The sequence below is a fragment of the Rhyacophila brunnea genome, unplaced genomic scaffold (genome assembly GCF_057557595.1).
Source record: "Rhyacophila brunnea isolate RB1 unplaced genomic scaffold, BYU_Rbru_1.0 scaffold_164, whole genome shotgun sequence".
NCBI lineage: Eukaryota > Metazoa > Arthropoda > Insecta > Trichoptera > Rhyacophilidae > Rhyacophila > Rhyacophila brunnea.
The window spans coordinates 194683-483040 of NW_028232821.1; the positions used below are offsets into that span (position 1 = coordinate 194683).

General features: G+C 24.7%; 1 pseudogene; it reads left to right on the plus strand.

Annotated features, from left to right (window-relative positions):
- The first annotated feature begins 126958 nt into the window (after positions 1-126958).
- Positions 126959-127855, plus strand: LOC147074077 (uncharacterized; annotated as a pseudogene).
- The last annotated feature ends 160503 nt before the right edge of the window (positions 127856-288358 follow it).

The following is a 288358-nucleotide window of genomic DNA, read 5'->3' on the forward strand; positions in this document are numbered from 1 at the left end:
CTTTCTTTATATATATGCTCTGATTTGTCAATAAACCGACAAAATCGACATGGGTATATATATTCGTTTCTTCCCTTATGGTAAAAAAATAGAAAGTACTAATATAGATTAATGACTTTAAAAAAAAATAAAATTGTTTTTAATGATGATAATTTATATTTAAAATGTTCTTTAAACAAAAAGATGTATTAGATATAATCTTTTAAGCATGGTGGAATATATCTTCTATAAATATATTGAAATATTAGCATTAGAACATAAAGATAGAATTATTATTGATAAAATTTTAAATTGTACAATACGCTATATATTTTATCATTCTAATTTACTTGTAATAATGAAAAAAGAAAAAAAATAATAATATTTTTTTTACAATTTATACTATTTTTAGTGCATAGGTTAAATCAAATTCTTTTTTTTAGTTTAGAACATAGAAACGTATTAAACAAATATTTAACCATATAAAATGTTTATTTTGAACGTAATACAAAGATTAAAACTTCATATGTAAATATATATAACGCTTTCTATTTAGTATTTTTTCCTCAATAAAAATGCATAATTAAGAAGAAAGATATCATTTATATAATTGCTAATATTTTTTTGGAATGATAACTTGCTTCATTATATTTATCATGTTAAATTATATGAATTCATATTCCAAAAATATATTAATTGTTATAAAAAAGCAGTATTTTTTTACTTTGTACATAGAGATAAGAATCTTTTATTTTTTACAATATGTAATTTTATGTCTTGCATCTAAATAATTTCTATATCAACAAAATATCTCTTATATAGATTATTATATGATTAAAGATCTGTCTATTTTTTCAAGGCATTACGTAAGGAAGTTAATACAAGAATTACTTTTTTATACAGACACAGTCATCGAAAGAATGATTTTATTATTTTTTTATTTTAATCGAAATAGATTCGTTTATATTATTAACGCATATGATACTAAATATTTGTATACACAAAAATTCTATTATTTATCTTCGACACATTATATAAAGAATATAGTTTTGACGATTTCGATCAATAAATATAACATTTTAGTACTATTTTATTGATAATTATGGCCATAAAAAATAAAAAATACACTAAAGTGACTTGTGATTAAATTTTAGCGTAACTTTAAATAATAGCAGTTTTAAATTTTGATTTTTTTTTATTCTAATTCTAGCTTTTGCTAACTTTTAGACGTAACAGAAGCTAAGCGCTTAATTTTTTTCTGAAGTTGCGAGCACACATATGAATTTTTATCGACAGTGAATAATAAGAAAAAAGAAATTTCAAAACAAAATTTCTTAGAGACTTTAAGAATTTTATATTAGAAATGAATCTAGAAAACATAATATAAATAGTATATATTAAAAGATTTTTATGATTTAAAGGCATATCTAAAGCTTAAAACTTATTGTTTTTAATACTTTTTAAATGTAATTTTTTTGTACAAAGTATATCATATGTTGTGTCTAATATCTAATCAATGTATAAATTTGAATCCCTATATTTTGACTGTAACTAAAGTAAATATATAATTGTAATGAACTTATAGATAAGAAATGGTTTTTAAAGGTTTAAATCTTATTTAAGTGCCAAAAAATAATAAAAAAATATAAAGTATAAAATTTTAATAAATATATTAGCATAAATTATATTTTTACAATATTGTTAAATTATAAAAACCAATGCGCAGATGAGATTAGAAAATATTTTGTGCAAGAATAATTGCCTTTTTACTGCTAAATTTTATAATTACGAAGTTCTTATTTGTGATAAAATTATGGGGAAATAAAATCAAAGATATTAATTAGGCAGAAAAATTTAAGCTTATTTTTATGTTTCTATGGTCATTGTTTTCATTATATGCGCTTTTTTCCATTATAATGAAAATATGCGTTAAAGGGTGGCTTTTATCTAAAAAATAATTGTATAAATGAACTATCCTTTTATCTAAAACCATAAAAAAATATACTCCTATATTACTAAATCTATTTAAATAAATTTTTTCTAATTTTATGTGTACTTTTCATAGACCTTGGTGTATATGCATGCATAATAATATCATTTTCTGCTTATAAGAACATCTTTTATAAAGTTTAAATGCATATTAAGTTTTCTTTTTTTGTATCAAAGACCTAAAGTATGTTTTTATTTTTACACATCTTTATGTCTAATTTCATTTTATTTCACATTTAATTTTTTTAATAGACGTATATTTTATAAAATTTTAATAGCTTAGCATTCTATTAACCTTTTTAGTGCAAGACAAAAATTAAACCTTGTAAAATAAAAACGTACCAGCGAAATTGATTATTTATAAGTTAATTTTCTTTATATAGATTTATCTATTTAGACGTGTTTAGCGTGTTGAGAATATTACACAACTCCTTGATGCATCTTTTGACACCTTCCCCTGATCTATCTATACCAACTGCTCTGATTCTCTCGTATGAGATGAGTTTAAGTGTCTTGTGGAGTGTGGGTGCTTGCATGAATGCTTCTATTTCATCCATAACATATTTTTTATGATATTTTTGACGCTCCCATCCTAAGTCATCACATATGGTATTATTCTTGTTTTACATTTGTAACTTAAACCAAGTTCATTCGCCAAGATGTCATACTTCCTATATTTTTCACTGTCAACTTCAGTCTAGTAATCAAGGCTAGTAATACCCAAAATAATTAGCGTAATAATATTTTCTTTTTTATCATATAGGAAAATATCAGGTCTATTTTGTTTGATATAAATATTTGTTTTTATTTGGGCATCAACTTTTATTTTCTGAATTTTCGTTTCCGCATGTCTCTTATAATGAGTGAGTTCAGATCTTTTTGGTTTTCTTGAAGTTGTAAAGTCCTGATAGCGATAATGCAGACATCTTATGATTTCTTTCCCCATGCTTGTTATCATGCCTCTACATTGTCTTGAATCTCTTTACAAGCTATTTAATTGTTTTCATTGTTTCGTTACAATCTCGGCATTTTATCATCTCACCGAAAAACACATTTCTGCCTTGAATACAGCAGAATTTTCTCTCTTCACTTGTTTTCTTTTGCCGTTCTTTATCCATCTTGATTGATCCAACAATATCAACCATATCATTATTCTTGGCTTCAAAAGTTCTTTAGTGTAATGGTTTTTCTATTACTTACACAAATGACTTTCTTGCAGCTTTTTCCCTAGTATCTCGATTATGGTGATATTGGCATGATATTTCTTTTTAATATATTCTTAAATAGTGGTTGATGCGCCTTTTTATCTTTTTCATCTTTTAAAATTGAAGCTCTCCTCGGTAAACTGTTTTTACTGTTATTAAGCAAATTGTATCGCGATAGATCATCTCCTCTGCTTTAAATACAATATTACGTATCCCACGTTCTAGTGTATTTCTCTAGATATATAATCCCAGTTTTTTTACTAGACTGGTGGTTAATACTGAATTCTTTTTTAATATCTCGTATCTTATCATTAAGTTTAATGTTTTTCTCTCGTTCTAATTTTAATACGCCTATATGGTAATATAGGTGTGATGTTTCATGCTCATTATTAGCTTAAAATAAACTTACAGATTTAAGTTTTGTCTTACATAAATTTCCTAAACGATGTAGTTTTTGTTCTGCAATTATATCAATAGTTTCTTGCTTATGCTCTGATTCTCAATTTCTCCAATATATTTTTAGGCTGCCGGGCTTTCAATAAATGTTGCTACATCAGCGCATATTTCATGATTCGTGACAGACTTTTTTATGTTTATTCAATGTCTACCTCATAAAGCGAGGCTAATGTGTCGTTTGTAATATATTCTAGTGTTTCTAGAGTTTTTGATATTAATTTGAAGTCATCTATCAAGAGTAGGTGTTTTTGTTTGTATAGGAGTTTGCATCTTTCCTTACATTTATCATTGGAAAGCATTCATTAAAATTTTCGTCTAAGGGGATAAAAACATAGAACGAAAAAAAAAGATGACAGACCGTCCTCTTGCAGTATTTACTTTTTGATTTTTTTACACATAATTTCTAATAATCAAAATGAAGATCTACTCCATTTTCTTGCAATATATTTCCTAAATGACAATATCCATGCTGACAGACTCATATTTTCAATACATGCATGTAGGTAGTTTTGCTCTATTGAGTCAAATGCCTTTTTTACATTAATACAGGTTGTATATAGATTATGTAATGCTCTTGATTTATAGAAATATTAATAAGAGCTCGATCTTTTGCTCCTTAGACGCGTCTCTTTTTTACTAACTATTTTCTGCATTTATTTCTTATGTCTCCACTTCATACCGAATATTATTTCTCACCGTTTATGTCTTTAACTAATATAATTTGGACATACATTGTGTGGTCTTAGTTCATTTCCTATCTTGACATCTTCTTTTGGTTCGACTATGTCCTATTATAGTAAAACCATGAGTCATGATTTTATTGCGCAAACAAATACATGATATAATCAGATTTAGGCTTCTATGAATCCCATTCATTTTTTAATGAAGAAATAAAAGATTGTATCTGATCCAGCATCTTTCCAGTTTGACAGTGATAATATTATATTACCAAATTCAGCTCTGTTATAAACCTATTTTCTAAATTTTAGACAGGTAGAAACGGGCATAAGTATTAGTTATAATTATTTCCGTTGTGATTTTCCGTACGTTTTCCCCACATTCATCAAAAAATTTTTGATTTAGTCATCTGAAGCTAGGATTGTATGGTTTTTGTTTTGTGTTAGCTCATGTAAAAAAAGTCTCTTATTATGCTCAAAAAAGGTATTTCTATTAAAATCAAATCTTTCTATATACTTTTCTATCCTTTTCTTGATTATTCAGATCTTTTCTGCATAAACATTTAGAATTGTTTAAAAAATATCATCTATTTCCAGGATCATTTTTCATTGATCGCATTACTTATTGTAGTTTTTTGACTCTCTCATTTTTAAATTCACTACGGTTATTTTCATTTTTATCTTGTTCATCTCCTATTCTTTGCAAAAGCTTATAAGCATAAGATTATTTACAAAACTTTAAACGTTGTTTTTTTGGCTATTTGATAGTGCGTTTTTAGGTTCTGCTGTGCGGTTTGCAGCAAAACTGCAACATCTGACGCGATCTTTGGATTTCGGGTTGATGTTTTTTTACCTATTAATTTATATAGTTTGAAAATATAAGAAAATACATTTTAGTATATAATTTTTTTGTTCCTATAAATTCAGTGATGTTGGGCTTTTTAAGCACACGTATATTATAAGTCATTCCTTTCTACGCAAGTCATGGGTTCTATACTCTTTACATCCAAAATCATGATGTTTACTAGATTTTTTGAGTTTATTGACATCTATCTTTTGAAAACCAATATCTTTTCACTTTAGTCACAGCGTTTTTATAAGTTTTCCTTATCCGATGCGTAACATACTATGAAAGCGCATTATTATTGTCGCGTAGGCATTTTATACCCATTTATCAATAGAAGATTCCGTTGACAAAAAGATTTATTCTTACTTCGAGATTATTGGTGATTTTTTCAATGATATTTGCACATTTTCCAATGCAACCACATCTTTTTGCATCGTTACAGCTGCAGTTTCTCGTGATTTTGGTGATTATGTGTTGTGTTATATATTAATATCTCAAACCATTTTTTGTGATCATATGATTTTTTTATGTATAATAAATCTAATATTAGTTGAAAGAAGGAAATAAACATGATCAAAATTTGCACACCGATCAAAAATGTTATAAATGAAATTTCAAATCTTATTAAATGCTGATGTAATCAAACTTATGATGATGCTTTATTTTTTCTCTAAAAGTTGTTCATTGAGTTCATCGAATTTTTTATAAAGAAATTTTATAATTTTTTTTGCTTTTTATGCGTATTTCTATTCAGGAGACCCCGATAAATTTACAGATTTTTGTTTAAAATATCTATCCAGCATCACAAAAAAACGTAATTATTCTGCCAAAATAGAATTTAATAAAAGGATTCATTAATATATCATCTGTTAAATTATTCGGTTTAGGAAAATTGTACATTTTCGTTATATAAATATTTTTACATGTGTTCAATAGTAAGGTTAAAAAAAAGGATATCATAAATGTCTCTTTTTTAGAAGAACTAAAAAATAACTGATAATATGTGTTATGTTTTTCTATAAGATAACAATAGACGCTTGGTAGACCATTTAGCGGCGAAGCGGAACGAGATGACGTTACCGTAATCATGTTCGAAGACTGAAAATGTAAAATTACACCTTTAACTACACTTTATTAAAAATACATATGTATTAAATAAGAAAGAGGCAAAAAGCTAGGATGAAAAGGAAAGGAATGTATAAAAATTGGTTACAAAAGCATGATTTGTATATATGCATGGTATATGGCTTTTTTGTTATACTATACTAGAAACTATATATTACGATGCTATTTTTCGCTATAAAAGGAGACATAATAGAGTGCTTTGGACAAAAAGATGTGATTAGAAATGCTAAATTATCTTGCTTTGAAACGGCTCGATTATTTGATCTATTTTTGTGGCTTAAATATATTTCAATACTATTTGCTTGAAGATTTCTCTGGTACTGTTATAAAACTATTTATATTTATAATCAAACTAATATACAACTTATTATCATGTTTCTTGATAGCCTGTTGAAAAAACAGACGACGATTCTTTTGATTTAAAATATAAAAAATACAGAAATAATACAAACAGACTATTTCAAAATTGAAATTTTTTCGTCTTGTAGTCGTATATTCTGTTTTTTTATATTATTTAAAAAAATCCATTGTTGTTGATATTGGCATTGTATTTCGTTATATTTTTACAAGATAATACACGAAATGTTTTTACACCAGGATCATTTTGACGAATATATAGGGTATTCGCAACCCTTGCAACGAAAAAATCCAGCTTAAGTAATTTTATATGCACTGATCATGTTAATAATTAATCAAGAAATATCCATCTGCCAATTGAGAAGGTTTTGGAATAGATGTTCTTTATTCCAAATTCAAGTAAAATTTGTGCAAACTACATGACTATGATTTAGCGCCACTTAATACAATTTCTTTGGATATAAATTAGAGGATGAACCGAGTCAAAAGTAATAAAGTGTTCTAGAATGAAAGTCTTACTTAAGTCATTCAATTATTTTAATGCATAGGCATTTTTTAACATTGCAAAGTAAAAATTATCTTTTTCATGAAACTTATAATACCCATTATATCTTACGTTATTTTATTAATCGATCTACTTGTTTTTGATTCGAAAAATTCTAGTTTATAATAAATAAGAAAACCGATTTAATTCGGGGTGTGCAAAACTAGCATGAATAGAATCATAAATGAGAGAATTGCTAACATTAATCTAAAAATTTGATTGTTTTTGTATATAATAAGCTGTTCTACACAGTTATCAATTTATTCATAGTGTAAATACCCATGTCAACAATACGACATTAAATGAGAGAGTCGACGATGGGATCCGACTCCCTATCTAGTCTAATTGTAATCCACTGGTGCTTAGATTTTTCGGTACATGGTTTATAAACATTGGTATTTGTGGTGTTTAAAACAGTCAGCTTTAAAGTTTCCAGCTTGCTTTCTGACAGTTTAAAGATTTTTTCTGGCAATTTACTTGTTTCTTTTGGCTTAAATTGCAATCAAATTTGTTTGTGTATTTTTTACTTCACTTATCGGTCTGATATACGCCAGTTTATTGCCTCTGTTCGTGGTCACAATATTATTTGTTTTTTTTTCTTTTCATAGTAAGGTCGAAATCCGTTTGAAGATGATATATTTTTTTAAGATACAAAAGTATAAACATATATGTAACAGAGAATGTGTCGCTCGTACATATAGTATTCAATCTTTAAAAAATATTAGATAAGGAGTATTTAAGGGATTTTTTTAACGATTATGAACTAAGAAAAATGTTATTAGAGAGAAAATAGACAATCTTGTAAACAAGTTGAATTTATATACAACCATATCTAGACAATATATCCATGGAAAATTTGCCTTGTCATGGATAGATTATTCATTGTTGGATTCTTTGATTATTTTTTTCGTTTTTATTTCTATCATATTTTTTAAGTGAAGATTGATCCCATAAATATTACTTAAGCATGAAACTTAAACTTCAATAATGCATTAATAATTTTATGGGCTGTTCTTGTGTGGTCTGTAATAAAATTTAAATAATTTCTATTGGTATAAATAAAATTTATAAAAATTGTTATATATCTCCAAACTTTGTTAATCAAATGAGTTAGGCAAAAAATTGTCGTTGAATTTTTTGTATTGTAAATAACCTGTTATAATTTATTTCAATATCCTTGGTTTATGCTAATAGTTTTTTTACTAACCTTTTAATGCAATTTGTATTTATAAAAACATGAATTTTTACATATATGTATCATTATCGTTTTTTTCTATTTCGGATTTACACACAAATCCATAGATTCGAAAGGTTTTACGGGCGTCATGAATTTTAAATTAATTTCAATCATTAAACCCAATCTCTCATTTGTATATGAAAATGTAATTCAAGGCGAATTCTCTGTTTTTTATTTGTTTCTAATATAGATCTTCTTTCTAGAAAGTTCGCTTATGACTATATGAAACGGTTGTATATCTGCTGCACCTTCAAACAAAGTTCATAGAATTTTCTATATCTAGCTTTATCTATGTGGATTAAAACTTTTTGTCTAAGTTTTTATCGATATGAGGAGAGTGTGATTCTATATACCTTTCACAGCTGGTTAATCGTGCTATCACCACCACTCATCATTTACCATAAATTTACTATAAAAGGGCTCTATTCAATATTTGGCGCATTCCGTCTTAAACATTAAATAAACAGTTTATTATCGGTTTCTTAGTCTTGTTATGCTTTTATTATTTAGTTTCGACAGATCGCATCTTTTCGAGCATTTTAAGTTTTTTTTTCGTAAATATGTATGAATTCCTGGGTTGAATTGCAATTACAACTCTGAACATCTTATAACGGTCTTTTAGAGCAATGCGCCATCGAACCTATATCCAAGGATAAATATTTAATTTACTAAACGATAACCAGACAAGTTTTTTTAAGATCGTTATCATAAGATATACATAAAAATAATCTATGTCAAACCGAGCGATATAATATGCATTTAATTCTTTTCCTTTTCTTTCGGCTTAATTTTCATATGCATAGGTTTCTGTATTGGATTTATGATTGAATTTATATGCAATCATCCACCATTTGTAATATCCATAACGCATCAACGATCATTGTAAACAATTTCCACATTATTTTCATTTACCATTTATTTATCCGCCAATTTTGTACTAGTCGATAATCACCACAGCTAACCAAACCCTCCTCTAAACAATATGTTAAATCATACCAAATTCACATGCACTATAAACCACGTAATATTATAAATATTAAATTATTATTTAATTAAATTACAAATAACTATATTATTGTAAATGTTAAACCATTCACGCATAATTTCTCATGGTTTTTGGTACTGGAATTTGTGATAAGCTATTCATGAGCCTATTATAAAACCTTTCCGCCAATCTCATAAGCAATATATATAAAATTAAAGGACTTTTCCCCATCGACAGCCATATATCTGAAGAATCTTCATTTTATTATGCCTTAAATTAGAAAAAAGTATTCGTCCATACTGAATATTCTAGACCACATAATAAATCGAGTATCTTGATTCTCAATCCTTTATGATTTATTAAAAATTTTTTGTACATATTTTGCTATTCTTTTACTCTGGCTTTGTATAAACAATCAATAATCGATTTAAGTTTACTTTTCTGTGATTTTTTATGGTGGGTTTTTAATAGGAAGAAAAAATTTTTTATGACATAGTTGAATATATAACAGCATTACTCCATACTCAGTGTCGATGATATTAAAATGTCTTGTGATATGATAAAATTACCGAAAAATATTTTTTATAATCAATAAAAATAGCAATGAAAATCAAATTACTGATTCATCTATTAAATGCATATAATGAAAACCATTTTTGACAAAAAAAAGTAAATGCGTCGAATGATAATTCTGACCAGTAAACTTTTTTGAGCAAAAATTAGAAATAGAAAACGCAAACTTGCCATATTTATTATCTAAAAAATATAAGAATTTTCTTTTTATTTCCGCTATGTTCAATCCAACGTTTTTTTGTAAAGCATCGTTTTTAGGTGTAAATAAATACATATATTTGCAATGTAAAAAGTTTATTAAACTGCTAAAATAACATATAAATGAATAATTTTGCATTAATAGAAGTCTAAATATTTACAACAAACAAAAATATATATTACAAATATAAAAATAATCGGAAAAATCTTTTCAAAAGAAACTGTTGCGATATACATGCGAAAGGGCTATGTAAAATGAATTGCATATTATAAATGCGTAAAAAATTTGAGCGCTCAAATTTAGCCTTTGAAACATTCTATCTTATAAAGTTTATGATACACAGAGCTTTGATTGCTCAATGAACCTAATGTATTTAAGTTCGTTATCATGATAAATAAACATTTTTGGCTTTTTAAAATGCTCTTAATTATCGTCTCAAATCATTGCGCAATCACATATACAATTCTTGTCGATTCTTATTTTGTTGTTGCTAATTCTTATCATTTTTAACATTAGTTGTAAAATAAATATTTATTGATTTTTAAATATAAGCAAGTGTACTACACAATATCTTTTTAGATACGCTTTAAATTATGTAGAAATATTATTCAAATAGACATTGATTATATACACATTTTTTTTGTTTAATTAGAAAAATTTATATTACATGTAGATTTATATGCGCAGTTTCGCAATTAGATAAAATAATAAAAAAAGTTATGTTTCTAAGAGATACATTTTCATAAGTTCTACTCTTGTCGATCATATTGACAAAAAAGGTTTTACTGTTATAATATATATATACACAAATGTTTTATATCAGTTATACCGAAAAATACAAAAACTATTATACTTTCGATTTTTGGGAAAAATCATACAACAAGATGTTTAATTTCAAATCGACTTTGATTACTTGATTAAAATGAATTTTACATTATCATAATGTTGCAATCAAGCTTAATATAATAAAATATTTTTATTTAAGCAGCTCAATTTTTTCTTGCATATCTTTAAAGATTTTCGAAATATACCTAAAAAAATAAATTTATGTAAAAAGACACAAAAAAAATAAATCAAAAAAGTCAAAAAAAATTCAGTGAAAAGCGTAAAAAATTTATTTTATGTATAAAAATCAATTATACATGTTATTAAAGGAAATCCTTGTTTGGTTGTTATAAACCTATAATATTCACAAAACTGTTGAAATAACTGAAAGGAAGCGCTAACACCACCATTATGATCTATTCTATGCGACCGCCTAAATAAATTAGAATCATGTGCATAATGCAACGTTTGATTTTTTTTATATACTGGCAGCTGAAATATTTTATACTAAAAAATTTAATCTAAATTTTAAATATTGTTATATGATTAAAAGCTCTTGTATACATTTTATAAGATAATGATTTTTAAATTATTTCAAACGAAACAGCACATTCATTATATGTATTGATGCTGTCGTTTTACTTTCTTTACAATATAATAAACATAATGGTTATTGAAATATGTATGCATGCATTATGTTTTTGTCAATATTTTTATGATTTATTGCATTTCTAATCGAATTTACTTTATTTATTTATGTTTTACTTCTATTACTTTTTAGGAAGTTCGCTTTATATACATAGGAACTATTTCTTATCTGCTGCATCTCTCCGTAGAACTCCTCCAGCACTTCTTGTCACCCGTAATCACCGTGGATTGGGCCCTTTCTCATAGGCGGCAGTCATTATGTGGAGGGAATGAGATTCTATCTACTGTTCATCGCTACAAGTTACAAGCTACAACCACACTCTACACTTACCTATATCCTTGCTAAACGGTGTGGGATCTTTTTCAATACTGAAGGCACAGTTCAACGGCTTACACAGCAACTTTCTTTTCTCATGGCTTGTCAGTGCTTTATGGTTTATCTTTTATGGTTCACTGGCCGCCCCCTTGGGTATTTTTCTTTAGAGTAAGTTCGTTTCGGAATTTAGTGGGGTGGGTGGAAATGGAACCCGCGACTCCTGATCTAGGGGTCAGACTTGTAAACCACTCAACCATACCACCCCCTTGCATTTATATATATATATTTTTTTTTATATTGATATTTTACTTTTTCCAGTAGGATAGTTGAATTTCATAATTAGTTTCATAAATCTTCGATCCAGAAGCTAATTATACAAAAATTTACATGTATCGATTATAATACTTTTTATTTTATGACTAAGTTATATCTTATAAATATTATTTCCATAAATTTTCTATAATTCTACAATTTATTCAATATAAAATGAACCTTGAACGTATTTTTCATAAATGCTGGATGATATACAAATATAAATTCTATATTTATGCTTAAATATATATATAATTGTGTTATGTCTCATATTAATAATTTCTATTTTAAGTAAAACACATTCTTTTTTAGAATCACCAATAATTTAAATCTTGTATAATCATAAGTAAGTATTAACAAAATAATTATTTTGTGGCAATTATGTGTTGCATCATTGATAAAATTTTGTGCGCGGTTTTCAGTCGTTTTTTATAAAGAACCATGGCTGTGAATTGTTATATTTTTTCGTTTGCTTATAAAATTTACTTGTTAATTCCGACTAAAGCCTAGGTTTTATATAATTGATATTTAATTTGATATCTGGATTCTAATTTGCGCCTTATTGAATTTTAAAAAACTGCCTTGACATGGAAAAAATGCAAAAAATAAGTTTCAATATTAGAAAAAGTTATAGTATCGAAAATATTCATACCGAATAAATATATGGTATATAGAAGTTTTTAATGGTAATTAGAGCAGTAAAACGCGAATTTTGCGTAAAACTACAAAGTATGGTTTTAGGGGATTATATATATATAAACTTTAGATGGTCAAAAAAAGCCTATTAAAAAATTTAAAACACATTTTTTTGTGGAAGTTCTATTAAATCTTTTTTAGCATATATAGATCATAGTAGTTACAAGAGTTTCATACAAATATAAATATATAATATGATTGGTAAAATAGGAAATAATAAAACAAGCAAATTACGACAGTGCTCTGCCATCACAAGGTTTACCCTAAAATAGATAATTTGTAGAAAGATACTTCCATTTGATTTTTCGTTTTTAAATCGACTAAAGATAATTTTATATCATATTTCACAATATTAAAATCTATTATATTTATATTAATCTACAAATACATTAAAATTGAGATTTAAATAAAAGGAAGAACATTTTTTTTTAAAGTATCGCGCGCAAAATATAAAAATGTGTAAAAGTATTTGGAAAATGTTTTGTGTGTATTAATACTACAAAACGGTGCTGGTACAAGAATATCTACGACTTTTTATTTTTTATACCTTTTTTTAACGCAAAATCTTACAGCAAAATTAAACAATATTTAAATCTTCTGCAAATACTTTAACTTCAAATTGACTAATGAGCTATCAATAAGTCACACGTCGATCTATATATCGAAATAAAAATTCTTTCATGCTTAGGCACCCCGTAAAAAATTTTAGCATGTTTTTGCTAAGAATTTGTATATGCTAATAAAAATTCTCAAAATAAATGATTAATAAATTTCTAATATGTTTCAGTATTTTTGTTTTTTCTAATCTAATTCAATTGTCCTTATACTTATGTAAGCTTAGAAAATATATTCAATATTTTCATCGTGATATTTTCATATATATTTATTAGTTCAGAAAATAGAAACTTGAATTTTGTGCTGATGTTTTCACGCTTATGCTTCAAAGAATCACACAACAGTTATTTTATTGTATGCATCTATATCTGGTTTCAATTGCTAAAGATAAAAAATAAAATCCTCTGTATTATACTTTATAATCAGCGCTTTTTTACGCTTATCACTGATGATCTATAAATAAATTTAAGTAAAAATAAAGTTTTAGAGGGTCTGTGAAATAGCAAAAAATAAGATGCATAATAATTAACTCGTTTTAATCATTATAAAATCATAAAAACAACATAAATCAAGAAAAACATCTGGTGCTTTTTTTAAGGTGAGTTGAACAAAAAATAATTTTAAAAAGGCTTATATTTACGTTCACGAAGCACGAAAAACAAAAAAAAAATGACTTGATTAGAAAAAATATGTTTTTGTTTAATTTTAATCTCTAATAATTTTGGTTTTTATTTTAATCCCAAACAACATGAAATATTGGGCTAGTTTTTATCTATGTTTTAAGGCAGGATTAATAAATGGTTTAAAATTACTTTAATGAATATTTAATCATACTTAATGGTTATTCGGTCAAAATTATCGCTTTTCTGTTGAATGTAAGTATGAAACCTATTGTATGTCGTTTTTTTAATAAATAACGATGTTTAATCAAACTTGTACGAGAAGAGTAATGTTACTCATAAAATAATAATGTATTTAGATAATTTTCGTTATAAAATTTGTTCTGTATGGATTTTTATAGCCTTAAATTGTAGTTTTAGATCTATATATTTTTATATGTGGAATCCATAAAGTTTTTTTTCAAATAAATGTTAATTTGACTTCTAAACAGATCTGAAATGCAGGCAGCCAATTTTGTTGCATTTAATTTTTTGAAGAATGTTAAGAAACGTTTAATTTATTAATTTCTAATATTTCCCGACATTTAGAGTATGATTATAATATTTCGGAAAGAATGAAATTGGATATAAATCATTTTAATTGTTGATTTTTTTTTCATGGATTAATTGTCTGGAATAAGTCTACTGCTCTTTACATAAAAAAAAAATTGGTTAAATAATCAAACCGTAATAATGTTTATAATTAAATTGCATAATTTCATAATAATGTTAACGGTTACTCATAAATAAAACCTTTTTTTCGATAAAATTTATTATATTGCCTAAGTTTACAGTTTCTTTGTTATATTTCTTGAAAAAAATTTCTATAACATCCCATGAGAGAAACTTTTACGAAAAAAAATGTTTATTTAAATCTCAGTGTAGCTTAATGTTTATACTTACTATTTTTGACCTTATAAACGTTTATCTTTCTACTTTTATGTACATTTGGCTAATATATTTAATAAAAATAATCATTGATTATATTATAATGGACTTATTTAAAATTTTCAAAAATATTATTAATTTCATATATAGTATTGAATGGTAATCTGCTCAGAAGATGGAATTTATATTATTCAAACTGCAATTTATTGCTTACCGATGTAACAATCATAAAACACAATGAAAATTACTGTATTATTGTAATTTTGCGAGATTAAAGTGGGTACAAATAGCTATCTCTGAATCCCAGAAAGTATATCCGTAAATTTGTTCACTTTTGAAAAATGTGGTACAATATATTAAAAGAAAAAATATACATAAGACATCAATATAATATTTCATTGTTTCTTAAGATTTTCTTTAGGCTAAACAAAACACACACAGATTTCAAAAACTATTTAAGCATATTTAAAAATTCAATTTACTTAAGTAAGATAGTATAATATCTTAAGGTTTTCATAATTAAATTTTTATAATTAAGGACCATCATCACATTGAGTTACAGATAATGAGCTACAATTTTACAAAAAAAAATTAGAAGATTCTAATTATATCGAAATTTTTTTTTGCATTTATAGAAAGTTTACTGTACTTAATACTATATTTTCTTTTTTATTGTAATATATCGACTTTATATGACAAGAGATCTTCCCCGTAATAAAATCTCTTAATATTAAAGTTGTATTTAGTACGAATATTATGAGTATTACCATGTGATTAATTTTACTAAAGATCCTTCTTATTTTTTTTTAAACATACATAAACTGTATTAAAACTATTTTGAATAATAATTTCTGAAAAATTGATTTTATATTGTAATTTCTAGAAAGTAGCATAAAAATATAAATAAACAGTGCAATATAGAGAAATAAAATTTTTATAATTTACTATCATTTTTTATTGACGTTTGTAAAATAAAAAAAATTTAAACCCATAGAAGTATAAGCTTTAGTTATATTATAGTTTTAAAGAACATTAAAAGGCCTTTTAAGCAATTAATTCACGTGTGTTTTTCTTTCAATAATCAAAACACATTTCAGTACTTTTTATTTCATAGTATTTATTATTATATGCCAAATCTATGTTCTTTACAATTATATATTTTATTTTATGTTATTTGTATGGATAAAAAATGATTAATGCCGCCTTTTAAATGGGTATTTATGGATATAGGCTGTTTTTCTCAAAAATATATTGCGGCATGAACCAGAAAAAAAATATCTGTAGTGGTTACTGTTGCGCATAATTTTTGAATCACAGATTTGTCTTGTATATTATTTTTTTGTGGGAAAACGATAATTAAATTACAAAAAAACCATAAAAGCTGGCTAAGTGATAAAAAAAGCTTTTTTGTATTTTGAAATTAATTCTATTACTTTTCCGAATTCCTTTATAATTTGAAGTTCTTATCCTAAAAATAAAAATATTTCGGATTTTTAATTTTTTTAAAGTTTTTAAATATACTGAAATATACCCATAAAAGCTTTTAAATGATATTATAACATTTTTTAAGAATGTCTTTTCTTAAACCATATCATATAAGATACTTTTTTGGCTGTTTTTTGATAATTAAGATCTGATGTATAAGAATTGAATGTTATTTATATTTAACTAATTTGAAAACTAATGTATATAAATATTTTTTAGCATACAAGAATCATTTATTGTTACTATTTGATTACTTAAAAGGATTTATGCTGTTTTTTATTTTTATTGTACATTAAATTTTTTATAATTTATATGAGATGCTCAAAAATGTCTCTTTTTCAGAAACTAATTTCATTATGTATTTTTAGCATGTTCTTTAAATTTTTTTGCATTTATTTTCAAATGAAGTTTATACTTTTTTAATAAAAATAAAATACTTTAGACAAACACCTTTCTTATATAACTTACAATTCTGATTTATTTGTTTTTTTAAAATATCTAAAAAAAATTCTGAAATTTATAGAATTACAGATTACTGGAATTTATTCTTCTTTTTAATCATTTAAAAGAAGAAAAAATTATCGAAAGAAGTCAATACCTTAAATACCTGATAATTCGATTTATCAGTTATCATTTTAATGTGGTAAAATTAACAGGCAAATACTTTTTTTTTATTTTTAAATGCATCTCCTTTGTTTTTTTGTGTTTGATTAGTTGAGATCAAATATCTATTATTTGGACAGGGAACGAATTATTTATTTTACACCCTGCATAGCAATATGTTGTTATTACTGGATTTTTATTAATAGGAGTATCTATTTACAACATCAGACATACCATGATATTCGCAGATATTTCGACTTAAAGGATTTTTTTTGTCGATTTTCGGGCAAAAAGAAAGTAAATATTTGTCGTTAAGTTAACTTCTAACACTCTTATATTGATTCAAAAAAAGCCAGTAGTTTTTTACAGAAACAATTACATCAATTAAGGTCAATAAATTACATAATAGATATGCGAAAAAAAGCTCTATATTGTATATATTAAAACTTAGAACAAAAATAAATCAATTTCAATATATAGAACTTGATAGAAATCCAAATTATTATGTTCATTTACATGATTGATCAGCTTTGTGCAGAAACATTCCGGAGAAATATAAAATATAGTTTAGATTTTATATATAATAAATTTTTATTTTTATTAGTTAGTAAAAACCGGGCTAAAAATCTTAAATATAATGTGCATCCAAAAAAAAAATATTATTTTCCGCAAAATAATGGATTACATAAAGAATAAATGAACCATCATAACATCAATAAAAATAAAATACAATGAGTCAATATAAATCAGAAATTAACTAAGAAATATATATCATATCGGAGAAAAAAAGTGGATTAAGGCATAATTAGATCGTTAAAAATCTTTAAATTGTTAGTATATTATTTTTATTGGCATGAAATATTTTATATTGACTTTTCTATATAATATAATATTGCCCATTCTTTTGTAAATAAACATAAAATATTTTCGAGAAAAAAGTCGGCCTACAAGCATATCGCCCAATAAAAAATAATTAAACAAGGCTACTAATTAGATGAAAAACTCTACTCTGTTAATGCAAAGATAAAAGCGAGAAATCCAACAGAGAAATCAAGCCTTGGTAAATGGTTTATACATAATTGCTGCAAAGGTAAGACTACATTTTCTTGACTTCTCATCATTCACAAATTCAAAATAATAAGCCACAATCAAAACTAGCCGAACATTTTGTACTATATATGATTATACTTTAATATAGCCAAAGAATATTAAAAATAAAATAAAATATGTAAACTTTTGGGCATCTTAGAAGCCATATTTCTTTATAAAATTTTAGCCACAATATTTCATTTTTTTATAATCCCTAGAGGATCAATCAATCGTTATATCTGTAGAAAATAATTTAAAATATTTTTACGGCTCGAATATAAATATTGTTGGCATGACCTTGAAATAAATAAAATGCAAGAATATTATAAAAGAAGGAGTTTTGTATGTAAAATTTTAATCCTTTAATTTTTAATATGTTTGGCCAAAAACTTTAAACTATAATATAATGGATAAGAATGTCATTTTACCCCGGCGAAACAGAGGATGAATATTAAAATAAATTTCAAAGATTGGGCCTACCATTTTAAAAAACATATCACGTTTTCTCTCGAAATGTTTAATCGCAATATCACAATAAACCTTTTCTTCACCTTCTTTTTCGGTTGTAAATTTTTTTTGAACTTCTGGTGATAATTTACCACATGCAATGTCAGTTTCTAGACTATCTTTGTCTTCAAAGCATTGAACTTTAGGAGGTGTGTATAATATAACGGGTGTTTTTATAATAAAATTTTTAGATGGATCTAGCATAAATTCCGGCAAACAAATGTTTTGGGATCTTAGAATTTTATCAATTTGCGATTGTCTAGTACTACAACATACTAGTTCGAGTTTTTTTAATAATGATATCATAAATATGAATTCCTTATGTTCCTCATTTTTCATTTTTTCAGTAGTTATTTTCAACTTTTGAAATTCGTATTGAATTATGGTGTGATCAATGGTTGTGTCTCTGAAATCAAGTATTACAAAGTCCTCTTGGAGATCAAAATCCGTATAATAATCTTTCTTTCCCTTTACTAGATCCTTGAGCTTGGTTTTATCATCCTCACTCAATTCAACACAGCCATCAAGTGTGATCTCTTTGACTTTTTCAAATAATTTGAGTGATAAAATTTTTTTAATTATTTCTAAAGTTCCTGGATTGGCAATCATACCAATTATTTTTTCTGGGTTTACGAAATATTTGGTGCATAAATATATTTCAGCTTCTAAAATTTCTTTATCTTGAATAAATTCCTCTATGATTTTATTGACTTCTGATATCAACAGTTCTTCTTCATTTTGTTCTTTTAAAATATCTTCTGTGTTTCGAAACTCACCAGTAGGATTACTTTTCTTGAATTTCTGATAAGCGATAAATTTTAGAAGAATCGGTCTCCAAAAACTCTGTAAAACGGTAAGTAAAATCATTGTTGTCTTTTTGTCTCGACACAGCTCGTTGAATTCTATTTCTTTAGATTCTGTCGGCTTTTTTATTATTTTAAACAATATTTTCTCGAGTTCTATCGTCGAATCATCATCATAACCATATTTTTCTTGTATAGATAATTTCATGCTGTCTATTGAAGTTGATTTCGGTTTTTTGGCCTCTGTTTGTGCCTGTGGTTGGTTTTTGTAATATTTTAGTGCAAAATAAATGCATGGTAGTACAATTATAAGTCCGATTAAAGATCTAAAAATATAGATTGAATGCTTTTTCTCGCTCATTTAAAGGGGATTAATATTTTTTTAAAGTTTTGATTATCACAGATAAGGCAACTTAATAGAATTTATTTAAAAAAGGATTATTAGTTCAAAAAACAATATAAAAATCATTCTCAAATTTTATATATTGATTTTCTAAAAACAAAAAATTACTATAACATAAACAAACGTCCATAAATTAACATATTACAAAAAAATTAAGTTCTTTGAAATTTATATTATTAGAGTTGTATGCATGTAAAAGAGATTTTTAATACAGATTAAGCTTAGAAAATAAAATTTATTTTAATCGAAATCATATTGATTAATAGAATCAATTGAAAAAAAATACAAACTAGAGCCGTAAAATATCTTTTTTTTTATCGAGAATTATAAGTTACGTCTTCTAAAACACTGAAATAAGGTTTTTCCCAAAAAACACCATGATAAAAAAATCAAGAATATACTTTTATAAAATCTTATCTTATATGTTCAATAAATTAAAGGTGTTTTATCTTTTTTACAGGTTTATTTCTTTTAAAAACAAAAAAGGGATTCTATAAATTAATTCCGAAATAAAAGCATCGCCTCTATGCAAAAATACATTTAAGATAACTAAAATATATTTTAAGTTTATAATTTGTCTTATAAGTCTAAAATATACAGATAAAAATTAAAAAATGCCACAAATTATATATCAAATGTTTTTATGTACATCTAAACATTATAGTACATTGATGTTATGGAGTATAAGTTCGAAAACACAAAAAAGTGATTATTCTAAAATATCTTCGGGATATAAAATTATTTAGAAATAACCTATCAAAATAAGATGCATTTCTTAATTTTAAATTTTGTGTATAAGCGCACCGATTTTTTTTTTATGTGTAATATTCTTCGAAAGATGCGAATTTACACAAAAATGTGCTTATAGGTAATTTAATACGTAATAAAAAGTTTTATGTGTAATCAAATCTTGCAAATGCATACAAATTATCTGACTTTAAGCGTTTATACCATAGAAAAATACAAATTTAGTAAATATATTTTTTTCTAAAATATGTGAAATTTAATTTATACATCAGCGAATAATGACAAAAAAATATTTTTTAAATATAGATAAAGAAAAATTTTGTAATCATAAATATGAAAGACTCTTGAACTGATTTTTTTTGTGTGAATAAAAAGTATTTTTAAAGATTTAACATTACAAACGGCAGTAAAAAGTATTTATAACTCCGAAACAAAAATTTTTCATAATCTCCAATGCAAAATTTTAATAATAAAATTAAAAATTGCGCTATAAAGAAAATATTAAAACTATTTGTATATTAATTGTTTAATTGTCCATCAAAAAATGATATAAATTAAGATTATTATTGGTTTGAAAAGTTCATACCTGTTCACAGAGTTAACTTTGGCATCTAAGATCCTGCTTTATGCTTCTCGTGTTTTGTATTTAGGAAAGCAACTACCATATAGACCGCTTTATGGATAAGCAACTAATGATAAAATTTGACACGATAATATTATTCTGATTTTATAAACTACTTTTTAGTTTTCAAATTATATGAATCCATAATCCAAATATTTCTTTAATAGCAAGGATCATTTTTTGAACTCATATAATGAATAATTCGCAAGATTTACACATTAAAGAACGCAAAAAATTTTCAAAAAATCCTATATAACCAACAACCAAAATCCTTCCGTTAAAAGATGGTTATTTTGAAGCAATATATCTATTTACCTTTGGTATTTAGCTGTGCGAGACTATAAAAGGTAAAAAAAAATTTACAAGGAAGTATACATTACTAAAATTACTTAAAGAAATCTTAAATAAAAAATAAAACTCTAATTTTCACAATGATTATCTAATGAATAGCAATAAAACATTTTGTACTCGAATTTAGTTTAAGAAAGAGAACGCACCTTGAAATAACATTCATATGGGAATAACAGTATAAGAATTATATAAGGGTTAATGAAAAGTCTTATCTGTAATATATGATTTTTTTAGTCAGTTATAATTCTACACATGTATTAAACATCTTAAATAAGTAAATTATATTTGTGAAATCCCTTTATTTAACAACATGGTATAATGAGAGCAAATACTTATGTGTACTATAGTGTTAATATATATTTTTAAACTAGAAAATATAAATTTTCGCAATAGGAATAGGCATTTCTATGATTTCTTAGCGGTAACTATGATATATAATATGAGACCTTTGTTTTTATATAGGTTTGAAGCAATCGACAGGTCAATAAAGTTGTAAGTCGATTATCATAAAATTTAAAGACTATGAAAATAAATTTCTAGAATTCGCTTGCAGATTTAAATTTTCTAATGGTTTTTCTCATTATATATTTTTCCGGAAAATTCATTTGATTCAATGTAATTAAATGCTGCCAATATTGAATACTAACCTAAGATTGCTGAATTTACTAGTTTTATACACATATATATATCTACATCTAGCATGTAACTTATGGGAGCAACAAATATATTTTTTTCCTTTGAGATCAAAATTATAATGTAAGCAAAAATTGATTCAAGCCTTATATTATATTTATATAAATTATTTATCTTGCGTCTTACTTTTACTTTATTTTAGTATCGGACAACTAAACCCATCGTTTTTTTTAATAATATCATGCTTCAAAAGTTGTTCTTCAAAGCATACTATGCTTTTTTATAAACTCACGGAAAAGTAGTATTATTGATCCGCTGAACATATTTTTGTGAAACACGCAAATCTTTATTATAAACTAAAATATAATGTAATTCAAATATTTAACCATCTTCTTTGTCCAAAACGAAAAAAAACATTTCCATCTGTTAAAAATAGATCTATATAATTAAAAAATATAAATAATAATCAAATAACTGCAAAAGATATTATATGGATTGAGCCATAGTAAAATAATACTTTAACGATCAAAAACACTTGATTAAAGGGCTTATATAACCAGACTCGACTATAGACATCTAGTCAAAATAGCACTAATTACATGTAATTTTAGAAGCAATATTCCATAATTAATATGATATATTTCCGTAAAAATATTTTTTTTTTCTATATATCTATTATAAAAATGATACGATCATCATATAACAAAAAAATACCATCTGTAAAATTTGTTTTCATAATGGTCTAAAATATAATTTTATTTTTTAGTTATTACAATTAAAACAGTAAAATAGAATTTGTGTATTAAAAAATTATGTCTGTGTATTCTAAGTTGTATAGATTCTTGGTTCTTAATTTGCTTAACATAAATATATTTACCTTATTGAGGTAATTAATCTCAAACACTTTTATGGCTCCGATGATAGAATCATTTATACAGCATTAATCTTATCTTTTTATAAGTTTAATTTATAGCTCAACTGATTTAAAATAAAAATTAAATAACACATTTTTTTTATAAAAATGTTGTAAATCTTACCTATATTTTCCTTATCTATCAAACAATCCGAAATATGCGATTTATAGACTATTTATCATTTTTAAAAAAACTATAATGGGACATATAGAAAAAACAGGTGAGAAGAACTACAAAGACAAACATTCAAAAACCGATCCAGCAACGATTATCTCATAAGAAAACTTGCCGAACCTCGTACGGCCTCACGCATTCATACCACGGCTCTCCTTACTCTCATAGTCATCTGCAAGAATACACCCGCTGAGATAGAGCACTGGATTTAAGAGGCTTTTAGCTTAATCCCAAAACGATTCGAAGAATGGCGAGATCTAGCTGGCAAGAATTCCATTGAAGTCACAATTTTATCTTAATTTGTGATATTTGCATGTCTGAAATAAAAACCAAATCATCGAACTTTCTAAAGATAATGATGGTAAAAAATAGACAAGTCCAGAAATTCAAGATATAGAAAAGAAAAGAAGAATACAAAGTAAATTTAGGTTATACTATTATACACTACGACACTTCATTAACCTCGATAGATGCAAAAACATTTTATAGAGTGCTGAAGATTACAGAAAATATGGGCATTAAAATCTACAAAAAACAATAAAAATACTATATACTGAAGTTAAAATTGAAATCAAAAAGGGTTTGAATAAAGCGTTTAATGTGCATATCATAAATAATCGCCCTCAAAGCAATCTAGATAAAGCAAAGATCTCACAAGCTGACCGCTAAATTTACGAAGAAATAACCTCGAAACCTGCCCATGAAGAATTAAACTTACTATTTAAAAGGTGGAAAAAATAAAAATTACTATAAACATAAAGCTCAAATCCTACGTAAAAAATGGAGAAAAACTTTCAGAAAGTGAGACAAGGTTTCTAAGAAAAGTCATGACACAACAAAACAACATACTGAACACGAAAATGATGTCCTTGTAATGATTAGTAATTAATAAAGATTTTAAAAAAGTAAAAAACAATTAGATATACCAACTATAAAAAGGATGGAATTTACAAAAATAAACCGCCAGTTCAAAGTCCACAGAAGCCGATTTTATAAGGTTTTGACAGATATAGCAAAACAGAAATCAAGGTTAGTGAGAAAATATTTTAAATTTCTGGTCAAATATGTGGATTAAAAGGAGTGAAAATATAAACTTCGGCACTTTTCTGCGCAAAAATGCAATAGAAAACACAACCGAAATGGTTTTTATCTCAGAAACAGAATTCCAACAATATATTATGAAAAGTTTAATCAGTATGCCCCGAAAACAAATGGATAAAAAGTTGGTTCTACTCTGGGATCTCATAGCCGAACAAAAAGTTTTGTATGGATCGGAATATAGAACTGTAACAAGCATGTCAAACACATACAAATTTACAACTAAAGCTGTCACAATGCTATCACAGAAAGACGTTGAATCCCGAAATCTATATCGGAAAACCAACTTGAAACAGACAAAAGATTACAGAAAGCTAAAGAGCAGGAAACGATTAACTTTTTTTACACAGTAGACACAAAAATGACATACACATAACATGATTCGATATGAAAAAGCGTTTGACGCAAAAATCACGAATATCTTCTGTCCTGCTTAAATAATCTTAACATACAAGAATGGAGTATTGCCTTCATATATTAACGAACAAAAAAACTGGAAATTATCTCTAAGATTTAACAAGAAAGAAATTCTTTAAAGGTTTAAAAGGGGGTTATACAAGGCTATAGTTTATCTCTTTGATTTTTTTTTCTTTGTATAGATCCGCTAAGACGCCAATTAAATAAACATTTCCCATCAATATATATTAACCCTGTTCTGAAAGCATTTACAAATAATAATTTATTTTTCATTGACGATTTAAGATTTTTCGAAAGAAGAAAGTAACTAAAAACTAATTTATAATGAAGCAACACAATTCTTTAGATTTATCGGAATGGAAAAAGACGTGGTCAAATTAGCTAATCACAAAATAAATTTTAAAGATATTGCAACAGTATTAGAACGAAAGGATGGATATAAATATTTCGGGATACCGGAAGATTCCAAATCAAGTGCTAAACCCGAAACAATAGATAAAATTAAAAAAGAAATGCTGGAAAGAGTTGATTGCATATGCGTAACAAAATTAAATGGCCAAAATATATTATTAGCCTAGAATAAATACGCAATAACACTTATAAACTACTATGTGGGTTTATATTGAGCTAGAACCAGAATACTTTAGAAAGCGAGACGATGGAATTGGGTGGATTTATATGGAAAAAGGAATCACTTACAACTATCTAAAAAAGATAGATTATATCTCAAAAGAAATGAATTATGACTCGGATTATAAAATATTGTGTTTAAAAACACAAGAATACTCTGCCAACTTTATAAAACTCTGAGCCAAGAAAAGGGACAATCACCCAGAAAAGCTGCAATATTATAATGTGAAACGAAACTGCAACACTACTATTCCTAAAAAAAGAATTTAGAAACAAAAAAAAACATCCTTGACATAGATCTTTCAGCATCTGAATTAAAACAAAATGAGAGTTTATTGTGTAAAATATACATATAAACGACATCAAAAACTCTTCCATATGCATATAAATTTTACGCTCGAAATATTAGGATCCTCAAAGTGGGTATTATATAGGAATATCAAAAAATCTGAAAAAACTAAATTATATTTTCATCTGAATAGAAACAAGTTCAATGGGGAAAGATCATGATATCCGCACTGTAACGACCCGTAAAAAACTGTCGACCACTTAGCAAGCAGATGTAAAAAAATGCTTGCCATGACTTTACAAGAAGACATAACGAGATAGTAAGACATCTTAAATTTATTTTGGCGAGAAAATAAAATTTCTAAAAGCCAAGAAAATCTGCAGATACTCTGTACAAGAAATAATGAAAAACGAATTTGTGGAGATTCAAGTATATAGATGAATTAAAACAGAAATCATGTTACGAATGACAGACCAAATATTTTCTTATATGATTAAAAGAAAACTGAAACACTCTGATCGTATAGGTGTGACAAGTATTGTCCATATAAACAATGTTAAAACATGAAATTGTGAAAATTAGATCTGCTAGCATCTGATCTGTCAATATTATACAATTGCTGCACAATTTTTTTTCCTATATGTTATAACATGAGATGGTGTGGTATCACGATAATATAAAAGTTATAAGAGGGAAATAGATTTCGCGAACCATGATGAGACATATATAAAAACCTTGGGATTAAAGAAAATCCATGAATTATAGGTCTCGAAAGAAGGTGGGGTAATGAAGAAGACTTTGGAAATGAGAAGATAGACGAAAGTATAAATATCTGTGTGCACAGATTATCAAGCAAGTTATGTCGAGAACAAAAAACAATATACGATTTTACTTTTTCTCATAAATAAAAAATATTTCTATGATATAACATAATCGATTAGTATTATAATTCGAAGTTTCTTTTGAATTTTACTTCTTAAATCATGATAAAACAATAGATAATGTAACTGAATTGTTACTAAAAAAATATCCTTTAATAAGTTTGTGGTGTAAAACTAATCAATTTTTAATATTGTGATTTTAATCTGATACATATTGAATATAAAAAAAACTTACTTTGCATTTTAAATCAATTAATTTGGTCTGATAATCAATATCAAAAATAATAATTGTATTTATGACAATTAAACATATTTAGATTAAATTATTTTATTTTAAATGGTATTTTTGATTTGTTCCCGAATAAATCTATGGAAAGCCAGATAGAGATAAAAAATAAAGCTTTGCTATAAACAATAGTAAATTCATTGTAGAATGTTTTATCGTGCGTAATGACTAGGAGAAAATTCATTTTCTATGTCCAGTGTAAATAAAATATTTAAACATGGTTTTAAAGCTCTAAGTATCGAAATCATGTAAATATTGTTTTTATCGTATTAACATTATCTTTAATATTGGTTTTTATGAAAAATTTCTTTAGTAAATATAATTGAAACTTAATATGCTAGTAATGTAATATTTGGCTACTCTAGACTCATATTTTTGCGTTCAATAGCATCAAAAGTGTATTTTTTTACTCGTTACAAATATCTTTTATGTTTTAAATCTGAACCAAGTGCGGTTAATTGCATTACATACAAAATATTAATAACAAATGGGTTTTTTACATTATTGGTGGATAAATGCTACGCAATCGCTATAGAACTAAAATATTTCTTTTATGGCAAATATATAAAATTTATTAATCTACCAATTTAGATTTATATAAATTCATTGCGTTGGAGAGGAAGACCAAATACTTTAATCGCATTTACGCAAAATAAGTATAAAATCATAAAAACCATATAAATATATAACGAATTAGATTTTTTATTTTCCTAGTAAACAGGGAATACTTTTTGTTTATCAATTTAATTTTACTTATGCACGATATTTTTGCAATCCACTATAGTACTTTTCTAAATTGTCAATATTATAGAATATTTTTTACTTTTATAACATAAATGAAATTAAGAAGAAAATCATAAACACACATCAATTTGTTATACTCTTTTCTGTTGATTTCGTGCTTTAAAAATTGGATCTATGTTTTTATTATATGCTATATCTGAATTTTTACTTATCATATAATAATATAAAATAATGTATCTTTCATGTACTCTTATAATTATATAATCAACTGTCGATAATTCAAAAGATTTTGCTTATCTAACACAACACTTGTAACTTACTTTATATATTTGCAAGATAATATTGATTGAGCCACAGTTTTATTAATATTCTTCTTATGTGATTTTATAAACCATTTAAAAAATATATTGCTTGTGTTTATTAAGAAATATATAGAACTATATATAAAATTAAACCTTTTAAAATGTTTCAGAATATTTCTAGCCAAAATATGGCATAAACTTATAAAATATAGATGACAGAACATTGCTAGATCAATTCAAGGATTTCTTGATTGTATTGTTTTAAATAATTACCTGTTTTCTAATTCTATTGTTCTGTTGTTATATTTATTTCTATTTTTATTGTATCTTTTCAAGAAATGTCTTCGATTTTTCATTAATGCTGATTTAAATAATAAATCATTAATTCTGTTATCTTTACAACCTTTCTCGAAAAATTCATCCCTTCAATAACTCGTTCTTTTCATGTCTTTTATTTTATGTTTTGAGTATATTAACCGATTCAGTTGGCATTCAAATTCCTACTTCTCTCTATATATATTTTTCTATAACAGAATGTATTGGTATTGATGCACAAAATAGAAAAAGAATACATACATTTTTTTAAATATTATACAAATAATAAACTTAAAAAATATAGTAAATTTATGAAAAACAAAATAAGCTATTTAGATCGCACAAATATAATTTCTTTAACAAATTCATAATCATTCGAACCAAAAATGGAGAAACAATATAGTTAAAATATATTATATTCATTCAGTTATATCCAATCTAGGATTTAAGAAGATTAAAAATATATTTTAGGCATTAAGTTGTTATATATAATGTATTTTATGTATAATTTTTCACGTAAGCTTTATAATTCGATTCTATAATGAATTTCCTAAAATTAAAAACAATAAATACATATTACAAGCTGAAAAATATTTTTTCACGTTTTCTAACTATAATTTGTTAAATTACCACTATTTGGTACTATAGAGTTGTAAATTTATATGTTTAAAATTTGAAAAGCGTACGCAAAAGTCCATTTATTTTTTTAACGGGGGTTTTAACATTAATGATTGTTTATATATCTAATTTACGCAATAGTCTATATTTTCATAAATTTCATATGGTTTTTATATCTGTATGTTAAGAACTACAAGTGATTTTATGTTTTTTGAATAACTTTAAATGCGTATTAACATTATCGGCGCATTTTGTAATTATAATCATGTAATATATTTATTTAAAATTTATTTTTTTATAGACTGAACTATATGATTTGCTAATTCATTACATTTATCGAAGATATCAAACATAATCAAATCACATCCGAAAGATTTAATAGTCGGAAGAAGAAAGATTGCAACAAAAAAAAAATGTATTTATGTTTGCTTATGCTATATAATTTTCGTTTTAGTTATATTTTCTATTCATATATTAAACTTTAACCATTTTAAATTCTGATTTATGGATAAGAAACAAATATTGAAGGTAATATTTATAATTTTAAATAGGTTCAATTTATAAATCTTATGTATATGCCTATATTTTTTTCCATTTTTACTTCATATACATTTGCCCTTGGTTCCTTTTTAACTTTATCTAAGATTTTTTTAAACAGATTCAATTTTGCAATGTTTTTGACTAACATAACTGAATTTTAAAATAAGAATCAATGCAATAATGCAAAGATATGGGGGTTTTTCATGTCTTCTTTTAGCATTTTATGCATAAAAAAAAATATATTCTTTTATAAAACCTTTTTAAAATGTAAATTTTTTACATTTTTATTATCTACATTCGTTGTTAATATCCTAGTTTGCAAAGAACAAAAATAGTATAAAAAAAATATTTCGATATAATAATACTTGGGAACAAACAAAAAGCTAGTATATGTTTATAATTCTTTAAGTTATCAGTAAACATCACTTTTTGTGTGTATCAAAGTATATTTATGAGGGTTTTTATTCATTAAACTATACAAAAACTTTTCTTATGGTTTATAAGATGGATGGATTTCTTTTTTTTTCAGAATTGTGATTTTTGTATATAAAAAAAAATATTTATAATCATCTTTAATGTACCTAGACTTTTATAGTTAGAAATATTGAATGTTCCGACAACAGATGTAAATATTTATTGTTTTTTCTATAATATTTAAAAACCGTCTTTACTGATTATCATCGTTTGTGTAAATTTTCCTGTCTAAATTTAGAATGAAAAGATAGCAGAGCTGTTGAAAAAATAAAATACATTGAAATTTTGAATGTTAGTTTATATAAAATTACTTACGATTCCTTTATATTTATCTTAGAAACACAGTTATGTTGCCTTAACGTTCTTAATTGTTCTAAATAACAGGTGCTAATTTTGTACTTGGCTTTTTATCAAACGTTTTGCAATAATTATATTATACTTTGAAAATAAATTTGCTTCATATATTGAAATTTTTTTTTTGTGATAAAGGAAAACCACTATTTTTAAATTCTAAAATGCATTTTTGTAATACAATGGTATAATTAAATATCGCTTTCATAAATAACATTACTATTTGCAAAAAAAAACATCGAACTTACATATTTGCGCATAAAAGCCCAATAAAAAATATCTGTGAACAATAAAATTAAAAGGAAAATGCATTAGGTAATTGCTTTTTATATAATTTAATATTTTTACTGTTTTTTTAATAGATAAAATTATACTAACTTAATTTATTATTTCCATATGATGTAAAATGTTACGAGTGGTACAAAAAATAGTTGGTACAACTTATTCAACTGTTAATCGTGTTGTGTAATTTTAATTTGACTTTTAAAATCTTAATTCGCAATTATATGTATAATATATCCATCTTAAGGATATGATCGATATATATAATGTGAAGATGAACTTCGAAATTTTTCAAATCCTATTTATGTAAATTTTAAACTAGAGTATGAGAATAGAAATTAATAATTAATATAATATATCAAGTTGTGTATATATAAACATCTAATATATATGTCTGAATATCTCTTACACATTCTAAAAATAAACAAATATGTGTAAATATTCATCAATAGTTATTATTTCTATAAATTACGCTGTAATATGAATTTAAGAATGCTTGTGAAGAACGCTAGAAGTCACTTTTTCAAATTAACAATATTGTTTTATATCTGTAAAATTGTTGAGTAAAACTCGTAATCAGTTTTTAGATTAGTAAAATGTCACAATTCAAAATTTAAATTTTTTTTTATTTTTTCTCTCTTGTACAACTGCCTTTATTTTCCACCCACATCGCGTATTTTTACTTTGGGATATTATATCCGATGACGTCTTATTTCAAGCTTATTATCCACTATGAAATCTACTAATTTATATGTTTTTTCTAATACCAACGATTTTATATATGCCATAATATATGTTTTATGTTTAAGTTCTTTAGGAACCAAAATTATACCGCGTATAAATACCTATTTTTATGTAATATTGTAAAGATGTTGAATTATATAGTAAATTAGTATATTATTTTTTCATTCGACCCCAGAAGTTTACTAAAATTGTTCTATCACGATAAGGCGGCTCACTTTTCATGTAAACCAATCTTTACTTTGTTATAGCGTTAAAAGACACTCTATAGTTTAATTTAAGAAATCTAATACATGTCACTGCTTCAATTAATCAAGTATCATCGTAAGATATATTTAAAATATATAGTGCCAGCTATTGTCACTTCTGTGTGAAATAATACATAAATTATGAATTTATTTATATTTTATCTCTCGGTATGAGATAAGTAGAACTGTTCATATAGATGCAATAAATAAGATGAATAAACGCTTGCAATTTTTCAATTTTGAATATGTCAGTTTAAAGATGCTTTCTTGTTTAAACGCAAAAAATTAAATTTAAATATTGATAGACATAGTTATCTATTCTTTTCTATGCAAGGTTGAATTTTACGATATTGGCCGAAAAAATGTATATTTCAAACAATTTCTACTGGCTATCTATTTATAGATGTATTATAGGCAAAGATACATTTTTCTTATATTTTTTTATCATAAACAAGGATTTAAGATCTTTGATTAAGAATTCTAGAACATTAAATTTAAAAAATAGATACAGTTTGTTGTAGAATTTTAATAAAAGTATTATTTTGTTAATGATCTGTCTTTATCTAATCGCCAATTATATCAATATGTATGGGCTTTACGAAATTATCTATTAATAAGGTTCAAAAAATTATTACGACAATGTTTGCGCTTACAATTAAATTGGAAATTTTTATTTTCTGCCCTAAAAAATAACAATTTATTATTAGCATTCTCTCAACATTTTATTTTTTATATATATGAAGCTATATTAATTGAAGTTCAATTTTTTTTGAAATGTAAAACGTAAAGTTTATACTTATCTTTTGACGATAAAAAATCATGAAAAAAATGGTGTGATTTTTTTATATGGTTATTTAATGATTTTTATACTATGCTGTGAAATATATTTATTAAAAAAGTTTTTTTTTTAAACTATAAAGTCATAATGTGCATTGAAAATTTTTAGATAATAAAAGGTTACATCAAATTATCTGAAAAGAAGTTTATTAATGCGAATTAAAAAAGAAATTTCTAATGTGGTAACAAGGTTTTTATTTTTCTACAGAGTTTTACATTTTTAATATATATTTGTGCGGTCAAGATGTAATATCGGTATTTTTTCAGAACTATATTTCGTAATATTGCTATTATGAATTTTTATCAATATTTTTTTTCTCTGATGCTATTACAATGCACTGTGTTTCACAATCTAAAAAATTCCAGTTTAATTGCGAGCCAGTTTTTACCCTTCCAATGAATTTCAAATAAATAATATTATACAATTTTTTACGCATATAAGCGTCATATATCAAGGTTATTCGAAGAAAAAAAACTAAACCACTATATCGAGCAAAAAATTGAAAAATTCTTAGATTTTGTGGTAATATAATTATAAATTTAGCTGATATGGGGTGGTTATATTTTTTTTTGTTACCATTATGCTATAAATTATGTTAACATTGTTTTTATATTATATAATGCATCAATTTGAACTAAAAAACAGTTTATATATTCGATGTAGTATGGAATACTTTTAAATCAACATTTCTGGCGTATATGTGTATAGTTTATAGCAAATTTTACTAGATTTTTATTTTAATTTTTGTGTTTTTAGGATTTAATCGATATTAATTATCTAGAGCACAATAAAAATATTTATTTATATTTAAGCATTTTTTTAACCGTCATATTTAAGTATAAATCGAGATCATTTTAAATTTACATTGTAATCAACATAAAAATTTATCTTCTTATTTAATATTGTCACTTATTTCTAATAAAATTACCGTCTGCCTATCTGGTATCAATAAGGAATAATATAATATGTTCTAATACAGTGATATTTACTATCCTTAATTTATATCTTACGCACACACATTTTGTGTGTGAATAGATCTTGTAGGGTAAACGAAAAGCTTTGCGCTGCGAAATTTATTTCTTACGGGTGTTTGTTTTGTAATAAACAAAGATAAATAGATTTTTTTTAGTGCACAAGTTATCTATTTTTAAGTCTTTATATACTTCCGAATTCAATCTTATTCACTATGATTTGATATTTGAATTTTTTATATTTGCAATGACATGAAATAAAACATAGAAAAAATATTGGAAGTGTATTTAGAGTTTGTATATGCAATAAATCATTTTTTATACAGCAAGCAGCTAATCTATTATGTTTATTACGAACGCATAATTGTAATTTTTATGCTATACAAACTCTAGAAGTATCCTGATCTATACCATTGAAAATTTTAGAATATAACATAATTCACTATTTAATATTAATTAAATTGTTAATAAGACTTTTATCCGTAATCACATCAGTTCATAAATCCATAGCTTTCTTTAATTATACCCATGAACATATAGAAATAACTATAATATATAACAATTTTGTCACGAAAAAAAATATAAAACTAAGAATACAACTTTATAAGATCAGTTGTAACTATGTAATTTTTGTGATCGATTAAAATTTTTTTTACGTGTCTAATATATTCAAAATATATTCTTTCTATGTGTTTATAAAATTATTTTTAATCCTGAAAATATACGGTCATTCTTACAATATCCCACATGTTATATGATTATTTGATTTTTATAATATAAATTATTAAACAAACTTGTTTGATAAAGTGATTGAACACTAAAAATTGAAATTAATAAAATTATATTTTGTATGATAGGAACATAAATATATTATATAAAATTCATAAGCTAGACTAGTAAAAAAAATTGGAACGTTTTATTTATATTGTATTCACGAAAAAAAAACGTAAAAACCTATTGTATCGTTGCAAAAATAATCCTCTTTAGTATCTAATCATAGCATTCGTAATTTTAGAATTTCAAAAATAAAAAGACAACATTGAGTGTATTCTCCGTTTAAATCTTATATATGTGCAACAAATTTCTTTGTTTATATTATATAAATTGTGTGCGAATTCATCTTAAACATTATAATCACTATTTTTTAGATTGTTATATTAAAATTTCAAACAAAAAATCCATATATTGAGATAAACGGAAAAATTATATATAAATATGCTGCAAATTCTATGATTTTTAGTTTTTGTTTTAAAGTTAGGCTTAGTATGCAAAAAAATGTAAAATACGCACACCTTAACTTATTTACAATATTATCTTAGCATTTTATGGTTTTAGAGCTATATCTAGGCTTGATACTATATATGACTAACGAATACAGCGGTTTTCTGTGTACTTTATCTATGATTAACCTTAAAGTGAATTTTCGCTATGTGAATATTAATAAGTTTGATTAGATAGCGTTTCAAGATTATAGTTATAATTTATTAAATAATGAAAGTACAAAATGAAATCTATTAAAAGATATCAAAAGAAAAAAAGCCATAACGCTAAGTTTATTGAAATTGGAAATATTTAGGAAATGTTTATTAACTGAAAAACTGGATGTGTATACACACAACCACTTCTGTTTTAAGAAAAGATGGTTCTTTAGAAATAAAGAATTTTGTGAAAATTTCTTTTGCATTTACAGCAATAAATACTTACAGAAAAATCGGATTTAAACTTTTCATAGTAACAGAAGCTTAATATATGAATTAACGATCTAAAATTCTACAGTTATGTATGATCTTTTGGTTTTTTTTGAATGTCTATAAAAACAATTTTTGTCGTATTTTCGTACAATGACAATTGAAGGTATGCAATATTATTAAAAATTTGAATAAAAAAATGTACAACCCGTAATTTTTTTATAAGGGCTTTTATATAATTTTAACTAAAAAATAGATAAATTGATCTTTAGAGTAATATCATAAATAAGAAAATAAAATATATTGACTATACATAAAGGACATAATTCAAACGTTTGAAATTATGAAATTTTTTTGCATTAGGTTCCAGACTATTGTGATTATTTTTATATATGATTCTAGAAATATGTTTGGTTTATATAAAGAGATCGCCGAAAATACGTATCTTACAAATGCTTGATTCTAAGAACAACTTCATAATTTATATTTTTGCAAAAATCGATTTTTAAGCGTAAACTTTATTATACTGGATAAAACTTGGATGTATTTGAAGAAATTAAACATTTCTGTATAAAAGTTTTCGTTAAAAATAGATTCTATCAATGTAAATGTACATTATGTACAATTAGATATAAACCTAGTATATTTTTAGTTAAATATACGAAAGATGTAAATAAAGCGGTTTAAAAAATATATTCTTAGCAAATAATATGGGTAATTATCAGCAGCAAATATCCAAATATTATAAAAATAAACATGAAAAACGTAATTATGAATGTTCTATTTACATAGTTATTTATAAAATAAATAAAAGTTTGTGAATATTACCATAGCATTCATTTAAAGTAGTTTGTATTGATATTTAACATTGAAAATGTAAAAAAAATCAAATCTTTATAATATAAAAACAATAAAATATTCTTCTATTATGCGTTTTATCATTATGAATATATTTTGCATGTTAGTATTTGTATATTTATCCTGTATAAAATAAAATTTCAACAGTGTTTTAGATATTTAATATGTTTTTTTCTAGTTTATTATCATTTAGTTAAAGATTTTATAGCTTTGATTGCTAACTTTCTCTAATTTTCTTCTATTAATAGCGAAATAAATTAGGATCATTTCATTCTGTATATCGAGAATCATGATTATAAAAATGAATTGTTTATTTTCATAATTATAAGATTCTGTATGATTTTTATCATATTTTTACATCTGTTGTACACTTGTGCCAACTTTTTCATTGTTAAAATTCGTTTTTCATGTAAAAAATAAAAAAGTAACATATTTTATTGATGATTACGTGATTATTTGTTCAATATTAAAGATAAATTTACAATGAATTATTTAAAGAAATTCAAATCTTAAAGAACCAAAAAAAAATATTAGAAATATAATGGTTTTTTATATATGTGTTAATTATATCAAAAAATTATAAAAATACCAGCCTCTTTATAACACAAAAAAAGCGCAGTATACTAATGAAAACAGAAAAATATTTTTTAAATATTGGTAGTTGAATTTTTGTTATAAGTAAAACTGAACAAATATTCTGACATAAACACAACTATAATATAAATGATAAAAAGACAAGAAAAACAATAAAATTAGTAAAAAATAAGATCAAGTCAATAAAATAAACTCTATTTTCGTTATATATATGAACTAAATAACATTCAAGCTAAATAACGATACTGTATTATGGTAAAACTATCTTTAATCTATATAATGCTGATTGCGCAATTTTATTGTAAGTTAATCAATTTAGGACGATTTTTTGCTCTTTGCCTTATATTAAGATCAATATACATATAAATCGCGCTTCCAAGCCCAGATCTTAAACATATGCTATATTATTGGAAAATTGTTATTTTTGTCATACCAAATATTTGATAGCAGATTAACTTCTTTTTATCAATAAAACTACAATCATATAGCATCATAAACTCAAAAAAAATTTGAGTGGAGTTTTTTTTACAGATCTGCTTGGTTGTTTATGATCTAATGTTTGGTTATCCCATCCACTTATATTATGATTTTATAAATTTTCAATTCCCACAGGCTTATATTGCAAACCCCTTTTATGTTTTTTGTACTTCAAATTTTCAACAATTAATATTATATTGCGATCATTATTACCTACATATAAATTTAAAGTTTGTATAAAAAAAATTTTCTTCGCGAAATTTACTCATCATATGTAAATGATTTTGAACTGTGAAAATTCGCACTGATACTATAAAATATTATAAATTTATATTAGGCATCAATCTGTTTTATTTTGGTAGATTTAGCTAGTGTATTTTTTATTTGATATAAAATTACAAATGGGAGGATATATCTATTTTAAATATACAAATACTATTCATGCTCTTTAGTGAACATATAATTAGCATTTTTGTATAGATAAACTACAATTTGAATATTAAAATGTAATACTTTTTGGCCTTATGCAAATATATTGATGCTTGAACGAACATATAAAGGCGTCTCTCGTTTCTTCTGAAACATTATATTTATCTAGACTTCTAATTCTGAAATTTATATGCATAAATTTAATCTTTATATAGCTATTAATAAAACTGGGCGAAGTTATTACAAATACAATCAAATAGATCCTATCCTGTATCGAAAAGCAGGATAAAATCTTTGAGACAGAACCAAACAAGAATTCATCAACACTTACACATATAGCTATCCTTAAAAAAACCACAGTATCTAAAAACATAAAGATTTTATTGTTATTATGCTTCTGCATGCGTTTCAAACCAATGTACTGATATATTTCCTTGAAAGTTCTTATAACATTAAAACAGCGTATATAAATATTTTGCTATTTATATACATAATAAAAAAACAAACCGAAATCTTGTGCAAAAATAGTTATAAAGATACAAAGATGATTTACGAAATTTCGAATAAAAATAACGATATAATGCTGCATAAAATCACAAAAAATTATAAAAAGTATAACTCGATGTTAGCATGTCTTGAAAAAGTTGAGAATTGGAAATCTTAAGAACGAAAAAGACACTTTTTCATGTAAAAATCTTGGATTTTCATAGGATTGTTGTAAACTATGAAATAAAAAAACTGACTTAATAAAAACGAACTAGCAAAACTTGTAAAAACATTTTCAGGCAAAATTGAAGCGTTTATATTTCAAGAAACAGCTTATACATGCAAAAATTAAATTATATATCAAAAAAATATAAAATAAATGATAACTAAATATGAAAAACAAATTTTGCTAATATAATCGCACCTAAAGATTTAGCTAAACAGGATGTCTGTTTCTAAAACAAATATTGTGTCAAAATCAGTAAATATATGCAAAAATGATAATATAAAAGTAGTCAAGTCATCAAAAAATAATAAAGGAAATGTAAGCATACAAAAATAACATTTTATATACATCGTGTTATATTATGGGACGTTGTAGTGACACGATATCATAAAAGGAAACTAAAAAAAACTAGATGTCACGAAATAGGTTGAGGCATATATTAAAACCTTGGGATTGACATAAATCATTGAATAAATAGGTCTCAAGTGCAGGAAAGTTATTGAAGAAGACTTAGGAAATGTGAAGAAAGCCAGAAGTATAAATACGTTGTGCGCACAGAGATCATGCAAGCTGTCCCTGGAACTAAAATTAAAATTATAGCTATAAATTTAGCCCATAAATATAAACAATACATCGTGAATTTACAAAAATTAATATCCTTAAAATTACAAATCGATTCTATCGAACTAAATCAGAAGCATAAAAATTTAGTATAAAAAAAAATATAGAACAAATCATATAGTTTTGTCAAGAATCTAGATTATTATTTTAAAAACTTCTAATTGTATAATCTTTTTATTTGAAAATAACCACGGAATCTGGGCAATAACTGTTTAACCCAGAAAAAAAACATAATATATTTTTTGTTTTTTTTACTAAATAAGCTTCTGGACAGTTCAGAATATATAACATGTTCGTGTAAAGTTATACGACACCATCATAGTCTATACTGAATTATCAATGTCATTCCTTGGATAACAATGATAAATATTTATGATATAATCGCTGGGAAATATATCCTATTCCAAAGAAATACGTTAATGATGGAACGAAAAATCGTTTAATTCCATATTGTATGTCGGATTAAAATAAGAAAAATGTGTAGAATGTTATGCTTTCGGGTAAATTTTGATAAAAACAAAAATTAACGGAGATTACCTTACACAGATTAATAAAAAGAGTAATATGTGCCATAAACTAAGATATTGTAAATGTAGCTGGGACAATGTCTCATTAACATTCTACCTACAATTTGGTTCGATTCTAAAAAGGCATTTGAAAATTTACCACGGATATTTAATAATTAGCTACAAAACTTAATTTTCAAGGCTGAAAGATAAATTGTATATATAAACTCATAAAAAACAATAAAAAAATCTGAAAAAGATGAATAGCAATGAGATCTTGAATAGGAAATTTATAAGGTATCGATACCGGTCTATAGTTTTCCCCCAATATCATTTGCAATATACATCGCCAAATTTGGTCAAACACCAATTTTAAATACCCGTCTATCAATGTTCAGTTTAAATGACCTAGCTTAGAAAAATCTTTTTAGATAAAATTGATGATTAAAAAATAAGAGTAAAAGACCACAAATACTATAAAAATGTGCCACAAGGAGCCTATAAATTTTTCCAAATTAAGATAAGTTAAATAACAAATCTAATGCTAATACTCACATAAATTGTAATGATTTAGCAACTTTTGTATAAAAAAAAACGTTTTTCTCTAATCTCGGATACTAGAAGAGTCAAAATTAATTTAGATCAGAAACTATGCATGAGATAAAAAAATGAGCAGAATAAAAGGTAAAAGACTCAGTTGTAACAACATAAGACGTATAATAAAAATAATAAATTTATTTTTTTCTTTCTTTTTCACTCACTGCAAAGATAAAAAAGAAATTAAAATAAAATAGAAGACTAATAAAAACTAAATGATGGCATAAGATAAATTTTTGGCAAAAGCAAATAATATCTGTTAAAAGACAATAAAATTAGAGTTTTCATTTTAAAGAGTGGGACTCGACTGAAAGTTTCATAAATTTTATTTGAAATTGAAAATGATGTTTTTTCAAACCTGCAAATCATATGTATTAGAAAGTCAACTACCCAATCAAAAATAAGCTATCTTAATGCTTGAAAGGAAATAATAATTCCACTTGGCGTCTTTAAAAACCAATTAAGATTCCAAATTATATCACAAGGTTTATTGTGAAATTATATTCGCTCATTAGCATGTGAGTTTATTTTGTAAAAAAAAATTACATATAAAAATATTTTACACAGGCTATATTTTTACGCTGTAAATTCATTTCGACTATAAATTGTTTCAATATAATAATTTTAAACAGAGCAAGTGGCTAGATTCTGTTACAGTCAAGATATAAATATGTTTTTTTGGTAATGGATCAAAATGTTCGCTCTGCAACAAATTTTATTAACTTTATAAACATATAGCATGTAGATGTAAATGTAAAGCCGCGATTATACAAGAATACACAAACAAATAATCTGAATTCTTTATTTCATGCTTCATGAAAAATACGACTTTCAAAAACAAAGAAAATATATGAATATACGGTTTAAGTAAAAATTGAATATTTACTTGGTAATAAAAGTCAAATCGAGAAGTAAAATTAGATAAAGCTATAAATGATCGTGCTAAAATATTTGTTTATGACAAAAAAGAATTACATTTTAATTTTAGAAGTGGATGTTACTAGAATATCTAACATAAACTAATCATAAAATGTGATTCTAGAAAAAAATTAATGCGTAAAATTGAATTTGTTTATGTCCTTTAAATGATAAGAAAATTATTCGACGTGTTGTACATATAAGTGGGCAATTACAATATTTCGCAAAACTAAAATTTTATAGCACGAGATTTACAAAGAATTCAGGGCATATATGTAAATGATAGTATTAAAAAGAGTATTTAACTAGTCTTTCTATTAAAAAAAAGGCGTATTGTTCGGGATTTAGCAGAAATGCGAATGCTAAAAGTTTTATTTAGTTTGCCCTAAGAATTTCATGTTACAATATGTTCAAAATAAAATAAATTATAAAAATTTTAACTATGATGTATTTTCGTCTGCAAAAAAAAATTTATTAAGTTAAATATTAAAAAAAATATGTATTATTTTTATAATTTAATTCGTAAAATCAGATTATATATCGATAAATGAAAATGAAAGAGATTTTAAAGTGTAATATGATTTAATGTCATGATAATATAGTTTTCTATCTGTTTTGCTCTATATTGCATTGATTTTTCCATTCAGGCATATTTTTACTCTTTTCGCTAACCAGATTGTGTACTCTTATTCATTAAAAATAGAGAAATCATATTTTTATGTAATTTTTGTTTTTTTCACAATTATCTATCATAAAAAATTGTTTACTATTTGTAATGTTTATAAATTTAATTGCAACTACAATACATAGAAGGAAGCTGATCGTTTAATGAAGCGTGATTTTACCGTTTATAAGCTACTATTGAAGAATGGCAAGTTGTTTTTTTATAAAATTCGGTGCGTAAAATTGATCAAAATTTCAATTTATAACTTTAAATTTTGATTTAAATCGTAATTTTTTCTTTATAATTAGATTTAAAATTCAAATTTTATGTAGTTGACTTTTTGCAAAAATATATTTACAGTATTATAAAAAAATATCCGTCATGAATTGATTCTAAATATACAAGAAGAATCCAACCGGATTTAAATAAAATTATCTAAAATATACATAATAAATAAAATCCCGAAAATAAGGACTACTTTATCTTTTCCTTACATTTTGCAAAATTTTTATATCGTATGAATTTTAATATTGTTTATGGGGTACGATAATTTGTTCAATTCGACTTACACCTTAAAATTTTATTTATGTATATATAGGAAAATCTAGAGATTCATGAAATTTTAGAATCATATAAAATAAAAGTAAAAATAATCGTAGATAATGCATATACAGATTTCTCTTTATATATTTTACAAATTTCAAACTTTTATGAATTATCTTTTGTGTTTAAAAAGTAAAAATGATTAAATATGCAATAAAAAATTGAAATTACATCAGTTAAGAGGAATTTATAAATTTTACCCAGTAAATCATAAATATTTACGTGATTTGATATTTTTATATATTTTAAGAAAATGGAATAAAATTTAAATTAATTACACACTTAATATTTTTTTGATAAGATAAAAATTGATAACAAAACTACGAATATATATAAAAAATATTTTTTTTGTTGCTATTTTGTAAAATAATAGGTCAATGAAAACTTAATTTGTATACGATTTTTTATTTATAGATATGCATGCAAATCCTTCCTTTTGAATGAAATTATTAGGTAATATTTTATTTCGAATGTGCTTGAAATCATGTAATGAGATCTGGATTTGGTTTCATGCATATGAGTTTACGCGAGACTAGACAAAGATATAAATTCAGTTAATTATTTTATTTAAGTTTATGAATAGTAGAATACATCTTTTCCTGTTCGTTTTTTTGCGTACAGGTAGCCAAAAGGACATGCATATATATATTGTATTTATATCTTAGCCATATCAAAACGCCACCCACAGCAAAATAACAGCTTATTTCTATAAAATGCCCATTTTCACTGCTTTATTCATTCAATAAATACAAAAATCATAAATATTGATATTTTATTACATTTTACAAAGTTTTTAAAAAAATGTAATACGGCCATACATGTACTCATTTCTAATATTTATTGCAGGATCAGGTATTTATGCTTGAGCAGTATTTAGGCGTCAATAATATCAGCTTTTAATCTAAATCTCGTAATTTACTGGGTTGTAATTTTGTTTGTAGGCAATTTAAATTCGAATGTTCATTTAGTGTACATATAATGGCTTAAAAATATCAAAATGTAACAAAATTATTAAAAATTTATGGAAATGTATTAATGCTTTAAAAAAAAATAGAATATTGTTTTTAGTTCCCAAAAACAAACTAGTTTTTATTTTTTTATCAACCCTAACTTCATTTTTTATATGCTCTTTACACTTTAGTAATGATTAATAGAGAACATAAATATTATATGATCGTTTCGCGTGAAAATAATGTTTATAATGTAAAAATTTTACGCCATAAATGCGCTTATTTTTCTGCTATGTTAAAAAATCAATAAATCCCTTTTTTTCTGTGTTCTAATGGATTTGATGTCTAATAGAAAAGTTCTTACAGTATCTGGTTTAAAAACGAACGAAATCGCTTTGACAAAAAAAGATGGGCAGAATAACGTACCGTAAATAATAAATTTTTTATTTACAGTATTTTATCAGGGGAAAAACAACATATCTATAAGGCACTCATAAGAAATTTCCTGGTAAGCATTTTTACTAATAGGATGAAGAATATGTGACGCATTCCAGTATTCAGATATAAAACTGATTTAAAGACTTAACCATGTTCATTCTTTGCATATATCATTGCTTTCTGCGTAAATTGCGATATAAAATTTTTAAAATTCACCCATATTTACTTCTTCAAAACAACTTTAACAAATTTGTAGTTTTGATTGCAAAGAAAATATAATAACTACATCAAATCGTCAAATAAAAGTCTTCTGTTGCAAATAAGGGACTATTGGAAGTTTTTGATCGTTTTTATCGATAGAAAACAAAAGGGATTTAAGAAAACCTGTATAATGTATAGTTTCTATAAATCTGTATTGTATAGAAAATAGAAAATATAAGTCTGGATTTTTTTAGTAACTAGATAAAAATGTGATACCTTTGTATATTTGTCAAATCTACGACAAAAAATTATATATATATGGGGCGGTAAAATATTTTTTTGGGGTTTTATTCATATATTTACAAATTTTATTTTTAGAATGCTCAATAAGTCTTATGTGAATTTTAACTTAAAATATTTATCTGTAATTTATAAAATTTCTTGCTAAAACCTTAATAACAGTTGTTCATAAGGGGAAGAACCACACAATAATTTTTATAATCTAGACCTAGTGATTGAAAAGGTTGGATTTTAGCATTTATAACTTTCGTCTAAAATTTTATGAGTCTCTTTACATGATCTTTTATTGTTATTTTTAAAAATACCATATGATACAAAAATATTTTATTTAATGTGATCAATTTTTTCTGTCATACTTTCCCAAAAAGTATTAAAAATACAAATCAATGCGTTTCAATAGTTTTTATTGTGTAAAAAACAAAAAACTGATTTTTATTAATAAATTAACAAAGAGAAAAAAAATAAAAATACATAGACTGTGTAAGATATATTGCAAAATGAAGGTTCTGCTTTTAGTAGTTTTTCATTAAAATAGATAGAATATATATTGACATAATTATAATAATATTTATGATTTACAGCAAACAATTTTTTTGCGAGCATTGAAACACCTGCATATAATTTTTTGCTATTTTCTATTATTTAATCTGTGATTGGATTCTTATATATATTCAAAAAAGTATGTTTTATAAATGAACAATATTTGTGTAGTGTCTTATGATGATGTCTTTTATGCTTTTTATTGCCATAACATGCATTTCTTTTATATTACACCAAGAGTATGCACCTAGCAGCGGAAAAATGATAGTAAGAATTTATTATAATTTATGGTGCTTATAAATGCTTATATTAGTGCGCTTTCTGTATACTAAATTTTTCCGCATAAAAAACACATAATAAAACATATCCGTGTTATCAATTATACCAAATGTTGCTTAGATCGATATGATATGCATAAAAAAACACAATTTCAGATAATTGTCTTTATGAAATTTGTTTCGATTCTCTTTAATCTATTTTGTATGTTCTTAGATCTATTATTTATATACTAAGATTCTTTTTTTACAAAATTCACCAATTAAAGAAAATTAAAAAACCTGTTGAAACATATTTGTCGCAAAATTTCTATTTTCATTATTTAATATATGTCTTATAAAAAAAAATTTTAATTGCGTTTTTATGTTTTGAACGGTGTTCAACTTTTTACAAATGTATCTTCCTTTGGTTTTCTGAAACAGACTTACCACATTAATCGAATTGTAAAATAGTATATTGGTTTGCAGTAATATTTTCTTTTGACTAAGTAGAATTTTTCATTGTAAATCTATGCCTGTATTTATTGTGTGAATTTCATCTTGCAATTTTTAGATGATAAATATGATTTTAGGCAGAATTTCACGCAATCTACAATCATATTAATTCATACCTTTTGCATAAGATTGTGTTATATAATTTTTTTCTACTTTTAAAATATACTGAAAAGATATTTTATGTGCTAATACCTTAAACATAATTTGCTACGCAGCTTTCTGTCTTTGATGACTTCTTCTAAAAATAAATGACCGCAGAAGCTTAATAAGATTTCGAGCTTTTTATATGCATCTTTTTTTAAGATGCCCTACAAAAAAATTCTGACGGCAAGCTAATAAACACAAATTATTTATTGAAAAATATTTTATTAGAATCTTTGCAAAATAATTCAAAATTATAAAGATTTAAATATATATATAATGCATGAATATAAACGATTTTGAAAATAAATAGGAATACAGTTTTATATAAATGAGGAAACCAAATGAATACTATTCCACCCTCACGGAAAAAAAAATATATTTGACTTCATATAATTACTGAAAATCAGATCTAAATTTTACATTCATCGATATAGAAGTTAAAATTTTATAAAACATATAATTAATACAAAAATAATATTTTAAAAAAATAATAAATTACCGCTTTATATGCAAATTTCAATATAAACATCTTATTTTCGGCTTTAAAAATTAGTTTTGGGTGAAACAAACTGCAGCGAATATAAAAAGCTAAAAATATTGTTAAATCTACTGAAAAATTTTTACATTTAATAAAATCACTGAGAGGACTCAATAATTTATAAATGATGCTTTTTTTATTAAAAAAATTAATGTATTATTTATGCAAAAATATTTGTAAAAATATAAAAACAACATTTAAATATCAAAATAATTGTCTTAAGTGGTCATGTTGATTTTTTTTTATTTTATGGATTTTCTTTTTTTTCTTCTTGATTAATTACATCCATTCTACATATAACCTTAATGTCAAGTATATTTTGCCCCTATTGGTATTATAATTTAGATGGATTATATATGGATATTCTATTTCTAATAGTGTTTTTCTTTTTTATGATTGATATTTTTAACAATTTGCAGATAATATAAGATTTTTTATATAAATTTTTATATCATTTTTTTCTGTTTTCTATTTTACGTATTTATTCATACATTTTTTTTTAACACAAAATTTCTCGGAATTAATTCCATATCGACATAAAATGGTCCCAATAGCCATCAATTAATCTTTTATAAAATTTAACTATATAAGGCTATAATAAAAGATGATTTCAACACAGAGTCTATATGAACTTTGCAAAAGAAATTGTATCTAAGAATTTTATGTCGATGATGGTCACATTATTTTGCAAAAACGTAATTTTCGATACTGAAAATAATAATAATTTCAAATAAAGGTTTATTATGAATAAGAAACTCATTTGATTCATGGTTATATGCTTTTTTAAGAATAAAGATATAGTTTAATATTTTTTTCGTCTGACAAATTTTAAATGTGGTCATTTTTTTTAAATTTTTTAAATCTAGTAATACCATTTTTACTTGTTTTGTGAAAAAGAAGTAGAATTTGACACATCACCTTTAGCTATCGTACTCTTTTCGTAAAATATATCTGTGCATAATTTTTTCTAAAACTGCATTCTAATATATTCGAAATCAATTTAGAATTTTTGCAATATTTTAATTTTGATATCTTTTATTCATCCTCTTATTATGTCATTATGCCATATAAAAATGCTGTTTTAAAATCTATTATATAATTACACGACTATAAAAAATTGAGAAATTTTTTTTAACAGTGCTATGACATATAGGAGACTATAAATAATTTTTTACTAGTGAATATAAAATCGCATATCAGAATCTATCCAGAAAAATAAAATATATTACATGGTAAATTTTCTATAACTAAATTTTTGAAACATACAAATATTTGTGATGCAGATTACAAAAAGTTAATCTTCATATTTTGAAAGAAAATACTTGTATAAAAGCATTTTTTGCATTCATATTGATGAAATAAAACAAAGCTATAATTTTTTGCTTTAATAGAAACTCTTTTGAATTAAATTATTATATATTATGTTTTGTAATAATTGATGTTTTGAATAGTTATTCTTTAGTACCGCAATAATCGATGAGAAAATTGTAAAAAGATAAAAAATTAATTTTGTTTTCGATGTTTTTATAAAAATTTCAGATATAAAAATGGGTATTTTCTGTAGATCAGACTCTTTTATTCGAAATAAATACATTTTGCTTTTATACTTATCCACATTTGATTTTCTATCTTACATACTTTAAAAAAAATATTTGTTAATATATATTTTATTGATGTTCTGATCTTTGTGGCGGGTTCTTAACCATGTAAACATTTCCAAAGGGATCTTTTTCATAATGATAGTTTTTATTTCTTTTTGCTACTAATAAGGCTATGATCAAAAATAAAACAATGAATAAAATAAAGAAAAAAGATTCCTGCACTTTTTCGTTTTCCATAAAATTCACCATCGAATCATAGAATTCAGATTCCATTTTTCTTTTTTGAATTCATATAAATTTGTTTTAAATACTCTACTTTGAAATACAAATATTATTTGTAGATGTGTAATGAATAGAACCAAGTATTAAAGTATATAAAGGGTAGATCAAATACAATAAATCAATTTTTCCCTTTTATATCATGATGATTCCTTTGCATGAATTTGCGGTCCTATAGTAAATTTGATTTAAGTAATTAGATAACGTATAATTACGGAAATATCCACAAATAAAAATAAGATATAAATTTTATGAACGAATGGCGTTTTAATATAATCGTAAATATATAATTTCAAAAGATTTAAGACGATCTTAAGCGTTCATGAACTTAATTTTCTGTGAATATAAATTTTAGTCATATAAATTTTATTAAAGAAAATATATATTTCTCCAATTTTTATATGATATCATAGTTTCAAGACTTTTTTTATTTTTTGAAAGGCTACACATAAAAAATAAGAAATGTTTTTTTTCTTATTTACTATAAATGAAAAAAGATTTCTATTTTTATTTATAGAGATTCTACATGATTTCTATTAATCATCTACATTTAAATTTAATATAATAATTACAATCATCATGAATCAAATAAAAAGAATATTTTTCATTTCAATCTTAGAAGGATATATTACATAAAAAAAATACATATTATGCATATACTACTATTTAATTTTCCAATAATTATCTTGAATCTTTTTTTAAAACACCAATTTATCTTAAAATATACAAGATTATATGTTCAAGTAAAAAATGATTAATTGTTTTTCTAGAAAAGTATATTAATCATTAAACCATATACTTGCATTTTATTTTTGTTTAATTAAATAACTGATATTTTAATCAATTCCGAAATATATATGAATAAAGTGACTAAATGCAAAAAAAAATATAAAATATAAAATATGCTTCTTTTTTCATACACAATTATTTATTTGTTTTACGCCTTAAAATAAATCATACATTAAAAAATTTATTTTTGGCTTTTGAATATCGTTTTTATTCGTCTTGATAGATTAATAAAATATCCTTTGAAATTTTTAGGCAATAAAAAAGATTTTCTATTAAGAATCATAGGTAAGTATATTTATAGTATGCATATGATATTTAAAGGGCGCTTTTTTACGATCAAATTTTGATATGAATTCTGTTATATCCATCGAATTGGTTGCTTTATATCTATAAAAGATTATAATTCTTTTTGGTGTTATTTTGTATATTTAATTGTAATTTATGTATAAGCCTAGTATTTATTCGATTTAAGTCGTATCTTATTATTATTGGTTGAGTTATTATATGATTCTGTCATTTTAAATTTATAATTCAAAAAAATGTTTTTTTTTAAATTTAATCCATAGAATTAAATGTCTAGGCATATCATAAATCAAAGAATCGCATTTAATTTTGCAAAAAAAGGTGTAATATGTGCGATATAAATGCTGAAACTATAGTATTTATAAAAGAAGATCATATTAAATATGCTTTTATGCAATATTATAATTTAAATTCTTTACTAGGTAAAATACTTGAGGAAATAAAATTTACAATTTTTAAAGTGCTTTTACTTTAATTCTGTGAATCATTTGTATCCACAAATATAGTATTAGATTATATCAGAAAAATGTATAATTTTTTTTTAAAAGGAGTTAAATACTTTAAAGATCTGCTTCTGATATATTTTTTCAGACATACAATCTTAATGAAATTGCATGAATATAAGATGCTCAAAATTTTTATTATAGAAGAAGATAAATCTTTTTTGGAGGTTTCATAAAAGATAAAATATCGACTATCTATGGGTTAGACATTCGATACATCGTATTGTATTTGATAGTATCTTTCGAAATTTTATTTTTAATTCTATTGGTGATCTGTATATTTTTTAGATGTATTCTTACATAGATTGAAAAGATATAAAGAAATATCCATTAATAAACACAAATCTTGCTTTTGACGTAATGGTAAAATTATTTTTTTTATTCAAAGCATTAATAATAATTAACAAGATCTTTTTATAATCTAGGAAATATGGCAATAAAAGGAATCATTTGTAATAAATATTATTTTTAAGACAAGATACGAAACCGCATAAAATAAATAAGCCTATTTGTATGTTTAAATATAAATAACTTTATTTATTACCATTATATTACGGTTGAAAGGAGTGTCTTCTGTATGGTTTGTGTGGGGGAATGAAAAAGAAAAAAAACACTATCACACGATGCAAGCAAATACGTTGTTGTATATTTACAGATAAAAATATAGAAACTACACAAGCAGAGCACATTAATGCAAAATAAACAAAACGTAAGAAAAACTAATACAATTTGTTCGTGGCAGTAAAAAATCGTAAGTTCAAATAGACTCATTCTCTTCAATTATATCCTGTGCTAATTTTTAAGCAAGAAAATGTAAAATATTTATACCAAATTTAATGAAATCCTACTAACGAATATTTGTAAGATATTTATTTGGAAGTATTAAGGAAAATGAAAACTGAATTGTATAATAATAGAAATGCATCTAATCCTACTATTTTTTAGGCGAAAAGGGCTTACTGTATTATAACCATTTTGTAATATTTAGGTATTTTTTGGTCTTCTTTTACAAAATAGACCATCTTTTCGCATAAATGACCAAAAAGCTCAAAAATTCTACTAAGCTTAAAATAATAAATATATTTTGTGATATCTGCATTATATATTCAATAATTTATATAAAATATTTTTGTGTGTTTCGAGAAATATAAAAAAGATAAATTCACAAGCAAATTGTGGGATTGGTTTAGCATATAATGATAATTTATTCTAAAAATGCTAAATTAAATAGTTATCTGTTTTTTTTATAAAATTATTATAAAATATTTTCTCTATGTTTAAATATTTTTACTACTATTACTCTTTTCACCTCTTTTTGTTTTTTTATTATATTATAAACCCTCGGTTTGCATTTAGTATCTTTAATTTATATAAAATGTCTGCAAAATGCGAAAAAAAATTCACAAATTGTTCTTGATAATGAATAGATACGAATTCAAAACTTCTGGTCTTGTGTGGTTTTTCTACTATTTTGTATATTGGTTTTCGTGATTCGATCCGATAATTTTTCTTTTCACTATTTGTGATCTAAATTACCATTTTCTAATTGTGCATGTTCGTTCATTCAAAAAAAATATAAGAACCATGTGATTAAATTGTAATTTTTTTTATTTTCCATCAAATATTTTATTTTGTGATTTATGAATCATGTTGTATTTTTATATCGGCATCTTCGATATGTTTTGAAATCTAAAAATCGATGCATTCATCGGATTTTAAGATCAATAGTTACAATAATAGCGAAATTACTAGCAATTAGTGAGGAAAATTTTATAGATATGTTTTACGTAGCATAATCTGACTCGAAAAATTAAAGAACTAAAACAGAAAATTTGTATTTTTAATATTTAAACTTGGCTTTTTATTTATCAATGCCGAATTTTTTTATAAAAACTGTTTTAGTTGTATTTTAACGCGCATTTCTAACTCGACGGATTATAAGTGTAACTTAATTATTTATACAATAAAAAAAATAGCAGAATAAAATATTTGATAATGAACGATGCTTAATAGGTAGCTAGTGCATATTTTTTTGTTTGATCTTGTGTTATTTTTGTAATAATCTACGAAAAGACTACGATAAGCGTGGGCTCTAATAATACACTCTTTATGAGTAAAACAGTCAAATTTTTATCAGTAATTATTGAAAAAAGCAAAATAGTTTAATATACAATATTATAGAAATCTTTTCTTGATTTTATTACATGTACATACACATGTTAAAAAATTTAGTATTCTAAACGATTGTTTGATTTTTAAGCATAATAAATGAAGTTCTTGGTATTTTAATAATTAGGTTTTTTGATGCTGCTAAATTTAAAAAATAAATTTCTTTCACTTTTATTATGATTTTCGTTCGAATCTATTCGTCTTTATTTTCTGCTTTATTTTAATAATAAATATTCATAAAATGTATAAATAATTTGCGTGTTAAACGTCTTTAAAACCATGAAGTATAGGCATTTAATAAAAAAAAATGTGTTCGTGGTTTTGAGTGAAACTTTAAATTTTAGATCAATATTAATTATATAATATAAAATCCTCAAAGTTCTTTAAAAAATGTAAAATTTATTTATTAATTAGTTACATATAAAAAGCATGAAACATAATATCATATATATTATAATCAGAAGTCATGAAAGCTATAAGCGCAATACCAACATAATAAATTACGATATATAATTTTATCAGCGTCTCTTATTTTTTGATTTAAAATTATGTTCTTTTCAAATTTAGATTGTTTGTATTCTCTTGTACCTGTTTCTCTTTTACATCACCAAATTTCATATAATTTTTTTTTATCTAGAGGGAAAAAAATGGATGCAAGAGATATAATGGTAAAAAAATTAACAATTTTGCTAATTTCTTGCTTTCTAAGCTTAAATATTGAATTGAAAAAGAAGTATTCTAGAAATCAAGTTTAAAAATGCCGGTTATGGTTTACTTTACTCTGAGTGAGTTGCAGAGATAGTGGTATTACCAATAAAATATGCTAAACATCATTAAAATCATAAAAAAGCAAAAAAAATAAAAATTTAGCAATAAAAATCGCATATTCGTACGATTATACTCTATAATTTTTTTTAATTCATCAAATAGTATATTTTGTGCAAAAATAATATAAGTTAAATATTATTCATAGATTTTTTTCTAAGAGTAAGTTTTATTGGAAATGGCAATTGCATATCGAATTTTCCTAATATTTTTTTTTCTTTTATATTAAAATCACTAATGAAAGGATCATAAAAACTCAAAAGTTTGAAATAAAGGCTTTTATTGTATTTCAAATATAAATGGTATGCTACAATCATTGAAACTGGCTTTTTTTAAAGCCTATATTTAGGTTAATTTTTATATTTAGTCTGTAATTTATATAGAACAATAAAAAATAAATTAAAAACGGCGAAGCGATCACAATTCTAGGTGAAACTAGGTTTACATGTGCAGTTTCAATGCCTTAGGGTTCAAAAACAAATGTGTGTCATAAAAATATGACGATTTCTAGATATTTTTAATATTTCAATGCTTTTTATGCTGCATTTTTTTACCTTAAATCTATAAAACTTTTAAATAATAAGTTTTTAAATAGATTTTACTGTTGTAGATACGACTTTTTAATCATAAAAAGCATAGGGCTGGTAGTATAATGTGATTAAAAGATATTGTTATCCTGTTATAAGGCTATATCGTGATTTCTAAGTATAATTTAATGCATTTAATTTATGCTACCGGCATTATCTTTCAGAGCACATCATATTGACGAAAATTTTCTTTAACAGTTTTACGATAAATTTTGTTAGATATGATATCCAAAAAAAAATTAATTTTTTATATTAAATTATTTTAAAAATGTTATAGTTTATATAAATAGAAGTAAATGAACAAGTTGCACTGTTACGCTTTCTATAATAGGCGCAAAATTCAAGAAAATAAATACACTTCATAGATTTTTTAATTTTAACTTACTTGAACTATACTAGTGAAACATTAAAATCCCTTTCAAAAAATACGACTTAAATATAATTTTCCCGCTTGAAATCTTTGTAAAAATGGTAAATTATACGGGGAATTGTAATTATTGGATTTTTATAGGATTTCTCACATATTTTTCTAAATTGGAAAAACTCTATTTGTGGGTTTTTCTATTTATTTTTATTTTGGCCCAGATTATAATATTAAGCAGTTTATACTCGGTTTTTTAGGGTTTTTTGAATCTATTTATTTTATTTGTTGCAATTAAATATCTCTAAAATATTATTTATTTAATATATTATGCAAAATTTTAATTGGTTTTATTTTATGAATTTCAAGATATCGATCCGATCCATTAATAAGTTGTATTTCTTCTTTTTCTTCAATCTCATCTTGTGTAAATAACTTTATTCTTTTGTTATTGTTTTATTAAGCAAGATGAATTCATTTTAAATATAAACACTATATAAAATGATATTTTATTTTTTCTCTTCTTCTTCTTTCTTTTTTTCTGTCTCGGGTTGTTTCTGGGGAGGGGGTGGCTGTGTTTGTGGCATATTGTTTACAACAACGACGTTTCCTGATGCATCCCTTTGATATTGCCGGTTATCATCATTATTTCCCATCATCTTGAGTAATGTCACAACAAACATAAGAAAAACAATAAATATAATAGCTGTAGCCCAAAAATACCATGCTGAAAAGAAACTATTTACCATATCATAAAATTCAGATGCCATAACGATTTACTCAGATTTCGTCTTTTCTTTCAAACGGCACAATTTGTTTCAGATTTATCTTATCTTCGAAACAAATCAGTATTTGAACAAATAATTATAGATCAAAGATAATTGAGCTGTTACATTTTTTTAATGGGTATTTTTATTGGTTTATTATTTTATTAACTTAAAGAACAGTTATTAAGTGATTTAAACGATGATTTATTCTATGTGTTAATTGAATTTTCATAATTTTAATTTATGCCAAAAAAACATATGGAACTCTATATAAAAATTTTGGATTCTGCTTCTTTTCTCATCATCATATTTTCAATTTTATTCTCTTAAGAACTATTAGCTGTGGTGGAATCATCAGTATTGTTTTTTTAGCGCATGCTTCTGCTTCACCCGGAATTCAATTCCGTTTATATATCTATCTTTAATTTTATATGTTTCTACAGGCAATGATATATTTTTATTTATGGGTTAGTTAAATTTCTTCTTTTTATGAATTCAATCTCGTGAGACAAAGATAATTCATTAGAAATTTCGCCAAACTACGATATACATTTTTGACACATACCACTGTTCTATCTTCGTCAACTGCTCTTATAAGGTCAAAAGGTATTTATAAAGTGCATTTTGAAGTGTGAGAGCTTGGATGAATGCTTCTACTTTATCTGGTATTTTTCACTCTTTAACATATTTTTTATGGAATTATGTAACCGCCCATCCCTGTTATTAGACATGGTACTACTCATGCTTTACATTTGTATGGTAAATCAAGTACATTCTACAAGATTTCATACTTCATAGATTTATCATTCTCAACTTCAGATAAGTTTTCAAGGCTAGTTAGACCTGTTATAATCAATGCAATAATATTTTCTTTTATATCTTATAAGAAAATATCAGGTCTATTATGTTTGATTGTTATATGCAGTCTAATTCTGGTGTCTAACTTTAGTTTCGGATATTCATTAATGCTGATCTCTTGTACTTTAAGACAATAAGGGCATGTTTACATATAATCAAGTAATAGCATATATTAGAATAGAATATATTGTCCAGCATTCTAATTTCAAAATGTTCACCATCATCTATTTTATATACTTAATAATTAAAACCCTATAAAATGGCCATATTCGGTTGTAAAATCTATCAAGTAAAGCTCAATATTTAACATATGCTAAAATACAACTGCTCAATTTAACTTTACAGGAGAAGCAGCATCATACCCCGAACAATATGATTGTGGATAAAATGAATTCATAAATCTTTAAAGAGAGGGATGCACTTATGAAGACTGTAAAAATGGTATAGCTATAATAAATATTGAGCAATCCTGAATATATCAAAAAATGATTTTTTTAAGGAATTAAGATGTCAAAAACAAATTATCCAAATTTGTGTTATTTACTCAGATTGATCTGCATTCATTGATTAAAATAATAATATAATATCGACACCCAACAAATCTGCAATAATTTGTTAAAACTTAATAAATCATTCTCATGTTATTTAGATATTATCATATAATATTAAAACTTATAATAAACAAAAATTGTAGATATCTCGCTTTTAGTTTCAAAATTATATATCTGAAGTATGAAACATTTGTTATATTATCACCATGAATTTTATTTTATTTTCTACGCATTTATTTGGTCTAAAAAAAGAAAAAATATATTAATTGCGTTTATCGCGAAAAAAATATGTTCAAAATATAAATACACATCTTACATACTGCAATAATTGGATACGATCCGTTCACTATATTTTCTTACCCAACTATAAGAGGATATATATAAATCCATAAATATAAATGTTTTATGCCACAAAAGTTGGTGTAATTTGCTTATTTTATTTTTTTGTGTTTAGTATGAAGCACTACATGAAAATTTTAGATGTTTTATAAATATAAAATTTGATTTATTGTGCATTTTACATTAAAATATCCAATTATTTGTACTGTTGCAAATTTATGTATAATTTTAATTAGTTAATCATTCAATCTTTAAATTCTAGTTATTATGTTGGAATATGAGTTATCGTATTTCTTAAACGTTATTTGTTTTATTAATTATAATTTTATGATTCTTATCAATGACAATGTGATTTAGGGCATTTTTAAAAAACGTGTTCATGATAGCAATAGAAAATAAGTGTATTTTCGAAGAGTATAACCTTGACATTATTTACAAAATAATAGGGGATGATATGATAACTCTGTTAAAGAATATATATGTAAAACGAATATATGCCATAATATTGATTTAATATATAGGCTACTATTTGATATAATTTTTATGCACGTTTTATGGTTTTGAAAAAAAAAAATTAATGCTCAAAGTTTAACATTTGTAAAGGGATTCATTATATCCATATTTTTTGAAGAACGATTTAAATAGTTTATTATAAAAATTAATACATGAAATCTAATAATAAACTGCTTAAAATCATTATTTTTAACCCTTCATGCTGCATTTTTTTTTAAATAAAATTAAATAAAAAGGTATATAGGATTTAAGGTAACACAAAATAAAGCATAAAGTTTTGTATTCTGCTTTTTTTGATCTTCACAGACCTAAAAAATTTTAAACTATATATCCTATTATTTTTCTGACATTATCAAACTTTTTGAGGTCGTAATGTGCCGTTTTAGAGAACTATGAATATTTTATCATATTTGCTACTTGCTATGAATAACTACAAAAATAGTAATCATCAATAAATTTATCGTATTTCAAAACCATATTTTATCATATTCTTTTTATAATTATGTTATACTTCAAATCCTTGGGAATATACAGTTGTAGTATAAATTTTATATATATTTTATTACTTTATGTTAATCTGTTGTTCAGCACTTATATTTATATAGAAAAATTTTGTTTTTATAGTGCAAACATTTATTTTACGCTTCTTTAATTTATTATCTTTTTTTCTGAAACTTATTTGTTTGAATATTTTATACGTCAATAATGTATTACATGATTATTTTTTTATTAACCTAGGATCTTTTAATGAATCATTTGCGATTAAAAATTTTGAAAAATGAATGTTTACAAGCATAAAAAAATTTATAGTATCAACACTATGTTTTAGTACAATATATTCCACTCGGGGAACTTATAAATGGACCAATGTAACCTATCAGTCATGTCACTGTTTGAAAAAGAAACAAAATAACAATAATATCTGATATAAATTGTACTCGCAAAGGAAACAGGTATATAGTCTATGCTACAATCAAGTATATCTAAAAATTGTTTTTTTTAATGTGGATCGACATGCGTGTTTTATATGCTGTTAGCAGCTTTATCGATCAGTTTATTGCTCCCAAATTTCTTTTCGTTTGAATTTAGAAACTTTAAATTGTTTAAATTAAAGAATATAGAGAAATTTTGACGCTATAATAATAGCTATTTTTTAGTTTTTAGAGTTAAATAGACCACCCTAATCTGGTTCTTGTGACTTTTTAATTACACCATAAAAAAGTAGCTTTGTGTCTTAAATTGCGTTTTAGATGATTGCCATTAGGAAATGCGTAAAATACTAAGTTTTAAGGGTAAATATATTTTTTTTCTTGTAGCTATTGGCGCCAATGTTTGCCGTATCACTTGTAAATAGCAGAATTAATCTAAAATTTGGTGTTAAACCATGCCCTAATTAGAAAGGTTTTAAAAACTAAAAATTTTTTATTGAATATTATATGTCATATATGTACATTACTAAACCATCTTCACTGGAGTAATTATTCTATATATGAAAGTTCTTGTTTGAACTCCCAAAAATTCGTATTTCGCATATAACTTATACTTAGATTTCTTCTAATAATTATAATTTAAAAACTTTCTTCAAAACATGAAATTTTATTACATTGTATTTTTTTATAAAATATAAATTTCCACTTGTCCACGTATAGAATTATAGCAGGGTTCAGTTTCTACGTTCAATGTATTTCTAATTGAATTTATATTGAAAAAATTTGTGATTTACATTTTTTATTTTTGCAATTTAAGATTTCATCAAGTTACCGCAAATGATCTCCTTTAAAAGGTCAATTTACACTGAGCTCATATGCCCTGATTAATTCAGAAGTAATTACAGTTACCGAGCATATATTTTTCATTTTTTATTTCATTCACCATCGCAATTACATAGCACAATATTTTTTTATGATAAATGATAGGGTTTGTATGCATAGCTACCGCAAAATAGCCGTTTTAAAGCATTATTTTAACAGTAATATCATAGAAAAATTTATAATTAAAGTTCTTTGTTTAGAAACATATGATTTCTATAACGATTCTAATTTGTTCGCTCATATGTTTATGGTGTTTATATGTCGTAATTTATTAAATTTTACATTTTTATATTTAATTTGTTACTATTGTGTAAACAAAATCTAACTTTTCTCACAAAATGCTTTTTTTAATAACATAATATTATTTATATTTCTTTTATTGGCTCTAGAGTATATTCTTTTTTTATTTATAATTTATTATTATTTTTTAATGGATTTATTATTTTCTGAAGAAATCTTTTGCATGAAGAACATTAGGACACTTTATGTGTTCCTTATACGTTTTTATATGAAACTTTATAAAAATTTCTGTTCTTTTTTATGTTTTTGGAATAAAGTGCAATCTATATATATTCATAGAAAATATCAAAAAATTACTCCATTATTTATAAATGTAAGTATTAAAATTTTGAAAAAAAATAGTATGAGCTCATTGCAATATGCTCTTAAAATATTTTTGTATAAATTTTATTTTTTTTGTTTAAAAAAATTATTTTTAAAGCGGATTTTATGGCAAATAAATATCTAAATAAAAATATATTCTGAAAACAATAGTGAAAAGGTTTTTTGAATATTATAGATATATAATTCAATTTATCGATGGCTTAGTACGTGGCTACACTAATGATATACGAAGTTGTAATTTTGTATAGAACAGGATAGAAAGTCACAATCGAGAATAAAAAGTTGTATCGAAATTGCCTAATATATGGTGGGAATTTTTAACTGGTATTTAATTTTTTATAAACATTTCTATTCATAAGAAGCATTGATTCGATAAGCTCTATTTCAAAGCATCTGTGCTGATTTTTTTAGGCCATATTTTATCTTTATATGAATCCTCGTTCTTTTTTCGATTAAATACATTTTTTCTATTTATAAGAATCTTTAAAGATTATTTTTGATCCTTGAATAGACATTTTGCAATCATAAATTAGCTCATTTATATAATAAAAACAATGCCGCTAAAAAAATTTTGATTATATAGAAATAGATTATTTATTCATAAATGCATAAAGGGTATTAAATGTCTAGATTGCTTTGCTAATAAAAGGAATATTTTAACATAATTATTTTTTTTTAGAATAAAATTTATCGGAAAGTTAAGTCTGTTTGACATGATGATCGCATCTACAAAAACATTATTTAATGTCTTTATATATGATTCAGCCACTGAAAACCAATAAAAACTATATAGATGTAATATATTCTGTTATATTATAAGTTCCATATTTATATTTAATATTTAATGTGTATATTTAACACCAAGGTGTAAAAAAATTCAATATTCATTTTTTGAAATAACAATATTTTTTGTGCGATCCGATGATTTATATTAGAAGATATAATATTAAGGCTAATGAATAGAAACAATGGTTAAGGTGCATTGTGCAAATGCTATAAATTAAATGATGTCATTACTTTTTAATATTTATTTTCTTTATTTAATATCTTATTACTTTATTTTAGTTTATTGACGTTACTTTTTTAAGATCACGATGTGTATTTAATAATCAGCAGCTTACAAGACAAAATGAACAAATTATTTATTTTCCAGTTTCATTTGGATCTATTTATTACCTAATTATACTATTTTTAAGAAATCACTATTGTTTTTGATAACAACTACAATTTACAGGGTTTATTTTTGTTATATGTTTAATACCTCTCTACGAAAACGGTTTTTGAATTTCGTGATTTTATAATTTTTTGCATAATTAGCTTTTTAAATATAAAATATGAAAGTCAACAAAGAATTTAGTGCTTTACCATTTTTAAAAGAATTATATTTTTATTCTGTAGATATAGTAAGGCCGGACTTTGGTCAGTAAAATAAGTTCCGCAAAAAATCTGTAAAATTCCAAGATATTCTAAAATTAGTTTTCAATGGATAAAAAGTGTAATTTATATATAAAATTTGGTTTTTCAAAAAAAAATTGAGATTTTGTCGTTTTTTTCAGTTTTATCCTAACGTGTCTTTATTGGGCGTGAAAGCGCAGATATGTATATGTCTTCATATTTAAATAATGTGTGACTGTATTAATTCTAAATTTTGTATCGCATATTTTATATGCACAAGGCTTATTTATTTTATATAGCGTGATATTCGCGAATGCATTAGAAATGATACTTACACTAAGAAAGACCCAAATCGGATAAAGGTGTCTAATGTAATAAATGCTCATAATAAAGAATAAAAATTAAGATCATTTAGGCATTATTCTTAACATACGTAGCTGATAGTCTACTTTCAAAAGACAATTAAAAAAACTTATAATTTACAGTTTATCTCTTTGCAAATTAATAAAGATAGGTGCGATGTAATCATTAACCTGATATTTTTACGGTTATTTGATTGATTTTATATTTTTTAAACGGGTATGTAAAAACTCTAATCACATATGTTTTTTTTGGTTTAAAAGGTGAATTGGATCTTTAAAATAGAAAAGTTATTTTATTAAAAACTTTAATACATCAAACAAACATTTTTATAATCTAAAAGGAAAATTTTTAAAACAAAGATATATATATTTAAAATTCCCTCGTTTTATATTAGATATAATGGCAAAATCACAAGTTTATTCTTGCGCATTATATAATATTGGTTTTAAAACAATATCTGTATTTATATATTTTATCTTTTTCTATATATTACTGACTAGGGGTTCGGTATTAATCCTTTTTAAAAGACTCTGGAATTAATTTTACTGTAAAATCACCTCCCAAAATTATCAAAACTATTATAAAAACGGATTGAAATGCTTTTTTTGTTCCGTGGAAGGTTTGAAAGGTAATCAAAATATTATATTTGGGCAAATGCCTAAAGTCGAATTGGGCTTTGTTTATATGAAAATTTTGCCAAATTTATTTTATCTATCGCGCAAAAATATACAAATCATTTTATATTTCATGTTTATAACTATATGATCAAATTTGTGATATATTTGCATGAAAATACTGGTAATTTTCTCCCTTATGGACATACTCTAGAAAAGGGAATGGTGCTAACTTTTTATGAATGATGAAAATTACTATTTTATAATATAAAAATTACTATCTTTAGCAGTATAAAACAAAATTTTTAGTTTATAATGTGATTTTAAAAGTATCTTAACTTATAATCATAATTCTTTTTTTTATAAATTCAGTAAAGATGCAAAAATCCTTCGTTTTTACTATAATTTTTGCTTTACGCACGCTTATCGTGCTTTAAATCTTTTATTTTTGTGTGCGAATACTAACCCATATTTATAATCGCATTCTCTTTAAAATCTATTTGTGTTTTTTTTTTGTGTCGAAAGCTGTTGTTATGTTTTTATGAAGTATCAATTTTAAGTTGTACTACATTATATCTAACTTTATTTATTTTAGCATTTTTTATTAGAAGTAAAATCTTGAAGCAAATTTTTTGTGGTAAAAAATCACGATAGTCACTTTTAAATTCATTAAGTTCGCATCTTGCTTCATAAGTTTCAAAATATAAATTTTATAACAATAATTTAACTGTAGATAAACTCAAAATAGATAAATATATATTTGACTTAAATTACTGTGTTTTTAACAAATATAAAGTTTTCAATTTTTATTTTTTTTTCATTTAAAATTGCATCTGTTCTATAATTTTGTGCTAACGTATCGACAAACATCAAAAAAAAATACACATATATGATAGAAATATATTTAAGCTCTGCCTTTACTCACGAAAGCGGCTCGTTATTGTATTTAAATACCAATTCTAATTATATTTAATAGTAGAAATCTTTTATGATGGTTTTTTTATATGTGAATCATATTTTTTGTAGTAATGAGTTTTTTTTAATTTCGTGGTTTTTAACATATATGGATACGAAAAATGGTTTGCAAAAATTTTTATTGCACAATTAATTGTAAAATTTATAGATATATATCACTTTCCACGCGTATGTGATTTAGTTTAGAGCTATTTAAAAACTTTTTGTTACTGATTTTATTTCCGTCTATAATTTTATAACTTCGATTATATGGCTCTTTTTTGTTTTATGAACATATTTAATTAATACTGCCTATAGTAATTCACTGTCTATTTACATATTTCTAAAATTTATTAAATAAATTTTATATTTTTTTACATTGTTCTTAGAATAAAAATCCTTTTTTTATTCCTTGTTTTTGCTAATGTTATCAATTAGAATAGAATTTTTATATATACATAATTTTTGAGCAGTTTACAATTTAACTTGCGAAAATATATAAGAACAATATTTAGGCTAGTTTTATAAAAAAAAGAAAAACTGCTATTAGATTATATTGATATAATTAAATATCGAATGAAGTTCTTTTAGCTAGATTAAAAATGATGTAATATAGATCACATAGTTTATATAAAATATTATAACGAAATCATCTCAATATAGTTGTCTTCGACTGATATAAATTATAAAAACTACATCTATCATGAAAGTTAATATTTTTGTGGATCTAATTTTATATATGTAAATACCTTTTTGTGCATATAATGATGTTAGTTAATTTTTTTTTGCCTCTTTTAACTTTCATTTCGGGGTCTAGGGTTGTTCTCGTTGATTTGCAACCTACCGAAAGCGCTATTGATATCACCATTATCAATTTCATTTGTTCTACGTTGCATTCCTTGCACTTGATTGATATTTCTTGGTCTAGTTGGATTGATTGGATTGTTATTTGCAATGTTTGTATTATTGTTGTTATTTGGCCTCTGGTAAGGGGTTCGACTTCTTTGTTGTTTCAATGGTACACGATTTGATATTATACTAAAGTAAAACGCGAGAAGAATGTAGATCATTTGATTATTTTTTAGTTTCTAATCGTATTTAATATAATTTTCAACTTTTATTGAAATAATTTTTTTTTTGATATATGATATCAACATCACCATATTTTTGATAATCACACATAAATTAATAATTTGCGGAGATTAATCAGAACTTATCACATATTAGCACTGGTATTTATGCCATCAATAACTATTATGTGTGAAATCACGAAAAAATATTTGATAATCTAAAAGTAGGTCAACATTATTGGTTTTTTTATTGGTAAATAAATGGGTTTTGATATATGTAAGGGGTAAATTTGCATTGGACATCTTTGAAATTTTTCTTACTATACCCATGAAAAATAGTAATTACAGAAAATCGTGGTGTTATTTCATTATTTCTATTTAAAGATGAACGTTTGAATACCCTAAAAAATACATATTTATATTAGCATCCATATGTGTAGTATACAAATATACCCTCAGGTTTATTTCATTATATATTATTTGTAAAATTCTCATGACTTTTGATATTTATTAAATTAATAATAAAGAAAATTACTAAGGATTTTTTAATGAAATGCTTATGTAATATATCCTTTTTCGTTTGTATGTATATAATAATGAAAAGTAAAAAGCTTTATAAATCTTGAAGTCTAATGATGCTCTAAAAAGGCAAATATCATAGAAATAAAGCGGTTTACACAAAATAATGTGGTGTAAATTCGATATTATTATTGCTTTTTAGACTAAAAAATTTTAGTTATTGGTTTGATAATATCATTTGTGTACAGTTAACATTACTGTCTGCAAATCAATCAATATTTTATCTAAAAATTAGATGAGCACGCCCTCTAGAAAGGTTTTTCACATAAATATAATCTATATATATTGTTTTTGTGATCAAATATTTTGATTTTCTACATTTTTTGTTTGATTTTATGATTATATAACGTTTTAGTTTTTATTCATTGTGCTGAATTTTTTTAAGATTCAAAAAGGTCTTATTGATACCTCTCAATTTGTGCAAAATGTATGTGTTAAAAAATAAAAATAAAATTAAAAACTAGCACATACATGTAAATACCACAACATAAATTTTATTTACAATAATTCATACATTATGGTTTTTTATCTTTTATCGAATACAAATTACAAAAAAAAACCTTCAGCGCAAACTATGTTTTAGAATCTTCGCTAATTTTATAAATGGAAACCTCTACATCTTTTATACTACCAACAAGCTTAATTTAGCATAATAACAAATATTGACCAAAAATCTGCGGAGAAAAAATAATATATTGGAATTTAATAGAATAGAAAAAAATAAAGAATAACATCAATTTAAATATATTTTTAAACGTAAATCTAAAAATTTGATTTTATCATGAGCAGAAAAATGATTTAGTAACAAATATTTTTTTTAAAATGTCTTTATCCTGAATATTACAATAAGGGTTCTGTTTTGATTTGTTCTTATTTCATTTGTCAAAATAATTGAATTTTTATTGGGTGATGTAAAAAAAAATTTAATCTTATACATCGACTATAATATTAATATGGTTTATCATATTGTATAAAAATAGCTTTATCATTTCTACACTGCTTTAGAATCTTAGATAATTTGGTTTTACATCTTATATACTGACTGATCGATTTTTTAAATTGCGTGATTGATATATAACTATAAGATGCATCAAATCTTTATCTGATTATGAATCAAGCATTGAACAAATTGTTTTTTCTCTGCTAATTATATATCATATAAACTTTAAATATAATCTTTTATACTAAATTTGAGCTAACAAAAACGCAAAAACGTTTTTACTTGAAATTTATTATAATACAATATGGATCAATATCGGATTTATGACTTGAAATTTTATCACGGGTTGTGAGAAAATAAAATAAAAAATTAAGAATGAGATTTAAATATTTTTTTGCATAATTTTAGTCTTGACATTACTTTATAGCTAGAGAATTTTATGTTTTTTTTAGATTTTTTTTCTTATTATATCTATTTTCTGTGAAAAATATTTAATTTGACAAAATTATACTAAATATTCTTAAATTATAGTTTTTTCGAACATAAAAAGTTCTGATTTTTTTAATATTTGTTTGATTTCATGATAGGTATTATTTAATACCTTTTTTTCATGAAAATAATATTGGTGAAATAGATTTTCTTTCTTTGATAAATTTAGAAATTGTAATTTCATAATGTGTATTAACGAAAATTACATGCTATTTTTTATCATATATCTATTTTTATATGAAAAATTCTGCAGAAATAATATCTTTTTGAATTTTCTAAGATCAAAAAAAAATCCACGGACGATCAAATCCCATTATAAATGATATAGTATTTACGTATTTTTTCTGGGTTCTATGTAAGTATCTTAAAAGATATGCCTAAGTGATACACAGCATAAAGTACATTTTGGCTATTAAGTTCTCGCGTTTATCATCAATATTTCGCTGTAAAATACATCTAAATGCAGGTATTATGCAAAAAGAAACTTTTTTTGCAATAAAAAGGCCTATAGATATTTTAAATTATTTAACTTAGTATTTTCAGTTATTTTTGTCATCATCATTTTCCGCGACCTCGAAATAACTGTACTATTAATAATAAATACAGATATTTAGATAATAAAAAATATTAGCAACTATTTAGTATTACTATTGTCTATTTTTTCTATTATAAAAATGATTTCCTATTTTGTATTTGTTATTTTATTTATATGAATTTTTGCAAAATTATATATAGAATATATGGTGTTTTTCAAATTTTTGTTAAACTAAACTCTATAAAGCATTATGCATATTATTTTGTATTTTATAATTGTATGCTTTGTTAATTAAACATTTTATGCCTGTTTTGCATATTTTATATCTATTCACTATTTATAATATATTATTTTATGGAATTACATACATTCTTAGTATGTATGAAAACAAATGCTACAAAAATCATATGCTACTCAAATGGCTCTAATGGTATATATAGTTTTCTTCGGAAACATTTTTCATGCAGCAATTAATAATAATAAAATATTATAATTTTGCTCTTTTCATGCTGAAAGAGTGGTTTACATATCTACTAATTGTAGGCTTCGGAAAAACATTTTTTAGCTAACATTACAAATTTTAAATCAGCTATATATTAGTTTTTGCATCTTTTATTAAATTTGTAAAGAAATTTTTATAATATTGCATGTGTATTATAGGCTTTAAATATCGCTTTTTTACGGCTGATACATTTAGGTACAATATGCATGTTTTGTTGATAACTTTTATAGGAATATTTTGCAATTTTGTGTCAACTCTTTATAATTGCTGTGTAAGTAGCATATAACATAGTTTACAAATATGACATTTTTTGCTTTTTTGAAATTTATAATGTCTATTTTTGTAATATTGTTTTTACAATATTGGCTTTGAAATCTTGTTTTTGCCTACTCTTACTCGGTAATGATGCCTCATTAAATAACAAATCAAAGGTATTTTGGTCATTACATTTATTTCCGCTTCTGCTATTATCAAATATTCTTATGGATCCGTATTCACAAGATATAAAGGCAATGCCCAAAATATAAAATTATTCAAATAAAAAAAATTGTTATTATACCGTAATTATTCTTAAACTTTGCTGATGTGGTTTAAAATTTCGCAGTTCTCAGAAATTTGGCGAGCAGTGTTAAATCTTTTTTTTCATTATGGTGGAAATGATTTTTTGTGCTTGTTACATCTAAAGTCAATATTTAAAATTATAGCTATTTTTTGTATGTAAATAATTTTTAAAAATTATATTTACAAAGTTTCTGTCTGAGAATATTTACAGAATCTTCTTTAAATAAATATAACTTTATAAAAATGAAAATAATCGCGTATGTTAGATAATAAACAAAGTGGGTGTTTTTATTGGTCTTTGAATTGTAATTCGATATTTATTTTACAATTTTTACGAGTATTTTATACATTCATATAGACAAGATAAGCCTTTAAGGTCTTATTAAAACTGCTTCTAGGTGGAATATTTTTAGCACGACATACAAGGACTAATTTATTTGAATTGTAGAGTTTAAATTTATTATAAATCGTAAACGGCTATTACGAACTTCTAAAATATTTTTTTATGCACATAAAAATAGAAACTCTTAAATTTTGTTTATGCTCGTTTGTTATTTTAATATATGCGAACATATAGACAGAATTATAAAACCTGACTCTTATATATAAGCATATATTACTTCGATTAAGATCTTTTTGATATCAGGGCGAGAAACTCTGTTATTGATAAAATATCTTGGATAATAAAAATCACAGTTGTCATTATAAATATATTTCTTATTGGTTGATTTTGCATAAAATGTGTAAAATATTGCTGTTTAAAAGTTGTATATAGGCAAATATTCAAAATTGAAAAAGGTTTTTATTACGAATTATGACAATTTGTTTTTGCACCTGCTCATATATCATATAAAAATTGTGTTATGTATAAAATCAGATGACCGAAAATAATTATTTGAATTTCCGAGACCCTGAATTTTAATTCAATTTTTTAAATGCCAGTTGTGTTTTTATATATTTTTATTTGCGCTTATTCATTTAAAAAACATTGATCAGTATCCACAATAAAAAAATATCAACAGTCATTCTTTAATTGTATTTATAAATCCTGCCTAAACTTATCTTTAATATTTTTACACTGTTTAGTAAACAATAAATTGCAAAAATATCACGAAATAAAATTGAAGTTTCCTATTTATTTTCATAGTGCTACTTGAAGTATAATAGTTGATTTGTTGCGTTATTTTTCATATAATAATACTAAAATTATAAAATCAATTTACAAAACTTTATATATTAACTATAGTGTTTATGAATTAGGTTTTTCAAAAGCATTAAATTTAAAAAGATGCAATCTTTGCGTGTTTTTTCTTCCATTCGATTAAATTATAAGATTTTTTGATCTATGCAATTTAAACTTAGAATGATAAAATTCATTTTGAGAAATTCTTTGTACTTTTATAATAGAAATTTTGATTTTTTTTCCGACCGCTATAAATTTATAATAATATCAAAAGAAAGGCTTTACAAGTGAGGATTTCTATATTTATCTGATTGGTTATATACCTTATTTGTAATAATTCCCTGTTTCATATTTGAATGGTAAATTATTTTACTTTTTCGGCTTGCTAAAAATAAAGTTCAATTTTTATTTTCTTTTTTATGTGCATAAATTTAAAAATAAATACATGGCTTAATATTTTGATTACTTACTAGGTAAAAATTTTAACAGTATCAATTATCAAACTGGTGAACTAAATATTGCAAATAATTATTGTAGAAAAGCATAATTAGCATCTAACTTTTCGATGTGGTTATTACATCAATCATATATTTTTTTAATTTTTATTAGTTGTAAACGGTTAAGAGTTAAAAATTAATATGAAGCCAATATATTAGTATAAATTTTAAACGATTGCACAAAGTTTTATCCTGGATAAAAATATTCAAATTTTATTTTTATATATTAAAACTTTTTATGTATGGTATAAATAAAACCATGGCTAAAATAATTATATCGTGATGTAAATTCATTTAAGCTAAGATCGCTGATCTGTGAATTTTTGCTAAGACTTGGGCAATAAAGATTATAAAAATTACATAATATAATTTAGAAAATATGGGCGATGATATAATTTTATACTTTAAGTCGAAAACATAAAACATATTTCAAATTATATAATGGCAATTAGACACAAATGTGACCCGAACATAAAAATTGTATATAAATACAGTAAGAATATTCAAAAAAAAAGCTAATATAATGACGCCATTAAGAAATCAAATTGGTATCGTCTGTACAGTTTGTGTTTGTATTTAGAGAGAGAATGGCATCGTAATTCTATAAATAAGGGATCTTGAATATATATATTTTCAAACCGTGATGGAAATTCAAATGTGATTTGTGTTTGTGAACAAAATACAGCTTTAAATTTATTTCTAATCCTTTAGGAAAATACTTGTTTGAGGAGTTATATATTTATAGGGATATGAATAATATATTCGTATTTTAAAAAAAATTTACAAATTATTTTACTGATGGCAATGATTGTTGAGTTCCTACTCATATATTGTTTTGATTTGTTATTGATCTAATCCTGTTTACTATATATTTTTGGCAACTAGAATTTAAATATGATATTAATCGCCAATTAAAAAAACTTCCCATGATTACTTGATATCAATTATAAAATACATCTAATTTTTTATTGCTAAAAAGTACGTGCGATCTAATACCATTTCAAAAAGAAGAATAAGATAATTTTTCTGCTACTATAAATAAGTAAATCATAAAAACTTTGTATACCGAACATCTTTTTTTCTTTTGTTCTGTTCAATAGATATTTTGAATATACTTGTCTTTATAAAAATTCAAGCATAATTTTTTGTTTACATCTACTATATTCTATATTCTGAATTTCTATTCATTGATCATATCTTTTCCATCATGTTAAAATATAGCAATTAGACAAAAATGATGGATTTTATTAAAAATATAATCCCAAAGGATATGATTTTATTTACTCGAATCTAAATATGTTGCATTATCGATGGTATGTATTCAAAACTTATCAATATTTTTTGGTTTTTTTCCAATAAGTTATGAGTCTAGAAATTCCGTTGAAGCGTATATAAATACAAAAATAGCATATCTACACAAAAATACTATAGTTTATGCTGCTTCGATTGCGAAGATATAATTTTTGAACACTGATCATGCCATTTTTATATCCGGGGATCGTTGTATTCTTTCGCTTTATTTCATTATTTGATAGTTTAGCATATTTTCTGTGAAATATTTACCGCGCAAATTTCGTAATAAAAATCGGGATTTAATTTCCTGTTTGAAGCTAAAATAATGAATTCGATGCTTATTTGGGGTTTTTTTTAATAATATACTATTTACAGTTTATTATAAGTCTCTTATTTTTTTATTGTCTGATGACTCATTATCTACCAATAAAGCTTGTTAATGGTGTAACTTTTCCTAAAAAGATAAATACTAAAAATAAAATTTAATTAAATATCAAAAAAATTACAGTCGCTGTATAGACTCGAAATTCTCTAAGCATAAATCTATGGGCAATTTGATTTTGAATATTTAAAATTTTCATTATGAAACTATGAAAATTTGATGTTTTCATATAGGTTTATTTAATAAAATCTAAATATGTACAGTCAATCGGTTAAATAAATTAATTCTTTTTTATATTAAGTTTTGCATTAAAGTGCTTTCTTCTAAACGAACACAGATCTAGATAAGAAATTGTAAGTTTTTCAATTTAAAATTTGTGTTCTATTTGAGACTATCGTCAATAATGATTATTAAATCAGAGTGAAATTATATTTAATTACATTACAAATATATTGGCAAGAAATATTGAATTTTAAAAAAACGAAATATTTTTCAGATATTGTTTATTCGCTTACTCGTGCTGCACTTTGATCTTGTTCAGTATCAACAGCCATCGGTGTTTCTTCGGTACCTGTTACACTTTCAGACCCCCCCGTATCATTCACATTTTGCTCCTCAATATTCCCAAATCCTGGTCTAGATGCCCTTTCCATCCTATCAATCTCTTCTAAGAAATCTGCTATATAGGACGTATTGTCAATATCTTCAGTTGCGTGTGTTACATTCTGCTGATCGGTGATTATTTGTGGTTGGTCTGTGGGGACGTCAGCTGGTAAATTAGTTCCTATTATCTCTCCTGGATTTTTTTTCGGAACTCCTGATGCATCGTTTTGTGCAGGCCTTTTATTCGCAATAATGTTAAAAAATAAGAAAAAATTAGCAAAGATCATTATTATGCCATTATGTTCCCTATAAATACTTTATTGATCATGAAAACTAAAGGAGATCCATTTTTGGATCATCTGTAAATATATTGATTAAACAATTAAATTATGAATTGTAGATATTTTATGATAAAAAAAAACATCAATGTTTCTAATTGGTGTTTTATTTTGTTTGTGATTTAGAAATATATTATTACCATTTATTCATCATATTTTTTTCGAACTCTCAGTGGTTTAAGAATCTGTTAAATCTTTATTGTATACAAACCATGAAATGAAATCATACCAAAAAACGGAATTTTACGCCAAAAATCAAACAGAATAAAAATTTTATTTAATAAAGCACATTTCTAACATTTATAGACCTCAATAAAATCGTCTATTAAACCAATATTTATGAATTCTTTGTGACTTTTTAAATTTTAATTTTTAAAATCTCAATTCCTCGTTCTTTAATGTCGATCAAAGTCATACAATTAAGCCAATATCAATATTGAATTTCTTTTCCTTTTTTTAAAGGTGATACATAAACACAAAAGAAAGCAACATGATATTTTTTCTATAAAATCAATAAAAAAAATTTAGTATATTGCTCGTAAATTTACATCTGAATATTCCTCGTTGTCTAATTATTCCGCCGGATAAATCCTATCAAAGAAATCTAGCGCTCAAGAAGAAATCAGATTGATTCGTGCGCTTAAAATCATTTAATCAAAAACTAAAGTCGAATCATGAAATAAAAGATTCATGAATATGGACCACAATTTAAATTTATTTTAAAGAAAATTTAATTCTGATAAATCAAATCAAATGATAAAAACATATGAATTGAAATGACACTTGAAATAAATTTTCGCATCTTTCTCAAAAATATTTAAATGAATCATGGAATGACTGAAAATAATAATGATGACTCTGGTCAGAATTTATCTGAGTAAGCTTATACATACTTCTATCTCTTCAAATATTCAAAGCTGTGAACATTGAATTTAAAAATTGCATCAATTAATTGTTGAAATAATTTTAGTTTATAAATCATAATTTTGTTCTCGCGTCAGCTTATTTTGTGCTTTAATTTAAAAAAGCATAGAACAAGCTGTTTATGAACAAAAAATAGTCTCATTATTCAAACACGTTTTGATCAATAAATATTTATTGAAATATTTCAGCCCTACAAATTTCTATTCGACTATTGTTTATAAATTATGAACACAATGTAGGATTTTCTCAATACGATTTATATGGTCAATAATGAGTTGTAATATATAAAAGTAAAAAAATATGCTTACAACATTTGTTAGGTGCTTACCAAAACTTTGAAAAATAATTTTAATGGTGTAATTATAGATGCGATATAAGCATGATGGAATATTTTAAACATAAAATAATCAAATAATCTTAGACAAAAAATAAATATGGCTTTTTACTTTTATCTGGATATATTTTTGAGTTATAATCATATATTTGTTGTATTCGATTAACTTCGGCGTTGTAATTTTGGATAATAAAAAAATAGTGTGATTTATTTCCCATGGGCACATCAATCTGTTCTCTTGGCCATATCTTTTTTTTACATCTTATTTGCTACCACACTTCTCATAAAAGTTTATTATTTAAGGGTTTCTTCATTCTTATGGTTTTGATATATATCTCGATTTGTTTTGTGGCTTGGATTTCTTTCTGGTTCCTATTATGATTGAAAAGATATATCAAGATCCTACTTTTTTGGCATAGCTAATTATATGGGTATTACGCTCATGCATATGCATATTGGACTGTAATTTGACTTGCGTAATTATACAAAGTCGCATGTGGTCATAGAAACAAGCCTATTTATTACAATATTTGATCATAAAGGATTATTTCTTACACATGAATAAACCTAAAACTAGATTTAGAAATATGAGTGGTAAATCTCATGGAGATTATTAAATTATGTAAATATATGACAGGCTATAAAAATTATAAATAATTGTCTCGTGTGTTTTCATAGAAAACATTTAAAATAATGGATCTAAAATTTAAAGGGAATTTAACAAACAAACAGACACACTGTATCATTTCGTTGGATCTCAACTACTAAAATATACAAAAATTGTATGCCAGTCGATCTTGGGACTTTTCTATATGCAATAAAATGTGTTGTTTTAGAAAGTTTTTTTCTGGACTTGTCAAATTTTCCAACTAATAACATAAAAAACAAAAAGTTCTTTACTTATACAAGCCGTGTTTATATATTATTCAATTTATTTAATTTTTGTCAATATTTGTCGGGAAATTATTTGAAAAATCGCTTTTATGTTAAGTCGGGCTTTGCGTTATCACTATTTTGTATGATTTTATGGACAATTTTTGATCATTGTCTGTGAAAAGACGGCCGAAACTAAGAAAGAAAAAATCTTATTTCAAAAAAATATATTATGTTTGAATTTTTGAAATATTTAGCATAAAAAACACAAATATCCTGGAAATTGTAATTTTGTATTCTAGTAGTAGGTTTCTACCAAACGGCTAAGTTTGTTTGTTTGGTTTGTTTGGTTTGTTTAGTTTGTTTAGTTTGTTTGTTTGTTTGTTTAGTTTATTTTACTAATTACATGTAAATTAAAACGTAGTTTAATTTATACCTATTTAAAAAAAAGCTTATACTATTCTTAGCTGGTGGTATTCTTTGTTGAAAAAAAAATATTTTAAAACAAAAAAGACATTTAAAGCGTTAAAATGTTATATAAAAAATTGATGCCTTGTATTCGTATATAAAGATCATTTAAATCTCTCCACGTGCTTTTTATTTTTTTATAAATTAAAATATAAAATTGAATGCATTTGTATCTATTCATAATTGATTTTTTAAGATTTATGCACTATATTTACTTTTTTTGTAACTTTATCTGAAATAACTCAGATTTATGCTCTTCATTCACATAATGTATAAATTAATTTTACGCAATCATTTATTGGGGTTCATTTGATAAACGAAATTTAGTATTTTTGAATTGATGCTTTATACTTTTAAAATATAAATATTCTTATAATTCGATTGATTATAAAGTTGAAAAATATCGATTTAAAAATGCTTGCGCTCTTTTTTATACTGTAAGAGGATAATTTATGCGCCTACAAAGAGTTATAACTATTAAATTAAACTCTAAGAATTTTACCAATTTTTTATAATTTGCATTCATATTGCATCTCTTACTTTGATATTTTTTATATTTTCGCTTCTGTGCATTTCATTGTTTCCCTATATGTTTCGCTTTATGTGAGTTGGAATATAAAGAACTATCTTTTGTTATTTAAAATAACTCTAGATACGTATCTGATTTTCAATAAAATTTTGTGGATTCTATCTGTCAATTTTTTGCATTATTTTTCATTTTTTGATTAAAAAAATGAAGCTTTATCTTTTTTGTAAAATTTGACTTAAAATTATCAGCCAGTTCTTCTGATTTTATCATGACTTCTTTATGAAATTTATAATAATAAATTGGGCGATATTTCATAAAGATTGTACATTAAGATTTCAAAAATTTTATTAAAATTGATCTTCGCTATCGTATCTCGTTATCATTGAATCTATTTTTTGATTTATACTATAAAATAGTTTTTACTTTGCTTTTTAATTTTTGATAAAGACACATTAATTTATCATGGGAATCTATCTGTAAAAGAATAATGATAGCATAGAAACAGTTTCATTGGATTTCAAATTCATTTCATTAATTTTAATTAATACATATAATGAAATTCACCATTGCATATTCATGCTTTAAACGTTTTTTCTAATTTATACGAATTTTAACTATAGCAAACCTATAGATTTTTTTTATTTTTATAAACTTTAGAAAAAAATAGTATGACATCTTTCGTGCCATTTATATAAAAAAAATTACCCATAAAAATAATAGTAAAAAAACTATAGTAAATCCAATTATAATCATCATACACTTTATACTGTGAAATTGTCCTCTTTCTTATCAGTAATACAAATAATATCATATAATGTATCAAGGATCCAATGACACAATAAAAATAGACTAATACTTAACCCCTACTTCTATAAAAAAACAACCGTAACAGCCTCTTTATAATTATAGTTTTCATATAATTTATATAAGATAATTCAGAAACGATGCTATACAACTTATGTGTTTTTTCTCATCTGCTCATTTTCCAAGGTTTTTTCAAGCCCCTTTAGCCATGTAAAATTGCATACTTTTTTTTACTTCCTCAATTTTGATACAGAAGATAGTCTATATATATTTTGTTATTATGTTAGAATGTTTTTACTTACTATTTGTAAAGCCTTATAATGAAAGGTCGAATATAAAATTTTGATTTCTATTTTCTTGAAGTTTGCGCAAATTTGTAACTTTACAATCACAACAAATCAAGATAACTTTAGAAAAAACAATCATTTTTAATTTAAAATCCAGCGTATGAATCAAAATGCTTTCTTTTGTGCTAAATCGAATGGTGCTATTTTATTACTATTATGAATTATCTTTATGCATACATATAAATAAAGTGAATTTATAAGCAATAAATCTAGATTTTTTTGATTTAATTTAAACAATAAACGGTTGCATTTTTTGAAGCCCGAATTCATCGGATTGATTTATCGATTTTTGACTTTCTAATTCAGTTGAAATATAACTGCTTTGATAGAAGAAAACATAAAATTTTATTTTTTTATAATGATATTTAAGTATTATTATTTATAAATTCGACAATAACATTTTAAGTTTTATAATTTTTATTTGTTTGTTTTGTATTTATAAATTTTTACAAAATTTCGTGCAAAAAGACATGGATACAATTTCTATGCTTTTTCTGTTCACGAAATTAGGCAATCGCATACCACTGTGGTTTGGTTTTTACAGTGATTGTACCTGCATTAATAAATTGCATATTTAAAAATATATTATATTGTTTTTATCATCTTTGATTGTGTTCTTAATTTACTCTATGCCTCTTATATACTAGAACTTTATGGGTATTTAATACGAAACATTATATCATAGAATATTCAATATAAATTATTATTAATTTTTTTTAAAGACGAAAAATCATCAAAAATTTCATTTTCTTTAATTAAAACAAAAAAAAACAGTTTCTAACGTATATTTTCAATAAAAAGTAAATCTGAAAGTACCATGTAATTGACCTAAAAAATTTGGCCATCAATAAAATTAGAAAATGATTTGAATTTTATGAGGTTCAGAAGCTAAGTTTACTGCAAAAAAAAATGTTTATTTGGAAAAATGAAACACATATTTCGATAAAAATATAAAGCTTAGGTGATATTTAGAAGCGAAAAAACTGGTAAGCAGTATTTATATCCATACAAATGTTTAACGAATGTTGATAGACCTTTGATTTTTAATTGGAAAATAGATTTTATTTTATCTATTTTTTCAAAAAAAATTAGAACTCTTAGGTATTTTATCACCGGAATATTCATATTTCGGTATTGATATTGGATTCGTTTGCATTATATGGGAATCGCAAAAGTTCAATTTTTTCATGAATAAGTTTCACTTATGCATGTTTTTTATTTTTTTTTATTTAAATACAAAAAAAAAATTCGTTTTTATATTTAGAAATTAAAGATATCATAAATTTTCTTTCTGATTTTTATTGTTCATATTATTAAATAGATATGAATGAATTATAATATAAGAACATAAGATCTACAATATTGAGACTTATTTCATCAAGTTAAAGAAGATAGATAAAACCTTTTTTGCAAAGTAGCTCAAATTTATCTTTTATATTACAAATACACACTATATAAAAAATGCATAAAATATATGGTTTTATTGGTTTTTATATAATTTAAACTTTAAAAAACCATACTATTATATATTTTTGGTATTTAATTCTGATCCCTAGCTTATTTACACTGAAAAAGTGTCAAAAATTTTGACATTCAGAAAATAATTTTAAGAATTATTCAATATTTATACCTTCTCTTTTTTTGTTGACATATGCATTTTTATTATCAACACTATGCCAAGTATATTTTTATTTAATTCAATCTTGAGCTAAAAAAATTGTTTGTTTGATGTGAGATCTGAAGAAAAAAATCGATTTTTGTACCTCTATGTATAAAAATATTGTCTATATATAAAATTTATTAATCATTGATTTTTAAATCGTTGAATTTAGGACTGAAAATTTGCGCGTAGTATAATTTTACAGCTAAATTATGTTAAATATTGACTGACGAAAAATCAAAAAGGGGTTTTTTTGCGACTGATTTATATGTATAAAAATTAAATTTTAAATTTTTTTTCTTATTATTTTACTACAAAAAAGGAATGCATTAAATTATTTGAATATTTTATCCATTTTTCTATTAGATTAATTCTGATTTTTGCAGGCATCAGATTTAAAAGTACAGGAATTTTTTAGAAAGATTAAATATTTTAATACCTTAGAGCATCATGAAAATGCTAAAATAATATTACTATGAATTTTGGTATAAGTATGTAAGGTAAAGTAAAGTTACCTATCAAAAAAATTGTATTTTTATAATTTAAAAAAATCTTTTGGTGCAATAATTTTGTTTAGAGTTATTTATAATTTTACTTTATTTAGGTTGACGGTTTATACGATAAATTTATAAATCTTTAATGTCTATGAAACATACATCAATAAATTTTTTGGATAAGCGGATAGCATTATTATGATATATTATGATTTATGAAAAAAAGTGGCATTTTCTATTTACCCATAACATAAAAAATGCCTAACGCATATTAAAGCACTTAAATAAAACATAATTACAAAAAACACGTAAATCATAGATCAGCTGAAATTTTTAATTTACACTGGATAAATATGTTCAATTATTTTAGTTATATATAAAGATCAGCGAAACTTTCAGATTTTTTTTGTGAAAATTATATTATCGCTGCATGTTTATAGTTTTTGTTAATTTTTGCGCCGCTAGTTGTCTGAAAGTCTTTTAATAAACTGATAATTCAAATTTTGCAATTACAACACAATGATAAGAAAGAAAGTTGTGATACATTTGTGACTTTCGCACAAATATAATAAAACACTATTTTTTTCATAGCTAAAATTAATTTTTTTTCTGGTTTTCTATAGAATAACTAGAAATGACTTTAATTTTATTTTGTTTCTTATACTTTTTGTCTGATTTGCGTATGTTTTTAACTTTAAAATAGTAAAAAAAAACAGCAAAAAATAGAAATTCTGCATAGAGTATAATACAAATAAATATAGAAAAAATTTTAAAATATTGCTTCGTGTGTAAATCAACGGAAAAAACACTAAATTAAGTTATTACAAAATAAAAAAAAAATTACATTTTTTAAGCGTTTAATTGACCTAAAAAAAAGTAATAGATGATAAAAAATTGCAAATGAAATTTAAATTACTATTTACTACATCTAGGCTTATTTTTTTCTCATATAAATAAAAAATGTTATCTTAAAAAGACAAAACTCATTCCACAATAAATTTTAGAAATTATCATATATGTAAATGAATATAAAGATTACACATAAAAAAAATTGATCTGATATGCGGTTTTTCTAAAAAAAAATTCCCTTACGATATTTTTTCAACATAGAAAACTGTATTGATATTTATTAAATTATAACTTTAAATTTTCGTGTAAACTTTGTTTATATGTTTTAATAAATGTTTTCAGAAACATATATTAAATATTCTAAAAATAAACACAAATCTACTTAAACCTTCTAATATAAAATTCATGATTTCATATTTTAATATTTATTGTCATTTTATACACTTAAAGGTTACATAAGCTATTTTACTATTTAAATGCTGATTTTTTTTCAGATAGCCATCAAATCATCATATTATACATTTAATGGTATCTTATATCATGTATACTTATGTATTTTTATGCAAAATTTTAAAATATAAAAGCTTATGCAGATATTTTGTGACACTATTTTTTAATGATTCGATCTTAGAATATGTGATTATTGCTATTTAATGTGCAACAATTCAAAATTAGAGATAACCCATACTCACTCTTAAATGCCAAAAAAACCCCAATTTTGTAAAAGAGTACGGTTTAAAAACAAACTATTGTGTTGGTATCTGAATATCGCGGTATTCTTGAACAAGTTAAAACTCTGCTTCAAGTATGACGCGTTGCTCATCTTGCTCATAAATTTTAAACTTGAAGACAGTAAAAATATATGAAAATTTATTGTTACTATATATGTGTTTTGCATCTTGCATTTTTTATATATATTGTTTATATTATAAGATATCACTATATTATGTTGATTTTGTGTGATTATAATTTCAATAACTGGTTCTGAATCTTGAATAAAAAGATTACATAATTGTTATTTCATCTGCGAGTTTTGCAATAAAGAATTTAATATAAATAATCATCAAAATTTGATATCACTTGATATACAACGCATTCTTATATTATATAATCGAAATAAAAAATTACAATCAAGGTAAGATAAAATTTAGTAATGTTTAGGTCGTAAAAAAATTTGTCTTATTTCAAAAATTTTTATTTTTTAAAAGATATATGTTTATCATTACGGCAAAAAAAAATCGGTATATACTTTCTATCAATTAATTTAGCTATAGAATATAAAATTTCATAATTTCTAAAAATTTGTTTTTTTCCATTTATCTTAAATTTTATTAGAGCATAAAACATCAAATGGTTTTTTTGATATCATAAATATTATAAAAATGTAGTTAGAAAACTAAAAAATACCATCTTTATATTTTTTATGCATTTGGCTTTTTAACATCAAAACTATTTGTTTAATCAGCTATATTCCTTTTATACTGAATTTAATATGATTTATGCAACTGTTTAGATTTTGAATTTTATTTGGCATGTAGATTTCTTCATTTAAACTCGTTAATATTAATGTGTGAAATGATTATTTTTTCCCTCTTTAACCGACCTTTCTATTAGAATAATTTAGTTTAACAAGAAAAATACCTTTTTATTGATAATGTATTTTATCTTTAATCATAAAAACCGAATTAAATTTTTGCATATTAGTTTGTATACCATGCGATAAATTATGTTTGAAGCTTCCCTGTATAAAACCTTTACAAATTAAATGAAATTAAAAAAATATCTTGAAAAAACAACTAGAGTTTTCTAAATAATTCAAAGAAGTGTATCGATAAGAAAAAATTAATACAATGTTTGCGAATTGATACTGAAAACATCTTACTTAATAGATCTGTAACGTATTCTCTTCCTTTTAACCTTCGAACCTATTGCTCACATACCATACGGTATTATGAATTAAATTTTGTTCTAGGAGTCTTAAAATACATATATTGATTTAGAAAACAGAATTTTACATTTATGGTCTTAAAAAATGTGATTAATCACAAAAAATTTTTTTTGATTATCTTCAACATAATAGTTATAAAAACGCTTTTTGTGGTTTTTTATAATATATTTATAAGAAGTTATCGTAAAACTCCCTCTTACTTTACTTTTTACGGGTTTAGCATACAACATTCGGCATAAAAATATTTGTAATTGTAGCTTATGTCTAGAAAATAAATTGAAAGAGTATATACAAGTATTTTTCGTGATTTATTTATGAATTCAAAATTTTTACAATTTAATTTTTAATGTCGCATAAGACTTTTATATATTTATCATTTGGTATTTATTTTATTGATTTTTTCTTTTAAATTTTTTCTATAATGAATTTGGAGCTGTATATTATTTATACAACAAATATTATATACACGCTGTTGCATTTGCCCGCTTTTGCCAAAAAAAATCTTATGGTTTTGGTTTTTTTAATAAAAATGATAATCTTTAAGAAAAAAATAACGTGAACTGATAGCCTATAAGTTTTGAATCGCAAACTAAATTGATAAAACAAGTGACTAAAAATATTACTATTGATTAACTAGATGAGCTTTTTATGTTTGAAAGATCAGAAGCATGTGGTTTAAAAAAAATATTACTCTTTTGTGCAGGAAATCAAATACATTCGAATTGCATGGGATCTGATTTAAAATATAATTTATTGAATTATTCTACATTATTCAGATAATAATTTGTATTTTTGCATTATGCCTATTTTTTTGATAAGAATCATTTTCTTTTTTTGTGCTTTTAGCATTCTTTTAGTTGGGATTTTTCATTTCTTTCAGTTATTTTTTTTATAACGTATATAATATTTTTCATGACAAAGGATTTGAAAGAATTCCTATGTAGCATGTGATTTGTAATGTTATTACCTTAAGAAACTGATAGTGTAGTTTTAGTATTAATTTGAAAAATAAATATGTGATGGATTTTTATCGTGAATATCACTATAGGGCGGTTTCTGATATTTATAGGAATTAGTATTTTTATTTTAGATTTTTATAATATCTGCGAACTGAATTTTGTCAGTTTATCTGGGTTACGTCTTATTCTATATAAATTGATAAAAAAACTCTGATGTGTTTATATCATTTTATATTTCCCATGTTGAAAAACTTAAATTCCAACATGAATTGGTATTTTTGCATTCTATTTATATGGTTTGAGGAAATACTTATTTTGTCTTCCTGTTTTCATATGTGATGATAATAAAAATTTAGGAAAATGCGAAATAAACCTAGTAACAGGCATACATAATTTCTAAAATAAAAATAAATTTTTTATGTCTATTGACTTTTTATTGATTTTTTGTAATTATTTATAGTGGTACAAGAATTTGATTTTTTTTTCTATTCGCACGTAGATCAAATACGAAAATAGTGAAGAAAATATGAATAATTTTCGTCTAAGGAAACCAAAAATTTAAGAAAAAAAATCATGATTTGACTAAAATCCAAAATAGAAACACAATAGTTTTATTTTTGTTAAACATACAAACAAAAAAAATATGACTGAAGCCTTAAATAAAGAAATAAAGTGATTTTAGTTTGTTTTAAGTCTTAATATATAAGTTTTGAATTAAAGAATGCGTCTTTAGTTTGCAAATACAAAAGATGGTAATGTATAAATATATATTTCACAAAAAAAATCGCTGAATCATAATAAAAATACAAATTGAAAATTCCCCTAAACTCTTTCATCTAGTATTACACATATTATGAACCAATTTATTATAAAAAATTTCTATATATTATGCCAGTAGGAATCTATTAATATAAAAAAATCGTATTTTTTTTGATGAATAATTTTTATGTATAGACCAAAAATATAATATTTTGTGCTCATTTTTTTTTATGGTTGCTTCAATACAATAAAAATATATCGCAAAGATGCTAATGTAAAATTTATTGTTAAAATACGCTAATACGAACACTTGCGCAAAATTGTAACTTGCAGATATATTCTGTATTCTAAAAATAGTAATGAAGAAGGATATTTATACCCAAATGATGTATGTAAAAAAATACTTGCTTTATAATACATTTTTATTTTATAAATTAGATTAAAATTTAGAAAAAAAGGATAATTTTAAGAATTGGATTTATAAAAAATGTAATAAAAGAAATTATAAAGTTAAAGTGCGAATTTTATTTAATAAATGCATCTAATAATTTTATGCATTAAAGCATCAATAACATTTAAGTAATTTTTTTTGTTTGCCGCAAGGTACATAAATTCAATAATTAAGGCTATTTTGAGAAATACTAGCTACACAGATAACGGAACATCTGCTCTTATCATAATATAAAATGTATCATACAATCTATAACAAAAAGAATGGCCATATTATCGCCTTTTCTGTAAATAGCATATTTATATTAAACATTTTTTATAGAATAAAATTGTTGTTAAGGTTTTAAAAATCTCAAAATAAGTAAAAGCATATACGCAAGCTCATACACTTCGCAAGTCACTTGACATATGTCATCGATTAGAAGAGGCAATTGACGAAGATAGATCAGGGGAGGGTATTAAAATATACATCAAGAAGTTGTGAAATATTCCTAATAGACTATCATCATCTCAGTAATGAAATTTATTGAAAAAAACACTTAAATACAAAATACTGAATGGATAAAATTGTAATAAATGAAAAGAAAAATATTTATATTTTTTTTTGCTAAGAAAAGCTCGATAAAAACTTTTTATGTTGTTTTCAACATAAAAAATAAAATTTTGCTAAAAATAATATGTAAAAAGTTTTTTTAAATCTCAATTTATTTATGTGTAATTTTCATGTTTGCGCGCGCAAAACTTATGATTGCTCTATATTACAGATTTTCTGTTTACTCTTTTTAAGTACATTTTCCTTAAAATCTTCGTCAATGAGTCTTCTGCATTCAAGTATTTTTCTATATACCATTGCTTGTAAATATGCTTCTACTTCTGTTGACATCTTTGATAAAGATTCTTTTGATTAGTCATTTATATTTTGTTTTAGTTACGCTTTTAATATTAATAAATTATTGGAATATGTTGGCCTCTGTAATCAGAGGAAATGATGTTTTTTTTTGTGTCATATATCAATTTATAACATTTTAATATATAATAAAGGTTGTTTGAAGAGAGCTTTATGTGATTTTATCATTTCTGATTTACCTGCGTATAATAAAAATAAAATATCGTATTGTGCGTTGCCTTAAGTTAGTTGAAACAATTTTTATAATTTAGTAAGAAAACCTAGACAGACATATTCTAGAGAGGCAAGGTTTTCAATATGTAATCATAATTAAAAAAATAATATACATGAATAAATAATAATAATATGCTTTGAAAGAAATAATTTGTGCATGGAGGGGCTGTGAATAAAATGACATTTAAAGGGTCGTTAAACATGTTCTAAAAAAACAATATTTAGAGTTTCGATGAAAATATTAAAAAGATAAACAACAAATTATCGTGAAATTGCATACTGTGTCGTATCTTAAAAAATTCCTTTTAAAGTCATGATTTTTCGAAATTATTTTTAATAGATCTGCATACTTTTATGATAAAACATATATTATATTTTATAAAAATATCAATTTTTATTTAAATTATCCAAAATACGTAAATTTTGATTCATAATGAATATTTTAATATTCTAGCTTCAAGCACGTAATATTAGGGTGTGGCATTAGCAGTATTAGTATTATTGGAGAAAAAATGTTGGTTATACATTATGGTATTAAACGCACTTTTATTTCTCTATTCATAATTTATATGGCTCGTGTCATTCATTATGTCGATATCTGCCTCATGATACTGATTGTTGATGATTTTATTATTTTTAGGACTTGTGTAATTCATTTTGTCGATATATGCCTCATGATACTGATTGTTGATGATTTTATTATTTTTCGGACTTTTGTAATTCATTTTGTCGATATCTGCCTCATGATACTGATTGTTGATGATTTTATTATTTTTAGGACTTGTGTAATTCATTTTGTCGATATCTGCCTCATGATACTGATTGTTGATGATTTTATTATTTTTAGGACTTGTGTAATTCATTTTGTCGATATCTGCCTCATGATACTGATTTCTGATGATTCCTGAATTTATTAGGCTCGCGCCATTCATTGCATTGATGTCTGTATTTTCATTACGGTTGTTAATGATTTCTGGATTTATTAGGCTCGTGTCATTCATTATGTCGATATCTGCCTCATGATATTGATTGTTGATGATTCCTGAATTTCTCAGACTCGTGTCATTCATTGTGTCGATATCAACCTCATAATGCTGATGGTTGGTGTTTATATCTACTGTTTCTTCTCCATATAATTCATTCGCTTCAACTGTAGTCCTGGGCTGAGCTAAATCCTGTCTAACCATATTAATAACCATTCTTCTGATATCTTCTCTGGTCATTCTGTTTTTTTCCGACTGAATTATTTCTTGTTTATTTTTGAAGTTTAAAGCTAATGATAAAAACAATAAAATACGATTACACTTCATTTTTTCTTTAATATGAATTTAATTTATATTTATAAATTCATTAATTGTTTTTGTGTAAATCCAAAATAAGAAAATTTACTTTCTATTTTATGATTAAGATTAATTTCTATTTTTATAATATACTAGAAATGATGATGTATTTTAATATTTTTTATCATTAAGCATAACCGCTTTTTTAAATAAAACTATATGTTTAAAAAACATTTATTTACCAATTTTCTTAATAAAATACATTAGAAAACAGCAAAAATAGAAAATTAGTTTTACTTATTAAAAAGCTAATTAGAACTTCTTTATTAGAATATGTACAAACACACGATTTGCACTTCACTGATTCAACTTAAATATAGAAGAGTAAGCAAAATGATGCTATAAATTTTGCCTTAATAATTATATGTGTAAATTATTGGGTTTTCAGATTTTTAATTTTAAATACTTTTTGCTTCCACTTACTATCTACGCGAATCACAAGTAAATAAGAATTTCTTATGCTTGTCATTTTTACAATCAGTAGTAAAATACATTATATCGAAATAAGACTAGTATTTTAGATGCTTCTTTCAATTCCAGAAAACAAAAATTCCTGTAAAATATAATCAATGTAAAATCTATCCTATTTTTTAGATTGATTTTTTCAAAATTTATTTTACAATAAAAATCTTTTATTTAAAATATTGGATTATAAAAGTTTGATATTTCAGTCCATTGATTTTATATTCTTTGTAATGAAATAAAATTGCCTAGCATTCAATTTTTTACAAATAATTGCAATTTCTTAATTTCATCGTAAAATATAAAAAGCGATTACTTTATTTTTTATTTATGGGCTAAATTTACAGTTGTAATTTTAGTTTTTGTTCTCGGACACAGCTTGCTTGATCCTCTGCTCGCACAGCGTATTTATACTTTGGGCTATCTTCTCCCTCCAAAGTCTTCTTCAATACCATTTCTTCTTTCGAGACCTATTAAATTCAAGAGTTTTTCTCAATCCCAAGGTTTCATGGACCAAAAAATATAATATGTTGCTGTGTTTTTTATTTATGGATGCTTAAAATACAATAAAAATATATCTCAAAGATGCATATGTTAAATTTATTGTTGAAAAACGCTAATATAAACGATGGCGCAAATTTTTTATTCGAGAGATTTTCTATGTTTATAAAATTCTGAAATAGAAGGTTTGTTATGCTGAAATAATATGGTTAAATATTACTTGCTTTATAATACGGCAATATATATGTTTGAAAGAACAAATTACAGAAAAAAAAATTATAATTTTAGGTATTGATTTATAAAAAAATGCAATAAGTAATTAGAAAGAAAATTTCGAATATAATTGAATAACGACATCTAAAAAAATTTGCATAAAAGCATAAATGCGTATACATGTTTTTTGTCTGCATAATGCTTAAATTTAATAATTAAGGCTATTCTGAAAAATACTAGCTACACAGAAAATGAACTTTTGTTCTTATATAATATGTAATGTATCACTATAATCTAAATTTTGTAAACTTGCTTAATCTATTAGGCTTATCTTTTGTTCTGCGTATTTAAATTTAACATTTTTTATAGAAAAAATCGTTGTTTAGATGTCAAATGTAGAAGCATGCATGCAAGCTCATACACTTCGCCAGACACTTGAACATATTCCGTCTATAGAGAGGCTGTTGATACTGATATATCAGGGGAAAGTGTCAAAATATGCATTAAGAAGTTGTGCAATGTTCCTAATGAGATACTTACATCACCGTAATGGAATTTGCAAAAAGTAAAAACTTAACACATAAATACAAAATACTGTAATGAATAAAATATAGATTTATGAAAAGAAAATGAATCATAATTTTTAATTTTAAGAAAAGCTAGATAAAAAAATTTATGTCCGTTTTTGACTTATAACAAATAAAAAATATTTAAAAGAAGTATTTAAAAATAATTTTTGATCTGTTTCTAATTTTACATTATAAAATTAGAATATAGAGATTTTTACTTAATATTTTGATGTATTTATTTGATCGATATTTTAAATTTTCATGTTTTCGCGCACAAAACTTATATTTCTTCTTTTTGCCTTTTTTCTGTTTACTCTTTGCAAGCATATGTACCTTAAAATCTTCATAAATTTATCTTCTGCGCTAAAGGCTTGTAAAATCGGTATTTTTCTGCATACTATTGTTTGTGAATATGTTTCACCGTCCGTGAAATCTTTGCACAATGAAAAATTTCTTTTATAAAAAAAACTTTGATCATTTTTCGTAATTTTGTAATAATTAAAATTTTAATTATAAAAAATTGTGAAATTTCGACCTCTATAACCAGGAAAAAATGATATTTATGCGTAATTTAGCAATACGTAAAATAGGAATACATAATTAAGGCTTTATGTGATTTTTCTATTCTAATTCGCCAGTGTATAATAGCAAAAAATATTTCGTGTTGTGCGTTTTTGTAAATAAATGAGACGATTATTTATAATTTAGTAAGAAAGCCTGGACTTTAATATTTTAGAGAGGCAAGATTTTTACATTTTCTGATCAGAATTAAAACAATAATATATAAAAATAAATAATATGCTTTGAAAGAACTTATTGGTATATAGGATGAGTTGTGAATAGAATGGCATTTATAATGGTCGTATACATGTTCGATTGAATATAAAATTTAGAGTTTTGTTTCGATGAAAATATTAAAAAGACAAAAAACGAATAATCGTGAAATTACGTTGTGTTTTGTATCTGATAAACCATAAATTATATTTTAAAAAAATATCAATTTTTATTCAGATTATCAAAATACTAAATTTTGATTCAATGCATAATGAATATTTTAGTATTATAGCTTCAAGCACGTAATATTAGGGTGTGATAATAGCTGTATTTGTATTTTTTGCGAAAAAATGTTGGTTATACATTATGTTATTAAAAGAATTTTTATTTATCTATTCAGAATTTTTTAGACTCATGTCATTCGTTGTTTCTATATCAGTCCCATAATACTGATTGTTGACACTTTCTGAATTTATTGGGCACGTGTCATTCATTACATTGATGCATGCTTCTTCATTGTAATTGTTGATAATTTCAGGATTTATTATGTTAGTAGTATCATTCATTACATTGATGCATGCTTCTTCATTGTAATCGTTGATAATTTCAGGATTTATTTTGTTAGTAGTATCATTCATTACATTGATGCATGCTTCTTCATTGTAATTGTTGATAATTTCAGGATCTACTATGCTAATAGTATCATTCATTGTGTCGATATCTGTCTCATAATACCGATTGTTGACTATTATAGGATTTAATATGCTAGTATGATTTATTGTGTCGATATCTGTTCCAATATAGTAATGGTTCGTTCTTATATCTACTGTTTCTTCTCCATAGAATTCGTTCGTTTCAACTATAGTCCCGAACATTGTAAAATCTTCTTCAACTAAGAAAGAAATAAGTCTTTCGGCAATATCTCTGATCGATCCAATTTTTTCCACCTCATTTATTTCTGGTTGACTTTTGTAGTTGAAAGCTAATGATAAAAATAATAACATACGATCACACTTCATTTTTTCTTTGGTATGAATTTAATTTATATTTATAGGTTCATAAATTGTTATTGTGTAAATCCAAAATAAGAAAATTTACTTTGCATTTTCACGTCATTAATTCTTTTATGATCAAGATTAATTTCCATTTTTAATAATCGTAAAATAAAAATGCATTTTTATAATTTTCTATACTAATTTTTTTATGATTAAGCATAACCGCTTTTTTAAATAAACACTATATCTTTAAAAAAATTAGAAAACAGCAAAAATAGAAAATTAGCTTTACTTATAAACAATTTAATGATAACTTCTTTATCAGCACATAAGCAAAACACACAATTTTTCCCTTCACAATTCGACATATATATAGAAGAAAAAGCAAAATGATACTATTTCTTTTTATTTGATAATTATATGTGTGAAGTGTTGGGTTTTCGGATTTTCAAGTTGATATACTTGCTAGCTTCCACATACTCACAACATCATTCACAAGCAAATACGCTATTCTTATGTTTGTAATTTTTAAAATCACTAGTTAAAAAAAATTATATTGAATTTACGCCTGGTATGCTAGAAATCTTCTTTCAATTCCAGAAAACAAAAATGCCTGTAAAATATAATCAATGTAAAATCTATCCTATTTTTTAGATTGATTTTTCAAAATTTATTTTACAATAAAAATCTTTTATTTAAAATATCGGATTATAAAAGTTTGATATTTCAGTCCATTGATTTTATATTCTTTGTAATGAAATAAAATTGCCTAGCATTCAATTTTTTACAAATAATTACAATTTCTTTAATTTCATCGTAAAAATTAAAAAAGAACATTTTCTTGAAATAAATTGGAGGTAAATCTTCTATATATAGCTATCCAAAAAATTAAATTATTTATGGTTATATTTGATTTTTGACAGTTTAAATTCGTTTGGGCAAAAATATGTTTGCTTTATATTATATACTTTGGTAATAATTACGGAACGCCACATATTTACAACTTCCTGTATTTATACTCCTCTGTGGATATCTATTCATTCAAGTAATTTATCAATCCTATTGTTTGTGAGTATGAGTTGGTTTTAGTCGACATTTCTAACCCTGTATGTATGACTTGTGGTATTTCCTGGCCACAAAAACCCATGTTATGTCGTATGGTAGTATTTTTATATGTGACACGATAGGTTTTTTGTTAAATTATATAGTGTATGTGCTTATATAATGTATATGTTTATATAGTTTATATAGTGTGTATGTTTAAATAGTGTATATGTTTATATAGTGTATATGTTTATATAGTGTATATAGTGTATATGTTTAAATAGTGTATATGTTTAAATAGTGTATATGTTTATATAGTGTATATGCTTATATAGTGTATGTGCTTATATAGTGTATGTGCTTATATAATGTATATGTTTATATAATGTATATGTTTATATAGTTTATATAGTTTATATAATGTATATGTTTATATAGTTTATATAGTTTATATAGTTTATATAGTTTATATAGTTTATATAGTTTATATAGTTTATATAGTTTATATAGTTTATATAGTTTATATAGTTTATATAGTTTATATAGTTTATATAGTTTATATAGTTTACATAGTTTATATAGTTTACATAGTTTATATAGTGTGTATGTTTAAATAGTGTATATGTTTATATAGTGTATATGTTTATATAGTGTATATGTTTATATAGTGTATATGTTTAAATAGTGTATATAGTGTATATGTTTATACAGTGTATGTGCTTATATAGTCTATATGTTTAAATAGTCTATATGTTTAAATAGTGTATATGCTTATATAGTGTATATGTTTATATAGTTTATATAGTGTATATGCTTATATAGTGTATATGTTTATATAGTTTATATAGTGTATATGCTTATATAGTGTATATGTTTATATAGTGTATATGTTTATATAGTGTATGTGCTTATATAGTTTATATAGTGTATATGTTTATATAATGTATATGTTTATATAGTGTATATGTTTATATAATGTATATGTTTATATAGTGTATGTGCTTATATAGTGTATATGTTTAAATAGTGTATGTGCTTATATAGTTTATATAGTGTATATGTTTATATAATGTATATGTTTATATAGTGTATATGTTTATATAATGTATATGTTTATATAGTGTATGTGCTTATATAGTGTATATGTTTAAATAGTTTATATAGTTTATATAGTTTATATAGTTTATATAGTGTATGTGCTTATATAGTGTATATGTTTAAATAGTTTAAATAGTTTATATAGTTTATATAGTTTATATAGTGTATGTGCTTATATAGTGTATATGTTTAAATAGTTTATATAGTTTATATAGTTTATATAGTTTATATAGTTTATATAGTTTATATAGTGTATATGTTTATATGGTGTATATGTTTAAATAGTTTATATAGTTTATATAGTTTATATAGTTTATATAGTGTATGTGCTTATATAGTGTATATGTTTATATAGTGTGTATGTTTAAATAGTGTATATGTTTAAATAGTGTATATGTTTAAATAGTTTAAATAGTTTATATAGTTTATATAGTGTATGTGCTTATATAGTCTATATGTTTAAATAGTCTATATGTTTAAATAGTGTATATGCTTATATAGTGTATATGTTTATATAGTTTATATAGTGTATATGCTTATATAGTGTATATGTTTATATAGTGTATATGTTTATATAGTGTATGTGCTTATATAGTTTATATAGTGTATATGTTTATATAATGTATATGTTTATATAGTGTATATGTTTATATAATGTATATGTTTATATAGTGTATGTGCTTATATAGTGTATATGTTTAAATAGTGTATGTGCTTATATAGTTTATATAGTGTATATGTTTATATAATGTATATGTTTATATAGTGTATATGTTTATATAATGTATATGTTTATATAGTGTATGTGCTTATATAGTGTATATGTTTAAATAGTTTATATAGTTTATATAGTTTATATAGTTTATATAGTGTATGTGCTTATATAGTGTATATGTTTAAATAGTTTAAATAGTTTATATAGTTTATATAGTGTATGTGCTTATATAGTGTATATGTTTAAATAGTTTATATAGTTTATATAGTTTATATAGTTTATATAGTTTATATAGTTTATATAGTTTATATAGTGTATATGTTTATATGGTGTATATGTTTAAATAGTTTATATAGTTTATATAGTTTATATAGTTTATATAGTGTATGTGCTTATATAGTGTATATGTTTATATAGTGTGTATGTTTAAATAGTGTATATGTTTAAATAGTGTATATGTTTAAATAGTTTAAATAGTTTATATAGTTTATATAGTGTATGTGCTTATATAGTGTATATGCTTAAATAGTTTATATAGTTTATATAGTTTATATAGTTTATATAGTTTATATAGTGTATATGTTTATATGGTGTATGTGCTTATATAGTTTATATAGTGTATATGCTTAAATAGTGTATATGTTTATATAGTGTATATGTTTATATAGTGTATATGCTTATATAGTGTATATGTTTAAATAGTTTAAATAGTTTATATAGTTTATATAGTGTATGTGCTTATATAGTGTATATGTTTAAATAGTTTATATAGTTTATATAGTTTATATAGTTTATATAGTTTATATAGTGTATATGTTTATATGGTGTATGTGCTTATATAGTTTATATAGTGTATATGCTTAAATAGTGTATATGTTTATATAGTGTATATGTTTATATAGTGTATATGCTTATATAGTGTATATGCTTATATAGTGTATATGTTTATATAGTGTATATGCTTATATAGTGTATATGCTTATATAGTGTATATGTTTATATAGTGTATATAGTTTATATAGTGTATGTGCTTATATAGTGTATATGTTTAAATAGTTTATATAGTTTATATAGTTTATATAGTGTATGTGCTTATATAGTGTATATGTTTAAATAGTTTATATAGTTTATATAGTTTATATAGTTTATATAGTGTATGTGCTTATATAGTGTATATGTTTAAATAGTTTATATAGTTTATATAGTTTATATAGTGTATGTGCTTATATAGTGTATATGTTTAAATAGTTTATATAGTTTATATAGTTTATATAGTTTATATAGTGTATATGTTTATATGGTGTATGTGCTTATATAGTTTATATAGTGTATATGTTTAAATAGTGTATATGCTTATATAGTGTATATGTTTATATAGTGTATATGTTTATATAGTGTACATGTTTAAATAGTTTATATGTTTATATAGTGTATATGTTTAAATAGTTTATATGTTTATATAGTGTATATGTTTAAATAGTTTAAATAGTTTATATGTTTATATAGTTTATATAGTGTGTATGTTTATATATCTTTAGAAGTGTTGGCAAAGTATATACATGTGTGCAACATGGGATGAGTGTTAACAAAATATGATGATGTTTACAAGAAAGAACTCGAAGTTTGAAACTAAATCGTCATAAATATTCAAGTATAGTATTGAGGAAACCCTTGAACTAATGATTTTTGAAAAGGGGTGTGATATTGAAGAAGGCTATACAGAGTTGAATGTATTCACAAGTATGATAAGATGTGCTCACGGGAAATCAATTACTTTTTGCTTGAAGGTAATATATAAATTCCACAAAAATAAAAAGCGTTTCACCTGATGGTCTACAAATAATTTACTGCTATTTATAATAATTTTTAGTGCTGTTCATTATATTTTTCATGCTTTTATTAATAATAATCGTTAATTATAAAATAATATTGAGGATTCAATAATTTACGGCTGTTCATTATATTTTTAATGCTTTTATTAACAGTAATGGTGCAATTATAAAATAATTTACGGCTGTTCATTATATTTTTTATCACATTATTAATAGTAATGGTTTAATTATAAAACAATATCAAAAATTCAATAATTTACTGCTTTCATTATATTTTTCATAACTTTATTAATAGTAATGGTTCAATTATCTAATAATACCAAAAACTTAATAATTCACGGCTGTTCATTAGATTTTTCATAACTTTATTAATAGCAATGGTTCAATTATCTAATAATACCAAAAACTTAATAATTCACGGCTGTTCATTAGATTTTTCATAACTTTATTAATAGCAATGGTTCAATTAAAAAATAATATTGAGGATTCAATAATTTACGGCTGTTCATTATATTTTTCATACCTTTATTAATAGTTATTGTTCAATTATCTAATAATATCAAATATTCAATGATTTACTGCTTTTCATTTTATTTGTTTCACAATTTTTTTCGTTTGTTAATACGAAGACAGGGCAATTATAAAATTCCAATCGCTATATTTTTAATGCATATTTTTAAGTACCCCAAAATGGTTCGTGAGTATATGTTTGAGAAAAAGACAAATGAGACTCGTAGAAAGGAGCGAGAAAGTGAGCAAGTTGAGTTAAGGCAGCAAAGACGTGACGAGCTAATAAATAAGCGACGGATGCAGAACGCTGTGGGAACATCAACCGATTTTGAATCGATTATTCCAAATTTCAAGCACAACCGAGAAATGTTAGTGTCATCGAATATTGATGATGTTTTCAAGGCAATATTCGAAGTACGCAAACTTCTTTCGATGGAAAGCAATCCACCTATTCAGGAAATACTCGATAGTGGCCTTTTACCACGAATAGTTGAGCTTTTAAGTTCAAGTTGTTCGATATACCTTAATCAAAATACCACGACTGTTTATAGTACGAGAATAGAAGCAGCTTGGATAATAACGAATTTGGCTAGTGGGAATTCACAGCAAACAGAAAAGATTGTAGGTTTGGGTGCCACTAAATTATTATTGGATGTTTTGGATGGCGATTTTGAAAATAATTATGAATTGATTGATCAGAGTATCTGGGCTATAGGAAATATTTCTGGTGATAATGAACAGTATAGGGATATAGTTATTGATGGTCGTGGTGTTTCGAAGATTATTTCTTTAATTGATATTATTTTCGACAAGAATAATCTTTCATTGAGGGAAGGAATGGAAACCAATGTGAAGCTATTGAGAAATTGTGCATGGGTACTTTCTAATTTGTGTAGGGGAAAAAATCCAATACCTGATCTTAATAATTTAATGTTTTGTTTCGATACTTTTAAAGTTCTTATTTTTTTTGAAGATCATGAAGTTGTTAATGATTCTATGTGGGCTTTAAGTTATATAATCGACATAAATTCTAGAATCACCGACTTTATTATTAATTCTGAAGGTGTTCTTGAACGTGTCTTCTTTTTATTACATAGTCTAGTTATGAAGCTTGAAAGAGAAGATAATTACAATAAAAAAAGTGCTGAAATCGGAACATTCGCCGTAAGTCCACTTCTAAGAATAATTGGTAATATAGCAACAGGAACAGACGAACAAGTCAATACAATTTTGGAATTCGGAAATTATAATTTGTTGTCCATGCTCAGCTCAATATTTTATAACTTTACCGATACTAAAAAAATGGCAAGAGTACGAAAAGAAATTTGTTGGATACTAAGCAACATTTGTGCTGGATCTGTAAATCAAATAAGTAAAATAATAGAAATGGGCATAATTAAGTTGCTGGCTGATGCCCTAAAATATTCCGAAATATTCATTAAAATAGAAGCGTGTTGGGCAATTTCAAACGCGATGAGCTGTATCGATTCAAATCCAGATCATTTTAAATCTCTCGTTAACGAGGAAATCGTTCTTTTGCTGTGCGAATTCGTCGAACTTGTATCGAATATGCCAGAAATGTGTATACTTGTTCTAAAAACTTTCCAGAAAATGTTGTGCACTGCTGAAAATATAAGCAAAGAAACAGGCGAAGACAATATTGTTGTACAAATCATGGATAAAACTAACACAATTAAAACTGTTGAGGATATGCAAGAATCTGAAGATAACGCTGTTGGTGACCTGGCTTACCAAATCATTATTAAATATTTCGGAGGAGTAGAGGCTGAATGAACCTATATACTGCATTAAAATAAAATACCTTTTAAAACCCAAAAATTATCATATTGAATCTGTTTTTAACGACATTTCTTCAAAATCATGTTATTATCATTTGACTTCATTTAGGCGCGTAGGGCTAAATTATTACTCCCCATATATATTTTATTATGAACCCTTGTGGAAAAACATTAATAATTATTCTAGGCCGACAATTTATTATGGTCCCGTAAAGTTTTAATCTAAGATATTATCTTTATTGTAGTCTATAAGCTATAATACACCCTTCTTTTCTATTATAAGCCCATAAAGTTATTATGCTAATGTATTTTTACGGCCCATATAACATATATTTACCTATTTGTTTTATTATAGACCCGTAAAGTTGTAATATTATAAAATTAATTTGTACCGTATTCCATAAAGCTATAATACTCCCCTGTTTTTTATACTAAGCCCATGCAGTAATAATATTATCATATTTACTTGTAAAACTATAAGATTGAAAACCCCTTAGACTAATAGCAATTTAAAAGAGGATATTATAAAAGTGATAATGCCAGGAATATGATATGATGTTCTAACAAGAAGTTAATCGAGTTAATCTTAAAGAGAAAATATAAAAATTACGAACCTGAAAATAACCATATATAATAGAAATTTACTATACACTGTTGTATTTTATGATACAAAAATTTTATTGCATGCTATTATAGTGTTAAATAATTGTTTTTGCTTATGACACATAAATATATGATGTTATATGTTGATTTTTATCAGAAATCCGTGATTTTATGATATTAAATTATGATTTTTATTTTAACCATGATTTTATAATATTACATATAGATATTTATTATAGACACATAATCTATTAATATTACACATTAATTTTTATTATATACTCATAATTTTATTACATTATACATGGATTTTTATTTAAACTTACAATCTTATAATATTACACATTAATTTTTATTATATTACCCTTTTATTTATAACATAAATTGACCCATATTTTTTTGAAATTTGATTGCTTATTAATAAATAGAATACTATTAAATTATATCATTTTCCTATTAATATCTGTCTATGAATCATAAAATCGTGATATTATATTATAATGCTTTTATATTTAATAGATTTACCTTTAAACCGCAAATCGCGAAACCTGTCTAAGATAGAAAAAATATATATATTAACATTAAAATACTATTTTTTATTTATGGGTTAAGTTTCTTCTTTTTATCTATTGAGACGTAGCCAGCCCATTGGGAAGTTTGCACAATTCCTTGATGTATCTTTTGACACCTCACCCTGATCTATCCATATCAACTGCGCTTATTCTGGCAAATGGGATGAGTTCAAGTGTCTTGCGAAGTGTGAGAGCTTGCATGTATGCTTCTACTCAATCTAAGTAACACCTTATTATATTTTTTTTGGAATTTTGTAACCCTCCCCTATCCCTGTCATTACATATAGTATTATTTTTGCTTGGCATTTGTATTTTAAACCAAGTTCATTGTCCAAGATGTCATACTTTGCATATTTCACATTTCTAACTTCAGCTAAGTTTTCAAGGCTAGTTATGCTTATTTATATCGGTGTAATAATATTTTATTTTTTATCGTTTAGAAAAATATCAGGTCTATTTTGTTTGATTAATATATCTGTTTTTATTCTAGTATCAACCTTAATTTCCGCATTTTCATTGATCTCTTGCACTGTGTGGATTCCGATCTTTTTAGTCATCTCGAAGTGTTGGGGTTTGATATAAGAAAATGAAGGCATATTAAGATTTTATTGTACCCTAAGATGCTTTTGCATCTCATTGTGAAAAAATATATTATGTTAATGGCTTCGTAAGAATGTGGACACATTATTTTCTAAAATACAATATTAAGTATGACTATTTAATTATAAACTAGTCTATTTCTGGTTAATAGAGTTAATTTACATTTATCCTAAATCGACTTGATTTTTATTATATATTTCTTTTTTTAATGGAAAAAATCATATAATTGTTATTCATGGTTCGATCATCATAATTTCTTTTTCATAATACATTTTTGCATATATTCATAAAGGTTCCGATTGAGGTGAAACTCCCTTTAACGAAAAATAGGGGTTTATATTAAAAAAATCATGTATGAATTTATAAAGTGGCTGGCCATATACTTATCATTTATGTGCTTTATAAAGATGATACTAAAAAAATACTTCTTTATTTTTCATAAAAAAGCTTATATTAATCAAATTTCTCGCTTCAACTATTTAAAAAACATTATAAACCTAATTTATTTGTGATTATTCACCTTACGCAAAATAAGGATGGGTTTTAAAGGCTAGTATATGCCATAAAATCCTATAAATGGGAAATATATTATTTTATACGGGAATAACTTCAAAAGCACCATTTATTCTCTTTTATTTTGTTATAAAATATTTATTAATAAATTTCTATACTCATATAAATTTTAAAATTAATCTTTAATTACATGTTTTTATGGTGTGTGGTGTGTTTTAAAGTAAAAAATTTGCTCAATGATGAGTCTTTTGATCCATATTGTAAGTTTATATACATAAATCTCGCTTTATTTCTGAACATTAAATCGAAAACATACTATTATTTTCATATTTATTTTTATATGTCTACAAAGTCACATATCTTCACTCTTGACCCCAGAAATTCTGAGTATTTATATTATAATCTTCAAGTATATGTGTCAAAATTAAAAAAAAAGGCGATTTTGATTTATTATATATATGTTTTGATTTAAAAATAATTAGAAAGGGGGTTCAAGATCATCTTAAACTGTTGAAATATGTTATAAATTGTATCATCCGATCAGGAAATTCGATAATGAATAAATATAAAGTTGTTATGCTATATTAAGAATGACAAAACCAAATCTTAGCTTCTACATTAAAATTGTTTCATTTAATTTGTCAGCATACTAAGGAAAAATGATATATGCTCTCTTTTCGAAATTTTTTATGCATATGACTGAATTCTCTATAATGCACATAAATTTATATAGAAAAAATGAACAATATCATCTGCCTAGTTATTTGTGTAGAAAGCATTATTTTCATCCGTTAAAAATTTATAAATTCTTGGATTTAAATACATTGAATAAAATTTAGTATTTTTTTTGAAGCTAAAAATACTCGCATAATCAAAATATATTTATTAAAACTGAATTTTAATTAATACCAGAATATTTCAATTCCCTCATAGTAATGATTTGTACATAAAATAGCAAACTGCAAAAGCTCGAATTACTGAGTAAGGTGAATCATTTTTATAGAATATCTTCGTTATATGAGTATCTAATCCTCAATTATAAATAGTATTGTTTGAATACGGCTCGTTTTTTCTGATCAAAACTTAAAGAACCAATCTAATAATGTAATTACTAAAAAAAATTAACCGTTCATTCGAAGTTATCTGTCATAAATAATTTGAAGGAATTTTAGAATACGCTCTATTATAGATACAATGCTACTAGAAAATATGTGTTTTTATAACAGGAAATTCATTTATAATCTTAATTGCGCAAAAAAATCAAAATAATTTATTTAAAACAATTCATCGATGTCTCTAGGCCTCTATGCTCACCATGATTTGTTTGAATGCTAAAAAAGCTTGCCTGAAAATCTATTGTCATACTAGTACACTATTTATATATTCCAGCCATACATCGTCGCTAGATTACACAACATTGGTTTTGACAACGATCGTAGGAAATTGAAAATTGTCTTCAAAAGTATAGCATAAAAATTTCTCAGTAACTTTTTTACTTATAAAGGAATCATCTTCAAAATAGAACTACATATATATATTTCTCAATAAAAACATTGACTTTACTAACCCCATATATATTAATTAGAGTTCTATTTTCATGTATAGCAAAATATTAAACATGTTACTTCATACAACATTTTTTTTCTGGTTTTGATTATTTTTTTGTAAAATACATATAATTACTTGATTACTGTAATAAATACTCATTATATATTACTAAAATCTAAAAGTTCATGCCTTTTAAAAATGTCTTGCACTTTATGTTCTCGTATTTAATTTGAGTTCCATATAGATGATAATTTCACCCGTATTTCTATTCATTTTTGGTATATAAATGTCAAATCAATTTAGATATGCCATAATCCCAAAATAGCACTTCCCATAATAAAAACAAGAAGATAAAGATGAATTTAACAAATTATATACTTTTGTGCTTTTCATTAATCATTACAGAAATACAAGCTCGTCGATTTATATATGAACCAGACATATTCAAAAAGAAAAAGGGATTTGATTTTGAAAATGAATTTTACGAATTTCCTTCCAGCATTTCTGAAAACAATACAGAGCTTTTGAGTCTGCTAAATGAATTCGGGGGAAACGAAACATCTAGCACAAATACATCAGCCAATCCGATTGTTTAAACTTTTCGTATAAATAAAATCAAATACTTTTTAATGTTGATTTTGCTGCCATAACACGACTTCTTATTTTTTTTTATTGATTAGAACACATTAATTTGGTGATTAAACATAAATTAAGCAATTATATATTTTAACAATATTTCGTTTTGGGCAAAAATCTAAGAAAATAGCAATTTAAAACTAATTTGAAATAATCTTTATCTAAAAACATAAATTAAAAAAAAATGTCCTAAAATATTTCTTGTGCAATTACATCGTTTTTGTGTTTTTTTATATTCATATCTTATATTAGCTTAAAAAATTCTTTATAAAGTCTATGAAATGGCGTCTTTCGAATCGATGCAGAGTATACGAGTGAATTTAAAATTATTCATAAAATATTATACAGAGATGATTCAAATAAAAAAAAATTTAAATAGATTATTGAACGATTATTTGTACTATACTGATATATTTACTGAATGCTAGCAACAATTATTTAACGTGCGAATCGGTTTTTATATTTATAAATTACATCATTAAAAAAATTTAAGCAATATTAATACGTTCTCTTCAGTAATTTTAAAATCAATCATTTAAAGACATCGTTCTTATTCTGTGTGTGTCTATAAAAAAAATACGGAATTTTTAGTATAATAAAGACGCTTTGTAATGTTTCCACTCGGTTTTATGGTTAAATAGAAATTAAATATGATGCATACGCAAAGAAAATATCTAAATTCATATAAAAAACATATCAGGTTACTCATATATTTTAAAACAACATCTTTCTAATAACAGGTTATTTTCTGAATTGTAATTTTATATTTTCTCCTTGATCATAACTCGATTGACTTCTCTTATAAATAGCATATACATGCTCTTCGATACATGCTCTTCTATTATATCCTCTTTGATACCTTTAATCTTTTCAAAGCCTATTAGTTTACGGTTTTACAAAATTCTATAATTTAATTATTTTATCCTATTTTTTGCGACTTCTACCTCTTTCACATCTTCTTCTTATATTATTGTGATTACGCTATCACATATTACGATATATGATATAATATTGTCTTGTACTTGTACTTGTAGATTAATGACAATAGTCAATCATATTTTCTTGGTTTTCGTTATTGACTATTTTTTTTATATCTATAATATTTACAACGATTTCTATTAAGTTTATACATTTTTTCTTTATTATAAAGAATAAATATATAATTTTGTAAATATAAAATTAGATATATGTCTATAAATTATTTTACTTTAATTACTGTATATTTATTTTCCATAATCATCGTACTGAATTTCTCCTGATTTTCTTTGTTTTCTTAAAACCATATTTCCTATCTAGCATAGTTGATGGATTTTTATTTTCTCCTGCTATTCTTTGTGTGATTGTAACCTAGAATATATTTGTATATTTTTGTCTGGTTCAACCATTTCAAAAAATAAAATACGTTGAGCGCATAATTATTTACCCTTAAAACATGTTCATGTCTTAATCAAGTATATTCAGGTGTCTTCATGTGGTCTTATGTTTAATTAATGTTGCTGCTTTCTCTAAAATTAAATTACAAGCGTTGAGTTCTCGTGAGAATTCAAGATTTTTTGATGCTGTGTTTTTGATTTTAGATTGCACAATCTACCTCTTTTTATTTTTGACACGTTCTTAAATGTTCACTTTTTAAAGATTTAGTTTTACCGAAAATATTCTTTGAAAAAAGTAAAGTATTTAGAGTTTATGTTATCTATTTAAAATATAGCAGCTTTTCTGATTGATATTTTTTTTCCCATGTGATAATAATATTTTCAACTGCTACAATTTTCTTTCGTATTAAAATTATATTTTTTTGTGATCAACATTCAAGTTAATTTCTTTTAAAACAATATATGTCTATATAGAAGATTGTAGATGCATTTTTATTTTAAATGAAATCTTCCTGTGTCATTATTCAATTTTTTAAATCCTCTGGTGCGTATTAAAATATTTGACATGATCATTAATTGGCAATATTGCATATTCATAGATAAACATAATTTTTTTTACCGTTCGTTTGGTTTTACCTATTAGTTTCTCTTATTCTAGTTTTTTGTTTTTACTTTTTAAAAATTATGGGTTTAATTCTCATTAAAACGTGATATGATAATTAATATTATTTTTATACGTCCTTAACTAATGGTAACTTTGCCGTTTCTAAGCAATTTTTACTATTTGTCGTTGAATTTTCTTTGTTTATCTCCATTCCTTTATTATCAAAGAACAGTGCTTCATTTTGTCATATAGATTGTAAATTTCAGAAGTCTTTTACTCCGAAATAAACGAATAGTTAAAAGAAAGTAGTTAATTATTCAAATGTTTCCTTTACTTATAGATAGTGCTGTAAAATATTAGTTTAATATATGAATTATTGGATTCATATGTAGCACAGAAAGTGTGGAGATAGATAATCGCCTTATATCATTCCCTCGAAAGCTTTGTGCTATATATCTTTGTTGTTTGTTTTATTGATATTTTTTAGGATCTCATCTGCTTATATATAGATTTAATCTTTGATTCTTGTATGTTGGGTTGCTGCAATACCGTAGTAAGTATTTTTTTTAGAATCATATTTTTACATATAATCACATCATTTTAACCGTAACTGTCTTTATACACATTTTTTTGTACCTCATCGTTAAACATTACTTTTTCCTCTATGAATGTACTCGCTCAACTGTATCGATTTGTGTCGTAAATTATAAAATTTTATATTGAATGTATTTTAGTTTACTATTTTAACTGTCTTGGTTATGGGTTTGTAAAGGTTCGACTTCCATTTTATGATTCTGAAACGCGATTCATTTACAAATTATTTTTTTGGTATCAAATATGTAGTTCCCGAATGTATATATGTTTTCTTTCTACTTTTTAGACAATATTAATATTATCTCGTCTAATTTTGTGTGTAGATTAGATTATTTCTTAATAAAAAATTATAGATTTCAACTCATCCAGCAGCCTTCGAGTTCGGTAGAAAATAATGCAAAGTTATAATTTGGTCTGTGTATTAAGCGCATCTCAGTCGTTTTATAAGGACGTCTATGCGCAGTTTTTGGTAAATGTTCCATATTTTTGGTTAAAATTATGTTATACTGTTTTTCATGATTTTATTGCCGATTGTGCTTTTTCTATGAGTAAGTGATCTTATAATCAGCAGTTAATTTTAAACTATATTTTCTTTGTGCATTATTTGATCTTTGCAAATTGTTAAATTTAATTTTTTATTATTTCATTCTTAATTTATTGTATTTATATCATCAGGTGATTCTATTATTTTATCATGCAGTTTTTCAATATATTTTTCATATTTTTCTTCTACTTTTCTATTCTCTTTACGTATTTTTGTAGCTTTTCGTCATTAGTTTGCCATTTTAACTTTTTTTTCTTTCCCTTAATGTTATTTTATATGAAAATACGATGCTTTGCTGTAGGTTATTCATATATTTTCCTTACCGGTTGCTGTATTTTTGGGGTGATGGCTGGTGGTTATAAGCACTGTCCACAGTTTTTTGTCATCTTTAATTTATTTTTTAACCTTAGGGTAATATACTCTCCTATATCTTGATTATAATATCATTTTTATTTTTTATCACCATTATTGTTTTCGGGAAGGTTTTTTTACATTTATTTGGATTTATTCGCCCTTATGATGCATTACAACTTTGTCCCTCATAATTTTTCTTCGATCTCTTTGTAACTATTTCTTCGTATTTTCGCACGTAATCGTTTTTTCAATCATTTTCTTTTAGAACCCTCAATACTGTAGTCTTTAGAAAGGCATTCTTATATTACATTAATTTATATTAAAAGTAGCGTTTTATAAATTTTTGTAACCCTTATCTGGTATTTTTTTAAGATTTTAGGCATATGGTTATAATATCCAAAACCCGTTAATCGTTGTACAAGGCAGAATTCTTGTAGATGGCTTCGAGTAAATGGGAAGCTACGTTATATTTTAAATGGGCTTTTTCGTGTTTTAATGATCTAAGATGCTTGTATCTATCCATAAATTGATCAGTTTTTAATGTTATATTTTTTTAGTTCTATTCTGAAGCTTTTTTGTCAATCCTTAATCAGCAATTAGTATTGTATTTTTATTTTGTTGGAAACATTTGAGAATATTTATGTTCCAACTTATTTTGAAAAATTAAAATTTAACCAAAACTAATCTTAAAGATACAATAAGATCAAGTCATTTCGAGAGCATGTTTTCCTACTATATAACTACTGTATAGGTGTTTGGGAACAGGAACCGAAAACATTTGTCTGATAGATGATAGAATAGGGTTTTGTGAGTGGATAAATCAATTTTCTTACAACCAGCAAAACAGAAATTAAAGATTTTAAGAGATAAAAGCTAGGAAAAGACCATCATATATTTTATTTTTCTTAAAAAAACCAGATTATAGTGATACTGTCCTTTGTATAAGAAATTTCGAAAGAATTACGGCAATATATGGAAGGAGAAATAGAATATCTATCTATGATTTGATAAACGAGTATCAGAGGATAGTTAAAACCTATAAAACACATTTATAGAATCTATTGAGCCAGAACAAAAATAAAATTTGAAATATAAGGCAAAAAAGTACAACAAAAACCTTTAGAATCGACAGCAGCTCGAACTTAAGCAAAGATATCGTAAAAATGAATAAAAAACGCAATATTTTAACAAATGAAGATGCTGATTTGAGGTCATGCAATATTAAAATATGTTTTTTGTGAAAAATTCAAAGTTCTAACACTGTAGAGTAGGATATAATCTAGTAATATGCATTAAAAAAATGATGTTTAAAGACTTCTTGACCACGATCGCAGCCAAATAATTGTGGAAATGTGAATATATATACCTTGTGCAATCTATAAAATTCGATTTTGTAAAATAAAGGGAAACTATGACAAAAAAATTTTAAGAATAGATCAAACGAGCTAGAAAGAATGAACGTGGACCCTATAATTTTAACAATCGTTAATTTTAGCATGACCTATCAGTTATTATTGGGCATGATAAAATAAAAAAATACATAAGATTATTAGAATTAGGTAATATTATGATTTAAAATCAGAATAATTTTATGTATGTAACGTCTTTTAAAATATTTTTTCATAGTTATACTTGTTCAAATTTATAATTACAGAACAAGAACAGTCTCATATGTCATAAAATGAAATGGAAAGAGAAGAAATAAATGAATTCTTATTTTATAAAGCTGAAAATTCTAACAGAAGCAAAAATTTACGCGCTAAAATATGAATTGAGAGAAACACTTGGATTAATAAGTCTTAAAAGGAGAAAATAATTGTCGAAGATTTTAAAGATTTTTCGACTAAAAGAAGTATCAATAAAATATTTTCAACAAACAATTTAAAGTTTTGCTCAATAAATTTAAATAGCTAAATAAAATAAATTCAAACTTAAATTTTCATAGTTATGGCAGTAAAACTAAATAAAAATGTTTATATTTATAATAATTTTACGATCTGTTAATAACAATTCATTGGTAAAGAATTTATTGAGTGCAATTTTAAACTTTCTTATCAAGAAATAGTTATGTGTTTATTTGTTTTAAAGCATATAATTAAAGAACAGATAACTTACTAATATGCTAAAAAATTGTTAATGACCAGATCTATGCTAAAAAATATTATTTATATCTTCTTAATATATTCTTCGAGCAAAAAGCATGCATACATTTCATAATTTCTTATATAAATTTGTAAAGCCCTATTTCGCTTATATAATGTACATAATGAAAAAATGAATCTGTTCAATCATATAATAATTTTACCTCGACAAATTCTGCAATAAAATAAAAAAATTTAAGATATAGATATATTAAAAAATGCAAAACCATAAGAACTTTGAACAATTAAAAATGCAAAAAGGCAATATTCCCGTTTAGATTATTAGCAAAAACTATTTTTAATTTAAAGACATTAAATTATGAATATATATTAAGAACTGATTTATTTTCTCGTTAAAATGTGTTTAATGTCGTCATTTATGGTTTTATTGGCTTATTGGATCTACAACTTATGGAAATATACAGAATAAATCTTTGTTTATTTTATGTAAAAAAAAATAGCAGGAATACTATTTAGAGCACAGTTGCTAAAAATTTTGATGTATTTTTGTGTAATATACAGATTAAAAACGAGATAATAAAAAAAGGTATATTTGATGGGAATTTAATGCGAAATAATGTATATTTAAGGCATCAAATTTTAAACTAAAAATTCATTTAATGGTGCCCTTATATTTTATGATTGCCCCATTTTTTATATAATCCATTATATTGGGAAATATATGGGCTTTAGTGCATTTGAATCGGGATTCTTTGGGGTGAATATATTTTCAGAAATCAAGATGATAAATAAAATCGTTTGCGTAAAAATTACATTTTTTCTAAATAGTATCAAGAGAAAAGTTCTGAAATACGAAGTTTGATTTTTTTTAACACCCATTACTTGGCGCTGTTGCAGAAAAAAAATTTATAGGATTTCCATTTTTTTTATCCTCGGGGTATATTTTCCGTTATTAAGCCTGTCTTTTCATTGTCTTGCGGCAGTAAACAGTTTTATAACAAAATCATATTTTTTGTCTTTATAACATATTCATTGTAAAAAGGATCTTTCGCATATTTCCATTGTTTATTTTAAGATAATTTTGCTTAGTTTTCTTGTGTTTTTGAGTATATTCGGAGAAATAACCATATTTATCATTTTCTTAATATTAAGTGAAATCAGTTTTATAATGAGACCTCTTTTTTTTATGTAAATGCTGTGTAAAATGAAAACTTTTCATTTTAATGGTGCTTATTCATAATGAGTCTAATAATCAGCTTTTATGTTTTGTTATTTTATCCGTATATGCTGTGTACAAAATTACCCGCTTATTTTCCGATTCTAGGTGCTTAATTACGCTCATAAGTAACCTATAAGTTCTTATTTGTTGTACATCTTCTGTATTTAACGCTTCGGTTTTATAAGATTTTTTCACAATGTTTAATTAATTTGGCAAAAAAATGAAAATTTAGATATTAGGGGATTTTTTGTTATATTTTGTGATGGCATTAAATAATATATACTTAAACAATTTTTTTTTGAAAGGATTATACGTCTCTATTATTTTGTTGAAGGATATCATTTCTAACATGTAAACTAATCTGACTGGATTCAATTTTTATACTATCTTGGGATATACATTAAAAATTTTTCGTCCGTGATTCTAGCTTATTAAATCCGAAATACTATCAAATAACCTAATATATTTACAATTTTTTTGTTGAATAAATAATCAGAAGAAATAAACTCATTTATTTATCAAAGTATTTATGTTATTTACTTCGTAAAAAAACATCGATTTCATTTAATTTCAGTTGGTATAAGAGTTTTTGAATAGGTTATTGCTATGCGTATGCCCTTTTATGATTCAGTCGTAAGGCATATTATTAGTTTACTATTTGATGGAATTTATTTTAATTTAAAAAGGGGTTATGATAAAATAAAAACTGGTATGTATTGTTCTAAGTTCAAGATGTTTAATATTTTTTGTGTAAGTTTTTCCTTGGTATCTAAAATACAATAAAAAATGCTATTTAGGTGCTACTGTTGAAAATAATTTCGCATTAAAATTATTAAATTATAGTTATGTATGAAAATAGGCATAAAATTAAATTAAGAATACTCTTCTTAAGATAAAAATAATAGATTTTTTGGTATTTTTTTTACTGATATTAATAACTTCTTCCAAAAAGAGCAATACACTTTCCCTTTTCTCCACATTTGATACAATCGGTTATTTCTTCTTGATATTCGAATGGGATACAAAGGCTTTTAGCACCCATTGTCACAATATCGTTGTTTTCCTTGTATACAGCGCTTTCTTTCTTAATTTTTTCTTCGCATTCGACTGTATTACACCAGGAAACCAGAGCCATATTCTTATCATTGATTTCTTTAATGAATTCTTCCCATGATTTGACTTTCTTGGTACTGTTCTTTAATTGTGTCTCAGCTTTTTCATACATTTCTTGATGAATCTTTGCAAGAATAGCCTTAATTTGATTTGCGGTATCAATATTTTTTATGGAATCTTTTTTTAGTGTATTTCTTTGAACCACTACCATTTTATTTTCTTTAAAATCTTTGGGGCCGATTTCTATTCTCAAAGGCACGCCTCTCAGTTCCCAATAATTAAATTTATATCCAGCATTAACATGGTCTCTCGAATCTACAATGGCCCTTATACCCGAATCCAGAAGTGAGTCTTTAATACTTTTCATGTAATTTTCAACATCATCTGTTAATTTTCCACAGCCTACAATAACAACTTGAGTGATGGCAACTTTTGGAGGTAATACAAGTCCAATATCATCACTGTGAACCATAACACACACCCCGATAGTTCTGGTCGTTAAACCCCAACTCGACTGATAAACAAGATTATCTGCTTTGATATCGAACATTAAAGAAAAATTTGTGCCCAGAGAATGACTTGTTGCTGCTTGAACGGCTCTTCCACTTCCTTTAATAAAGGTTTCTATTGTGAGTGTATAATCAGCGCCTCCAAATTTTTCATTTTCACTTTTCTTTCCTTTAATTACAGGAACAGCTAATAAATCCGAATATATGTTTTCATAAAGATCTAGAACTTTTCGAACTTCTTCATCACACTCATTTTTAGTTGAATAAGCACAATGGCCTTCTTGCCATAGAAATTCACGACCTCTAATAAAAGGAACTGTTGATTTTGTCTCCCATCGAAGAATATTACACCATTGATTTACTTTTAAAGGTAAATCTCGATGACTACGAATCCACTTAGAAAAGTATGGATAAATTATTGTTTCACTCGTTGGTCGAATTGCGAGAGGAGCTATTTCTGTATCACCAGATTTTGTCACCCACGCTACTTCTGGATGGAAATTTTCAATATGGTTCTTTTCTGTTTCTAAATTTTCTTTGGTTATGAGCATAGGAAAATATACCTCGTTAACTCCCATTCTTGTTATTGATTGCGTGAGACTTTCTTGGATCTGCCGCCATATAAAACAAGAAGATGGCTTCATAATATAGCATCCGCGAATGTTGTACAAATCTATGAGATCCGATTTGGTGCAGACTTGTGTGTACCAATCTGAAAAATCTTCGGTTCTTTTTGTGGTCAGTCCGAATTTCTGTTCGGGTAATTTACTATTCTGTTTCTTGTCACTCATTATATAAACTATTGGATTATGTTAACATATTTGGGGTCTGAAAAATGGTAGACACTACTAAATAATTTGATTAAAATTATAAGTTCAGTAATAAAAATATTAATCAAATAAACTATTTGCAAGGCGCTTGAACACATCTCATCTGAGAGAATAAGTGCAGTTGATGAATATATATCAGGGTAAGGGATCAAAAGATGTATCAACGAGTTTTGCAATATTCACAATGAACTAACTACGTCTAAATTGATGGAATTGATAAAAAGAAACTTGACATCAATAAAAAAATTATCAAATTGAACTGTATCTATATTTTAATATTTAAGAATATTAATGTATTTCTATACTTAGAAATAGATCATCTTTCTTTTTATACAAAATCAAATAATGTATTCATGACTTAAAATAAAAATAATTTACTGAAATCATGGTTATATATAATATTAAAAATTAAGAAATAGGCATTTATATTTTATGTAAGTATGAATTATATTTTATTTTGAATTTTTAAGGGTTTAAATCTATAAATTTTAGAGTTTTCCAGCTTTTTTTTTCAAACCCTTCAAAAAATATTTGTTAACAAACATTATATTGATGTAAGATATTGTTTAAACTCTAGTTATTGGGCATTTGATTTGTAGGCATTTGAATTTTTCCAGCAGAATCTTTAGATTTTATAACTCTTTCTGTCATCATCTCTAAAATCTTCCTCGATACATCACCTTCTTTCAAGCCTTAATAGTTAAAGTGTTTTTTTTCATCTGATTGTTCTTTCCGTATAATTTAGTTGGCATTCTTAACTTCTATTATGGTATTTATAATCTATCTATGTTTAAAATTAAATTAATGAACGGAAGTTTAAGCAAAGTTTTTGGGTATAGTCTACATTATATTTAAAAAGCTCTTGTAAATACCCATAAATTATCAATCTTTACGCATGTTGGTCTAACTGTTTTTATATAGTTCTACTTTAAATTTCACATAAATAAAAAGATATAAAGGAGCGGGTGATTATAAAAGAAGCATGTGCTCAAATAATAGTATTGGGAAAAACACTTGGATATATAAGCCTTATACATTGAGGTGGTTGTAAACATACTTAGATGGAAATAAGTGCTAGAAAATATATTTTTACAGTGCAATCTACAGTTCTGCTAGAAAAAATGTAAATGCATAAAAATCGTATTCATCCATACATAAATATAAATTTTCTCGTTTTAGATTTAAGTCAGCTGTATTAACTAAAAAATAAAGGCTATTTCCTTAAAATCTAAATTAAAAAGATTCAATTAAAGAAAAATATTTTTTAAGATCGCATGTAAAATATCTCAAAAATAGGGTATTTTTGTTTATAGGTAATTTGATTTTTAGCTTTATTTAGTTGTATAAGCAAAACTTCAGATTGCTCTATAAACATATTCGGCTGATACTCCTCTCCACCTCATCATATTTAAAATCTTCTTCTATTGTGACTATTAGTTCAAGTGTCTTCTTCAATTCTAATGTTTGTGCGCATGCTTTGTTTGGCATTACTAAGATCTCAAAAATATATAGATGTTTATCAATGTTTTGTTTTGTCCCCCTCTTCAACGCAACCGTCTCTTCTTTCATGATAATTTTCTAGATAATAAGAATGATTGAATTATATAGAGCTGGCGTGGTTGCTTTTTTTCTTTATAAATTATTATTTCATACATCTACTGAACTATCACATAAAAAAATAGATATTTTTTAACATTACTATCAAATCTACTTAAATTTTGACCCCGTTTCTATTTCGTGGGATTTTTATTGGATCTAAAAAATACAAAATAGATTTGAAACTTTTTTAAAATTATTTAAATCGACACTGACATACATTTTTAAAATCTAGTTATTTTCTGACAATCGGATCTCCACCTACAGAATTAATGATTAAATTTTGAGAATTCCTTGCCATATGGTTTTATTAAGTTTTTCTTGCCATTCTTTAGATTTATATTTTCATTTTTGGTTTTTTTTTGAAACAGCTGAAAATATTAATAAGGCAGTAACAGTATTTGCACATTTATATTGAATAAAATAAACAAAGTTTCCTATATTAATGTAATTTGTTGTGTTTTCTCATAAGAATTTATAAAATTGGACTTAATCTATATGAGGTGCATGTAGTAGTATTTTTCAATAATTTGTCCCTTTGATTTTTTTCAATGATATAAGTTAACGAAAATTTCTGCGATTCTTTTTTTATCTTTATAGTTTGATATCTTATGGTTTTTTTTCGACAAACATAAAAAGACATCCTCTTTGGTGTTTAAAATAAATTGTTACTGCTAGTTTAAATTATAAAGTTTGCATTTTTTTCTTTTTTTCAGTATAAATTAAGCCTTTATACCATGTTCATACCGTCTAATAGGAATTTTAATGTCATATTCATAAGAATTTTTGGATTTTTCATAGATTTAAATTCAATTTTTTGTAGATACCTGTTTTTAGTGCTATATATTTAGGCCTGAAACTCCAATCATATATTTTATTGGGGAATAAAAATAAAATGGTTTTTGAAAAATTGCAACTATAAAAATAAGAAAATTGATACTTGTTAAATAATTTATTTCAAAGTTTTCGTGAAAAAAGATCATGCTTAAAGATATTATTTCTGGATCTAAAGGATTAATTTTGTTAATTGAACATAATATAAATGTTAATATTGATCACAATAAGGAAAACACAATTAAATATAAATTATGTAAAAATCAGATGTATAATGGCATTAAAAACGGATTTCAGTTTGATAAAAGGATTTGTGAAGAACAAGTAAGAAAATTTGTAAAAATTATAATGGACTAAAGTAAAATGGGAATTTTTTAATTTGATAGAAAATATTATATTATTGGCTACATTATGTCACAAGTCTAGCTCGAGAGATCAGTTTCTTGTGGCGAAAATAAAGCTAAAAATTATTAAATAAACCTTACAAATAAATAAATAAAAAATAATAGAAGATAATTACATATTCAAGGAAATAATCCATAGAATTTTTTTTATATTTTAGGAAAATTCAGTTAAAGCAAAATATATTTTCAAGTAAGAAATTATTAACTTATAGGCAATATTTAATGCTAGAAATCTGTAGATTTAATCTGGTTTTTGTATTATTGTTTATAAGTACCTTAAACGTAAATTTTACCATAAACTAGAAATTTATGGTTTAATTTAAATTGATTATAAATCATCATTTCGCAAAAACATGTAAAGGAAATTGGAGAAAATTATGACGATATGCTTTTTTAATTGTTTACACTTAAGATATTTAAACAAACGATATATCATAAAAAAAGAAAAATGATAATAAATTGGAATATAAAATTAATACACTTCATACATTATGGTTATTTAATACTAATGTGGTTTATCGATTACCATAGATCTATGTATTTAGTAACACATGTTTGTGTTTTTATAACGATGTTTTAACCCTCTTGTTTTTGATAATGTTGTTAGAAACCAATCATTTTATGGCCAAGCTAAGTTCTTTATTTACAAAATGGTTTTTGAACAGCAATAGCTAAAATAGCCAAATTTTGTTTAATCTGTGCAAAAAAAAGATATTACATAGTTTTGTAATATAGTATATGGATTTAAAAATGAATTAAATTTTTTTGTGTGATATTTACATTTATAAGCGAAATATATAGATAAAACATCCATGTTAATATTAAATCGAGAAATAGATACCATTTACACATATTGCGACGATCATAATCGAAAAATACGTTTTATTTGTTTGATAGAAGAAAAGATCTGAAATATCATAGATAAAATCTTCAGTTTATTAGACTTTTTAATGTCTAATCTGTCATTCACAAATAAATTTTAAATATAGGTTTTACGGAAAAAATACATATTTGCCTGATCTAATACCCACTTAGATAAAACTAAGCAGTAAAAAAAGAGTAAAAAAAATAGAAGATGCTTGAAGCCTTTCGTGTGTAAATTTATTTTTTTGCAAAGACTTGTTGCTGTACATGTCAGTAATTTTATGCTAGTTTAAAAAAGCCTACAAATATATAAATATAAATGAAAGTTAAATGCATTTTTCACAACATAAACACATTTCATAAACACAAGTTTTATTAAATTATCAAGTCAAATTCTAGTTCTCTTTTTTATTTATTTTTTCTTATAATAAAATTAAGGTTGTATAGACGATGTTTACGGCCTAAATAAGATTTTTTTCTTTTTATATTACAATCAACAAATTAACAAAAAAATTTATATAATTTAAATTATACTAAAGAAAATGGATGCGCCTTTAATCGTATACTACAAACAATGTTTTTTTCGTTGTAATTACGATATAATACTTTTAAACATCCGTGACGGCTTCTACACCAATAATTAAACAATTTATGCGCTTTTTTTACAAAACATTTTAAATTAACTTACATTTCGCTCTTTTAATCCACATTTTATTGCCCTTATACTAGATTTTTAGTTTATGTGATCTGTTTTAAAAATATTTCTAGAAAAATGATACTTATTCTTTCTTGACTGCAAATTTTTCTCTGATTTATTCTTAATTTTTAGTTTTACTTTTTTGTCACTCAAAATTGTAAACTTTTCTTAGATTAATTCTGTCTTTACACAATTAAACTAATTTTTAGCTGAATACAGCGCATATTTACGTTACTTTATTTTAAGTGGTATTAATTTTTGCACTGTAAATAACTTGTATTATCCATATTCATATAATAGAATTGGCATTATTTATTTTTTTGCTTTTATTCTAAAATCCTTTGGGATAAAAATTTTGTAAGGGCATATAATTTTTTTGGGGTCAAGCACAATAATGATAAATAAGATTTTTTTAAGATCTAGAATATTGTATAGTTTATTTACATTTCTGCACCATTATGTTTCTTAAATTATAAAACAAATATATTGCGAACATTTTACAGATCTTTTTTTTTCACTTTCTCTCGTTTTCAATTGTTTATTTTTTATATATTGACAAAAGATTATGGTTAAAAACATGGAAGATTTTATTATATAAATATTGAATCGATAAGTTAAACTATATTCTTGTAACCGTGGAATATATATAATGCTTAGAAATGCTCAAAAAATTATAACATAATTATTTTAGCCTAAATCAGTCAATTGAATTTTTTTGAGAATATATATTTAGATTTTAGTAAATGAAGCATACTTTATGTATATGTTTGACGTTAAAAAAACGTTACGAATAATTAGAAGTGAAACTTTATAAAGCTTTCTAAATAAAAACATAATCATCCTATTTATCCTTATAACATCTTTGTATATCAGATCTACAAAAGCTATTTATCTTAAATTTGCTAATAATTTACAAACCATAAAAGTAAATTTATTAATTTTTTTTTGCATTTTATTTTGTTTGTTTTTTGGGCTCTTTAATAAATATTATATGATTTTTAAAATTTACATTGTTTAGCTCAATTATTTATGAAAGAGAAAAATTTAGACTACACATGGGGAAAGCCCTAAAGCTTCGCCTTCAAGCGAAAATATAACTTATTAATATGTGTAGAATATCTTCTATATTCTCGTTCATCTATAATTATATAAATGATTGAACTCCCAAAAAAAATTATATCTTTTGACTATTCCAAAAAAAAACTTTAATGTAAAATTATGATCATTTATTAGTGTATTTGGTCTTTCTGATTAATACATTAGATTCTTATATTGTTTAAAAGACTTTATGTTTAGTTATAAATAATTTTGCTTTAAGGAAGTTTCTAATATTGTCCAATCCTTCTTTTTTTGTTGTTAGATAAATTGTATTGATTTAAAGTCGACAAATATACATTATAATTTTTAGATCTATGGATTGTGAAATCTATTTCTGTATTTTTATTGCGATATTAATAATCCAATTTTCGCGATATATAGTTCATATCAGACTAATAGATTAAAAATACATAGTTATAATATTTTTTATTTATGGGCTAAATTTATAGTTATAATTTTTGTTTTTGTTCTCGAGGACAACTTGCTTGATTCCCTGCGCGCACAGCTTATTTATACTTTCGGTCATTTTGCTCTCTCCAAAGTCTTCTTCAATACCTCTGCTTCTTTCGAAACCTATTAATTCAAGGGTTTTTCTCAATCGCAAGGGTATATTATTAGAATTATTTAAATATTTTGATCAAACCACATCAATAGATATACTATGATTCTGAGATGATCGAAAATCACTTAAGTGTTTTTTATCTTATAATTATACAGTATTATTTATTTAAGGGCTAATTTTTCTTTTAACTTTTCTTGCTACTACGAACAAAACTTTAGATTGCTCTATATTACAGGTTGGCTATGAACGCTTTTCACACACATCATCCATCAGTACTACTCAATACATATTCAGCACTCAATACTTATACATTCATATCTTTTTCACAATACCATTGTTTTTGCATATGCTTTCGTTTCCGTTCGCATCCCCAATTCCTTAATATACGACTTACGGTATTTTGTATCCGAACCATAACATAATTCAGCTGTATTAATTTATTTAGATTAATGGTATTAGCCTAAGCTGACATTCCTGAAAAGACATAGCAAATTTTATTGTACAATTGTGGGTCAGTAGAGTTTTTCCATTCACGTTATTTATGTTTTTTTCATTGGAATCTGAAATTTGGAAATAAAAAAATAAGTTTAACATAGAAATTGCGGGTTCATTATTTATCTATGAAGTTTATTTGAATACCTGTTTAATTAATATTAAAAAAAGTATTGGGCTATTATGATGGCCGGATAACGTTTGTTATAAAATGAATTAAAAGTATTGCGAATAACATGTTTTAAATGAAAATAAAAATGGACAGTTATATCCGACGCTATGTCGACAGAAATATTTCTTTCTAGCCTATCTAATTTTAAAATCAAGTGTATCAAAGTTCATTTCTATATTTAATAGAGTTCTCATCTATTAATTCGATATCCTTCGAAAATATGTTTAATGAGTAGAGAGACTTGAAAATGTATAAATCTTTTGAATAATAAATATATTTAATTCACGTATATAAAATCGACATTTAGCATTAAATATTGTTGTTTATGAATTGATTATAATATTATTGAAATAAAAGAAATTTAGCTGGCTATTCTTTTGAAATATCATGAATGATTGTTTTATATATATACCAATTGACATATTCTATTGCTGGTAGCGTTCGCGCGTTTAAACAAAATAATCTGTAATATTTATATGCGATTATGTAGTTCTTTCTATAATCCTATTTCGTCGGACAAAAGGTGCTTTGCTTTCTATACTAATTTTTGATTCATTTTTCAGATGAAGTTTTTATTGTGAAATCCAAAATATCTTAAACTTACATACCCAAGTTCATTAAAAATTAGTTGACTATTACATTAAAATATCATTTGAAGATGCAATCTTTTGTCAAGAAGTGTTTCTATACAAATAATTATAAAAAGATGTGGTGTGTCATATAGATCTCATTGCATCACTTTCAGAAGCAGGGCAGAGTAATTAATCATTCACACAAGGGTATAAAATTCAAGAATATTTATATTCATTTTTTTTCCGGAAAAATCACTAGTCTAAATTTCCAAATTAAAAAATATACTTCTATGCCTTTAAAATTTCAAATTTAATTTTTGATATTCGTCTGATATGGCTGAAATTTTTGGAAAAGGATTTCAAGCTTTAATATGTGAGCTTCTAAATGATTCAATCTAATGATTTAAAGGTTCTTGATATTGTATTATGCTTAAGGTTTTTTTTGTGGATCTTACTACTTCTATTGAATACAAAGAGCCAGGTAAACCTTCAGTGGAGATATAGTATGGGCGGAACAAATTTTTTCGATTTTCTATAAATAAGTAAACGAAACACAAAATAACGTTTTTGATGATTTCATTTGGTGTTGGGTTTATATTTAAAGTCATTATATAACTTTAATTATAAAATATAAATCAATAAATTGATAGTGAATAAAAAAATGTCAGAATAAATTTAAAAGCAATTAAATTAATGTACATAGAAACCTATTTTTATATGATATCATAGCAAAGTGGGTGCAATCAGCACAATATGAAGTTTTCTAAATGAGAAAAGCATTCCATTATTTTGGAGTTTTAGTACTTATGGAATGGTTAAATTCATCAAGAATATGTTGAATCTGATCGAAATATTTTATAAGAAAAATTAACAGTCAATTCTTTGCATATTTTTATGGTCTTTGAAAACGAATTTTTGTGTTCTATTATGTAAATTATCAATTTTGATTTCTTTACTATATTTATTTTTTAAAAATGAAATAGTAAACTCGGCACAGTACCACAAAATTCATAGAACAGTATAAACAGCTATTTTATTTTAAAAACAACATATAAATTTAAAATAACCGATTATAATTTTTGATTACATCTACGCTATGATTTCACTGAATAAATTTTATATGTATATGTGATTATATTTGAAATATCCGAACGTATAGTTTAATTTTTATTTTCTTGGCGATAGCGCACAATATTACCCAATAACTGTAATGAAAAGATTATGTGATGGTTGAAAATTAAATACATTCGGCCCAATATTAATTTTACAAAAAAATTCTTTGTCCATTATCAGATAAAAACGATATGTGGAGTGAATTAATTCTTTCTTATATATTTTTTATGATATTAATACATCATGGCACAAATATACTTTATTTATTTACACGTGCATGCAGTTATAAAGTCTTTAAGCACATTTATATATCTTTAGAACAAGAAATAATTATAAAAAAACACAAGCAATAGTATCATGCGCCATAGCTTAGGCTATGTGGTTGCGTAATAAATTAAGGATTGTATAAAGGTGTTTTAAATTCAAGTGAAGCAGAACCATGCGCAAAAACAATAGGATGAGAAAGACATTTGAATTGATAAGGATGTATAAGGGGAGGAGCATTGGATAATATTGAAAGAGGTATAATCAGAATCGATTCTAAAGTGTATTTTGAAATTCTAATACTAAAAAATTTAATAGTTAAAAATCAAAGTGGCCCATAAATAATATAAATATGTGATAAATAATAGCTAAAATTAGCAAGATTACCTTTTACTATAAATTACAAAACATCAAATATCGTAAATTATGTATATAATTCAAATATAGTTCATCTTACAGATCATAAAAAGTTCTTATATCTCAAATACTTATAAAATATGCTGTTGAGACTTATAAAATAATAATTAAAATTTAAAGTTAGCGCTGTTTCATTTTTTGATTGTACATAAACAATGAATTGACCATTTAATTTCCTAGGATCGATATAATGGCAGCTTGTTTTTTAAATTTTCTAACACAAGAAATTGTAAATTCTTCTTGAAACATAAAAATAAGCTGATGAAGGACTTATTTGTGTTTTAAACTATATTCTTTTGATCATTTTTAAGCACAGCTAGTCTAAAATAGCCTCTAATATAATGTATATACAAAAATACAGCTTTTTTTTTGCTTAAAAATTTATTTTAGCTATGATAAAGATCATGTGACGTAAAATAGCAATTTTATATGCCAAATTAGAAGATATCATAACCTGTTGTCTTTAAAAATATATTTAAAAAAACAAAAAATCACATTTAAAAATCGTGAACTCTAGATATATAAATAACTATTGTCTAGAATGTATTTGCAGGTGAGAAAGAATAATTTCTTGATAAATATGTGGTGTAAAAATAATATATGAAAATGAATTTTGTTGGAATATGAATACTAAGTTATATAGATAATCCGAAAAAAGTGAATAAATTCGTTTTATGATAATATTCTTCCCTTGTCTTTACCAAAGACTACTACTAGAATAAATCACATGATTAAAACATTTTTGTAAATTAAATTTTTGTTGGAATGATATAGATAGAGAGAAAATATTATGTTTCATGATTTCGATTTGTTTATAGTGCATAAAAAAAATCCACCGAAAAATGTATTTCTAAAAAATAAGAGTCGGAATAAAATAATCACGATCTAATAATTCACAATTATCATTTCAGCATAGAAATATTAATTTAATGATAGATTATCTACATTTAATGCAAAAAAATTAAAAAAACAGTTTATTTATCTAATCTATTCAAGTAAAAAATATATCATGCAATTAATTTAAAATAAAATCGTTATTCAGTGTAAAATTAACAGAAAATGTTATATTATTATCGTAAATTAAAAAAAATCACGTATAATATCGGATTATAAATACAATTGACGATATTAAAGGCCAAAAAAAATATTTTTTAGGTATTGATCGAGATAAAATTTAATAATCACACTAATATCCTCTTTATACGGCAATAATTATTGGAAAAAACTATTTGAATTGAAGTATAGATACTATAATTACAATATATGATCACAGAAATTACTACTTTTAATATTAAATATCAAATATAAATATTTGATAGTATAGTATAGTTATAGAAGCCTGGCAAAGTTACATAGTTTAATATGATTGATCTATACGTTATATATTTTATCTTATTATTCAAGCATCGCTTGAGTGATTCAATTTAAATGTCTCTCTTCTGGACTTACAGGATTCCTATATACCACCAAATATTTTTGTTTGACTATCCTTTTCTTTAGACCTTCAAGTTTTGCGATTGCTCAATAATTTAAAGTTTATTGGTTAGCTTGATTCTGTTTTTTAGAGCTACTAGTATGCTTTTAAACAAATTAAAAGCTTACCCACAAAGAAATCTTTATTAATATTTCTAAAATGACCCAAAAAATATGGCAAAAGGCGTTGATATTTTTTTATGATCAAAAATTTATCAATAAAATAACATTTATGGCGAATTCATTGATATTGGATAAAAGCAAAATTTAACAAATATTTTGTGACTGTTTAATAAATATTTGTATTATGCATCATTTAAATTTTCTAAACAAAATATGCATGATGAATAAATTTTATTATATTATTTCTGCCAATATGAAATCTTCATTGCATCCTACTATTAAACACATGTCAATGTTTGTTGATAAAAAAGATCCAATATGAAATAGTTTTGTTCAGCGGTAAACTTGACTATAAAATATCTAAATTAGTTGCTTTACTTACAGAGTGATTTTATTGCATGGTCTTTTAAGATGTTTTCTGTATGACTCTACACAATTTTGCGGATCGATAATCTATCTAATTTTGTGCTGAATTTATAAACATTTCAGTTTTTAGTAACGTTCAAAAAAAACAATAATAAATTTATAGTTGTTTATTAGTTCAGATAAGAATTTATAATTTTTTTTTATATGTCTACAGCTATTTTAATTATTTATATGCTCACCATTAATTTCCAGATTATATACTAAAATTTTGATGATAAAAAATCATTTATCTTTTTCAACGAATCACCACAATGTAGTATTAACACATTAGCCAAATTTATAAAATTCTTTTACTTTTTTTTCTGATTTATAAGTTATTATTTTTGTGACGTTTTTTTACTCGATTCAAGAGAATATAAAATCAAGAAAAATCGGTATTTTTGAATAACGGTCTTTTTCTAGATAATGCAACGATCTATTTTTTACCTTCCTTCCATTTATGTTAATAGTTATACTCTCATATATATTTTTTATATATTCTAATCAAATGTATCTGATAAATGATAGTTTATTTTGAAATTTTACGATTAAAAATGATATATTTATGAACGAAATGTTCAGACAGCTTTAAAGGAATCTTATAAAATAAAACTTATTTTAATAATATGGTTATTCATATAATACGAAAAATTTTAAGTTGAAGCTGCCTTGGTTTGAATTATAATTATATCCGTACTTTAAAAAAAAGGTTTATACACTAAAAAAATATCTATAAAGGCATTAAAAAAAATTTGAATTGTGTGCGATTTACTTTCTATATACACATTTACAAATAGAATCATTTTTCTGTATTGATGTACAAAGAAAAATTTGATTTTAAAATTGCAAATTTTCTTAACGTTTACTATAATTATGATGTGCTTTGCCATATATGATAATTATGTTTTTATTGAAGTACAAAATATTAAATTTGAATCGAAAGTAGTCATTATAGATATTTGTGTCGCTTAAAGCATTTTTCTGTGTCGTTCTATTACTAAAAAACCAATTAAAGTAGTGTGTACATCATTTCAGATAAAATATTTATTTGAATTTTCTCTAAAATGCAACTCGAAGATATCTCCTTTATATTTAATACCATTTATGGATCTAAAAAAGGGTTAAATATGTCAAATAAACATGCTGAAAGTAATTATTACAATGAAAAATATATAGTCTGACGTTTTCTAAATTTTTAAGTCCTCAATTATATTTTTTACATCTATTAATCTTGATCTACATACATTTATAAATGTTTTCTATCTTTTTTTATACTTTAAAAACCTATATAGAATGTATAATTTTTAGTATAAATTTGGACAATAAAAAACTATCTTTTAAAAAGTAGAATTATATTTAAAATGCAGTCAAGCGATGATATATTGATATTTATTGCCCAAAACTATCTTTTAAAAAGTAGAATTATATTTAAAATGCAGTCAAGCGATGGTATATTGATATTTATTGCCCAAAACTACCTGGGTGATATTTTTTTACTTTTATATACCCAATATTATTTATCTAATCTTCAAGATAATCTTAACTTATCTTAAGAGATGAATCACGACCAATTAAATTCCTATTATATCTATAAAAATTTTCTTGAATTTCTATTTGTGTGATAAAGAAGGATAATCCATTATCGTGTATCATCAACTTTGCTTCCACGTGTTATTTTTCATGATATGATATTTTTTTTATCGGATATGATGATATAACCGCTTAAATAGAATGCGAAATAATACTTTATATGAGATTTTTAGTTGTTTTTAGTGTTTTATGCAGTCAATTAGCAGTTGTACTTGCCAAGAGAGCTAAGAAGGGAGCACCAGCACAAGCACCTGCGGAAGGAGATGGGGGAGACGAAGCTCAATAAAAACATAGAAAATTATTTATAAGTATGCCTTTTAAATAAAATTTAGTACTAATGTAATTATTGTGTAAAATTATAAAAAAATATATAAATTAAAAGATAAAACTACTTAATTTTCTATATTTATGAAAAAGCATTTGTAATAAAAATATTACAGCAGATTTTATATTTAATAAACAATATAATTTTATTAAATTTTGAATTTAGGAAGAAACTGCAAATTTTTACGCTTATTTTAATTAAGAGTAAAATAATTTCCTGTATTTCAAAAGTTTTGTTTATCACATTATTAAAAAATTGGATTTATGTTGTGATATTTTGTAAAATTATTTTTTATAAAAAAAGATAGACTCTAATAGTATAAATCCATCTCTTTTGCGTATTTTTGGGCATTTGTTTTTTACATATTAAATAGTCTGCCCATGACAAAAATTTAAAGTCTAATAAATAAAAAAGAATTAACATTTAATACGCTTGTTTCAATTTATGGCGCATGTCTTTTTATATGAATCTGATATATCTGAAACCATGCAAAAATATTTTTGCATTGACGGATATTTTTGCTTAAAAAAAATTATGTTTTCTGTGTATGATTAAAATATAAAAATGCTTTAGAGATAATTGGACTTACTCAATAAAATAAGATGACTTAAATTCCCTATATTAATCTCAAAATGCTTATTTTTTATTAAATTTTAGATCAAACGCTAAAATTTTTTGTAACGAAGCGTTTTCAATCAAGGCTTTTAACAATTATGAGGTTTTGTCTCACAATGTATAGAAATATTTTTTACATATCGATATAGTTATAAACGCGGATAAAAGTAGGTTAAATTTAAATATAATAAAAAAAAATATGAATCTTTACGAAATATACCCGTAAAATTTTAACTGCCAATTTAGGCATTATATGTATTTATTTATGAAATTTTTGTCAAGATTGCTCGTATAGAATAAAACATAAGAAAAGCATAATCAGCCTTTTTGATTTGTTTAAATTATCTTATGAATCTTTCTTAAGTTATTAATTTTGAAATTGTTCAATATTATATTACACAAGATAAGAACTCGTATTATAATTATCAAGTTCTAATAAGACAGAAAATTATTTATATTAATATCTGTGCTTTTTTTAGTTTTGAAAGAAAAGCTTAAATTTAACACCTCTTATTATCGATCAAGTTATGAATTAAGTGCTGTAAAGGCTATAATTAAATCATGAAATGGCAAAAATATACAAAAAAACCTCTATTTTACTTTCATATAATTTAATAAATTATCATGTATAATATTTGACTTCGATTATGTTATAGAGAAAACCTTTCTTAAATTCTTGGATGTTAAAATTACTTTTAGCTAAAAACATTTTGATTCAAAATTATTTTTATTGGATTAATAGATCAAGCTATTTATAAAAAATAAAGTGATTAAAAAACAATAACGCTTGGTTAAACCAAAATAAACTTTATGTTTAAGATTTAAAACATAAATTCACTTATTAATGTATAAAAGAAATTCGATATGCCTATTTTTTTATAGCAATGTTTTCTAAACCCAAAAAAACATATTTTCCGTGCGAAATAAAAAAATTTGGATTTTACTTAATAGGAATATAATGAGAAGGGCTCAAAAATCTTAATAGCAAGGCAAAAATTGGTTTTTAATATTTTTCATAATATTAATGTTTAAAATACCTTCGTGATGTTAGTTATAAATTTCTGACTTACAAATTCCAGACTTAAAACATGGGTTTTGATTTTAAATAATCAACGAAAATATTAGATTATATCAGAGAATTTTGCGGTAAATTTTAGCAGTAATTGATGGTTTAGCTTTGGATGAAAATTGCAACTTGTTTTCCAGCTCAAACTTACATCCAAAGATATTATGCCAGTTAGGTAAGAAATAATTAAATAATATAATATTGACTTTTTAGCAAGATTTTAAAAAACGTAATTTTTAGATGCAATTTAATGCTATGCGAGGCTTGAAAATATATTACAGATAGTACGCACAAAAAATCATACATAATAAATATAAATTTTCATACATTTTCATATATTTTATTATAATTATCTTAAATAGAGAAATAGTAAATACTTTTCTTAAACCAAATTTACCAAAAAATTCATTTCACAATAAAGAAAATAAAAGGATGAAAAACTCCGATACCTATGATTTTCCAATTTTTTTTATCAGAATGAATGATTCTATTTATATATGAGAAATAAAATTACATATTGAAAACTTGATACACCCATTAATTTATTATTTTAAATCGAAATAAAAAAATGAAAAACTATATTAAAATAAACATATAGAGGCATAGAACATAAATTTATACCATTAAAATAAAAATTATATATAAAATTATATTGAATAAAAAGATCCTGATTATTGGAACGATTACAAGCCGGAAAACTGTTGGTCTATATGGTATTTACGCAAACGATTTTCTTCTTATACAAAATATTAAAGCGTGATCAGCAATTTAAGTACGATTAAAGAGCAAACTATTAATAATTTTTGAAGTAAAAAGTCCAAGATAATTGACATAAATTTTATTTTTCCTAAGAGGGAAAGAACTGAGGTTGGAAGCGATGGCTTTGAATAAGGTAAAATTATTTTTTTATTTAATAATCTAGGTTTTTTTATGTAATTTTGCTTTAATTGCATTAAAAATCGAACATAATCTAGTATATTTCCAAGTAAATATATATAATCAAATGAAAGATAGCTATAAACTAGATTTATCATACTTAATGATATTCCATCATAGAAATATTTTGGGAATTTTTGGAAATATTCAAGAGATTCATGACCATTGTGAATCATTAGTTGTAGAAGAATTTTATATCAATAACCATACTAAATTCTTAATGCAGATGATTTAGATATGATGCAGATATTAAAAAAAATTTATTGTACAAAAGAAGTTTGTTTGCAAATATCAACTTTAAGTTGGTTATAAGGCTCAAAGGCCTGAATTATATATACAGAAGAATCCACCAAGAATAAATATCAAAAATAATTTACATATAAGACATCTGGGCAAGATAATACAAAAAAACTTCTAATATTAATTATAAATTATTTGCGCTATTCAGCGTTATATAAAAATAAAAAATATTAAAAGAAATTCTAGGTAATCACGAAGTTAAAAATAAAGCGTTTTTGTATTTTTGGTAATAATATAACTAAATAAAAAAATTGTTATTGAAAGAGTGCGTTGAGTCAGTCGGTTTAGAAAGACTCTAATGGGTGGCCTGGGTTTCTACCGCAACGCACCCTGTGGATTTATTTGAATAAACTCAAAACGAGAAATACTCACAAGGGGCGGCGTGTCGAAACAGAAAGCATAGCAAGACTGACAAGTAGGAATAAATTATGAAAATTGGTAAGTATGACACCGAAAACAGCCTTAAACATTAAATATAGCCTACTCCGTTCAGAAAATATTAGGGTAAGTGTAGAGAGTGTGGTAGCATAATTAAAAAGCGACGGAAAGCAATTAATCCGATACATGTCTATATCGACTACCGCTTGGTAAAAAAGCACTAATCCACAGAGATCAAACAGGTTGCAGGAAATGTGATGATTTACGCGCAGGATGCATCAGTTAAGCAAAAAGTAAATAATAGCCATAAGTAAACTTTATAAAAAAAGATATATACAAATAAATAAATGAAATTCAAATTTTTCGGAATTTTATTTATTGAAAAACATATTTTTTTACAAGTTCATTCAATATATTTGTTATAAGAGATTTTAAAATCTAATACCCTTGTAAACAAGACATAGAGGTATTGAATAAGACTATAGAAAGAGAAAATAGCTGAAAGAATTGGTATGCTGTGCGCACGAGAGATCAAGCAAGTTGTGCTTGTGAACAAAAACATAGATTATAACGAATAATTTAGCATTAAAATAAATAAATTTTAAACAAGACATTATGTTTTAAACCCGCTCAATAATATATATTTGAATTTTATAATACAAACCCTTAAAGTTTACCTATGAACAAATTGAATTAAACGACTATAAAGAAATTTAAAATCAAGATAAATAAATTTACAACACCGAGTGTTCTCACCCAATACCAAAGGTGATATACTGGTTAAGAAAATACTGATATAAACTGATTCTAGCTTTCTTATTTAAAACAAACCAGCAAAATTAAATCTGCCCATCCTAGTTATAATTTATGTTCACTTAGAAATCCTTGTCTTGTATTTCTTATTTAAAACAAAACCTGCAAAATTAAAACTGCCCATCCTAGTTATAATTTATGTTCACTTAGAAATCCTTGTCTTGTATTTCTTATTTAAAACAAAACCTGCAAAATTAAAACTGCCCATCCTAGTTATAATTTATGTTTACTTAGAAATCCTTGTCTTGTATTTCTTATTTAAAACAAAACCTGCAAAATTAAATCTGCCCATCCTAGTTATAATTTATGTTCACTTAGAAATCCTTGTCTTGTATTTCTTATTTAAAACAAACCTGCAAAATTAAATCTGCCCATCCTAGTTATAATTTATGTTTACTAAAAATCCTTGTCTTGTATTTCTTATTTAAAACAAAACGTGTAAATTTAATTTCTCCCCTCCTACTAATGATATATGCTGAGTTGAAAATCCTATGCTCACATTTCTTATTTTATAACAAAACCTGTAAAATTTAATTTCTCCCTTCATTATAATGATAGATGAGTTCCTTGAAAAACTTTTCCGCTGCCAGCTTCTTACAGAAAACGAATTATCAGAACTAATATCAAAATCCAAAGAAGTATTACTAAACGAACCAAATGTTTTGAACGTTCAATCACCAGTAACTGTATGTGGAGATATTCATGGTCAGTTCCAAGATCTACTCGAACTTTTCAAAGTAAGTGGTCTTCCACCAAAAACGCAATTCCTTTTTCTAGGTGACTATGTAGATCGAGGTCATCACAGTCTAGAAGTTATTAGTCTTCTACTAGCGCTAAAACTTAAGCATCCCCATTATGTCCATCTTCTTAGAGGCAATCATGAATCTCGTCAAATAACACAAGTGTACGGATTCTACGATGAGTGTAATCGAAAGTATAATGGTGGTAGTGTATGGAGAATGTTCACCGATCTCTTTGATTGTTTTCCCGTAGCTGCATTAGTTAATAATGAAATGTTTTGTTGTCATGGTGGTCTTAGTCCGAGCTTTGATAAAATTGATAGTGTAAGAGAAATGGATAGAAAGAAAGAAGTTCCACATAATGGAATGATGTGTGATCTATTGTGGTCAGATCCAGATGAAAAGACTGGATGGGGGAATTCTCCACGAGGAGCAGGTTTTACGTTTGGGCCAGATGTAACTAAAAAATTTAATGAAGTTAATTCCATTAAAACTGTAGCTAGAGCTCATCAATTAATGATGGGTGGGTATATGTGGCACCACGATAAAACTTGCGTCACTGTTTTTAGTGCTCCAAATTATTGTTATCGATGTGGAAATATGGGCACCGTTCTAGAAGTAGATGAAAATGGCACCAATGAATTTCTTGTCTTTGAACAAGCCCCAAAACCAGATGATGAAAAGAAAATTCCCGATTATTTTATATAAATACATATTAAAACTATAACTTTTTTACATCACCTTAAATATGGAAAGGTTTTTTCTTGAAATAAAGTCGCAGATTTCAAACTTTTTTTCAATATTATTAAATAAAAATAAAATTTAATTACTTTTCAGTTTATCTTATTGTATCTTATAAACCAAGAAAGGCTATGAATGACTCTATAGTGCGATTAGGTAATAGTTTTTGGCGTATTTCCTCTTCAGAACCGTACTCTATGAATATATTTCTTTTAATACACATACATTAATGTTTCTTTCTAAATCCATATTTGTTGTCCCCATAACCTTCTTCCTTAAATACCCACCTTTCAAGGCTTATTATTCAAATTTATATACAAATACATACTTATAATTCTTCCAGCATCATCCTCATCGAAATATTTTGCTGAAATATTCTACTTTGAAGACTTGTTATTTCAGGTTTATTCCACAATAATGTTGTGCATGTATCACCGCTCCTGTTATTTTACACACCTCATTAACATAAGACTTATGGTATGTTATGACTTAATTGAAAATATACATACTTTTTATCAAGCGTTTAGGCGTAAATTTTGATATCGTAATTTTATATTCTATCTATAAGCATAGCTTGATTAATTTCCCACATTTTCTTCTTATCTATAATTTTGAATGATTTTTTTCTCGTACATCTTGTTCCTAACATCTAATCTTTTCAAGAACATTTGATCAACGGTTTTCCTCAATCCTATATTTTTAATATATGCCACAATCCAGTCTGGAACTTGGATTTATTTGATAAATTTAATATTATTGTGTTATCACCAAATAATATACTACAAAATTTGGTATAATTAAAATATTTGATTTATTGGGGTCAATATTTGATTTTGTTATGTTGTATCTGCTTGCCAAAACCTTTTTAGACCTGAAAATAGTTTTTATATAATATTATTTCAATTCCTAGTCTGTGTAAAAATACAATTGTATTTATTTATGTGTAAATTTGATTTTTATATACTTAATTATTCAAGAAAAACCTCAGAATGTTCTTTGAAAAGATTTGACTGACATTTCTCCCAAATTATCATCTTTACAATATTCATCACTATTCATTTTCTTCGAGACTTATTTTTTCAATTTCCTTCATTAATTCTATATTTTGTTCGCGTGCTTCTGCTTCATTTGTCATTTCTAATTCTTTAAAAAAGACTTTTGCTGTTTTGTAACCATCCTCATACTAAGTTATAAATAATTTTTCTATTGGTGTTTTGAATCTGTAGATAAGAGATAGTTCATTTGCCAGTAGATATTAAAAATGTAAATACAACCAATTTAATTATTTACGTTATTATTTGAGCTGCGAGATCTATTTCATACGAAAGCCCCCCTTAAAAACACAATTGACCAGTTATGTTATTTATATGGTCGCATTTTATACTTCAACTTTTTATGCAGAAATATCAGTATATTATTTCTTGATATATAGGGTAAAGGCTTCATGTTTTTGATTGAATGAATATATGGCGGAATTTTTGTTTATTAAATAATTTAAATTATTTTTTACCTGCAAAAACATCTATATAAGACTAAGTTTATTAAGACACATAGTTAACATAGTAAATTATTTACATATTTACAAATAAATTTGTTTTTTACATGTATATACGCATTTCATGATAAAAATCTGGGATTGCTATTGCATGAAAAGTTCTATCGCTGTCATTAAATTTTTAAATCAAAGCTAAATCGAAAGAAATTGATTTTATTTTTAGGTTAATTTAATTTTTAGCTATTTAAAACTGTTCAATCAAAACCAATTATTGTTCTATAGACATATTTGATTATTAATCATCAATTTACCCAGCTTCTAAACACCTAATATGCATCTTCTTATTCAAGTTTTTTGAATTCCAGTGTTTTCTGATACTAACTTAATGAATGAGATTCTGCTTCAGTCAGTATTTCTAACACATTGATTCAATTGTATCTATTCTGTAACCACACAATCACACTTTATCGTATGGTACTATTAATGTTATATATTTATCATTAAATAGAGTTCTTTAACCAGGTGATCATATTTTCACAGTTTCTTTTTTTACATTCTAAATTAATCATACTGAACAATACATAAATGTCCCGCTTTCTATTATATTTCTCGTGTAAGTATTATAGAAAGGCTATTGATGGAATTGACTTATCTTGTTTTGATTTGCAGATTTCAGTATCATTTTTCGTGCTAGTAGCTCCATTTTCATTTTTTTGTTTTATCAAGTAACTTCATATTCATTTAATATATTTTTTAATAAAACACTAAGTAACCATTTAAGACTTGGCCATTTTATTATTACATCATATCATAGTTGCCTATTTATTTTTAAACTATGTAATTGTAAATATTTTCTTTCTACTCATTATTTTAATTTTATTATTATGGTGTATCATTAGTTTGCCGTTCAATTTTAAATTATTAGATGGTAAATCTTATGTTATCTACACATCAATTTCATACACGTTTGTTATTAAAAAGAACAAGATTGAATACACATCATCTGTTTCGTTCATGGTTTCAATTTACCCTTTAAGTAATTTTTTATGTTTCAAATATAAATATTTATGTCTTTACTATATTTAAAACTAGAATTTTTTTATAAATTAAATGTATTTTTAAAACTCTTACTTCAAGTATGTTTGACTTGATCGAATTTATTGTGTGTCTAAAGTGAAATTTTTTTGGATCAAGTACAAATTTTCAAAAAAATCAAGAAAAATAATAAAATATAATATAACTAAAAAAACTGATATGTTGTTGAATATATCAAGTAAAAACTTTATTTTTATAATTATGAAATAAGCGCAAGGTGATAAATATGTCACAATAAATACGGTTTAGGTTAAACTTGATTTTTATAATTATGAAATAGGCGCAAGGTGATAAATATGTCACAATAAATACGTTTTATATATACATTATTAATAAATATTGAAAAATGCATAAAAAAATTCTTTTGTAGTACAAATATTCTTTCCGTTAAAAATTTTCTGGTATTTTACTAAATCAAAAGTCGAGATACGTTAAAAACCACAGCGAGTAAACAAGCAAATAAAGTAGAAAATAATGCAAAAAAAGCGAAAAATAAATCCAAAAGACTAAGAATAGAAGAAATTAGTGAATTATAATATGATTTAGGAAATTTTTATTTTCTTATATTCGAATTATAATAGAAAATTTACCCCATATGGGAGTTCATTGTAATTAAAGAGCCCCTCTCATAATTGAAATAAATTTATAAGTTAAAAAATTATACAAAGATCAATTAATAAAGCTAAACATAAATAATACCCATAATTAAATATAAAAGCGTCAATAGCATATGAAACACAAATATCAACCCCCATCTGTGGTATAGCGGCATAGAGAGTCAGGAAATACCCCGTGAATATTCTCTTATAATAAAAATCACGGTAGTTTTCATTTAAATATTGAATAGATAAATTTAATTATCAAAACAATATAAAAGTTTATGTGCTTTCTACTTTTATTTTTTTTCATTTCTATAGATTATAACTTTCGGCTTGTATTATAGTAATTATAAGTTTAGATTGTTTTTATTTATCAGCAATATATTAGATTACAGAACTATCCATATTGATTTATTTTTTATTTATGGGCCATATTTATAGTCATAATTTTAGTTTTTGTTCTCAGGCACAGCTTGCTTGATTCTCTGTACGCACAGCGTATTTATACTTTCGGCTATCTTCTCCTCTCCAAAGTCTTATTCAATACCCCACCTTCTTTCGAGACCTATTAATTCAAGGGTTTTTCTCAATTCCAAGGTTTGAATATATGCCTCAACCGGGTTCGTGACATCTAGTTCCTTCAGGTACCTTCTATAATATCGTGTCATCGCACCGTCCCATGTTATAAAATATGGGATAATTTTTGTATCCATATGGATTATTATAAACCATAATATTTATATGTCGAACCTATATAATATGGTTCATAAAAAGAACCTCAAAGAACTTAAAGTCAAAAATAAATTCGAACTAGATATTCAAGCTATAGGATTGTGTAAAACCTTTAAACTAATTGGCTTTTAAAAAGGCGGATATTTCAAAGAAGATGTAAGAGAAGAGGATATATCCAATAGAATATATAATATGTGCCACAGCAAACTTATCATCTTATGCTTTAAGAGAAAATCTAAAATTAATATACAAGATTAACCCACGTATAAAATATTAAAAAAATATAACAAAAACACTTTAACTCATCTCATTTGAGGGAAGACGAACATCCGATGAAGATTGATTGTGGGAAGGTGTCAGAAGGTGTATCAAGGCATCGTATTATATTACTAATGGGCTATCAACGTCTAAATATATATAAAAAACTTAACCCATATATAGAATAATGAAAATAGTACATGATATTGGCATATCTATATATTTATCGTAGTTTATTGATTTATGGTAAAGTTTAAAAAAATTGCGATTCTTTTTTATGCATTGAATTTCTATTTGATAATTTACACGTTTCATTTATTTTTATTAATTGTTGTGTTTTAATTTCAATATTAATCTATTGGCGCTTTAATTTAATCGAAAATTCTATCAAATTTACAACGATGTTCGCTTTACTTATTTCCTGACATATTACTATTATATTATGCTAGTACATTTGAAAATTTCTAACTATTTTAAAGTAAATAATTTGTATAAATATAATTCTAAAAATAAAATATACGTGCTATTTATATAGTAATAACGTGTCCAAAATAAATTTCAAGGAGCCCTTTTATATTAATAGCTTGATTATGTTACGTAATTTTTTTCTAGTTTCTATACAACAATAAAAGTTTACGTAAACTTTGAGAAAGGGAACCTTTTAGGAAAGTGTTATAAATCTATTTTAAAAGGGAAATTTAATTTATGATAAATACATACTTTCTTTCCATTACTTTGAATTTTTTAAAAATTAAGTATCAAATATTTTTTAGTTATAATTCATGTAATCATTTTTTCTAGAATTTATGGTACGGTTTATCATGTATGAAAAGTTTCACAACTATTTAAAATTAATTTATCGAATAAAATTCGTATTTTAGATTTTATTTGTACAATTTATATTGAAGTCCGATTATTGATCCGTATTATTTATATAAGGTAATTTTAAGAGATTTTATATATTGAAAAAATTTGTAAATTTCCTTGTTAAAATATACAATACGCATAAATTTTATATGAATCAGCATTAATTTCATGTAATCATCGCTTATAATCTTGAATATTCATATATCTTATCATTTTTATGGTATTAAATAGGACAGTATATTTGTTAAACTATAATTTCGACATAAGTTCCTAGATTTCATAAATTCACTTTTGTTACTTATATATCTTTTAAAAAAAACATTACTATGAATGTTTAAAATATCTGGTCAAATTAATGACTTTAAAACGTATTATTTTTTTTTATGTGGAACTAACTGAAATGATGATTACATTTATCTTTTTAGCAAAATTTAAAATCTACAGATTTTTTTTGAACCTAAACGCACTTTAATTGGTTTTTGAGTTCCGGAAAGAGATAAATTCTATTTTAATAAAAAACCTATCGCATAAATGAAATAATTTATATTTATGTTTCATGTGTTAGTCAAAGTTTTTAATCAATTCTCGTCGCTTCCAGCCGCTCTTCTCATGATTTCTGCTGCGTCAGCTAGCATATCAAGTCCACAAATGCGACTTATTTTCGAGTTTTTATAATATATAAACTCTCCCTTATAATCACCAGTTTTTTTGAGTGTTTTTTTAACTTTTTGTCTTTCATTCTGAAACCAAATTTGAACATTTCTTGGTGAAATTTTTAAATTAGATGACATTTGCTCTAACAATGTTCTCTTTGGAAAGGGAAACTTTGCAAATATTCTTTTTAAATATTCCCTTTGAATCTTGGTTAATACTAATCTTTGTCTTTTATGTAGGCCACTAAATATATTATTACCAGATTCAGATTCTATAGTAAATTCAATTTCACTCTTTTTTTCAGCTTTTATAACAGAAATTTCTTTATATACATGTGATGAAAGTTTTTGGCGGACTTTTTCATGATTTTTATATATTCTGTTGTCTCTTTTTTTATTCAAGTTAGCATCCAAATCCACATCTTCCACGTGACTGTGTGATTTAATAATATCATTCTTGTTTGTTTTTGGTAATTCAAATATTCCAGCAAAAATATTTTCCATTTGCTGTGATTTATCATGTGTTTTTACTAAATTATCAGAGGGATTCATAAAATCGAAGTTTTTTTCTGTTACATATTTTTTATCTGGTAACACATTTTTTCGAAGTAATTCACAATGTTCAATATTCGTTGGTTTAGCGTAAAAAATTTCGTTGGATGATTTTAAATTTGATTTTATATTATTCATTAGATGACTAGACCTAAAAACTTCATATAAATTATTACTTGTTGGAGGCTTAGTTTTATCACATTCAATTTCCATTTCATTGTATTTTACATTAGAATATATAGGATTTGAATCTGTTGAGCTTGTCGAATTACAGCTCTCTAAATAATCCATCCCAGTAATTTGTTTATCAAAAAGTTCATTTATCTTGTATTCCCATCCGTCCTTTATAGCAATGTTTGAATTCACATCAGAGTCTTTAGCATCAAAAGAGTGATTTTTATCACCTTCAAATTTTTTTATGGAAGGCAATGATTTCTCATATTTTTTAAGACCATTTTCTTTTCCATACAAGCCCACAAATTTCGAATCTAAACACAAAAAAATATTGTATTCCTCTTTTTTTGAATTCATTTTTTTCGCGTCTATAAATTACAAATACCTTATAAATAATTTTTTTTTGTGAAATTTAGCTTTATTGCTATTTTTTACCTATCAAATTATTATTCTTTGATTACAATAGGTTTCTGAAATTTTTTTAAGGAGATAATTTGATTAGACAAGGTTAATTCATTAACAATCAAAAAGGAGTCAAGAAAATATGCATAGCATATATTTTACTTTCTATTATTTTAAAGCTAAATATTATTTGTTATATCAAAAATTTGTTTACCAATTATTACAAAATTTTTTTACGAATATATTTTGAATGCATAACAAGTAGAAATGAACCTATTAAATATTAAGAGGCCCACTTATTGCCAGTATTTTTTATAATGCGAAGAAATTAAGTTCATTTTTAGAATTATCTTTCATTGATGCTAACAGGTTGAAAATATGAACATGGGTTTTCGTGATGTGTTATGTTTTTAAGATAATAAATAAGGCAAAAAATATTCGAAGAATGCATGATTATCGTGCAGATATTTTTAGAAACATGTTTTAATGCGCAGAGAATAACATTACTTACCTATGAACAGACGCTATCTCCTTTGAAAAGGGATCATCAACAATTATTTTTTAAATAATCTTAATCCAAAACAAATCTTATTTAATCTATCAAAGTTTCATGTATAGTTTATTTGATCTATTTTGTCTATTTAGACATAGTCAGCCCATTGGGAATATTGCAAAGCTCCTTGATGCATCTTTTGACCCCTTTCAAGTATAGTAAATCTCTTTTAAGCAAATATAGAAGTCGCTTTATGAACTCTGGTATATATATTAAAGATCGTTATATTAATTTAATTTTTTCATAAAAAAATCATTTAAAAGTAAAATATCAAGATAAAAGAAGCCCTATTAAATTTTTTTCATCTATAAAAATATATTGAAAATATTGAAAAGATAAAGATCGATATTGTAAGTTTTCATTACCAACTTTTTTAAATGATCAAAAATATTTTGGGATTTTCAAAAAAAATAGGCGCTATCTATTAGTTTTATTTATGAATCTTTGTTTTTATTTATAAATTAGAGGTAAACTTCAATATTTTGAGATGACACATATAAATAATCATAATGAATTTTGTGTAATTCAATACATTCATATCCTTGATTCTTAGCTATAATGCCAGTTTTTTAGAAAAATTAACAACTAATCGGGAAGTTATTCTTAGAGTGTATTCTCAAAATTATGAAAAAATATTTATCAATTTTTCTATATAACGTTACATTTTTTGTGAAGAAGTTACCCACCTATATATCATTTTTATATTTAGGGGGTAATTTCAACTTTAAATTCGTATTTGTTTAACTAAAACTTAAACTAACCTGTAAAACAGATTTAAGAAATATTTATTTACATTTTATTCACCGAAAACCTGCATATAACCCCCTTTTTTCGTGACTTATTAATGCAAGTGTTTCTCTTAATTTTATTGTATTTCATGTGCCTCTGCTTCAACAGATTTTCTAGTAAAGTTTAAAATACGACTATTGGTTTTACGTGATTACAGTTCCCATTTTATGAAGTATATCACTATTATTCTCTTGAATCAATTCAGATTTATATTTGTTGTTTAGAATTAAAAGAAAAAATTTATAATTTGATAATAAAACTCACCTTCATGAATTATAAGATAGAATCGATTTTAGAAGTAAATTAAACAATAAAAAAAACATCGGCCAATAATATTTTTTTTTAAATCTTTGACATTTTCAATATTTATATTTGATTTTAAAAACTTGCAGTATATATATAAAATAATGTGAAAATTTGTTAGTATCTTGTATATTTTGAATTTATCAAGCAAAGTGATGGCGTAAAAGAGACAAAGGAGATTTATCAATTTAAATAAAAAAAATATTTTATAAGAATAAGTAGATAATATAAACCCAATACACCCAAAAACAAAAAAAAATAGAAGTTCAATTCATTATTAGACCATGATAAACCTTAAAATCATGGATTGTAGATCAGATTTAAATCAAACCAGTGATGAACCTTCTTTATTTTCCCACATTATTCTGAAATAGTTGAAAAATAAAATTTAGGTGAATGACAAAAAAATAGAAACAAATGAATCGTGTTTAAAAAGAAATCATATTTTCAGCAATGTCACATTAATAATCCTAAATTTTTCAATAAAAATGCTAAAATGAAAATAGTGAAGCAAAAATCCAATAAAACACACAAATAAAAAAAAACAATAAACAGAATACAAAAAGATAAATAAAGAATATTTACCATAAATATAGCACAAAAATAGAAAGAATTAAATTAATAGAGCATCCACTTACATAAAGAGGCTATAATATTCTTATGTCACAACACCTATCAATAAAGCTCAAGTATAATTTTTAAAGTATTATTTTAAAAATAAATCATATACTTACATGAAGTATTGACATGCAAACTGGAAATTGTCTTTATCTTAAATTTTTTAAATTGTAGTAAAAATCTTAAGAGCAAGAAGAGATATACCATAAATAGAATAAATGATCAAAACACTGAATAAACACCACCAACAATAAAGATGCAGCTAAAATAAAATTTTTAATGGAATTCGATTAGATTAGAAACATGACGCTGATATTTAACAAATAAATATTGGCTAAATAAATTTTATGATTACGCGAGTTATCGTAGCAAATATGGTTTGATTATACAACCGAATAAACATAAGTATTAACTTTATTAAATAATTATGTTTTACAGATGTGTGAAAACAGTTTATACGTGATGAAATATTTAGGGATAAATTTATATGAGGTGGATCAAGCTTGTCTAAATAGGTCCGCAATGTTAGAATCTTCCATCGACTATATTTATAAGTTTTTATAAATTTTTGATTTAAATTTCCAAAATTTTATATGCAAATACCTAATTTTAGCAAACAGGGGAATAAATAAAAACTGCGATTGTATTTAAAAAATAGTTGCAAATCTAGATAATTGTATTTAAAATGTTTTTTTTTATTGCTATTGTACTATGTATTTAATTTAATGGGAATTAAAGAGAAGCATGAATTACACTATTATATTTAATTTTAAGAAAATTGTAACTTTTGCTTGTTTAGAAACCTCAAACCGCTTCTTTTGAGGTAAATAAAATACTTTGGAATTTTTTTATGAGGATTATAATCTTTTGGATGCGTTATATCAGTGGGCTTATGTATTTTTAGATCGCAATAGAAACGATAATTTTTTTGTATTATGAAATTATCTGTGTAAGCTATAGTATAGATTATGCGTATATAAGACTAATATTCTGTGCACGTTTCGCAAATTTTTGACTTTTATATATTTATTAAAGGTGTATTAAGAATAAAATTTCTGCTTCAATAATTACAAGATCCTTTGTTCAATAATTTTTATTCTTTTGAGCAGTGATTTACAAACAGAACGACAGTTCAAATCTCACTTATTATTCCGTTTTGTGTTTACTGCTTTAAATACTAGCTGGCATGACAAATATATCTTCAATTTTTTTTTCGATAATATAAGTGATGGTCTTATCTCTAGGAATCTCCTATATCACAAATTTTAGAATAATTACAAAATTACATAATTAGTTTGCACAAGAGCATTAAAGGTTTTAAAAATACAGAAGTGCGGAGTAAAGACAAAAAAAGTATTTAATTTTGCATCATTTGGAAAATCGCGACAAAATCCGAGTCTAATTATTCGAAACACAAAATATTTATTATACAAACATAAACATATCATTATTCACCGACCGGAAAATAAACTATATATTATAAGGTTAAGATAAAATGAAAAATACACCGGTCATTAAATAAATTACAATAAAATAGATTCATTAAAGCTAATAAAAGAAAAATCATTTAAATTTACATGAGAATGTAAATAATATTAAAATTAAAGACATAAAGATTTAATCTTGAACATTAGTTTTGTAATACAAAGTTTTATAAAACTATAATATGATTTAATCAAAAAACGTAAAAACCCGTAGCCATGCGTTCAATAATTATTTTTTGGATTTTATCTTTTATATTGTCGTATTTTAATTTTTTTTTTAAGAAACTCAACATTTTAAGTTCAGACTCAAGCAAACGTATCAAAAAATTTATCATTATACATGGTCTTTTCTTGTGCGAATTTATTACATATTATATTTTATAGCTTTTAATTTATCCGAATATATGTGAAACCTCTCTGACCACACTCTTGATGAAATTATCAATATTGCTTTGAATCTATAGCAAGAAATTCAAAAAAAGTGGCTAGAAGATTCTAACGTGTATAAAATAGTTTAGTTCAAGGCCTGATCTATTTTAGTTTCCTTTCTCGATGTGTCTTGAACCTATATTCAAGGATTATTTCATCGTCTTTATAATGCAGAAAGTTGCATCTCTTTCTAACCGTATTATTGCTTAAATGTACTATTTTTAAGAACTTGACTACATATTAACCTTCTAGCGTATCTTTGATCCTTGCCATCAACTTCACACATAGTTCTTTGGTAATTTCTTTGGAATAGAAGAGTATAAATTTCAAGAATTTTCATATGTTCATTTCTTATTTATTGAACTACATCAATTTATATATAGTTTTCGTATTTTGGTATTTATCAAGGGCTAAATTTTTATGCCTATAGTTATAACCATCTTGACTATATTTTGCAGCTTTGGAAGCCATTGCTCATATTTGTTGCATATAAAGACCATAAAACGTTTAAATATACAACATATTTATGTTTTTGCAATGATATATATAACCTATTTACTTTTCCCCTTGAAATTATAAAAAAATTGACATTTTTTAGGGCTTATTAAATTCATTATAACTAATAGACAAATCCCATCATGCGGATAGATTTATCTATTGATATTAGAATTTAAAAAAGCATAAAAGTATGCAGTAAGTCTATATTTGTTACAGAGTCTTTTATTGTAGATCTTTTTATTCCTATTATTTTCTTCTTCGTAACCATTTATTTTTTTTTGCCGAATTTATATTAAGACATGCTTGTAAACCTATTTATTTTGTATATCATTTGCATTATATATCTAATACCATTGATCTCCAAAATCTAGGTTTTCCCCTGTTGAATTTAAATATAGTAAATCTTTTTTTACAAGCTAAAAAAATCTTTTATAGGACAAGTTACGAAAATATGAAGTTTTTTAAACTACCTTCGAAATATAGGAGATAACATAAGAATACAACAATTTTTATTATAACCCTAATATAGAATGCTAGTGAAATAACATTAATTCACTTTAATTAAAACACCCAAAACTAGTTTAAGCGTCATACAATCATTTTAAAAATCTATTGATATGGTTATGTGGTGTTTAAGATATATCTTTATTATAGGAAAATCAAAAGCCATAATTGAAATCGTTTTTATACTTATACTGGTCTACATATATTTCTAAAAATCCAGGTCTCATATGTTTGATAATATTTTTTCATTATATAAACTGTCCTATACCTACCTTTACCAATATAACAACAAATTTCGGATATCAAAACCAAATATTTCCCGTATAAGAAAATTGTATATATATAGAACAAGCAAGATAAAAATTTGCCGTCTAATCTTGTGGAATTATCGCTTATATTAGGTTTTTACGTGATTTAATTATTTTTTTTTGTATTTTTGCAGTGTATTTAATAATTTTGCATTTATGGTAAGTGTATTGTGTATGCCTTTAAATACAGCAATATGATAAAGTAAATTTTGAGAAGCAAGTTTTCATTTGCGCCTTTTCGATTCTATTGAAAATAATCTTTATGAAATGTTATAAAATTTTATCGCGGATCCTAGATAATAATTTCTACCGAATACTAAAACTATTACAATCATTTTGTAAAAGGTAAAAAAATGAAATAAAATATATTTTTTATGAAATTTAAATTCAAATGGTACAGCTAAGTTTTATCTGGGGAAATCATATTCCTTTTTATTTAGAGTAGAAAACCTACTATTTCCTGTTCCTACGGAAATTAACGGTCAATGTTAAATGAAAAAGCAAGAGAGACTTTTTTATGATGGTTGTGATAAATAAAATCGTGGTTAAATAGTTATTAGTTCATTATATATAAATTCAAATAAAGTAAAATTGATCGCTATAAATTATAAACCAACAATGTTCCAGCTTGTTGAATGCATAATTCGTTTATTTATTAAACAAATATTTATTTTTACCTTTAAAATAGTTATACTGTCCAAATTAAAGACCCCATACCTTGTTTTTTGTGTTCATTTGATTTTAGACTATTTAAATTTGCCATCAAAAACTATAGATTGTCTATAGTTTTTTTAGGTTATGGGTTAAGTTTCTTTTTATAAATAATATCTATTTAGACGTTTCCAGCCCATTGACAGAGTGCGCATCTCCTTGATACATCTTTTGACACTTTTCCCAGATCTATCTTTATCAACTGCTCTTCTTCTCACAAATGAGATGAGTTCAACTGTCTTGCGGAGTATGAGAGCTTGCATGTATGCTTCTGCTTCATCCGGGATTTTTAACTCAAATTTATTGCTCTAATTATTGGTTTTTCATATAACTAACACAAACTCGATATTTTTACGCAAAATTAATACATAAAATTCTTTCAATACTTTTAAGGTTAAGTAATGATGGATCGGCTACAAAATATTATAAGTGGCCTATTAAGGGGTATAGAATGAAAACTGAATCATATGCACAAACAATGGAATTGAGTAAAATACTTGAACGATAAAGTCTTGAGAAAATAAGATGTGATGTAAAGAAGTATCTGTCAAATCTGTTCTATAGAGGGAATCCATAGTATTGCCTGAACAAATATAAATGAACAAAATAAAATATATCCCGAATCAAAATGAACATGTGTTAAAGCATTAATCACTTCTTAATTTTTCTTCGTATGTTTCTACTTATAGTTGGCATTCCTGGTTTTTTAATGCAAACTTAATTAATCATTACTTACTAATTATTGGAATTTAAATTATAATTAACATTTAGGATATTAAATCTTAATGCAACCTTTGCTCCAAGAATTATTTTGTCCAAAATTGTAGAAACGAATTTTTTGCATACTTTGTTTCTAAACGTACAAATCCATGTTTGAATATCCAAGACCTATTATATAACTCTATTACTTTAGTTTGAAATAAAGTTACCACATTCTAAATGATTGAATATTATTTTATGTTTTATTATCACTTGTGGTTTCAAAAAAAATTCAATCTTTTTGATCGCACTAAAATATGGAATCGTGAATACTTTATAAAATATGTAATCTAAAAATCCAAAATAATATATCGGGTACGCAGCTGATATTGCGTCCGTATTATATTTCTTTTTCATATAGTATGTAGTATTCTGTAAATAATATATATTTAAGGTTTTGTTGTGCTAAATATAAAATTTTTCAATCCCATTAAAATAATGATTTTCTTTTTTACTATCCTGGTCAAATCAACCAAAGAGAATCCAAAAATATTCACAAAACATGATGACGTTAACCAAGGTTCCGTGAATAATTTTTCATTAATGCAAAATCCAGATGTCGGATCTAGATATTCAGTTGAAGGTTTAGAAGATCGTAGACAAAATTTACAACCAATTTATGGGTATCATCATCTACAACATATTCAAAATTCTTCATTTTTTCCACCAATTATCAATGAATCTCGCATGTATACACAATTTCATAATGTTTCTGACAATCGAATTCAAGCAGATCCAAACATGCAGGTAAAATCGTATTCTTCTAAAGATTCAAATGGCACAAATTCAGCAGAAAGTCAGCCTTTCATTCAAAGCCACCCTATTACTGCACCACAAGCAATTTTACCTAATTATGCGTATCAACCACCATTGCAGTTACCCCCCGTGTTCCGCTTCCCTGTAGCATCTAATCAATTTGGTAGTCAAAATCATAACAAAAACTATTATACAACTGCTCAATATCAGCAATTTCCATATTATAATCCGATGAAAGCCGATTCGCAATTTCACCCTGCTAGAAATCATGATCTAGAAGAACCTTATCTCATATTTGTGGGAACTATTGATGGTGTAAAATACTTCAAGTCGACTAATGACAAGCCATTTTTAATGGATTTGGGTTTATATTATTCTTTTGAACAAGACTTTTTCATTGGTCAACCGTTGAATATGCTAGTAAGTCAGGAAAAATACGAATCAAATCTTCTTTCTCAAATAAATATCCAAAACAAAAAGAATCGATGTAAAATAACAGGAAAAAACGGTCTAGAAATTTTGCTTTCACGTATTAGAAAGACGTATTTTCCATATAGTTGCCAATATCTTTATGGTCAAATTTCTTTATTGGATCTTTTAAAAAATAAAAGCTTTAATAAATTGATGTTTTACGATATCCTACACACAGCACATCTTATTCCATTGTTTTATGTACTCAATTTTCCAAAGCGTAGTTGGGTGAATTACAATTTATGGATTTCCATGAACCCCGATTCAAAAATCAAAACGAAACATCAGTTTTTAAATGAAAATGTTGAAATTCTCAATACATATGACGAAAAGTGCGATTTCAAAATTTACAGAGATAAATATACTTTTAAAAAAGTAGCAATACACAATACTGCTAAAATAGGCAAGAATTTTCAATGGGGCAATCAAGTAATAATTTTACACGATAGCGTGATAGAAGAAAACGTTAAAATCGGTGATGAAACAATAATATTGAGCTTTTGTACTATTTTTGAAAATTGCAATATAGGAAAAAACTGCCTTATAAGATACAAATCTATCATAACAAATTGGGTAACTATGATGAATAGAAATGTTATAAAGCAAAATTCTCACATTGGAGAAAATTTACAGATTAAACTGGATGAATATTTGACCAAGAATGCTTCTAACCTAAAATTATCGGCAGCAAAAATCAATACTTTGAGAGAAAATAATTGCAAAATATTTATTGGCAGTGATGTTCATATTGATATCAGAGCTAAAATTAATAATTTTACATTTATAGGTAACAATAAACATATAAAATAAAATATTTTGCTATAAATATTTAAATTGTTCATTTTATTGCTATTTTTATTTCATAAATATATAAGTGTTCGGGATATTTAAATATTATTTAAATGGTGGGTAAAAAAAACTAGAGAAAAATAATTTCTTGAACAAACTTTACTATTTAAAAATATGCATCATTGCAATATAAAGGTCCAAATAATAGGTTGAATTTCTTGAACGAATATATTGTCTTTTTCAATATTTTTCTAGAAAATAAGCCTCAAACAACAAGTTTATTTGTTAAAGAACCTTTAATCATTGATTAAAGTGTTTCTGATTTTTAAAATTATCAAAGTTTTAAAAAGTGAAGTTATTTGCAACAAAATTTATTATTCATTATGTAGATAAGCTTTTATAAGATTTTTTTAAAATATAAAGTTACCAAAATTAGGTCTACTTTTTTACAAAATTCTTGAAAGTATCAAATATTTATTCTGTTCTTAAACGTTTTTCATAAATTAGCAACGCTTTAAATCATTTTCTTAAGCTAAATATCTTGCATTCTATATAAAAAGAAATGTAATTTACTGCATTTTTGTGAGGATAAAGAAAATTATAAATTGGTATTTATTCTATATTATCTCTGCAAACCATTATTAATTGTGATTATTTTATATTTATGTGTTAAGTTTGTTTTGATGAAGTCCAACTATGTAGACGTATTCAGCCATTAGAACATTTCACAGCTCCTTGATCAATATTTCGATACTTATATCTGATATATCTTCATCAACAGCTCTTTTCTTCTAAATAAGATGAGTTCGATTGTCTTGTATTAATTGTAATAAACTAACTTTTATATAAAATAAGATTGAAAAAATGAATAAAAGATAATTATAATATATTATTCAATTTGAAAACACAATTTTAAACATACAAAAAGGTTAACGAGAATTTTCATATGGTTTAATTATTAGTGTCGCTAATATTTTAACACAAAATTTATTTGTGAATAACAGTAGAAATTGACTAACCCCCGAAGTTGTATGATGAATTTTTAGAAAAATTAAATAGAGAATATCAAAAAAAAATTCATTAATTTAATAGCGTTGTTGCTTAATATATTTACTTGAAACTTTAAAATTTTGATCTAAGAAAAGTCATAAATTAAAATAAATAATGTAATTAACTATTTATGTGGGTGTGGAGAGTCAGTGATACTAAATCTTTGACATACAAATAACAATAATAGTATATAAATCTTTTAAACTTATGAAACCAAGTTTCGAGGGATGTAGTTATATAAAAAGTACAAAACTTAATTTAAAGCAAGATAAATTAACAAAAAAAACGATGTATGTGGATAAGTAAGATTTATTTCTTTAATTAAATATAGATCATAAAAAATCAAATATTTTTGATTGAAAATATTGGCTACTGGTTATTTATTTAAAAAATCTAATTTTATCATAGAGAGATCATAATTAAAATAAAAACCTCTAGCATAAAATTTATGACAGAAGTAAAAAATTATATTATGAGATTTAAATTGAAAATTTAAAATTTAATCAATTTTTTTCAACTATATAAAGATAAATGATATAAAAAATACTCAAGATAAACTCTAAAAAAACAGCAGGATTTTAGAACAAAAATAATAAATAGTAGGGTATAGTGCATGTAACTGTAAAATTAATATATGTATATACAAAGAATGGGCAGTAAAATTCAGTACTTTCAAAAATCATATATATGAACTTTGAAGTCTTTATAACATCTATCTGCATCAAAGATTTATCTCGTCTTTAATTAATTACGTTCAAGTGACCTTATTAAATTTTTAAATTCAATTAAAAACAAAAATTTCAAATTAAGATTTTCATAAAATTAAAACCTTATTCTTCATATATATAATTGAAATTCACGGATTATAAAGTTTTAAATGTAATGAATCGTTTTTTAACCATTTTATCAGAAAAAGTACTCATTGGTATAATCTGCTTTTAATCTTTTTTTTTTCTGACAAATGCTATTTGTTTTTGATCACCTTATACAAAACTAGGATCTCTAGTTGTGATAATAAAATAATGCATATTTTCTGTGCTAAACACCCAAAAATTGATATAAAATTTAATAAGGCATGACTACATAACATAAACCTCTTTCTCAATTTATGATTATATAAATAATGAAAAAAGGGTAGTTAAGCACACTATCTATCCGATCTTTATTGGTGTATAACTATGGCAAGAGTTATTTTCATTAGTAGACGATTTTTTATTTTATATAACTTAATCTTATTTTTCTTAAAATCTATTGAAGCTCATATTGCCAATTCATACGTTTGAAAATTAACTTGGATCATATAAAAACTAAACTAATAACATTTTTTATTATATTTCTTTACTAATTTTCTATAAATTTTTATAAAATAGTGTATGACTACCCAGATTACTTTTGTTTATCAGGCCAGTTGGGCCATCAATACAAGTGAAAATTCCCAGAATAAAATTAATAGCTTTTAACACTTGGTTCTGGAATCATGCTAGTCTATTTAGCGTCATAATCGAGTGTATTTTAAAGTGTGAAGTTATTTTTTTCCAGTGGATCGACCGAAACATGTCGGTTATATTCCTTGCGTATGGAGTTTCAAAACTTAAATCATTGAAAATGAATATTCTAGGTCGAATATCATAGTACTAAATCATTGCCAGTTTAAGTTTTCACAAAAATGTAAAAAAATTTCTCTATGCAATATTTACCAAAATGATAGTGAAATTTTAGAATAAATGTGGTGATATTATATTGTTGTAAACCTAAAATCTTCAATTTAAATGATTGAATCTTCGAATCCCTGCTATCACAAGAATATTGATAAGTTTCTAACTGGTAATCAATGCCGCAACGCTGCAAGGGATACAACAAACACACTTTAACCGAACCTGTATAATTAGAAAGCATATTTTTCGTCACACACACTTTATTGTGGTGCTATAATTTTCTGAGTATTTTTGCGTAAGCAAAAGAAAGTAATCAAAGCCAGATTTAGTATGACGGTGATGTTTCCTCGTTGTGGTAATATGATTTATGTAAATAACTTAAATGATATTTTAGTATTAAAATAATGCCATTTTTTGGCTGTTTACGCTCTAAATCTGTAAAATATATTTAATATGTTGGCAGGTATATATAACACATTTCTTATGTTTTTAATAGGTATTATTTCGCACACTAAGCCACCAGATTATATTTTATAGCTCTAAGAAATAATTATTGGATAATGGTTTAAGCGATTAGAAGAAATTTATATAAGTATATTCATATTTAAAAGCACACCTGTTCAACATAGGAAACCTTTCTTAACGGCTACACGTCTCAGTGTGTTACTATTATACTCCTTGTGTCCCATACGAACTGCACATATAGCTTTTTCAAAATACAAAATTAAATAACAGCAAGAAACTAGATTCATATGAGCTTTTTTTGAGGGCTAAAATCTATAAATATACACTTCTATTGCCTACCCACTCATCATATAGTATGTTAACTAAAAACCTCTAAAGACAGTTTGACGGCTTACACAGAAACCTAAATTTTCTCTTTATGTTTTTATTTTGTTACAGATCATATTGTTTGGCACACAAACCATAACCTTGCGTATATTTGTCATTTTAATGACTCGGATTCGAGCTGTAGGAGCGCAAATTCATGACCTCACCATTTCAGCGTCCACTAAATACAATTTAATTGTATCAACTTTATTATATTATATAATAATTTAGGGTTTTACTGTTATAATTCAGCAGCATAATCGGGTCATTACTTTTGGAAACCATTACATATTATACTAGAACTGGCCTTGTTACTTGCCTTTACATTTGGAAATGTGTTAGGAAGTTTAGCGATACAATAAGTTTGTGTGTAAAATATAAAGTTTCTCATACAATGGGACATAAAACAGTGGTTTCTGAAAAAAAAGCTGTTAAAAGGCATCAATTAGATACTTTGTAACTATATAAGGGCATTATTGAGATTATTACAAAATTTAAGATATTTAAATGTAAGGTTTAGAGTCGGAAACTGTATAAACTTAGCTATGTTCACTGGATAATAAATGCCTTTAAATTATAACTAAAGCAAGAACTTTTAATTGGTTTTTAAAAATTGAATTTTTTTAATTTATAGGACAAAGATGAATATTCTATAATTTATCAATGTAATGATTCGGTTTATAATTATGCCCATGTCCATGATTTTTATTAGAGATTTAATAACTATTCACAAACTAAAAAAATATATTTTTATATTCGAATTTGTTAAAATGGACATAAAAACAATGAAATAGCAAATAAATCCATTTTAAATTATATTTTTTTTTGGATTTCCGATTTCAGATGTCACTTTTAAAGAATTAAATTTTCTTAAAATTTATAGTGTGGTATACCATTCTAATCAAAATCTTAAATGTAGATATGGTGGATTCTATAACAAGATATTAATTATAAAGAATCCATTTGGATTTTTTTGATGAGATAATACATATTTCCAGCTTTATTATGTAATCTATACTATCCAACAAATTGTATAATTTGTTAAATATTGAATACAATGGCATTTTATATAATAATAATTTTAAATAAAATTGATTGATGTGTTAATTCGATCTATATGTATTAAAATTTGTGATAAAACTCTCGATTGCTCTATGTAATAGTTTGGCTTCATATCACCTCAATCACAAATTTTCATGGCCCACCACATAATCCATCTTATATTTTAACACCTTTCAGTTTAAATATTAATCTCAATACTTTAGTTTTTATTTATGCTTATGGTGGTCGTTCAAAGGTCCTTAATATAAAACTCTTGATTTCTGTAATGACAACGACCATGGCTGTGATATATGATACTATATGCTCTGAATTCTTAAATTTGGATTTTTCATTTCCAGATTAGTCATATTTTCATCTATTCTCATCTTCAACTTTGATCTGGTTTCCAATACATATAATTTCAGCCTATATAGATGATATCAAGTTCTTTTTATTATTCAAAAAAATACTAGTCGGTCATGTGATAATTAAATTATGTTTATTTCTCCGATATATATTCTGTTACGCAGCAAACCATACATTTTCTGGTTTTATTTATATTTTGATAAATACACTTTTAATTAAATTTTAAACACACGGAGAACTCTTTCTTAAAGTATATATTTACGGAAGTAGTTGCTTAGAATTTTTGAATACTTAGATCTCGCTCTACGGATATCTTTTAAGATATTAGTCATTAATCTTTATGGTTTCTATTTTTATAACGAAGGTATTTTAAAATTCGGAATATCAGATATTAAACCAAGCCCTAATATGAATTTTTTTAGAAAGCGAAATAATTGGCGTTTATTTGCTCATATTAATTCATCAATCAAAAATACAATTTGACGGGTAATCTTTTGATTCGAATTTTGAGATTTTCTATAAAAGCTGATAAAATAAACATATTTAAAGCCCCGATAATAAGTAATTCATCAAGTGTTGCGTTTTAAGAACTAAAAAAACGAATAACTTGAAAGCTGTGTTTTCTTAACTAGCATAAATGACAATAATTTTTATAATTATATTATTTTTTTCACACAAAATTCGATTTTGATATTTTTTGATAAAACAATGAAAAAATCAGCAGAAATTTAAAGGCTTCGTTTATTCACACCTTATAAAACTGATATGTCTCTTAAATTTCTATAACAACTTTATATTTTTATATTGGTTATTTGGTATGCCATTTAGTTAATTAAACCATAATTTATTACAATAATTCACAATAGTATGTTGAGTATCTATGTTTTTGATCGAACAAAATCTATTTTTTTGTTTAAAAAATTACATAGCGATTGAATTATATATAAATTCAAAACTTATTTCTAAGACAGCAAAAACCCATTTCTTAATTACTATATATGACAATCGCTCTTTTCTTGTCACAAAAGAAAGTTAGAGAGCTTTTGAACATTTAAATTAGTTATTATAAGCACCATGTATGGATTTATTTGTGGTATAATTGTAGTAAATTTAATCAACCCACATTCTTCGAATTTTTATTCAATAATGTATCAATGAAAGTTGTGGTGTCAAATAACAACAGAAATTTCACGCCAAACCAATCTTAAACCCCTATTAAGCACTAAAGTTAATTCAAATGGTGTATTTTATACTATAATATTATCCATAAATGTTTCATATTTAAAATAAGATAAAAAAATACAAAATATTTAAAGTAAACGGGAATAAGTAGTGTTAAAATTTGTTTTTTTTTGAAGATTATATGTGTTTTAAAAGTTCTTTTCATACGTTTCAAATGAAATTCAAATTTTAAAAACAATTATTTAATATTTTTTTCAATTTAAGATTTTTATACAGATCGATTTATAATTTACTATAAATAAAAAAAACTATTCATTAGATTAAAAATTGCTAAACTTACATAAATTGCACATATTTTTTGCAAATATAAATAATCTAAAGTAATATTTAATTAAACCTTAATTATTTTTGTAAAAATAATATTCTTTTTTTAAACAAATTCAGCAAGAATTAAGATAAAAGAAGTATGTGAACATAATCATTTCAACAGTCTTGTTAAACAGAAAGAAATCATATTAGCATCAATTAAATATCATTTTTAAAGGTACTTTAAATTTTTTGTTATTATTTTTTCATTTATTAGACAATAAATTTGTAATATATTTATAGAAATTTTCATTTTCAAGATCAAATTTTTTTTTGATTTTAATGATCATGATTTCTTGTAATGGTGATCACTATAAATACATGCCTTGTTTAAGTCTAAGACCATTTACAAACACTATATGCGCAATTTAATATTTAAAATACATAAACACTCTATGATCATTCTATAATATTTTGATTGAAAAAATATTTTTTGTTTGTATTTAAATTTATGTATAGCAAAAATATAGCTTGTTTAATATAATATTTATTAAACAATCTGCTCCTTAATATGTTCTTATGGAATATAAAAATTCTTCTTTGAGGATGGTAATTATAACTGCTTACTATTTTTTGCCGTAAATTTCCACTTTAGCAGCTCATATATCTACATATAGTTTTTTTTAAACTCAGAAACAATAAATCAATGTTATTCAACTATAGTTTGCACACGAGAAAAAATGTGTGTTACACCAGAAATTTTTATTACTAAGTGCATTTCTTACTATGAGGGTTCATTAAATCAATAGATTGCCAATAATCGCACACTTACTTTCAGACATTTCTATAGTATTAATATGAATAGATTCAAGAAATCTTTCTCTATTTTTATTTTCGAGATAGAATAGACATGATCGATATGTGTTTAACATTAATATTTAAATTTTAATATTATTAATTTGCTTAGCTGTTATCATAATTAACATGAAATTCCATATTGTTCATTAATTACCGCTTATTTTTACTTTTTATAGGCAAAATTCGATTTATTAAGATCAAGATTTTCGCCTACGAAATCACAATCTTTCTGAAGTAGCAAAACTTTAATCTTTATTCTATATTCATTACTTTTAAGCAAAATATTTAAAAAATCACGTGTTAGCTTTCTTTATTATATAAGTAGAGGAAACACGGTTTATTTATCGTATATCATTGAATACAATGTCGAAAAAAAAAGAAGTTATAATACAAGAAATATGTACTTTAAAAGATTTCTTTAAATGCTATCCTATGCATAAAAAAAATAAGTTTGATCTTAAGTGGATAAATTCTTTAATGTGACATTTAAAAATTTGATATCTTTTCGCCTGCCGTTTTGCATTCACTAATCTTCTACAAAATAATTTGAAATCCTAAAATTCATTTAATAAATACGATTAGTTGTATTAAACAGATTATAAGGGTTCAAATGTTCTATTAGTATTGCAAAAAGGCACAAATATAACATTTATTGCTTTCTATGCGATCTCTTTTTTTATTTTTTTACCACAAACATTTCATATTAATTGAATTTCATAAATCATAGAAATAGTAAAGTATAGCGTATTTATTGAAAAATATGTTTATCAAAATGGTAAATCCGGTAAACTTTTTACTTTATTTATAATCAAATAAAAATCTTCTATAATCATTCTGTTTTATTTAAACCTTTATAGCCCTTTTTACTGTGTTCAAAAATTGATACGAATTCAAATATCATTTACCATTGTTAAAGAAACCTTTTGAAATCCACAGCGGGGTTATAAATATATAATTGAATTCCCAAAAAATTGATCAAACTATTAAAAGATTTTAAAAGATAAAATAAAAATATAAACCTTATTTTTAAAAAATTACGATAAAAAAAATAAAAAAAAATCATCAATAGATCGGAAAAATCACTATAAATTGATAGACAAAAGTTTAAAAATATATATTTATTGATAATTGTCTTTTTGCATTTAAAAAAATGTTTTCTTTTTATGTTACAATATTCTTGTCTAAAAATATTAGTTTAGAAAACAAAGTGATAGAGAATTTATGTTTCAGTAATAGAAATGTAGAATGCTGTGTCGAAAAAATTATGCATTTATGTAATTTTATAATGCGTATAAAAGTAAAGGAAAGCATTAGAATTTATGGAGAAAACAAGGGTATCTTTAAATAAATAAATTGTTAAAAATATAAACTATTTTCCATATGTATATAATATTTAGAACAGAAAAGCGAATCTAAAAATAATGATAACAAAAAATTGGATTTTTAATTGATAAAACCAAAGTGTTGTAAATGACGTAAAGTTCCGTGGCTGAAAGTATATTCATAAACTGTCCGGCTAAATATTTCATAAATTAATCTGTAAAATTTGTAGGTATTCATATAAATAATACTAGGATGACAATGTCAGCATAAAAGACATTCCTGCCAAGGGTAGGTATACACAATCTTGTTTTAAGCGATAAATTGTGATATTACTAGGATGAATAAAATTTATAAAGTTTATGTGGATTAACGTTTACATTTTTTTGCAAAGAAATATAATTATGGGGTTTTTAAACAATATAAACAGCCTAAAAGGGTGAAATAGAGGTCATCCATCAATATTTATATATTTATTTTCGAATTCACGATCAAATATTATAATTTAAAACTATATATGAGCACATTTTAAATGTTTTTTTAGCTTTAAATTGAAATATAATCTTTTATTCCATCATTAAGATTTTAATCGACGAAATTATAATAAGTACATCTTATGGCTTAAAAAGCAGTAAAATTTAAAAGCATGGGGAGAAATAACATACGTCAAAAAAGCATGTCGTTATAATTACATATTAAAATAACAATACCAAAGATCAAAATATCAATCATGAATTGTATTGTCATAAAAATTCTACAATAAAACCAATTTTATATGATATGTAATGAAAAAATATCATCCAGGCTATAAATATTTGCCATAAGTTGTTTTATATAGTTTCTCTTGGAATATATTTAGAAAAATAAAAGATATTCGTAAATTTATTTGAAGAATAAAAAAAATTTTTGGGAGCCTTTTTATCCTGAACATATTGCTAATAAGCTGTTCAATAAATTGTAAATGTACGTGTTCAAAAAAAATTCACCGACACTGTTCGATTTTAAAAATTTGAACAACTTCAACTTCTTTACTGAATCGCAAATTTTTTAATCATATAAAATAGATGACTATAAATAAAATTAATAATGGGTTTGTGTAATTAAAAGTTGTGAATTTTTTTAGTAAAAAGATACTATTACAAAAATTTAAATATTTCAAAAAAATCACATTTCTAAATTTACATTTTATGGGTCCGTTTATAAATATATATGGGTAAAAACCCCAATAGAATACAAAAAACAAAGTTTATTTCTAATTATCATAGATAAAAATCAGATAAATTTAAGATAAATATTATATTTTTTATGCTCCATACATGCTTTTTAAAAATAAAATATAATAACTTAGTCCATAGTAAATAAAATTTAAGATAAAGAAAATATATTTTGTCTAAATAAAGACATAAATGAATCACTTTTTCTTAAATAAAATTAATTTAATAGACTACACTTAAAATTTTGTTTCAAAGAAATAAATAATATCAATATATTTAAATCTTCCTAGAGACATACAAAAATTCCCGTACAAATATGATGTAATTGCAAAAAAATATTCATATAATTTTGTTGAAAATGAAATTTTATATATGTTTTGATATATATTTATGTGCGGAAATCAGAGTATATATTTTCGTGTTTTGAAAGACATAAAGTAAAAACTAAATTGATTAATTACATGATTTGGAACATTAAGTTTTTATTATGATAATATGGATATGAATTCTCCAAATTTAGATACTATATACGATGCCCAATATCTTATAACTGTAATTTATTAATCACAACTAGAACATATGGTTTAATTTCCGATGCATCTTTAAGAATGTATTTATTATTTTTTCCACATTTTTATTAAATTCATCCAGTTCTATTTATTTATAGTTGAGGATTTTATAGTTTCTAATAATATTTATAGGGTCGTATCATGTTGACTTTTTTATGTTAAAATAATAATCACTAAAATCTTCATTTTCATTCAATAAATTATTATAAAGAGTATATTTTAATTACAAAATAATCGAATTTAGATCATTCGACTATGATTATATGGGTTTTATATTTATTGCAAAAAAAATTTATTTGAATTTTTATCAACATATTTTCTATAATTAATATTGGATAAACCGTGGGTGGGTTGTCTAATTATTACAAAAGGCTACACTCAAATAATTGATTAAAAAATATAACCGCAAAAGAATATTAGAATCCCCTTAATATACTAAATCAAAGCTGTATAACAATATAATTAGGAACATGTGAGTATAAAATTTAAAATAAATAAAATATATGCACCAAAACAATTTAAAATCTATATGGCGTATTTTGAGAAAATAACGTTTTTGAATGGTAACTATGGCATTAATACAAGCAATAATAGACTGCAAGCCATTTAAACTTTAATATCTCAATTTCATTTTTTTTGTAAGAAATAATTTTAATATTTGGTTCGAGCATAAGTTTCACAGTCCAAGTTGGCATTATATGTTAAGAGTTTCGTTCGGGTATATTTTTTGCCATTATTATGCAAAAATCCAAAATTGTCTGCTGTGGCAGTGCTTTTTGAAAATAAAAATTGCATTTTCTTGGGGTGATACCACGAACATAGGCATTCTAAGATAGTTTTTCTTATTTTAGTCGTTCGTCTTTTTATTAAATTGAATTTAAATCATGTAGGGTATATTTACAGGTTTTGAGTGAGTTTCTATTACGAGTGAACATAAATTTCACCTCTATCCGCAGCTTAAAGTTCATTCCAATTTAAGAAAAATTCACACAAAGGCGTAAACGAGCTAAAAAAAAACATATTTTACAAGATATTGATCTGTTAGTGTCGAACTGTTCACCAGAATAGGAAAAGGCATACATCATTCAGCAAGGATATATTAAGTTTAGACATGATTGTAGAATATTAAATATCGGCAGACAGTAAACATAAATCTCATTATCTTCACATATTTAGTATCATCTTCAAAAATGATCTAATCCACGGTGGACATGGGTGACAAGAAGTATATGGTGGTTCTAGCACAAGATACAGCAGTTAAATAAATGTTACTGCAAATTTAAGCGAACTATCTGAAGATGAAAGCATATCATAATCCACTTCAAATTTCTAAATCTCCTTATTATCCTCTTTTTATTTAGTTTCATCTATATAAATAAAATTTCTACTCGATATTTCTCATGAATTCTATTGGAGATACTGACAAGTTTTAAGATAAAGTATTTTGGAAATTATGATCAATAAAATGTAATTTTTTGATCAATAAATACAAACTTTATAATCAATAAATTAAAAAGAACTGCATCTGATATTTAATGTATCTACTTTAAGAAAATTACACACAAGTACTTTAAAACACATTTAATTTTAAAATTTCGGCTTATGCTTATTATTGAGCAATATTTTACCCTGAACACTATAATAAGCGGAATTCATATGAATTTAAAGAAAAGTAGTGCTAAGAGGGTATATAAATCGAGTTTATATAATTTAGGCTATTAAGTTATTTAATAATGTAAAATAATATTTTGATTCAGAGACAGAATTTTAAAAGTGGTTAATTAGAACTAAATCCAATCCTATATTTATAGTTTTTGAATGAATTATGTGATATTATCAACTGAAAATTAGAAATAAAGGCACAAAAGTTGATTTTCTGCGTCTCGATTCTAGAATTATCTTTTCTTATATATTTTTTAAATATCATATATATTTTCAATTTTTTATAGTAAAAAAACGTAAGACAACCATAAAGAGCAGGACATCTTCAAATTTCTTTACACTCTTCTTTTTCAATCATACGACGTACATATTACCTTTCAAGGCATAACAATTCAATAATAATATCCAATATAGCTGTTATTCGTATTCATTATATTTCGTTGGCATACCCAACATCTATGTATACGAATGTTGGATTTTTGTGGCCCAATCCTCACTTTATAGCATTTGATGCTATTTCTGTTCTGCTCCTGTAAATTAGTAAGAGTCAATTGGTTAGCTAACTATATTTTTCTGTTTCTTGTTTTCAAAATCCATCGAGTTATGGATACTAATAATTCGGATTTTGATAAGATTAATATTTTACTTTTTTCTTATGTAGAGGATTCATGTTGATCTTGCAAAATCTAGTTTTTATTTATATTATGGTATTGACTGCACTATAAATTATATTTATTTAAAAATGTTTTTTTGATTCTTGTGTAAAGAATGTATCTAGGAAACTAACAGATTTAAACGCACAAAATAAATATGGTTTTGTGTGTTCCTTAAAATTTACGTCTTGAAAGTAAAGTTTAATATTTAAATAACGTAGAGAGAAATGAAGTGGAGAAAGATAATATCAAAATTACAATGAAGAAAACTAAATTTACGCTTGAACATATATAAAAAACAGGAAGATTAAATTGAAGTATAAATCGAATTCCTAAATTATTTATTCAAATCTACGCTATTTATTATAATAAGATGGTTGGGGCGATAACTCCCGAATTAATTTCTATATAAAATCTAATCTTATATCAAATTCAATTTGAAAATATAAAGTTGGTATAAGCGAAAATAACCAAGCCCACTGATATTTTAATATTCAACAACAGAATCCCAATGTCAAAAATCTTAAAGCAAAACTTCCAACTTTTATATGTTGAAGATATGACAAAGTACAAGAAGCAAAGCATGTAATACGGCATCAATATTGAAAAATAATGCTCAAAATATTTTTGAGCTTCACCCAATTTCATCAAGACAAGCGTTGAAAAAATAAAATTAGAAAATACCAGGAATATATTTAAGAGCATAAAGTTTTTCTTCCATACCTTCAAAGATTTATTTCGGCCTATCGATATGTCCTCTTCGATCTCGAGCAGTATAGTTTTTTCATCTTCGTTATGCATTGTAAATATGGGATCAGATGATCTAATTTTTTTTATTGATTTTTTAGCATCAAATTGATAAAGATTGATTGAGGTTTACGACAACAAGAAGAAGAAACCAAAAAATTTATTTTGATTAATTTTAAGAATCTAATCAAACAAATTGTAAAATTTTAGACTGGAATATAACATATTAATTATGAATTAAAAGATCACATATAACCAGTTCTATAATAAAAAATTACATTGTGTATTGAATTTTGTTACACGAATTTCTTTCAATTTAAAATAAAAAATGAGCACATCAAACTTCAAATTGCCTATTTTTATAGAGTAAGTATATGGTTTGTCAAAATTGTAGCTCTATGCGTTCAGAATAATATCCAATATAAATCTAATAGTTAAAAACAAGCTTAAACAATTGATAAAATATGATTCGACGAAAATTTAAGGCACTATTCCGCCATTTTTTTTATTTAAGATATATAAATGATTAGGATATATTTTGAAAAGTTGTCTACCGTTTTTTTTTAATTTTAAATTCCAAAATTCTTAAAATTTTAGAATTAAAATAGTTTGTTGCACATTTTTTATTCGTTTGATAAAATGTAGATTACGCTCAAATTCGTTTTCGCTACATAACCTTATAATATTATATAAAAGCATGATTTTTCGGCACGTTGCCATGCCTCAATCAAATCCATCACACACATTTTAATTATAGCCTATAATTATTAGCGATGCCGTAATATATAAACTACTTGATTTATTCCCGTTTTTACTAGTTTTCTCATGGTTTAAACCATATAAACCCTTTTGTGCTTATCATATATACAATCCATAAATTTTTTTTGTGATATTTGACCGGTGCTACAAGAACTCTATCAAACAACTTTTTTCACTATAAAAACATATTCATTTCTAAATTATTGCACAAGTAAAACGGTTTTGAACTATTTATGGATCGATTTTGCATAAAATTATTTAATTTATTGGCAAAACTTTATTGCAATATGAAATATACTTGTTTATTTTTTTTTCAACCACATACTCCTAAAATATTCCTAAGTAACTTTTTTTTATAGATTTAATATTCAAAGAATTTAATCAATCCGCCTATTTGTATGTACCTTTCAGATTTACCCATCATAGCTATATTCGTAATATATGGCTTTTGGTATTTTGTACAACCCTATCCTACGTTATGACTTTAATATTGTTGTGAAATATTTTTTTTTAATTTCTATTATTAAAAAATAAAAATCAAGGCAATATTTATGAAAATCAATCTTATAAAAGGGATTTTACACAGAAAATACAAAAATTAGGTTCTAAAAAAATCTAGAACAAGATTACAAAAATTATCATCATAGGGGGATGTGACAATTAAGTTTACAGAATAAATTATTTTTTTAAGTAAGATTAAAATAGTAACTTTCTTAATTAAACTGTTATTAGCATCAAAAGACGATTGCTACCGATTTTATATTTATGTTCGTATTTTTGCTTTTTTATTTTTAAACTATTTCAAAAAATGAGAACTATCATTTATAAATTAAAATTAGTATAATTAGCATAAAAACAACTTCGATAAACTAAGTCGATGAAAATGAAAATAAAATTTCTATTCAAAATCGATTTTCGACGTAAATATTAGATTTTTATCAGCAAAATTTGCCTGCTTTTTGTTGATATAAAAATGAAAAACCCTTAAAACTGAGTTTAGTAAATATACGAAATACATTCATTTTTATTTAAAATTGGTAGTTATAAAAAATTAATTCTGTTTAGATAGCAATAAATTTACACATTTTAGCCAACGTATTTAAATATCACATAACGTGGAAACAAAATACATTAAAATATATTTATAATCTATATGCAGATAAAGTTTGCTAGAAGAAAAAATTATTTATTTTAGAGAATAAAAATAATATGTACAGGAAACCGGCTAAAGACTGTAAAAAAAGGTTATTGCCGATTTTTAGAGAATAAAGTATATTTTGAATTACACAGAATTCAACAAAAGTTCATTAAACGACTATTAACAGGCAATCCTTTTTATAATGATTGAATATGTCCATTAAATCTACTACTTTATATATGAAAATCATAAGATCACCTTTAAAGTCTTATATATAAAATCCATCAATACCAATCGAATAAAAATAAAATATTGTTCAATATGCTTAAAATGTTTTTTATTTTAGGTTTTGAAATGAGAGATCCGATGCGGAATGTATTAAATATAATCTGTTGTAGGATGTATTCGCCAAAACTGCACGTTTAAGCAAAAAAAGGTTCTACACTTATTAATATAATATTATAAAAATAAATAAACAGAAAAAATTTCATATTGGTCAAATTCTTCTATTTATAGCTTACATAAGTTCAATTTTATTATTATATCTATAATTTTATTCCGCTCTAATGTTTAGAGACTCTTAAACACGTCTTAGTATAATACTAGGATTCTCTCATTAATCATCTCTTCTATTCTATTTATTTATTTTTACTATTTACAAGTAGTCTAAATTTTATAGTATGAATCTCTGCCACAATTAAGTTTCCAATTAAGAGTTAGTTCATATAATTTTAAAGTTAAATCACTAAAGTATAATTTTTTAACTTTATCTAAACCAATCAAAATATAATGATTTACATTCTAACATCCTAGAGGCCAGCTTTATTGGTTGAACATTGTCTTGTAAGTTTATTATAGACTTAAGGGCAAAAAAATAATCATAAGCTATTTGAAAATGTCTAGATAAATTTTATTAATGTAATATTTTTTCTTTGGTTTTTGCATTTTGTCAACAGATTTTCAGATAAATCCTTGTGCAAACTTGATCAATCAATTTACCTTATTTTTTTCTGCTAAATTCTCATCAATATCCCTTCTTATCTCGAGGCTTAAAAATGAAAGAGCCTTTCTAAATTCTAGACTAGGTTTTGTAGATTATCTACAGTCGTCATATTATTTATTTTAAATTGGTTTTCTTTTTATCACTTTTATCGATCAAATGGTGGTCAGCCCATTGGGAAAATTGCACAACTATTTGATGGATCTTTCGACACCTCTCCCAGATCTATCTATATCAACTGCACTTCTTCTTTCGAATTATATAAATTCAAGTGCTTTGCGAAGTGTGAGCGCCATTATGTCTTCTTATACTTAGTTCAAGATTTTCAACTTCACAGCATATCATTTATCGAATTTTGTAACAAACCATACCAATGCACTAAATTAAGTATCTTTCCTTTTTATAATCTCTAAATATAACCAACTTCATATGCCATAACTTATTTATTTTTCATTCGCAACTTCAGTTTAGTTACTAGGTATGTAATACCTATTTCAATCAAAGTAATCATATTTTTTTATCTTATGGGAAAATTTCTGGTATATTTTGTTTGATTGTGTATCAGTTTTTATTCTGGCATCAACTATTATTTCCATATTTTTGTATTTGCAGATCCAATATACAGACTGAGCTATGATATTTTTGATTTTCTTGAAGTTCTATCATCATCATAAGCGGAAGTGATGAATTCTTAAGATTTTTTCGTGACTTCGCGTGTAATAATGCGTTTGCATTTAGTCGCCATTTGTTGCAAAATGAAGATTTCTACCATGGCTTCATCAAAATGTGGGCATTTTATCCTCTTACTGAAAAACACATTTATGTCTTAGATAAAACATTTTTTTTCTAGATCATTTGATTATATTTTACCGTCTTTGTGCATCTTGATATTATAGAATTATAAACCATGAATTTATTCTTTCTTGGCTTTAAACAGTTTTTGTTATGTTGGTTTTTCTTTCATCTACACAATATACTTTCTTGCGGCTTTTTCTCCAGTGTCTTAAAATTTTTGATATTGGTATGATATTTATTTTTAAGGTATTCTTCGATTAGTGAAAATGTGTCTTGTTTGATTTTTACACTTTTAAATGCAGCCCCTCGGTGCGGCTGTGTTTACTGTTTATATATTATCTTTTAGCTGGTAGATCCTGCTATCGGCACAAATTCAAGATTACATAGTTCCTATTCTAGTTCATTTCTATTTATATACGATCTATATTATTACTAGGTAAAAGTAAAATAAAAATCTAATTTATAAATATCTTATATCTTGTAATCAAGTTTAGTTAATTCTTCCGGTTATAATTTTATACGGCTATATGGTGATTTATAAGTTATATTGCATTTTATAAATGGCTTTAAATAAATTCCCAGGATTAGGTTTAGTCTTTCAAAATTTCTTTTTCGATTTAGTATTAGTTCTATAATATAATAATTAATTTCTATCTTTATATCGTATTTTTATTTTGAATTACTAAAAGATATCGTTAAGCTGCGCGACTCTAGATAATTACTGCTAAATATGCGCAATTTCATGGTTAGTTGCAGATTAATTTTTGTTGATTTCAAGGCTTACTACATATAAAAAGGTAGCTTTGCATCCGTCATAGGTATAAGTGTCACTTTGGTTTTTGACATTAATTTTAATTCATCATTAATAGTAGATGATTTGTGGTAATAGAGCTTTCATACCTATTAACTTACCCTCGGAAAGCATTCATTGTATTTTTGCGAGGTGGTACCTTACATAGCACTAATAATAAATTGACAGACTGTCAATTTATATTATTCCTTTATTATAGCTTTTATGCCCGATTTATCACCATTTATCAGAAAGATATACTCGGTTCGCCTGTAATCTTATTAAAAAAACGTTTTTCATGTAGATAGTTATGCTCTATTGAGTAAATTGCTTTTTTTACATTAAAGCATACTGTATAAATATTGTTTTATGTTCTTTTTTTATCCAGAAGTACACTATCGCTCGTAATTTTGCTCTTTAAACGCGTCTTTTGTTTCTTAACTGATGTTCTGCAATAAGTTCTATTGTCTCTAACTAATATACAATGATTTTTGTAACCTCTTATGTCGTTAACGAGTATGAATTAAATTACATGAGATTTTTCTATTTTCATGTTATATTTTAACATATATTTTTCGGTATACATGTGTCGTAAAAGAGTAAAACATTCTTTGTCATTTATTTTCCAAAAATTCATCTGATATAAAAAATTTCGGAGGCTCGGCATCTTTTTAATGTAAAAATTAAAGATTTCAACTGATTAAGCAGCTTTTCAGTTCGACAGTTGTTTTTTATTGATATTAAACATAACTTTTGTTATGAATCTTATTTTTTTTGTGTTTGGATCTCCAAGAATCGGCATAGTTAATCGTTATAGTTTTTGTTTGCCGTAATTTTTCGTAAACTTTAAGCTCAGTTACACACAAAATATTGATTTTTTCATTTGAAGCTCTGATTCTGCAGTTCTTGTTTTCAGTTAATATTTTCTAAAGAAGTCTCTGATTAAGTTCAAACAGATACCTTTTCTTGCAAATTCGTGTTTTTATGTACTACTCTATTTTTTCTTTAATATTATCGTTTTTTTCTGCATAATTACTGAATATTGTGTTACATGATCATCTATGTCTCTGATTATATTTCTTAATTTTTTTACTTCTATTTTCTGCACTCCACTGCTTTATTTTAATAAGATTGTAGACATCTCTTATTCTTTCCAGAAGCAAAATTTTTGAAATTTTTTCGCGATATATTAGCAGTCATTTTTATTTTTTTGTATGGCGTTTGTAGTCTGTTGTGCTGTTTGTAACAAGACTACATCATCGGACATATTCTTGGGATTCTGGGCTGATGTAGTTGTCCCTATTATTTTATTAATAGTTTGAAGAAGGCTAAAATTCACTTTCTAGCATGAAATTTTTCTTGTTATTTCAAATTCAGCGATGTTTGCCTTTTTTAAGCTGTCATATATTTCAGAAAATTCCTTTCTGCATAAGTCGACTCTTCTATACATCTCAATTCTAAAATGAGATAGTATACTTAATTTTGTTCTTTTAGAGTTTATGACGTTTTTGGCATCAAATGCTTTGATGCCGACTTCCTTTCATTTTGTTATTGATATATCCTTATCGCTCTTCCTTTTTATTCCTCTTGGGACAACTTACATTGAAATTTCCCGATATAATATTTTTGAATTTCTCCCATCCGAAGCGTGGCATACGATGAAAACGTATTAGTATTGACGCATAGGCAATTCAAACAAATTCATTCAAAGAAGATTCTGTTGACGTGAAGATCGATTATAACGTCAGATGTCTTGTTGATTTTTGCAAAATGACTTGCGCATGTTGCAATGCGACCATATCTTTTTGCTTGGTTATAACTGCAGTTTTGACTGATTTGTCTTTTATTGTTTAATGCTTCTGATTTTTCTGTTTTACCCGTTTTTATAATATAATTCATAGATTGATTCATATTTAAAAATGTTGTTATAAAATTATAGAATTTCATCATAAGTTTGGATATTCAACTCGAATTGATCATATCGTTTTTAATTTAAGTGATCGAATACGTATATGGTATGTAAATGAATTTTTTTTCAACTTGTCGAAAGCGTCTGAATTTTTTTTGATAAAACTCTTAGCTCTTTTTTTGTCGATAAAATTATATATTTTTATTTATTATAATACTTAGCATATTAAATAACCAAAAATATATTCTTATATTTATCATACTGAAAATATGTGTATTTTTCAATTATATAAAATAATATTGACCCTCTAATTGTATGTTTTTGAACGTATTTTATGATTAAAAATAAATCTGCTATAAGCTGAATATAACCTTTTGACTAGAAAAATCAGCGATGTAATATTTTATATTTTTTTCATATTCTAGAATTTTTACGCAGTAAAATTCCTCTCTCTTTTACAATTAACATTTAAAATCCGATAATCGCATATTACAAAAAAAATGGTCTACAACAATCAAAAAACTATAAATAAATAATTTTAAGTTGCATTATAAATGTAAAATAAAATATTTTCTTAATGTTTTTAAGAGCTAAAGAAACGATTTTTGTTCGAAGTAGGTCGAAAAATGCCGAAATTATTGATATCAAAGATCAATTCGATTTTTACAGTATACTTGATGCCTATATTGCATAAATTACTATTTCAAGAATGTTTGTACAAGAAGATCATAAAAACTTACGTCAAAAACCATAAGATTATGCATTATAAAAGTCGTTATATATACACAACGCTTAGAATATCTACAGTATTATTTCCGCTGCAAAGACAATAATATTTTAATGAAACTGGTGATTCTTTTTTAATATTTCTTCTGATAAAATAACAACAAAACTTTCTGTCTGATCTAAGTGTGTATAAAATAAGATAAATACAACATTAGAATTTGAAGATAAGAGAAAAGGTTTGTTGTATAATATATAAATTAAACTATACAAATACAATACCAGTTCAAAACTCGGCTTATAAAAAGAACATGTATTAAAATCCAATATAAGTAATATTGCCGCATATATATTTTATGAAATCGTTCTAAAATTACTTATAATTTTATCGATATTGATTAATAGGCATAATTAAAAATTTGAATTTAAGACAACGAAGAGCATACTATACATAATGTTTGATAGACACAAAAAACTCTTTTCACGTTTTTTATCTGCAAAAATTTGTGATTGTCATAGAAATTACTTTACGTGATATCAATAGAAATTAACTGAAATTTAGCATCTAATATAGATGCCATGAAAAATAGGTGATATATTTTTTTAAGATATTCAGGCTAAAATTATATATAAATCGTTCAATTTTTTATCAGTATAGAATTTGCAAAAAAAATATTTTTTTTACATCGTTTAATATATATTAATCCCATACATTCTCAAATTTTATGCTAATTATATACCTGCTTATTTTTTTTTTTGAAGAGTCAAAAAAATATAAATTATAAAACCATTTTAGTAGAATTTATTGATTGTGACACAAGCATATTATACTAAAATGGTTTTTGTTGTTTACTGTTATTTTATTACTTCGAGCCATTTTATAAATGAACATACAAAAATCAATATCAAAAAAAATTCAAATATTTATAAAACTATAAGAATTAATATTGTTTAGGGAATTTTGATATTAGATCTGGCATTAATTTCTTACTAATTTCTATATAACTACTAAAAATCGAAGCCATAAGTTTTTAATTTCAGAAGTTCATGATTTTTGTCTTTTTGGTTGTTTATATAATAAATAACTTGGAAAGTGAAAAAAAATTCCCAAATCTTCTTGAAAGGATTTATATATGCCTTTTATCTAATGAAATACTTATGTCTTGTGATTAACGTGTATTTTTAGGATTAAATTTACCTGAAAAATAAGTTTTTAATAGTTGTTTGATGCAAATACCGGTGTTTTACATTTAATTTTATGACAATAAAAAAAAAATTATATGTGGCACAAATAACAGCTAAGGGCTATAAGAAATACTGAAAATTTGAACGTAAATACTGAATCTATAAGATAATATATTAGAAAACAAAAAAAAAGCCTTATAGTATGAATATAAAACAACATAATAAAACTCGGTTGAACTAAATAGTGCTCAGATAATAATATAATAACGGATTATAATGTATGAAGCAAAAATAATATTAATAAAAACCAATTTCAATTACAATTAAGAGTGTTCCATTATGGGGTATATCGAATCATAAATATATATAATTTAAATTTAGAAGTAAATAAAATTTAACATTTGGTGATTCCGTAGCCAACATAAACCAAAAATTCTGGTAGCTTTAGTTGATAAAAGACATTTTAAAATATATATAAGAAGTAGAGTCATTTTTTGTGTTGATAAGAAGGCATCATAAAAAAAAGTGTCCTTTTAAAAGCATTTTGTGCATAATTTAATATCGAAATAGAAGCAAAAATCATTTTAATATACGAGAAAGGTTTAGTACTCCTTTTTTTATAAAATAAATTATAAAATTATATGCTTCTTCTATCATTATACATTTTATTGGACGAACAAAATATGACAAACATTTGAATGCGAAAAATTATGTAAAACTATTTATTGATGTTTAATTTGAAATTTTACTATGTTCTTTTGCCTCTAATATATACAGAGAAACATGATGCATATGAAAATTTGCTAGAATCTTTCAATAGCTTTAAGTTTTATTTTTATGCTATTTTTACTATCGTTTAATGTTTTACGAGATCTAATATTTATGATTAATACTTGAATTTTTTATTTCTAATGTTCATAATATTCCAAAAAATTCAAATAGCAGCATTTTTATAAATTGAGTAAGTTCAATAAAACTTATCGATATGTCGCAATATTATTTACATTTATACAAAAATGCTGAGATAAAATGTTCCGATGATAGAATTTATTCGATTTTAGTAGTTATTATAAAATTTAGTGCATTCTATTGGTACTTGATTTTAAGAATTTCAGTAATAACATACAAGAAATCTAAAATAAACGCGGTAGTTATGAAAAAAAAATTAGAGAGTATCTATTTGAACTCCAGAAGGTATAATCTTGTAAGTGAAGAAATCCGTATGACGAGAGTTGATAAAGAACTTGATTAAATTTACAATCAAAGTTGCGAGGTTGAAGCATGCCGCTATTAACGAAAGAAAATAAGAGAAAATGTATGAACAGATTGCCTTCACTAAAAAAATAAATGGTAATAACACATAAATAAAATAATCTGTAATTCTTTTAATTAGAATATTTATATATAATACTTAGTTTGTGCACTAAAGTTTATTTTAAATTTATCAAAAGTTGTAAAGTATTTTTGATAATTCTTTTATATATTATGTTTATTTTAAAAAGTATCGCGAGGCATAAAAAAGGATAAATATATTTGGTAAATATATTATACCAAACAAAATCGAAACAATTTGCACAAAATATGTTTATAATGTATATATATAAATTATATGTATAATTTACGATATTTATGCATCGAAAATAAAAAAAAAGGTTTATTTTCTTGATCAAAAGACATAAGGTTTTTTAATAATTTTCATGTGTGTTCATTTTGGAATTACAATTAGTATTTAATAAATCCGATCATATCAGTTTTGCATTTGAGTCATCTTTTCTTTGCTTCTTTGTCTAAAAGTAATTAATTTATAAGTAATTGAAATTATATAAGTTTGGTTTATTATACTCTATAAATAACAAAAAAAGAATAATTTGTAATATCAATAATTTTTATGACAATAATAAAGCACATGTACCCATTAAAAAAATTTTACACAAAAAAATCAAATAACGGATAATTAAAGGGATTTTAATTTCTTCTGTCAACAAAGATAGCGCAGCCCCAACTAAAAAAAATTGAATTTCAATGAAGTAAACATATTTCTTGTACAAATATAGCTTATTAATTTTTTTAATTTCATAATTGTCTTTAAGCCTATATTACCCTTTAAACAGTTAATGGGTATCCAAAAATATGCAAATAATATTCCTTTTTTACTTTGTTTAGAAATAAAATTATTTTTATTCGTTTTTCACTTATGAGAGAATTTTTTGAAAAACTATAAAATTAAGGATATATTTTAGTGTTTTTTATCTTATTCAGTTTTTTATTTATTTTCGTTTAGATATTAAAATGCACTTAATTCTTTTTATATATATCCAACTCTCTCTATTAGATTTTCATGAATAAAATTATAGTTTTTAATTTAATGTATATATTTTCCCGAGGATTTTTTTATGCCTTTAAATTTTATGGTTATACTTCCTTTTTTAATTATGCAAAATATTTCGTTTATCACGATGAAATCGAATTATTTTTGGGGCGTCAAAGCAAAATTACACTTATTAGTTAATTATGCATAATAAGTAAAAGTTATTTTACAATGAATATAAAAAGAAATTGGAACGTAATATTTTATAGGTTAATGTAGGATTTGAAAAAAAAATTATACAAAAATACGATGAGAATTCGCTTAACATGCAAAAAATACTATTGATTTTTTTTTAAATTCATTACTTCAACGCATGTAATCGAATAATTGATGGCAATACAATAAGAAAATAATTTTTTTTAAGATTCGAAAATTATCTTAATATGCTCTACTTAATATAGCATATATACAGGTATTTATCTATAGACTTTAGTTAAGAATTATGCTATTATTGTCATACATTTTTAGAGTATAAACATTATAAGGTTTTTATATAAAAAAAATATATTTTCGAAAAGAAAAGAAAAAGTTGCATTTTAAACTTCCAATTAGGAGTTATCAGAATCATTTGATGGTGTATTTAATTTTATTTTTACAGAGTAAGTGTCTTCTATTGGTATATTGCAAGAAAAAGTCTATTAACCATAATTGGTAAATTCAAGTTTGATATAATTAGCTGTATTCAATAAAAAAATTACAAGATTTATGATGAAAAATATATTTGTAATTCAATCGTTTCTGTGCGCATAAATCAAGATATTTTTTGTAATATTTAGGCATGTAAAACAAGAATAATACCATATGTAAAGAATCGGGATGGTGTGATTATAAAATTCCATAAAAAAAATGTTGAGGAGTTAAAAATCCCAGACTAAGTAGAAGCATACATGCAAGCTCGCACAATCCGCAAGACACTTGAACTCATCTCATTTGTGAGATGAAGAGCAGTTGATGAAGATATATCAGGGGAAGGTGTCAAAAAATTTATCAAGAAGTTCTACAATATATCCAAAGATCTGACCACGTCTAAATAGCACAAATACTTAAAAGAAAACTTAATTTTTAAATAAAACAAATAAGTGTAATAATACATCTTTAAAATACATAAATATATGTTAAAGGATAAGAACTATAGTAAAAATAGCAAATATTACTTTTTGAATGTCAAATTGATTTTTATAAAAGTATATAAATTTCGTAAGAAAATCAAAATATTAGTAGCAAAAGAAAAAACAAATAAATTTATTTGAGAACAAAGAATTTTTGAGAAGCGATCTATAAGTGCAGATTTAAATTGTGGTTAAGTAATAAATTTTATAATCCATGTAGGTATTTGAGATTTGCAGCCTTCAGTAAATTAGTTTTTAAAATAAATTTTAACAAATCCATAAAGAAATTTACTGAATATTTTAAATAAAAATTTAAGATGAATCAAAATTTAGATAAAGCCACTATTCGATTATAATATTAGAATGTTACCTTCACATTTTAGACGACATTTTTTTGCATAACTTAAAATTAACTATAACAGATGGTATATGTGCGAATAAATGATCGCATAAGAACAAATTCTATAATGTAAAAAATCATATTTTCTTGTATGATTTTTTTTGTGCTAAACTAAAAATTTAGTAAATAGAGAATAGCGAAAATAAAAAAATATATCTGTCATAAGTATTTTTACGAGGTGGAGGACGATAATTACGATACAGATTAATATTTTTAAGAATGCTTCTATAAAGCGGGCAATGGCTTTTTGAATAATTTTATACAATAACCAGCGCAATTTACGTCACTTCAAGCATAAAATATTTTGTTTTTTACTATAATACGCATTATGTAATGCAAAAACGACGAGGAATATTGTTTTGTAGGTTTTAATAAATAATTGATTACTAATTGGTTTATTTTAACGATTTCCAGTTAAAATGACCATTAATTTTCGAGATTATATCTAAATTAGATCGATATATTTGGAGTTAATTAAATCGATTACTATTGAATATTCAATAAATTAATCAGGCCTTATAAGATTTAGATTATCAAAAATCTGGTCGATAATTTACAATTAAATTGTGCCACAATATTTTTCCCTTTCATAAATATATAGCCTTCGATTTTTTCTAATTGTGAACGAATATAGCTATAGTCCTAATCTTCAATATTATAAATTTAAAAAATACCCCATAATAAATGAATTTTCTTGGAAAAGACACTCAAATAACACAAACAGGCCAAGCTATAAAGATAAACACTCTCGCCTCTTCTGCGCTATCTCAACTATTTGCGCCAAACATTGGGCCAGATGGAGTCTTAAAAATGTTAATAACGCCATCTAACAGTATTTCATTAACAAAAGATGGTACAACGATTTGCAAAGAAGTTCAATTTACACATCCACTATCACGTTTAATTACAAGCTCAGCTTCTAATCTTTCACAAGTCATAGGAGATGGAACTTCTATGTTCACATGTTTATGTTGTGAAATTATTGGAAATAGTGTACGTTACTTCAATGATGGTACATCCATCCATAAAATCTGTGGAGGTATTCAAAAGGCAATGACTGATACATTACATTATCTTGATTCAGTAAAACTTCCTATTGATATCAATTGTTTTGAGACAGTAATAACAAAATTGGCATATGCATCTTTACGAACAAAAATTGATAAAGAAGGAGCTAAAAGGTTTTCAGAATTTATTGTGAGAGCACTTACTAATATAAAAGCAGATGAAAAATTCGATATAAATATGATTGAAGTTATAAAAATGGGCGAAGGAGATCCGGAAGATTCTTTATTTATTCAAGGACTCGTTCTCGATCATGGAAATCGTCATCCATTGATGCCTACTTCTCTAAAAGAATGTGCCATTATGATTGGGAATATTTCGCTTGAGTACGAGCAACCCGAAGTTAATTCTCAGTTTAATTATAGTTCCGCAGAACAAAGGGACGAATTAGTTGTAAGCGAAAGGAAATTTATTTTTAATAGGGCAACTGCCGTGGCAAATTTTGCAAAGGCGGTTAAAGAAAAAACAGGTAAAAGTTTGGTTCTCATTAATGAAAAGGGTATCGACCCTATTTCTCTTGAAGTACTTGCAAACGCAGGAGTTTTGGCATTGAGGCGAGCGAAAAGAAGAAATATGGAAAGACTTGTGAAAATGTGTGGAGGAAACGTGATCTCAAGAGAAGACCAGCTTGACTTCAGCAATCTTGGATACTGCGAAAAAGTAAATGTAGTTAGTTTTAACGATGACAAATACACGTTTATTGAAGGTGCTCCTTTTCAAGGAAGTTGTACAATTTTAGTGAAAGGAAATACGACTTACGAAGTCGATCGTATCGAAAGTGCTATAAGAAGGTGCATTAAAAGTGTTGGAAATGCTATCCGCGATAAATTCTATTTGAAAGGTGGAAAATTTCTTTTGAGCAGAATTAATAACTTTTTGGAAAAAAAAATCAAGGATGTTGATGAAAAGGACGTCATAGGGTATAAGGTAATGAAAAAAAGCATCTTAAATATGGGTAAAATATTGGTTAGAAACAGCGGAGTCAATATCGAAGAAAATATGATAAAAATTGAAAGAGGAGAAGTTGAAGAAGGCGATGTTATTGATAATTTTTGTGTTATTACGAAGGTTATTGCCAATGCTTGTGTTCTTGGGGTTAATTTATTGATGGTTGATGATATTATAAAAGCTGGTAAACCTTTGAAAGAAGAGAAAGAAGAGAAAAAATAAATAACCAAATTTATCTTTGAAAAACAACTGTTTATTCTATTATTTTAAATGACAAACATTAGGCAACCTTTATTAACCTCTCTAACCTTAGAAATGAATAAACTTATAATTCGTTCTTAGCCCCTATTTATAGATATTTATATTTTGAATCTAAAAACTTGATCAACACAATAGAAATAGGAATAACGAGTATTGATAATCAGAAGAATGTTGAAAATGAGAAGCAGAAAAAATACGATCTATTATAAAATGAACACACCCTTATTTAAAAATGTATAATTTGAATATTTCCATGCATCATACTTGAGATGGATGGTTACAAAAAACCATAAGTCGTATTTTAAGCAGTTAGAAATTCTAAGCGAAGCAGAAGCATACAATTTAAAAATAGCATTAGGAAAGACACTCGATCTAATAAGTCTTGAGGGAAGAACGTACATCGAGGAAGATTGTAAAGATGACGATATGAAAAAAACAGTCTGCTAAATCTCTTCTATTGGCTTATTTCAAGTTTTACTTTTAAACTATAAAAAGCATGAATTAAATTAACCCATAAACAATTTTTTTTTTGAATCTAAGTTAGGAATGCCATTAGAATCGGACGCATGCGCACAAACAAGCAATGAGATTGGAAGAAATAATTGAACCATTAAATCTAGAAAGAAAGTTTTTATTTTTAACATTGTAACGATGACAAGATGGGACCAAGTATCGTCAAATCTGTTTTAGGGACATCAGAAGTTGTGCTTAAACAAATTTTAATGGCTAAAAATCAAAGTAAGCCAAAATAAATAAATCTTGGATCTACATACAATAGAATTATTTGCCCCATAGAATTAAATGGATCAAATTTTAAGGGAAAAAACGGAAATTTCCCATTATTTTTAAAGAAAAAAGCATTTCATGTTAAGATAAACCTGCTAGCATCTAAGTTGTAATATATATACGAGTGCAAGACAAAAATTATCCCTTATGTTATAACATGGGTTGGTGGAATGACATGATATCATAAAAGATACCAGAAGGGACTAGATTTACGAACCAGGTATAGACATATATACAAATCTTGGGATTGAGAAAAACCCTTGAATCATTAGGTCTCAAAAGAAGGAGGGGTATTGCAGAAGACTTTGGAGAGGAGAAGATAGCCGAAAGTATAAATACACTGTGCGTATAGAGAATCAAGCTGTGCCTGAGAACAAAAACTACAATTACAACTTTAAATTTAGCCCTTAAATAAAAAATAGTATGTCAAGTTAAAGAATAAGAATAGTAGACTTCGTCATAGCATGGAAGGTTATGTCACAAAGTAAAGTAAATCGTATATTTAGAAGTTAGTAATGCCAACAGCAGGTGCACAAACAATGTAACTGAAGAGATATACGAATAAATAAGTCCTGAAAGATGTAAATGAATTAGGATTATTATAGAGAAGACAAGAACCTAAGAGGTATTAAGCGAATCGTTTCTCAATTATACAGTGTAATTAATAATTTTGCTTGATAAAATTCACATGAACCCCAAAAAAATATATTAGTATGTCTACGTTACCTTGTTCTTATTTTTTTAAAATAAAAAGGAATAAATTTATACGATAACATATGCTTTTCAACATTTATAAACGACTATAGTAGCGGGCCTTCCTTATTATAACATTTAATTCTAATAAAAAAATAATAAAATTTAGTTTATCTTTTTTCTCACTTTATAAGCAAAAACAATTTTTTTACTACGAGAATATTAAGAAATTAGTTTCTATTTAAAAAATTAAAAAAATTAATAAATATACTAATCTAAAATTTTCGATAAAATTATTGTATCTTTAGAAAGAAGACTAAATAATGCCCATAAGTTGAATTATATAATAAAAAATATTCTTTTAAATAAATCTAAATACAATATACCATATTTCGTGTTTTTGTGCTTTCTTTTTTGTTAAAACATAAGCGTTTTTAAATTTTGGGAGCATTACAGAAGAAAATCAATCTAATAAGCTTTTACGGAACAGGTTATGAATTTTTTTAAGAAGTCTGATTTATGTGAGTTTTACTAGAAAATAAAAAAATCGGTTTTCCTCTAATCAAAGATTTTATCTAAATTTATAATCATCTTATTTTTTTGCTTTCAGTTTAAATATAGAAAAAAAAGTTTACAGGACATAATTTTCATTGCCTGTTTGTTTATAATCCTATAGATTATCATAAAAAAATAGTAGAAAATGTAGACAATAAATATTATCTCGTGTTTTTGTGGTTTCTTTTTTTTAAGTATAGGAGTTCTAGAATTTAGGGTGCATTACAGAAGAAAATCAATCTAATAGACTTTTCTTAAACAGGTTATGAATTTTTTTAAGAAGTCTGATTCTTATGTGTTTTACTAGAAAATCAAAAAATTAGTTTTCGTGTATATCAAGGATTTTATCTAAATGAATAAGCTACTTATTTTTTGCTTTGAGTTTAAATACAGAAAAAAAAGTTTGCGGGACATAATTTTATTTGAACGTTTCTTTATAATCCTAAAGATTATTTTTTCAAAAATTGATAATTTTTAAAATAAAATTATAGAAAGCTAGACATTGATATTAAAATACGATATTAAATCACGAAAAACAAAAAATCGACAGATTATAGCACAGTAAATACCAAAAACAAATCACTATCGATATACTTAGAAATTCATGCATTTAGAATATTAAACGTTAGGTAATAAAATTAAGGGCAGAAAACCTTAAAAATGGCTTATATAAATTTTATATACATCGGCATTATTGCGCAGCACATCTAAAAAACCCTTTTCAATGTTAAAATCAATAAGATCCTTTATTAATAGCATAATCTATGTTGTAATAGTGTTTTTATAGAAACTTATTCACATATTTTTTTGTAGAAATCATCTTCGTTGTGAAAATTGGTGCTATTATTGTTACCTTATACCTGTTCAGAAGTTCTAAAAAATATATCTATTGATCAGGATGGCAATTAAACAATATCAATAAAAAATAAACCCCATTATGTCATATTAAAAACATTTCTCTGGGATATATACACCTAATGATTGTCCGTATTATAATAATCAACAATTAGATTATTTATTGGAAATATCATATACATTAATATTCAGGAATTTATTAATAGAATAAAAATTGTATATTTCTATTAAAAATATATTTTTTCGATTATATGTAGTTCAAATACAAAAACGTATATTTTACGATTCAGAGTTCATAAAAAAGGTATAGGATGTTCAATTTATGAAATTATCTTCTCAAAAAAAGTTTCTATCTATAGGTTCCCATTTTTAACTTTTTCACTATAGCTACTTGAGACCTCTTACAACTTACTGATAATTTACATAGTATATAAAGCAGCTAAGTTTATGTTTCATCCACTTTTTTCATCTTTTTTCCCATATTGTTCATCTTAATTAGCATTTATAGTCTGGAAAATCAATTATTATAAAATAGTAGTGGTAAAGTAAATTTTCATCATGCAGCCTTAACATGGGCAAACACATTTCAAATCTCAAATTTTATTTAGCTGATGTCTATAATAACCTTTTGATCTATCACAACAAATAGGATCTTATTTAAAACTAAAATATCAATTTGTCATTGATATTATAATTTATTTGAATTCGAATGAGGCTTTATTAATTAAACAGCAAATAAAATTAATTTTATTAAGCATAATTTTTTTCTACTATATTTAAGCAAATTTTATCTGTTTTTATTACAAATCTATAAGATAAATCATGAAAAAGAATAAAAAATATAATTTATATGTTAAAATGTGCACGAAACCCTGCACCGAGAGGTCTACAGCTGAAAATAGAGAATTCCATGATATAGTGCGTAATAATAAAGCTCGTAAAATTAAAATCATTTTTTTATAGTCTTGTGTTATTATCTTTCTGAAAATCATGTTTAGGTTTTTTTTCTTTAGAACTCTTTTAAGGAAAATATAGAATGCCATTAAAAGTATTCCGAATTATTTTTTCTTCTATTAATAACGGTCCATCTGAATTATTATATGATATAAACAAGTTAGTTCCTTGACAAATTTCTAAAAATTCTTAATATTTAAATTTTTGGCATGCATAAATACACAGTGATGAAATAAATTAAAACGATATTGATATAATCCATTTATTTCTGCAGAAGCATGTTCTTGAAATTTATAATGTTTGAAAAAAGACATAAACAAGCTTATACCACAAGAAATTCATAGAATCCGAAATCTTACATAATTTATAAGAATGATAAAAATTATGCTTTTTATAACTTTTTCTAGGTTATTTTATATGATCTATAATCTTTTTTAGATGCAAAAATACATTAATAAATATATAAAGTAATTTAGAAAGATAATATATTAAATGACGCCTATTTTTATTTTTTATTCGCGTATCCATGAAAGTATGCAAAATATTTATTACGCCGTAACCTATTAGCAAATGTTCGAAAGACCGTATCTTTCTTTCTATTCAAACATGAAAATGATATGATTGTGTTTTCATTGGGATTGAGTAGATGCAGTTATATATTCCATTATGGAATTATGTATGGGCAAGCAATATTTGTTTTTTCGACGTTAATTTAGCTTCAGAAAAAATTAATTCAAGAGATATAAGGAAAATGCCGATTATAAATATAAATTAATAGATCGTGTGTAAAGTAAAATTTGAATAATATTTGTAAAAAAAACGTAATTATAAATTTAAAACGAAAAATCACAAACCAAATCAAGGCATAAATCAAAACTATGGTATTAAGAAAAATACTTGATCTTATAGGTCTTGAAAAGATGATAAGTATTGATGAAGATGTAATAGAAGTAGAAATACTTAGTTGTATGAATATAACGAGTCCCCGGTAAAGCAATATAGCTATGCTCGCAGAGAAGATCTAATGTAACACTGCCAAATTTTAACTACGAATCAAACGATTATATTTGATAGATTTAAAAATTAAATTTTACATTTTAAAAACAACATAACATATTAATCATGTTAGCCTATTTTATATAAAGTAAAAAAAAGGATTGGATCAATCTCACAGAATGTGTATTTAAAATTATATCATGATATGATAAAATGCAATATTTTTGTGTTTTGATATATAAAGACAAGTCGATCTAATCTGTGGATTTTTTTATATAATATTAAACAACAGAATTATTTTTGATCATAAGTTTTATGCCAGAACATTCATTGATAAAAATGTGAAAATAAAAGCTACAACACAATGAATTTTAAAACGTCATCAATAAACTGTAGTCTTTATTTCAAAAGATCAAGATTCATTGTAGATGACTAAAATCGTTGAGGATAAAGTAAAGTGTTTTACTTAAACTTGAATATTGCTAATAATTATTTTATTTATGTGCACGTAAACATTAAAATGCATAACCTTTTCTTCCTAAGTAGTCTTGTTCTTTTTTATGAATACAGCTAGTTATATGAAACGTGAAAACAACCAATTCTGGTAAATCGCCTAATACGGTAACATGATATAAAAGACACTTACTTTATAAAAATAAAATTATAATTTGCCGTAAAATGATACTGATAATCCTCATCTAAATATTAAAATGCAATTTTTTTCTTTTCCTTATGAAACTATAATTTTATTATAAAAAATGAAGCTATAAAAAACCATTATAATGTTGTATATCTAAAAATGTATGAAAATTATAGCGTAGTTCTTAACTAAAGTTTTTAAGTTCATACTCGTAAATATGTTATGTTAAGCAGCATCTTGGTATACTTTTACGATGAATAAAAAAATATCTCTAAAAATTACATTTTTTGTTGAATTGCCATCAATCATTTGTTTGTATAATTTACAAGTAATGAATTCAATTAAAAAGGTGATAGTATTTTTTCATGTTAAGCTAATTCTATTCTTGCATATGTTGGATTTTTAATCTTCAAATTTTGTATCTATTCCTTTCTATATGACTTTTAAATCTTGTTTTATATAAATTAAGATAAAATCTTTACTTATTATGCATAATTGGCATGCTATGTTACAACTAACTCGGCTAAAATATTAAATGATGTCAATTTGAAATCGAAATATTTTTACATAATCAAAGAAGGAAAGTTCAAAAATAAAATGTACAGACACTAAAAATTCAAACGAAAAATATACGCATAAATATATTTATTTAAAAGCCTTAGGTTATTAACCACGAATATCCAACAATTAGAATTGAAGACATGAAAAAAAGAAGTACGTGCATTTAAATATCTAAATAAAAACAAAAAAAAGAAATTATTATGATTAAAAACACCAAAATATATCTGTAATTTTTTTAATAAGAAACGGAAAAAAAATACTTTAATTTGAAAACAATGTATAATATTTAAACATTTTTGAATACCCATTAAAAATTTAAAGGGTATTATAGGCCTAAAAACAATTATGAAACACAAAAAATGGTTAAGCTAGATTTATACAGAAAATACAGATTACTTCATGTAAATAGAATATTTAATTATTGCAGTATAATTTTTTTTGACAGAAGAAACAGAAAATCTCTTTAATTATCCATTATTTGATTTTTTTGGTAAAATTTTTTAAGTGGGGTTTATGATTATTATTGTCAAAATAATTGATAATATTGCAACGTAATCTTATTTTATTATTTATAAGGTAGAATAAATCATACTTATAAAATTTCAATTACTTATAAATTAATTACATTTAGACAAAGAAGCAAAGAAAAGGGAATCAAACACGAAAACGATATAAACAATTTATTAAATACTAATTTTAATTCCAAAACGACACACATGCAAATTATTTAAAAACCCAGCTACCTTTTTATCAATAAAATAAATCTTTTTTTTTAAATTTTTCGATTTATAGATATCGTAAATTATGCATCATATTTATATATATTATAAACTTGTTTTATACAAAATTATTTTAATTATGTTTGGTATAATATATTTACCGCATATATTTACCTTTTTTTTACACCTCGCGATACTTTATAAAACAAAACATATTATATAAAAAAATTATAACGTTAATTTGCAATTTTTTATTTATTTAGTGCACAAACTAAGTAAAATTTATATATATTTTAATTGAAAAAATCACATATTCAATTTTTTACTTGCTATTGCTATTTATGTATGAAGGTGACTTTTTTCGCCAATTTATCGTATTTTTCTCTGTTAAATGCGACATATTCAGCTATTTTCACTTTCTTGTCAAATTTTTTTTGTGCTTTTTTAACTCTCGTCATCCAGCTTCTGTCACTTGCAATATTATACTGTATGAAAATCCAATAAGATGCTCTTTAATGTTTGTAATGAAACTATCGAGCTTATGTAAGCTTCCGTGTATATTTTTACTAAAATTCTAAAAATTATGGTACAAATTCAATGTACTTTGATCCATGGTAATTACCAAAAATCGAATAAACATATTGTCTTCAATATATGAAAACAAAAATTTGTTCTATTGTAAATATATTGTGACTTTATCGGTAAATTTTATTTACTTTGCCCAAGATTATGAAAATGTATTTATTTGGATTTTTTAGATTATATTGACTGTTAGAATTCAAAAATTAATATATCAATCATATAAATTGTGCCCATGAAACAAAAAACACAAAATTTAAAGCTTTTAAAAGATTTTCAGCAAATTTAGCGATAAATCATGTTTCTCAGTATATATTTGAGACAAAAGAACGTTGTAATAAATAAAATCATATATCATCAAATAGAGTTTAAAAATCATTTTATATTCTATAGAATTTTTTTGGATTTCACGTCTGATGATGTACATCATGGCATGAAAATCATACAAGTTACAATATATTTGATAAAAAAAAACATGATATTTAAGACTCAAATTGGTAATTATGCATGTTTTTGCATCTACATGGTAAGCAATTTTGCAAAATATATAATAGTCACTTTTCTAAGAACACATTCGCATCAACACAAAAAAAATGACACGGTTTCTTAGATTTATTTCGATATTTCTTATATAAATTAAACCTTGCAGAATTTTTGGTTTATCTTATCTATGAATCACCAAATGTTAAATTTTCTTAGCTTCTGAATATAGAATTTATATATATGTTTATTTCGAAATACCATATAATAATCCTCTCTTGATTTGAATTTGAGATTGGGTTTTTTTCCATATATTTTTTGCTTCATGAATTACAAATAATTATATTTCTTTTTCTGTGTAATATTCAGTTCAACCGAGTTCTATGATATTAAACACAATCAATATTTTGAAGCCTTATTTTCGTTTTCTAATATATTATCTAATTAATTATGTACTTACGTGCTAATTTCTATTATTTCTTATATTCCTCAGATTATATTTGTGCCATATTTCAATTATTAATTTTTATTGTTTCAAAATATAACGTAAACACCAGTATTTGCGTCAAAAAATTATTAAAAATCTATTTTTCAAGTAGATTTATTCCTAAAAATACACGTTAATTACAAGACACAAGTATTCCATATAATAATAAAAACAAATTCATTCCTATAAAAAGATTAAGAAAAATTTTTATTTATCCAAGAGATTTATAAATATCAACAACCTAAAAAAATAAAAAGCATATATCCCTTAGCTTAATAACTATATGGCTTCAATTTTCATTGCTTTATAATAAAATTGGTACAAAATTGATCCTGAATCTAATATTAAAATTTCCTACACCATAAGAAATCTATGAGTTCTATAAATATATAATTTTTTGGATGTTCATTTATAAAATGGCACGAAGGGATAAAATAAAAGTAAACCAAAAAAATCACGAAAAGTAAAATCTGCTTGGATTAAAAACAAAAAAATGCTAATAAAATGGTTATTAAATTCATATTTTGTATTTTACCAAACCAAAGCTAGCATATCCATAGTAGAAAAATAAATGAATGAATGGAATTACCGTATATTAAACTTATATAACTCTAAATCTTTGTTTTTTTAAGTTCTTTTTGATAAAAAAAATTCTCTATTAATGTATATTTTTAGCATCAATATTGAAAATTTATCGTCTATTTTTCACGCAATATAAGTTGCGGTGTTCAATTTCAGATTTATATTACATATATGTATTTTCTATGACAATCACAAATTTTTACAAATAAAATCCTTTTTCACGTTTTTTTAGAAAATAAAACATTCATTATAGTATGCACTTCGTTGTCTTGCATTCAAGTTTTAATAGTGTCTATATATCAATATAGATAAAATATATGTAGCTTTAGGATGATAACACAAAGTATGAATACGCCTTATGTGCAGCATATTTATTTTATCTGATGTTGATACGTACCTCTTTGTATAAAACAAGCATTGAACTGGCATTATATTTTTGTAGTATAGTTTGTATTTTACAGAACAAAACTTTTAGATTATCTAATATGTTCTAATGTTATATTTGTACTATTTTGCGCTTTAAAAATATTTGATAGACACTTAGATCAGGCAGAAAAGATTCGTGAATTGTTTTGTCACGATAATTATAAAATTAACAAAGCTAGTTTCATACAGAAATGATGTATTTAACGAGATTAAAATACAACATATCTATTAAACGTCGTATAATTGGCTATTTTTTTAATCATATTTTATCGTTTTTGACGACTGTTTTTATGATTTTTTAGTTGAAAATATACTTGAAATGGTAATTTATGCTTCATAGGCATAAAGCTAACTGTATAAAACCCAATTGATCTTTGATATCATAAATTTCTATGGGTATTTAAATACAGTGAATCAAAATCGGATCCCATAGCTGTAATAAACTTAAAAAATTATTGATCTTTTTACATTTTAAATTATATTCAATTTTATATATTTTCAGCGTCATAATTGTTTTACCGCGTTTTATTGTGATATGTTAGGTTTCTAGAATATTCATATTAATCGAAATAGAGAGCGCAATTCCAACTACGAGAACAATATAGATTAGTAATCAAATGGAAAAAATATATCAAGAAGTTCTCAGAGTCAATAGGTTTCGTTAGGCAAAAAGCAGATTTATTTTTAAGATTTAATACAACACAAATGAGCAAACAATTAGAGGAGCAAAATGATTTTATATATAAGTAAATTACACGATTTTCTATTAATAAGCATAAAAAATATTTTGGCCTATTAAATATGCTTGGATATTACTATATATACAAAACTTATAACAATAGGCATCTCAAAATTGAATTTTTGCGTTTAGCCAAAAATAATTAACTATAGGCAAACAAAAATTCATTAAATATTTTTTGTTTACATATTATTTCGTGTGCGAGCTCTTAAATAAAAAATGATAAGATTTAATCGATTTGTATATCCGTACACAAAATGGAACACTATAATTTAAGAATACTTTTCTTATATCATAATCATTCTATTTCGTATACTATATACGTTTTTAATTTAATATATAGAACATAAATAAAAATATAGAAGATAAATGCAAAAATCGAAAGTGAAAAATGTATTGATTGGTAGTACCGATACTAAGCTCACAATAAAATTTTTTTAAAACCTATTCCGCATTAACAATCAAAAAATATTCATAAAAGTTTCAAATTTCTTAAGAGTATAAAAAAATATAAAATTACCTTGCGAAACTAGCTAAGTAAATTTTAGAAAAACAGTGAAAAGATTATATAGAAATATTATGGTAATTGAATTTAAACTTGAATTTCGGTTTTCATATTTTATTTGACCGCAGTTTAAACATAAAAATGCACATGTTATTTTTATTTATAAAACTAAACTGATTAAAATTAAAAGATACAGAAAAGAATAAATTATAAACGATTATATAATTATAAAAACAATGAATACTGGCATCATATGAAAATTGACATTTGAAAACAAGACTTACCAAGAAAGTCACGCAATTATTTATATAGTACTATAAACAGTATGAGCTATATCCAAAAGTATATTCAGTATAAAAAATATTGCACGCTTATAATATTTTATGCCTTTTACACATAAAAAGCACCGAAAATATAATTTTATAGCATTCTATAAATTTTAAGCTACAAAAAACGAAGTTTTTTGTAAAAGGTGGCAATCTTTGTTTGTTCTAGGCATTCAACCTTAAAATAGGTGTTCTAAATAGCTGAAAAAAATTTATATCTGCATACATCGATGTTCGTCGGTCTTTGTACATGAATAAACGTTGCATAGTAAAAAGCGGAACGCAAACATCGGCATAAACACCTAAAGTAAAACCATGCATCCAGATTTAAAAATACATCTTTTTGTATAACTAAACAACTTGACACAGTTGTTCTTTTTTAATGTCTAAGTAATTTAAGAAATTCTTAGAATGATATAATTTATAACTATTTGGGGATCAGATCGACTCTTTAAATTATAATCATATTTATTTTTCTTTACAATGCAAAAAGTGTAAAAGAAAATGATCTATGCAGAATTCATCATAATAATGCGACATTGAAAAAAAAGACATTTATAAGCGATATTTTTATCGAATTTATATGCACAAAATATTTTTTTTTCAATATAAAGTATATAGAAAAACTAAAAATATAGAAAATTTTTGTTATATGATTGCACAAAGCAACACTAGTTAAGCATTTTTTTTTTAATATAGATGGAATATTCTTATTTAATCGTATCAGACTTTTTCAAGGAATTCAACAATCATTTAATTTTACACTTAAACCCTAAAGGATCGGTTTAAAACAAAAGATGCGGAAAAAAAGATAATTAATTGTTTCTCTAAGTTAATTATAGAGTAGAAACAATTAAACCCAAATGACGTATGAGTTACAGAGACTCTAAATAGTGTATCAATCCATGCTTTTTATCGAATACAAATAAGAAATAATATAACGATTACAATAATAATTTGCCTAATATATATATTGTCAATAAATATATGGTTTTTGGTTTATTAAGTGTGACATTGTGATGTAAAAAACACATATAACCATCATTCATGAATTATAGATAAATAGTTTTAGCATAATTGATCTTATATGGATTGGATATATTTAGATATATATTAACTTAAACAATCAATGGATGCTTTCGCATTTCTATGCAGAACAACACCTTTTGTATTTAATGAATGCGATATACTTTAGCATATCATTGTTAAAAAGAATTCTTCATATTAAAAACCAGTTTTTAAAAAATCACATTAAATTTCTAGGAAATTCTTGATTTTCTTTAAATCAATATATAAAGAGCGTTAGAGCGTATAATCATAATAAAACATCATGAATATAACTTCCTTACTACATATACTGATAGCTTAGAAAAAACTTCATAACCTAAAATTCATAGGAAGCTAATTTTTTAGCTACTTATGGTGCAAAATCATATTATTTTACCAACAAACATCTAATAAAAGACCTGATTATGTATATTAACAAGCTCAGCAAAAAAATTAAAATATAGTTTTATGTTTTTTAAATTTTTCTTACAAATTTTATGCGATTAAAACATTAGCGTAATATTATATTTAGTTTAGTCTTTCATGCTCCAGAAAGAATACAGTGTATAAAAAGCATCGACCACACTCCAAATCGGCGACTTAATATGTAGCACGCAAATTAACGCAGCATGACGATTTATATATATATTTTACATAATAAAAATATGACAAATACACATAAAAAAGATTGTAACATAATATATTTTTCATTACGTAGTTATAATATATAAATTGATTTTTTTTATTTTTATGTCACAAAAATGTATTTATCAAGCTGTTTTCTTCTTGTTTTATAACCAAATAGAAAAATTAAAATCATTTTTGATTGATGTTAAAAATGATGTGGAAATTATAAAGCTAAAAAATATAACAACTGGAACAGTATAAAAAAGATAAAAAACGATGCACTGTTTTTAAATATGTATGAAATTTTTTTATTCATATTTTATTTATATATTTATATGCAAAACTCATAGATTTTAGAGTCCGTTGAAATTTTATTTATTTATATTTTTTATATCATATTTGCAAGTGAAATAAAGTTAAATATCTTCGTATTTTTTTTTATGGGCTAAATTTATAATTGTAATTTTAGTTTTTGTACCGGGCACAGCTTACTTGATTCTCTGTACTCACAGTGTGTTTATACTTTCGGCTATCTTGTTCTCACCAAAGTCTTCTGCAATATCCCTCTTTCTTTCGAGACCAATTAATTCAAGGGTTTTTCTCAATCTCAAAGTTTGTATATATGCCTCAACTAATCGTGAAATCTAGTTTCAATACGTGTCTATCATGATATAATATCACCACACCGTCTCATGGTATATTATATGTGATAAATTTTATAATTCACTTGCTATCATCGCTTAATAAGCTTATATATTAATATTTCTTAAAATTTTTATGGTATTAAATAGGACATCATATTTATTAAGTTGTAAATTGATAAAAAACTAGTAGATTTAGTAATATCACTTATAATGCGTAAATATGTTTTTAAAAAAAACATTACTTTGAATATTTAAAATATCAGGTCCAATTAATCAAATTTTGTCGAATTTTTTTCTGTGGAATTAATTGAAATGATGATTATTTTTAACATTAGTAAAATTTAAAATCTATAGATCTTCTAAGTCAATAAAATTTAATTTAACATAAATCATTTAAAAAGTCTATTTATGAAAAATCTACATATTTTTTTTGAACCAAAAAGCACTTTATTGGTGCGTTAGTTTCGGAAAAAAATAAATTCTATTTTTAAAAAAAATTATATTGCATATATAGATGAATTTATATTTCGCATGTAATTAATAGTTTCTTAATAATTCTCGTTGCTTCTAGCCGCTCTTCTTATAATTTAAGCTGCGTCAGCTAGCATATCAGGTCCACAAATGCCTTTTTTTATAGAGTTTTTATATTATAAAAACTCTCCCTTATAATCAACAGTTTTTTTAATAGTCTTTTTTTTTACTTTTTGTCTTTCATTCTTAAACAACTTTGAATTTTTCTTATGAAATTTTTAAATTAGATGACTTGTACTCTAATAATGATACTTTTGGAAGAGAAACTTTGCGAAAATTATTTTTAAATATTCTCTTTGAATCTTGCTTAAGACTAATCTTTTAGCTTTTCTAGGCCACTAATTACATGATTACCAAATTCAGATTGCTTAATAAATAAAATTTTATTCATTTTTTAGCGTTTATAACAGAAAATTTCCTTATATTTATATGATGAAAATTTTTGCCGTTCTTTTTCTTGATTTACGTTTGAATATTTGCTACCGAATTCATTGCAAATATTATGATTTATATATATGCTGTTTTCTGTTTTTTTATTCCAGTTAGCAGCCAAATCTACATTTTCCATGTGGCAGTGTGATTTAAGGCTACAATTCTTGTTTATTTTTGGAATTTCAAATATTTCAATAAAAATATTTTCAATTTGCTGTGGTTCATCATAAGTTTGAACTGAATAGTCAGATGAATTCATAAAATCGAGGTTGTTTTCTGTTACATGTTTTTTATCTGTTAACACATTTTTCTAAGTAATTTCAATGTCATATTTGTTGGTTTAGCAAAAAAAAGTTCGCTGGATGATTTTAAATTTTATTATATTATTCATTAGATTACCAGACCTAAAGACTTCATATAAATTATTGCTTGTTGGAATCATAGTTTTATCACATTCGATTGTCATTTCACTGTATTTTACATTGTGATATATCGATTTCAAAATTGTGAGCTTGTCGATTTACAGTTCTCTAAATAATCTATCCCAGTAATTTGTTTATCAAAAAGTTCATTTATCTTGTATTCCCATACCTCCTTTATAGCAATTTGTAATTAACATCTTTGTCTTTAGCATCAGAAGATTCTTTTTTACGACCTTAACATTTTTTTATAGAAGTTAATGCTTTCTCATATTTTTTAGATCCATTTTTATTTCCATAAAAGTCCATAAATTTTTAATCTAAACACAAAAAAATATTGTATTCCCCCTATTTGAATCCATTTTTTTTTGCCTATATGGATTAAAAATACCTTATAAACAATTTTAAAATGTAAAATTTAGTTTTATTGCTATTTTACCTATCAAATTATTATTCTTTGATTACAATGGGTTTCTGAAATTTTTTAAGGAGATAATTTATTTACACAAGCATATTTGATTAACAATTTAAAAGGACTTAAGAAAAAATATATAAAATAATTAATATATTCTATTATTTTAAACGATAATATTATTTGTTACATCAAAAAATTTGTTTACCAATTACCGCAAATTTTTTCAGAGTATATTTTGTATGGATAATAAGTAGAAATATCCCTATGAAATATTAAGTGGCCCCCGTTTGCCAGTATTTCTTATAAAGCGAAGAAATTAAGTTCATTTTTGGTATTATCTTTCATTGATGGTAACAGGTTGAAAATATGAACATGTGTTTTCGTCTTGTGTTATGTTTTCAAAATAATAAATATAGCCAAAAATAATCGAAGAGATTGATATCTATATAGAGAATTTATTTTTGTAAAAATGGTTTAATGCGTTTGAAATAACATTAATTACCTATAGCAAACGTTATCTCTTTTGATAGGGGATCATCGACAATTATTTTTTAAAGGATCTTAATCCAAATAGAATCCGTTTAGTATCCACCGAATTTTCACATATAGTTTATTTATCGGTTAAGTTTATTTTTTTCTATAATAGCTATTTAAACTATGTCAGCCCATTGGCAATATTACCCAGCTCCTTGATGCATCTTTTGACACTTTTCAGTTATACTAAATCACTTTTAAGCAAATATAGAAGTGTTTTTAGACTGTTGTTTATAATTTATAAAGATCCTTCTATTAAGTAAATTTTTCATAAAAATATCATTTAAAGGTAAAAAATTAAGATAACAGAAGCCTCTACCAATTTTTTTCATCACTAAAAATATATGAAAAATTACGAAAAAATATTGACCAATACTGTAAATTTTTTGATCCTATTTTTTTCACAGATCAAAATTATTTATGAATTTAAAAAAAAACTATGCGTATCTATTAATTTTATTTGCAAATCCTTGTTTTTATCTCTTAATAAGAGGTAAACAATAATATTTTGTGATGGCTCATACAATAAGTCTTAATGAATTTTTTAATATTTAAAATATCCTTATCTTTGATCCTTGGATATAATAGAGTTTTAAAGAAAAATTTTTAACTAATCGGGAATTGATTCTTAATGAGTGTGCTTAAAATAAAGAAAAATATTTATCGTTTTTTCTATAGAATGTTACATTTTTTGTTGTGAAGTTACCCTCCTATGTATCATTTTTATAATACAGGCATTAATTTAAACTCTATTTTTCTAATTGTTCGACTATTACTTAAACTGACCTCTATAACGAATTTAAGAAATTTTTTTTGTCATTTTACTCACTGAAAACCTGCATCTTACACCTATTCTTTCGTGACTTATTAATGCAAGTGTTTTTATAATTTTTATTGTATTTTTATATGCTTCTGCTTCAACTGGTTTTCTAGCAATTTTTATTCTACGACTATTGGTTTTTTGTGATTATAGGTCCCATATTATGAAGTATGTCGTCATTATTAAGTTGGATTAATTCAGATTTATATTTGTTATTTAAGTTAAAAGCCAAAATATGACTAATTTGGTAATAATACTCTACTATACGAGTAATTAAAAATTTAATATAAATGTAAATAAAACATATAAAAAAAACGGGCAAAATGTATTTTTTTATTTAATATTGTCCCATTTCTTTATTTAATGCTAATATTTGTAGTATAACATAGAATATTATGAAAATTTTGTTTTTATCGAGTATATTTTGAGTTTTACAAGCAAAGTCACGACATTAAAGAGACAAAAGAGATTTATGAATTACAATAAATAAAATTATTTATAAAAATATATTCATATTAAATAGCTATAAACCCCCAACAACAAAAAAAAATTCAATTCATTCTTAAACTATTATAAACCGCAAGATCATAGATTGAGGATCGTGTAAGAATCAACCAGTGAAAAGCCTTCTTTTTTCCACATTATTCTGAAATAGTTGGAAAAATACAATTGCCGAGTATGAAAAAAAATTAGAAACAAATGAATTTTGTTTAAAAAAGAAATTTTATATTTAGGAATTTCACATTTAGCAAACAAAATTTTTCAATAAAAATAGTGAAGTAAAAATCCAATAAAACACACAAATAAAAATAAAACAATAAACAGAATACAAAAAGATGAATAAAAAATATTTACTGAAAATAATGCACAAAGATAGAAAGAAATAAATTATTGGAGCATTCACTTACTATAAAGTAACCACGATATTATTGTGTCACAACACTAATCAATAAATCTCAAGTATAATTTTTAAAGTGTTATTTTAAAGACAAATTATAAATTTCTATATTGTAAGGATATACAACCTCGAAATTGCCTTAGTTTTAAGATTTTTAAAATTGTAGTAAAAACTTAAGGGCAAGAAGAATTATACTATAAATAGAATAAATGATCAAAACTCAGAATAAACACTAACAACAATAATAATGCCGCTAAAAAAATTTTTTTAATGGTATTGGTTGGGTTAGAAACATTACGTTTATATTTAACAAACAAATATTAGCTAATAGATACATTGAATATCGCGAAGTTTTCGGTGAAACTATGGTTTGATTCTTTAAGCAAATGATCACAAGTATTAACCACATTCTATGATTTTAGTAGACTGAAGCCAAAAAACACTTAAATGCGATAAAATATTTCATGATAAATTTATATAGGAGGATCGACCCAGTCATAATATGTCCGCAATGTTATAACTTCCATCTACTATATCTATATCTATAATAGTTTTAGTTTATAAGTTTTATAAAATTTTTGATCATAATTGCCAAAATTGCATATACAAATACCTAATTTTAGCAAAAAAGAGGAATAAATAAAATCACCAATCGTATTTGAAAAAAAGTTGCATATCTATATAATTGTATTCAAAATGTATTTTTTTATAGCTATTGTACTATGTATTTAATTTAATGGGAATTAAAGAGAAGCATGAATTATATTAAAATATTTAATTTTCGAGAAATTAAAACCTATTCCTTGTTTAGAAAACTCAAGCCGTTTTATTTTTAAGTAAATAGAATAATTTACGATTTTTTTATTACGTTGTGCGAATGATGATCTTTTGAATGTGTTATTTAAGTGGGCTTGTGTATTTTTAGATCGCAATTAAAAAGACTAATTTTAGTATGTTGAAATTCAAGTTGTGTGCTAAAGTATTGTGTATGCGTATACAAGAACGATTTTTAATGTACGTTTCGCAATATTTTGACCTTTATACAATTGTTAAATGTGTATTAGGAATAAAATGGTGTCTTCTTTAATAATTAAAATGTCTTTTTCCCAATTTTTTTTTGTTCTTTAGTGCAGTTATATATTAGCGGAAATATATTTAAAATATTAATTATTTATTGGTTTTGTGATTCTTTGATTTAAATATCAGTATACATGCCAAATATATCATCAATATTTCTTTTTCGGTGTATAAGACATGGTTTAATCTCTGGAGGTCTACATGATCATAAATTTTACTATAATTACAAAATGACATTATTTGTTTGCACAAGTGCATTAAAGGTTAAAAAAAATAAATAAGTCCGAAGTAAAGGTAAAAAATTATTAGAAAATAAATTTTTAAATTTTGCATCAATTATAGCATTTTGACAAAATCACAGTCCTATTAATTCTTTACCTAAAATATTTATTATACAAACATAAACATATCATTTTCCACCTGCCGAAAAATAAACTATAGATTAGCAAATAAGATAAAATGAAAAATCCCCAAGACATAAAATGAATTACAGTGAATAAAATTAATAAAGGCTAATATGCGAACAAATAATATAAACATACTATGAGAATATGCATAATATAAAAATTAAATACATAAATATCTATTCTTTAATTTTAGTTATGTCAAAAACAGCCACATTAAATCCGCATTAAATTATATCGAAAAACATAAAAAAGCGTAGACATGCGTATCCATTTTTTTTCTTAGATTTTCTCTTTTTTATTATCGCGTTTTACTTATTTTGCGCAACTCAACATTTTTAGTTCAGACACAAGAAACATATCAAAAAATGTATCATTATATGTGGTCTTTTCTCAGGCGAATATATTAAATGTCACATTATTATAGTTTTCTTAATATCCAAATACATATGAAACCTCTCTGATCACTCTCTTGATGTCATTATTAATATTTCTTAGGTTCTATATTGAAAAAATTTCTAAAATCCGCTTAAAAAATAATTCAAACGTGCAACCTGTCGTCTTGGTCAAGGCCTGTTTTATCTAAGAAACCCTTCTAGATGTGTCATGACTTTTTTTTCAATAATTATTTCGTCGGCTTTGATAACGCAGTCAGGCCAAATCTTTCTAATATATATTATTGCTTAAATACATCTTTGAAATTTACTTAATTACAAATATACCAGCTAGCGTATCTGTGATACATGCCATCAATTATAAATATAGTTATTTTGAAATTTCTTTAAAATTGAAGAACAGGAACTTCAAAAATGTCAAGATAATCATTGTAAACATACTTAACTAAATCAATGTATTTTTATGTCGTATTTTGTGTTATCAAAGCTAAAATTTTATGTTTATAGTAAAAAACCTACTTGACTATATTTTGCGGCATTAGAAACCATTGGTTATATTTGTTGCATACAAAAACCATATAACTTAAAAATACAAAACAGAAGTATACTTTTGCAATCATTTTTTGACTTATTTACGTTTCTCTTTCTAAATTATAAAAAAATTTAAATTCTTATAGGAATTGTTAATTTCATTATAACTCGATAGACAAATCCAGTGGCTAATAGATTTATCTGTTGATACAAAGATTATACCAAAGTATAAAACTTAAAACTAAATCAATATTTTTAGTCATTTATTGTGAATCTTTTTATTCCTCACATTTTCTTCTTTATAAACATTTTTTTTGTGTAATTTGTATTAAGACATAGCAAAAACCTATTTTTTGGTGTAATGTTGTATTTAATTCTAATATTATTGATATCCCAGCTATATGTTTTCCCGTATCGAATTAAAATCTAAGAACTTCGCTTTTACATGTTGAAAAATCTTTAATAGAACATGTTACGAAAATATGAAGTTATTATGCAGTGTCGAATAATTCTAGCGAAATACAAGCATATAACAACTTTTTTTAAACCCTAATGAAGAATACTGGTGAACTAACATTAATTGGCGCAAATTTAATTACCAAAAACTAGTTTAAGCATCATACAATCATTTTAAAATAGCTAGATATGGTTTACTGATTTTCAGATATATATAAATTGAATTATAATTGAATTATAATTGAGAGACAATTATGAAACCGTTTTTTAATACATACAAGTCTACAAACAAGTCCAAAATCCATGTCTCATAGTTTATATAACTTTTTTATTGCGAAAACCGAACTATGACCTAAAGTAACCAAGTAACAACAAATTTAAAATATATAAACGTCATATTACCTATATTATAAAATTGTATACAAATAGGAATAAGCACGATAAAAAGTTACCGTCTAAACTTGTGGAATCATCGCTATTATTAGGTTTTGTGATTGAAATAATTTTTTTTTGTATTTTTGCAATGTATATAATAATTTTGCATTGATGGTAAGTGTATTGTATAGCCTTAAAATACGGCATTATGATTAAGTTGATTTTTAGAAGCAAGTTTATATTTACGCCTCTTTTGATTCTATTGAAAACAATCTAAATGAAATGTTAAAAAATTATATCCAGGATTCTAGATTGTAATTTCTACCGAATACTAAAACTATTTCAATCACTTTGTAAGAAGTAAACACATGAATTGAAAAAATAAATTTATGAAATTAAAATTCAAATGGTACAGCTAAGTTTAATACCAGGGTAAAAATATTATTTACTGTAATTATTTTTATTAGGGTAAAAAACCCACTATTCCCCTTCCTAAAAAAATTAATGATATACATTTCATAATAAGCAAGAGAGACTCTTTTATTCGGTTTGTTTTAAATAAAATCGTGGTTCAATAGTTATTAGTTCATCCTATAAAAATATGAAAAATGTAACCATAATCGCTATAAATTTTAAACCAACAATGTTTGAGCTTGTTGAATGCACAATTTGTTTATTTATAAAAAAAAGGTTTATTGTTCTATTAAAATTGTTATAGTGTGTAAATTAGTGACCAAATGCCTTTTTTTTTGTGTTCATTTATTTTTAGACTATATAAATTTGCAATATAAAACTATAGTCTTTTATATTTTTATTTATTTATGGGTTAATTTTCTTTTTATCAATTTTATGTTGTCAGCCCATGGGCAATATTTCACAACTTCTTGATACATCTTTTGACACCTTTCCTTGAGTATCTTCATAAACTGCTCTTCTTCTCTCAAATGAGATCAGTTCAAGTGTCTTGCGGTGTGTGTGTGCTTTCATGTATGCTTCTGCTTCTTCCGTCATTTTAACTCAAAGTAATTGCTCTAAATATATATTTTTCAAATATCTACTAAAAACTATATTTTTACGCGAAATTAATCTATCAACTTCTTATAATACTTTTAAGTTTAAGTAATGATGGATTGGTTACAAAATAATATAAATCGCCTATTAAGGAGTTAAGAATCATAACTGAAGCATACGCACAAACAATAGAATTGAAGAAAACCCTTTAAAGATTAAGTCTAGAGAAAATAAGATGTGATGGAAAGAAGTATCTGCCAAATCTGTTCTATAGAGGGGATCCGTAGTATTGCCCGAACATATATAAACTGCGCAAAAACAAATAAATACATAAAATATAATAAACATTTGTTAACGCAATTATCAAAATCTTATTTTTTGTTCGTATTTTTCTACTTGTAGTTGGCATCCCTAGTTCATCAATAAAGATCGAATTTATTATTGCTTACGAATTATTGGAATTTACTAACTAGAATAAAACACAAATCTCTATTTAGAATATAGAATGTTTATTGTATCCTTTTTTCCAAGAATTATTTTTCCGTAGGTGTTGAAACTAATTTTTTGCCTACTTTCTGTCAAAACGTACAAAACCATGTTTGAATATTCCAAGATTTACTTGATAACCTAAACCCATAATTTTGCAGTAAAAGAACCACAATCCAAATGATTAAATTTTTTTATGTTTTATTATCACTTGTAGTTTCAAAAAAAATTTAATCTTTTTGATTGCACTAAAATATTGAAATTGAGAGGAGTTTAAAAAGATATGTAATCAAAAAATCTAAAAAAATATATCGGGTACGTAGCTGATATCATGTCAGTATTATATTTCTTTTTCATCTGGTATGTAGTATTTCTGCCAATAAAATATAATCCAGGTTTATTTGTGCTAAATATAAATTTTTTCAATCCCATTAAAATAATGATTTTCATTTTTACTGTCATGATCAAATCAACGGGTGAGAATCCAATAAAATTCAAAAATCATGATGACAATAACCAAGGCACTATGAATTATTTTTCATCAATGCAAAATTCAGATATCGGATCTAGATATTAAGTTTTAGATTTAGAAGATTGTAGACGTCATTCCCAACCAATTTATGGGCTCTTTCATGTACAACAGATTCAAAACTCTTTATTTTATCCACCAATTATCAATGAATCTCGCATGCATACACAATTTCATAATGTTTCTGTTAATAGAATTCAAGCATATCCAAACATACTGGTAAAATCGTATTCTTATAAAGATTTAAATGACACAAATACTGTAGAAATTCAGCCATATATTCAAAAACAGCCTATTACTGCACCACAAGCTATTTTACCTAATTATGCGTATCAACTACCATTGCAGTTACCCCGCATGATCCACTTTTCTGTAAAATCTAATCAATTTGGCGTTCAAAATCATAAGAAAAACGATATTATACCTGCACAATCTCAGGAATTCTCATCTTTTTACTCGATTAAAGCCGATTCGCAATTTCGCCCTGCTAGAAATGATGATCTAGAAGAACCTTATCTTTTATTTGTTGGAACTATTAATGGGGTAAAATACTTCAAGTCGACTGCAGATAAGACATTTTTAATGGATATTGATTTATTTTTTTTCGAACAAGATTTTTTGATTGGTCAACCGTTGAAAAAGCTAGTAAGTCTGGAGGAATACGAGTCGAATCTTCTTTCTCAAATAAATTACCATAATAAAAAGAATCGATGCAGAAAAATAGGGAAAAAAAGTCTTGAAATTTTGCTTGCACGCATCAAAAAGACATATTTTCCTCATGGTTGCCAATATCTTTGTGGTCAAATTTCTTTATTCGATCTGTTAAAAAATAAATGCTTTAATAGATTGATGTTATACGATATCCTATACATAGCACATCTTGTTCCATTTTTTTATGAACTTAATAATTCAGGACGTAGTTGGGTGAATTTCAATTTATGGATTTCCAAGAACCCCGATTCAAAAATCAAAATGAATCATCAATTTTTAAATGAAAATGTTGAAATTCTCAATCCATGCAAAAAATGGTGCGATTTTAATATTTACAGAGATAAATATACTTTACAAAAAGTAGCAATACACAATACTGCTAAAATAGGCAAAAATTTTCAATGGGGCAATCAAGTAATAATTTTACACAATAGCGTGATAGAAGAAAATGTTAAAATCGGCGATGAAACAATTATTATGAGCTTTTGTAGGATTTTTGATAATTGCAATATAGGAATAAACTGCATTATAAAATTTAAATCTACCATAACAAATTAGTAAACTATGATGAATAGAAATGTTGTTAAGCAAAAATTTCTTATTGGAGATAATCTACCAAGTACACTAAATGAATATTTGACCAAGAATGCTTCTAACCCAAAAGTATCACCAGAAAAAATCGATATTTTGAAAGAAAAAAATTGCAAAATATTTATTGGCAGTGATGTTCATATTGATATCGATGTAAAAATTAAAAATTTTACATATATATGTGACAATGAACATAAAAAATAAAATATTTTGCCATAAATGATTATATATTGTGCATTTTGTTGCTATTTTTACTTAATAAATATATAAATATTTTAGATACTTAAATATAATTCAAATCTAAAGGAAAAAAAAACTAGAGAGAAATAATTTTCATAACCAAACTTTGCGATTGAAAAATATGCATCATTGCAATTTTTAAAGCTTTAAACTTTAGGGTTAATTTTTTTTCGAATATATTTTCTTTTTCAATATTTTTCTAAGATAATAAACCTCAAACAATAAGTTTATTTGTTAAAAGTACCTTTCATACATTGAATAAATTAATTTTGAATTTTAAAATCATTAAAGTTTTAAAACGATCTGTCATTCACCACAAAATTTATAAAATATTTATTCTGTTCTTAAACGTTTTTCATAAATTAGCAACGCTTTAAAGCCTTTAATCAAACTACATTTCTTTGCTTTCAGATATAAAAAAATGCCATTTTACTTCAGCCTTGTGGAATGATATAAAAATTTGCAAATTGACATTTATTATATATGATTTCTTCAAACTATTATTAATTGTGATTATTTTTTATACATCTGTTAGTTTTCTTTTATCAATTCCATCTATTGTGACGTAGTCAGCTTTTGGGAACATTTCACAACTCCTTGATAAGTCTACTGACACCTTCACCTGATATATCTACACTAACTACTCTTTTTCACTAAATAAGATGAGTTCGATTGTCTTGCATATATTGTGATAAACTAACTTTTATATAAAATAAAATAAAAAAATGAATAAAAGATAATTATAATATATTCTATTGTTTGAAAACCCAATTTATAACATACAAAAAGGTTAACGAGAATTTTTATATGGTTTAATTATTAGTGTAGCTAATATTTTAACTCTAAATCTACCGGTTTAAAATATTTAGAAATTAATAAACCCCCGAAGTTGTATGATGAATCTTTAAAAAATGTAAATAGAGAAAATCAAAAAAGATTTTATGCTGTAATTTACATAGCTTTGTTGCCTAATATATTTACTTGAAACATTTTAATTTAGATCTAAGGAAAGTTAAAAATTTAACTAAATAATATAATTAACTATTTATGAGTGTGTGGAGAGTCATTAATATTAAATCTTTGACATACATTATAAAATATAGAACAATAGAATCGATAAAATTTCATGAAACCAAGTTTCGAGGGATATACTTTATATAAAAAGGACAAAACTTAGTTTAAAGCAAGATAAATTAACAAAAAAACGATGTATGTAATAAAAATATTTATTTTATATTTATTAAATATAGATCATAAAAAATGTGAATTTTTACAATTATAATTTTGGCTAAAGCTTATTTATATAAAAAATCAAATTTTATCATAGAAGGATCATAATTAAAATAAAAACATCTAGCATAAAATTTATGACTGAAGTAAAAAATTATATATAAGATTAATTAATGATTATTTAAATTTCAATAAATTTTTTTTCAAGTATATAAAGATAAATAGTATAAAAAAATACTCAAGATAAGCTCTAAAAAAACTGCAGGATTTAAAAAAAAAATCAAAGTGTTTTATATTTTAAAAACTTTTAGATTTATTTTTTAATCTTTGCAGAGCGTATGCAGTAAAATTCAATATTTTCAAAATCTATATATTAGAACTTTGAAGTCTTGTCAACATCAAATATTTTTCTTGTCTTTAATTAATTGTGTTTAGTAACCTTTACTTGCTTTGAAATTCAATTAAAAACATTAAACTTCGGATTTAAATTTTCAAGATAATATAATGTGATGTAATTCATCAGAATAAATATATGAAACTCACGGATCATATTATTTTAAAAAAAAATAGTTCGTTTATTAACCATTTTATCTTTAAAAATTTATTCATTGTTATATTCTGCTTTTCATCTTTTTCTTCACGAATGCTTTTTGATTTGTCATACCTTATACAAAGCCAGGTCCATTAGTTGCGGCTATAAAATAATACACATTTTTCATGCATAAACACCCAAAAATTGCTATAAAATATAATGAAGAAGGTTTACAATGCATCAATCACTTTCTTAATATATTTTTTAATTTATTAGTGAAGAGTATTTAAACACACTGCCTATCTATCTTTCTTGGTGTATAACTATGCTTAGAGTCATTTTCATTTTTAAAATTTTTTTCAATTTTATATAACATATAATTATTTTTCTTAAAATCTATCGAAGCTTTTACTGACAAGACACACAATTTAAAATCGATTTCGATCACATAAAAACTATAGTATGATATTTTTCATTATATTTCTTCACAATTTTCTATAAAATCTTGTTAAAATGGTGTGTAGTTCCCCATATTAACGGTGTTATCCACGCCAGTTTAGTCACCAATACGTGTAAATATTTCCGCAAAAATAATAATGGTTTTTAACACTTGGTTCTGTAATCTTGTTAGTATGTTTGGCGTCATAATCGAGTGTATTTTCTAATCTGAATGCTTTTTCTCATTGTGGATCAGCTTAACCATGTTCTTGTATTCTTTACTTATGAAGTATCGAAACTTTAAATTTTTAAATGAAGATCAGAGTCGAATATCAAAGTACTAAATCATCGCCACTTTTAGTTTCTTAAAATAGTTGAAAAATATAATCTGAGCAATATTTTATAAAATGATAGTAAATATTGAAAAAATAGTGATGATAGTTAATTGTTGTTAACATTAAACTTTAAATCTTCGATTATAATATTTTAAGCTTCTTATCCCCACATAACAAGAATATTGATATATTACCAAACTGGTAATCAATGTCGCACCGCTGCAAGGGATACAACAAACACCCTTAGACCATACCTGCATAATTAAAAAGCATAATTTTTACAACATACACTTTATTTGTTGCTGAATAAGTCGAGTTATTTCTCGTAGGTAAAAGAAAGTAATCAAAGTCAGAGTTAGAATGATGAGAATGTTTCCTAGTTACGGTAGCATGATTTATATGATCAGAACTGCGTAGTTGAAATTTTAGTATTATAAGTTTGCCAGTTTTTATAAGATAGAGCTCTTAATATGTAAAATATATTATAGTGAGTAAGCGGGATTTATATAAAACATATTTCTTGAGTTTTTAATTGGTATTGCTACTCACATTAGGCCTCTGGATGTAATTTTAAACCAGACAGCAATAATTTAGGATAATGGTTTAAGTGATAAATGTGTAATTTATTTATGTATATATATATTCAAAAGCTCACAAAATGGGGGATAAAGAAAAAACAGGAGAGGAGAACTACAAAGAAAAACATTCAAAAACCGATCCTGTAACTATAATCTCAACCGACAACTTGCCTAAAACTCACACTACCACAAGCATTCATACCACGGCTCAATCTATTCTCATAGCCATCTGCAAGAATACACCCGCCGAGAAAGAGCACTGGATTCAAGAGGCTTATACCTCGATCCTAAAAAGATTCGGAAGAATGCCGAGATCTGGCTGGCAAGAGTTCCTAAAGGATTACAATGATATTTTTAACTGTGATATGAGCATGAGTGAAATATAAGCCAAATCATCAAACGTTCTAAAAGATAAGGATGGGAACAGAAGATAAGTCCGGAAGTTCAAAGAAATAGAAACGCAGGGAAGAAAACAAACAATCATGAGGAAGACTATATAACACTTAACCATTGAATCAACCTCTAGAGAACCAAAAAAACATTTCTTAGAGTATTTACTGACAAAGAAAATACGGAAATCACAAACCTCCGTAGAACAAGAAAAATACCCTGTACTAAAGTTAATAGCGATATGATTGAAGGTAAGAATGAAGCGGTTAATGCGTAAATCACTAACCACCGCCCTCAAAACATGTGCGATATAGCAAAGATCTTGCAAGCTGTTCAAAAGAGTTACGAAGAATTAACATCAAAATCTGCCCAGGAAAGGCTAAACTACGTATTAAAAAAGAAGGAAAAATAAAAAAAAGTATGATCAAATTAACACAAACCTCAAATCATACGTAAGTAGCTCAGTTAAACTCCCAGAAAGTGAGACAAGGTTTCTAAGAAAAGTCATGAGACAACATAATAAGATACTTGACAAAAAAAATGATGTCCTTGAAGTGATTACTAAAAAAAAACGATAGAGTAAATGTAATAAAAAAACAGATAGAGCAATATGGAAAAAGAAAAGAATTTACAAAAACAAACATCCAGTTCGAAGTCAACAGAAGACAATTTTAAAGAGCATTGACAGATACAGTAAAACCGGAAATTAAGGCAGATAAAAAAAATATTGTGAATTTCTGAGTAAATGCGTGTACAAAAAGAAAATCTATATAAAACTTTGATACTAACCTGCCCAGAACTCGCCGTAAAACACACCATAAATGGTTTTTATCTCTGAAACAGAATTTTTCTAGATCATCAACTACCAGCCTTACTGGAAAGCTGCTGGATATGATGGTATATACACTTTCTTCATCAAAAAAATCACTAAATTGCGCCCAATATTATATGAAACATTAAAATCAATATGCCTTGAAAACAAAGAGGTAAAAAGTTGGGTCTACTCTGGGATCACATACCCAAACAAGAAGTTTTAAATGGATCGGAATTCAGACCTATAACATGCATGTCAAACTCATATAAATTACACTAAAGCTGTCACAATGATATCACAGAAAGACGTGAAATCCCGAAATCTTATATCAGAAATCCAACATGGTGCGGTTAGAAGAGTACAGGGAGCTAAAGAACAATCCATGATATACGTTGCAATAAACAGTGAACATAAAAATGAATTACACGTAACATGGTTCGACATGAAAAAAGCATTTACCTCAATCGACCACGAGTACCTTCTGTACTGCTGAAAAAATCTTAACATACACGAATGGATGATTGCCTTATAGCTAAACTAACAAAAAACTAGATGTTATCCCTAAGATTAAACAATAAAAAATTTTTGAAGGAATAAATTGAAAAGGGGATTATAAAAGGAAAAAGTCTATCTCCCTACTGTTTGTTCTTTGTATGGATCCACTAAGCTGTCGATTCAATGAAAAGTTTCCCTCAATATCCATTAACCTCGATAAGAAGGCATTTACAACTAATCATTTCCTTTTCATTGACGATTTAAAGATTTTTTCGAAAGAAGAAAGTAGTTAAAAACTAATGTCCAAAAAACCAACCAAATTCTTCAGATGTATCGGAATGGAAATAAACGTGACCAAACCTAATTAAAATGTAAAATTCCAAAGATATTGCCACAGTAATGTACCGAAAAGATGGATATAAATACCTAGGGATACTTGAAGATTCCAAATCGAGAACTAAACCTGAAACGATATATAAAAATATAAAATTAATGCTAGAAAGAGTACAAAACATATGCAAAACAAAACTAAATGGTAAAAACATTTTAATGGCATTAAATGAATATGCAATATCACTGATAAACTACTACGTGGGTTTACTAAAGCATTAACCAGAAGACTTAATAAGCTAGACGTAGAAATTAGGCGAATACTAGTAGAAAATGGTATACACTTGCAACCATCTAAAAAAGAAAGATGATATCTTAAAAGAAATGAACTAGGACGTGGATTGGAAAATATTGAGTTTAAATCCGAAAGAATACTCTACCAACTATATTTATCTCTAAACCAAGAAAAAAGACAAGCTCCCAGAAAAGCCGCATTATTGAAATTATGAAATGTAAATGCAATCCACCTATTCGTAATAAATGAATTTCTCAGAACACAATATGGCCTCGTTTACATAGATCTTTCTGCGCTTAAATTATAACAAAAAGAGAGTTTATTGTGCAAAATAACACTAAAAACACTACATCACAAACTCTTCGATGTTCATAAAAATCCAACGCTTAAAATATTAGGATCCTCAAAGTGGCTACAATATGACAATATCAGACCACTAGAAGAAGCGAGATTTTTATTTATTAAGGATAGAAACGTATTCAACGGAGATAGATCAAGGTGCCCGCACTGTAGTGACTCGCTATAAACTGTCGACCACTTAGCAAGCAGATGTAAAAAAATGCTTGGTCATGACTATACGGGAAGACACAACGAGATTGTAAGATGTCTTCACTTATGTTGGCAAGAAAATACAATTCCAAAAAAACCAAGAAAATTTAGACACTCTGCACGAGAAATAGTGGAAAACGAATTCGCGGAGATCAAAGTAGATACAATAATTAGAACAGACATAAAGTTATCGAATGACAGACCTGTTATTTTTGTATATGACGAAAATAAGAACTGCATCACTCTGATCGAAATTGGCGTGACAAGTATTGATAATATAAACATGGTTGAAAACGAAAAATTGAAAAAATATGATATGCTAGCATCTGAACTGGCACTAATATACAAATGCATGACAAAAATTATCACATATGTTATAACATGGGACGGTGTGGTAACACGATATCATAGAAGGTACCTGAAGGAACTAGATGTCACGAACCAGGTTGAGACATATATTCAAACCTTGGGATTGAGAAAACCCCTTGGATTAATGAGTCTCGAAAGAAGGAGGAGAATTGAAGAAGACTTTGGAAAGAAAAATATAGCCGAAAGTATAAATACACTGTGCATACAGAGAATCAAGCAATCTGTGCCTGAGAACAAAAACTAAAATTACTACTTTAAATAAGGCCCATGAATAAAAAATACTTTATTCAAAAGCTCACTTGTTGGAAATAGAAGCCCTTTGAAACTGCTACACGTCACAGTGTGTAATTTTTAGGCATCTTGTGTCCCATATGAACTGCGCATTAAGCTCTTCTATACTACAAAAGTAAAAAACCGCGAGAAACAAATTCACATTCAGCTTTTGTTTAGGGAACTATAATCTACAAATAAACACTTCTATTACCTACCCACTCATCATATAGTGTGTTAACTAAAAAAATCTCTAAAGTCAGTTCGACGGCTTAGACAGAAACATAAATTTTCTCTTTATATTTGAGTAATGGAACATATTTTTTGGCTCATAAACCTGGCTCTTGCGCATATTGTCAATTTAATGTTTAAATTTTAGCTGTAGGTGTGTAAATGTATGACCCCACCATATTAGCATCCGCTAAATATAATTAAATTATATAACTTTTATTATTTTTATTATTGATTTAGGGTTTAACTGTTTTAATTCTACAGCATAAGTCGGGAACCCCCTTTTATTAAACATTACCTTTTACACTAATACTAGCTTTGTTACTTGCCTTTACATTTGGAAATGTGTGCGAAAGTGCAGCGTTACAATAAGCTTTTGTTAAAAGTAACAAGTTTCTTTTACAATGAGATCGAAAAATCGTGGTTTCTGTAAAAATTGCACATAAAACGCATTAATTAGATACGGGGTAACTATATAAGGGCATTGTCGAGGTTAATACAAAATCCAAGATGTTTAAATGTAAGATTTAGAGTCGGAAACTATATATACTTAAACGCGTTCACTCTATAATAAGTGTTATTAAATTATAATCGAATCAGTAACTTTTAATTGTTTTTTAAAAATTATATTTTTTAAATTTATAAGAGAAGGATACACTTTCTAGAATTGATAGATGTAAAGATTCGGTTGATTTATTATGTCCATGCTCATGATGTTTATTTAGATTAAACAACTATTCACTAACTAAAAATATATATTTTTTACATTCTAGAATTTTTAATGGTTATAAAAACAATGAATTAGCAAATAAATACATTTTAAATAAAGTTTTTTTTTGTATTTCCGATTTCGGATGTCCCTTTTGAAAAATTATATTTACTTAAAATTTATACTGTGATATACCATTCCATTAAAATCTGAAATTTTGAAATAGAAGATTCTATAACCAGAAGATAATCTTAAAGAATCCATTTATTTTTTTTTTGATGAAGTAATACATATTTCAAGCTTTATTATGTGACCTATACTACCTAACAAAACGTATAATTCGTTAAATATTGATTAAAATGGTATTTTATGCAATAATAATTTTAAATAAAATTGATTTATGTGTTAATTTGATCTACACGTATTTAAATTTGTAAGCAAAAACTTTAGATTGCTCTATGTATAGGTTTGGCTTCATATCTTCGCGAACTCAAATTTTTACACTCCAAATCAATCCATCTATTGATTTTAACAGTTTTATGTTTAAATATTAATCTCAAATGTTAAGTTTTTATGTGTGCTTCTGTAGTTGTTCAAAGGTCCTTAATATAAAACTCTCGATTTTTGTGATGACAACGACGATGGTTGTGATGTATGATATTATATACTCAGGATTCTTAAATTGACATCTTATATATGCAGGCAGGTTAGTCATATTTATATCTTTTCTCATCTTCAAAATTGTTCATGTTTCCAATACATAAAATTCCAGCTTGTATAGATGATATCAAGTCTTTTTTATAATTTAAGAAAATACTAGTAGTCCATGTGGTGATTCTATTATGTTTTATTCTAAAACATATTTTTTTCTCAGATATGTATATTCTGTTAGGTAGAAAACTATACATTTTCTAGTTTTATTTAATATTTTGGTAAATTAAACCTTAATTGAATTTATAATGCGCAGATTACTCTCCCTTAAAGGTTTTAATGTACCGAAGTAGTTGCATAGAAAAAAATCTCGTACTATGGATATCTTTTAAGATATTAATCATCAATTTTTTTGGTTTCTAGTTTTTTAAACTAAGATATTTAAAAATTCGGAATATGTGATATTAAACCATGCTTTTAATATGAATTTTTTTAGAAAGATAAACAATCGCCGTTTATGTGTTCATATTAATTTATCAATTTTAAATACATTATGAATTGTAACCTTTGGATTTGAATTTTTCAATTTTCTATAAAAGCTGGATCTAATAAACTTATAAAAAACTATGAAAAATAAGTAATTCATAGTGCATTGCGTTGTAAGGACTAAAAAAACGAATAAATTGAAAGTTATATTTTCTTAACTAGCATAAATTACAATAATTTTTGTATTATATTATTTTTTTCCACTCAAAATTTGATTTTAATATTTTTTACCAAAACAATAAAAAATCTGCTAAAATATATAGGATGAATTTAGTCACTCCCCATAACACTTATATGTTTCTTATCATTCCAAAACAACGTTACAATCTTATCTTGGTTATTTGATATACCATTTAGTTGGTTTAAACAAAATTTATTACAATAATTCATAAAAGTATGTTGAAATCTATGTTTTTGAACATATTAAATCAATATTTTTGTTTAAAAAATTGCATATCGAATGAATTATATAAAAATTCAATACTATATTTAAAGACAAAAAAAATATATTTATTTATTACTTAATATGACAATTCACTTTTTCTTATTTCAGATTAAAGTTAGAAAGCCTATGAGCATTCAAATTATTTATTAGTAGCAGTAAATACAAATTAATTTGTGGTATAATTGTAATAAATAAATGAATCAACCCTCATCATTTGAATTTTTATTCAATAAAGTATAAATGACAGCTTTGGTGTCAAATAACAAAATAATTTCACATTATAACCAATCTTAAACCCCTATTAAGCTTCTAGAACTAATTTAAATGGTATTTTTTATTCTATAATACCATCTATAAATTCTTTTCTTTTTAAAATAAGATAAAAAAATATAAAATATTTAAAGTGAACGGGAAAAGTTGTTGTTTAGATTTTTTTTATTCAAATATTTTATGTGTCATAAATGTTCAATTCATACGTATAATCATATTTTAAAATTTAAAAACGATTTTTTTAAATTTGTTTGTCATTAAAAGAGTTTTATACAGATCGATTTATAAAATACTAATTATAAAAAAGCTATTTATATTGATTAATTTTGCTAATCTTATACAATTTGCTCATATTTTTTTAGAATATAAATAATCTGAAGTAGTATAAAATTAAAGCTTAATTATTTTCTTTTTTGCAAACAAATTAGCAAGAATTAAGATAAAAGAAGAATGTGACTAATGATAATTTCCACAGTCTTTTTTAACACAAAGAACTTATAATAGCATCAATTTAATATCATTTTTAAAGTCTACTTTAAATTTGGTCTTCATAATTTTTCATTTTATTGGACAATTAATTCATAATATATTGATAGAAAATTTACATTTTTTTGATCATAAATTTTTTAATTATATGATCATAATTTCTTTAAATGGTTATCACTTTAAATACATACCTTGTTTAAGTCTAAAACCATTTACACACATTAATGTGAAAATAATATTTAAAATATAAAAACACTTCTATGATCATTGAATAGTATTCGAATTGAGAAAATATTTTTTGTTTGTAGTTAAATTTAGTATAGCAAAAATATAGTTTGTTTAATAGAATATTTTATAAACAATGTACTCCTAAATATTTTCTCATGGTATATAAAAATTATTTTTTGAGGATGGTAATTTAAAATTGCTTACTATTAATTGCCGTAATTGTTCCGTTTTAGCAGCTCAAAAATCGAGATGGTTTTTTTTTTAAATTCAGAAAAATTAATCAAAGGGATTCAATTATCGTTTACACTCACAGCAAAAATGTGTTTTACCCTTAAATTTTTATTACTAAACGTATTTATATCTATGAGGGACCATTGGATTGCCAATAATAACACACTTAATTTTGGAAAATACTGTCATATCAATATGAATTTATTAAGAAAACTTTCTCTTTATTTATTTTCAAGATAGACTATACATGATCGATATGCATCTAATATATATTTAAATTTTAATATTATTCTTTTGCCTAGCTGTTATCAAGATAATGATGAAAATCTATATTTTTCGTTGATTACCTATCATTTTTACTTTTTAAAGACAAAATTTGATTCATTAAAATAAGATTTTCGTCCGCGAAATCATAATCTTTCTGAAATGCGCAAAACTCTGATCTTTATTTTTTCATCATTACTTTTGAGCGAAATATAATAAAAATCTACTGTTAGCTGTCTTTATTATATATAAGTAGAAGGTTCACAGTTTATTTATCACATATCATTGAATACAATGTTTTAAAAGAAAAAAGAAGTCATAATACGAGAAATATATGCTTAGAAGGATTACGAAACATGTGATTTTAAGTATAAAAAATAATTTGTTTCGATTTTAAGTTTATATAATGCTACAATGCGACTTTAAAAAATTTTGCATCTTTTCTGCAGCTGTTTAACGTTCACCAATCAATGACAAAATACTTTGAAATTCCTATAATTCATGAAATAAATGTTAATTAATTGGTATAAACAGATTTTATTTCCGATGTTATATATGTAATAAAAATATAAAGTGAAGAGATTCTTATTGAAAGCATGTTTATCATAATAGTAAATTCAGGAAAGTTTGCCCTGTATCTATAATCAATTAAAATCGTCTTTTATAATTCTGTTTTATAATAATTATAGCCCTATTTACTATGTTCAAAAATTGAAATTAACTCAAATATCATTTACTATTGTTAAAAAAACCTTTTGAAAGACATATCAGTGTAATTAAGCTAAAATCGAATTTCAAAAAATTTTTTCAAATTATTTAAAAGGTTTTAAAATATATATATATATTTGATTTTAAATAAAATAACGATCAATTAAATAAAAATCAATCATTGAAATATCAGAAAAATCATATTAAATTGGTATACTATAGTTTAAAAATATATATTTGATAATTGTCTTTTCAAATTTAAAAAAATTGTTTCTTTTTATGTTACGATATTCACTTCTAAAAGATTAGTTTGAAAACAAAGTGATAGAGAATGTATGTATTGTAAAAAAAATGTATAATGCTTTATCCGATAAATTATGCATCTATAGAAATATATTATGTGTATAAAAGTAAAAGAAAGCATCTGAATGTATGGAGAAAACAAGGGATATATTTAGTGAAATAAATAGTTAAAAATATAGAGTATTTTCTATATAAATATAATATTTAGAACATAATTGCGAATCTAAAAATCATAATAACAAAAAAGGGGCTTTTTTATCAATACAATACCAAAGCGCTTTAAATGGCGTAAAGATCCGGGGTTAAAAAGAATTTCCTAAACAGGTTCGGCTTACAATTTGATAAATTAATATGATAAATTTGTATATATTCATAGAAATTATACTAGGATGACAATGTCTGCATAAAAGAACTTCCAGCTGAGTGTAGGTATACACAATCTTATTTTAAGAGATATGTTGAAATATTATCAAGGATGATTAAAATTTATAAATTGCTGTGAATCGACATTTACATTCTTTTTATAGTAATATAATTATGGGGTTTGTAAACAATATAAACAGCCTAAAAAGGATAAAATCGAGATCTATCATCAATATAGATGAATTTATTTTCGGATTTTACGATCAAGTAATCTAATTCTAGAATTTATCATACGGGCACATTTTAAACGTTTTTTTTTTATATTGAAATAAAATCTTATATTTCATCATTGAGTGTTTTTAATCGACGAAAAAATAAATCTTAAATATATATTATGTCTTAAAAAGCAGAAAAAATCAAAAATATGGGTTTATATACGTATATGTAGATTATTTCTGCAGAATAATCTAGAATAAAATTTAAGGCACAATTAGTATCCTAGTAATAAGTATAAATTTTTGTATCGAGTTTATATTTGTGCCGCAATCGATATTATAGTCATTTTATTAAAAATCATGTTTTTATGATTACCTATTAAATTAATAATGCGAAAGAATATCATACAAACTATGAATTGCATTATTATAAAAATTCTATAAGAAGACTATTTTTATATGATACGTAATGAAAAAATAACCATTAAGGCTTTGAATGGTAGTTTTAAGTTTTTTTTTTCTATGATTGATTTTTTTTCTATATATAGTGTATTCGTTAATTTATCTGAATGCGCGTAAAATCTTTGGAATCCTTTTTATTCGAAGATATTTCCTAAGGCGTGAAATAAATTATAAATCTACGTGTTTAAAAAAATTCGACGACATTGTTTTTTTTTGATGCAGAAAATTCGAACAATTTTAAACTTCTCTTACTGAATCGCGAACTTTCAAATTCTATAAAATAGATGACTATGAATAAAATTTATGATGGGTATATGTAATTACACGTTATAAATTTTCTTAATAAAAAAGATTGTTGTTCAAAAATGTACTTATTTCAAAAAAAGTTACTCTTTAAATTTACATTTTATGGGGCCCGCTTATAAATATTCATGAGTAAATACTCCAATAGAATACAAAAAACAAAGTTTTTTCCTAGTTATCATTCAATAAAAATCAGATAAGATTATAGATAAATAATTATATTTTAGTTAAATAAAGCCATAGATATATGAATCTTCTTTTCTGAATAAGATTGAATACAATAAAATATACTCAAAATTTTGACCCGAAGAAATAAAAATAATATTAATATATTTAAATCTTCCTAGAGTCATACAAAAATTCCCACACAGATATAATGTAACTGCATTTAAATTTATCTTTTGATATATATTTATGTGCAGATATCTGAGTATATATTTTCTTGTTTTAAAAGACAAAATTAAAAACTAAATTGATTAATTGCCAGTTTTAATACATTAAGTTTTTATTATGATAGTATGGATGTGAATTCTCTAAATTTAGATGCTAAACATTATGCCCAATATCTTATAACAGAAGTTCATCAATCACAACTAGATCATATGTTTTAATTTCAGATGCATCTTTAAGAATATATTTATTTAACGCATTTTTGTATTAAATTCATCAAGTTCTATTCATTTATAGTTGAAAAATTTTATAATTTCTAAAAATATAGATAGTGTAGAATTATGTTGATTTTTTTTGTTAAAATAATAATTACGATCATCTTTACTTTCATTAAATTAATTGTTGTATCGCGTTAATTTTGATTAAAAAATAATTGAATTCAGATCATTTGACTATGATTATATGGGTTTTATATTTATTGCAATAGTAATTTGTTCATTTGAATTTTTATCAGCATATTTTCTATAATTAATATTGGCTAAACCGTGGGTGCGTTCGCCTTATTATTTCAAAAGGTCACATTCAATTAATCGATTAAAAAATATAACCGCGTAAAAAAATATTAGAATTCCCTTAAGATACTATATCAAAACTGTATAACAATAGAATTAGGAATATGTAAAATAAAATGTTGAAATAAATAATATATATGCTCAAAAAGTATTATAAATAAATATGGCGTATTTATAGGAAAATAACGTTTTCATAGTAACTACGGGTACTAGTACAAGCAACAATATATTTTAAGTTATTTAAACTTTAATTCTTCATTTGCATTTTTTTTTGTAAGAAATAATTTTAATATTTGGTTCAAGTATGATGTACACATTCTAAGTCGGCATTATATGTGTAGAGTTTAATTTGAGTACAATATTTTGCTATTATTATGTTAAAATACAAAATTAACTGCAGAGGCAGTGCTTTTTGAAAAAAAGAAGCGTTTTTATGGCGTGATACCACGAACATAGGCATTCTAATGTAGTTTTCTATGTTTTAGTCATGTGTTTTTTATTAAATAAAATTTCAATCATTTATGGTATATTTAATTATTTTAAGTGATTTTCTATTTTGAGTGAAATAAATGTCACCTCTATCTGCAGCGTAAAGTTCGAATCAATAAAAGAAAAATTCACAAAAAGGCGTAAGCGAGCAAAAAAACATAAAATACAAGATGTTGTGAAACAAAAAGTATGAGATTGATGTGTAAATAGTCGAAATGTGCACCTGAATTGAAAAAGACATATTCCTATCAGTAAGGATATATTAACTTTTTAGACATGGTTGTAGAATATAATCATCGACAGACAGTAAACATGAATCTCATTACCTTCACATATTTAGTGCCATCTTCAAAAAATTCTCTAATTCACGGCAAATACGGGCGGCAAGAAGTACATGGTGGTTCTAACGAAAGATACAGCATTTAAATATATATTACTGCAGATTTAAGCGAACTTCCTGAAGATGAAGATAAAAACATAAACAAAATTTACTTCGAATTTATAAATCTTTTATCATCCTCTTTTTATTTAGTTTCATCTGTATATATAAAATTTCTACTCGAGATTTCTCATGAATTCTATTAGAGATACTGATAAGTTTTATGATAAAGCATTTTAGGAATTATGATCAATAAAATGTAAATATTATAATCAATAAATTAGAAAAGAACTGCATCTGATATTTAATGTATCTAAAGAAAGAGAATTAAACACAAGTACTTTAAAATTTTGGCTTTTTGGCTTATGCTTATTATTGAGCATTATTATACCCCAAACACTTATAATAAGCGAAATTCATATGAATTTAAAGAAATTTGGTGCTAAGTGGTTATAGAAATTTAGTTTATATAATTTAGGCTATAAATTAATTTTATAATGTTTAAAAATATATTGATTAGAGACTAAATTTTAGAAGAGGTTAATTAGATCAAAATCCAAAACTTTTCTTTAATTTTCGCGTAATTATGTGATATTATCAACTGAAAATTGAAAATATAGTCTCAAAAGTTGATTTTCTGCGTCTCAATTACTAGAATTATTTTTTACTTATATATCTTTTACATTTATATTACTTTTCAATCTTTTAATGTAAAAAAAACTTAAGACAAACATAAGGAGCTGGACATGTTCAAATTTCTATAAACATATCTTTTTCGAATCAAACGACATGCATATTCCCTTTCAAGGCTTATAATTCAAAAACAATCCCCAATATAGTTATTATTCGCATTCATTCACTTTCTTTGGCATACCCAACATCCATGTATACGAATGTTGAATTTTTCTGGCCCCATCACTATCTTTAAGGCATATGATGTTATTTTTCTTCAGCTTCTGTAAATTAGCAAGAGTCAATTGCTAAGCTAATTACATTATTCTGTTTCTTGTTTTAAAATCCATCGAGTTATGGATAATAATAATTCGGATTTCAATAATCTTAATATTTTACCTTTTTCTTATGTAGAGGATTCTATGTGGCCATGCAAAATCCAAATTTTATTTTTATTCTGGTATCCTATTCTATAAATTATATTTATTTAAAAATATTTTTTTTATTCTTGTGTGAAGAATGCATCTAGGAACTAACAGATTTAAATGCACAAAATAAGGTTTTGTGTATTTCTTGTAATGCAGATCTTTAAAGTAAGTTTAAACATTTAAATAAAGTAGAGATAAATATATTGGAGAAAGATAAATTATTAGAAAAATTATAATATGAAGCGAACACAAGCTTCGTTTTAACAAATATAAAAAACCGAAAGAATAAATTAAAGTGTAGATCGAATTACTAAATTATTTATTCAAATATACGCTATTATTTATTATAATATGATTTGGGCGATACCTCTCAAATTAATTTCTATATGAATCCGATCTTATATCATATTCAATTTGAAAATATCGAGTTAGTATAAACGAAAATCACTAAGCCCACTAAGATTTTAAAATTCACCAACAGAATACTTATATCAGCAATCTTAAAGCAAAAATTCCACCTTTTGTATGCTGAAAACATGATAAAGTAAAAGAAGCAAACCACGAAATACGGCATTAATATTGAAAAATAATACTCAAAATATTTTTCTGCTTCTCCTAATTTCATCAAGACAAGCGTTGAAAAAATAAAATTAGAAAATACTATGAATTTATTTAGGAGCATAAAGTTTTTCTTCCATACGTTCAAAGATTTATTTCGGCCTATCGATATGTCTTCTTTAATCTCAAGCAGTACAATTTTTGCATCTTCATGATCTTCGTTATGCATTGTAAATATGGTATCAGATAATCTGAATTTTTTTATTGATGTTTTAACATCAAATTGATAAAGATTGATTGAGGTTTACGACAACAAGAAGAAGAAACCAATAAATTTATTTTGATTAATTTTAAGAATCTAATCAGACACATCATAAAATTTTTAGACCTAAATATAACATATTCCTTATGAATTAAAAGATCACATATTCTCAGTTCTATTATAAAAAAATAATATTATGATTAAATTTTGCTACACGAATTTCTTTAAATATAAAAAGACAAAATAAGCACATCAAACTGTTAAATTACATATTTTTATAGAGTAAGTTATATTTATGTAAATAGTAGCTCTATAAATTCTTAATAATATTCAATATATCATCTAATAGCTCAAAACATATATAAACAGACAAAATATGATTCAACGAAAATTTTTTGCATTATTTCGACCTTGATTTTTATTTGGGATATGAAAATGATAAGTATATATTTTGCAATAATTTTCTACCATTTTTTTAATCTAATATTCCAGTATCCTCAAATTTTTAGAATTAAAATAAATTTTGCACATTTATGACGTGTTTGATCTAAATTAGAGTACGCTATAATTCTTTTTCGTTACATATCCTTTTAATACTATATAAAAGGCGTGGTTTTTACTGAGCGTTGCCAACGCCTCATTGCAATTCATCATACACAGCTATAATTATAGCCTTAAATTCAGTTAATGCCGTAATTATTAAACCAATTGATTTATTTTTGGCTTTTAAAGTTTACTCAAGGGTTTAAACAATTTAAAACCTTTGCTTATTATATGTACATAGCCTTGAAATTTTTTTGTGAAATTTGTCTGCGCTACAAGAAAACCTTAAAACAAACATTTTTTCACCATAACAACATATTTACTTATAAATTATTGGACAATCAAAACAGTTATGAACTATTTATGGGTCGATTTTACTTAGACTTATTGAATTTGTTAGACAAAACTTAGATTTCTCTATGAAATAAACTTGTTTATTTTTCTTTCAACCACATATTCTTACAATCTTTTTAAGCAACATACTTTGATAAATTAAAATTTCAAGTGATTACTCGATCAGCCTATTTGTATGTTCTTCACAGATTCACCTGTCATAGCCAACTTATATATATAAAAATTTTGCTATTTTGTGAAACACTTTCCTATGTTATGACCTAAAAAATTGCTGTGAATATATTTTAAAAAATTTCTATAATTAAATATAAAAATCAAGGCAATTTTTATCAAATTCAATAATATAAAAGGGATTTTACGCAACACATACAAAAATTTGCAGCGAAAAAGATATATCAAGATTACAAAAATTTAACATCATAGGGGATGTGACAATTACGTTTACTCAATATGAACTTTCTAAAGTAAGATCTAAATACCAAATTTCTAGATTAACTGTTATTAGCATAAAAAACGCCAAAAATACCTGATTTATATTCATATTTTTGCTTTTTATTATTTAAACCTTTTCAAAAAATGAGAAACTATCATTTAAAACCCTAAATTTGTATAATTAACATAAAAGCAACTATTATTAATCAAGTTAATCTAAAAAAATTTATTTCGACTTAAATTTAGATTTTAATCAGCAAATTTTGCCTGCTTTATGTTGATATAAAAATATAAAGACCCTTAAAGATGAGTTTAGTAAATATACGAAATAAATTCTTTTTTATTGGAAATTGTTAGTTATAAAAAATCGATTCTGTTTAAATAGCAAAAAATTACACCTTCTAGCCAACGTATTTAAATATCACGTAACGTGGAAACAAAATATATTCTCATATATTTATAATCTATATGAAGTAAAATTTTCTAGAAGAAAAAAATTATGTGTTTTAACGAATAAAAAAAATATGCATAAAAAAATCTGTTAAAGACTATATAACAAAGTTATTGACGATGTATAGGGAATAAAGGGTATTTTTGATATTACAGAATTAAACAAAAGTTCACTAAACGACTGATAACAAGCAATACTTGCTAAAATAATTATATATGACCATAAAACCTACTACTATATGAATGAATATTATAAGATCACTAGAAAAGTCATATTTTGAAAATCTTCGTTACCAGTCATATTGTAAACAATGTGCTTAAAATTTCTATTTATTTTAGGTTTTGAAATAGGGAAAATGGATGTGGAAAGGCTGAAATATAATTTATTGTAGGATTCGATTCGCCAAATCTGCACTTTTACACAAATAAACGTTATACGCGAATAAATATAATATTATAAAAATAAAATAAACATAAAAAAATCATTAGGGTCAAATTCTTTTATTTATAGCTAATATGTGCTCATTTTTACTTTTTAATCTATAATTTAATTCTGCTATAATTTTTAGAGACTATTAAACACGTCTTAGTATACACATATTCGTTTTAATTTCTTAAATTTTCCTTTTTATTATTATATACGAGATTTATTTAATTTTATAGCATAAACGTCTGCCATAATTCAGTTTTAAATTAAGATTTAGTTCATATAATTATTGAATATAATTACTTAAGTATAAATATTAAACTTTATCAAAACCAATCAATATATATATTTATTTGCATTCGAATATCCTAGAGGCCTGGTTTATTGGTTGAACATTGTCTTGTAAGTTTATTCGAGACTTAAGGGCAAAAAAAATAATCATATCTTATTTAAAAATGTTTAGATGAATTTTATTTATGCAGTATTTTTTATTTGATTTTTTCATTTTGTCGAAAGATTTGCGTTTAAATCCATGGTGCGCACCTGATCAATTATTTTAATATACTTTCTTCTACTAAATCCTCATCAATATCCCTTCTTTTCTCAAGGCTTAAAAATGCAAGAGCCTTTCTGAATGCTAGACTAGGTTTTAAACATTATATAATACCGTCATATTATTTATTAATAAATAGAGCTTCTTATATAATTTTTAACGATTTAGACGTAGTTAGCCCATTTTGAAAATCGCAAAACTTTTGATGAATCTTTTGGCCCTTCCCCGAATCTATCTATATCAAATGCTCTTCTTCTCTCAATAAGATGAGTTAAAGTGCCTTGCGAAGTGTATGCGCCATTATATCTTTATCTATTCTTCCCGGTTTTTCAACTTCTTAGCATATTATTTATCGAATTTTGTAAACAATCCATCCCAATGCTTATCATTTAACATTATTAAAGTTTTAGATTGTATAATATATCCAATTTCATCTGTCAATATGTCATACTACCTATATTTTCCATTCCCAACTTAAGTTAAGTTATCAAGGTATGTTTTAACGATTTCAATCAACGTCACATTATTTTCTTTTTTATCCTATAGAAGAATATCAGGTATTTTTTGTTTGATAAATAAATATATTTATAATCTGATATCCGCCTTTTTCCAGCATTTTGGTTTTCGCGGATCTCTTGTACTGAGTGAGTTCCGATCTTTTTGGTTTTCTTATAGTTGTATCGTCTTGATAAGAAGAAATAAAGATATCATACGATTTCATTGTTTCTTCGCGTGTATTCATGCGGCTAACATCTTCTTGCATCTCATTGCAAGGTTATCAATTGTTTTTATGGCTTCGTATCAATGAGGGCATTTTATCCTCTCACCTATAAAAACATTTACATCATATGAAAACGATTTTTTTGCTTGACTTGGTTAGATTTTACCATCTTTTATACATCTTGATGATCCAAAAATACTAACCATGTCATTATTTTTGGCTTCAAAAAGTTTTTAGTGCAATGGTTTTTTTATTATTTTACACAATAGACTTTTTTGCCGCTTATTCAATATCATCTTGGAATCCTTGATATTACATGGTTATAAATTTTTATGATATTTTTCATTTAGCTAGAGAAGCGTCTTATTATCTTTTTCTACTCTATACATTGCAGCCTGCCTCGGTGAACTGTTTTCAATTCTAAGAATAAATTCATAAGCTGGTAGATAATCTTCTCGTCTAAATATTGATATTACGCAACCCATGTGCTAGTTCACTTTTCTTTATATATAAACTTTATTTATTACTAAGTGGAAGTGAATCAAAAATTCTTTTATAATAAATCTTATCTTACCATCAAGTTTCATGGATTCTTCAGGTTAAAATAAAGATGAGGCTGTTTGGTAATATATGTGTGTATTTGCATGTCTATTATTGTCTTTAAATAAATTCATAGCATACCGTTTAGTCTTACATAAATTTATTATTCGATTTGGATTTGTTCTGAAATTATATAATAAGTTTCAAGCTTTATATCTGATTTGCTAATTTCAATTACTCCACGATATTTTTAAACTGCCGGATCCCAATAGATGCTGCTAAATCTGCTCATATTCTATTGTACGTGGCAAGTTTATTTTTGTTTATTGAAGGGTACTGCATGGAAGAAGGTAAGGTTTTGCTCCGTAAATTGTTTAAGTGCTCATTTCGTTTTATACATTAATTTTAGATCATCTTCGAACAGGAGATGATCTGTGGAATATGAGCAAACATCACTTATTCAATTACACCCGGTAGCGTTTTATTATTTTCTGCACAGTTGATATATACATTAAGTCATTAAAAAAATTGACAGACTGTCTCAGTGTAGTATTCCCGCATTCATTCTTTGATGCATGATTTCTTCTTCATTCAATCTTAGCTGATATACCTCATTTCTTTGTAATTATTCTTTATAAAAGACGTAATCCATGTAGATAGATTTTATTTTTTAATACCTGGATGTATTTAGATTTTTTCTTTTTAAATAAAAACACTTTTTACATTAATCCATGTTAAATATAGATTGTTAGACGCTCTTTTTTTATCTCGATAGTAATATTTTCTTATTATTTTGCTCCATAGACATCCCTTGTCGGTCATACCATGGTACTGTAATTGATTTTCTTTTCTGTATCTTATATTCAATAATTTCATAACCTCTTTTGTCGTTAACTTGTATAAATTAGACATACATGTGATTGGTCTATATTTATTATCTATTTTGGCATATTCTAATTGTAATATATGTTGTAGCAGAGTGAAACCGTACTTACAGATTTTTTTTTTACAAATATTCATCTGATATAATCTTAAATATGAATTATGAAGTCTCGTCATCTTTTTAATATAATTTAAAAGATTCCATCTAGTCAAGCTGCTTTTCATTTCGGCTCGGTTTTAAAATGTTATCAAATTCGACCTCTGTTATGAAGTTTATTTTTTTGTGTTTGGATCTGTAAGGATCGGCGATGGTAATCGTTGTAGTTTTTTTGCCGTGATTTTCTGTAAACGTCAAACACAGTTACACTTTTAAGTTATTTATTTTTCATTTGACGCTCTGATTGTGTAGTTCTTGTTTTCAGTTAAACCTCTATAAAAAGAAGTATCCTATAAAGTTCAAACAGATATTTTCTCTACAAGTTCACTTTTTTTTATTCTGTTTCATCTTTTTTTTTATTATTACGATTTTTTCATATACTCACTTGCATTGTTTTTAGATCATCATCTATGTCTGTGATCATTTTTCTTTAACGCAGCGACTTTTTTAATTATTATTCTCCTTATTTAAATTCACTGTTTTTTACATAATTCTAGTCGATCTCATATATTTTCCAAAAGCAAATTTTTAAAGTTTTTTTCGTGATATATATGTTGTTTTTTTTCTGTTTTGTTGTGAGATATTTGTAGGCCTGTTATGCGGTTTGTAGAAAACTGCAATATCGGGCATATTCTTTGGATTTTAGGTGGATATAGTTTGTCTTCAAATTTTGTATATAGTTTGATGAATAATGTAGTCGTATCTGTAGTATGTAATTTTTCTTGTCATTACAAATTCAGCGATAATTGCCTTTTTTAAGCTTTTGGCTATTCTATTAAATTACCTTCAACATAAATAGACTCTTCTATACTCTTCAATTTCAAAGGGGGATGGTTTACTTGATATTGAATTCATGGTTTTTGTGCAGTTTTAGGGATCGAAACGTTTTACAACGGACTTACTTAGTTCTTAGTATATAGATATATGCTTCCCTCTTTTTTATTTCCTGTTGAGATAAGTCTCGTTGGGATTTTCCGTTATATTCTGTATGAAGTTTCTTCCTTCTGAAGCGTAGCATACAATGGAAACATCTTAGTTATGCCAATAGGTTTCTTGAACTTCATTTATTCAAACAAGATTCTGATGGCTTAGAGATCGATTCTAACGTCAGATGTTTTGTTGATTTTTGTATGGTGATTCGCGCAAGTTCCAATGCTAAAGCATTATATTTGCACGCTTACAGCCATATTATCGCTTGATTTTCTGTAGTGTTCTCCTAAAGATATTTATATTTTGACCATTTTTAAAGTATAAGTCATAGACTAATATATATAGCAAAACGGTATTTGTATGTCATAGGATTTTATTTTTAAGTTTTAATATTTAGATCGAATTATTATTATTTTTAATTTAAGAAGTTGCATGTGTATATGGTACGTAAAAAAAGGCATTCTGTTACTTCTTATAAGCGTTTAGATGTTTTTAATGATAAAACTCTCTAAATCTTTTTTTTTTCACTTTTATTATATATTTTATTTTTTAAGATGGTTAGCATATCTAATATACCGAAAGTATATTGTTTTATATATTTACATGAAAAATTTGTGTAAGTTTAAAATAAATAAAATAAGATTGACCATCTTGTTGTATGCTTTTTAAATTTATTTTATGTAAATAAATAAATCTGCTTTTTATCTAATAAAATGCATGCGACAGAAAATTTTTTTATATTCTCTTTTTCTTTCTTTTGTATTCTAAATTTTTCATAGTAAAAACCGCTCTCTATTTGAATTTAGAAACCCAACATATCGCACAAAAAACTGTGCTACATAATTAAAAAAAAATATAAATTAATAACTTAAGATATAATTTCTATTGTAAAAAAAATTATTTTTTAATTTTAATTACGCTATTAGGATACTTTTTTTTATAGGAATGAAGTTAAATTTGTCATAAAAAAGGATATCAATGATCAATTTAGTTTTATATAGTCTACTTGCTGCTTATGCAGCATAAATTAATATTTCAAGCATATTTTCAGCTAAAAGTATATAAAAAATATCTTCAAAAACTATAAAAATATCCTGGATTTATTTACAAAGCTCCAAATATACTCAGTATTTAAACCGCTATTCAAACAGTATTGTTTAATATAACGCGTTATGTTTTTGTAATATTGCTTCTGACAAAATAGCACAGAAAACCTTTCTTTCTAATCTGAATGTTATAAAAAAAATTTAAAATGCAAAATGGGCAAATGTATCATAAGAACTTGTTAATTAAAGAAAGGGTTTGTTGTGTAATATACAAAAAAACCACGAAAATATGATGCCAATTTAATACGTGCTTTGAATGTAGAACCGTGTAAAAACATCAGAGAGGAAGAATTAGGAATATAAAGCACATTCATAGTCCCTTTATCATTCTAAACTTTTATATAATTTCTTTTATATTGATTAGTAGGCATATCTAAAAAATTTTAATATATTACAAAGAAGAAAATACTCTATGGAATGTTAAATATACTATAAAACGTGTTTCACTTTTCTCTGCAAATTTTTTGATTGTCATAGGAAATATTTTAGTGCAATATAAAACGAAAGTAACAAATTTTAACTCCACAATCAGATCTCTTAAAAGTATGCGATATATTTTTGATATTATGGCTTAAATATATAATAATCGCTAAATCTTTTATCAAAATGGAATTATAAAAACATTTAAGTTTATTTATATGTGTTATATATATAGTCGTCTATGCATCTTTGAATTTTTCTGCTAATGATATGCACCTTTGATTTTCTTTCTGGTAAAATTAAAAGTATAAATTATTTTACCATTTTATACGATTTTTTATTTTTGTTTTGATTACAGCTGATTAATCTTTGTTTGATTTTTTTAGTTTATGATTTTTTAGATTCCTATGTGCCATTATATGAATGTACATCCGAATATAAATATCAAATATATATAAATCATTAGATTTCAAAGGGTTTGGGAAATTTATAATAGGATACAACGCTAATTTCTATTCAATCCATAGATTTAAGGCAAGAGTTATTAGGCTAGGCATCCATGAATTTTGTAATTTTAGGTTATAGTATTTATAAGTCACTTTAACTGAAAAATTATTTTTTAATCTTCTTGAAGCAATTGATCTATTTCTATTATATAATTAAATACTTGTGGCCAATAGATTATGTGTATTTTCAGAAGTTAATCTACTTAAAACATAAATTTTTAATGTTTTTTGACGCCAATACTGGTGTTTTACGTTTTATTAAGAATTAATAGTTGATATATGCCCGAATAACAGCTAAGTCATATAAGAAATCCAGAAAGTTTAACTTAAGTATGCAATATATACGATTATAAATTAGAAAACGTGAATATAGCTATAAATTTTATTCTTATATAGCATAATAAAGCTCAGTTGAGCTTGAAAGTGCGCAGATAATAATATATTAACTGATCTTGATGCATCAAGCAAGGAAAATATTTATAATAACCCATTTCAAATGCAAATCATGGAAGATCCATTATTGAATTTGCGAATTAAATATCTATAATTTAGATATAGAAGTAATCTATTTTGAAAAATCTTGTGATTTTATTGATCTCATAAACCGAAATTCTACTAGCTTTAGTTGATAAAAGAAATTGTAAAATAAATCAAATAAGTGGAGTCATTTTATGTGTTGATAAATATGCTTCATTACATGAGCAGTCATTAATGAACATTTTGCGCATAAATCCTTAACGAAGTATAAGCAAAAATATTTTTAATTGCGTAAGATTCTTAATGTTTATATATTTTTTTTTATAAAGTGATATCAAAACTCGTATGATTTTTCAGCCATGATTTATATTATTGGACACGAAAATTAAGAAAAAATTTTTTAGAATACGAAAAATCATTTATACTATTTTATGGGTTTTGATTTTATTTTTTACTATGTTCCTTTGCCTCGAATATATAGTGAAACACATGTAAATCTCCTGAAAATCTTTTAAAAGCTGTAAATTTTGTGTATAATGTTATTATTTTTATCGAAAAGTTAAATGCAGTAAATTATTTCACCTGTCGCTTCATGTTTTATGAGACCTAAAATGTTTTGCTAAAACCTTTACTTTTGATTTCTAACGCTCATAATATTATAAAAAAATCAAATAGCTAGCATTTATATAATATGTGGTAAGTTCAAAAAAACCTAATGATATTCGCAATATTACTTACGGTAGAACTAATTTTTGTGATCTAATCTTTCAGTGAATAGGTTTTATTCATTTTTGGGTAGTTATTATAAAATTTAGTGCACTCATTTTGCACTATGATTTTAAGAATTATAGCAATAATATACAAGAAAGCTACTATAAGCTCGGTATTTTTTTTACAAATATTGGAAAGTATCGATTTGGATTCTAGAAAGTATAATATTGCAGGTGACGATATCCGGATGACGAGATTGATGAAGAGCTTGAAAAAATTTTAAAAGAAAGTAAAGAGGCTGGATATGTCACTATTAACGAAAAAAATTAAGAGAAAATGTAATTACGAATCATCTTCATTAATAAATAAATAATAATAACATATAAAAAATTCGGATCTGTGATTTTTTCAATTATAATTTTTATAAATAATGCTTAGTTTATACACTAAAATTTATTATTTAGCATAAAAATTTGCAAATTAATGTCTTAAATCAATAATATAATACGTTTTTTTTAATAGTATCGCGAAGTTTCAGTAAAAGGATAAAAATATGTGATAAATATATCATACAGAACACAACTAAAATAATTTTGCAAAGATATGTTTATAATAATTACATCAGAATTCATTGTTTAATTAATGATATTTAAATATTGAAAAATAAAAAAAAAATATCTTCTTGATCAAAAAGAGGCTTCAAAAAAAAATATATGTTTGTTATTTTGGAATGGAACTTAGTATTTATAACATTTGATCATATCATTTTTGCGTTTGAGTTACTTTTCTTTGCTTCTTTGTTAAATCTAATTAATCTAAAAGTTATTGGAACTTTATAAGTATTATTTATTCTATTTTATGAATGACAAAAAAATTTTACTCAAAAACATTAAATAACAGAGAATTTAAAGTTTTTTCTGTTTCTTCAGTCTTAATAGATTCGACAACAATAATAAACAAATATAGGTATTTCATGATATAACTATATGTTCTTCCGGATTAAAGACAGCTTAACCATTTTTTAAGTTTATAATTGATTTAGGACTATCATACTTTTTAAATTTTAAATGGGCATCCAAAAATATGCAAATAATATACCTTTTTTACTTTGTTTTCATATTAAATTTTTTTATCGTTTTTCATTAATAAAACAATAACTAAAAAACTATAAACCTGCGGATATATTTAGGTGTTTTTTATCATAATCATTTTTTATTTGTTTTAATTTAGATATTAAAATAAACGTACTTCTTTTTTCATATGTTTAACCCTCTCTATTATATAATCGTGAGTTAAATCTAGAGATTTTAATTTAATGCATTTTATGCGTTTTTGTCCGTTTGAATTCTTAATGTCTATAAATTTTATGGCGGAACTTTCCTTTTTGATTCTGCAAAATATTTCTTATTTCAAATTGAAATCAGTATAAATATATTGGAATTATGATGGAAACATATTATGCTATTATGCATAAAAAGTAAATTATTTTTTAAAATTTATATATAATAAGAAATTTTAAACTAATATTTTATAGAAAAATGTAGGATTTAAAAAAAAGAAAATTATATACACAATTAAATTGTAAATTAGCTTAACATAAAAAAACCAAAGGTTTTTTCTACAATTCATCACTTGTAACTTATGTAACCAAATGATTGATGGCAATACATTCGAATATGATATTTATAGAAATATTTTTTAAAATTCAAAAATTATCACAATATGCTACTTAATATAACATATTTACGAGTATGAACTTAAAGACTTTAGTTAAGAACTATGCTATAATAGTCATACGTTTTTAGATTATACAACATTATAATGGTTTTTTATAGATTTATTTTTTATAATAAAATTATAGTTCGAAAGGAAAAGAAAAAAATGCATTTTAATTTCCAATCAGGAGTTATCAGAATCGTTTGATGACGTATTTAATTTTTTTTACTGAGTAAGTGTCTTCTATTATTATAATGTTGGATATGACCTATTAACCATAATTGGCAAATTCACGTTTGATATAATTAGCTGTCTTAATAAAAAAAAAATTACAAGAATAATGTGAGAGAATAGATTTTGAATTTAAACGTTTCTATGCGCATAAATAAAAATATTTTTTGCAATATTCAAGAATGTAAAACAAGAATAATACCATATGTAAATATACGGGATGGTGTGGTTATAAAATTCCATGAAAAAAATGTTAAGAAGTTAAAAATCCGACGAAGTAGAAGCATACATGCAAGCTCTCACACTCCGCAAGACACTTGAACTCATCTCATTTGAGAGAAGAAGAGCAGTTTATGAAGATATATCAGGGGAGGTGTCAAAAGATGCATCAAAGAGATATGCAATATTCCCAATAGGCTGACCACGCCTAAATAGATAAAATTGATAGAACAAAACTTAATTTATAAACAAATCAAACATGTATAATAATACGCGTCTTTAAATGCACATAAATATATGTTAAAGGTCAAACACTATAGTAATTATAGAAAATATAAACTTTTGAATGACTAATAGATTTTTATATAAGTAAATAAATTAAATAGTAAAATCAAAAGTTAGTAGTCATAGAAAAAACAATTGAACTCTTGGAGAACAAAGAATTTTCGAGAAGTGATCTATAATTGTGCTTAATTATTTAAATTTTGTAATCCATGTATGGATTTATATTTGCAGCTTTTAGTAAATTTTTTTTTAAAGAAATTTATTGAATATTTTAAGAAAAAAATTTAAAGAAGAATCAGCATTAAATTAAAGCCCCCATTAAATTAATAATTTTAGAATGTTTTTTTCATACATTATACAAAAATTTTCAGCATAACTTAAAATTAACTTTATCAGATGGTATAAGTGAGAAAAAATGTTCGCATTAACCACAATTCTATATAGATAAGACATAATATTTTCATTTATGATTTTGTTCATGCTAAACTGATAATTTAGTAATTGGGATAACGAAAAAAAATTTAAAATAAAGTATCTGTCACAAGTATTTTTCAAGGTTGAAGACTTCAATTACTATTCAGATTTTTATTTTAAAGAATACTTTCTATAAAGCGGATAATGGCCTTTTGAATAATTTTATACAATAACCAGCGCAATTTACGTCACTCAAGCATAAAATATTTTGTTTTACACTATAATACGCATTATGTAATGCAAAAACGACGAGGAATATTGTTTTGTAGGTTTTAATAAAATATTGATTACTAATTGGTTTATTTTAACGATTTCCAGTTAAAATGACCATTAATTTTCGAGATTATCGCTAAATTAGATCGACATATTTTGAGTTAATTAAATCGATTACTTTTGAATATTCAATAAATTTATCAGACTTTATGATTTATATTATTATAAATTTGGTCGATAATTTACAATTAAATTAGGCTACTACATTTTACCTTTTCATAAATATATAGCCTTCAGTTTTAAAATTTTCAATGCATATAGTTATAGTCACAATCTTCAATATTATAAATTTAAAAAGAAGCCCATAATAAATGAATTTTCTGGAAAAAGACACTCAAATAACACAAACAGGCCAAGCTATTAAAATAAACACTCTCACCTCATCTGCTCTATCTCAACTGTTTGCGCCAAACATTGGGCCAGATGGAGTCTTAAAAATGTTAATAACGCCATCTAATAGTGTTTCATTAACATAGATGGTACAACAATTTGCAAAGAAGTTCAATTTACACATCCATTATCACGTTTAATTACAAGCTCAGCATCCAATCTTTCACAAGTCATTGGAGATGGAACTTCTATGTTCACATGTTTTGTTGTGAAATTATTGGACATAGTGTAACTTATTTCAACGACGGTACATCCATCCACAAGACCTGTGGAGGTATTCAAAAGGCAATGACAGATACATTACATTATCTTAATTCAGTAAAACTTCCTATTGATATCAAGTTTTTTGAGACAGGAATAACTTAATTGGCATATGCCTCTTTACGAACAAAAATTGATAAAGAAGGTGCTTAAAGGTTTTCAGAATTTATTGTGAGAGCACTTACTAATATAAAAGCAGATGAAAAATTTGATATAAATATGATTGAAGTTATAAAAATGGGCGAGGGGGATCCGGAAGATTCTTTATTTATCCAAGGACTCGTTCTCGATCATGGAAATCACATCCATTGATGCCTACTTCTGTAAAACAATGTGCTATCAAGATTGGGAATATTTCGCTTGAGTACGAGCAATCCTAAGGTAATTCACAGTTTAATTAGAGTTCCGCCGAACAAAGGGACGAATTAGTTGTCAGCGAAAGAAAATTTATTTTTTATAGGGCAACTGCCGTAGCAAATTTTGCAAATGCAGTTAAAGAAAAAACAGGTAAAGGTTTGGTTCTTATTAATGAAAGGGTATCGACCCTATTTCTATTGAAGTGCTTGCAAACGCAGGATTTTTGGCATTGAGGCGAGCGAAAAGAAGAAATATGGAAAGACTTGTGAAAATGTGTGAGGAAACGTAATTTCAAGAGAAGACCAGCTTGACTCCAGCAATCTTGGATACTGCAAAAAAGTATATGTAGTTAGTTTTAGCGATGACAAATACACGTTTATTGAAGGTGCTCCTTTTCAAGGAAGTTCTACAATTTTAGTGAAAGGAAATACGACTTACGAAGTCGATCGTATCGAAAGTGCTATAAGAAGATGCATTAAAAGTATTGGAAACGCTATCCGCGATAAATTTTATTTGAAAGGTGGAAAATTTCTTTTGAGCAGAAATAATAACTTTTTGGAAAAAAAATCAAGGATGTTGATGAAAAGGACGTCATAGGGTATAAGGTAATTTTAAAAAGCATCTTAAATATCGGTAAAATATTGGTTAGAAACAGCGGAGTCAATATCGAAGAAAATATGATAAGAATTGAAAGGAGAGAAGTTGAAGAAGGCGATGTTATTGATAATTTTTGTGTTATTACGAAGGTTATTTCCAATGATTGTGTTCTTGGGGTTAATTTATTGATGGTTGATGATATTATAAAAGCTGGTAAACCTTTGAAAGAAGAAAAAGAAGAGAAAAAATAAATAACCAAATTTATCATAGAATCACAATTTTTTATTCTATTATTTTAAATGGCAAACATTGGACAACTTTTTTTAACCCCTGCGCAACTTTGGATATGACTAAACTTATAAATTGTTCTTAGCCACTATTTATAGATAATTATATTTTGAATCTAAAAACTTGATCACCTCAATAGAAATAGGAATAACTAGTATTAATAATCATAAGAATGTTATAAATGAGAAGCTAAGAAAATACAATCTATTAGAAAATGAGCACAACCTTATTTACAAATGTAGAATTTGAATATTCCCATGCGTCATAACTTGGGATGGATGGCTACAAAAAAACCATAAGTCGTATATTAAAGAGTTATAAATGCTAACCGAAGCAGAAGCATACTTTTAAAAATAGATTAAGGGAAGACACTCGATATAATAAGTCTGAAGGAAAAATATACATCGATGAAAATTGTAAAGATGATTATATAAAAAAAGAATCAGTCAAATCTCTTCTATAGGCTAATTCCAACTTTTACTTTTACAACTATAAAAAGCTAAAAATTAAATTAATCCATAAATAATTTTTTTTTCAATCTAAGTTAGGAATGCCATTAGAATCAGAAGCATGCACACAAACAAACAATGAGATTGGGTGAAACAATTGAATCCTTAAATCTAGAAAGAAAGTTCTATGATTAACATTGTAACGATGACAAGATGGAAGCAAGTATCGTCAAATCTGTTTTAGGGACATCAGAAGTTGTTCTTAAACAAATTTAAATGGCTAAAAATCAAAGTAAGCTAAAATAAATAATTCTTGGATCTACATACAATAAAATTATTTACCCTATAGAATTAAATAAATCAAATTATAAAGAGAACAACCGATCATTTCCCATTATTCTAAAATAAATAGATGTTTTGTCAAGTTAAACCTGCTACCATCTGAACTGTCATTAATATACAAGCGCAAGACAAAAATTATCCCATGGGTTGGTGGAATGACATGATATCATAAAAGATACCTGAAGGGACTAGATGTCACGAACCAGGTTGAGGCGTATATACGAACCTTGGGATTGAGAAAACCCTTGAATATATAGGTCACGAAAGAAGGAGGGTTATTGAAGAAGACTTTGGAGAGGAGAAGATAGCCGAAAGTATAAATACACTGTGCGTACAGGGAATCAAGTAAGCTGTGCCTGAGAACAAAAACTACAATTACAACTATAAATTTAGCCCATAAATAAAAAATAATATGTCAAGTTAAAGAATAAGAATAATAGACTTCGTCATAGCATGGAGGTTGAGTCACAAAGTAAATAAATCGTATATTTAGAAGTTAGAAATGCCAACAGAAGCAAGTGCAGAAATAATGTAATTGAAGAGATATACGAATTAATAAATCCTGAAAGATGGAAATGAATTAAGGCTAATATAGAGACTACAAGACTCTAAGAGATATTAAGCGAATCGTTTTAATTTATACAGTGAAATTAAAAATTTAACGTGATAAAATTCGAATTGACCCCCAAAAAATATAGTAGTACGTCTACCTTACCTCATTCTTAATTCTATTTTAATAAAAAGGAATAAATTTATAAATTAACATATGCTTTTTAACATTTATAAACAACAATAGTAGCGGGCCTTCCTTATTATAACATTTAATTCTAATATAAAAAAAGTTTAAATTTATTTTATCTTTTTTCTCACTTTATAAGCAAAAACAATTTTTTTACGACCAGTATATTAAGAAATTAATTAATATTTAAAAAAGTAAATAAATTAATAAATATACTTGCCTAAAATTTTCGATAAAATTATTTTATCTATAGAAAGAAGACTAAATAATGCACCTAGGTTGAATTATTTAATAAAAAATATTTTTTTTATTGTAAACAATACAATATACTTATCTCGCGTTTTTGTGGTTTCTTATTTTTCAAGCATAGGCGATTTAGACTTTAGGGAGCATTACAGATGAAAATCAAGCTAATAGACTTTTCCGGAACAGTTTATGAATTTTTTAAGAAGTCTGATTCATATGTGTTTTACTAGAAAATCAAAAAATTAGTTTTCGTGTATATCAAGGATTTTATCTAAATTAATAAGCTACTTATTTTTTGCTTTCAGTTTAAATACAGAAAAAAAAGTTTGCATGAAATAATTTTATTTGAACGTTTCTTTATGATCCTAAATATTATTATTTCAAAAATTGATGATTCTTAAAAATAAAATAATAGAAAACTAGATAATAAATACTAAACTACTAAATTAAATCACGAAAATAAAAAATATTTCAGATTATCACTGCAGTGAATACCAAAACAAGTCACTATTGATGATAATTAGAAATTTACGGATTTTAAAGATTAGACGTTAGGTGATAATTTTAAGGGCGGAAAACATTAAAAATGGCTTGTTAATATATATAAATTGAATAAAAATCTAGAAATATTTATCGGAATTAATGTTAAGCACATTAAAAAAACCCTTCTCGTTGTTAAAATCAATATAATCCTTTATTATTAGCATAATTCATGTTTCAATAGTGTTTTTTTAGATACTTATTTACATATTTTTTTAAAGAAATCTTCTTCCTTGTTAAAATTGGTGCTATTTATGTTACCTTTTACCTTTTCAGAAGTTCTGAAATTTAAGCATTGTTGATCAGAGATACAATTAAAAAATAACAATAAAACATAAACCCCAGTATGTCATATTAAAACTTTGTATAAAGTATATATACACCCAATGATTGTCCATCTTATTATAATCAACCTTTCAGTTTATTTATTGGAAAAACTATATTAATTAATAGCCAGGAATTTATTAATAGAGTAAAAATTGCATATTAATATCAAAAATATCTTTCTTCGGTTATATGTAGTTCAAATACAAAAAAGTATATTTTACGATTCAGAGTTCATTAAAAGGTATAGGATGTTCAATGTATGAAATTATTTTCTCAAAAAAGTTTATATTTATAGGTTCCGATTATTAACTTTTTAAATATAGCTTCTTGTGACTTTTTTTCGCTTAATGATATTTTACATAGTATATAAAGCAGCGAAGTTTATATTTTATACACATTTTTTACTATTTTTCCCAATTGTTCATCTTAATTAGCATTTCTAGTTAGGAAACTGAATAATTATAAATTTTAGTGGTAAAGTGAATTTTAATCATGCAGTTTTTACATGGGAAAACGGATTTTAAATCTAAAATTTTTTTATTTATTTAACTGATGCCTATAATAACTTTTTGATCTATCACAACAAATAAGATAGGATCCTATATAAAACTAAAATATGATTTCGCCATAGATATTATAACCGATTTAAATTTGAATGAGGCTTTATTTATTAAACATCAAATAAAATAAATTTTATTAAGCATAATGTTTTTCTACTATATTTAAGCAAATTATATCTGTTGTTTTTACAAATTAATATAACAAATCATGAAGAAACATAAAAAATAAAATGTTGATTTTAAAATGTGCACAAAACCCGGCACTGTCAGGCCTACAGCTAAAAATAGAGAATTCCATGATATAGTGCGTAATAATAAAGCTCGTAGAATATGATTTTAGACCAAAATTCGTAAGGAAATTCTATCCGAAAATCATTTTTAGGTATTTTTCTTTAGAACTCAATAAAGGAAAATATAAAACGCCATATAAAGTTAGCATCATTGCAATTACAAAAACTTCTTTATATTTTAATTTTTGGCGTGTGCTAATACACAGAGACGAAATAAAAATAAAACGATATTGATATAATCCATTTTTTTCTGCAGGTGCATGTTCTTGAAATTTATTTTGTTTTAATAGATACCAACAGCTTTCATGTGCAAGAAATTCTTAGAACCCGAAATCTTACATAATTTATAAAGAATGATAAAAATTATGCTTTTTATAACTTTTTCTAGGTTATTTTATATGATCTATAATATTTTTTTTAGATGCAAAAATACAATCATAAATTTATAAAGTAATTTAGAAAATAATTTATAAAGATATTATATTCAATGTCGCCTTTTTCATATTTTATATCCGCGTATCCATGAAAGTTTGCGAAATATTTATACGCCCTAACCTATTAGAAACTGTTCAAAAGACCATTTTTTTCATTCTTTTCAAATAAGAAAATGATATGATTGTGTTTTCATTGGGACTTAGTAGATGCAGTTCTGTATTTCACTATGAAATTATGTATGGGTAAACAATATTTGTTTTTCGGCGTTAATTTAGCTTCAAAAAAAATTAATTCAAGAGATATAGGGAAAATGTTGATTATTAAGATAAATATATAAATCATGTTTAAAGTAAAATTTCAACAAAATTTGAAAAATAAAATGTAATTATAAATTTAAAACTCAAAGTCACAAAACAAATCAAGGCATGTATCAAAACTATGGTATTAAGAAAAATACTTGAACTTATAGACTTCTTAAGAGTATAGGCATCGAAGAAAATATAATAGAAGAGGATATAGTCGAGTTTATATATATAATGAGTCTCCTGTGAAGCAAATAAGCTATGCTCGCAGAGAAGATCTAAAGTCACACTGCCAAATTTTAACTACGAATAAAATGATTATATTTTATAGATTTAAAAATAAAATTTTAAATTTTTGTAAACAACATATTAATCATATTACCTCTTTATTTTATGAAAAGAAAAAAGAAAAGGATTAATCTACATTGAATGACTATATAAAACAATATCTGATACGACAAAATACAATATTTTTTTTTGTTTTGACATATTAAGATAAGTCTATCTAACCAGTGGCAATTTTTATAAAATATTAAACAGCTGGATTAAAATTGATAATAAGTTTTATGCCAGCACATTCATTTAAAAAATGTGAAAATAAAAGCTACAACAACATAAATTTTTAGGAAGTCATAAATAAACTGTAGTCTTTATTTTAAAAAGATCAAGATTCAAAATGGATGACTAATATCGGTATGGATAATTTAAAGTGTTTTACTTAAACTTGAATATTGCTAATAATTATTTTATTTATGTGCACATAAACATTAAAATGCAAAATCTATTCTTCCTAAGTAGTCTTGCTCTTTTTTATGAATACAACTAAGTATATCAGACGTGAAATCAACCAATTCGGGTAAATGGCCTAATACGGTAACATACAAATAAAAGACACTTTCTTTATAAAAAAAAAACTATAATGCGCCGTCAAATGATTCATATAATCCTCATTTAAATATTAAAATTCAATTTTTTTCATTTTCTTTCGAAACTATAATTTTATTGTAAAAAATGTGGCTAAATTTTTTTTTCAATGTTGTAAACTCTACAGATGTATTTAAAGTATATGCATAGGTGTTTTCTATCGTCTTTGAGTTCATACTCGTAAATATGTTATGTTAAGCAGCCTGTTGTGATAATTTTCGAATTTTAAAAAATATTTCTAAAAATTATTTTTTCTGATTGTATTACTATCAATCATTTGTTTGCATAATTATCAAGTAATGAATTCAATTAAAAAGGTGATAGTATTTTTTATATGTTAATCTAATTCTATTCTTACATATGTAGGATTTTTCTCTTCAAATTTTAAATCTATTCTATATGACTTTTGTTATAAATCTTATTTATTTATTGGTTAATTTTCTTTTTATCGATTTATCTATTTAGACGTGTTAAGCGTGTTGGGAATATTGCACAACTCCTTGATGCATCTTTTGACACCTTCCTCTGATCTATCTTCATCAACTGCTCTTCTTCTCTCAAATGAGATGAGTTCAAGTGTCTTGCGGAGTGTGAAAGCTTGCATCTATGCTTCTACTTCGTCCGGTATTCTTAACTCCTTAACATACTTTTTATGATATTTTGTGACCACCCCATCCCAAGTCATCACATATGGTATTATTCTTGATTTGCATTTGTAAATTAAACCAAGTTCATTTGCCAAGATGTCATATTTCCTATATTTTTCATTCTCAACTTCAGTCAAGTTATCAAGGCTCGTTATACCTATTTCGAGAAGCGTAATCATGTTTTCTTTTTTATCGTATAGAAAAATATCGGGTCTATTTTGTTTGATTAAAATATCTGTTTTAATTCGGGTATCAACTTTTATTTCTGCATTTTCGTTTTCGCAGATCTCTTGTACTGAGTGAGTTCTGATCTTTTTGGTTTTCTTGAAGTTGTATCGTCTTGATAGGAGGAAATGAAGACATCTTACGATTTCATTATGTCTTCGCGTGTAATCATGCCCTAAAATTTTCTTGGATCTTGTTGCTAGGTGATCAATTGTTTTCATAGCTTCATTACAGATTGGGCATTTTATCCTCTCACCGAAAAACACATTTCTGTTGTGAATAAAACAGAATTTTCCTTCTTCACTTGGTTTAATGTTGCCATCTTTTATCCATCTTGATAATCCAACAATATCAACCATATCATTATTCTTAGCTTCAAAAGGTTTTTGGTTTAATGGTTTTTCTTTTATTTTACACAAAAGACTTTCTTGCTGCTTTTTCTCCAGTGTTTCGGAGTCGGTGATATTAGCATGATATTTATTTTTAAGGTATTCTTCAATTTGTGAGAGATAAGTTTTGTTATCCTTTTCTACTTTTAGAATCGCGGCCCTCCTCGGTGAGCTGTTTTTACTGTTTTCAAGCGGATTTTTTAGCTGGTAGATCATCTTCTCAGCTTTAAATTCGATATTACATAGCCCACGTCCTAGTTCATTTCTCTTTATATATAATATTTGTTTATTACTAGGCTGGAGGTGAATGGAAAATTCGTTTAAAATATCTATTATCTTATCATGAAGTTTGATGTATTCTTCTGGTTCTAATTTTAATACGCCTGTGTGGTAATTTATGCTATATGACTTTTAAATCTTGTTTTATATAAATTAAGATAAACTCATTACTTATTATGCATAATTGGCATAATATGTTAAAACTAAAGCTCAAAAAAATATCAAATGATGTCAATTTGAAATCGAAATATTTTTACATAATCAAAGAAGGAAAGTTCAAAAATAAAATGTACAGACACTAAAAATTCAAACGACAAATATACGCATAAATATATTTATTTTAAAGCTTTAGGTTATTAACCACGAATATCCAACAATTAGAATTGAAGACATGAAAAAAAGAAGTGCGTGCATTTAAATATCTAAACAAAAACAAAAAGAAGACATTATTATGATAAAAAACACCAAAATATATCTGTAATTTTTTATTTTTTCAAAAAATTATTTTATTAATGAGAAACGGAAAAAAATACTTTAATTTGAAAACAATGTATAATATTTAAACATTTTTGGATACCCATTAAAAATTTAAAGGGTATTATAGGCCTTAAAACAATTATGAAACACAAAAAATGGTTAAGCTAGATTTATACAGAAAATATAGATTACTTCACGTAAATAAAATTTTTAATTATTGCAGTATAATTTTTTTTGACAGAAGAAACAGAAAAACTCTTTAATTATCCACTATTTGATTTTTTGGGTAAAATTTTTAAAGTGGGGTTTATGATTATTATTGTCAAAATAATTGATAATATTGCAACGTAATCTTATTTTATTATTTATAAGGTAGAATAAATCATACTTATAAAATTTCAATTACTTATAAATTAATTATATTTAGACAAAGAAGCAAAGAAAAGGGACTCAAACACGAAAACGATATGAACAATTTATTAAATACTAATTTTTATTCCAAAACAACACACATGCAAATTATTTTAAAACCCAGCTACCTTTTAATCAATAAAATAAATCCTTTTTTACATTTTTCGATTTATAAATATCGTAAATTATGCATCATATTTATATATATTATAAACATGTTTTATACAAAATTATTGTAATTGTGTTTGGTATAATATATTTACCACATATATTTACCTTTTTTTTACACCTCGCGATACTTTATAAAACAAAACATATTATATAAAAAAATCTAAACGTTAATTTGCAATTTTTTATTTATTTAGTGCACAAACTAAGTAAAATTTATATAGATTTTAATTGAACAAATCAAATATTCGATTTTCTACTTGCTATTGCTATTGATGTATGAAGGTGAGTTTTTTCGCCATCTTATGTAATAATCTCTGTTAAATGCGACATATTCAGCATTTTTCACTTTCTTGGCAAATTTTTTTTGTGCTTCTTTAACTCTCGTCATCCGGCTTTCGTCACTTGCAATATTATACTGTATGAAATCCAATGTGATGCTCTTCAATATTTGTAATGAAACTATCAGGCTTATGTAAGCTTCCGTGTATATTTTTACTAAAATCATAAAAATTATGGTACAAATTCAATGTACTTTGATCCATGGTAATTACCAAAAATCGAATAAACATATTTTCTATAAAATATGATCACAAAAATTTGTTCTATTGTAAATATATTGTGACTTTATCGGTAAATTTTATTTACTTTGCCCAAGATTATGAAAATGTATTTATTTGGATTTTTTTGATTATATTGACTGTTAGAATTCAAAAATTAATATATCAATCATATAAATTGTGCCCATGAAACATTAAACACAAAATTTAAAGCTTTTAAAGATTTTCAGCAAATTTATCGATAAATCATGTTTCTCAGTATATATTGAGAACAAAAAAACGTTGTAATAAATAAAATCAAATATAATCAAATATAGTATAAAAATCATTTTATATTCTTTAGAATTTTTTTGGATTTCACGTCTGATAATATACATCATGGCATGTAAATCATATAAGTTTTAATAAATTTTATGAAAAAAACATGAGATTTAAGACTCAAATTGGTAATTAAGAATTTTTTTGCATCTACATGGTAAGCATTTTTGCAAAATATATAAAAGTCACTTTTCTAAGAACACATTCGCATCAACACAAAAAAATGACACGGCTTCTTAGATTTATTTCGATATTTCCTATATAAATTAAACCTAGCAATATTTTTGGTTTATCTTATCTATGAATCACCAAATTTATAATTTTCTTTACTTCTGAATCTATAATTTATATATATTTTTTTTCGAAATACCATATAATAATTCTCTCTTGATATGAATTTGAGATTGGTTTTTTTCCATATATTTTTTGCTTCATGAATTACAATCAATTATATTTCTTTATATTTGTACTATTCAGTTCAACCGAGTTCAATGATATTAAACACAATTCATATTTTGAAGCCTTATTTTCGTTTTCTAATATTTTATCTAATTAATTATGTACTTACGTGCTAATTTCTATTATTTCTTATATACCTTAGATTATATTTGTGCCATATTTCAATTATTAATTTTTATTGTTTTAAAATATAAAGTAAACACTGGTATTTGCGTCAAAAAATTATTAAAAATCTATTTTTTAAGTAGATTTTTTCGAAAAAATTACTTTTATTGCAAGACACAAGTATTTCATTAAAGAATAAAAATAAATAAATTCCTATAAGAAGATTAAGAAATTTTTTTCAATGATAAAGTGATTTGTAAATATCAACAACCCAAAAAAAATTATAAGTCCCTTAGCTTAAAAACTATATGGCTTCGAATTACATTGCTTTATAATAAAATTGGTACAAAATTGATGCTGAATCTTATAATTAAATTTCCTAGACCATAATTAATCTATGAGTTCTATAAATATATAATTTTTTGGATGTTCATTTTTAAAATGGCACCAAGGGATAAAAAAACAGCAAACAAAAAAAAATCATGAAAAGTTTTAACAGCTAGTCTTAAAATATAAAAAAAATGGATATAAAATGGTTATTAAATTCATATTTTGCATTTTACCGAAGCAAAAAACCAAAGCTGGCATATATATAGTAGAAAAAAATATAGATGCATTGAATTACTGTATATTAAACTTATATAAAATAAAATCTTTGTTTTTTCAAATTCTTATTGTTAAAAAAATTTTGCATTAATATATATTTTTAGCCTCAATATCGGAAATATATCGCCTATTTTATACGCAATATAAGTTGCGGTGTTCAATTTCAGATTTATATTAAATTGATGTATTTTCTATGTTAATCACAAATTTTTAGTTATGTTATTAATCAATATCGATAAAATATTACTAACTTTAGAATGATAACACAAAGTATGAATGTGCCTTATGTGCAGCATATTTATTCTATCTGATGTATATACGTACCTCTTTTTATAAACCAAGAATTGAACTGGCATTATATTTTTGTAGTATAGTTTGTATATTACAGAACAAAACTTTTCGATTATCTAATAAGTTCTAATGTTATTTTTGTAATATTTTGCGCTTTAAAAATATTTGATAGACGCTTAGATCAGCCAGAAAATATTTTAGAATTATTTTGTCTGGGAAAATACAAAAAAACAAAGCTAGTTTTTCATGGAAAATGATGTTTTATAAGCGATAAAAATACAGCATATCTATTAAACTTCGTATTATAGGCTATTTATCTATTTATTCATATGCTTATCTTTTTTGATGACTGTTTTTATGATCTTCTAGTTGAAAATATACTTGAAATGATAATATATGCAGCATAGGCATTCAGCTAACTGTATAAAACCAAATTGATCTTTGATATCAAAAATTTCTATGGGTATTTAAATACCGTGAATCAAAATCGGATCCCATAGCTGTAATAAACTTAAAAAATTATTGATCTTTTTACATTTTAAATTATATTCAATTTTATATATTTTCAGCGTCATAATTGTTTTACCACGTTTTATTGTGATATGTTAGGTTTCTAGAATATTCATATTAATCGAAATAGAGAGCGCAATTTAAACTACGAGAACAATATAGATTAGTAATCAAATGGAAAAAATATATCAAGAAGATCCTGAGTCAATAGGTTTCGTTGGGCAAAAAACATATTTTTTTTTAACATAAAATACAACACAATTAAGCAAACAATTAGAGGACATAAATTATTTTATATATAAGTAAAATACACAAATATTTCTGATTAATTAGCCTGGGACAAAATTTTAGCCTATTACATATGCAGAATATTACTATATATAAAAAACTTATAACAATAGGCAACACAAAATTGAATTTTTGCGTTTAGCCAAAATAATTTACTATAGGCAAACAAAAATTCATTAAATATTTTTTGTTTACATATTATTTCGTGTGCGAGCTCTTAAATATAAAATGATAAGATTAAATCGATTTGTATATCCGTACACAAAATGGAACACTATAATTTATGAATACTTTTCTTATATCATAATCATTCTATTTCTTATACTGTATACGTTTTTAATTTAATATATAGAACGTAAATAAAAATATAGAAGATAAATGCAAAAATCGAAAGTGAAAAATGTATTGATTGGTAGTACCGATGCTAAGCTCACAATAAATTTTTTTTAAAACCTATTCCGCATTAACAATCAAAAAATATTCATAAAAGTTTCAAATTTCTTAAGAGTAACAAAAAATATAAAATTACCTTGCGAAAATAGCTAAGTAAATTTTAGAAAAACAGTGAAAAGATTATAACGAAATATTATGGTAATTGAATTTAAACTTGAATTTCGGTTTTCATATTTTATTTGACCGTAGTTTAAACATAAAAATGCATATGTTATTTTTATTTATAAAACTAAACTGATTAAAATTAAAAGATACAGAAAAAAATAAATTATAAACGATCATATAATTATAAAAACGATGAATACTGGCATCATATATATATTGACATTTGAAAACAAGACTTACCAAGAAAGTCACGTAATTATTTATATAGTACTATAAACAGTATGAGCTATATCCAAAAGTATCTTCAGTATAAAAAATATTGCACGCTTATAATCTTTTATGCCTTTTACACATACAAAAATCCGAAAAAATAATTTTATAGCATTCTATAAATTTTAAGCTACAAAAAACGAAGTTTTATGTAAAAGGTGGCAATATTTGTTTGTTCTAGGCATTCAACCTTAAAATAGGTTATCTAAATGGCAGAAAAAATTTTAACTCTGCCCACATTGATGTTCGTCAGTGTTATAACTTGTAATCAACGTTGCAAGGTAATAAGCGGAACGCAAACATCGGCATAAACACCTCAAGTAAAACCATGCACCCAGATGTAAAAATACATCTTTTTGTATAACTGCAACAACTTGACACAGTTGTTCGCATCAAATGTCTAAGTAATATAAAAAATTCTTAGAATGATATATTTTATAACTATTTGGGAAATAGATCGACTCTTTAAATTACAATCATATATATTTTTCTTTACAATGCAAAAAAGTGTAAAAGAAAATGATCTATGCAGAATTCATCATAATAATGCGGAATTGAAAAAAAAAGACGATTATAAGTGATATTTTTATTGAATTTAAAAACACAAAATATTTTTTTTTCAATATAAAGTATATAGAAGAACTAAAAATATTAAAATTTTTTGTTATATGATTGCACAAAGCAGCACTAGTTAAGCATTTTTTTTAATATAAATAGAATACCTTTGTTTAATCGTATCAGACTTTTTCAAAGAATTCAACAATCATTTTATTTTACTCATAAACCCTTAAGGAACGGTTTAAAACAGAAGATGCAGAAAAAAAGATAATATATTGTTTCTCTAAGTTAATTATAGAGTAGACTCAATTCAACAAAAATGACGTATGAGTTACAGAGACTCTAAATAGTGTATCAATCCATGCTTTTTATCGAATACAAATAAGAAATAATGAAACGATTACAATAAAAATTTGCCTAATATATAATTGTCAATACATATATGGTTTTTGGATTATTAAGTGTGATATTGTGTTGTAAAAAACACATATAATAATCATTCATGATCTATAGATAAATAGTTTATGCATCATTGGTCTTATATGGATTGGATATATTTAGATATATATTAACTTAAACAATCATAGGATGTATTCGCATTTTTATACATAACAACACCTTTTATCATTTAATGAATGCGATATACTTTAGCATATCATTGTTAAAAAGAATTCTTCATATTAAAAACCAGCACTAAAAAATCACATTAAATTTCTAGGAAATTCTTTATTTTCTTTAAACCAATATATAAAGAGCGTTAGAGCGTATAATCATATTATAACATCATGAATATAACTTCCTTACTACATATACTGATAGCTTAGAAAAAAGCTTCATAACCTAAAATTCATAGAAAGCTAATTTTTAGCTACTTATGGTGCAAAATCATATTCTTTTACCAACAAACATATAATAAAAGACCTGATTATGTGTATTAACAAGCTCAGCAAAAAAATAAAAATATAGTTTTATGTTTTTTAAATTTTTCTTGCAAATTTTATGCGATTAAAACATTAGCGTAATATTATATTTAGTTTAGTCTTTCATGCTCCAGAAAGAATACAGTGTATAAAGAGCATCGACCACACTCCAAATCGGCGACTTAGTATGTAGCACGCAAATTAACGCAGCATGACGATTTATATATATATATTTTACAAAATAAAAATATGATTTACACACATAAAAAAGATTGTAGCATAATATTTTTTGAATTCCGTAGTTATAATTTATAAATTCGGTTTTTTGTATTTTACTGTTAAAAAAATGTATTTACCAAGCTGTTTTCTTCTTGTTTTATAACCAAAAATAAAAATTAAATGCATTTTTGATTGATGTTAAAAATGACGTGGAAACTATAAAGCTAAAAAATTAAACAACTGGAAAAGTATAAAAAAGATAAAAATCATGTATTGTTTTTAAATATGCATGAAATTTTTTTATTCATATTTTATTCATATTTTATTCATATTTTATTTATATTTTTATATTTATATGCAAAACTCATAGATTTTAGAGTCCGTTGAAATTTTTTTATTTATATTTTTTATATCATATTTGCAAGTGAAATAAAGTTATATATCTATGTATTTTTTTTATGGGCTAAATTTATAATTGTAATTTTAGTTAATGTAACCAGGCACAGCTTACTTGATTCTCTCTACTCACAGTGTATTTATACTTTCGGCTATCTTGTCCTCACCAAAGTCTTCTGCAATATCCCTCTTTCTTTCATGACCAATTAATTCAAGGGGTTTTCTCAATCTCAAGGTTTGTATATATGCCTCAACCTAATCGTGAAATCTAGTTTCTTCAGGTGACTTTTATGATATAATGACACCACACCGTCCCATGGTATATTATATGTGTTAAATTGCATAATTCACTTGCTATCATCGCTTAATAAGCTTATATATTAATATTTCTTATAATTTTTATGGTATTAAATAGAACATCATATTTATTAAACTGTGTATTCATAAAAAACTAGTACGTTTAGTAATATCACTTATAATGCGAATATATGTTTTTAAAAAAAACATTACTTTATATATTTAAAATATCAGGTCCAATTAATCAAATTTTGTGCGTATTTTTTTCTGTGGAATTAATTGAAATGATGATTTTTTTTAACTTTTAGTAAAATTTAAAATCTATAGATCTTCTAAGTCTATAAAATTTAATTAAACATAAATCATTTAAAAAGCCTATTTATGAAAAATCTACATATTTTTTTTGAACCAAAAAGCACTTTATTGGTGCGTTAGTTTCGGAAAAAAATAAATTCTATTTTTAAAAAAAATTATATTGCATATATAGATGAATTTATATTTCGCATGTAATTAATAGTTTCTTAATAATTCTCGTTGCTTCTAGCCGCTCTTCTTATAATTTAAGCTGCGTCAGCTAGCATATCAGGTCCACAAATGCCTTTTTTTATAGAGTTTTTATATTATAAAAACTCTCCCTTATAATCAACAGTTTTTTTAATAGTCTTTTTTTTTACTTTTTGTCTTTCATTCTTAAACAACTTTGAATTTTTCTTATGAAATTTTTAAATTAGATGACTTGTACTCTAATAATGATACTTTTGGAAGAGAAACTTTGCGAAAATTATTTTTAAATATTCTCTTTGAATCTTGCTTAAGACTAATCTTTTAGCTTTTCTAGGCCACTAATTACATGATTACCAAATTCAGATTGCTTAATAAATAAAATTTTATTCATTTTTTAGCGTTTATAACAGAAAATTTCCTTATATTTATATGATGAAAATTTTTGCCGTTCTTTTTCTTGATTTACGTTTGAATATTTGCTACCGAATTCATTGCAAATATTATGATTTATATATATGCTGTTTTCTGTTTTTTTATTCCAGTTAGCAGCCAAATCTACATTTTCCATGTGGCAGTGTGATTTAAGGCTACAATTCTTGTTTATTTTTGGAATTTCAAATATTTCAACAAAAAAATTTTCAATTTGCTGTGGTTCATCATAAGTTTGAACTGAATAGTCAGATGAATTCATAAAATCGAGGTTGTTTTCTGTTACATGTTTTTTATCTGTTAACACATTTTTCTAAGTAATTTCAATGTCCATATTTGTTGGTTTAGCAAAAAAAATTTCGTTGGATGATTTTAAATTTGATTTTATATTATTCATTAGATGACTAGACCTAAAGACTTCATATAAATTATTGCTTGTTGGAATCATAGTTTTATCACATTCGATTTCCATTTCATTGTATTTTACATTGGAATATATCAGATTCAAAATTGTGAGCTTGTCGATTTACAGTTCTCTAAAAAATCTTTCCCAATAATTTGTTTATCAAAAAGTTCATTAATCTTGTATTCCCATACCTCCTTTATAACAATTTGTAATTAACATCTTTGTCTTTAGCATCAGAAGATTCTTTTTTACCACCTTAACATTTTTTTATAGAAGTTAATGCTTTCTCATATTTTTTAATTCCGTTTTATTTCCATAAAAGTCCACAAATTTCTAATCTAAACACAAAAAAATATTGTATTCCTCCTATTTGAATCCATTTTTTTTGCCTATATGTATTAAAAATACCTTATAAACAATTTAATAATGTAAAATATAGCTTTATTGCTATTTTACCTATCAAACTATTATTCTTTGATTACAATGGGTTTCTGAAATTTTTTTAAGGAGATAATTTATTTACACAAGCATATTTGATTAACAATTTAAAAGGACTTAAGAAAAAATATATAAAATAATTAATATATTCTATTATTTTAAACGATAATATTATTTGTTACATCAAAAAATTTGTTTACCAATTACGGCAAATTTTTTTCAGAGTATATTTTGTATGTATAATAAGTAGAAATGAACCTATGAAATATTAAGTGGCTGCCTATTACCAGTATTTCTTATAAAGCAAAGAAATATAGGTCATTTTTAGAATTATCTTTCATTGATGGTAACAGGTTGAAAATATGAACATGAGTTTTCGTGTTGTGTTATGTTTTTAAAATAATAAATATAGCCAAAAATAATCGAAGAGATGAATAGATATATATAGAGAATTTATTTTTATTAACATGGTTTAATACGTTTGAAATAACATTGTTTACCTATAGCAAACGTTATCTCTTTTGATAAGGGATCATCGACAATTATTTTTTAAATTATCTTCCTAATAGAATCTGTTTAGTATCTACCGAATTTTCACATATAGTTTTTTTATAGGTTAAGTTTATTTTTTTCTATAATAGCTATTTAAACATGGTCAGCCCATTGGCAATATTACCCAGCTCCTTGATGCATCTTTTGGCACTTTTCAGTTATACACAATCACTTTTAAGCAAATATAGAAGTGTTTTTTATTTGTTGTTTATTGTTTATAAAGATCCTTCTACTAAGTAAATTTTTCATAAAAATATCATTTAAAGGTAAAAAATTAAGATAACAGAAGCCTCTACCAATTTTTTTCATCACTAAAAATATATGAAAAATTACGAAAAAATATTGACCAATACTGTAAATTTTTTGATCCTATTTTTTTCACAGATCAAAATTATTTATGAATTTAAAAAAAAACTATGCGTATCTATTAATTTTATTTGCAAATCCTTGTTTTTATCTCTTAATAAGAGGTAAACAATAATATTTTGTGATGGCTCATACAATAAGTCTTAATGAATTTTTTAATATTTAAAATATCCTTATCTTTGATCCTTGGATATAATAGAGTTTTAAAGAAAAATTTTTAACTAATCGGGAATTGATTCTTAATGAGTGTGCTTAAAATAAAGAAAAATATTTATCGTTTTTTCTATAGAATGTTACATTTTTTGTTGTGAAGTTACCCTCCTATGTATCATTTTTATAATACAGGCATTAATTTAAACTCTATTTTTCTAATTGTTCGACTATTACTTAAACTGACCTCTATAACGAATTTAAGAAATTTTTTTTGTCATTTTACTCACTGAAAACCTGCATCTTACACCTATTCTTTCGTGACTTATTAATGCAAGTGTTTTTATAATTTTTATTGTATTTTTATATGCTTCTGCTTCAACTGGTTTTCTAGCAATTTTTATTTTACGACTATTGGTTTTTTGTGATTATAGGTCCCATATTATGAAGTATGTCGTCATTATTAAGTTGGATTAATTCAGATTTATATTTGTTATTTAAGTTAAAAGCCAAAATATGACTAATTTGGTAATAATACTCTACTATACGAGTAATTAAAAATTTAATATAAATGTAAATAAAACATATAAAAAAAACGGGCAAAATGTATTTTTTTATTTAATATTGTCCCATTTCTTTATTTAATGCTAATATTTGTAGTATAACATAGAATATTATGAAAATTTTGTTTTTATCGAGTATATTTTGAGTTTTACAAGCAAAGTCACGACATTAAAGAGACAAAAGAGATTTATGAATTACAATAAATAAAATTATTTATAAAAATATATTCATATTAAATAGCTATAAACCCCCAACAACAAAAAAAAATTCAATTCATTCTTAAACTATTATAAACCGCAAGATCATAGATTGAGGATCGTGTAAGAATCAACCAGTGAAAAGCCTTCTTTTTTCCACATTATTCTGAAATAGTTGGAAAAATACAATTGCCGAGTATGAAAAAAAATTAGAAACAAATGAATTTTGTTTAAAAAAGAAATTTTATATTTAGGAATTTCACATTTAGCAAACAAAATTTTTCAATAAAAATAGTGAAGTAAAAATCCAATAAAACACACAAATAAAAATAAAACAATAAACAGAATACAAAAAGATGAATAAAAAATATTTACTGAAAATAATGCACAAAGATAGAAAGAAATAAATTATTGGAGCATTCACTTACTATAAAGTAACCACGATATTATTGTGTCACAACACTAATCAATAAATCTCAAGTATAATTTTTAAAGTGTTATTTTAAAGACAAATTATACATTTCTATATTGTAAGGATATACGACCTCGAAATTGCTTTGGTTTTAAGATTTTATAAATTGTAGTAAAAACTTAAGGGCAAGAAGAATTATACTATAAATAGAATAAATGATCAAAACTCAGAATAAACACCACCAACAATAATAATGCCGCTAAAATAAAATTTTTAATGGATATTGGTTGGGTTAGAAACATTACGTTTATATTTAACAAACAAATATTAGCTAATAGATACATTGAATATCGCGAAGTTTTCGGTGCAACTATGGTTTGATTCTTTAAGCAAATGATCACAAGTATTAACAACATTCTATGATTAAAGTAGACTGACGCGAGAAAACACTTATATGCGATAAAATATTTCATGATAAATTTATATAGGAGGATCGACCCAGTCATAATATGTCCGCAATGTTGAAATTCCATCTACTATATCTATAATAGTTTTAGTTTATAAGTTTTATAAAATTTTTGATCTAAATTGCCAAAATTGCATATACAAATACCTAATTTTAGCAAAAAAGAGGAATAAATTCAATCTCCAATCGTATTTAAAAAAAAGTTGCATATCTAGATAATTGTATTCAAAATGTATTTTTTTTATAGCCATTGTACTATGTATTTAATTTAATGGGAATTAAAGAGAAGCATGAATTATATAAAACTAAATTTAATTTTAATGAAATGAAAACCTTTTCCTTGTTTAGAAAACTCAAACCGTTTTATTTTTAAGTAAATAAAACAATTTACGATTTTTTTGGTGCGTTGTGAGAATTATGATCTTTTGAATGTGTTATTTAAGTGGGCTTGTGTATTTTTAGATCGCAATTAAAAAGACTAATTTTTGTATGTTGAAATTGAAGTTGTGTGCTAAAGTATTGTGTATGCGTATATAAGAACAATTTTGAATGTACGTTTCATAATATTCGGACTTTTATACAATTGTTAAATGTGTATTAGGAATAAAATGGTGTCTTCTTTAATAATTAAAATGTCTTTTTCCCAATTTTTTTTGTTCTTTTGTGCAGTTATATATTAGCGGAAATATATTTAAAATATTAATTATTTATTGGTTTTGTGATTCTTTGATCTAAATATCAGTACGCATGCCAAATATATCATCAATATTTCTTTTTCGGTGTATAAGACATGGTTTAATCTCTGGAGGTCTACATGATATCAAATTTTACTATAATTACAAAATGACATTATTTGTTTGCACAAGTGCATTAAAGGTTAAAAAAAATAAATAAGTCCGAAGTAAAGGTAAAAAATTATTAGAAAATAAATTTTTAAATTTTGCATCAATTATAGCATTTTGACAAAATCACAGTCCTATTAATTCTTTACCTAAAATATTTATTATACAAACATAAACATATCATTTTCCACCTGCCGAAAAATAAACTATAGATTAGCAAATAAGATAAAATGAAAAATCCCCAAGACATAAAATGAATTACAGTGAATAAAATTAATAAAGGCTAATATGCGAACAAATAATATAAACATACTATGAGAATATGCATAATATAAAAATTAAATACATAAATATCTATTCTTTAATTTTAGTTATGTCAAAAACAGCCACATTAAATCCGCATTAAATTATATCGAAAAACATAAAAAAGCGTAGACATGCGTATCCATTTTTTTTCTCAGATTGTATCTATTTTATTATCGCGTTTTACTTATTTTGCGCAACTCAACATTTTAAGTTCAGACATAAGAAACATATCAAAAAATGTATCATTATATGTGGTCTTTTCTCAGGCGAATTTATTAAATGTCACATTATTATAGTTTTCAGCATATCCAAATACATGTGAAACCTCTCTGATCACTCTCTTAATGTCATAATTAATATTTCTTAGGTTCTATATTGAAAAAAATTGTAAAATACGCTTAAAAAATAATTCAAACATGCAACCTGTCGTCTTGGTCAATGGCCTGTTTTATCTAGGAAACCCTTCTAGATGTGTCATGACTTTTTTTTTCAATAATTATTTCGTCGGCTTTGATAACGCAGTCAGGCCAAATCTTTCTAATATATATTATTGCTTAAATATATCTTTGAAATTTACTTAATTACATATATGCCAGCTAGCGTATCTGTGATACATGCCATCAACTATAAATATAGTAATTTTGTAATTTCTTTTTAATTGAAGAACAGGAACTTCAAAAATGTCAATTTAATCATTGTAAACATACTTAACTACATCAATATATTTTTATGTCGTATTTTGTGTTATCAAAACTAAAATTTTATGTTTATAGTAAAAAACCTACTTGACTATATTTTACAGCATTAGAGGTCATTGGGTATATTTGTTGCATACAAAAACCATATAACGTAAAAATACAAAACAGAAGTATACTTTTGCAATCATTTTTTATTATTTACGTTTCTCCTTCTAAATTATAAAAAAATTTAACATCTTTTAGGCATTGTTAAATTCATTATAACTCGATAGACAAATCCCTGTGGCGGATAGATTTATCTGTTGATACAAAGATTATACAAAAGTATAAAACTTAAAACTAAATCAATATTTTTAGTCATTTATTGTGAATCTTTTTATTCCTCACATTTTCTTCTTTATAAACATTTTTTTTGTGTAATTTGTATTACGACATAGCAAAAACCTATTTTTTGGTGTAATAATGTATTATATTCTCATATAGCTGATCTCCCAGCTATAGTTTTCCCGTATCGAATTAAAATCTAAGAACTTCGCTTTTACATGTTGAAAAATCCTTAATAGAACATGTTACGAAAATATGAAGTTATTATGCAGTGTCGAATAAATCTAGCAAAATACAAGCATATAACAACCTTTTTTCTACCCTAATGAAGAATACTAGTGATCTAACATTAATTGGCGCAAATTTAATTACCAAAAACTATATTTAGCATCATAAAATCATTTTTAAAATCTATAGATATAGTTTTCTGATTTTCAGATATATATAAATTGAATTAAAATTGAGAGAAATATATGAAATCGTTTTTGCATACATACAAGTTCTAAATCTATGTCTCATAGTTTATATATACTTTTTTTATTGCGAAAACCGAACTATGACCTAAAGTAACCAAAAAAACAACAAATTTATGATAAAAAAACGTCATATTTCCTATATAATAAAATTTTATACAAATAGGAATAAGTACGATAAAAAGTTGCCGTCTAAACTTGTGGAATCATCGCTATTATTGGGTTTTTATGTGATTGAAATAATTTTTTTTTGTATTTTGGCAATGTATATAATAATTTTGCATTGATGGTAAGTGTATTGTATAGCCTTAAAATACGGCATTATGATTAAGTTAATTTTTAGAAGCAAGTTTATATTTACGCCTCTTTCGATTCTATTGAAAACAATCTTAATGAAATGTTATAAAATTATATTCTGGATCCTAGATTGTAATTTCTACCGAATACTAAAACTATTTCAATCACTTTGTAAGAAGTAAACACATATATTGAAACTATAAATTTATGAAATTAAAATTCAAATGGCACAGCTAAGTTTAATACTAGGGGAAAAACATTACTTACTGTAATTATTTTTAATTGGGGTAAAAACCCCACTATTCCCCTTCCTAAAAAAATTAATGATATACATTTCATAATAAGCAAGAGAGACTTTTTTATTCGGTTTGTGATAAATAAAATCATGGTTCAATAGTTATTAGTTCATCCTATAAAAATTCGAAAAATGTAACCATAATCGCTATAAATTTTATACCAACAATGTTTGAGCTTGTTGAATGCACAATTTGTTTATTTAGAAAAAAAAAGGTTTATTGTTCTATTAAAATAGTTATAGTGTGTAAATTAGTGACCAAATGCCTTTTTTTTTGTGTTCATTTATTTTTAGACTATATAAATTTGCAATATAAAACTATAGTCGTTTATATTTTTATTTTTTTATGGGTTAATTTTCTTTTTATCAATTTTATGTTGTCAGCCCATGGGCAATATTTCACAACTTCTTGATACATCTTTTGACACCGTTCCTGATGTATCTTCATAAACTGCTCTTCTTCTCTCAAATGAGATCAGTTCAAGTGTCTTGCGGTGTGTGTGTGCTTTCATGTATGCTTCTGCTTCTTCCGTCATTTAAACTCAAAGTAATTGCTCTAAATATATATTTTTAAAATATCTACTAAAAACTATATTTTTACGCGTAATAAATCTATCAACTTCTTATAATACTTTTAAGTTTAAGTAATGATGGATTGGTTACAAAATAATATAAATCGCCTATTAAAGAGTGAAGAATCATAACTGAAGCATACGCACAAACAATAGAATTGAAGAAAACCCTTGAAAGATATAGTCTAGAGAAAATAAGATGTGATGGAAAGAATTATCTGCCAAATCTGTTCTATAGAGGGGATCCGTAGTATTGCCCGAACATATATAAACTGCGCAAAATAAAATAAATACATAAAATAAAATAAAAATGTTTTAAAGCAATTATCAAAATCTTATTTTTTGTTCGTATTTTTCTACTTGTAGATGGCATCCCTAGTTCATCAATAAAGATCTAATTTATTATTGCTTACGAATTATTGGAATTTACTAACTAGAATAAAGCATAAATCTCTATTTAGAATATAGAATGTTTATTGAATCCTTTGTTCCAAGAATTATTTTGTCCGTAGGTGTTGAAACTAATTTTTTGCCTACTTTCTGTCAAAACGTACAAAACCATGTTTGAATATTCCAAGATTTACTTGATAACCTAAACCCATAATTTTGCAGTAAAAGAACCACAATCCAAATGATTTAATTTTTTTATGTTTTATTATCACTTGTAGTTTCAAAAAAAATTTAATCTTTTTGATTGCACTAAAATATTGAAATTGAGAGGAGTTTAAAAAGATATGTAATCAAAAAATCTAAAAAAATATATCGGGTACGTAGCTGATATCATGTCAGTATTATATTTCTTTTTCATCTGGTATGTAGTATTTCTGCCAATAAAATATAATCCAGGTTTATTTGTGCTAAATATAAATTTTTTCAATCCCATTAAAATAATGATTTTCATTTTTACTGTCATGATCAAATCAACGGGTGAGAATCCAATAAAATTCAAAAATCATGATGACAATAACCAAGGCACTATGAATTATTTTTCATCAATGCAAAATTCAGATATCGGATCTAGATATTAAGTTTTAGATTTAGAAGATTGTAGACGTCATTCCCAACCAATTTATGGGCTCTTTCATATACAACAGATTCAAAACTCTTTATTTTATCCACCAATTATCAATGAATCTCGCATGCATACACAATTTCATAATGTTTCTGTTAATAGAATTCAAGCATATCCAAACATACTGGTAAAATCGTATTCTTATAAAGATTTAAATGACACAAATACTGTAGAAATTCTGCCATATATTCAAAAACAGCCTATTACTGCACCACAAGCTATTTTACCATATTATGCGTATCAACTACCATTGCATTTACCCCGCATATTCCACTTTCCTGTAAAATCTAATCAATTGGCGTTCAAAATCATAAGAAAAACGATATTATACCTGCACAATCTCAGGAATTCTCATCTTTTTACTCGATTAAAGCCGATTCGCAATTTCGCCCTGCTAGAAATGATGATCTAGAAGAACCTTATCTTTTATTTGTTGGAACTATTAATGGGGTAAAATACTTCAAGTCGACTGCAGATAAGACATTTTTAATGGATATTGATTTATTTTTTTTCGAACAAGATTTTTTGATTGGTCAACCGATGAAAAAGCTAGTAAGTCTGGAGGAATACGAGTCGAATCTTCTTTCTCAAATAAATTACCATAATAAAAAGAATCGATGCAGAAAAATAGGGAAAAAAAGTCTTGAAATTTTGCTTGCACGCATCAAAAAGACATATTTTCCTCATGGTTGCCAATATCTTTGTGGTCAAATTTCTTTATTCGATCTGTTAAAAAATAAATGCTTTAATAGATTGATGTTATACGATATCCTATACATAGCACATCTTGTTCCATTTTTTTATGAACTTAATAATTCAGGACGTAGTTGGGTGAATTTCAATTTATGGATTTCCGAGAACCCCGATTCAAAAATCAAAATGAATAAATTTTTAAATGAAAATGTTGAAATTCTCAATCCATGCAAAAAATGGTGCGATTTTAATATTTACAGAGATAAATATACTTTACAAAAAGTAGCAATACACAATACTGCTAAAATAGGCAAGAATTTTCAATGGGGCAATCAAGTAATAATTTTACACAATAGCGTGATAGAATAAAATGTGAAAATCGGCGATGAAACAATTATTATGAGCTTTTGTAGGATTTTTGATAATTGCAATATAGGAAAAAACTGCATCATAATATTTAAACCTACCATAACAAATTGGGTAACTATGATGAATAGAAATGTTGTTAAGCAATATTCTCTTATTGGAGATAATCTACCAAGTACACTAAATGAATATTTGACCAATAATGCTTCTAACCCAAAAGTATCACCAGAAAAAATCGATATTTTGAAAGAAAAAAATTGCAAAATATTTATTGGCAGTGATGTTCATATTGATATCGATGTAAAAATTAAAAATTTTACATATATATGTGACAATGAACATAAAAAATAAAATATTTTGCCATAAATGATTATATATTGTGCATTTTGTTGCTATTTTTACTTAATAAATATATAAATATTTTAGATACTTAAATATAATTCAAATCTAAAGGAAAAAAAAACTAGAGAGAAATAATTTTCATAACCAAACTTTGCGATTGAAAAATATGCATCATTGCAATTTTTAAAGCTTTAAACTTTAGGGTTAATTTTTTTTCGAATATATTTTCTTTTTCAATATTTTTCTAAGATAATAAACCTCAAACAATAAGTTTATTTGTTAAAAGTACCTTTCATGCATTGAATAAATTTATTTTGAATTTAAAAATCATTAAAGTTTTAAAACGATCTGTCATTCACCACAAAATTTATCAAATATTTATTCTGTTCTTAAACGTTTTTATATAAATTAGCAACGCTTATAAGCCTTTAATCAAACTACATTTCTTTGCTTTCAGATATAAAAAAATGCAATTTTACTTCAGCCTTGTGGAATGATATAAAAATTTGCAAATTGACTTTTATTATATATGATTTCTTCAAACTATTATAAATTGTTATTATTTTTTATACATCTGTTAGTTTTCTTTTATCAATTCCATCTATTGTGACGTAGTCAGCTTTTGGGAACATTATACAACTCCTTGATAAATCTACTGACACCTTCACCTGATATATCTACATCAACTACTCTTTTTCACTAAATAAGATGAGTTCGATTGTCTTGCATATACTGTGATAAACTAACTTTTATATAAAATAAAATAAAAAAATGAATAAAAGATAATTAATATATATTCTATTGTTTGAAAACCCAATTTAAAACATAAAAAAAGGTTAACGAGAATTTTTATATGGTTTAATTATTAGTGTAGCTAATATTTTAACTCTAAATCTACCGGTTTAAAATATTTAGAAATTAATAAACCCTCGAAGTTGTATGATGAATCTTTAGAAAATGTAAATAGAGAAAATCAAAAAAGATTTTATGCTGTAATTTACATAGCTTTGTTGCCTAACATATTTACTTGAAACATTTTAATTTAGATCTAAGGAAAGTTAAAAATTTAACTAAATAATATAATTAACTATTTATGAGAGTGTGGAGAGTCATTGATATAAAATATTTGACATACATTTAAAAATATATGACAATAGAGTCGATAAAATTTCATGAAACCAAGTTTCGAGGGATATACTTTATATAAAAAGGACAAAACTTAATTTAAAGCAAGATAAATTAACAAAAAAACGATGTATGTAATAAAAATATTTATTTTATATTTTATATAATATAGATCTTAAAAAATGAGAATTTTTTGATTCTAAATTTTGGCTAAAGGTTATTTAGCTAAAAAATCGAATTTTATCATAAAAGGATCATAATTAAAAAGAATACCTCTAGCATAAAATTTATGACTGAAGTAAAAAATTGTATAATAAGATTAATTTATGTATATATTTAAAATTTAATAAATTTTTTTTTCAAGCATATAAAGATAAATAGTATAAAAAAATACTCAAGATAAGCTCTAAAAAAAACTGCAGGATTTAAAAACAAAAAAAATCAATATTAGTTTTTAAGTTTAAAACTTTCTGATTTATTTTTTTTCTTTGCAGAGCGTATGCAGTAAAATTAAATATTTTCAAAATCTATATATTAGAACTTTGAAGTCTTGTCAACATCAAATATTTTTCTTGTCTTTAATTAATTGTGTTTAGTAACCTTTACTTGCTTTGAAATTCAATTAAAAACATTTAACTTCAGATTTTAATTTTCAAGATAATATAATGTGATGTAATTCATCATCATAAATATATGAAATTCACGGATCATTTTATTTTAAAAAAAATTAGTTCATTTTTAACCATTTTATCAGAAAAAAAATTTCATTGTTATATTCTGCTTTTCATCTTTTTCTTCACAAATGCTTTTTGATTTGTCATCAGCTTATACAAAGCCGGGTCCATTGGTTTCGGCTATAAAATAATGCACAGTTTCCATGCACAAACACCCAAAAATTGCTATAAAATTAAATGAAGAAGGTTTACAATGCATCAATCACTTTCTTAATATATTTTTTAATTTATTAGTGAAGAGTATTTAAACACACTGCCTATCTATCTTTCTTGGTGTATAACTATGCTTAGAGTCATTTTCATTTTTAAAATTTTTTTCAATTTTATATAACATATAATTATTTTTCTTAAAATCTATCGAAGCTTTTACTGACAAGACACACAATTTAAAATCGATTTCGATCACATAAAAACTATAGTATGATATTTTTCATTATATTTCTTCACAATTTTCTATAAAATCTTGTTAAAATGGTGGTTAGTTACCATATTAACGGTGTTATCCACGCCAGTTTAGTCACCAATACGTGTAAATATTTCCGCAAAAATAATAATGGTTTTTAACACTTGGTTCCGGAATCTTGTTAGTATGTTCGCGTCATAATCGAGTGTATTTTCAAATCTTTAAGCTTTTTTTTATTGTGGATCAGCCTAACCATGTTCTTGTATTTTTTGCTTATGAAGTATCGAAACTTTAATATTTTAAATGAAGATTCAGAGTCGAATATCAAATTACTAAATCATCGCCACTTTTAGTTTCTTGAAATAGTTGAAAAATATAATCTGAGAATATTTTATAAAATGATAGTAAATATTGAAATAATAGTGGTGATAGTTAATTGTTGTTAACATTAAATCTAAAATCTTCGATTATAATATTTTAAGCTTCGAATCCCCACCATCACAAGAATATTGATATATTACCAAACTAGTAATCAATGCCACACCGCTGTAAGGGATGCAACAAACACTCTTAGACCGAACCAAGAGAAAAAGAAAGCATAATTAACGCAACATACACTTTATTGTGTTGCGGAATAAGTCGAGTTATTTCTCGTAACTAAAAAAGTAATCAAAGCCAGAGTTGGAATGATGAAGATGTTTCCTCATTGCGGTAGCATGATTGATATGGTTATAACTGCACCATTAATATTTTAGTATTATAATAATAATATTTTTTGGCTTTTTACACACTAAATATGTAAAATATATTATAGTGAGTAAGCGGGATTTACATAAAACATATTTCTTATGTTTTTAATGAGCATTGCTACTCACATTAGGCCTTCGGATGTAATTTCATACCACTCACCAATAATTTAGGATAATGGCTTATGCGATTAGGGGTAATTTATTTATGCATATATATATTTACAAAAGCCCACTTGTTTAAAATATAAACCCTATTTTAACTGCTACACGTCACGGTGTGTTATTTTTATACACATTTTCGCCCATATGAACTGCGAATTAAACTCTTGAATAATACAAAAGTAAATAACTGCAAGAAACTAGATTCATATTCAGCTTTATTTTATAGATATAAAATCTATAATATGCACTTTTATTACCTACCCACTCATCATATAGTGTGTTAACTAAAAAAATCTTTAAAGTCTGTTCGACGGCTTAGACAGAAACGTAAATTTTCTCTTTATATTTTTATTTTGTTACGGATCATATTTTTTTGGCACATAAACCTGACTCTTGCGTATATTGTCAATTTAACATATAAATTTTAGCTGTAGGTGTGTAAATCCATGACCCCACCATTATAGCATCCGCTTAATATAATTCAATTATATTCCTTAAGTAATTATTAATTTAGGGTTTAACTGTTTTACTGTACAGCATAAGTCGGGAACCCAGTTTTATTAAACATTACTCATCACACTAATACAGGCTTTGTTACTTGCCTTTACATTTGGAAATGTGTTAGGAATTTAAGCGTTACAATAAGCTATTGTTAGAAGTATAAAGTTTCTTTTACAATGGGATCGAAAAACAGTGGTTTCTGTAAAAATTGCACTTACAACGCATTAATTAGATACTTGGTAACTATATAAGGGCATTGTCGAGGTTAATACAAAATCCAAGATATTTAAATGTAAGATTTAGAGTCGGAAACTTCATATACTTAGACACGTTCACTCGATTATAAGTGTTATTAAATTATAATCGAATCAGTAACTTTTAATGTTTTTTAATAATTATATTTTTTTAATTTATAAGACAAGGATACACTTTCTAGAATTGATAAATGTAAAGATTCGGTTGATTTATTATGTCCATGCTCATGATTTTTATTTAGATTAAATAACTATTCACTAGCTAAAAATATATATTTTTTACATTCTATAATTTTTAATGGTTATAAAAACAATGAAATAGCAAATAAATACATTTTAAATATAGTTTTTTTTTTGGATTTCCGATTTCGGATGTCCCTTTTGAAAAATCATATTTACTTAAATTTTATACTGTGATATACCATTCCAATTAAAATCTGAAATTTTGATATAGAAGATTCTATAACCAGAAGATAATTATAAAGAATCCATTTATGTTTTTTTTGATGAAGTAATACATATTTCAAGCTTTATTATGTGATCTATACTACCCAACAAATTGTATAATTCGTTAAATATTGATTAAAATGGTATTTTATGCAATAAATATGTTAAATAAAATTGATTTATGTGTTAATTTGACCTACATGTATTTAAATTTGTAATTAAAAACTTTGGATTGCTCTATGTATAGGTTTGGCTTCATATCTTCGCGAAGTCAAATTTTTACGGCCAAATCAATCCATCTATTAATTTTAACAGTTTTATGTTTAAATATTAATCTCAAATGTTCAGTTTTTATGTGTGCTTCTGTAGTTGTTCAAAGGTCCTTAATATAAAACTCTCGATTTTTGTGATGACAACGACGATGGTTGTGATTTATGATACTATATACTCAGGATTCTTACATTAAGATCTTTCATATGAAGGTTAGTCATATTTTCATGTATTCTCATCTTTAAAATTGTTCGGGTTTCATATACATATAATTCTAGCTTTTATAGATGATATCAATCCCTTTTTATAATTCAAGAAATAAATAGTCGTCCATGTGGTGATTCTATTATGTTTTAATCTAAAACATATTTTTTTCTCAGATATGTATATTCTATTAAGTAGAAAACTATACAATTTCTGGTTTTATTTAATATTTTGGTAAATTTTATTTTAATTGAATTTATAATACTCAGAGAACTCTCCCTTAAATGTTTTTATGTGCTGAAGTAGTTGCTAAGAATTTTTGAAAAATTTAATCCAAGCACTATAGATATCTTTTACTATTTTAATTATAATCTTTTTGGTTGCTATTTTTTTAAACGAAATTATTTTAAAGTTCGGAATATCAGATATAAAACCATGCTCTTAATATGAATTTTTTGTAGAAAGAGAATTATCGGCGTTTATGTGCTCATATTAATTCACCAATAAAAAATAAAATATGAATTGTAACCTTTTAATTCGAATTTTTAAATTTTCTATAAAAGCTAGATCTAATAAACATATTAAAGACCATGAAAGATAAGTAATTCATTAAGCATTGCATTGTAAGAACTAAAAAAACGCCTAACTTGAAAGCTGTATTTTTTTAAATAGATAAATGACGATATTTTTTAAAATTTTAACATTTATTTTTCAAAAAAAAATGAATTTAAAATTTTTTACATAAACAATATAAATCTCTAAAATATATGGGATGCGTTTATTCGCTTCCTATTAAACTTATATGTTTCTTATATTTCCATAAAAACCTTATATACTTATCTTGGTTATTTGATATACAATTTAGTTAGTTTCAACTGAATTTATTACAATAATTCACAATAGTATGTTGAAATATATGTTTTTGAGCTAACTAAATCGATTTTTTTGTAATTAAAATTATATATCAAAAATAAAATAGATAAAAATAGAAAACTATATTTTTAGGGAACAAAATTCTTTTCTTAATTCCTTAATATGCCAATAGGCTTTTTCTTGTTTAAATTAAAGTTAGAGAGCCTATGATAATTCAAATTAGTTATTATAAGCAGTATATTTGGATTTATTTGTGGTGTAATTGTAATAAATTTAATCGACCCTTATCCTTTGAATTTTTATTCAATAAAGTATCAAAGACAACATGATGTCAAATAACAAAAAAATTTCACATTATAGCCAATCTTAAACCCCTATTAATCTTATAAAGTATATTTAAATTTTTTTTATTATTCTATAATGCCACCTATAAATTTTTTTTCTTTTTAAAATAAGATAAAAAATTATAAAATATTTAAAGTGAACGGGAAAAGTAGCTGTTTATATTTTTTTTCAAATATTATATGTGTTATAAATGTCTTTTTCCTACGTTTTCATCAAATCTCAAATTTTAAAGAATTATTTTTAAAATTTATTTTTCATTTTAAGTGTTTTATCCAGATCGACTTATAATTTACTATAAATAAAAAAAACTGTTTATTATATTTAATTTTGCTAATCATACATAAATTTCACATATTTTTTTAAAATATAAACGATCTTCAGTTTTATAAAATTAAAGCTTAATTATTTTTTGTACCCTAATATTCTTTTTTTAAAAGTCATTCATAAGAATTGTGATCAAACAAGAATGTGAATAATGATCATTTTCACAGTCTTTTTTAACATAAATAGCTTATAATAGCATCAATTTAATATCATTTTTAAAGTCTACTTTAAATTTGGTGTTCATAATTTTTCATTTTATTGGACAATAAATTCATAATGATTGAAAGAAAATTTTCATTTTATTGATCATTAATTTTTTGATTATATGATTATGATCACTTTAAATACATACCTTGTTTAAGTCTTAAACCATTTACACACATTAATGCATAAATAATATTTAAAATATAAAAATACTTCTATTATCATTCAATAATATTCAAATTGAAAAAACATTTTTCCGTTTGTAACTAAATTTATGCATAGCAAAAATATAGCTTGTTAATAGAAGATTTTATAAACAATGTACTCCACAATATTTTCTCATGGTATATAAAAATTCTTCTTTGACGATGGTAATTGAAAATTGCTTACTATTAATTGCCGGAATTGTTTCATTTTAGCAGCTCATAAATCGAAATGTTTTTTTTTAAATTCAGAAAAATTAATCAAAGGGATTCTCAATTATCGTTTATACTCTCAGCAAATATGTTTTTTACCCTTTAATTTTTCTTACTAAACATATTTCATTCTATGAGGGATCATTGGATTGAAATAATAACACACTTAATTTTGAAAAATAATAACATATCAATATGAATGTATTGATAAAATTTTCTCTTTATTTATTTTCGAGATAGAATAGACATGATCGATATGCATCTAATATGTGTATTTAAATTTTAATATTATTCTTTTGCCTAGCTGTAACTATAGTAAAAATGAAAATCTATATTGTTCGTTAATTACCTATCATTTTTACTTTTTGAAGACAAAATTTGATTCATTAAGATTTAAGATTGTCGTCCGCGAAATCATAATCTTTCTGAAATGCGCAAAACTCTAATCTTTATTTTTTCATCATTACTTTTGTGCGAAATATAAAGAAAATCTTGTGTTAGCTGTCTTTATTATATATAAGTAGAGGGTTCACAGTTTATTTAATACATATCATTGAATACAATGTTTTAAAAGAAAAAAGAATTCTATTATTTAAGAAAAATATGCGTAGAAGGATTTCGTTAGATGCTATTTATTCCAAAAAAAATACTTTATTTCGATTTTAAGTTTATATAATGCTTCAATGCGACTTTTAAAAATTTGGCATCTTTTCTGCAGCTGTTTAACGTTCACCAATCAATGACAAAATACTTTGAAATTCCTAAAATTCATGATATAAATGTTAATTCTATTGGTATAAATTGATTTAATTTTCGATGTTTTATATGTAATTCACAAAAGCACAAATAAAACCTTTATTACATTCTTTGCGATGTTTTGTTATTTTTTTCACCACAAATATTTCATAATCATGTTATTTATTGCATCAATAAAAATATAAAAGTATAGAGATTCTTATTGAATGTATATTTATCTGAATAGTAAATTCAGGAAAGTTTGCCCTGTATCTAAAATCAATTAAAAATTGTCATTTACAATTATATTTTATTTGAATATTTATACCCCTTTTTACATTGTTCAAAAATTAAAATGCATTCAAATATCATTTACTATTGTTAAAGAAAATTTTTGATGGCTATCAGGGTTATTAAGCTATAATGAATTTCAAGAAAATTATTCAAAACATTAAAAAGGTTTTAAAATATAAAATAAAAATATATATCAGATTTTAAATAAATAACGATCAATTAAATAAAAATCGATCATTAAAATATCAGAAAAATCACTATAAATTGGTATACTATAGTTTAAAAAAATATATTATTTGTTAATTGTTTTTTTAAATTTAAAAAAATTGTTTCTTTTGGTGTTACGATATTCTTATCTAAAAGATTAATTTGAAAACAAAGTGATAGAGAATGTATGTGACAGTAAAAAAATTTATAATGCTTAATCCGATAAATTATGCATCTATGGGAATATATTATGTGTATAAAAGTAAAAGAAAGCATCTGAATGTATGGAAAAAATAAGGGATGTATTTAGTGAAATAAATAGCTAAAAATATAGAGTATTTTCTATATAAATATAATATTTAGAACATAAATGCGAATCTAAAAATCATAAAAACAAAAAAGGGGCTTTTTTATCAATACAATACCAAAGCGCTGATAATAAAGTAAATATCCGGGGTTAAAAAGAATATCCTTAAACTGGTTCGGCTTATAATTTGATAAATTAATATGAGAAATTTGTATATATTCATCGAAAAAATACTAGGATGACAATGTCTGCATAAAATAACTTCCAGCTGAGTGTAGTTATACACAATCTTATTTTAAGAGATATGTTGAAATATTATCAAGGATGATTAAAATTTATAAATTGATGTGGATCGACATTTACATTCTTTTTATAGTAATATAATTATGGGGTTTGTAAACAATATAAACAGCCTAAAAAGGATAAAATCGAGATCTACCATCAATAATGATGAATTTATTTTCGGATTTTACGATCAAGTAATCTAATTCTAGAATTTGTCATACGGGCACATTTTAAACGTTTTTTTTAATTTTATATTGAAATAAAATCTTATATTTCATCATTGAGTGTTTTTAATCAACGAAAAAATAACTCTTAAATATATATTATGTCTTAAAAAGCAGAAAAAATCAAAATATGGGTTGATATACGCATACGTTATTTATTTTTATAGAATAATCTAGAAATAAAATTTAAAGCACAAATAGTATCCTAGTAATTGATATAAACATTCGTATCGAGTTTATATTTGTTCCGCAATCGATATTTAAGTTATTTTATTAAAAATCATGTTTTTATGATTGCCTATTAAATTAATAATGCGAAAGAATAAAATACAAACTATGAATTGTATTATCATAAAAATTCTATAAGAAGACTAATTTTATATGATACGTAATATAAAAATAACCATTAAGGCTCTGAATGGTAGTTTTAAGTTTTTTTTTCTATGATTGATTTTTTTTAAAATAAATATGGTATTCGTAAATTTATCTGAATGCGCGTAAAAATTTTGGAATCCGTTTTATTCGAAGATATTTCCTATAAGCTGTATCAAAAAATTGTAAATCTACGTGTTTAAAAAAATTCGACGACACTGTTTTTTTTTTGATACCGAAAATTCGAACAATTTAAAACTTCTCTATCTGAATCGCGATCTTTTTTAAGATATAAAATAGATGGCTATGAATAAAATTAATGATGGGTATATGTAATCACACGTTGTAAATTTTCTTAATAAAAAAGATTGTTGTTCAAAAATGTACTTCTTCAAATTTGCATTTTATTGTGTCCGTTTATAAATATTCATGAGTAAATACTCTAATAGAATACAAAAAACAAAGTTTATTTCATATTACTATTAATAAAAATCAGATACGATTTAAGATAAATAATTATATTTTTAAGCTCCATTCATGTTTTGTAAAAATAAAATATTCAAAATTAGTTCATAGTAAATAAAAATTCTGAGCAATAAAAATAATTTTTAGTTAAATAAGGCCATAGATATATTAATCTCTTTTTCTTAAATAAAATTAACTAAAAATTTTAACCCGAAGAAATAAAAATAATATTAATATATTTAAATCTTCCTAAAGTCATACAAAAATTACAACACAGATATAATATAATTGCATTTAAATATCAATTTAATTTTGTTTTAAATAAAATAAATGTATATTTTGATATATATTTATGTTCAGAAATCTGAGTAGATATTTTCTTGTTTTAAAAGACATTTAATTTAAGAAAAAATTGATTAATTGCCAGTTTTAATACGTTAAGTTTTTATTATGATAGTATGGATGTGAATTCTCTAAATTTAGATGCTAAATATTATGCCAAATATATTATAACAGTAGTTCATAAATCCTAACTAAATCAATGTTAAAAATTTCAGATGCATCTTTAAAAATATATTTATTTAATGCACTTTTGTATTAAATTCATCAAGTTCTATTCATTTATAGTTGAAAAATTTTATAATTTCTAATAATATAGATAGTGAAACATCATGTTGATTTTTTATGTTAAAATAATCATTACAATCATCTTCACTTTCATTAAATTAATTGTTATAAAGCGTAAATTTTGATTAAAAAATAATTGAATTCAGATCATTTGACTATGATTATATGGGTTTTATATTTATTGCAATAAAAATTTGTTCATTTGAATTTTTATCAGCATATTTTCTAAAATTATTATTGGCTAAACCGTGGGTGCGTTCGCCTTATTATTTCAAAAGGCCACATTCAATTAATCGATTAAAAAATATAACCGCGTAAAAAAATATTGGAATCCCCTTGAGATACTATATCAAAACTGTACAACAATAGAATTAGGAACATGTAAATATAAATTTTGAAATAGATAATATATATGCACAAAAAAATTAAATACATATGGCGTATTTATGAGAAAATAACGTTTTTCATGGTAACTACGGGTACTAGTACAAGCAACAATATATTTTAAGTTATTTAAACTTTAATTTTTCATTTTCATTTTTTTTGTAAGAAATAATTTTAATATTTAGTTCGAGCATGATGTTCACATTCTAAGTCGGCATTATATGTGTAGAGTTTAATGTGAGTACATTATTTTGCTATTATTACGTTAAAGTACAAAGTTAACTGCAAAGGCAGTGCTTTTTGGAAAAAAAAGAAGCACTTTTATTTGGTAATAACACGAACATAGGCATTCTAAGGTAGTTTTCTATGTTTTAGTCATGTGTTTTTTATTAAATAAAATTTCAATCATTTATGGTATATTTAATTATTTTAAGTGATTTTCTATTATGAGTGAACATAAATGTCACCTCTATATGCAGCGTAAAGTTCGAATCAATAAAAGAAATATTCACAAAAAGGCGTAAGCGAGCAAAAAAAACATAATATACAAGATATTGACACACAAAAAGTATGAGATTGATCTGTAAATAGTCGAAATGTGCACCTGAATTGAAAAAGACATATTCCTATCAGTAAGGATATATTAACTTTTTAGACATGGTTGTAGAATATAATTATGGACAGATAGTAAACATGAATCTCATTACCTTCACATATTTAGTGCCATCTTCAAAAAAATCTCTAATCCACGGAAAATATGGGCGGCAAGAAGTACATGGTGGTTCTAACGAAAGATACAGCATTTAAATAAATGTTACTGCAGCTTTAAGCGAACTTCCCGAAGATGAAGATAAAAACATAAACAAAATATACTTCGAATTTCCAAATCTCCTATTATCCTCTTTTTATTCAGTTCCATCTGTATAAATAAAATTTCTACTCGAGATTTCTCATGAATTCTATTGGAGATACAGATAAGTTTTATGATAAAGCATTTTGGGAATTATGATCAATAAAATGTAATTTTTTGGTCAATAAATGCAAATATTATAATCAATAAGTTAGAAAAGAACTGCATCTGATGTTTAATGTATGTAAAGTAAGAAAATTAAACACAAGTACTTTAAAACACATTTAAATTTTAAAATTTCGGCTTTTTGGCTTATGCTTATTATTGAGCAATATTTTACCTTACACACTTAATATAAGCGAAATTCATATGAATTTAAATAAATGTTGTGCTAAGAGGGTATATAAATTAAGATTATATAATTTAAACTATGAATTCACTTTATAATGTTTAAAAAAATATTGATTAGAGACAGAATTTCTAAAGTACTTATTTAGAACTTAATTCAATCCTTCATCTTTAGTTTTCGCATGAATTTTTTTTTGTTATCAACTGAAGATCGAAAACATAGTCCATAATTCGATTTTCTGCATTTAAATTACTAGAATTTTCTTTTACTTATATATTTTCTACACAATTCATATTATTTTTCAATCTTTTATAGTAAAAAAAACTTAAGACAACCATAAAGAGCAGGAAATTTTAAAAATTTTTAAACTCATCTTTTACCAATCAAACGACATACATATTCCCTTTCAAGGCTTATTAATTCAAAAACAATACCAATATAGTTTTTATTCGTATTCATCCGCTTTAGTTGGCATACCCAACATCCATGTATACGAATAATGATATTTTGTGACCCGTCACCCACTTTATGACACATGATGTTATTTTTCTTCAGTAAATGTAAATAAGTAAGAGTCAATTTCTAAGCTATTGCATTATTCTGGTTCTTGTTTTCAAAATCCATCGAGTTATGGATACTAATAATTCGAATTTTGATAAGCTTAATATTTCACCTTTTTCTTATGTAGAGTATTCGTGTTGACTTTTCAAAATTAAGTTTTTATTTTTATTCTGGCATCGACTACTCTATAATTATATTTATTCAAAAATGTTTTTTTAATTCTTGTGTGAAGAATGCATCTAGGAAACTAACAGATTTAAATGCACAAAATAAGTTTTTGTGTCTTTCTTGTAATGCAGGTCTTAAAAGTAAATTTAAACATTTATATAAAGTAGAGATAAATGAATTGGAGAAAGATAATATCAAAATTATAATATGAAGCGAATTAAAGCTTCGCTTGAACAAATATAAAAAGCCGAAAGAATAAATTGAAGTATAAATCGAATTACTAAATTATTTATTCAAATATACCCTATCTATTATTATAAGATTTTTAGGGCGATACCTCTCAAATTAATTTCTATACAAAATCCGATAATATGTCAAATCCATTGTGAAAATATCGAGTTAGTATAGAGGAAGATCACTAAACCCACTAATATTTTAATATTCAACAACAGAATACATATATCAGCAATCTTACAGCAAAAATTACACCTTCTGCATATTAAAGATATGACAAAGTACAAGAAGCAAAGCATGTAATACGGGATTATTATTGTAAAATAATACATAAAATATTTTTCTGCTTCGCTTAATTTCATCAAGACAAATGTTGAAAAAATAAAATTAGAAAGTACCATGAGTATATTAAACAGCATAAAGTTTTCCTTCCATACGTTCAAAGATTTATTATGGCCTATCGATATGTCTCCTTCAATCTTTAGCTGCATAATTTTTTCATCTTTATGATCTTCTTTATGCATTGTAAATATGGGATCAGATGGTCTGAATTTTTTTATTGATGTTTTAGCATCAAATTGATATAGATTGACGGAGGTTTACTACAACAAGAAGAAGAAACCAATAAATTTATTTTGATTAATTTTAAGAATCTAAACAGACACATCAATAAATTTATAGGTCTTAATATAACATATAATTATGAATTAAAAGATCACATATTCTCAGATATATTATAAAAAAATACTATATATGATTACATTTTGCTTCACGAATTTCTCAAATATAAGAAAACAAAATTAGCACTTAAAACTTCAAATTTTCTATTTTTATAAATTAAGTCTATATTTTTTTAAAATAGTAGCTTCATATATTCAGAAAAATATTCAATATCTTAACTAATAGCACAAAAAAATTTATAAAACATGATTCAACGGAAATTTGTTGCAAGATTTCGGCCATATTTTTATTTGGGACAATAAATGATTCATATTTATTTCGCAATAATTATCTACCGCTTTTTTAAATCTGAAATTCCAGTATCTTCAAATTTTTAGAATTAAAATAAATTTTTGCTCATTTTCTATTTGTTGGATATAAAATTAGTACGCTTAAATTCGTTTTCGTTACATAATCTTCTAATATTTTATTAAAAGCGTGGTTTTTACTGAACGTTGCCACGCCTCAATCAAATTCATCATACAAAACTTTAATTACAGCCCAAAATTCAGTTGATGCCGTAATATATAAACTACTTGATTTATTTATGGCTCGCAAGTTTACTTTAGGGTTAAAATCTACAGAAACCCTTTGTGCTTATCATATATATATACTTTATAATTTTTTTGTGAAATTTGACCGGTGCTACAAAAAAAACTTTATAAAAAAATTTATTCACCAATAAAACATATTTATTTCAATATTATTGCACAAGTAAAACGGTTATGAACTATTTATGATTCGATTTTATTTTATTCTATTATATTTGTTATACAAAACTTTCAATCTGCTCTAGGAAATAGACTTTTTTATTTTTCTTTCAACCAAATATATAGAAATATTCCTAAGTAACTAATTTAGATTGATTAAATATTCAAGAGATAAACTCAATCCACCTATTTGTAGGTACTTCAAATTTACTCTTCATAGGTAACTTCTTAATATATGACTTTTGGTATTTTGTAAAACACTTTCCTACGTTATGATTTAACAAATCGTTGTCAATTTTTTTTTTAAATTTCTCATTAGTTTAAATAAAAATCAAGGCAATATTTATGAAAATAAATGTTATAAAAGAGATTTTACGCTACACATACAAAAAAAACAGCGAAAAAAACCAGATCGAGATTACGACAACCTTTTCATCATAGAGGGTGTGACAATTACGTTTACTCAATATTTTTTTTTTGTAAATCTAAAAAATAATATTTCTTAATTATTTTATTTATTTATGGGTTAATTTTTTTTATATCGATCTTATCTATTTAGACGTGATCAGCGTGTTAAGAATGTTGCACAACTCCTTGATGCATCTTTTGACACCTTCCTCTGATCTATCTTCATCAACTGCTCTTCTTCTCTCAAATGAGATAGGTTCAAGTGTCTTGCGGAGTGTAAGAGCTTGCATGTATGCTTCTACTTCGTCCGGGATTTTTAACTCCTTAACATATTTTTTATGATATTTTGTGACCACCCTATCCCAAGTCATCACATATGGTATTATTCTTGTTTTACATTTATATTTCTTAATAAAACTGTTTTAAACATATTAAACTTCTATACCGATTTTAAATTTATTATTCTTGTTTTAGATTTATATTTCTTGATAAAACTGTTTTAAACATATTAAACTTCTATACCGATTTTAAATTTATATTCTTATTTTTGCATTTTTAAATTTAAACTTTTTCAAAAAATAAGAAATAAACTTTTATGAGTTAAAATATTTATGATTAGCATAAAAACAACTATTATAAATTAAGCTCATTACAAAAAATCATTTTCGACTTAAATATATGATTTTAATCAGCAAATGTTGTCTGCTTTTTGTTGATATAAAAATGCAAAAACCCTTAAAAAGAAGGGTTTAGCAAATATACGAAATACCTTCATTTTCTTTGAAAATTGGTAGTTGTAAAAAATTGATTCTGTTTAGATAGCAATAAATTACACTTTTTAGCCATTATATTTAAATATCACATAACGTATAAATAAAATACATAAAAATATATTTATAAACTATTTGTATATAAAAATTACTAGAAGAAACAAATGCGATATTTCTGAGAATGATATAAAAATATTGAGTAAATCGGTAAATGACTTTTTAACAAAGTTATTACAGATGTTAAGGGAAATAAGGGTATTTTGAATTTCACAGAATTGCACAAAAGTATTTAAAAGACTGATAACAAGCTATATTTTTTATTATGATTAGATATATCCATAAAAATCATTACTTTATGAATGAATATCATAAGATCACTTTTTGAAGTCTTATATTAAAATTCATCAATATCAATCGAATAAAAATCAAATTATAAACAATGTCATATATAATGTCTCTTTATTTAGGTTTTGAAATAAAGGAAATGGATGAGTAATGTTAGATATAATTTATGTAGGATGGATTCGCCAAATCTGCACTTTTACGCAAATAAATAAAATATAATTTAATAAAATAAAATAAAAGAAACACAAAAAAATCGTTATTTTCGAAATATTTTATTTATGGATACATACGTTCAATTTTATCATATTATGTATAATTTTATTCTGCTATATTTTCAGAGACTTGTAAAAACGTCTTAGTATACTCCTGGGATTCTCTCAACATTCTCTTATAATATTAAATAACATTTATTTTGTTTTTTATCATTATTCGCGTGTTTTTCTAAATTTTATAGTATGAATCTTTGCCACAATTCGTTATAATCGAGTTTCAGTTCATATAATTTTTGAATTACATTACTAAAGTTTTTATTAAACTTTATTATAATCAATAAATTCATAGTTATTTGCATTCTAACGTTTTAAAAACCTGCTTTTTTTGTTGAAAATTTCCTAGTAAGTTTATTCGAAACTTCAAGGGCAAAAAAATAATCATTGTTTATTTGAGAATGTTTCAATGAATTTTCTTTGAGTAATATTTTTTATTCGGTTTTTGAATTTTGTAAACATGTTTTCAAAAAAAAATTAATGCAAACTTGATCAATTATTTACATATACTTTCTTCTGCGAAATCCTCATCGATATTTCTTCTATCTCAAGGCTTAAAAATGTAAGAGCCTTTCTGAATGCTAGATAAAGTTTTCAACATTATTGCATTCCATCGCTATATTTATTTTTAAATTCAGTTTCTTTTTATAAATTCCATCGATTTAGACCTGGTCAGCCCATTGTGAAAATCGCAAGTCTCCTTGATGCATCTTCCCCTGATTTTTCTACATCAACTGCACTTCTACTACGTAAGATATATGTTCAAGTGTCTTTCGAAGTGTGAGCGCTTTTATGTCAACGTATACAAATTCTAGGATTTATAACTTCTTATATTAAATATCGAATTTTGTAAATAGTCCATCCCAATGCACAGCATTTAGTATTATTTCTTTTTTTAGATTTCTAAATATAACCATATTCATCTGTAAATGTTATACTTTCAATATTCCGTATTCTCAAATTTAGTTAAGTCGTCAAGGCTAGTTATACCTATTTCAATCAACATAATCTTATTTTCTTTTTTATCGTATAGAATCAGATCAGGTATGTTTTGTTTTTTTACAAAATCAGTTTTTATTCTGCATCCGCCTCTTTTTCTTCATTTTAGTTTCGTAGATCTCTTGTACTGAGTGAGTCCTGATATTTTTGGTTTTCTTAAAGTTGTATCATCTTTAAAAGTGGAAATGATATATCTTATGATTTCATTGTGCCTTAGGGTGTAATAAACACTTACATTTTCTTGCATCTCGCTGCAAAATGATCATTTGTTTTCATGGCTTCGCTACAATGTAAGCATTTTATTCACTAACCGAAAAACAACATTTCTGTCTTTTAAAAAACAGACTTTACATTTTCACTTTTTAATATTTTACTGTCTTTTATCCATCTTGATGATTAAACCATTTCTTTGTTTTTATCTTCAAAAGATTTTTGTTGTAATGGTTTTTCTTTTATTTTACCCAATAGACTTTCTTGCTGCTTACCTTCCAGTGTCTCTAATACGATGATATTAACATGATATTAATTTTCAAGATATTCTTCAATAAGTGAAAGATGTGTCTTGCTATTTTTTTAGTTTTTAATATTGCATCCCTCCTCGGTATACTGTTTTTACTTTTTACAAGCCAATTTTTTAGCTGGTAAACTATCTCTTCGCATTTCAATTTAATATTAATAGTCTACGCTATAGTTCTATTCTCTTTATGCAATCTTTTTTATACTAGGTGGAAGTTAATAGAAAATTCTTCTCAAATATATCTTACTGTACCATCAAGTTTCGTGTTTTATTCGATTCTAATTAAAAACGACGCTTGGTAATTTTATTGTGATATTGCATGTTTATTATTGGTTTATAATAAATTACGAACATTCAGTTTAGTCTTACATAAATTTCTTATTCATTTATTAGTGTGCTGTAATTATATAAAAAGTTGCAGGCTTTATATCTGATTGCATTCACAATTTCTATATGATATCTATCAGCTGCCGGATTTACAATAGATTCTGTTAAATCTGCGCATATATTATGGTAAGTGGCAGATTTGTTTTTGTTATTTCAAGACCTACTGCATTAAAGAATGTAAGCGTTTGCTCCTTAATATTTTAGAGTCTTGATTGGTTTTTGACATATATTTTAGATCATCTATGAACAGTAGATTATTTGCGTATATAAGCTTTCAAATCTAATATTTTACCCCCGTTAAGCTATAATTTAAATTTCTGCACTGTGGATTCATAAATCGAACCATTAAATAATTTGCCAGGCATATTTTTTGTAGTATTTTCCTTTCTTTTCTTCAATGCATGATTTCTTCTTTATTTAATCTTAGCAGATATCCTTCATTTGCTTGTATGCTTTTTTATAAAGAACGTTATCCATGTAGATAGATTCAAGTTTCAATACATGGATGTTTTTATGCATGTTATACCGAGTCAAATGCCGCTTTTACATCAATCTATGTTGTATATAAATTGTTTCATACTCTTTACTTATCCCGATGTTGATAATATCTTGCTCTTTTACTCTTTAGACTCGCCTCTTTGTTCCAACTGATGTTGTACATTTGATGTTCAGATCTTAGGTATATATTGAATGATTTTTACACCTCCTTTGTTGTTAACTTGTAATAATTAGACATGCATGTGATTGTTCTATATTTATTATCTATTTTAAATTTTGTCATAACAGAGCAAAACCATTCTTACAGATTTTTTTTTCAAACGATAATCAGACATTTTCTGATGTATGAACTATGATACTCGTCATCTTTTTGATGTAATATTAAAGATGGCTACTATTCAAGCAGCTTATCATTTTGGCAGTGATTTTATTATGTTATCATATTCAACTTCTGTTTTGAAGCTAATTTGTCTATGTGTTTGGAACGGTAAGAATCTGTATAGGTAATCGTATTAATTTTATGGATTGATTTTTCGTAAACTTTAACCACAGTTTCATAAATAAGTTATTGATTTATTCATTTGAGGCCCTGATTGTGCAGTTCTTGTTTTGGTCAACAATCTATATAAAAGGTATCATATTAAATTCAAACAGATATTTATATGGCAAATATAAAATTTTTTATTCTGCTCTATCTTTTTCTTTAATGTTTCAATTTTTTCTGTATACACACTTAATATTGTGTATGATGAAATTTATGTCTAGGATCATATTTCTTGATCGCATTTTTTTTTATTAATTTTTTACTTCTTATTTCTGCACTTAACTACTTTATACTGTTTCTTGTATTCTTTCCAAAAGACAAGTATTTTATATTTTTTCGAGATATTTTAGCAGTAATTTTTTTGGATTTTTTGTGAGGCTTTTGTAAATCTGTTGTGTGGTTTGTAGCAAGACTGCCTTTTTAGACATATTAGATGGATTCGGGTAGATGTAATAGTTTCTTTATTCTTATTTATAGTTTGAAGACTAAGAGTGTCAACTTTGTAGTATTGAATTTTTCTTGTCCTTTCAAATTCAGCATTGTTTGTTTTTTTTAAACAGTCGTTTATTAATTTATATTCCCTTCTACATAAGTCGACTCTTCTATATTACTCGATTCCAAAATAAGATGGTTACTTAATTTTGTTCTTTTGGGTTTTTTGATGTTTTAGACATCGAAGTGTTTGACGATCGACTTTCTTCTATTTTTTTCATTTTATTATTATTGTCGCTCTTCTTTTGATCGTGTTTGGACAAGTTAAAATGTTTTTTCCGATATAACTTTTTCGTAGTTTACTACATTCAAAACGTTGTATATGGTGGAGTGTTTAGTATTGCCACATAGGCATCTTATTAAATTCCTTCAAAGAAGATTCTGTTTACATGAAGATGATTATAACGTCAGATGTCTTGTTGATTCTTAAATCATATTTGTGCATATTTAAATGCCACCACATCATATTTGCTAGCTTACAGTGACATTTTTGAATGATTTGTCTAATCAGTGTTCTGCTTCTGACATTTCATTTTTTTACCTATTTTTTCAGTATAAGGCATAGATTTATATATACATAGAAATGGTGCTGTAAAATTTGAGGATTTCATTTTTGAGTTTGTATATCTAAATCGAATTGATCTTATTATTTTTAATTTAAGAGGTCGCATGCGTACATGGTACGTAAACAAAAAAAATTCAACTTGTTGCTAGCATTAAAAAAATTTTTGTTGATAAAACTCTTAAGTTCCTTTTTTGTCAAATAATCTATATATTTTTTTAATATTTCAATACTTTCCGATTTAAATAACCCAAAAATATATCCTTATATGTATTTATATGAGAAACTTGTGTGTTTACTTATATTACAAAAAATATTTGCCATCTAATTGTATGCTTTTTTAGAATAAATTTAATTTTAAAAATAAATTAGCTTTTTATCTAATAAAACCCATTCAGTCAGAAAAATCTTTGATATAATAATTTACATTTTAAATATTCTAAGATTTTTCCGCAGTAAAAATTACACACTCTATTATAATTCATAACCCTTAACATATCGCACAAATAAAATGCACTACAACAATTAAAAAGCTTTAAATATATGTGTTTAAATATAATACAAAATGTAAAATAAATTTTTTCTTTAGTTAATTAGAGCTATAGCATCTATTTTTAATAAGTGTAAGTCAAAACTTGTACATTCTCGATATCAAAGATCAATTCGGTTTCATATAGTATTCTTGATGCCTATGCTGCATAAATTATCATTTCACACATATTATCAACTAGCGGATCATAAAAACCGTCATCAAAAACCATAAGAATATGTATAAAAAAACCTGGATATTTATAAGACGCAGAAAATATCAGCAATATTTTTACTCTGCAAAGACAGTATTTTTTTTAATGTAACTAGTTATGTTTTTTATATATTTCTTCTGACAAAATAACACACAAAACTTTTATGTTTGATCTAAGTGTCTATAAAATTTTTTATATACTACAAGAAAGCACAAATAAAACATTAAAACTCGTTTAATAAAAAGAAGTTTGTTATGTAATATATAAAAATATTACAAACATATCACACTAATTCAATACGTGGTTGAAAAAGAAACATGCATAAACATCTGATAGAAAGTATTTATGCATATACGGCACAAACATAGTTTGTGAAAAAATTTATAAATTATGTATAATTTTATCAAGATTTATTAGAAGGATTTCTAAAAAAATTTATTGTTATACAACAAAAAACATGGTATATAGCATGTTTTATAAACTGGGATGCCTTTTTTTTTGCGGTTATTGTAAAAATTTGTGTTGTCATATGAAATAATTTAATGCGATATAAATAGAAATTTAACACCCCGATTAAAATTATATGAAAAATAAATGATATATTATCGATATTGAAGCTGATAAAAATATATATATATCGCTCAAGATTTTATCAATAAATAATTTGAAAAAAAAGATTTTTATTTATATAAGTTTAATACATAGAAATTCCTGAGCATCCCCGATTTTTCTACTAATGATATGCCGGCTTTAATTTTTTTCTGGTCTAATAAAAATTTCTCTTATATGACCGATTAATTTGAATTTTTTTGGTTTCGATCACAGCAGATTTCTCTTTGCTTGATTTTTTTTTGGTTTATTTATACTTTTTCTCATAGTACCATTACATAAATGAATAAAAAAAAATTAATGTCAAAAAAACAATCAGTATATTTATAAAACTATTAGATTTCTAAGGGTGTGGAAATATAAATATAAGATATCTTATTAATTTCTTACTAATTCCTATTAAACCCATAAAAAGCTAAGCAATATAGTTATTAAGCTAAGGGATCAATTAATTTTATATTTTTAGATCATCGTAATTAAAAATCCCTTGAACAGAGAAAATTTTTTTCTTAATCTTCTTGAAAGAATTGATATATTTTTATTATAAGATATAATATTTGTGTCTTGTAATTAACGTGTATTTTTAGTACTAAATCTACATGTAAAATAAATTTTTTAATTAATTGTTTAAAGTGGAAATGGTTTTTATGTTTAATATAAAAAAATAATAGATTGTTGGCTCGAAAATAAGTTAAGATATATAAGAAATGATAGAAACATGTCCGTAAGAACAGAATTTATAAAATAATATATTAAAAAACAATAATAAGGCTTCAAAATTTTAATTATGTCCAATATAATAGAACTCGATTGAACTGAATAGAACACAGATAATAATAAAATATCGGATTGTAATGCATATAGATAAAAAAATATTTATAAAAACTAATCTCAAATCTAAATCAAGAGATATCTATTATGGGCATATAGAATAAAAAATATATGTATATAATTTAGATTTTGAAGTAAATAAAATTAAAAATTTGGTGATTCTGTAGCCAGCAGAAACTAAAAATTCTGTTAGCTTTATTTGATAAATGAAATTACAAAATAGATCTAAGAGTAGAGTCATTTTTTTTGTGTTGATAAGAATGCTTCATTATAAAGATAACTATTAATAAGCATTTTGTGCATAAATTCTTATCGAAATAGAAGCAAAAACATTTCAAATTAATAAAAAAGTCTTAGTGATTGTTTTTTTTTATAAAATGAATTATAAACTTGTATGATTCTTCTACCATTTTAAATATCATTGGACGGGAAATATATAAAAAGCAATTAAGAACTTTATTGTGATATTTGATTTTATTTATTACTATGTTCTTTTTTCTCGAATATATATTTCGAAACATAATGCATAATAAAATGTGCTAAAAAGCTATAAATTTTGTGTTTAACGTTATTTTTTTTTATTTTAAAAAGAAAATGCACTAAAGTATTATGTATCGTTCAATGTTACACGTGCTGTAAATTTTACTAATTAGTACTTAATTTTTGATATCTTTCAATCTATATAATCTAAAAAATCTAAATAGCAAAAAATAAATAATCTTAAGCAAGATGAATAAAAGCAACGATAAAGTCTCAATAATACTTTTATTAATACAAAAGTTTTGTGATCTGAACTTCCAGAGAATAAATTTTATTCGATTTTAGACAATTATCATATAATCTAAAGCATTTAATAAGTACTATAAGTTGTAAAATTAAATGAATAACATACACGATAGTTTAAAAAAGCTCGATAGTTATCAAACGAGCATTTAAAGCATCTCATTGGAATTCAGATAGTATAATATTGCAAGTGACGAAAGCCGGATGGCGAGATTTGATATATCACAATAAAAAAATTTGCCAAGAAAATGATAAGGCTTAATATATCGCGTTTAACGAAGAAAAATATAATAAGAAGTAAAAAAATAATCACCTGCATACATAAAAAAAGACAACATATATAATATTTAAATATATGATTTGTTCAGATAAAATATTTATGAAGCGTCATTTTGTTTTTGCACTAAACTATATATAAAATTACGAATTTAATGTTAAAATTATTTTATATAACATGTTTTATTTTATAAAGTATCGCGAAGTAGTGGTAAAAGGATAAACATAGTGCTAAATATATGATAAACAAACTTACTAAAAGAATTTTGCACATAAATAAATTTATAATATTATTATATAAATTCGTGTTAAATTTACAATATTAATGCATCCAAAAATGAAAAAAAAAGGTTTATTTTCTTGATCAAAAGGTAGAACATTTTTTAAATAATTTTTATGTGTATTATTTTGAAATTAAAAAACGTATGTATAAAAATTGACATTAAAATTTTTTGAGATAGTCCCTTTTCTTGCTTCATTTTCTAAATGTAATTTATTTATTAGCAATTGAAATTTTATCATAATGATATTTTCTGCTTTTAAATGACAAAAAAAAATTTATCTACCATATTATCGATTTGTATGACAATAAACAAAGGACATAAATATAGTTGAAATATTTTACTTAAATCAAATTAAGCAACGGATAATTTATAGGTTTTTCTATGTATCAAGTTTTAAAAGGCTCGACTGAAATATTAAACATATTAAATTGATTATATGATATAATCTATATTTATCTGTATACTGATAGTTTAACCATGTTTTAGTTTCAAAAAAGATTATAGGCCTATAATACAATACCCTCTAAATTTTTAGTGGATGTTATAAAATGTGCAAATATAAACTTTATTTACTTTTTTTTCAATTCAATTTATTTTTGCCATTAATGAAAGCGTTTAAAGAAAAAATACGAATATATTTTGATGTTTCTTATCATAAGGATTTCTTTATTTGTTTCAATTAAATATTAAAATCCACGTGCTTCTTTTTTTCGATATTACCAACTTTATTTTAAGATATTTTGTATTGTTTATGGCCTAAAGCTTATGGTTCTATACATTACCGCTTGAATTACTAGTTATTGTAAAATTTTGGTTAAATTTTCCATTTTCATCCTGCAAAATTATTCGTTTCCATATTGTAATCGACTAATCTTAATTACGGTCTTCCAGTATTACAAATTATGTTAATTATGCATAATAAGTAAATTAATTATTCTAAAATAAATTTTAACAGAATTCAAAAGTCTTATATTATTAAATAAATATAGGATCAAACAAAAAAATCAGCATTTATGATTAGAATCAGTAAAATATCGAAAAAAACTTAATTTTTATATTAATCACTTTTAAATACGTAAACAAAAAAATTGATGGCCATACATTCAGATTAGAAATTTTTACAGTCATTAATTAATTATTCTGAAAAAATATCACAAAGGCTCTATTTATAACATATTTACGAGTATGAACTTAAAGACAATGGAAAAGACCATTAAAAATAATTTAAATACATTTTTAGAGTATACAGAGTGAAATATTTTTTTTTGGCGTCATTTTTTTTTTAATAAAATTATAGTTTAGAAAGGAAAAGAAAAAATTATATTTGTTTATGAGGAGTGATCAGAATTATTTAACGGCGTTTTATAAATTTATTTTTATAACGTAAGTGTCATTTATTTGTAGCTTACCGTAAAAGGCTTATTAACCAGAATCAGTTAATTTAACGTCAGATATAATTAGCCAAATTCATAAAAAAATTACAAGACTAGTTATGAAGAATATAATTTGCATTTTAATGTTTATGTGCACATAAATAAAATAATTAAAAGCAACATTCAAGTTTATAAGTAAAACAATTTTAGTCATATATTTCGAATCTTGATCTTTTGAAAATAAAGACTACAGTTTATTGATGACTCTCCTAGAATTTATTGCATTGTAGATTTTATTTTTTGTCAAATTTTTTTAATTAATGTTCTGGCATAAAACTTATGATGAAAATAATTTTGCTGTTTATTATATCATAAAAATAGCCACTGGTCATATAGACTTATCTTAATATGTCAAATAACAAAACACCATTGCATTTTGTCCTATAAGATATTATTTTATATACTCATTCAGTGTAGATTAATCCCTTTTCTTTTCATAAAATAAAGGTGTAAAATGATTAATACGTTGTTTTTAAATTGTGAAAATTATATTTTGAATCTATAAAATAAATTCCTATATTCTTGCATTAATTTGGCATAATTATTTAAGCTCTTCTCTTCGATCATAGATTTATTGATTTAGCGTGACTCATATATCCAAACACTAATTATTTCTACTTCTATTGCATCTTCATCAATACCTATCATCTTTTCAAGACTAAAGATCAAGTACAATTCTTAATACCATAGTTTTGATATATGCCTTGATTTTGTTTGTAACTTTAAGTTTTAAATTTATAATTACATTGCATTTTATATGAATTATACAAAATATTATTTGCACTGATGTATTAATTTTTATGAGAAATCGACATTTAGCCTATATCTCTTGCTTTAATATTTTCCATAGCTAAATTAACGCCGAAAAAAACAATATTGTTCACCTATACAAAATTTAAAATTTCATTATACAATTATATCTATTTTATACGAATTTAAACAGGACTAACCATATAAATTTTGTTAATATAGAAAATAATTTAACGTCTTTTGAGCATTTTCCAATAGGTTTACTGGGCATAAATGTTTTGAAAAGTTTTATGGATGCATAGATATAAAACTTAAAAAATGCGTCATTGAATATAATATCCTTATGTGATTTTTTTCTAAATTACTTTACATATTTCAGAATATATTTTTGCATCCTAAAAATATTAATTAAATCATATAAAATAACCAGAAAAAAAGTTACAGAAAGCTTAATTTCTATAATCATTAAAAGTTATCTTAGATTTATTGCACAGGAAATCTGTTGGTATCTATACAAGCATTATCAATTTCATGAACATGCTCCTACAAAAATAAATCGATTATATCACTATCTTTTTATGTTTGTTTCGTCATAGTGTATTTAAAAACTCCAAAAATCTAAGGATAAAGAATTTTATAGGAATTGTAATGAGTTCTTTCTTGTTTTAATCATTTAATTTTGAGATGTATTATTAGAATAGATATAAAAAAATTCGGGATGCTTTAAATGACTTTCTTTTTTTTCCTTAAGCGTGTTTTAAAGAAAAAAAACTTTAAAATGATTTTCAGATAGAAGATTACTTCATCTTCAAGTCAAAAATGATATTCTACGAGCCTCTTTACTACGCACAATATGAAAAATTCTCTATTTTCAGCTGTAGACCTCTTGGACCAAGTCTTTATGCTTATTTTCACAATAAAAATTACTTTTTTTTTTGCTTCATCATAATTTGTTGTATTTATTTGGAAAAAAAACAAATTCACTTTGCTTAAATATAGTAGAAAAACATTATGCTTAATAAAATTAATTTTATTGGCTGTTTATAAATAAAGTCACTTTCGAATTCAAATTAATTATAATGTCTATGGAGAAATTATATTTTAGTTTATAATAAGATCCTATCCTATTTGTGTGATAAATTGGAAAAGCTTTTATAGACATCAGTTAATAAATAAATAAATTTTAGATTTGAAATGTGTTAGCTCATGTAAAAGCTGCATGATCAAAATTCAAATCACCCCTAATATTCTATAATAATTAAGTTTCCTACCCATAATAGCAATTAAGACGAACAATAAGCAAAAATTGATAAAAAATACGCATGAAATATAAACTTCGCTGCTTTATATACTATGTATATTATTATTAAGCGAAAATAAGTCACAAGAAGCTATAGTGAATGGTTTACAATGAGAACCTATAGACAAAAACTTTTTTGTGAAAATAATTTCATACATTGAACATCCTTTACCTTTTTAATGAACGCTGAATCGTATAATATACGTTTTTGTATTTGAACTACACATAACCTAAAAAATTATTTTTGATGTTAACATGTAATTTATATATTCTTAATGAATTCCTGAATATTTATTAATATGGTATTTCCAATAGATAATCTGAAAGATTGATTATTATAAGATGGGCAAACATTGGGTGTATGTATTCTTTATAAAAGGTTTTAATATGACATACAGGGGTTTATGTTTTCTTGGTAGTTTTCAATTGTCATCCTGATCAACATAGCTTAATTTTCGGAACTTATGAAAAGTTATAAGGCAAAAAAATAGCATTAATTTTCACACAGAGAATATTTCTTCGAAAAAATATGTAAATAAGTTTCTAAAATACAACTCTAGAGAAACATGAATTATGGTATAAATAAAAGATTTTATTGGCTTATAAATTTAAAAGGATTTTTTAAATGAGCTGCACAATAATGCTGATGAGTGTAAAATAATTTATGTTAAATTTATAACTATATTAACAAACCATTTTTAAGGTTTTTTGACCTTAAATTTTCACCATATGTTAAATCTTAAAAATGCATAAATCTCTAATTATCATCAATATACACTTGTTTTAGTATTCACTGCAATGTAAATCTGCCATATTTTTTTATTTTCAGTATTATATTTAGTAGTTTAGTATTTATTATCTAGCTTTCTATAATTTTATTTTAAAGAATCATCAATTTTTGAAAAAATAATATTTAGGATCATAAAGAAACTGGCAATGAAAAATTTGTCCTGTAAACTTTTTTTTCTGTATTTAAACGGAAAGCAAAAAAATAAGTAGATTATAAGTTTAGATAAAATCTTTGATATAGAAGAAAATTGATTTTTTTATTTTCATGTAAAACACATATGAATCAGACTTCTATAAAAATTCATAACCTGTTTTAGAAAAGTCTATTAGATTGATTTTCTTCTGTAATGCTCCCTAAATTCTAAAAATCCTATACTTAAAAAAAAGAAACCACAAAAACACGAGATATAGATTATTGTACGGTTTTTAATAAAAAAAAATATTTTTATTTAATAATTCAACTTGGGGGCATTATTTAATCTTTTTTCTATAGATACAATAATTTTATCGAAAATTTTAGACAAGTACATAAGTTAATTTATTTACTTTTTTAAATAGGAATCAATTTCTTTATATACTGGTTGTAAAAAAAAATGTTTTTGTTTATAATGTGAGAAAAAAGATAAACTAAATTATATACTTTTTTTTGAATTAAATGTTATAATAAGGAAGACCCGCTACTATAGTCGAGTATAAATGGTGAAAAGCATGTGTTAATCTATAAATTTATTCCTTTTTACTTTAAAATAAATTTAAGAACAAGGTAAGGTAAACGTACTACTTTATTTTATGGGGTTAATTTGAATTTAATCAAGCAAAATTATAAATTTCACTGTATAAATTAAAAAGATTCGCTTAATACCTCTTAGAGTCTTGAAGTCTCTATATTAGCCTTAATTCATTTCCATCTTTCAGGATTTATTAATTCGTATATCTTTTCAATTTCATTATTTCAGCACTTGCTTCTGTTGGCATTTCTAACTTCTAAATATACGATTTATTTACTTTGTGACTCAACCTTCCATTTTTTGACGAAGTCTACTATTCTTATTCTTTAACTTGACATACTATTTTTTATTTATAGGCTAAATTCTTAGTTGTAATTGTAGTTTTTGTTCTCAGGCACAGCTTGATTGATTCTCTGGTCGCACATTGTATTTATACTTTCGGCTATCTTCTCCTCTCCAAAGTCTTCTTCAATTACCCTCCTTCTTTCGTTCCTACATATTCAAGGGTTTTTATTAATCCCAAGGTTTGTATATATGTTTCAACCTGGTTCGTGACATCTAGTTCCTTCAGATACCTTTTATGTTATCGTGTCACCACACCGTCCCATGTTATAACATATGGGATATTTTTATCTTGCCCTTGTATATTAATAACAGCTCAGATGCTAGTAGGTTTATCTTGAAATAAAATCTATTTATTTTAGAAAAATGAAAAGTGATCGGATCTTCTTTTTAAATTTGATTCATTTAATTTTATAGGGTAAATAATTTTATTGTATGCAGATCCAAAATTCATTTATTTTGGCTTACTTTGATTTTTAGCGATTCAAATTTTTTTATGCACAACTTCTGATGTCCCTAAAACAGATTTGACGATACTTGCTTCCATCTTGTCATCGTTACAATGTTAATCATAAAAACTTTCTTTCTAGATTTATTGGTTCAATTGTTTCACCAAATCTCATTGTTTGTTTGTGCGCATGCTTCTGATTCTAATGGCATTCCTAACTTAGATTCAAAAAAAAAATTATTTATTTATGGATTAATTTAATTTTTAGCTTTTTATAGTTGTAAAAGTAAAAGTTGGAATTAGCCTATAGAAGAGATTTGACTGATTCTTTTTTTATATCATCATCTTTACAATTTTCCTCGATGTATATTTTTCCTTCAGACTATTTGGTTCGAGTGTCTTCCCTTATCCTATTGTTTGTGCGTATCCTTCTGCTCCGCTTAGCATTTTCAACTCCTTAATATATGCCAATGGCTTTTTTTAGCCATCCATCCCAAGTTATGACGCATGGGAATATTCAAATTCTACATTTGTAAATAAGGTTGTGTTCATTTTCTAATAGATCGTATTTTCTTAGCTTCTCATTTATACCATTCTTATGATTATTAATACTAGTTATTCCTATTTCTATTGTCGTGATCAAGTTTTTAGATTCAAAATATAATTATCCATAAGTAGTGGCTAAGAACGGTTTATAAGTTTAGTCATATCCAAAGTTGCAGGGGTTAAAAAAAGTTATCCAATGTTTACCATTTAAAATAATAGAATAAACAGTTGATGATTTAAAGATAAATTTGGTTATTTATTTTTTCTCTTCTTTTTCTTCTTTCAAAGGTTTACCTGCTTTTATAATATCATCAACCATCATTGAATTAACCTAAGAAAAAAAGCATTGGCAATGACCTTCGTAATAGCACAAAAATTATCAATAACATCGCCTTCTTCAACTTCTCCCCTTTCAATTCTTATCATATTTTCTTCGATATTGACTCCACTGTTTCTAACCAATATTTTACCCATATTTAAGATGCTTTTTTTCATTACCTTAAACCTATGACTTCCTTTTCATCAACATCCTTGATTTTTTTTCCAAAAAGTTATTAATTCTGCTCAGAAAGAAATTTTCCACCTTTCAAAAAAAATTTATCACGGATAGCATTTCCAACACTTTTAATACACTTCTTATAGAACTTTCGATACGATCAACTTCGTAAGTCGTATTTCCTTTCACTAAAATTGTACAACTCCTTGAAAAGGAGCACCTTCAATAAACGTGTATTTGTCATCGTTAAAACTAACTAAATTTACTTTTTTGCAGTATCCAAGATTGCCGAAGTCAAGTTGGTCTTTTCTTGAGATTACGTTTCCTCCACACATTTTCACAAGTCTTTCCATATTTCTTCTTTTCGCTCGCCTCAATGCCAAAACTCCTGGATTTGCAAGCACTTCATGAGAAATAGGGTCGATAACCTTTTCATTAATAAGAACCAAGACTTTACCTGTTTTTCTTTAACTGCCTTTGCAAAATCTGCTGCGGCAGTTGCCCTATTAAAAATCCATTTTCTTTCGGAGACTACAAATTCGTCCTTTTGTTCAGCGGAACTGTAATTAAACTGTGAATTAACTTCGGGTTGCTCGTACTCAAGCGAAATATTCCCAATCTTGATAGCACATTGTTTTACAGAAGTAGGCATCAATGGATGTGATTTCCATGATCGAGAACGAGTCCTTGAATAAATAAAGAATCTAACGGATCTCCTTCGCCCATTTTTATAGCTTCAATCATATTTATATCAAATTTTTCATCTGCTTTTATATTAGTAAGTGCTCTCACAATAAATTCTGAAAACCTTTTAGCACCTTCTTTATCAATTTTTGTTCGTAAAGAGGCATATGCCAATTTTGTTATTACTGTCTCAAAACACTTGATATCGATAGGAACTTTTACTGAATCAAGAAAATGTAATATATCTGTCATTACCTTTTGAATGCCTCCACAGATCTTGTGGATGGATGTACCATCATTGAAATAACGTACCCTATTTCCAATAATTTCACAACATAAACATGTGAACATAGAAGTTCCATCTCCAATGACTTGTGAAAGATTAGAAGCTGAGCTTGTGTTTAAACGTGATAATGAATGGGTAAATTGGACTTCTTTGCAAATTGTTGTATCATCTTTTGTTAATGAAACACTATTAGATGGGGTTATTTGTATTTTCATGGCTATATCAGGCCCAATGCTTGGCGCAAATAGTTGAGATAGCGCAGATGAGGCGAATGTGTACATTTTTTTTAGCTTGGCCTGTTTGTATTATTTGAGTGCCTTTTCCCAGAAAATAAATTTATTATTATGGGCTCCTTTATAAATTTATAATATTGAAGATTGGGACTATGTCTATATGCATTGAAAATTTTATAACTGAAGGCTATATATTTATGAAAAGGAAAAATGTAGTAGCCCAATTTAATTGTAAATTATCGACCAAATTTATAATAATCTAAATCATACAGTCTGATAAATTTATTGAATATTCAAAAGCAATCGATTTAATTAACTCAAAATATGTCGATCTAATTTAGCGATAATCTCGAAAATTAATGGTATTTTAACGGGTAATCTACAAAATAAATATTCTCGCCATTTTTAACGTACATAATACGTTTTCCCGCAAAAAAATATTTATATGCTTGAAGTGACGTAAATTTCGAAAGGGATTTTTTAAAATATAAAAGGTCATTTTCCACTTTATAGAAAGCATTCTTAAAAATAAAAATCTACATCATAATTGAAGTCTTCAACCTTGAAAAATACTTGTGACAGATACTTTATTTTAAATTTATTTTCGTTATCCCTACTTACTAAATTTTCTGTTTAGCATGAACAAAATCATAAATGAAAATATGATGTCTTATCTATATATAATTGTGGTTAATGCGAAAATTTATTCTCACCTATACCATCTTATTTAGTTAATTTTAAGTTATGCAGAAAATTTTTGTATAAAGTATATAAAAACATTCTAAAATTATTAATTTAATGGTGGCTTTAATTAAATTATGATTCTTCTTTAAATTTTTTTCTTAAAATATTCAATAAATTTCTTTAAAAAAAAAATTAATAAAAGCTGAAAATATAAATCCATACATGGATTACAAAATTTAAATAATTAAGCACAATTATAGATGACTTCTCGAAAATTCTTTGTTTTCCAAGAGTTCAATTGTTTTTTCTATGACTACTAACTTTTGATTTTACTATTTAATTTATTTACTTGTATAAAAATCTATTTGTCATTCAAAAGTTTATATTTTCTATAATTACAATAGTGTTTGACCTTTAACATATATTTATGTGCATTTAAAGACGCGTATTATTATACATGTTTGTTTTATTTATAAATTAAGTTTTGTTCTATCAATTTTATCTATTTAGACGTGGTCAGCCTATTGGGAATATTGCATATCTCTTTGATGCATCTTTTGACACCTCCCCTGATATATCTTCATAAACTGCTCTTCTTCTCTCAAATGAGATGAGTTCAAGTGTCTTGCGTAGTGTGTGAGCCTGCATGTATGCTGTTACTTCGCCTAAGAATTTTTAACTCTTTAACATTTTTTTCATGTAATTTTGTGACAACATAATCCCGATTCTTTACATATGGTATTTTTATTGATTTACATTCCTTTATATTGCAAAAAATATTTTTATTTATGCGCATAGAAACGTTTAAATTCAAAATCTATTCTTTCACATTATTCTTGTAATTTTTTTTTTATTAAGACAGCTAATTATATCAAACGTGAATTTGCCAATTATGGTTAATAGGCCATATCCAACATTATAATAATAGAAGACTCTTACTCAGTAAAAAAAAAATTAAATACGTCATCAAACGATTCTGATAACTCCTGATTGGAAATTAAAATGCATTTTTTTATTTTCCTTCTGAACTATAATTTTATTATAAAAAATAAATATATAAAAAACCATTATAATGTTGTATACTCTAAAAATGTATGACAATTATAGCATAGTTCTTAACTAAAGTCTTTAAGTTTATACTCGTAAATATGTTATATTAAGTAGCATGTTGTGATAATTTTTGAATTTTAAAAAATATTTCTATAAATATCATTTTCTGATTGTATTACCATCAATCATTTGGTTAAATAAGTTACAAGTGATGAATTGTAGAAAAACCTTGGTTTTTTTATGTTAAGCTAATTTACAATTTAATAGTTTATATAATTTTCTTTTTTTAATCCTACATTTTTCTATAAAATATTACTTTTAAATTTCTTATTATATTCATTTTTTTTTTAATTTACTTATTAAGCATAATTAGCATAATATGTTTTATATTATTCCCGATCAAATAAACAGATTTCAATATGAAATCGAAATATTTTGCAGAATCAAAAAAGGAAAGTTTCAACATAAAATTTATTGATACTAAAAATTCAAATGGACAAAAACGCATCAAATGTATTAATTTAAATCTCTAGATTATACTCACGATTATATAATAGAGATAGTTGAATATATGAAAAAAGAAGTACGTTTATTTTAATATCTAAATTAAAACAAATAAAAAATGATTATGATAAAAACACCTAAATATATGCGTAGGCTTATAGTTTTTCAGAAATTATTTTATTAATGAGAAACGATAAAAATATTTAATATGAAAACAAAGTACAAAAAGTATACTATTTGTCTATTTTTGGATACCCATTTAAAATTTAAAGGGTATTATAGTCCTAAATCAATGTAAAACTTAAAAAATGGTTAAGCTGTCTTTAGCCAGGAGAATATATAGTTATATCTTGAAATAACTATATTTGTTTATTATTGTTGTCGAATCTACTAAGACATAGGAACAGAAAAACCCTAAATTATCCGCTACTTGATTTTCTGTTGCGTAAAATTATGCAAATATGGCTTTTGTGTTTAATTAACGGCCTTGTGCTTCATGATATTGAAAAAAAAAATTTTCGTCATTTTTAAAGTAGAATAAATCATACTTATTATAATTTCAATTACTAATAAATTAATACACGAAGAAATTTAAGCAAGGAAAAAGGAAATACCCGAAACAATCATATTAATTATTTTTTATATACAAATTATAATTCCAAAATAACACTCATGAAAATTATTTAAAATCTTATAACTTTTGATTAAGATGATAAAACATTTTTTAAAATTTTTAGATACATAAATATCGTAAATTATACATCTAATTTATATATATACATTATAACATTTTTTTGCAAAATTATTTTAGGGTGTTTGGTATAATATATTTAGAACATATATTTATCTTTTTACCACAACTTCGCGAACTTTATGAATTTTAGTCCACAAACTAAATATTATTTATAAACTATATTAATTGAACAAATAACAGATTCAAATTATTTATATGTTATTACTATTTCTTTATTGATGAATGTGATTCTAATTACATTTTCTCTTACTGCTCTTTGTATATAGTAACATCTACAATCCATTATCTTTCTTTGTAAATTTTTTAAAGTTATTCACTTGGATATCGTCACTTAATATTATAATTTCTATAATCTAAATAGATACTCTCCAATGTTTTTTTAAAAACAACCGAGCTTATTTTAGATTTCTTGTATGTTATTACTGAAATTCTTAAAATCATTGTACTAATTTAGTGCACTAAATCAAATAATAACAACCAAAATTGTATAAATTCCAATATCGGAATATTAGATCACAAAAATTTATTTGACTAAATCTAATATTGCGACTTATCGATATGTTTTATTGAACTTACTAAATATTATAAAAATGCAACTATTTGGATTTTTTTGAAATCTTATGAGCGTTAGAAATCAAAAGTTAAGGTTTTAGCAGCACAGAATAGGTCTCGTAAAACATGAAGCGACTGGTGAAAAAATTTACTGCATTTAACTCTTCGAAAAAATAATATCATTATACACAAAATTTAGAGCTTTTAAAAGATTTCAGAAGATTTACATGTGCCTCAGTATATACTCGAGACAAAAGAACATAGTAAAAAATAAAATCAAAACCCATAAAATAGTATAAATGATTTTTCGCTTTCTAAGAAATTTTTTCTATATTTTCGTGTCCAGTAATATAAATCATGGCTGAAAAATCATACGAGTTTTGATATCATTAAAAAAAAATAAACAAGCATCAAGAGTCTTATGCAATTAAAAATGTTTTTGCTTATACTTCGTTAAGTATTTATGCGCAAAATGTTCATTAATGACTGCTCTTTTAATGAAGCATTATTATCAACACATAAAATGACTCCACTTATTTGATTTATTTTACAATTCCTTTTATCAACTAAAGCTAGCAGAATTTCGGTTTATGAAATCAATAAAAATACAAGATTTTAAAAATGTTTACTTCTAAATCTAAATTAAATGTATTTAATCGATAAATCTCATAATGGATCTTCCATGATTTGCATTTGAAATGCGTTTTTATAAATTTTATCCATGCTATATGCATCAAGATCAGCTAATTTATTATTATCTGCGCTCTTTCTAGCTCAACTGAGCTTTATTATATTATAAATGAATAATATTTATAGCTATATTTACGTTTCAAATTTTTAATCTTGCAAATTCTATACATAAGTTAAATTTTCTGGATTTCTTATATGGCTTAGCTGTTATTCGGGCAATATATCACTATTTTTTCTAAATAAAACGTAAAACATCAGTATTTGCATAAAAAACAATAAAAATTTGTGTTTCAAGTAGATTAATTCCTAAAAGCACTCATTAATTATAAGCCACAAGTATTTCATTATATAATAGAAATAAATCAATTGCTTCAAGAAGATTGAAAAATAAATTATCAGATGAAGTTGCTTATAAATGCCATAATCTAAAATTCCAAATATCATGGATGCCTTAGCTTAATAACTCTTGGCTTATATTTTTATGGATTGAATAGGAATTAGCATGAAATCAGCGTTTTATCCCATTATAAATTCCCCACACCCTTTGAAATCTAATGATTTATATATATATTTTTGATATTTATATTCGGATGTACATTTATATAATGGCACATAGGAATCTAAAAAATCATAAACTAAAAAAACCAAACAAAGATTAATCAGCTG